This window comes from Vulpes vulpes, chromosome 4 (genome assembly GCF_048418805.1).
Source record: "Vulpes vulpes isolate BD-2025 chromosome 4, VulVul3, whole genome shotgun sequence".
Classification (NCBI taxonomy): Eukaryota; Metazoa; Chordata; class Mammalia; order Carnivora; family Canidae; genus Vulpes; species Vulpes vulpes.
This window is the reverse complement of record NC_132783.1, coordinates 36,907,535-37,151,327: the sequence shown is the minus strand read 5'-3', so window position 1 is coordinate 37,151,327 and position 243,793 is coordinate 36,907,535. Positions and strand designations below refer to the sequence as shown.

The 243,793-nt window shown below is 41.2% G+C and overlaps 3 protein-coding genes across 8 annotated transcripts; 2 read left to right on the top strand and 1 right to left on the bottom strand.

Moving 5' to 3' along the window:
• The first annotated feature begins 642 nt into the window (after positions 1-642).
• On the top strand, positions 643-45,333 carry HADH (hydroxyacyl-CoA dehydrogenase). Its single transcript, XM_026017592.2, has 8 exons — positions 643-1,052; positions 23,113-23,241; positions 26,098-26,255; positions 30,117-30,243; positions 33,629-33,718; positions 37,328-37,400; positions 43,183-43,299; positions 44,458-45,333. The coding sequence occupies exons 1-8, from the start codon at positions 921-923 to the stop codon at positions 44,574-44,576; spliced, it is 945 nt and encodes a 314-aa protein (XP_025873377.1). The 5' UTR covers positions 643-920; the 3' UTR covers positions 44,577-45,333.
• Positions 45,334-55,037: 9,704 nt separating this feature from the next.
• Positions 55,038-173,540, bottom strand: LEF1 (lymphoid enhancer binding factor 1). 6 transcript variants are annotated; one of them, XM_026017595.2, is made up of 12 exons: positions 173,017-173,540; positions 170,532-170,598; positions 168,969-169,102; positions 90,963-91,095; positions 84,757-84,847; positions 83,042-83,125; positions 80,782-80,904; positions 79,599-79,761; positions 74,439-74,546; positions 69,414-69,462; positions 68,726-68,766; positions 55,038-56,225 (listed from the first exon to the last, which is right to left on the bottom strand). In XM_026017595.2, exons 1-11 carry the CDS (start codon positions 173,230-173,232, stop codon positions 68,732-68,734), a joined length of 1,203 nt encoding a protein of 400 aa, XP_025873380.1. In that variant the 5' UTR covers positions 173,233-173,540; the 3' UTR covers positions 55,038-56,225; positions 68,726-68,731. The 6 variants fall into 6 exon arrangements, with proteins under 6 accessions (XP_025873380.1, XP_072611615.1, XP_025873379.1 ...); XM_072755514.1 differs by lacking the exon at positions 173,017-173,540 and adding an exon at positions 171,740-171,954; XM_026017594.2 differs by lacking the exon at positions 68,726-68,766.
• A 500-nt stretch (positions 173,541-174,040) lies between these two features.
• Positions 174,041-175,064, top strand: LOC140598579 (uncharacterized). The gene is made up of 2 exons (XM_072755515.1): positions 174,041-174,384; positions 174,574-175,064. The coding sequence occupies exons 1-2, from the start codon at positions 174,063-174,065 to the stop codon at positions 174,705-174,707; spliced, it is 456 nt and encodes a 151-aa protein (XP_072611616.1). The 5' UTR covers positions 174,041-174,062; the 3' UTR covers positions 174,708-175,064.
• Positions 175,065-243,793: the final 68,729 nt, after the last annotated feature.

Here is a 243,793-nt window from a genome sequence, read left to right as displayed (position 1 = left end):
GGAGAGGCCAACTTTTGTTCGGATGGTGTGTTTGGGGGTTCTTATTATGTTTTTAAAAAATAATATTCTATATTACTAAAGTAGAGTTAACCAGAAATTATTCACACGAATGGGAAGATTGAGCTAATTGGTATCCAAATCTCCCATTATTTGGAAAGACATTCTTTCCCCATGCTTTCCATATTTACGTGTAACTTCACAACGTCTGCTTTTTGACCTTCCGCCGTCCACTTCCACCGCATTGAGGGGTGTCTGACGTTGCAATGGGTAACTAGAGGTCAACTCCCTTTTCCTCCCGCGGGCCTGCTCTCTGCATTGGAACTCGCGGGCCGTTAGACGTTTGTTTTGGGTGTGAGCAGTTCGTTTCTCCGTTTTAGCAGAAACAATCAATACTCAGCACATTAAAATAATCACTACAGCCAAATAGCACGGATTCATTTAGCGCCGAAATATGCACGAGCATCAAAGGCCAGGATTTAACCAGGCGGCCGCACCTACCGGGTTTCACCTGCGGCTGCAGACTCTCCCGAGGAAAGGCCCGCAGGGCGCGACGGCCCAGGCCCCGCCCCCGCCCCGCCCCCGCCCCGCCCCGCCCCGCCCCCGCGCTCAGCCCACCTCCCGGGCCCCGCCCCCCGCCGCCGCGACCACGCCCCCTTCCCCGCCCGTAGGTGTAGCTGTGCCAGACCACGCGGGCCCGGAAGCCGCGCTCGGACGTTCGAACGCGGTCCCCGGCGGGCGCGGGCCAATGGGCGGGGCGCACCTCGAGTCTCCACCCCCGCCGTCCGTGACGTCACCGAACGCGCGGGCGCGCGGGCCGGAGGGGCGGGGCGGGCTGCGCCCCCAGAGGTCAGCTCCTGGCTAGTCCTTGCGCGGCGGAGAGCTCCGCTGGGTCGTGTCGTCGCCGCCTTTGTGTGCGCAGCATGGCTTTCGTGACCCGCCAGTTCGTGCGCTCGGTGTCCTCCTCGTCCACTGCCTCGGCCTCGGCGAAGAAGATCATCGTCAAGCACGTGACGGTTATCGGCGGCGGGCTGATGGGCGCCGGCATCGCCCAGGTGAGCCGCCGGGCGGCCGGCGGACCCGGCTCGACGTCGCTGCGCGCGCCTGGGGCAGGCTCCGGGCAGCAGACAGGCGGCGTGGGCGCCGGGGCAAAGGCCACCCGCCCCTCGCGGCGCGGTTGAAAAGCCTCGAGTCTGGGCCTGAGTCCCCTCCGCTCCCCCAAAGAACCCGTGTTGTTGGGTTGAGCCCCAGGGCCCTGGTCCCTGAATCCCGGCCGCCCCGGGGCCCGATGAAGGCTCCGTGCGAGGGGTCTCTGAATGCGCTTTGGCACCGGGCGGTGCAGGCGGAGACGGTACTGAGGGGTAACGTGCGCGCTCGCCGCTCGGCTGAGACCGAGTTTGCTTCCAGAGGCCTGGGCTGCGATCAGTTAGTTTTGTTTCTGTTAATTTTTTATGAGTCTTTGTCCGACCTGTTTTCTGCTCTCCTAAACGATCTCTCTTTCCCGCCCCCGTCTTGTGTTTCCTTTTGCTCGTGGGTTAGCAAGAAGAAAAATAGTCCTCGTTTTGGTAGCACTTTGTAAAGTTACCGAGTTGGAGCTTGCGAGGCCCTGGAACGACTCCCGCTGCGAGCGCCTTGGCTAGGCCACTTTGACCTGTTCCCCTCTGCGCCGAAAACAGCGCGGTTTAAGGCCTGGGAGTGTGGGAGTAAGGTGGCTGAGAGCCCAGGAGGAGGGCCTGAGCGCGCTGTTCGTCCTCAGGACTCTGCCCTGTGCCACCTGAGCTGGGCTACGGAGTCATTTGTGCCACCGATTATCCGGATACTGTGATACTTGTATTTTTATTTATTTATTTATTTATTTATTTTCAGCGGTTACCTTCCAGGTCGCATTGGACGACTGTGATTTTCTTAGCTGATTTTATTCTTAGCGTTTCAGCCCTTTGCAACTTACGTTGTCGAGAACGGAGGCAGTTATTAACAAGTGTTTCTTAAGAGAGTACTCTAGGGCAGTGGCTACAATCAAGAAGGTTTAATTTTTTTCAGTGTCTGTTTGCAGCCAAATCCACGCTTCTGTGCTTGCTTTTTAAAAAAAAAGTCTTTTGGGGCGCCTGGGTGGTTCAGGGGGTTAAGTCTGACTCTTGAGTTCAGTGCAGGTCATGATCTTGGGGTTGTGGGGTCCAGCCCCGCCTTGCACTGAGTGAAGAGCCTGCTTAGGATTCTCTCCCTCCCTCCGTCTCTCTTTCTCTCAAAAACAAACAAAAACTTTTATTACTATGTCTTAATTCTCCCTCCCTGCATGTTTTTTGCAGCATATTCATTGCATTTTCTCTTAAAATTAGTATTTAAATTTTTTTTAAAAAGATTTTATATATTTATTCATGAGAGACACACAGAGAGAGAGAGAGGCAGAGACACAGGCAGAGGGAGAAGCAGGCTCCATGCAGGAAGCCTGACATAGGACTCTGTCCCAGGTCTCCAGGATCACACCCCGGTGTTAAACCGCTGAGCCACCAGGGCTGCCCAAAATTAGTATTTTTTAAATTTTTTTTTTTAATTTTTTATTTATTTATGATAGTCACACACAGAGAGAGAGAGAGAGAGGCAGAGACATAGGCAGAGGGAGAAGCAGGCTCCATGCACCGGGAGCCGGATGTGGGATTCGATCCCGGGTCTCCAGGATCGCACCCTGGGCCAAAGGCAGGCGCCAAACCTCTGTGCCACCCAGGGATCCCAAAATTAGTATTTTTTAAAAATATTTTTATCCATCTGACTTCTGACAGTCTCTCATTTCTATCTTCTGAGACCATGTTTTTGGCCATGCATTGATTGCCCTTTTTGTTGTGTGGATGCCCTGGCTGCTAGATTATGGTTTCCTGTAACCTGTGTTACATCTGAAGAGGAGTAAGTCCCTTTAACCTGAAAGTTCCACATATTAGACTACATGATACTCAGAGCTTAGCTTGGGCACACTTACATATTTCCTGCTCCACCAGACTCTCCCAAGGCTATGAGAGCAAGATTTATTCTGGGCAGATGTAAAATAATGCACTGGTTTAAAAACACTTAAACAACATCTTGGTGACAAATTATTAGGGCTTTATGCCTCCAGTAACAATATAGGAAATGAACAGTATCTTGAAGTCATCAATGGAAGAGGATTAGGAGTGGTGTGAAAAGCATTGCCTCAACTTTTGTACAAAGTCGGATTGCTTCCAGTGTCTGGAAGGCTGCAACCATTATTGGGATACCATGAAAAAGGGTGTTATGTTACATGAAAAAGCACAGAGGTAGCACCTAAAATTATGGGTATGGTAATGGTGCATTCACTTGAGAAAGGAGTGGGGAGAAATGACTGACATTGGTGGGAACACATACTTGGGGGTCCAGTCCTTGAGTAGTTGGAGCAGGGAGTGCCTTTTCAAAGTTAAGGGGGAAGAGTGTTATTTACCCCTCTGGTTGGAAACATAATGGAATTGTCATTCTGAAAGTTGAAAAAGACCAGAACTCTAGGGTAGCTGGCTGGCTGATTCAGAGGAGCGTGTGACTCTTGATCTTGGGTTTGTGAGTTCGAGCCCCTTATTGGTTGTGAGGCCCAGGGGAAAAAAATAAAAGACCAGAAATCTAAGTAGTGAACATTCATAAGGAACACAGTTCCATTCTCACATAGCAAGGTTTTAAAGAGCCTCACCAACTTCAGGTGACAACTTTAATCCTGGGGAGGGAAACCGTGCTTTCCTGCGGAACATCTCTGTGTGCCACTGTCAGCCAGTTGGTTGGGTTCACTGATGTTTTGGGATGGTTTAGCTGATCTGTTTTTGCATTTCACCCTGAAGCATGCAATTCTAGCAGTATCACTTCATTCTTTGTGCCCCTTAATCTAGGGTTTTTGGCATAGGGTAAAGTTATTTTGCTTATTGAGTGCCACTGATGAATAAGTTGATGTGTTTTGAACATGGGTTGGCTCCAGTTCATTATGGGGAATTGGATGATTTTTATATTGGCTCTGCTTCATATGCTGGCTCTGTTAACGTGGGAAAGTTACTTAACTGGCTCTGTTAACATATGAAATTTACTTAACCTATGGCTTCAGTTTACTTATTTCTAAAGTTGGACTAAGTACTAGTGTGGTAGGAGTATGGAGAGGATTGAATGAATTAGTATACGTCAGGCACTTAGCACAGTGTCTGACACCGAATAAGAGCTCACAAAATGTTCGCTGCCCTTACAATGATTATCTTCATTGCAGTAATCCTTGTCCATTTGTCCTCCTCCTCTGGTCTCCACACCTAACTCTGATTGTTGCTGCAGAGGTGGGACTGTAATATTTAGATGGAGAATATTGGTCATGATTTTGTTTCAACATGTTTAATCTTGAACACAAATGCCAGTTGATACTGTGCTTTGTTTGCTTATGGATCTCTGAAAAGAAGGAAGGCACCTTTTATCCTCGCCCCCCCCCCGCCCCCAACCCATCATAAATCCTCAGTGAAGCCTTAAAAACACAAGCACAAACTAGCATCTAAGCTATGCGTTCATCTTCACTCTTCTGAACTCTTTCTGAGGTAGTTTAATTTTATTCAGGGTGTAGCTCTATTTACAATTTTAATTTTTTGTAAAATTAATCATTTTGCCATATGTTCCAATTCATGCTGAGTGGGATAAAAAAATTTTTTTTTGAATATGTTTTTTGGGAGCCTGACACATTTCTCAAGCAATTTAGCAGTTTCAGATAAGTGAGGTTTGTGCTTCATTACGTTTGATCAGAGCACAGGCCATTTGTACATTTGTATTCTCTAAGAGCATCTACTTTGCCTGTCATTTTTTTGTTTGTTTAAAATTAAAAAATCCCTTAGACTGCAGGTTAATATTTAGTAAGGTTAACTTGTGTGTTTGTCCATTACAGACTTTTGACATGGTTCTGATTACCAACTTAGCTTTGACCAAATACTTAGGCCAGCAAAGAAGCTTATAGCATTAAATGACCCTTGAGGAAGGGCAGGTTGTTTTTTGTTCAGTAAAGGAGGGGAGAAAAGGAAGAAAAGTACTAGCTGTGCATTTCTTCAATTTATTGAAAGATTCCTTTCTGAACTTTGTTTTGTTCATTGCCTATTTTTTTCATCTGAGGAGCCCAGAGAGCCCATAGCTTTCATTAAGTTACTGGGAGTGTGGGGTTGGGGGAAGCCTATGGGCTCCCTGAAAATGGACATTTCGGAAGCTGAATTCCTCAGGGCTCCTGGTACAACCTTCCTTTTAGTGCACTATATTTCTTTGAGGAAATGAGAAAGTTTGCAAGGGGTTCGGGGCCTGATTCTTCTCACCCAAAGCCTTTTTTGTTCCCCTTAAAAAGCAAAAAGGACACATTTCTTCTGGGGAAGGCTCTTTAGACAATTAAAACAAAGTTGGGGTATGGTGGGGGAGAGCATTCTAAGCTACAGATGAATGTTTCCTCAGACATCTGTGTTACTTTGTGATGCTTAATAAGGACTCAAGTGGACCTGAGAGTTTTTTTCCTCCCCAGCCACTCTTTGCCCCCTGTCCTGAGTTTTCTGATATTGAATGAAAGAGTGGTCACAATTGCCCAGTGTTTAACTCTATTTTTTTTTTTTTTTAAATGCTACAGTGAATACATCTCTGTTAAACTGTGCTTGAAAACAGTGAAGTGGCCTGGGAAAAGTTTCAGGATCACAGGAGACTGGCACAGTTACCTGGCTGTAAGCTCTCCTTTTGAGTGTTCTTTCTGGAGGGGATGTTTTTTTGTTTTTGTTTTTAAAGATTTTATTTATTTATGAGGGATGCAGAGAGAGAGAGAGAGAGAGAGAGAGGCAGAGACACAGAGACACAGGCAGGGGGGGAGAAGCAGGCTCCTTACAGGGAGCCCGATACGGGACTCGATCCCGGGTCTCCAGGATCACACCCTGGGCTGAAGGTGGTGAGCCACCCGGGCTGCCCGGCGATGTTTTTATTCAGGTTAACTCCCTCCTTAAGGGTATAGGATGCATTCGTCATGAAGCTCTTCCCTCGGTCCCTGTGTTGTTGCTCACTTCTTTGCCGGGCTCTTGTCTGAGCTTCATCCATGTACTGGGACAGCAAAACCAGCCCTTGTCAGCATATTAGTCATTGGGGCTGGAGCTAATGTAGAAGAGGTGGGGCTAATAGACAAAAAAGAATGCTAAAGAATATGTTTGGACATTGTAGAGCAGAAATGGCACCTCAGTCAGGTTTTGGGTGTTCTCTACCATGTCCTAGATCCAGCCTCGCTGTTACCTGCCCCTTGCTTGAGTTTCTAATTTTCTTCCCCCCCACTTCTGTTTCTCCCCGTATCTGCCTCAGGCACACTCCTCACTGCCTCGCTGTCCTAGGACCATAGGGGGCTTACACTGCTCTTCGCCCTGCGTCTGCCTGGGGTATATTAACAACGCAGTTTCTGGTGAGTGGTGGTGTAACACTTGAAAGTGAGCAGGGTATGAGGTGCCTCCCAGAGCTTAGCACCCAGCCCTACCTACCTGTCTTTGCTGTAGGAACCTTAGGTGAGTCATTTAACCCTTCTCTGCCTCTTTTATCTGCGGACAAGGATACTTGCCTCACGGTGCTGTGAGAGCTAAATGCCCAAAGAGCCGAAGAGACCTAACTAGCATGTTCAGTGGGAACTGTTCAGTAAATGTTGCTTTCATGTAGACTTGTGAGATCAATCCGGCGATGATTTCTCTAATTCTAGATTCTCTTCGCTGTCTTTGAAGAGGTTTGATCCCTGAAGCCGAGGTAACCACAGTTCTGCCCTCACCCCTGGCCTCCGCTGTGTTGTGGAGAGAAGTGTGGTCTCCCTGGGCAAAGGGGTTTTTACAGGTATCTGGAATCAACAGATAAAAGGTTGACCTCTCCTTAGCTCTAGACTCAAAGTTAGAATCATTCCCTGGTGATCTCTCTTTGGCTGCTCTGATGCCATTTTCTGCCGAGAATAGACTCAAAGTCACTTGCCAAGACTTAATTATTTATCATGTTCCCTTCCTTTGTCCCCTCCAGCTTTCCCTGGGACTTTTCCTCCCTCTGTCATTACCACACTTGTTCTTCCAGCCACATATACTCTGAAGATGGGGTCATGGTCAGAGTCTCCTCTGTGCCACAAAAGGCTCTGAGGCTTTCCTCTGTGAGGAGTGTTCTTTTCCCTGTGCTCCCCTTTGTAATTCCTGGACCCGGCATTGATACTTGAATTGTTGTGGGAGCCTCTTACTTGGACCTTTTTCAGCAAACCTCTCCCCCATCCCCTGCCCCGCCATTGTAGCAAACATTGCCATACTAATCTTCCTAGAGAGCAGTTTGGATTTGGAACTGTCTCTTCTACTCAGAAAGTATTCCTCATGGCAACATCTCAGAGAAATACTTAAATATAACCGAGAGTTTGTTGATGCTAGTGACACGTCCAGTTATAACTTCTTGGGGTTGCTGAGAGATGGGAGGAGAGAGTCCTGGGAGAGGAGTTATTTTTCTCTACATTACCAACTCCAGATGCTTATTGAATTTTCAAAAAAAATTTTTTTCTTTTGACAGACTTCTCATCTGAAGATGGAAGTGCATTTCTTTAGCTTTTTAGAAATACTTTTTGAAATATAAAAATCTAAGTAAAAAAAAATTAAACTAGCTAATGAATTAAACTGTTTTAAGAACAAACCAGCTGGTTATGGTGGCAGTGGTAGTTGAAAGCCTCAACGGAATGCCTTTTTTGATTATCGAAGTTAGTGAAGACAACAACTGCTGAAGGCAGAGTTGAAGGAATTGCACAATCAGAGATAATCATAAACCCAGAGTTGCCAGCTCTGAGAAACACATCTGATTTATGACTTTTTCCCTCCCTGGATCAAATCATGAGCTCAAGGGCAGGCCTTGATGCAAAGAACAGCAACCTCTGGGGTACAGTCAGCGTCATGAGCACTAACTCAGTGCACTTATTCTGGGAATTGGAAGGAAGTCAGAATAGTTTTCTGAGAGAATGTACAGCTGATAACATGCAGTCCTCCTGTAGTGTAGGGGCACATGGGACAGCTCACTGTACTAGTTGATGTAGTTCATGTAGTTCTCACAGATTTACCATTCAGGTTATGTTTCAGAGAAGCTGCTTCAAATCTGGCGATGTGTTTGCAAAAATATATAAATCCAGCATTCTTCTGCTTGGCATGTTTACTTGGCCCTGTGGCCGGAGTACTCAGAGGCTTTTGAAAGTGTGCTATTCACCTGGCCTATTTTTACAGCTCTGAAGCACCCTTGTCTAAAAATATTTCTCCCTGGCTAAGCCTGCCTTCCACCAAGGCTAGGGAAGTCATGGAGCTATGAGGACATAGCCCTCAAATAAATTTTTTCCATTACAGATTGTCCTCAAGGGCTTACAGTGAATGGGTACTGTAATATAAAACAAGAGCTTTAAATGGGTTGTTTAAATTGTAGTCACTCAAGGTAAAGTGCCAGAAAGAGCTCTCCTTAATATAAAAATAACATGTCTATCGGAGGGGAGAAAAAAGACCTTTCTTTTTGTGTTCTGTTTCTCCACTACTATCTCCTTCTCAGAAAGTTGGGACCAACTTGGGTGGTATTGTTGCATTATGCAAGAAGGAATGTGGTTTCTTTGCATCCATGACACATGAAGAGTAAGAGCCTTCGGTAATATAATGATTTTCACACTGAGGGAGGCCCTCAGGCACACGGATGAAAAGAACCCTGGACTTTCAGGAGATCTGATCTTATCTTGGCGTTCTAAGACGCTCAGTCAGTACTTCCTGAGGACCCAGCAGCCAGGTCGGGTCTTGGTGCTCAGTGAACAGAGACGAATGACATTTTTTTGTCAGGAGCCTGCTGTAGGAAAGTAGGGAAGCCAGCGTTGTTGTCTTAACAGTGATGAGTCGTAACAGTGTGGTGGGTGCAGTGGTGAGGGTGTACAGGGGTATTATAGGAGCACCAGAGGGATACCCAGCCCGGGGCCAAAGAAGATCTTGCGGCGTAAGATCTGGAAAAGTAATCTCACGTAGTATCTGTGATATCCAGTACTTGGTATGTGTGATGATACTCAGACTTAGTGAGGAGAGGTTGGGGAGAAGGTGTGGACAGTGCAGAGGCCAGGAGATGAGACAGTAGTAGATGTGGAGGCTATAGGCCTTGTTGTGGTGTTAGGGTGTTAGGCATCAGTGAACAGTGTGTCTGGAGAGGAGGTGAATCTCCATCCTGGAGGGCTTTGCATGCCATACGTAGGAACTTAAGTTTTATTCTTTGGTCACTGGGTTCCATTGAAGAGTTTGATGGAGTAAGCATTATAGACAGAAGTACCTTTCATGGAATTACATTGTGGGTAGATCACTACTGCCTGTATGTGATCTTAAGTGAATAGTTTTTCAACTTTAGTTCTATTTCTTTCCTCAGTAAAATGAAAGTGTTGTGTTGGGTTAGAACAAAGGTTTTTTTTTTTTTTTAAATTGTAAATATATACATAACGTGAACTATAATTTTTGCCATTTTTAAATTGCAGGTATTCCCCGCTTTCCAAGAACTTGGTTTACACCACTTTGCTTTTACGAAAGATCTACATTAGTCCCTGTTTTTGGTAATTGAAAAAAACACATGGTGGATTTTACTTTTATGAAAACAGGTGAAAAGCCAAAATAGCACTCAGCATTTGTTTGGCAGTGAGCCATTACAGAGGCAACACACACTGTAAGCAGCTTCTTCCCTGGGAACTACACTTAGCTTCAAGGCATCACAGCTTTGAACTGTGTCTCTGAGCATCTGTGCTTTATCTAAATTTATTTTGTGTATCCATTGGCAAGATGTGTCCTAAGGTATCAGAGAAGCGTAAGAGGGGTTATTTTTTAGGTCTGCAGAGGCTCAAAATTTTTCCATATAAATTAATGGTAATTGCTTCTTTGTTTTATATCATTTTGGCTTACACAAGTTTTCATAAGAGTGCTCTACTTCGAGATAGTATCGCCAGGGAAACCTGTATGCAATTCAATGGCATTTAGATCTCTACAAAAGATGGTTTTGTTGCAAAACCATCACCATCATCTATCTCCAGAGCTCTGCATCTTACAAAACTGAAGTTCTGTACCCACTGAATGATAACTTCTCTTCACCCTTCCCCAGCCCTTAGAACCAGACATCTACTTTCTATCTCTGAATTTGACTGTTCTAGGTACATAAATGGAACCATACAGTATTCTTTTGTGACTAGCTTATTTCACTTAGTATTATATCTTCAAGGTTCATTCATATTGTACCATGTGTCAGAGTTTCCTTCTTTTCTAGGGAATAATAGTTCAGTGGAATATTTTTAAATGGAATAATGTATATACTGTATTTTGTCTATCCATTTATCTGTCTTGGGATACTTGGGTTACTTCCACTTTTTGGTTATTGTGAATAATGCTGCCGTGAATATGGGTATACAGAGGAATAACAAGGGCTATTGAAAGTCCTTGCTTTCAGTTCTTTTGGGTATATACCTAGAAGTAGAATTGCTGGATAATATGTAATTATCTTTAAATTTTTGAGGAATTGCTATGATGTATTCCACAGCAGCTGCAACATTTTACATTCTCATCAGCAGTGTGCAAGGGTGCCAGTTTCTCCATATCTTTGCCAATATTTATTTTCTGTTTTGTTTTGTTTTTCTAATAGCCATCCTAATGGATGTGAATAGATTAGAGGTTTTTACACTAAAGACTGGTGGACTTTAAGGGTTCTATGAATCTTCTTGGTGGTACGCAAACTTCCTTTCCCTAACCTCTGTTTTATATATTGCTCTTCTGTATGTATTCCCATAAAGGAGAATTTTATGGTTAAAGAAGTTTGAAAGTCACTACACTGAATGATCTTTAGAGTATCTTTCTGCTCTAAAAATCAATGGTCTTGGTTTCTGTGGCTAATAAACGTGAATAAATGCTTTTGCTGATCCCTGACCTTGCAATAGTTGAGAAGCTAAGGTGCCTTAGTTTGCCCAGTGGGATAAAGGAGAAACCTGTGTTTGAGGGAGTGAGCTTGTGTGTCTGTGGCCATCCTTGACCTGGCTTACACATATGCCCCTCACAAATGGTCACAAATACTACAGGGTTTGTATGCCTCTAGCATTGCCTATAGCTTCTTTGATAAAAAGGTACAAGATGTAGTCATATCCTGGAAGACATTAAGCATAAGTTCATTTTTGAAATCACAGGGTACTCATACTGCACGGCAGTTGTCCTTCAGTTCCCCTTTTGCCTGATATCTTAACCACCGGTGCCAGTAAACAGTTAATCTGCTTGCCAAAATGAGACTCTTGGAGCAGTTTTTCCCCTTGGTAATTGACTAAAGGACTCTGGTTATTAGCTCTTTTTGTTGTTACTGTACTTTTCAAAGTAGAGTGATCTTTCATAATTCTGAAATAACTTGAAAGTTACATAAAGTGTATTCTAGTTTCTAGTTATAATCATGACTCTTTTTCAGGTTTTTTTGAATTCCAGTTAGCGTACAGTGTAATATTAGTTTCAGGTGTAGAATTTAGTGATTTGTCACTTACATACAACATCTGATGCCCGTCACAAGTGCCCTCCTTAATAATGATCATGCATCTAGCCCATCCCCTGCCACCTCCCCCCAATAACCCTGTTTGTTCTGTATAATTAAGACTGGTTTGCCTTCCTTCCCCCTCCACCATGTTCAGCTGTTTTGATTTTTAAATTCCACATATGAGTAAAATTATACAATATTTGTCTTTCTCTGATTCATTTTATTTAGCATTATACTCACTGGCTCCATCCGTCTTTGCAAATGGCAAGATTTCATTCTGTTTTTATGGCTAAGTAATATTCCATTAAACACCCCCCCACACACACACCCACCCACCCCACTTCTCTCCATTCATCAGTTGATGGAGATTTGGGCTCTTGACATAGTTTAGCTGTTGTTGACAATGCTGCTATAAACATTGGTGTGCATTATCTCCCTTCGAATCTGTATTTTTATGTCCTTTGGGTAAATACCTAGTAGCGCAATTGCTAGATCATAGAGTAGTTCTATTTTTTACTTTTTGAGGAAACTTCATACTGTTTTCCAAACTGGCTGCACCAGTTTGCATTCCCACCAACAGGGTACAAGAGTTCCCCTTTCTCCAAATCCTTGCCAACATCTGTTGTTTCTTGTGTTAACTTTAGCCACTTTCTATAGTCATGACTTCTTGAGAACTTTGCCTTAAGATAATTTACAAACTAAGGCTTTTTTTTTTTTTTCAAACTAAGGCTTTTTAGAAATAAATCTGTCACTCATGTGTTCTTTTCACAAATACTAATAAGTGTCTTGCATGTGCTGGGGATTGGGGAGGGTAAAAGGCAATATGTGGTTGGTGCTCTTGAGGAGCTCATTGTCCAGAGAAGGAAATACAAGCATCAACAGCTAATTAATAAAAGGCAGATAGATTGCCTTTTTGTCATATCTGGAAAGTGACCTGATACAGATGAAAGTTTTGGTTTAAGTACCTTAAGGTAAGGGTGCCTGGGTGGCTCAGTTGTCTCCCTCTCCCTCCACTGCTCCCCCTACTCATGCTCGCTTGTGCACATGCATGCTCCTTCTAAAATAAGTAAGTAAATCTTAAAAAAATACCTTAAGGTAAGACTTTTAAATATATAAGATATGATCTGATCTATATGATGCATCTTCTATGGTAAGAAAAAAGGGATATTTAAAAAGTATATGTATAAGGGCATCTGGGTGGCTCAGTCAGTTAAGCATATGACTCTTGATTTTGGTTCAGGTCATGACCTCAGGGTTGTGAGATCAAGCCCCAAGTCTCGCTCCATTCTGGGAGTGGAGCCTGCTTAAGAGTCTCTCCCTCTGCACCTTCCCACCCCTACCCCCAGCTTGCACGCTCTCTCTTAAAAAAAAAAAAAAGGCATATGTATATATTGTACTACGTATGTGTATATGAAATTTATATTTACTGGAAATATTTTTATTTTTTAAAAATATTTATGTATTTATTCATGATAGAGAGAGAGAGGCAGAGAGAGAGAGAGGCAGAGACACAGGAGGAGGGAGAAGCAGGCTCCATGCCAGGAGCCCGACGTGGGACCTGATCCCGGGACTCCAGGATCGTGCCCTGGGCCAAAGGCAGGCGCTAAACCGCTGAGCCACCCAGGGATCCCTGGAAATATTTTTTAAAGATTTTTTTTTTATTCGGAGAGAGAGAGAGTGGGTGGAGGGACAGAGAGAGAATCTCAAGCAGACTCCATGCTAAGCATGGAGCCTGATACGGGTCATAATCTCAAGACCCTGATACCTGAACGGAAATCAGGAGTCAGACACTTAACTGACTGAGCCACCCAGATGCCATTACTGGAAATTCTGGTTGGACTACAGATGGAGTGTGCCAGAACCACCCTGTGTTGGTATTGGGGTAACAGCAAATTCAGACTCTGAAGTGGATGATGCAACAGCTCTTTTGAGAAGGTCTCTAGGTATTATGTTGAGATCATCATTAAAAGTTGGTGTTGCTCAACTTTTCCTTATCTAATTTATCTTTTATTTTTCACATTTGGAATTTCTTCCACATACTGGTTGGTTAGTGACTATTATTCTGAACTATGTGAGATTTTTACAACATAAAATAGCCTATGACCAATTTGTTTTTGATTTATCTGTGTGTTCATATCCTGATGATTGCATTGCCTTTACAAAACAGAGCAGCGGTTGATAACTGATGGCTTACAGCAGCTCTGTGTTTTTTCATTCAATGTTTGGAGTCCTACATGAAAGATATTTTGTATCTGTAAATTAGTAGAAGTGCCAAGAAGGTTAAAGGTTGGGAAAGTTTTCGCCAATGGAGAAATAGTCTCTGTGTTGAATTATAAAAGATGACTGGAGTCCCCCAAGCAGTAGTTAGGGAGAGGGGGCATCATGGTGGAGGGAAACACCTGGGCTGGGGTATGAACCAGTGAAATGGTACGGAGGAGGAAGAAGTGTGGTGTGGCTGGAGAAGAGTACAGGTTCAGGTTACTATACTCCAAAGCATTTAGTACTTAGCAGCTATTTAGGGGATAGCCACCATGTGCAAGGTTTGTGATAAATACCGGAAGAACATAAAGAAAAAATCAGTTTCTGCCTTAAGGAACTTCAATCCAGGAGCAGAGATTGCTAGACAAACATCCAAATGACAGTTTACTTTGGTATAAAGTAGTAGAGTAAGACAGTAAAAATCTAGCTCTGAGGTTTCAAAACAAAAAAGAGCACATTCATTTGGAAAAAGGCTCCATGGAGATGGTAGCATTTGAAGTGGGTCTTGAATAATGGCTAGGATTTTCTTGGACGGTAATTAAGGGTTGAGATTAAGAAAAAAAGTGTTGTAGAGCAAATTGTGACTGACAGAAGAATGGTACCATTAATGAAGGTCAAAGAGAACTGGTTTTAGGGTCAAGATGGTGACTGGGGACAGAATGTTAGTTGTAGGCACAGGTGGAATTATGAGAATGTTTGAGGTTCCAGAAGGAAAAGAGAGACAGAAAAAGAATATTGAAAGCAGAACCTTGAAAGATACCTTTGTTTAGAGGCTGAGAAGATTGAGAAGTCAATATGGCCAATAGCAGAGATAAGAAATAGAGAAAGAAATTGAAGAGAGAGTTTAAAAAATAAGCCGTAGTTGGCCGAATATAGGGCTCTGGAAAAAGTAAAGGATGAAGTCAAAGAATAGGTGTTGGCTTTAGCAATTAGAAGACCACAGATAAGTTAGCTGTAATTTTGTACAGCAGTGGTGATGGAGGAAACCATACTCCTAGGGTTTAGGAACTGTATGGCTGGGGAGAAGGTGGAAGCACCAAGTGTGGTGACCAGAGTGGCAGCTAACAAGCATCATTGCACTTTCTGTGTGCCCAGCATTGGTCTAAGCACTTGGAATGCATTTGCTTCTTTAATCGTCACGGTAGTCCAGTGAGATGGATACTGTGTAATCCCTCATGACACATCAGGAAACCATAGATAGGCTGAAGAACTTGCCTGAAGTCATGCAGTGAGTGGCTAAGCCAGGATTTAAACCTAGGAAGTCCAGTTCTAAACCTTGTGTTCTGTATGCTGCTCTGCCGCCCAGTAGTTGAAGGACTTTGGTGGTGAAGTGAAGGCCAGCATTAGGCAGTTAAGGAAGTTTGCAGGTGCTCCCTCCCCACTTTTTTTTTTTTTAAGTTTTATTTATTTATTTTAGAGAGAGTGCAAGAGTGCACGCGTGCACATCCGGGGGAGGGGGGGCGGCAGGGAGAATCTCTAGCAGACAGACACCCTGCTGAGCCAGGAGCCCGATGTGGCCTCAGTCCCACAGCCCTGAGATCATGATCTGAGCCGAAACCAAGAGTTGGATGTTTCACTGACTAAGCCACCCAGGTGCCCCTTACTTTCTTCTTAAATGAAGAAAGATCCCAGTCTTTTTGTAAAAATGGAAGGACATAGAAAGGAAAACCTGAAAATGAAAACCAGAAAGGGCACAAGTCTTGGGATGAGAAGGTATAAAAACACAAGCAAAATAAAATGATTTACCTTAGGAGGCTGTACCTGGATCCAGTTTAGGCCTCAGACTGTCAAATAAGGTGGAAGGGAGGTCCTAGAGTAAAAATGATACGCTACTGTGACATGCCAGGTACCATTTTGGGTGTTTAACATACATTAACTCATTTAATCCTCTCAACAACCTTGTTGCCCTGTTTTTCCCTAGATCAGGAGATGGCCCACAGAGGTCATGGAATGTTTCCCATCTCACAGCTGGGAATTGAGTTCCAGGTGGACTAGCTCTTGCCCAGCTCAGAACGGTCTTGACTGTTCCCCTTAGGCCCAGCCATGCCTTTTGTGTCAAGAATAGCCAGCATGTGAGCTCCAGATGCAGACAGCCCTACCTTCAAATCCTAGTCATCTCCAGACCATCAGCTTGCTTATTGTTTAAATGCTCAAGGCTGTTATGAAGATGAAATTGGGTAATTTACAAGTGAAAGCTCTCTGAGAGCAGGGAATTTGTTTTGTTCACTACGTCATCCCAGAGTCTGGAAGAGGCACAAACAACATAGGTATTTGAGTTAGTGGTAGGCAGTAGTTTAAGGAATGAATGGAAATGTGGCCAGCCTGGTGCTTGAAATGGTAGTTCCCTCCATTCATAGGGGAGCGCAGGTGTTGGGGAGGGGATCAAGAATGCTCATTTCTAAGAAGCCAAGTTTTTTTGTCTGTGACTTGGTCATTTGTTGAAAGCATTTTTTAATAATCCTACATTTTTCACCCAGACCATTCTCAAAGGCTTTCCCACTGTGCAGATTGTTTGTGTACCCCAGTACAATTATTTCGCGTCCAAGAGCAACACAGCAGTCTTGTTCTGCTCTTAGCCTTCAAACCAGAGTGTAACTGAAAGCCATGAATGAAGACCTCACCGCTTTCATTGGGAAAGAGTAACTGGAAAGCCACAACCATGAACCACCGTATCGATCATAAGAGAGAAGTGTGCCTCAGCAGCAGTTAGGTATGATTCTTATAAGAAAGAGAGGCTAGATGGGAAAGAGATTTTAAGGTCAAAAGAAGAAGCTAAAAGAACTGGAGTGGAGGAAGAAACATGAACCCATGGAGACTTTTTGACTTGCACTTTAAGAAAATGAAACAAACATCTGTTAAGGTTGGGAGAGATGAATTTAAAGTGGGGAGACTCAGTTGGGAGGCTTTTGCTGTTGAAGAATGTGCCCCTACACTACTAGTGTATTATTTTGTGGGACTGAAAGAGGAATGTTGTTGAACCCCAAGTGTCAACACTGTTTTTTTTTAAGATTTTATTTATTCATGAGAGACACGGGGGGGGGGGGGGGGGGGGGAAGACAGGCAGAGGGAAGAGGGAGAAGCAGGCTCCATGCAGGGAGCCCCACGTGGGACTGGATCCCAAGTCTCTAAGATCAAGCCCTGGGCTGAAGGCAGGCACTAAACTGCTGAGCCACCCAGGGATCCCTGTGTTTCAGTTTAAAGGTGTAGCGCTTTTTTTTTTTTTTATTTGTAACTTTTTTTTTATACACACCTTCTTCTTAATATTAGATACTATGATTCCAGAAAGGTTAGATGAGGTCATTGTTTTTCAAACTAAAGTCATTATGAAAAGAGGATTTTGAGGCTCTGAAAAGAAGTGGGAGAATAGAATGGTTACTAGCAGTTGGTAAAGATGTAAGCGCTCTGAATGCTGAAGAACTGAGCCTCCCAGCGGTTAGCAGAATGCTCAAGATATAGATACTTACATTGCCTAGATCTTGTCTTGGGATCAGTAATTCACTGTGGGAGTAGTGGTAGCTGCATAATGATAATTTCCTGTTCTGAATGTCAAAAATAATAATTTTATATGCTCTTATTGCAGATTTTAATCTCATAAATTGCTTTCAAGAGAATAAACTATAAAACTATAAAGTGACACCTTATTAAAATTGGCATTTGATACTTGAGAATTGGTTAAATAAATGAGATAGGATAGGCCTGATGTGTGGCACATAGGAAGTGTTCTAAACTGTAGTTACTAGGGATGGAAAAACCTCTGTGGACTCAGGTTTCGGTTTGTTGTGGAGTTTCTCAAGGGATTTCTTCGCTAGGGAACTCAGTGGTTTGAGGAGATAGTTGGCAATCCAGAAGGGCTGGGGTGGGTGGGGATAGGAACCAGGGTAGATAAGTTCTTTATTTTAGAGTGACACTTTAGCACTTGGGGTACACTGTTAGGATCATCTGAGGGAGTTTCTTTTGTGTGTGTGCTCCTGAGTTCTCTCTCTAAAATAAATAAATCTTAAAAGGGAAGGGCGCCTGAGGGCGCACAGTCAGTTAAACATCTAACTCTTGGTTTTGGCTCAGGTCATAATCTCAGTGCCTTCAGACTAAATAAATTAGGGTATCTGCAGATGAGGTTCGGACGTTGGTTGGTTTAAATATTCCCCAGCTGATTTTAATCTGCGACCAGATTTGAGCACGGATCTTAGAGCATCAGAATCAACAGGAAGGCTTTGCTAAAATTCTGGCCCCAACCCGTAGTTTGTGATATATTGGATTGGGAGTGGAGTCTGAGAATTTGCATTTCTAACACCTCCCCAGATGAGGTTGGTGCTGCTGGTCCAGAACCCACACTTTGAGAACTGTCCTAGAATCATAGGGTATTTCAGGTGTCTTTTGAGGCTTTAGTGCTCACATGGCAGATGTCTTTTGTTTGGATGGATGTTCTTGTTTATCCGGTCATTTTTGCTGTGAATATGACTGTATTCAGTCATGAATACATGTCCTACATGAATAGGAATGTGATTTGATAGAACTGAAGGCTGCTTCTGTGTGTTATTAATAAACCACTTTTTAACCCTAACCATGGGATAGTGTACAAGTTACTGAGCCTCTTTAAGCCCCAGTTTACCTCATCTACAAAATGAAATTGTGCTGCCATTTTCATAAGGACTGCGTAAGTGTATTAGGACTCCAGTTTGGGGAAGAACTGACATGTTATTTAAGAGGAATTTTTATAGATGTCACCAAATCCATAAGAGTTACTAAAGAAGGCATGGGGGAAGGAGAATACAAAAAAGTAAGCAATTTTTGTAAAATGCTATTATTATTGTATCATGAAATCTGGTTGTCTCAGCAAATATGACAGCATTCCTTGTACTCCTCTAACTAGATTACAAGAAAATTTCTGGAGCCAAGCAGCCTTGGAATTTGAACTCTGGCTTCACAGCTTAACAGCTGAGTGATACTGGGCCAAGTGACTCAATCTCTCTAATTCCTTCTTTTACAAAACAGAGATGATGTCTGCTTCAACAGGGTTGTTGGACTGATCAGAAATAACGTTGGAAAATGCAAAGTATGTGCCTGGCACATAGTAAATGCTTGGTACATTGCATCTCTTCATTTTGCTGCATTTGGCCTTTTTTTTTTTTTTTTTTTAAGGGCTTTTGTTCTTTCTGATAATTGTTGGTAGAGACTGTTAACTTCTGGAAGCTCTCCCAGCTCTCGGGGATCTCATAGGAGAAATAAGACAGGTGCATTAATAATTTAGAAAGAACGAGCTGGCCTTTATTAAGTGGCCTGTGTCTGTCTAGCCATGTTTAAGACTGCCTCAGCTTATTGAGATGATCAGAGTCGTGCAGCTTTTCAGGTCTGACCTGGAATTCATGGGGGCAGGGGGATAGACTGCTTGCACCCTGAATCTATCTCAGTGCTGAACAATTTGGACATAACAGCAGTTGAGAGGAATGAATACCAACCCCATTTAGAGTAGATAAATACGGTCAAAGAACATTGGACTCATCATGTGGAAATTTTATTAAGCATCTAATATTGTTGGTTTTTTGGTTCATTTATTTAAAAAGTAAACATTGAAGTGCTGACTATGGGCCAGGCACTTAGAGTTGCAAAGACAAAGAGGGCTTGAAGTTGCCCTCAAGATACTGCTGACCTGGTGTCCTTAGGGTATGTGTGCAATAAATGATTGCAAGGGACTGGAACATCAGGGTGCGTTGCTCTATGCAGGTGGGTAGAATGAAAATGTTGCTATAACTTGCAATCACCTGAAGTTATGTTGTAATGTTAATTTGTTTCTACTCAAATTGTGACCTGCACTAAAGCTGCTTCATAAAATAGTAAATATTTCAAGGCGAATTTAATTTTCTCTTTTTTGCCTATATTTTCTTTATTCAGACCTAACCATATCCACTTTGGGTTTAAATAAGAATGTCTTTTCTACCTATGTCTCTACTGTGAGATCATGACCTAAGCTGAAATCAAGAGTCGGATGCTTAACTGACTGAGCTACCTAGGCAACCCTATTTTTTTACAGAATTGTAAATACATTGTCCTTTTTTTTTTTTTTTTAATTTTTATTTATGATAGGCACACAGTGAGAGAGAGAGGCAGAGACACAGGCAGAGGGAGAAGCAGGCTCCACGCACCGGGAGCCCGACGTGGGACTCGATCCCGGGTCTCCAGGATCGCGCCCTGGGCCAAAGGCAGGCGCCAAACCGCTGCGCCACCCAGGGATCCCCTACATTGTCCTTTTGATTAGCTTGCTTTATTTTAAGAATACAGTATATAATACGTGAAGCACGCAAAATATGTGTTAATTGATTGTTAGTGGTAAGGCCTGTGGTCAACAGTAGTTAAGTTTTGAGGGAGTCAAAAGTTGTTTGTGGATTTTCAATAGTGCAGGGGGCGAGGCAGAAGGAGTCAGCACCCCTAACCCCAAGCTGTTCAAGTGTCAACTAAGGAAAGCATTGTGGCTTATCTGTTACATAACCAAAAATGCCCCATGACTCCCAACCAAACATGATATACTAACTTTGAAAGTGGGTTTCTGGAAAAAAGGTAATATCGCCCCTCACTTGTCCCTCACACCCCACTTCTTTATGGCTATCTCTAACTCCTTGAGGAGCAAAAAAAGCCTGGGTGATGCCTGCTGGAGGTAAAGAGGGGGGGAAAGTAGACCAGGACCTAGGCAGGTAGAAATCTGGGAATCCTTTCTGGCCTATTCAAAGGATGATCTAGGTCAGAGACGGAGAGGGACAAAGTAAAAATGACTTTGTGTCATTCCACAGGAACTCTCAGAGGAGCCAAAAAAAAAATGGGAGATCCCTAAGCTGGTACTCTGCTCATTCCCACCTTGCAAGAAAGGTGCCCCATCAGTGGTCATCACATCTACCCTCAGCTGTTGCTCCCCAGGGTGCCTGCCTCAAAGTAATTTACTTTCATCTCCAGCTGCATCTGGGATTTGAGATTTGTTGTCTTAGTTTCTGTGTCCGGTTCCTCCACCAAATGCCCCCACTCCTCCAGGTTTGGGGAGTTAGTCTCAGGACCCAGCATATCATTATACTCTTGGCTACAGTTTATTTCAGCAAAAGGATACAAAACAAAAACAACAGAGAGAACTGTGCAAGGGGCAAAGTCTGGAGGAAAGCAGGGGCAAGCTTCCAGAGTCCTCTCCCTGTGCAGTCACACAGGACACACTTGGTTCCTCCAGCAACAGGTTGTCATGGCACATGTGAAACCTCTTCCAGGGGTGCTCATCAGAGACCCAGGTCCCTGGGTTGTTACTGGGGCTGGTCACACAGGTACTCTCTGCCTGGCACATAGCAGAATTCCTGACCCCTAGAAGGAAAGCAGGTAGGTGTTCAGCAAAAACCGCAGACCCTAAGCAGTCTCAGGTCCAGCGAGCCCTTCTTGTCAGGGAAGGATGGAAACTCTGCAAAGGCCCGGGGCCTTTCTAAAGATAACAGTCTTGGGCCTGTTGTGTCGCTTTTTCTGCAGAGTTTCTAAATTTTGCTCTTGCTTTTTTTTCACTCTGAATTAATGAGGGGTTCAAATTTGTGCCACGTGACTTGAGGTGTTGGCAAGATGAGCCTCAGTCTGCTGTTACTCTGGGAGAAAGCCTGCTCTGGATTGATGGGTGCTTTACGTGGGCCACGCTGCCTGCCTGCAGCCTGTGTTTCTGCCAGCCAGGCAAGTTCACTGGATGCCTCTGTCCTTTTATCAAAATGATTCTCGTTACCCAGCTGTGCTTAGCAGATCTTCCTGTCCTCGCGTGGTGCTCTCTTGTCTTGGTTTCCAGGCAGGCTCTGGGGCACTGGCGGTATTGATTCTCCTGCCCACAGGTTCCACAGGCTCAGACTTGAAGCCTCAGTAGGAAGCTTTCTCAGGCTGAACCCAGAGGTGCTGTTGTAATTAGCTTCCACGTAAACCCCATCTTACCGCTTTTACAAGTGTTCTTTGGAAGTCTTGGCTCAGGGGTTTGGACCTCTTTGCCTTTGAGTTTTGTTCTTCTGTTACTTTTTTGTCTCTGGTTTTCAGTTTGGAATTTTGGTTGCCTGGTTTCAAAAATCTTGCATCACAACAGTGGTCTAGAACTGTTTTCTTACTGTCATCTCTGGGTAGATTCATTTCAGCCAACCTGTTCATCTCCTGTGTGCTGTTGATCAACAGAAATTTTAGAGCCTTGGTTCTGTGGGGGTCTTCTTGGACCCTGAGCGGCATCTCAATTGTGCTGGCATCCTGTATACTTATGTTTGTGGTAGGCCACGTCTGTCTTCTTACTTATGGCTTGAACTGAGTTTAATGCCTACCTGTAATGTAACCCAGTGACCTACTTTTAGCCACACAGTGTATTCCACAGTCCTTGCCAAAGATGTTGGCAAATTGTGATGAAAAAGGGATTGACTTGTCACTACATGTGGCTAAACTAAGCTGGCTTCAGGTGAACTTCGGGCACCTGCATTAAATGTACCCTCAGAATTTCAGCCAAGGTAGGTTGGGGAATTGCTCTTCTAAATTGGCTGATCACCAACAACCTATGTTCATGGGAGTTGTGTCACTAAATAGTCCTTGGAATCTTTTTTTAAAAAATTAATTTATTTGAGAGTAATAATAGTAATATTTGCGCCAGTTAGTGCACACATGAGCAAGGGGAGAGGGAGAGGGAGAATCTTAGGCTGACTCCACACAGAGCCTTACATGGCGGGCTCAGTCTCATGATCATGACCTGACCCAAAACCAAGAGTCCAATGCCTAACCGACTGAGTCCTGCAGGTGTCCTGGTCCTCGGAATCTTTTTGCCATCATCATCGTCTTGCCTATTACTGGTTTAGGGATTACAGAAGAGATGAACTAAGCAGTCAAGCTGCACAGGATGCTCCAGTTTTAAGGAAAAAAGATGGTGGGTGGGGGATAGGTGCTCTCTGAATGGGCCGTTGAGCACTTTGGAATATGGCTTGTGCAACCAAGGAACTGAATTTTTAATTTTATTCAATTTCCGTTAATTTAAATAGCCACAGGTGGCTGGTGGCTCCCTTGTTGGACAGTTGGAGAGTAGTTCTAGTGTGGCCTTCAAAGCCTTGATTCAGATCCCAGCTCTGCTGCCTACCTGTTGTGTGATGATGGTGCACATACTTAACCTTATAAGGTGTTTTTGAGAATTTGTCTTCCGTATAAAGGCTCTAGAGCACTATTTGCCTGGCAAATAGTGTTTGTTCAGTTGATGTTGGCTTATTATGTTTACTTGGTATTTTAAAGAGAATAGAGGCAGAGTTTGTATGAAATACAAAACTCTATTTTTTTTTTTTTTAACTTTTATGTTTCCTTTTTCTTTCTTTACTCTAGGTTGCTGCAGCAACTGGCCACACAGTAGTGTTGGTGGACCAGACAGAGGACATACTGGCAAAATCTAAGAAGGGGATTGAGGAAAGCCTTAGGAGAGTGGCCAAGAAGAAGTTTGCAGAAAACCCCAAGGTAATTTTTTGTTTTATGTGACCTCAAGAGCAGTCCTCCAAACATAACACTCTTGGTGGCCTTTGCTTGCTTTTTCAATTTGTTGAGTAAAGCTCATTTTCCCATAACTTTAGACCAGTATAAATAACATAATCCCTGAATGTTCTGTGAGGAACTGAGTACAAAACAGGAGAAGTAAATAACCATATTGTTGGGTAGGTTTTGAAGCAGGGAGAAAGTTTCTGCGGGTAGTAAACTCATTCTGTCCCCTGAGAATTTGGGATTGAAGATCACCTGTTTTGTCATACTGATAGAAGAGAGCAGAAATAGGAAGAGAATTTTGGTACTTACACATTAAAAAGAGAATGATACAATAAACATTGCATTTAGATAGAAAATTCTGATTGCTTAGATAATATCTTACAGGCATTGGTAATGTAGTTACCAGAGAATACAGAGTGTCATTCTCACTCCCCACCAGCAGAGGGGATATGAGAGCTTGAGGAATGTCTAGAAGGTGGGGAACTCTGGTTTACTGACCCTTTCTCATTGGACCTTCATGTTTAATTCGAAATACTGAGGAAGTCAACCAGGGGAATTGTGGTTTACCTTTGCCACCTTGTTAAAGTTGCTTAAGATTGATCTCCTTACATTCACACTATTGTGCAGCCATCACCACTCTTTACGAAACTTTTTCATTTTTCTAAAGAGAAACGCTATACACATTAAGCAGTAACTCCTCATTCCCTCCTCCTCCCAACCCCTGGTAACCTCAAATCTACTTTCTGTCTCTGAATTTGCCTTTTGTAGGGACCTCATATAAGTGGACTCAAGCTATTTGTCCTTTTGTGACTGATTAATTTCATTTGTTGTACTGTCTTCAGGGTTCATCCAGTTTATAGCATGCATCAGAACTTCATTCTTCCGGCTTGAATAATATTCCATTGTATGTATCCAACCACATTTTGTTTAGCCATTCATCTGTCAGTGACACTTGGGTTCTCACTTTTTGGCCATTGTGAATAATGCTGCAGTGAGTGTTGATATACTGTCTGTCTACTCCTCCTTCAGTTCTTTCTTGTATATACTAGAAGTAGAATTGCTGGGTCATGACAGTCTTGTGTTTGGCTTTTGAGGAACCACCAAACTGTCTTCCATAGTGGCTAAACCATTTAACATTCCTACAAGTAGTGTATGAAGGTTCCTATTTCTCCACATCCTGGCCAACACTTGCTGTTTTCTTTCTTTCTTTCTTTTTTTTTTTTCTTTCATAATAATAGCCCATCATCAGGGTGACATGGTATCTCACTGTAGTTTTGACTTGTATTTTCTTAATATGTAGTCATTGTTCAAAAATTAAAGGGGCAGGAGTGGAGCTAATTTTTACCCTCTCCTTCACAGGCACATTAACATCTCTGTCACCTGTCCCCCCATATTCTTAATAATAGGGGGACCTGAGGTAGGGCATTTTGTGATGAGGGTCCAGGCAGGTGAGATTTTTAAGAGCCCTGGGCTGTTGTTTGGAGCGGAAGACAGAGTGAGTCTGAACCCAGGTAATCTGCATTTTTCATTTGTTTGCTCTGCAAACTTCTGCTGCTTTTCCCCTTTGGGCACAGGCCCTGAGGATAAAAAATAAATAAAAAATAGTGCCCGTGCTCAAGATGCCCACCTCCTGACGAGGGACTCCTCAGGAGTGTCCTCTCTCGGTGTTTCTTATCTCTGGCCGGGGATGTGGGTGGAGGGAGGGACGTGTGAGCTCCAGCTTGCTCTGGTTGACAAGCCTTAAGCACTGGCTCTGCACCAACCAGCACGGCGGCTGCTAGCTACAAGCGGCTGTGGGGCGTGTGTTATGGGGCTAGTGTGAATCAAGGTATGCTGTGCTTGCAAAGCAGACACCAGAATTCAGAGACTTGAGAAAAGAATATAAAATATTTCAATGCTTTTTATATTGATTACATGCTAAAATTGTAATGCCTTAGATGGATTGGATTATATAAAATGAATTTTACCTGTTCAGTTTTTATTGCACAGCCAACAGAAAATCTAAACTGCCCTCTCATGTTACAGTATATTTCTGCTGAACAGCTCTAGGAGTTGTTTTATTCCATGATGGTTTTGTCTGCCTTTCCTGATGATGACCTTTTTGATGACCCAGGCACAGATTCCATTTGAGATAAAATGGCAGTTGATAGAGATGCTGTCTTTTGCCCTGAGGTCTATTTGTGGAAACCTGGGGTCACAGGTCAGATGGAGGTGGGACTGCGAGCTCTCTGTGAGCAGAGGCTGTGTGTGATGTGTTTTTGCAAGCCCCGTAGCTGGCCCGTGATGGGCGATTACTTCTTGCAGAATGACCCCGAAGTCCAGTGCTCTCACCCTCTCTTGCCCTTAACTCAGCTCTTGTCCGCCTCTAGTAGAGAAGAATAGTTAGCACCACTTCTCAGACTGAGTGGTGCTGTGAACTAAGCTTTTACTCTTTGCCGGAAGGTCACATCTCAGGACGTATTTCCTGCAGCTGTGCATGGAGATGGCAGATAGATTGCAGGCCCAGACAGGTGCCTCAAGAGGACCCTGTAGTAACTGGAGCCGAGCTGACAGAGACCGTGAAGGATTATGGCCTGTACACGGCAGTGAATTGTTAACCAGCATTTGGGATGTTCCCAGTTGATTCTTGCCCTCGTGTCTAGAAGTATGTGAGATGCCATCGTCCCTAAGCAGATATGTGGGGAGTTTTATTTCTCAGAATTTTTGGGCGCTCTGGGTTCCATGTGGGACATGTTCGCCTGTCCTCACCCTCCTCTCTCCTTCTGCCTTAGCAGCAGATCATGCACTGTTGTCCGGTGGGTCCAGTGAGTGCTCTCTTCTTCCTTCCACCGTTAGGCGGGCGATGAATTTGTGGAGAAGACCCTGAGCAGCATATCGACCAGCACAGACGCGGCATCCGTAGTCCATAGCACGGACCTGGTGGTGGAGGCCATCGTGGAGAATCTGAAGGCGAAAAACGAGCTCTTCAAGAGGCTGGACAAATTTGCCTCTGAGTACGTGACCCTTGGGTGTTCTTGCTGGGTCTGAGGGCTCCATCCCTGGGCTTGGGCTTTCCTCCCGGGAGGGAGTCTTTTGACACCAAGCCCACTTCTCTTTCTGCTCCCCTAAAGCTGTTTTCAGAAGATCTGACACCATTTCCCCTGTTCTCCATCCACCCGCTCCCAGACTGCTTCCCAAGGCTTGGGCCGCCTTCATCTGATTCTTGTCCCCAAATGAGGGTGGAATTTCCCACAGTAAAACGGAGGGTCCTCTCAGGGACAGTTTTCTGTCCCTTGCAATGTCTGGACCATGGGCTTTCCCAGGCCAGAGGATGAAGAGGCTTGGGCATGTCCTCAGATGTCTGCAGAGGAACCTCAGAGTAGTTTGAGTGGAACATACAGAGTGGTGCCATTGAAGGGAGTGCCTTCCTGTCTACACAAAGTCCCTTTGTTATCCTGTTTTGAGCTGTAGCTGGATTAAGTCAAAACACTTGGGAGCAATACAGGAGCATTGAGTTCCTTCCAGGCTTCCTGGCAAAAGCTGGGAGGGGAGAGTCAGCCCCACGTAGGTTAGGCATACGGGTGACTGGGGCTCAGGACTGGCTGTGCCAATGAGCAGCAGCGAGTTTTTGGTCACAGAGTCCCAAGCCTTCCTTTGTATTTGACTTTGGGCTTTTGGCAGTTGTGACACCTGGTTGATTTATTCGTGCTCTCCTTGGGGCTTGGTTAGCCATTAGCCACACTTCACCCTTCTTGGTTAGAACTGAGTCAGAATAAGATTATATGACAGAAGTAATTCTTAGGCAGCCAGTGAGCAGTGAGTGGCTGAAGAGGGACACTTGCCTGCCAGCCTGCTGGAATGTCAGCCCTCATAGATGTATGGCCTGGTGTCTGGAGAAGCCCTGTCCCTGACAAAAGAGGAGACCCGTCTGTCACCTGTATGTCACTCTGCTGATGACTGTGCTTATGCTCTTTATGTTGACATTTAGGGACTGCAGAAACAGAAAACTCTTTGGTACGGATATTGGCTCCCCAGTGAGCAGGGAGCCCTCAGAAATAATAACAGCACCCTCCACCCCAGGAGAGGTTTAGTCAAGTAAATTGGCCTTTATTAAAATGTTGGTCATTCCTTAGTGACAGTAGCAGGTCTGACTGCCCTCGTGTCAGTGTGAGTAATGCAAGGACTGTTAGGGGAAAGTCAGATGGCCTGGGGCCATGTCCCCACCTCTTCCCTCTCTGTCCTTAGTCATGAAGCCTTTTTGGCCCTCAGTTTTTTTCCCCTCTAATTGGAATGAGCACTTAGGAGTGAATAATTTCCAAGACCTTCCCAGCTCTAACTCTCTCAAGACTAGTTCCCCTAGTGATCTCTGCAGAATAGGGGTAGCGGTATCTATTTACATAGTTGTTTAGGATGTTAATTTAATTTGGCTCCATCTCCTGAGGGCCTCCTGTGTGTCAGGTACTGTACTAGGCACTTTCAGGCAGGCTTATGTCACACAGATGTGACACGGGAAAGGGCACACCATAGATGTGACCTTGCTTCTGGCCATCAGCTGTCCCTTCTCTATACTCTTGTGTTCATTTTAGACCACCACCTTTATTGCACACCTACTAAGTTTTGTGTTTCGTTTGTTTAAGTAGCTCCACTGAGATATCCTTGACTGTTACGTTCTGTAGTGACTCCTGCAACAAGAGAGGAGCGTACGTTAGGCTAGTGGCCATGTTCCTGACGGCAGCCCTGACACCCTGGAAAGGAACACAACTCTCCTAGCTGCAGTCTGAGGAAGGCACACAAAGAGCTTGGCCCAGGTCCACAGTGAGCGCCAGCTGGGTCCTGTCCTTCTCCTCTCCTGTCTACCACACTCCCTGCCAGCCTCGCTTGAGTTCTCCACACTAAGGCTTGGGGACGTTGCTGATGATCACTATGTTTGTGCTGTCGATTGTCTGTTAGTACATTGAAGAAAGTAGTGTTTTGGGTACCTGAGTGTCAGAAAGGGAAGAACCAAAGACTGTCCAAGAGTCCAGTGTTCCAAGGAAAACGTGTGAGTGTACTTTTTCATGGAAGATAAGGCAACCCAGTAGGTTTAATATGTCACAACAAACATTGTGTTTGTGTGGGAAGAAGGCAGTGCGAGAGCTGTTGGGTGCAGAGCCAGCCCAGCTGACTGGGAGAGGGGGAGGTAGAGGTCTGTGAGGAGCATCTTGCCCCTTCTGCTAACATGTATACTGGGAGTGCCTTGGACTGGAGACGCTCAGGACTGGGCTTTGATGTCCTTTAATGAAATGTGCTCTCTGGTGTGCCTGCATATCTCCTTTCTGCATGCAAGTCACCCTTCAGTTGTTCTCTATTGAAAGGTACCACATTATGAGTCTAACAGCCCCTGCCAGCACAGCCTTGGGGCAGCCCCATGGCCCTGCTGCTGTGGTCTGTGGTGTGCATCCGAACAGGGCTTATGTCATCCTCACTTGTGTTTTTTTCTCCCACTCACCCCTGACTTCAGGCAGATTGTAGTATTGCCTTTTGGGTAAGCTAGAACCCCCAAATCTGGTCAGTAAGGGACCACTCCCCTTCCTGCACTGATCCGGCCAGTATGGTTCTAATTAGCATTAGGCTGTTTTATGTATGTGAACCCACAAGGTGGCGCTATAGGAAAGCCTAGAAGTCTTGCTTGTCTTTGTGCCTGTAATGCCTTTGGCACCCCACTTTCCTGTGCTCTTTAAAAATTGAATTTGTTTTCAGTCAATACAGATTTTGAAAAATAAATATTATGTACACAAAAAAAGATGGTACTTCTTTTTTAAGGAGATACCTTCCTTCCTTCTTTCCTCTTTTCTTTTCTTTTCTTTTCTTTTCTTTTCTTTTCTTTTCTTTTCTTTTCTTTCCTTTTCTTTTCTTTTCTTTTTTCTTTTCTTTTCTTTTCCTTTGAGAGAGTGAATAGGGTGGGGAGCAACAGACAGGGAGAGAAAGAATCTTAACTTGGATGTGGGGCTCCATTGCAGGACGCTGAGATCATGATCGGAGCCGAAATCAAGAGTTGGATGCTCAACCAGCTGAGCCACCCAGGCACCCCTGCTTTTTTGGGATATCTTATAAGCAGACTATCTTGAACTATCAAGATACCATGTACATGTATCCTTCCTTCCCCAGATCTACCTGTGCAACCTTGAAACTGTTTCTGGACCATGTTGGCTTTCTTCTGTCTTCAGTTTAATTCCCATTTAGTGAAAATTAAGGCTTTTCACTTGAGGGGAAAAGATCTCAATGACTTAGGTCTCTTGTTAACTTTGAGGGTCTGTGGTGCATCCTTTCCTTCATTAATCCGTGCTCACTTAGGGTTTCATTTTGTGACTGAGATAGACTAAGTAGCAGCCTCCGTTTTCCCCCACATACCATGAAAATCAACTAATAAAAATGGAGAAATGTTGCTCCTGAAAATAAATGAAAGACTGGTAGGATTAAATATGCCTTTGAAACAGGTGAGTTTAAATTACCTAATTTAAAATTTCAAACTTTATTTTTTAAGGATTTTATTTATTTATTCATAGAGACACACACGGAGAGAGAGGGGCAGAGACACAGGCAGAAAGAGAAGCAGGCTCCATGCAGGGAACCCGATGTGGGACTCGATCCTGGATCTCTGGGATCATGCCCTGGGCTGAAGGCAGTGCTAAACCACTGAGCCACCCAGGCTGCCCAAAATTTCAAACTTTAAATGAAACTAGTCACTTGATTTCAGCTTCTTGTGTGAAGATCTCTTTTCCCTCACTTCCTTTAGGAGTCAAGACGACAGATCTGGATGCTAGGCCATGGCCTTGTGCATCGCATCCAGAATAGTCCTGTTTGTTTCCATGAGTTCACCATCTTTCTCTCCACAGACACACCATCTTTGCCAGCAACACTTCCTCTCTGCAGATCACCAACATAGCCAATGCTACCACAAGACAGGACCGATTCGCCGGACTCCATTTCTTCAACCCAGTGCCCTTGATGAAGCTTGTGGAGGTCAGCGGGTGTTGCGTGTGCCTGCTTGCCCTGCCAACTTTCCCAGTCCTGCTCCCTGAGTCATACCCTTTGTGCTGGGGATTGCTTTGGGTGGATTTTAACAGGAGGGTGGAAGGTTGTCTTTGGGCTAGCATTTCTCAGGCCACAGCATTTCTCTGTCCTTTGAGAGCCAGAAGAAAGCACCTGAGATCTAGGAAGGCCTTTGTACTTTGTCTCTTCACAGCCCAGTGGTCTGACCAGTGATGTCCAGGAGGGCTGCTAACTTTGTGGAATGTCATTTATGTATTTGTGCCGTATGTGATGGGCAGTGCAGAGAAGAGGCACCTGAGTAGGAAGACAGCAGTGCAGACCACTGGCTGATGAGACCACAGAGGGCAGAGCCACACGTTTATACTGTCTCAGTGAGGTCAGTTTGCTCTAGGCTGTAAGTGGAGTTTTATCAGCCTGGTTTTACATAGGAGCCACTGTACCCCCTTGTCCAGCATTGCTGGGTTGATTTCTGGCTCAGGTCACAGGGCCTTAGTATTTATTGTCCCCAGATGAGGCACATTTCCCTTGTGTTCTCATCCCAACTATTAAAGCAGCTCCCTATAGCCTGAACCTCCTGAGCGCAGACCCTTGAGACGGAGGGGAGTGGGCTCCCAGTGATCTTCTTTGGGTTGCTTCTGCTTGCTTGGAGACTTGGGTACAGAGAGACGAGTCACATAGACAATTTGCACCTGAAATGTGGCAACTTGCCTTTTACACGGGGCTAATTACAGGGTCTGAGGAGCAGCTGTTATTAAAGTAGCATTTATTCTGGGGTTGAAGAGTTACTGCCGTGCGAAGTGTGGGGGATGTGGAGCCAAGCAGACCTCCGGGGATTGGCCAGGACTCCCTGGGAGAGTCCCAGGGTTTGCTTTCTCCACTGGTGCCTTCTCCTGCCAGCCTTTTCCATCCTTCATCTCACACGCCCTAGGCACCTCCCCTTCCCATAAGCATTTGCCTCCACTTTAATTATGACTGCATTTCCTTAGTTTCCTTTCAAAGACAGCTCTGACCTGCGATAGGAATTTATTTATTCTGCTAAGATTGCTCTTCAGCCTCTTCCAATGTTCTCTCCCTTCCTAAGGATGTTTTTGAAGATATTGAGGAATGAAGGGGGGTGGTGGTGCAAGGAATAAAAAAAACTGCATTTATCCTTAGGCAAAAAAGAGTAAAGAAGTGGAATGGAATTTTCAAAATTTCAGTGCTTGAGGACTAGTCACTTTCCTTAGTTACTGTGTCAGGTACCAGTATTTTGGAGATAAAGACACATTGTATAGATTCACTTCAAACTCTAATGTTGTTTTCAACTGTGTTTATCTAATATCTTATGTTTTTGGAAATGTAGCATGTTGGTTAACAGCTAATGCTTAGCAAATTTACTATTCTGTAGAAAATGTTTTTTTTAAGATTTATTTATTTATTCATGAGAGACACAGAGAGAGGCAGAGGGAGAAGCAGGCTCCCTGGAGGGAGCCTGATGTGGGACTGGATCCTTGGACCTGGGATCACGCCCTGAGCCAAAGGCAGACGCTCAACCACTGAGTCACCCAGGCGTCCCTAGAAAATGTTTTCTAAAAAAAGTGCTCTTTATTCAGTTTTTATTTTTAGGTGTTCACATATGTGTCGCTGGTGGTGAGCACAAAAATAAATCATATCCTAAATTGAGCAGCTCTCCTTACTTGGGACAAGACTCACACATATGTGTAGATGTATTTTTTCAGACTATATTGGAACCATAAACAGAGTATCTGTAGTATGTTGCTGTTTGTTAAGTGGATGAATAAATGTGCATCCTTCTGTTTAAAAAAATCTTTACTGCTGACTCCTTTAAATCAACAAATTATACTTGAAACTTTATAATTAGCAGCCTTTGTTCTAGTTTAACCTGTGGGGTTCTATTGGAGACCTTTTTATACTTCCTTTTGGATAACCCTTGGACTGCTGTTAGATTTATGGTGTTTGCAGAGTAGTTTCTGGTCTATCTCATCCCATTCCTCATCCCCATGTTTGTGGTGCCTTTTTCTGTGCTGCTCATTCACTTCCCTTAGTATTATACCACACACCCCGAATTGTGATCACATTAAAAGATGGATGGTAATAATTCTCTTCATTTATATAGCACCTTTCATCCTGCACAGACACTACTAGCTTATTAAGCCACACAGACCTCTTACAAGGTGGAGGATATATCAAGTATCATTATCCCTGTTTCATAGTAGAGAGTGAGGCACAGGGGTTGATTGAGTTGTCTAATCTCATATGAAGAGTCTAATGGGAAAGCCAAGCCAGTTTGCTTTGACTCTCATTGAAGTTCCTTAATTGGCATTTAAGTTATAGATACACTTAAGTTCAAATTCACCTGGGTCTCTATTTACCAAAATCTAGTTCTTGACCGCTGAATTCTCTAAATGTGTCCTGGGGGCTGACTGCCAGGTGGGGGTGGGGGAGATGACCTCCTGGAGTGCCAGTGGGCCACCATGGGGGAGCGGGGAGCAGCTGTACTCTTGCCTGCATGCTTGCACCATGGGTCCAGAGGGCTGCCAGGAGCCTTCCCCAGGTGCCTGGCAGGTGTGCTGGAAATTAAAACCTTCTTCTGTGGGATAAGCCTGTTCTGGTGCAAAGGGAGCTGGTGGGCTCTAGGGAATCTGTGTGGGAGAGGGTGGAGTATGGGAGGGATACTCATCAAAATGTTCAGAAGACCTGTGACTTGGGCAAATCACTCTGTTTTCCTGGGACACATTCTCCTCATCTAGACTAGGGGAAGCTGGCACTCCAGGCAGAGTACTTGAAGGGGTGTTGTCACAGTCAGTAGACATCCAGTTACTTCCATGAAATAAATTAACAATACCAAGTAAAACAGTAAGAAAAGACAGCATTTACCGAGCACTGTACACCTCCTAGGAGCTGCACTTAATGCTTTACCTCCTAATCTAATTTGACTGTCCCCTCACCTCGGTTCTTTGAGGTGGAGGGAGTGAATTCAGTGTCATTTCAGTTTCAAGAACCGTGCCCAGGATCACTGTGCCAGTAAGTGGTGTGATGGATATTTGAACCCCAGTCTGTCTTGGGGACAAGGCCTATAAAACTCTCTTCCACACATACACGTTTATTTTTTATTTTTATTTTATTTTTTACACGTTTATTTTTTAAGCCTTGATCTTATACATTTTGTAGTACCTCACTGTCTTAAAGTGGACATTTTGGTCAGCTCTTTGTTTCTGGCTTGAGATCCTTGTATTCTGAAGCAGATGATTTTTGCCACCTTCTGTGTAGACACTTTCACATCAGTGTTTTCTTGAATCGTTGTGTTGCAGTTGTTTGCTAATTCTGGTCATAATTCTCTGCTTTGCATTTCCAGGTCATTAAAACACCAATGACCAGCCAGAAGACTTATGAATCTCTGATAGACTTCACCAAAGTCCTAGGAAAGCATCCTGTTTCTTGTAAGGTAGAGTATAAGTACCTCTGGAAGGGGGTGGTTTTCCTTAGAACTGACTTATTTGGGGTAGAATTCTTCCATAGGAAGATGTGAAAGATGGGACACCCTCACCTCAGGCCTGTCTGGGGGCTGTAAAGAGCAAGCTGTGCTTCTTTTTTAGTTTGCCAGCAGGGGAGCCATACCCTAAGCCTCTCCCAGGGCTATCAGGTTGGTAGTTCGAATTCTGAATAGAGCCAGAGCTTCAGCTGAGTAGAAAACTTCTCTCTGGGTCTTGGCTTTTGTCTGTTGATGGGCTGCTGTGTTTCCCTAAGTGGTTTTTGTTACACCATTGGCTTCAGCCTCTGCTGGACCTGGGGGAGCCAAGGAGTCTGCGTCGGCACAGTGCGGTGGACACAGCATTACAAACTGAACACCAGTGCCTCACTTTGGGAAAGAACACAACAGGTGGTTAGGGAAATGAGAGAGACAGGAAGAGCCGCTCCCCTAGGTAGGATTAATGAAGCTGTTTCTCAGGGAGTGTGGCATTGAGGTTTGGTTTTGTTTTTCATTAAGAAGCATAGCCGAGTGGGAAGCATGCCTCCAGGCTTTTTTCCCTCTTGGCAATACTCAGTTGTTATATGGGAAATGACCCCAGCTGCAGTCCCCTACTTTGTAGATCCCCTTCTGTCTCCATTTGTTGTTAGTTCCTCTTTAGTCCTCCCAAAAGTTAAGCACTGCACTTCTGCATGACTTGGTAATCTTCCTAAATGGGCAGTTGTGACGTGCCGTGCTGTTAACAGATTTTTATAAGTAGGCATCTACTTTTGTGACCACAGTCTTTTTCAGTAGTTGTGGTTCTTCTTACGGTATGCTTTTGCTTTCTAAAATATTCTCCAGATTGAACTCACAGTATTGTAGTAACCTACAGAACCTACAGAAACTCCTGTTGTTCAGTAACATCTGAGTAAGTCATCTGTCGGTGCGGACTACATAGCTTGAGAGAGCAGACTCATGTGCCAACCCCCCAAACCAACCCCCCGTCCAGGAGTGTAGCGTTGTTAGGGAGTCTCATTTTTTAACACTGTTTCTTTCTTTTTGTTTTGTGGTTTTAAATTGTCTGCACTTAAACAAAATTCACATCAATAACCAGATGTTATTTCTTACTGGTTTGTGCTTTGTTAGTGGCAGAAAGTAGTAATGGTAAAAGAAAGAACATCAGTGTGTAGCAAATCAGAAGCTAGATAAGAAGGTGAAAAGTGCAGGGACAGGCAATGATTATCTTTAGCAGCACAGTCATTAACTCATGGAGGGTAATGATCCATTCTTCCATTGGAGTGGCCCCGGGAGGTGCAGGGAGGGGAACTCTGATCTCATAAAATGGCCTGGTTATATCATTTCAGACTCTTTCCTGGGTGATACCTTAAAGCTTTTGGGTCAGTTATGTAGGTTCTTGATGAAGAGCCCAAATATAAGGCAACCACAAAGAACAAGGATCAGCATACTTTCCAGTAGAGCACCAGATAGTAATGTTTAAGCATCCACAGCCTCAGTTGTACCTACTCAGGTCTGCTGTTGGGGGAGGGGGCACCACAGCCCCCTCGCATTGGGGGTGCGTGGCTGCGCTGTGGTGGAACTGTACAGAAGCCGGCTGGGGCCTGGATCTGGCTTAGAGGATCACAGTGGACCAATGCTCAACATAGCAGAATGACATTGATGTGCCCAGAATGTGTCTTTCTTCATAGACTTCTTGAGAGCGCAGTATAAAAAGGGTGAGATCATGGACTCTGGAGCCAGTGTAACTGGGATCAAATCTAAACCACCTGTTAGCTGTGTGTTCTTGGGCAAGTTACTTAACCTATTTATGCCTTAGTGTCCTCTCCACCATGTAAAGGTAATAATAGGCTGGTCTCATAGGGTTATCATAGGAGTAAATGGATTAATACTTGTAAAGTACATAGAACAATGCTTGGCACATAGTGCAGTAAATAAAATATATTTAATAAATGAGTATAAAATGTACATAAAATTAAATTGCCTTATTGAGAGACTGGGTCTCTTTACATTACAATTTACATACCAGTATCTTGAGAACATATGTGTGTCTGAATCGTCAATGGCATTGAATATTAGTAATGGGGGAAAAAAACTTTTGCCAGTCATCTTCTTGGCAAAATGCTATTTTATTCTAATGAGTGTACTACTTTGATTACTAGTGAGTTTGAATATTTTGTGAGCTTTAGCACTTTTTCGTTCCTGAGTTCTGTGACCTCTTTATGTGGATGATATTAATTGTATCATGTGTAATTGTGTATCATGATTGGGGCAGACGTTTTCCCTAGAGTACTTTCTGACTTCTAACCTTGTATCTGTGTGCTTCACGTACCCTGTCCTGAGTTTCTTCCATAAACTTTCTGAAGTTGAGAAGCACTTTGCCCTAGTTATAAAGTCAACATCATTTCATTAATATAGTTGTGGTTAAGCTGATAAAGCTGTTTTGCTCATCTCAATGGGAGATAGGAGTAGGACAAGGTCTCTGTTGGTCCAGAGTCAAAGGAGGTACAAAACCTGTGGCTGTTACTGCCACGTTCACACAGCATGCAGTCAGGTTAGCTATAAGAGTAGTGTGTGAGGCAGGCCTTCTTTATTAATTATGTTTATGGAGTGCCTAGTGTGTGCTAGAAAGGGAACACAGGCCCGGGGCTAGAATGAGGATTTCTGCCTGCAGGAACATCACAGCCTTTGGTTAAAATTTACACCATTTACTTAATGGAAATCAGTTTCACATAAATACCACCACAAAAATTACCAGCCTAGCCTGTGCCACAGATGCCCCCAAAAAAACCAGTAGGTAGACTCCAAATCCCACAGCAAGCCTCCAGGAGAGATGATTAAGCATGTTAATGAGGAGGAAATCAATGAAAGGGGTGTGTAGTACAAGGGGGTCATCCAGGATAAAGAGGCTGAGGTGCCTTGCCATGGAAGGCCCAAGGTTCGTCAGGGCATTTCCTTGTCCTCCCTGGTACCGTCCCTGGTGCAACCTCCTTGTGCTGTGCGCTAGAGCATGAGAAAATCCCAAGTAGCCCAAAAATGGCTCCAGGGAGCTCGAGAATTGGTGCTCCTGTGAAGATTATTATTCAAGATGGAATACACTTTTTCTAGATTCCTGAAAGTGATGCAGGAGAGGAAAGGACTACCATTTGAATGTAGGGCACAGCATGTTGTGTGTTTTCTGATTTATCTTCACAATTTGTGGAAATCATTACTCCCATTTCACAAATGATGAAACTGATTTCAGAATGTCACAGTGTCAGAAACTATTAGAATTTAAGCCCAGACTGCTTGCCATCACCTCTGTGTTCTTTCCAGGGACCTCTCTGCCTCGATCTGCCTTTATTTCAGGACTCCTACAGTGGAGGCATCTAGGTTTGATTTTTAAATTTTTTTTAAGTATTACAATTGTTGGATAAATTGTCCTGTATTATAGAAGTAGAGCTGTGCTGGTACTTCAAAAGAAGTTTTGAAAATGTAGAGCTTGATAAGTGTGGGTAATATGATGCAGAGTAAGAATGGCAGTCTGGTGACTTCACAAAAGAGAAAGTTCAGTGAAAATTCATTTGTCTCTTCTCTCTCCTAAAACAGGACACTCCTGGGTTCATTGTGAACCGTCTCCTGCTACCATACCTCATGGAAGCAATCAGGCTGTATGAACGAGGTAGCTGTCTGGACCCGGGCTGGGAGCGGCAGGTCTTAGCTCTTGGCACTGCTCACTGTCCTCGAGCAGGCCCTGTATTAATGGCTAGCCCATGCTTAGTGTGGAGGGCACCTGTTTTTTCAGCTTTGTGAATCAGCCTCGTCCTGGACCCTGGAACCTTTGTCCTTGTGTTCCCCAGTCCCCCAGGGTTCCCTGCGAGGCCTCTGAGCCTCTGAGATGTGGCTCTGGAATGTGCCCCCCACTTTCACACACACCCCCATTACATGCGATTGCTCAGCCAGAGCAATTGCATAACCAGCCCGGATTTATATACTAAATCTCTGCTTTTGATTAAAAAGTTTCTTGTTTAAAATAATGTAAGTCACTAGACTGAGGGACCTTTAAAGTTCCTTAAAGTTCTAAAATTTTGCTGTGACAGGTGATGGGAAGTGAGTGACAAGGCTGATGGTGACAGTGATTTCCCCATCCTTACTAAATGATGCCGATGCATTTTTTTTTTTAACCTTAAGAATGATCTCAAATGCTTTTTTTGATACTTGTTGATTTTACAAAGAATGATTTCCCCTGTTGTAGAAATATAAAACTTGGGATGTGGTCCAAGGTTATAAAATGGCATGCATCCTCCTGCCTACCTTCCCTACCACATTTCTGGAAAGGTAACTATCATGTCTGCTTCAAAGGCAAATAGGCTTTAATAGGACTGGATAAAAAGCAAGTGTAATTGTTTTCAATTACTTCATTCACAAATGCTCGGCTCCTGAGAATGTCATTTTTGAAACAAAATATTTACACCAGTTCTTCCAGAGAGATGAAAGCACATTTGCTTCCTCAAAATCTGCTTTAAATATTAAAACTTTTCTGTTTTATGGAAGCATTTGCCACACTTGTGTTCCAAGATCAAACCAGCACTTCTGTGTTTATCTATCAACAAATATGCCTAATTACACCTCAAAGAATGCGTGAAGCATTTTACCCTACTTTGAACGGCAGGGTTTTTTTTTTTAATGTAATGTTTCAGAATGTAGCATGTGGGTAATCCACCTCTTAATGTTTTTTTTCCTCACTGAAACATACTGTCACTTTGATATATTCTCAGATGTACCTTGTATCTGATTGTGAGTTGAAAGGCACTTTCTTGTCTTTTCCTCCCCTCCCACTGGCAGTGGTCCCTTTGACCCTCCATCATGTGCCCTGCCTCCCGGGGGACCGTGTTCTTAGACTGTCCTTGGTGCTGCCCTGGACAGCACACCACTGCTCACCCCTCTGCCTCTTGCCCCATGGCTTCTCAGTGCCTGGAAGCTGGAGCATCTGCTATGGGAGCAGCTGGGGTGTCCAGGGTGTGGGTGCTGTTGCCCTGCAGACACACCATGGTCTGGACTCCATATGTCATACCTTGGGCTTCTTACCGTGTCCCTTTGCCACATCACTGCGGCCCCCAGTCTGGCCCACTGAGGGGGTGCTTCGACGTACACTCAGGTCTCCATGTGCCTGCTCTGAGCAGCTGGCTGAACTGCATCAGTTCTGCTTTGAAACTCGAAGCTCTTTTGGATTCTCCTCTCTTGCCTGCCATGTCTGTTTGTTCATTTGTCATGTTGTCCAGGACGGTGGGGAGACACTATGCACTGTACCTACCCCCACACAGCTTGGGGAATCTTGGGGTCCAGCAGCAGAGTCATGCAGTGAAGATACTCTGTGACTTTGGTTTTTCCTCCCAGCCTTTCCCAGACTTCTGCGAGGAGAACTCCGTACAACACCATCTTGGTCAGTGTGGGCTTCTGTAACTCAAGTACCATAGACTGGGTGACATATAAACAACAGTTATTTTTTACAGTTCCGAAGGCTGCAAGTCCAAGGCCAGGGTGCCAGATGGTGGGATTCTGGTGAGGGCCTCTGCTGGGATGCACACCACTGACTTCTCGTCATATTTTCACGGGACGGGGAGCAGAGAGGGAACAAGCTCTCCTGACTTTTTGAAGGGCTCTCGTTGCCTCATGGGGCTCCACCCGCATGATCTCATCTAACCCCCATCACCTACCAAAGGCCTACCCCTGTTACTACATGTTGGGGGTAGGGTTTTAACGTGAATTCTGGGGGCACATAACACTGTCAGCCTGGGAGGTGTGTGCTATATGCATTGCTTAGCGAAGTGCTGCTCTGAGTGGGGGAGGCCCATCAGGAAAATGTGTTGGCATCAGAGCAGAGTCACCTCTGTCATCACCACTCACACCCCCTGGGCAACTGAGCAGCTCTTAGAATGCTGGGGCCTGCACCAGTGCTGTTCACCAGAGCCACGGGGCATCTGGTGGCGCTTCATCTCCCCCTTGCCACTGCTCTCTGATGCTTTCAGCCTCATGGCTTCTTCCTCGGACCTGCCTTCTGTCCTCATTCAGTGTGGCTTGCATTTGTTTGCTGTTAAACTGAGGCCTGGCTGGTGCAGTTGGTCACCCTTGTCCCTTTGAGGGCTCTCTCCAGATCTTTGAGTAGGCTGGCACCCAGTAGCCACTTGCCCCCTGTCAGATGCCCACTCCCAACAGGCCCCATTCCCCACGCTGGTGGGGCCAGATGGTTAGCTCTTCGGAGAGGGCAAGGCTGGTTGCAGGCTCTGGGAGTGACATTGCCTGTCCCCCAGTCACTGTGTGACCTCCTGTCATTCCTCTGCTCAAGATATCTTGGGTGTTTCTGTTGTAGACTAATCCAAATACAGTTCGCTTACTGGGGAAGCTGCTCTTACTTCCCGTTGCCCCTGCTGTCGCCACGTACCTTACCCGCACTTTACTACAAGGTCCCGCCAAGTGTCCTCAATGTCCCAAACTGGACATAATCTGTGTTACACTTTGGCTTTCCCTCAGGGTGATGGCCACTCTCCTCCCTGTGGCATGACGTGGCTTTTTTTTTTTTTTTTTTTTTTTGCTGCTATACTGTTTTGCAGTACCTGGGAAGTATCTCCTCTTCCTGCGTCCCAAAGTGCTTGTATAGGACAGGCACATAGGTGGCTGTTGAGGAGAGGAATGGTGGCCCTGTGGTGGTTGTGATTTTTGTAGCTGCCGCCCAGGCTTGTTGTTAATACCAAAAATGGCTGGCAGGTGGTGCCAATGAGCCAGCCTAAGAAACACGTCAGGGCAGGCCCCAGGTCCCCACCCACCTTGCAGAAGTTCTGGGGGTTCATGGGGTTCTTCCCACGCTTTTCATTGTTGTCTAGAGTTAGGGGCTCTTAACTGAAGAGAGGAGGGAGCCCCCATGAACCTCCTGAGGTTGATGTAAAGTTCTGGTGCATGTTTTCTTTGGGACCCATGGTGCATTCTCAGCGAAGTGCTTGACTCTAAACAAGTCTAGAAATTATTGGTCTAAAACACAGTACCATCTTTAACTCCCGCTTGGCATACCAGTCTGTGTGTTTTATTTCTCCCTCCTTTTGCCTCTCTTGCTCTGTAGTACTCAGAATTTTTAGAGTTGCTGACTTTGTAACACTGCTTAGATTTTTTTGTTGTTGATCTGTTTTATCTCCATATTATTTTTTGAAATCAAATAGTCTTCAAGTGAGTCACCGAATCTGGAATTACAGAATTGACTCTAGGGTTCATTACTTGTCCTTGAATATAGATTTAGTTAAATGGCTTTAGGTAAGAAATTTCCCTGGGATCCTGTATTCTAATGAAAGGAGGCAGACAGTCCACAGTAAATGAATCAGTCGGTAATGTGTTTGGTTGCGACCAGTAAGCCAGGAGAAAGATAAAATGAAGAGGATGGCGGGGATCCTATCCTGGAGTTCTTACAGTTGCTAGTTTCTATGCAGGGAGGGGGCAGGGTGCTCTGATGAGGTGACACCTGAGCAGAGAGGCCTGTGGGAAGCAAATGTCAAATGTTGGAGGAGGGAGGACACCAGGCACAGGGAGCAGCAGGTGCTGGGCCGGGAGTGGGGTGTGCTGGCTGGCCATTTAGCATTCTGGCTCCAACTGCATAGAAGCCTCAGGGTCAGATGAAATTCTCTGAGCAGAACCCACTTACCAGTCGCTGTGTTCCTGCTCATTTCTCCTTTGCTCATGCTGTTCCCTCTGCTTGGAATGCTTTTCTTGCCTGTTCATCCCTTGGGATTCTCTTCAGCCTTTGGGGCCTGGGACTTAGTGGGTAGTTTTGGTGAAATGTTGGCACTGTTAGTAAATCTCTCCACCTTTGCTCACACAGAGGCTTGTGAATCTTCATGAATCTTCTGCATTGGTGTACATCTGAGTCCTTCCCACTCTTATCACAAGTACTGGAGTGTTTGTCTTGTTTTTCTGTGTCTCATCCTAAGTCTCTGGTGCTGCTATGGAACAGATATAAATTAAAGTTGAATGAATGAAGGATGTCACTTGCAGCTGATGTATACGATGATTTTTGCTCTTTTTGCTTTCTTATGGCCTGAAACTCAAATTGTGATTCTCAGCGTCCTCTGGTTGACTAATTAGTGAAGCATTAATAATGCCACTCATAAGAAATAATCAGTTGGTATTTTAATCACCTTCAACTGTACTTCATATGCTTTTTAAAAATATAGTCTTGGGGTGCCTGGGTGGTGCATTTGGTTAAGAGTCCGACTCTTGGTTTTGGTTCACATTGTGATCTCAGGTCATGATTTCAGAGTCATGAGATGGAGCCCTGTGTCGGCCTTCACACTCACCACAGCGTCTGTTGGGATTCTCTCTTCCTCTCCCACTATACTCTTGCTCTCTCTAAAATAAATGAAAATATATATAAAGTCTTTATAGATGTTTAAGACTATTCCTCATGCCTAAGAATCTGAAATATGTTTAGGTATGAAGTTCTCTTTGAACTTTTTCTCCTTTTATTTAGCTTTGGTGTAATTGACCATTTCTTTATGCTTTGGAACAAAATTCTTGAGGATCACTTGTTATACACCATTCCTATTCCTGATTTTGGAGAAAAGGAACAGGTTCTCTAAAAGACTTCTTGTGGCCCCAGAACATAATAGTTGAGAGTAAAATTCTAGGGAAGAAGCACATTGGCTCTTGTCTGAATCTGCTAAACACACTTTCAAACTTGAGTGGCAATTCTAAAGCAGATTTGGGCTTCTTTTTAAACTTTATCTTGACTAAAGGGTTGATATGAGTGTGACTCCAGAGGAATACTCATTACTTGTAAAACCAAGAAAGCTGGAAAAGAAAAATATGCATGGGGTGCTTGAGTGACTCAGTAGGTTCAGCATCTGACCCTTGATTTTGGCTTAAGTCATGATCTCAGGGTCATGAGATCCAGCCCCATGTTGGGCTCTGTGGTCAGCAGGGAGTCTGCTTGAGATGCTCTCCCTCTCCCTTTGTGCTTCCCCTTGCTCTCAAATCTCTAAAAGAAAAGAAAAATATGCATATAATACATATAAACATATAAAGCTTAGTTCTTTTCTACTTTAAAGAAGTCCATTTGTCAATTAAAAAAATATGCTCTAGCTTTAAGGGATGTTGTAAATTATTTTAGAGTTGGAAAATCCCAACCCATTAAAAATAACTAATGTTTCTAGACCATCAGGGTCTTCTCTCCCCATGAACACAGTAGCAGTACTCTAGAATTCACCTCACAGAATAGCTTGGTGGTGGAATAGCTTTGAAAATCTTGTGATCTCTTTGGCATGTACCTCTGAGATGAAATCTTATCATAGCCAGAAGCCCTAACTTTGGATGGTTTTTGAATGTGAAAATTTGTAAAATTCTGTGAATTCTAGGACTAACAGTATGACAAGGACAACTGTAGGAAGGATGGTGATGGTTCCATGCTGCCCTCTTGTCCGTAGGTGACGCATCCAAGGAGGACATTGACACCGCTATGAAGCTGGGAGCTGGGTACCCCTTGGGCCCATTTGAGCTTCTTGATTACGTGGGGCTGGATACTACAAAGTTCATCATGGACGGTAGGAATTGGAATTCTCTCTTGTCTGTCTTTAATGGAATTGAGGTAGTCTCAACTGTGAATTATAATGCCTATTTAAAACAAATCACCAGGGGACTCGGTAGACTTTCCAAAGTTCTGCCTACCAGCTTAAAGATTCAGGTTAAAAGATGGCAAGAAAAAGGAAAAACGTGATTGCCTGGTGTCTCCTCACAGGGCCTTATTTTTAAGTTGTTTCATTTTGAATTAGAGACTCACAGGAAGCTTCAAATACAGCACAGCCAGGTCCCGTGTACCCTGTCTCGTGTACGTATACGGTCCCGTGTACGCCATAATGGTTCCACAGGATCACAACCACCCTGGCATTCTGTCCTTTTGTGTGACCTCCACTTGAGCGGAGGTCTTCTACACCCCTTTAAAGAGAACAGTGTGTCTAGGTTACTCTAGTGGCTCTGAGACGGTACAGGTAGGTGTGAAAATGGCACTGCTGAGGTTGAGCGTAGCTCCTGCTGCCGTGTTTCACAGAGGATGCTTGACCTGCGAGGAGCAAGGCGGCTTCTTACTGAAGCATGAACTTTTGTATTTTATGAGGATGCAAAATGCCAGTGGTCGTAAATTCAGATTAAAAAAAAAATTTTTTTTTTAAATTTTTATTTATTTATGATAGTCACAGAGAGAGAGAGAGAGAGAGGCAGAGACACAGGCAGAGGGAGAAGCAGGCTCCATGCACCGGGAGCCCGACGTGGGATTCAATCCCGGGTCTCCAGGATCGCGCCCTGGGCCAAAGGCAGGCGCTAAACCGCTGCGCCACCCAGGGATCCCGCAAATTCAGATTTTTAACGTGTGTTCTAAAAGTTGCTTCACGGGGCTAGTAGTGGTCCAGCCAGCAGATGAACTGGTTCTGTTTTGTCCTTGGACTGCGGGTATCAGCAGTTTCCAGGCAGAGACGGGCTGAACAGGCAGGCCGGGGAGGGGTGCTGAGCCCTGGCTCAGCTGCTTCGGGGTGCCCCAGCCGTGCCAGGCCGCCTGCCTCTGCCTTTGCCATGGTGGCCTGCTGGCTAGAGCACATCACAGTAGGGACCCCTCTCCCCAGCTGTGCCCCCAGCCTTGCCCCGGGAATGCTGAGAGGTAAAAAGATATAAAGCGCCTCATCCTCAGCCCTTTTTCCTCCTTCCAATAGGGTGGTATGAAATGGATCCAAAGAACCCCCTGTTTCACCCCATCCCGTCCTTGAATAAGCTGGTAGCGGAGAACAAGTTTGGCAAGAAGTCTGGAGAAGGATATTACAAATACAAGTGAGGCGCAGCTTCTCTGGCTCCGGGAGGAACCCCGCAAGCGCATACCAGCAGCATCCCCAAGTGCCCGTGGGAATGTTCTTTGGTCAGATGTTCCCCCACACAGCACAGTCTGTTCGATGTGCATTTTGATTGTAATCTGTCTGAAGTAATTATTTACACTCGTTATCATAGCAGATTCCTCCATTGAGAACTAATTCCCTTTTTTAGTCTGTGCGTTTCTGTGTATTTTCTAAAAAGCTTTACGCCCTTGGTGCCTTGGAGCAAACATTTCTTTTGAACCTTACCATTTTCGTAAAGAATTGCCTGGATTGATTCACTTGTGAAGGGGACAGTGCTTCCTCCGAGTGCATGCTGTGTTCACCATGGCCACACGGGCGAGTCCTGAGCCATTGGACATGTATGTGGCATGTCTGTGAAGTGCTGCAGGGAGCAGCACCTGCGTCTTGCCTTTCTGAGAACATTTGCTACCTGCAGCTTCAAGCCTTACCCTACATTTTGGGCACGACCTAAGATGTCATGTCTTTATTCAGCTCATGCTGTTGGATTGGTGGGAATACCTCCCATGTACTTGGTTCGCAGGGAGAGGCTTCATTCACATCCAGAATCTGAATGATTATTGTCTGACTGTCTCTCTTTTTTTTTTTTTTTTCATGAGAAATCATTGCTGCAGACTGCCTGTAAATTGATTTTAATAAAATGCAATCTTTTAATATGTGAAAATTTGAATCAAAATAAACATATATAATTTAAAATTGTAACATGCTCAAATGGTTGCAAAAGTAAAGGTTGGTAATTTAGGCAAAAGCTATGCCCCATCTTCTTTGGTCCTATTGTTCGTATATTTTTTCAAGTGACCGCAGCAGGGAAGGCATTTACGTAGAACCTTCCTGCAGCTGTCACTCTGCAGATTTCTTACCAGTAAAGCAATAATAATGGCACAGAAAACAATTTTTTAAGGAACATCTGGTTCTTCTTTGCCAACAAAGAAAAATAGTGTAACATAAGCTTCTTTTAATCATTGGCTTGAGAAAGTGTCTTCCAAGATAGAGTTTTGAAGCTGGAAAGACATCAGAGACCCCTCAAGTCCAGTGGCCTCAATAGAGGGCTTGAGTGACATGCCTAAGGTAGCAGACCTGGGTCACAGCAAAATAGCAAGTTGGAAAACCTCAACAACCTTTCAACAGGACTGTCCCCAATATGGCCATTCTTGTTTGGTGTCCTGGGTCACAGGGTTAATGGTTGAGAGATTCCCCCCTGCCCCGCCCCCCCCATTTCATGGTTAATAAAAGGGAGCTTATTAATCTTTTTACTGACTCTATAGCATCATGGGAAAATAATATGGTACATACATTTGTACCACACATACAACCTGGTTTAGGAAACTTTTAGGTTATTCTTATAAAACATTTCCTAACGAAAGAAAGGAAGCACCTGTGAGGCCACCACCGTTTGCCTTACTGAAGTCCCCTGTGGTCGCATGGCCCCTGCTGCTCTCAGGCTGCTTCTTGACCTTTGACTGGAGCCCTGGGCTTAGGAGGGAACTTCATTTCCTCCTCACTGTGACTGGAGTGCCCGGAGGACAGGGGCCCTTGTCCTGGAAATGGCAGGACTCTCTCTCCACCACTGAATTCCAGGGGAGAGCGAGCGAGCGAGCTTGGTGATGTGACCACCGCGGCCGGGATGTGGGGCTGGGGTCACGGTGGCCCTTTCCTGGCCGAGGTGTTTAAGTGCACTTCTCGCCTACCAAAAGGTCAGAGAGTGTGGCCTGTGAGCATTCTTCATTTTCAAAAACCCTGTCTCATACGTGATGTTTGGGGCCAGGGAAGAGTTGTGAACATCCTGTCGAATGTGGGAGGCGGGGCAGCCGTGGGAGTCCCGCGCTCCTGGTCTCTGCGCTCCCCGCTGGCCCGGCCGCTTCCCACCCTGACCCGGTGGAGAGGGCGGGTTGCCCCAGGTCCAGGTCCTCAGGTCCTCAGATCCTGGCGTGGACCCAATGCTGGCTGCGCCGGTGTTCACGGACTAGGCCTTAGCAGGAGCCGGGGCGGAGGCGGGGGGGTGGGGGTGGGGGCGCTGCTGCCGGGCAGCCCTGGGGCAGGAGCAAGGCAGGAGAGAGGGCAGGCTGGGCAGGGCCGCAGGGCCGCAGGGCCTGGCCTCCCCGCTGCTGCTGCTGCTCCGCCCCGTCCTTCCTCCACACAGCAAGCGGGGACCTTTGATGGCATCCGGAAAGTAGCTACCAGGTGTTAGGTCAAGAGGATGCTTGTTTCCCCGTCTCTCCTGTACCCCCTCCTAGTGATAGTTTTATTCCTAGAATAGAAATGAACATCTGAGATGAAAAAGAAAACCACACAACTGATGAAATGGCAGGCCCAAGGAAAGGCCCTGAGCTCTGAGCTTAGCCGTCCCCCTGGCCTGCAGTTGGGGTTAGCAGGGCGGAGTCCTGTGAAGCGCGGGTCCGTGCTCATTGAAGAGGTCTTTTCTTTTTACGATGTTATTTGTTCATACATGAGAGAGGCAGAAAGAGCCGCGACACAGACAGAGGGAGAAGCAGGCTCCCTGTGGGGAGCCCAATGCGAGACTCGATCCCAGGACCCTGGGATCACACCCCGAGCCCCCCAGGTGCCCCGAAGAGGTCTTTGTAAAGTTGAAGCTGTGGCCGTTAAAGGGCTGTGGCCCTTTAAGGTCTGTAAGATTCACTCTTAGTTTCTTCGGGGAAAACTGTTGGCTGACGCCTGTTGACATTCATCCAGAGGTGTATTTCCAGTCTGGGGCTGTTGGGTGGTGCGGCATGGGGGGAAGGTGGCTCTGGGAGCCCAGAAACCTCTGTGTAAACATCCGGCGGTACTAAATGATTCCCCTGTGGGTGCTGCTGTGCAGTAAGCTCTCTGGCTCTTTAGCAGGTCAGCTTTCACAGCTCCGCGGAGGCCCAGCCACCCACCCTTGGGGAGGGTAGAGCTCGTAGGTAAGCACCAGCTTAGATGACATATGCGGATTATGCTTTTTTTTTTTAAGATTTTATTTATTTATGAGAGAGACAGAGAGAGGCAGAGACACAGGCAGAGGGAAAAGCAGGCTCCTTGTGGGGGGCCTGATGCAGGACTCGATCCCAGGTCTCCAGGATCACGCCCTGGGCTGAAGGCAGTGCCGAACCATTGAGCCACCCGGGCTGCCCCATGATTACGCTTTCTCTGTTGGTTTGCAAGTCGTCCTTCTCACACATTTGAAATAAGCTTTTGTCTTGTCTCACCTCAATTTTAATCCCTGTAACATTTCTTTCAACCTACAGAACCGATGAAGTCTACCAAAAGTAGAGGGTGCAGCTGGAATTTTGTGGGGCTTGTTTTCTTGGAAATAGGTATTGATGCTACAAAAATAGTAACTCAGAGATGCTTTGAACAATGGAAGCATAGCTGTACTCTCAACACACTTGTTTGGGTAAATAGTATTTTTTTTTAAGATTTTTATTTATTCATTCATGAGAGACACAGAGAGGCAGAGAGGCAGAGACACAGGCCGAGGGAGAAGCAGGCTCCATGCAGGGAGCCTGATGCAGGACTCAATCCCAGGACTCCAGGATCATGCCCTGGGCCGAAGGCAGGCGCCAAACCTCCGAGCCACCCAGGGATCCCCGGTAAATTGTATTTTTATTTTTATTTTTTTATTTTTATTTTTTTTTAAATTGTATTTTTAAAATCGGTCCACGGCAAAACAAATTTTACCCACTGGAAGACGGAGAAAGCCCATCACTGATACTAATTCTATTCAGTGTTTCATTTGAAATCAGCAAGCAGCTCTGTTGCGGGATCGTCCGCGCACACGGTGACTTCCGCAGGCTGCGGGGTGCGCTCGCTGCACCCTGCCCCACCCTGTGCCCTGGCGGTGGGGGGAGGGCCTTGCCTCCTGGGGAATCTGCTAGAATGGGCAGAATGGTGGAACGGGCTCGGGATTGTTGAGGCCCAAACGGGATGATGGATCACGAATGTCTGGGCACCCCGCCAGCAGCACAGGCTAGTTGTGACCCCCACGTCCCCCCCTCTGACCCGTTTGTAAGGGAAAGTTCCCGAAGACCTAAGGGCTTCCTGAGTCCTGAACACTGGGCCTCCGGGAGAGGGCTGAGGGTGGAGAACCGGCCCAAGTCTCCTACAGGAACCGGGAAGCCGTTGCGGCCCTTGGGTGAAGAGGGGCCCGCGGCCCTGCTGGGCCCGCGCCCCGCCGCCCGCCCGCCGTTGTCCCGGGGGAGCGACGGGCCACGGAGGACGGAAGGCCCAGCCCGTGCGGTGGTGCCCGCAGCGGCAGCAGCGGCTGAACCCGGGCCCGCGGCTCGGTCCTCAGTCCGCCGAGGTGTGAGTACCTCCAAGTTTTTACACTGAAGATGAATTTGCTTTAAAAACATTCAGAAGTTTTGTTTGTTTTTAAGGGAATAAGCTGTATAAATGTGCGTTTTATTTTCCCAATGTACAGTGAAAGTTTACACTTGTATCCACCGCGTCATATCTGATTGCAGAAATTAAAGCACAATTTACAAGCAAAAAAAAAAGCCCCTCGGGCTTTGGGGGAGGCCCACTGGGGTTCAGGCGCTTAGTTCCCGACCTTCACTCTGTGAACCGAGGGGGGGTTGTTTCCTGGGTGTAGCTCAGCGCGAGGCCTCAGCCCTTTCCTCTAGATGCATTTACTGGAACATTCCAGCAGAGGATGTCGGCTGTCCTGGGGCAGGTAGGTATCAGGAAAACCCGGAATAAGTGCTCCCTGCTACCCCTCCTAGAACAGCCACTGGACTCCGAGGTAGCAGGTTTAGAAACGAGGGAACACGCCCCGACACCAATGCTGGGGGGAGGGAGACCCGGTGCGCCCGAGGCCTCCTGCCCGGGGACAGCCCGACGGGCCTTCCTGGGCCTTCCTGGGCCGCGCGGGGCTCGCGCAGACGGGCGGGAGCTGGTCCGGGGGGCCGAGTCCAGGTAGTGTCAAGGCCCTAGAGCGGGGCGGGGGGCCCGGGCGCTCGCCTTGCTTTGGTGCCTCGCCTCCTCTCCATGGGAGAAAGGCCCACGGCCGCGCGGGACAGAGCCCCGGGTCCGCCGGGCTCACCTGCCCAGCCGAAGGGGGGTGCGAGGGACTCCTCGGGCTCCGCCGGGAGCACAGAGGGCGGAGGCGGCGAGGGAGCCTCTCCTGGATGCGGCCGCAAGGGTCCGCGGGCTCCGATTCCCCTCCACGACCTTGCAGGGCGACCTTGCGGGGCGCGGACTCGGTGTCCCCGCCCTGCCTCTGCTGGGACTGGGACGGGAGCTGCGGGGGGAGCGCAGCCGCCTAGGGGACCCGCACAGCCCGGTTCTGGCCTTCTGGACTCCATGTGCTCTTGATCTTCGGTCTAAGACAGTTGTCGGTTAGTCCTGGTTTCCAGCAGCTTCCGTGGGCAGAAGGAATAATGCTCACACGTTCTCTGGCCACAGGTGATACAAAACCAACATATCCATGTTGACAAGTTAGAAGCCCTCCAGGATCAAAGGGAAGTGCGTCTGTGAGTCCTTTCCTGGGTGCAGGCGGCGCCGGAGGTCCTGTCCGCGCCCCGAGCCCGGGAGGAAGGCGCCCGAGGGGCAGGTGCACCCGGGGTGCGCGACTCCAAACCCCGGCTTTCCCCACTGCCCGCTCCTTGCTAATGGAAGAGCCTGTTTCTTGCCAGGGTACGATCCCATCGATCCCGTCCGACATCATAAAGCCGCTAGAACCCTGGTCTGGCGGCCCTCAGCAGGGATTGACCGAAACCGTGCTTCCGGGGCAGCCCTGACATCCGTCTGCCTTTTGCCTCAGGGGCCCCCAGGGCCCTCCTCAGTCTGTCCTCCATCTCCCTTCCTTTGTTGACTCCTTGAAGAAGGTTAAGGTGAGTGAAACCAGACATTGAGATAAATCACCGATGTCAGTGTGTGTTCACATATGAGAACAAAAGAAAGGAGGAACCCCCACCCTTTTTGTTTCTTTTTAAAGATTTTGTTTATTTATGAGGGACAGAGAGAGGCAGAGACACAGGCAGAGGGAGAAGCGGGCTCCCAGGACCCAGGGATCTAGGCCCTGAGTCAAAGGCAGATGCTCAACCACTGAGCCACCCAGGGGCCCCCAAGCCCCTTGTGTTTGACAGTCCACTCGGGGAGAGGATGCTCGTCCGTGAGAACACGTGCAGATGGTCAACAGCCCTACAAAGCATAAAGCCTCTTTCCTCGGGTCTAGCCCGTTGGCAGGTGCTCGGAAGCAACGTTAGGTCAGTGGGCACGAGGATCATTTCTTTGTTACCAGCATCCTGCGCCCCACAGGCCCGCTGATGAGACACATTAGCATGGTTTCTTCAACAGGAGCAAGCCAACAAGCAGCTTTCACTTGAGTTCTTCAAGTTTTACTAAAAATTATTACTTCTGTATTACCTAACACAAAGAGTTTTAACTTGGGTTGCTTCATGCTAGCAATGTGCACCTCAGATGGCAAATCTTGGCGTGCCCTTCCTCGTTCTTCGTGTGAACGGCTCCTCGTTGCACAGCGAGATCATGCGGGTTTTCCCACCAAGGGCTGCGCGAGTTTAGCGCCTTCCGGAGCGGTACCCGCTGAGTGATGGCAGCCCTGCCTACCGTCTTATTTTGTCCCATAGTACATTTACAGTCGCATCTTTCTAGTAGTAGTAAGATGCTCAGCTGCAGCCAACTATTTAGTTTCTACTAAAAAGCAGTTCAGATTTTTGTATATGTGGGTATCCCTAGAAGTCAGGTGGATTTTTGGGCAGTTTGTATCATTAACATGTAACAGATGATTCGCGTGTACGATATAATGATTTGGTATTTGTATATATTGTGAAATGATCACCATGAGCCTGGTTCCCATCACCATCGCCATAGTTACAGAAGTTTTTTCTTGTGAGAATTTTTAAGACTCTCTTAGCAGCTTTCAAATATGCATTGTAGTGTTTATTAACTGTAGTCACCATGCTGTACGTTGCATCCCCAGGACTTATTTTTTGAAAGATTTATTTATTAGAGCACAAGCAGGGGGAGGGGCAGAGAGGCAGAGTCCCCGCTGAGCTAGGAGCCCGATGCGGGGCTCCATCCCAGGACCCTTGAGATCATGACCTAAGCCGAAGTCAAGATGCTTAACCCACTGAGCCACCCAGGTGCCACCCCTCCCCAGGCCGTATACCTGGAGGTTTGTACCTTTTGACCCTCCTCACCCATTCTTGCCACCATCCCATCCCACCCTCTTCCTCATCCTCAGGCCACGACCAGTCTGTTCTCTGTATCTGTGAGCCCAGGACCCCAGGTCACGCCCTGAGCCGAAGGCAGATGCTCAACCACTGAGCCACCTAGAAGTGAGATCATGCAGTGTTTGGCTCTGTGTGGTTTATTTCAGTCAGTATAATGCCCTCACAGCTTCTATCCACGTTGTTGCAAATGTCAGGACTTCATTTTTTCTTATGGTTGAATGGTAGCATTCCATTGTGTCTATTGTACCATATTTTCTTTATGTACTTTTCCATTGATGGATACTTCGGTTGCTTTCGTATCTTGGTTATTGTAAATAGTGCTGCATTGAATACGGGGGTGCATGTAGTTTTTTGAATTGGTGTTGTCTTCAGAAATGGAATTGTTGCATCCAGTATAGTGGTTCTTTTAATTTTTTGAGGAACTTCCACACTGTTTTGCACAGTGGCTGCACCAATTTACATTCCCATGAACAGAGCACAAGGGCTCCATATCCTTACCAACATGTTGTCTTCTTGATACTAACCATTCTAACAGGTGTGAGGTGGTATCTCCTTGTAGTTTGATTTGCATTTCCCTGCTGATTATGATATAACGCATCTTTTCATGAGTCTGTCGGCCATCTGTTAAGTCTCCTTTGGAAAATGCCTATTCAGGGATCCCTGGGTGGCTCAGCAGTTAAGCGCCTGTCTTCGGCCCAGGGCGTGATCCTGGAGATCCGGGATCGAGTCCCACGTCCGGCTTCCTGCATGGAGCCTGTTTCTCCCTCTGCCTGTGTCTCTGCCTCTCTCTGTGTCTCTCATGAATAAATAAAATCTTAAAAAAAAAAAAAAAAAGAAAATGCCTATTCAGATCCTCTGCCTATATTGTGATCAGTGTTTGGGGCTTTTTTTCTATGGGTTGTTGGAGTTCTTTATATAGTTTGGATATTAACTCTTTTATAGAAACTTAGAAATTAGGTTTTACAGGGCAGCTCTTGACATTCCCCAGGTTTTTATGTATGAAAGATAATATCCTGTGGCAGAAGTACTAAATGTAATTTGTAGAACAACTACTATGTCATGTGGAGCATTTAAGTTTCTCTTTTCTGTCAAGAACCATGCATTACTCCTCAGGATTTTTCTTCTTTAAAAGGAAAGCCACACAGACATCTTGTTATTGCTCGCAGGCCCTTGATTAGAGGTTTCCATGTTGTCTCAGCCTTAGACCAAACTCCGGAGGAAAAAATTATTGTATTTAGGACAGCTGTAGTCACGAAATAGTTCAAAGGCCCCTTCGAACAGCTCAACAGGTAGTTGCCAGCAACCTTAGCAACCACACAAACTAAAACCAGGAGGAAAACACCCCTTCATAGGAACCAGCATGCCAGCTGTGGCCTCAGAGGAAGGCTGGGCTCCAAGAGAGGCTGACCCATCCTCCTCCTCTTGGCACATAGTTCAGCTCTGAGCTTGCAGCAAACGGAGCCAAATCACTTCCAGATCAAACAGAGGCAGAAGCAGAGGCGCGTTCCTCTGCCCGCAGATGCCCCAGGATGACTTTCCTTGGGCCGAACCGCTCAGGGACTCGCGACTCTCCCTGCCCACACTGCTGCCGGCAGCAAGCAGCGTTTTGGTAGGGTGGGCCAGCCAGGAGTGAGCACTGAGCTGTGCCATCCAAGGATCTGGGAGAAACACATTATTCTAGAGGGAACTCTTTAGTTTTCTCTAAAACTAGAGGGGTACCAAGTTGGTGGAAGGAATAACTGGCTCAGGGATCCCAAACAGTCCATCTTCAACATTGTTCAACCCCTTGTCTGATGTTTACTCATGTTTTATGTCATAAAAATGTAGAGGAACTACTGAAGTAGAGAGGACTTGAGTGGGCTTTGGCAGCTTTCCATTCTCAGCTCCGTATCCTTGCTCATACTTGGAGAACAGACTATTACTTTGTTTTGTTTTGAAGAGACTATCATTACTCAGTTTCCTTCTAAGATCCAGGGGAGCCAATCACTGTTGGCATAAGTCCTCCCCACCCCCCTAAAAGTAACCCTTAACTATTACCTCCTACACCATTTTGTTTGGACTTTCTAGTTAATTCCCAGCAAAAGCTTGAATGGCAGCATTAGACCATTTGGTTCATGTACATTAAGAAAAGTCAGATGATTTTCAAATGAATATGAAACCTAACAAGTAGGTCTCCTCAACATAATAGTTTTCCCTGGTTCAAGTTTAGGACTAAATGATGAGGAATTGGAGAGGTTCCAGAGGATAGTAATGAAAATGATTAAAGGGCTGATGATGAAAGGTTCAAGGAGTGGGGATCACTTAGCCTGGAGAAGAGAAATTGGAGGGGTGATTTAATGGCAATCTTCAAGTACAGTCGGTGGAGGGTTATTACAAGTATGGCATCCAGCTGTTCCCCAGCTGTACTGGAGATTGGGAAAGGGAAACCGACTACAATTTCAGCAAGAGATTGAAGTTAGATCAGTGCTATCAGTAGTTCTCAAACTAGTTCAAATTCAATACTATTTTTTTTAAACTTATAGTTTTTGGGACACTTGGATGGCTCAGTCAGTTAAACATCTTCCTTTAGCTCAGGTCATGATCCCAGGGTCCTGGGATCGAGCTCCACATCGGGCTCCCTGCTCAGCAGTGAGTTTGCTTCTCCTCCTTCTGTGATCACTCTCGCTCTCAAGTGAATAAAATCTTAAAAAAAAAAAAAAAAAAACCCACAACCTTAATATACAGTTTTTGCTAAATCAGATACTTCTATACTAGCCTAATAAAAGCCTAAGAGAAAATTATGAATACAACTGAAAATTGGGAAAATGTTGACTTTTGGGAGGTTAGTGGGAGTTAAGACCTTTTTTTAACATAGGGACACCTTGCTTTGGGGGGTCCCAAAGCACCCCAAAGAGTGAGAACAGATGAGCTCTGATGATGAAAAATGACCTGTACACTTACTGGTGGCTGGAGTCCATGAGGGCTGTCTGAAGTGCTGAGGGAAGAAGAGAATCACTCCCATCTGAATCCTGGTGACAGTCTTCTTCCCATTGGCCCCCTTTTATGTCTACACCTGGAGAGGAGGAGGTGGTGTCCAAGTCGTGCAAGTCCCTTTGAGGACTGTGTCTTGGAGACAGGGGAAGGCGCCCCCCTCTGATGTGGACAAGCCAGTCCAGGCCTGGCCCATGGATTTTAGTTCACCACTACTAGCTCCAGATTATCAAGAGCTTCACTCTTTAAAGAAAGGACACATTGTTTTTAAATGTTTTATTACAAAGCTTCTTTTAAAAAATGCTCAGCACGTTAACTCAAACTGGAATGACAAACGTTAGATGGCAGTTTGGGGCAAAGGCTGTGCCTTGTTATTTAAAAAAAAAATGGGTACATCAATGCTCATTTTAACAACTGGCATAAAATCCCACTAATCGGCTAATAAAAACAGATACAAATACAGAACATTTAAAGTAATAACAATTCAAGTGCTGGGCTTTTTACAACAAGGGGGTGAAAAAGGAAAGAAATGAAAATTCACTGCAAACCGGCCTGCTGAAAGTATGGGTTAAGGTTTACCATTTAAACAAAGGAGATCAGAAAAAATAAAATAAAATGAAATAGGACTGCCAACTGCTACCAACAGGATGGGTTTGGCTGTTCCATTTATTTAGCTCTATCAAACACCTTACAAAGACAGAGAGGCCACTATTTGTTACAAGTAATTCACAGAGAAGCCACTTGTCCGACAAGATACCGCTCAAAAAAGGGCGGCTTCTTTCCATTTTTATTTCAACTTTTCCAGATCTTTGAATTTTACTCAAAAGCTCATAGCTAGCAAAATATACAACAAGAGAGTTTAAACTAAAAAGTGAAAATTTAAAAAAATTCAAGTTAAAAAAAAAAAGCAAATAAGATCGATTCTTTTGCACTGTTAAATAAAAGCCTTAGGAGAAAGGAAGAGGAAAAAAAAAAATGAAGACAGAAACAAAGCGGGAACTCTTCCACAAAGTCCCCCACTGGGATGCTGATGGATGTGCTGGCTGCCCAGTTGCTCCTGGCAGGCAAAGTAGCCAAGTTACTGTCCTTGCCAAAAGGTTACAGGTATGGACGCAAGATGCTCTGGGAAGTGCGCGCACAGAGGAGGGGGGACAGCTGCTCGGCCTGCTAGCATTCTCAGGTGCTTTGTACTTCTCATTTAGGAAACCTTTTATGCTTTATTTTGGAACTTGGCTCTTGCAGTAGATGAAAGGGGGTTTGGCAGTGATTGTCTTTATGGATCAGCGTCTCTAGTGGTGACCTCAGGGTGAAGGTGGTGTCAATTCTCCATTGGGGTCGACTGGGCAAGCCCTGGAGACAGTCTGGGTTTTCAACAAGCTTCCATCTCCAGAAGAGGTCCCGGGGTCGCTGCCTTGGCTTTGCACGTTGGGAATGAGTTTCGTTTTCCACCTCAAGAAGGAACAAATGAAATGTTGTTAATGTGCATTTGTCATAGGCCTTTAGCCTCTGTGGCATACAGCACGTGTCTTAAGATCTCTGCACTTAATAGTCCACTTTTTTGATTTGGTGATGGCTAAAATGATAGCCTTGTGGTAGCCCCACATCTTCGGACCACGTTAGAGAGTAAGTCTACTTTACTGAAATTTTGCTTTGGTTCCATGGATGCATATATGTGCGCACAGGGAGGCGGAGTGCATTAACCCTTGGGTGCTGACAAAGCGCATGGTGGGTACAGAGCAGTATTAGGCCCGTTAGCACTCTAGCGACCTGGTAGCTCTTCTTACCATTAATGCAACTACTATAAACACTGTCCCTCAAGAGGACTGACGGAAACTGTGAAGAATCTATGTATACAGGTAGCTACTGAAAAAAACAAATGGGAGCAAATCAGCCACAGAATGCTGTCAACTGAGGAGGTCTGTAATGCCCATTTCGATTCCTATTCTTTGGTAAAGCTAACCTTTCCCTATTTAGCAGGGGAACACATGCTACAGCACTTTGGTGGTTGAAATTTCAGCAGGGTACAGAGCCTTCACACAGGAAAATCAAAGAGCTAAGAAGGAGCAAAGTCTGGCCCAGAGTGGAAGGCACCTCACAGATCCCTATTTACATGTACTCTTGCAGCACAGATTTTCAAAGGTTTGGTCCAAGCTGCTCTTCCGGATGAGGAATGGCCTTGCAGCCCTGGGCTAGGAGCTCCCAGCAGCTGGAGACAAGTGCTGTGATCAGAATGGACTGCTTGCCCCAGCTGCAGGCTGACTCCAAAGTCAGGAGCTGAGGACCACGGGCCCCCACTCTCCAGCAGGCCAACGCCTCCTGAGGCAGCACCCAGCACATCTGGTTCACCAAGCCGTCCTGTCCTTCCCCTCCCCGCCCCACCCAGAGGGCCTTCCCCTCTTCCTTTCTGGAGCTGAGCACAGTCACACAATTACTAAAGGGAACCAGGCTGTCCAGAGTGGCCATTTACTACACGGATACTATGCGCGAAAGAATCTCAACGTCTTCTAATAAAACCATTTCTTTCTACAGCCTCACATCTTCCCACTGTTATTTCATTATTTCAGTGTCCTCTTACAAATCCTAATAGCATAACTAGTATTGAAATAAATCAGTAAAGAATTTGTCCTGCTATCAAACAAGACAGACTGAATGTGGTTGCTTCTTTAAACTACAGAACCATCACGGCAGACCCAAGTCTTACCTCCAAATGGGAGAAATGGGGGCCTTAGAGAATTGCTTTATAGATATAAAACAGGTTAAATCAAGATTCTTTTCAAGAAACCACAGGCATGAGGCTCTGGAGACTGGAGACTTCCCACATCTAAGGCTTCACTGGGGGCCTGTGGCTGGGCCAGGCCAGGCGAGCCCCAGCGCAGCCCAACCCACCAGTGAAGTCGGTGCAATCAAAGCTGGCAATTACTGCTCCCGCTTCAAAGGCAGCTCGGCGAGGCCCATCTTACAGATGTTAAGGCTTGGGCTCCCTCTGCCAGGAGTCACTGCGTGGGCCAGTTGGAGAGTGGGTTTGAGGCAGCATAAGACACCCACCCTGCCACCCACCCCCCTACCATCTAGCTGAAACCCATGAAGTTCTCTTGGACCAAACTCCAATCTTCACAAAAATATTCCACCAAACAAATGGAACCTGGAACTCAAATGGGCGGAGTCACCTATGAAGAGCCCAAGTAGGAAAGGGGAAGCTGAAGATTTCATGAGCAGGTCTATTTCTGGAAGATAAACAGCACTAACTCTGAGGCATTAGGAATGTCTAGGCCTTGACCAAAAGCAGGGAAGGAAGGGCAGGAGGGAGAATCCTTCTCCGTAAGCTTAAACATACGTGACTACTAAAAAGCTGAGTGCTTCACCAGCCCCGTCCTTGAGTGCAGCCCAGCCCCCTGCCCCAAGCTGTCCCCCGGCAGGAGGGGCCAAGGAAACAAGCCCTTTAGTGAGGCTGAGGTGGACACGAGAGGAAAGCTGTCCCGGCTCGTCTGGGGGCAGCAGAGCTGGCCCGAAGGAACAACAGGGGAAGACCCCTGCCCCGTGGTGTATCAAATGGCATCATATCCTTGTTTAGAAATGCTGAGGAACCCAGGAAGATGAGCTGGAATTATAGATCCTGCCTCCCCCTCCCAAATGTTACTAGTAAGGAACAAGAGCTTTAAACTGTTTTTAGTTAGTACGTAAAATGTGAGGAGAGATTATCACAGATGAGTTTTGCAAGAGGTGAACAGAGGCAGATTTTAATTGCAAAAACTGCCTTAGAGCAGCACACCACACACCTCCTGCCAACTGCCTGAGTCCTGCTGCCTGGCCTAGGGGCAAACTGACAGAAGCCTGTTATTTGAGGGCGCGAACTCTCCTGTTGCGCCATGTCGTGCACACGTGTGTGTGTGTGTGTGTGTGTGTGTGTGTAGGGAAGAGGCAGAGACTGCTAGAGCAGGACGCCGGCAGGATAGAGCTAGTCTGGCCATGGCACTGTACAGGACACTGAGGCACAACGTTGTTGAATGATTGGTCCCAGGGGGCCCCTACAGAGTACAAGCCGCCTGGTTCCAGGTGGGTCTCGGCCTCATGACTTCCCTCGTGACTTTGAGGTGGCCCTGGCTGCCAGCTGGTGAAGGAGAAGGAAGAAAAAGCGTCCGCTGGGCACTGATGCACCAGGCACTGGGACACGTACTCCGCGTGTGCAATGTCGCATCATCACAACAGCTCCCCAAATTTCTGCCTGTTTACAAATGAGGAAAGCAGGGGCTGTGTGGGGATAAACAACTGGCCTAAGGTCACTCAACCTGTAGGTGGCAGGATGGGAGTTTGAGTCCTAAACATATGTTCTCGGGCAGCCCAGGTGGCTCGGAGGTTTAGCGCCGCCTTCGGCCCCAGGTGTGATCCTGGAGACTCGGGATCGAGTCCCGCGTCGTTCTCCCAGCATGGAGCCTGCTTCTCCCTCTGCCTGTGTCTCTGCCTCTGTGTGTGTGTGTGTCTCATGAGTAAATAAATAAAATCTTTAACAAAAAATAAAATAAAATAAACATATGTTCTCTGCACTATATCCTGGAAGTAAATTATCATTCATTTTCTTCTTCTCTCCTGCCTACCTTCCAACCATCCATCTGTCCATCACCAGTGCCTGGCACTGTGGAGGTGGTCGGCTTCCAGACCACTGCCTGCCCCAAGACCCTACGCTCTACTAGAAAGCAGGATGCTGAAGAGAACAAAAAGCATTTAGAAGTTATCTCTGAAACCTAGATCTCCTCTAAGATGGAAAGTATAACCTACAAAAGCCAGCTCTAGCTCCTTGTAAGTGAACGCTGCCCAGCATTTGGGAAATAGGGAAAACAGTGACGCTTGGTGAGGAAGGCTGGCATGGGGACTCCTTTTCGCAGCTGAGGTTGGCCCTAGTCCCAGTGATCGAGACCAGCCTGTCTGCGAGCCACAAGCTCTGAAGCGGAACCAGAACCCAGAGGAAGGGATCAGTGCAAGGATGGGTCTTTGGCCCCGTGCTTGGATCCACGTTCTGCAGATGGAAGCAGGGGACTGAATCCTTGCAGTTACCTCTGTTGTGGTTATTTGAAGTGAGTTCTCAGTGAGAGCAGCCTTGGGCAATGTTGAGAGGACTTGGAGGCAGGCCTGTAACCATTTTAACTTGCTCTAGGGGGATTTCTCATCTCTAGCTGCCGGCCATCAGTTTCTTCCCCATCAGCCCTTTGTGCCCTATCTATGGGAACCTAGATCACAGCCAGACGCTGGGCCTCCCAGGGCAGGTCTTACCCACCAGAGTCTTGCTACTCCCGGAAATAATACAGAAATATTCTCGAAGAAGGGGTAGAGTAAGAGAGCCTCAAAACATCATTTTAGTTCTATAAATTGAAGTACTTCAGGAAAACAATAACTATGTAGACCCACCTCATCCACCCATCTCCAAATTCTTTATCCAATTCACATTTCTCTGTACATTTTCTTACACCAAAGACGCTAACTTCGCCTTCTAAAAATGAAGCAACAGGATCGGTGCATCCTTTTCAAAACATTTTCCCTGTTAAACACCTGTGCGTGTGTGCATGTGTCTATGTGGCAGAGGCGGGCAACAATACACCGTGGGGTCACAGCAGGGCTCCAAGGACAGTCCTACGCTGGGTTTGAACACTGACTTCAGCACACCACCAGGGTTATCTTGGACAAGTTACCTGGATCTACCCAACCCCAGTTTCCTTATCTGTAAAATAGGAATAATAAGTTCCCACCCTTCATAAAGTGTGTTGAGGGTGTGTGAGGGTGTTGAAAGTGTAGTGAGCTTGGGGAGTGTCTGGCATCTGAAGGGCAAAATAAAGTTTCGTTACTGCAGCAGGTGGAGACTGGGAATTAAGAGGTTGAGCCAGGTTTGAACCTGACCCTGCTGCACAGCAGCCATGTGGTCCTGGACAAGTTACTGGTGTTTTCTCATCCCCCATACAGGCCAGAGGTTTACTCTGCCCAGGGCTGCCCCAAGAGCAGCATGAGGCACCCCAAGCAGAGGTGTCTACTGGAGCACCCAGGACACAGTATGTGATCCAGAAATGTCCGTTCCATTTCTGCTATTCCACCCTCAACATGTTTAGGGTAGTAAGCAAGATTCATACCATTAATTCTGCAAAATCTTTCTTATGAAATATGTCTCTTATGAGCCAGAGTATCTCCAGAAACCAAGAAATCCCAAAATGGCAGCAAAAAAGATTTGTTATATTCTCAAAGAACATACCTAAAGTTGTAGAAAATTTCAGGTTCGTATGAATTAAAATTCAGGCGAAAAGGCGAACAGTATTGTCTTTCTGAAATGCTCTAATTTTTCTCTCATTCTGGCAAAAAGAACAAAGCTCACGGATGGTTTTAAACAGGACCACCCGGCAGCCCTGGTGGCACAGCGGTTTAGCGCCGCCTGCGGCCCGGGGAGTGGGGAGTGATCCTGGAGACCCAGGGTCGAGTCCCACGTCGGGCTCCCTGCATGGAGCCTGCTTCTCCCTCTGCCTGTGTCTCTGCCTCTCTTGCTCTCTCTGAACGAATAAATAAATAAATCTTTAAAAAAAAATAAAAATAAACAGGACCACCTAAATCATCTGGATCTCAGTTAGCTGGCAGCCTCGGCTCTAAAGAATACAGCTGAGAGGAAAAAAGCAAAAAAGCCTCAAGCTATCACCATGCTATCAACAAATCCGTACACAAAACCAACACCTTTCACCCTGCCTTGTAAGAGTACCCTCCATATACCAACTCAAGAGCATTTACATTTAACTTATAAATTCTTCAAATAAGTTTCTTTTCCTGGTTCCTGAATCCACACAACAGAGCAGAGGAACACATTACTTTAGGGGAGGGCAGAGTCCCAGACAAAAAAAGGAAGACACAGAAATTATAAAGAGCAGATTTCTTAAAATCCCACATTATTTGTGGTCATTTAGCATCATGGTAAACAGCACCAATTCCTTGTTAGCACATACTATGTGCATTGTAGAATAACAGCATCAAGTATTAAGATATGTTTAATTTCCATGCACTCTGTTAAAAGAGATAGAGGTTGCACTCAAGACTTAAATAAATTACAGGTTTGGTACTTACAGAAGTAAACCTAGAGTTCTCTGGGAAACCATTCTCCAAAAGGGCTCATTTCCTCAACAGTTCCAGATGGCTCAGTGAGAAAAACATTCTTTTTAAACCAAATTTGTCCAAAATAATTTTCTTACTCTATAAACTATTCTTAAGTGCATTGATCTTAATTCAATTTCATGTTCTTTCATGAACAATACTAAATATCACATGTCTCAAGAGGGTTTAAATGAGCCTCTCCCTCTCCTATTATTTGTTAATGGCACATGATCAACCCTGGTATCCAAGGGTCCAGTTCCCTGTTTTGGTTTTCCCAAGGCAACTTCAACACAATTCTAGCTCTTTTGACCATTAAAGAGCAGAACGGGATTGACAGAAAGGACACTGAAGCACAGGAGAGATTTTAAAAGCTTTCACCTGTGTCCTCGCTGGGGCACGGCCGGCTGCATCCGATCAACCTGTCTGCCGACCTAACAGACCCCAGCCAGCTGCCTACTGGTGAGCTGTAGCGGACACCTTGTCGGGTTGCTGCCTCGCTCCTCTCTTGATTGTCCAGACTCCAACACACCCACAACGAGAGCACAGTGCGTCAATGGCAATATTGTACGGTGCGACCGTCCCCTGTGGCCACAGCTGATTACAGACTGAGAAGTCTGACTCCTGCTGGGCTGACCGAGATCCCTTCCCTGGAATTTGAATCCTTTCTTTAGGAGACTGACACTAACAATGTGTAAGCTTAGGAGTTCTGGATATCGGGACCAAAGAACTGAGAAAGTCATCAACAGAAGGGAGAAGGAAGCAATTTTTCAGGGACAGAGGTAAGAGCAGGAAAAGGCCATCTTCCAGTCCTCTCCTTGGGTCATGTGTACTGTTGTCTTTGGCTCCCACAAGATGCTCCTGCAGCCTTAAGATGGACTTCCCCATTCTCCTTAATTCCAACATAGGCCGTCTCTTTCTTGACATCAAAGGATCCCATCATACGAGCCAGCATAAAGTGCCCTGGAGAATGGTCAAAATTTGAAAACCTGCATTCCACACACCATTTAGTCTAGCCACACAGTGTCCCGTGCAGCCAACTCTCTTTAGGACAATGTGCCCAAGCCTGCCCTTTCTGCCAGACACCTGGATTTTCCTTCCTGAATGCTCTTACTATGGAGTTCCTAGTAAGAGACGTAATCAAGTGTCCTTGCCTTGCAAATTCTACAAGGTTTCTAAGAATCTGGACAAGTTTAGCAGGAATTTGTGGACAAGCCTATGAAGAAAGAAGTCCAGAGAATGCCACCACCTCAGAAGATGCCATGCAGGAGCCTTTCCGGGCCACCACAATCTCCATTTGCCAGGAGAGCAACCTGCTGACCCTGAAAAGACAAGTGCCACACTAAATGGCACACCAGCAGCCACATGGCAAAATGCCAGGCAGGAGTCCCCCAACCCCCCCGCCACACTGGGCTGGGCCCATTACTGGGGAGCAGGGTGCCGCCTGGGGCCCAATGGAGGCAGCAGAGTCCTGTCCTGCCACTGCTGCTGTGTCCTAGGGGTCTTGCTAATTCCCAGACCTCCAGACCTCAGCCCCTAGTCCCCGCACACTCCTGCTAGTCTAGTGACAGTTCTAAGGGTTTGACCAAAAGATGAAAAATGGAAAGCAGGATGCCATCTTTTCACTTTCCCATTTTCAAAGTCTTAATTTTTGAGACTTTGGACAAGGCTAAGATGCCCTTGTTTCTGACTTTATTATTTTGTAAGAGCTTGTCTTTGCTTTCCAACAGACATGGCAACCAGAAGCAAGTACCCAGAGGCTTACTGATACCTAATGACTACATCTGCTCTCGTGGCACAGGATTCGGAGCAAAGATGAGGCAGAAGCAGCAAACTCACCAGGCTGAGCATCAGAAACTGTATGAAATGTTTTTTTTCACTGAGGCCAGTGAACACAGACCACCCCCTGACTCCACAGGGGCACGGGTTCCAGATGACCTTCTCCAGGCCTCAGGGCCACGGCCAGTCCTGAAGTGGCTCCAGCCCCATTCTAAAGTTCTGCAGTGATGCTGCATATGCTCCAGGGGCCCCAGGGCCCCAGGCCTTAATTACTAGCTCATCAGGCTCCCCAACATCACCCTGAAATGGGAAGCTAAAGACAGTTTTTCAGAAGATATGAATCCAAGCATGGCGTATTGAACTATTGTGTTCTATACTTCACACACCTCTTGGCCTCAGGGAAATAAAGGCTGAAGTAAAAAATACATTTTAATTTCTCAGTTTAGCAAGTATACAAGGCAGAGATCACACCAAAGTCAGAAACCTAAAACCTATGTTTTTGCGAGTATGCTTGTATGTAGGTGCCAGCGTGTATCTGTTTAACCAAAGGTTTGCTTTTTTTTTTTTTTTTTAAGATAGCTCGTTTTTTCTTTTAAACTAGCTCTTTGATGTTATATAATCCAAAAGCTAAGGATGAACTTGGCTTTCTTGCAAGACTGCACAGCTTGGGAATCATGTCTAACCTGAAAGAATGTCTTTTATGGAGCCCATTTCTGATTATCCTAAAAGTTGAGACTAGGTTAATGCTCATTTGTTTCAACCTGATTCCACCAGAGTGGATACATTTATAAAGCGCTGAAGCAGAAACATAGGGAGAGATGGGAACACAGCTGGGTGTATGAGGAACTCTTAACAGGCTAGTTTCTATGTTGGGCTGCATGAGGCACCTGTAATGGTATTTCCCACCAAAATATGAAAGCATTAGATGAAACATACATCTTTTAAGAATCAGAAATACAAGTTTTGAGAGAGCTTTTTTTGTTCACTGAGGAGAGCCTTTCCTTTTTAAGTGGGGGTATATTCCTTACTGTGACTAGTTCAGAGGAATGAGAGTTCCCTAGCCTTTGTGCTACATGCATGGCCGTCTGAGCTCAAAGATCTAACTGAACAGGACTTTTCTTTTAGGACACCAAGACAGTGCTAAGTTTCATTGTGTACATAAGAGAAACTGTCTCAAAAACTCTCTTCGAGTTGGAGTCATGGTCTCTTCTCCTCCTGGGCATTCGGTTCCATTAGCTCTACCTCACTGACTGGGAGATGGAGAGGGATTTAGCGAATACTCAGCAACTTCCCTTCGGAACTGAAACCAGTCAAGGGAGATTTCACTCCCCATTGTTGGCAGGATCAGCCATCTGATCTGTTGTTGGCTTCTCAGGTGAAGCCAGCACTTGTGTGGCTGTAGTCTGTCAAACAAGGAGCCATATGCTCACATATGAGTGGAGTATCAAATCCCCAAACTACAGGCAATGCTTCTGAGGCATCTGCGCTGGTGGAAGAGAAGGAGGCAGGAGATGACCTATATAAGAGCTGAAAAATAGCCATACTGTCTTTATGTCATTTTCAAGACCATACAGGTGCTTTAATAGTTCTACAGAACCACTCACAGAATGAGGACTACACATCAGTAAATATAAAAGAGACCTGAGTCTCTCTGACAACACTGGGAGGCAGTGCAGACCACGGAAGAGCAAAGCGGCCGGGAAGTAGGGCCACAGACGGGTATCTCAGAGGCCTTAGGACCCAGCGCTTTCACTGCTGTGAGGAACTGAGGAATCGGAGGTCTGCAGCTTTAAAGGACCTACCCCAGGCCATTCACGGTTGGGGAAGGGGGCCTGAGAACCGGGGTGGCCTCATTCCCAGCCTAAGGGCTTTCCACAGGGTGATGCTTGGTTCCCCATGTCTTTCATTTCTCTGCCACTGCTATGTTCCAGAACCAGACACAGAATACCCTCCATTTTTCAGGGATAACTGGTCATTACCAATGACCAGTTCACCTTCTCAGAAGAGCCTTTCCTGACCATCCCATCTAAAGCAGACCCCAAAGTCGGGCCCTGTTTTATTTTTATTATAGCATTCGTATGTTCCTGTTTATGTAATAACTGCCCTCAGCCACATAAGCACTACAAGAGCAGGGACTTTCTTTGCCTCATTCAACACCGTATTTCCAGGTCTTACAATGCTATCTGGCATCTGTTAGGTGCTCAGTAAGTGCTAAACAGTGACTAAAGTCAACTACTGTATGAACAGAAGTTTCTGAAATCCCAAAACAAAGGGGAGAGGAAACTGGCAGGAATAGTATCATTCCTAAATCACTGAAATTTTTATGAATGTGAATCGGAGCTCCTCTCTGCAGTTCTTATCAAATGACCGCCAGTGCTGCTCTCTGAAAGGAGGCCAATGACTTCAAAGGCTGCAGGACCAGCCCAGCAATGATAGCAGCAGAAAAGCCACAGACTCTGATAAAGTGAAGGAAACCAATCAATCAACTGGAGCAGCTGTTGAGAAGGGGCTGGGGTGGGTGCAGGAGAAGGCACTTTGTTTTTCTGGGATAGGGCAGAAGGAACACCTTAACTTTTTTTTTTTTTTTAAGATTTTATTTATCTATTCCTGAGAGACACAGAGAGAGGCAGAGACACAAGCAGAGGGAAAAGCAGGGCTCCCTCTGGGGAGCCTGATGCAGGACTTGATCATAGGACCCCGGGATCACCACCTGAGCCAAAGGCTCAATCACTGAGCCACCCAGGTGTCCTGGACCACCTTAACTTTTAGAAAAAATACGTAAGTGTCAAGAAAGCACAGTGACAGCTCTGACATTAAAAAAAGATGTTTGGGATACACATTCTAGGACAAAAACATTCTCTGTCTAATCTTCTAGTCTAGAATATTATATCATGTTGATTATTAAGGACACAAACCAAACAGCAAACTCTGAAGTATAGAAACAGATTTTTGTATGGTCTTCAACAGAAATAGTGTTAAAGATTTTGGGGCAAACAAGATGGAGCAAATCAGCAAATGCCGGTCCTCAGCACACTGCACTTGTGAGGGTTTTCCATTTAGAAGCTGAGTGTGGAACAGCTGCTGTCCATACCTAGGTATTCAGTAATTAAAAGGACAACTTTCTTTCAAAAAAGAATGCAAACATCAAGTACCAAAGCAGGAGTGTGTGCTTGCTACTAGAGTTACTTCTACTATGCTTCAGGGCCTGTGATCGTCTTCTCCATGCTCCTAATGACCAAGCCACGAGGCCAGCTGAAAAGAGGTCTGCCAGTAATAGCCATTATATTGAATTAAACACGGACATCATCTGTGATACCATTTTTCAGGTATTGTTTGGTCATCTATGTGAAGGGGGCATCCTCTGTTCAGTCAGAGAAAAGGCTGCCACTCAGTTTGGAAGAATTTTGAGGTCATAAAATTATGGCAATGGCATTTTGAAGAACCTGGGCAATCTGAATAAAGGTCAAGAAAGCTTCACAGAGAATAGAACTAAGTTAGGTCTCAGTGAGGGGTGGGGGGAAGGAGGAAGGCATATATGATACACGAACAACCATGGGTGGTGCGTGTCATTCCTGTTTCACAGTTGAGGAAAAGTCAAGAGGGAAAAGCTCAAATAGATTGCTCAGGCAAACATCTGATGGAAAATTCCTACCTATCTGGTACCAAAATTGTCGACAGGCTTCTTCGGGAAAGTCCACTGAAATTTCAGCACCAAAATGAAACTGTAAAAGATTAAGTGAGGGTCATCTGGTTCTAGTCAAGAACTAAATAATCTGTAGGCTACTGCTCTCTCCTGAGAAACACTGCAGATCTATCCCTTCCTTCCTCCGCAGTGGAAATGGGCTTTGCAAGCACAGGGACAGCATATGCCTTGGCTATGGTGTGTATTAGGGAACCACTAGTCATCTTGTTTGGACTGAGCACAGGACTCAAAGGGCTAGGATAGAGGTGAACAAGAGAGACGGAAGGGAGAACCCAGGAGTGGGTACAGGTAGACACAATAAGTGGTTTACACTTTATTTTCCAGACAACAAAAAGCACTGACTATTTGTACGTGGGGAAGTGGCACAATCACTTTGTGTTTTAGCAAATCCCTCTGGGGGCAACATGGAGGATCAATTGGCAGGAAAGAAGCCTGGAGGTGGGAAAATTATCCAAAGGCTATTCCAATAATCCAGACAGAAAGTTTGCACCCCTGAGCAGGGGCTGTGGCCGTGATGAGTGGAAGAGGAAAGACTCCATCAACACAGGCCCGAAGGACAGACCTGGTGGGACCTGGATGTAGGCTGCTGGAGAGGAAGCAGAGTCAACGGTAGCTCCTTTGTCACTGGGAAATATGTCAATGCACTGTGAATTCAAAGCTGAGCAAAACTAAGTTGATTTATAAAGAGAGGTTCCCACCCAACTGGTCAAAAATATGGTCACTACAGTAAACAACAACTACACATTGCCTATAAATACTTGACAGGGATCTAGCAATGGTTACCAAGTCAGAAAAGTGCCTGATAGCAGAATACAGTCAATCAAGTCCCCATGCTGCATTTTTAAATAATAGGAAAAAATACATAAAGCTGCTCTTCCTCACTAGAACTCTATTACTTTTAAGTATCTCTGTATCATCTCATCTGAGAAGTCTCTACAGAGCAAAAACTTCCAAATCCTGGGCTGCAATGGTCTGGGCACCTTATGCGTAGCCCTGGGCTTGCAGAGTTAAGAGGGCATTTTGCTTGCTTGCCAGTTTTGTCGTTTGTTTCTTCGGCAGGCTGATTTGCCACTGGTAAGTAAGGAATGGCTGAGAAGAGTTAGGGGAAAGGGAATCAAGAAAAATTAAAGGGGCAAAAGAGGAAGAAAAGAAGAGAGAAATGCATACTCATACTATATTGCAAAAACATAGCCGGTATAAAAACCATCCAATTTTCCTAAAGCACTAATTTGATTTTGTTGGAGTTTCCTCTTTAAAAGGTCAGTGTTGGATGCATCAGCATGAGCAAGAAGGTTCACAAGCAAGTGGCCTCTGTTTATAACTAGTGTCAGCAGTAGGACCAGAGAGTCGTTCTTACCATGTTTCAGATGTAGGCAGCTGTCATTCTTGGACCTGTACCTGCAGAAAATTGTGTCTTTAACAAATTTTTATTGAAGAGGTTTTTGTACATTTGTAGTAGTACAAATACGTAGTAGCTACAACATCATGTGGACTTGTTTGCTTTACTTTTTATGGTTCTTATACCAGCCATTTTTATTTGTGCAGTACAAGTAGTGGCCTTACATTTAATGAAAGAAAAAGGGGAAATAAATAGGACCTCACTGGTTGATGCCTTGAATTAATGTCCAGGAAAGATAAATCCTATCGTCATGTTTTCTATTTTCAGAATACCCAAGCCACAGAAAAGATTCTCTAGGACACATAAGGTAGTATATTATAAAATCAGAATAAAAATTGTTATTGTGAAGAGTTGTACAAATAGAAACATAGCAGAAGTATTAAAGAGGATATAGACAATGAAAGCAAAAGCCACCAGTTAACAACAAGGATTTGGGAAAGGAGCATTTATAGACATACCTTCACATAGTCACATTTAAAAGAAAGGTCTTTAAAACATTTTTAAAGAATTTCAGGAAGGAAAGCAGAGTTTAAAAAAAACCACAGGTTACAGCTGCAGAATAAAGCAGTGTCTAGAAGATGCAGACTACCTTAAAAGGTGTTTGTCATAAGCAGGAGAATTGACTGGAAAGTTACATGGAGCCTACCTGATGTTGATTCCTGGAGTTTCTCTCTCTTCCTCTTCTTTTTCTTACCCTGGAAGAAGATGGGTATATGGTCATGTTACAGACTGGACGATGAACACATGGATGCATATGATACTAAAGTACAAAAGGTAGGCAGTCAACAAAGAGACAGAGGTGCTCCCACTCTTTCTCTCTCTCTTTGCCATCTATACCTAGCAACAGCGAGGGAAAAGTTCTTACCTCTTTGTGACCTTTGTCTCTACAGCTTCATAATTTAATATCTGTATTGACAATGGAGGTGGTTTTCCATATGCATACAAGGGTAATGATGTCCCAGGGCTGTGGCCACAGACTCCCACTCAAGGAAAGCCCACTTACAGTCTATTATTAACTACCACACTTGGAACCCACTTCTGGTAGTGTTCATGATAAATCCTTACTGTGAATTCCACCATGTAATTAAAAATTCACGACATGAGCTAAAGAACCTTAGCCCCTACGGCACAGGCATGATGGCAATCAAGGAGAGTGGCAGAAAGGTAATACTGAACCCGAGAAAATGAAAGGTAATTTCAAAGACATTTCTGGCAAATTCGGACCTTGTTTCCTAAAACAGACACGATAACACAAATATACCTCAGAATCACCTTTGGCACAGATTTACAATTTTAAGTCTCATTTATAGTGGTCTTATTTTCTATCTTCATAATTTCCTCTAAAAAATAGTTGAAATACAGCATAGATACAGCACATATTTGATTTACATGAATAGTAAATAGCTGACCTGGATTAGAACGGTATTTTCAAATAACTATAACAGAACACATATCACATCGAATAGCTCTATTTTATGTCTACTGCAATAGTCACATTAACAAAGAACAAAACATAAAACTGTAAGATTACATTGAACATACTGCGTGAATATATAACAGTCTATATTTTTATGCACTCCAGGGTAGTTTTTCTTCATGTCACATGACCTGACCATTGAAGCTTTAAAGCTTTGGAAGGTTGACTCAAACTATCCTCCCAAACAGCAGATATTTGTGACCCTGGGAAACAGCATTTCAAAAATAATGGAGTCATCTTTAACACTAACACTAAAAGCACTCTGAGAGGAGGGGACCACACAGAGGGAGAGCATGCTTCTCATGGGCTGCCCCTACCTTCCAAAGCTTCCTTTCAAATGGCATAACTGTGGTTTTCAGAAGACGCTCTGAGGTTGTTTCATGTGTCAGTAACTTCTCACTTTCTCCTCCTTGTTCCCATTTGCCTGTTCAACACTCATCTCAAGTGCCAGCTCTTCCAGGAACTTTCTCAGCCCCACTCAAAGCCCATCCCCTCCGGTCTGGTCCTTCCACACCCTTCCCTCAGGCAGACCTCACCACTAGAACCTAACTCCTCCCAGGTGCTGTAACATGCTGCGTTCCTGAGTCCCTCACCACATGGCCCTTGGCTCCTAAGAGCACCCTGAGCGTCTCAGCACATCTATGCCATTTTGTGCATGCCCAGTATATGTGACTGGCCTGAGGTGTTGGACTGCTAGAGCCTTTGTGAAATAACCCGTGTTATATTCTAGGTATGAACCAGTGTTTCAAGAGAACCAACATTTTATGATAGAAAAAGATGACCTAAGTAGTTTGGATGTACTGATGTCAACATACACAAAAAAATCATCTGTGTGTGGTAAATATAAAAATATTTTTCATTAAAATTATGTATAATACTGAGGTTATTAAGCATTAAATTTAAAATGCTCTAACATTACAAATATCTAGCTGATTTAACCTAAGAAAATATGTGCACTGCTGATTTATGAAACCTTCAGTTATAAAAAATAAAAATGAGAAGAACTGAAGTTATAAAATCTATGATGCCACAGAATAGAGCATTTTAATATTCAATAACTGAGATATATTTAATATAATCTCAATAAGGATAAGGATAACAATCTGACACTAACTGCTAAGATACAAGGCATAAGGCATGTATCTTGTTTAGATTCCATTCCTATGCTATTATTTTCAGAATAATCTTTTTAGCTAAAGTGCTATCACTTGATTGGCTTCTGTTTGCCTTAGTCATTAATAGGCTTATATTTATTGTTATAAGAATTGTATGTCACAAAGCTGGGTTTTCCCTTCATTCCAGGGGATCCCACAATCAAGTTATGCAAAACAATTTCTTTTAAAAATTGTGCAGAAGAATTTAAAGGTAAATTTACATTATACCGGCTTTCTTTAAAACTACTTTCTTCTCATCTCCCCACATGAAGAAAAGGAGAGAGGGACAGAATATGTGTTTATCTCTTTTTAAAGTTTTATCCTTTACCTAAGATTCAGAAACAGAAACTTCACTCAAAGACATTCAACCAGCAATGCTAAATCTATACAAATTTCACAGCACAGCTCTTCCCTGGGTCAAATCTATCCAGAAGGATGCTAATTATTGCCTGGAGAAAAGAAGCACAGCTCAGGGGAGAAAACTCTTGAATTAAAGCAGTCTACTAAAGAAGGCACTGGAAAGACTGTGCCAGTCTGCTATAGAGAAGGCAAACTGCATAGATTTTGAAAGTCAGAGAGAACCAGGTAGAACTTGCAGTTTAGCCACTACATGGCCTTGGACTAATTACTTAACCTGACGACCTCTCCATTTCCCCCATATTGCATTAAAATGCAATAATGCTCTTCATGACCCTAAATTATTATAAGGATTAGAAAAATATCACAGAAAACATTTAAGACAGTTCTTGATGACAGGCATATGGTAGTCATTAAAACAACCAAACAAGAGCTCAGGAGAGTCCAATGAGCTGCCGCTCCTAAGTAACAAACACCATGATTCTTCCTTCCTATGTCATGGTTGTAGTCAATGTTTAAGCTTCAAATCCTGACCAGTAGTGACTTTTCGGAAGCATGTTACAGGAAACAAATATGTTCCAAAAATCTTGATGTTCCATTATATGGGATGTCTGACCTCAGGCAGGGGGCCCCATAGTACCATCTACAGCAATGGTCACACATTAAATTATATGTTGATTAATGGCTTCAACGTCACCCTTTTTAAAAGGGACAGTTCCACCTAATATTATTAGTTGGCTTTTCTAATGTCGGGCTCACATGGAACGTGAATGATCTTCAAAATTTTTAAATTAGGAGCTTAAATAATCAAAAGTGTTCCCTTCCATAAAATCTAAAACTGAAATATATAATTTATAATACACTTTCTCAGTAATAGTCTTTGCTGTATCAAGACCACATTAGTAAAATCTTCAAATTCCAAAGTAATAAAATAACAGGCCCTATATAAATGGGGTATTTCTGGCCAATTAGTACAATTTAAAAAATAAATATCTACTCCATCTAAATAAAATACATAACAGACATCAAGGTACACTAATATGAAACAATTTTTTTAAATCCAGCTTTAATTAGTCTGTGGCAAAACAGTCAATTTGAATACATTCTTTTTAAGAATTAGATAATATCCTTTTGGAAAGAAATAGGACAGTAAGTACCAAAGAGCTTATATCTTTTAATTCAACAATTCCACTACTGTGAATGTATCCTACAGAAGTAATAGCCCTAAATACAAAAAAAAAAAAAAAAATGTTATACACAGATCTCTTCATTGTAGGATTGTTTCCAATTGTTAAAAAAAAAAGGTAATTTAAATATCTAAAAAAGAGGAAAAAATGGTTACATAATTGTGACATTCACTCAAAATACTATAATATAGCCATTAAAGTTGATATATAGGGGCAGCCCAGGTGGCTCAGTGGTTTAGCGCCACCTTCAGCCCAGGGCCTGATCCTGGAGACCTAGGATCGAGTCCCACGTCGGGCTCCCTGCATGGAGCCTGCTTCTCCCTCTGCCTGTGTCTCTGCCTCTCTCTCTCTCTCAATCTGTGTCTATCATGAATAAATAAGTAAAATCTTAAAAAAAGTTGATATATAGAAAAACTATCCCATAACAGAAAAATGCTTATTATATATAAAAGCAAGCAGGACACAAAAGTATATGTATACACACACACATACTTATATCCATGTTAAAAAACCAAACACAGAAAAAAATAACTGAAAGATAATGTAATTGGTTATTACTACTGTTGCCTTTACATGATGAGATTATGGGCTTATTTTTATTTTAAATATTTGTTTGAGAGCGAGCGAGTGAGTGCAGGGGAAGGGCAGAGGGAGAGGAGAGGGAGAATCTCAAGCAGACTCCCTGCTGAGAGCGGAGCCCAGTGGGAGGCTCAATCCTACTACCCTGAGACCATGACCTGAGCTGAAATCAAGAGTTGGCCACTTAACCAACTGGGCCACTCAGGTGCCCCGATATTGTGGGCATTTAAAACAAAATCTTTTTTTACCAACATTTTAATGGATTTTTTTGGATTACAGTTTTACCTTAAAAAGTCCATTATATAACTAGAAGGAAAAAAAGTATGACAGCTCGAAGCTTTCTAAATGCAATATATCCTTGAAATCTTTATTATAAAGTTCATATACAGTAGTCCTCCCTTATCTGTAACTTTGCTTTCCACAGTTTCTGGTCAATCAGGGTTTGGAAGCAGACAATCCTCCTTCTGACATGGTGTCAGCAGATCAGCAGCAGCCTAATGCAATATCACAATGCCTGCTCAGTCCCCTTACTTCATGTCCTCATGTTACCATCTCACATCATGACAAGGAGAGAGGTGAGTATGGTACAAGAAGAGATTTTGAGTGAGGCAGACTACTTTGACATAACTTTTAGAACAGTATATTGTTAATAATTGTTCTATTTTATTGTTGTTAATCACTTACTGTGTCTTTATAAACTTTATCATAGGTATGTATGAAAAGGAGAATACAGCATATACAGGGTTCAGTACTTTTGATGGTTTCAGGAATTCTCTGGGGGTACTGAAACATATCCCCAGTGAATAAAGGAGGATGGAGGGAGCTACTGTACTCTAAAAACACATTTCCATCACAAAAGTAACAGACAGAAAGAAAAAGTGACAGTACGGAGATTTTGGTATGCAGAAGGAGCTTACATAATTGTCTCTTGCAGACCAGCCTGGATAGAGCTGCATATGTAGCTGTCTTTCCTTCCGTGCTAATTCATAATATTTGGCCTGCTCTTCACGGGAGAGGGCATGCCACTAAAACAAAAAGAGGAAGGAAAACAAATCAAATGAAAGCAAGCAAAAGAGCAACAATATTATATATTTCATGTTTCAAAGATTAAAGAATGAAAATATTAAGCACTTAAATTCTGATTTATTTTTAAATGGTAGAAGAGCAAGGACTGCAGAAATCCACTTAGAGTCTGGCAGGGAGAGTGAAACTCAAACTTTGGTCTCTATCCTGTTCCTCCCACATCACATGAAACATTCAAGGTGATTAAATATCCAAAGTAAAATATTCTGTTACCCACCCTTTCTCTTTTCCCATATAAATTAGAAAGAACTTTCACTGGGGAGCCTCAACACCCAACTTAGGCCTTGTTCACAGTCTGTACCATATTCTGATATTTGAGACCAAGTACCATTTATTTATGCAAAATGTGATAATTTCCAGATGTCTTTTCCACACAGATGCATCCTCACCTCACATGGACACTCTCCCACCCACTCTGTCATACAGAAGGTCAGAAACCTGCATCCTATGATCCTGTCTATAAAGCAAGACCTTAAATCAGTCTGTCTTAGCCCCTTTCACCCTATCCTCACACTTGCAAAACACTACTTGTCTAGAGGGAGCACACTGACAGCACTGTCCAATCGTATGTGCACTCTATGGCTACAGTTTTTAGCTTCCTTCTGACAGAAAGCAAGGAGTACTGTCTAGGTTTGTTTTGCCATCTAGAATCTGAGACTGTGGTATCTAATTTGGAGAACGTAATGGCTGACACCTGCGAACTTTCCATTTCCCTTATAATAGCTGACATAATTATGTATCATATACAGCAAGATAGCTAATGTACGCAAGGCATCCATTTGGTAATTTAAGCAGCTTATATTTGGATATTGCTTTGCATATGTTCACACATGACTCGCTCTAGGTGCTCTAGCAGGCAGTTTTCAAGTATTTTCCCCATTTCTTCAATGCTAGGATCTGCCAGTGGAACCTTCCAGGAGAACTAGCTGGGCTCTGGGGAACCAACTAGCCAGAGGGATGGCATAGAGGCGCAGCCGCGGGAGGGGCAGGTCTGACCCACACCACACGTACCCACGCTCTGGGTCAGCTCCCACCTGTCTACTCCTGCTGGCCCCAGCTCTAAAGTGCTAGGAGATTCTCTCTCATTCATGGCTGGTCTGCCCTGAATTTAATTTCCCTGTCCAGTTTTAAAAAATAAGGAAAAGAAAAGAAAGATGTGGCTGAACTGGGGAAAAGACGGAGGAGTGAGGAAGAGAGGCCATGAGAGAGAAAAAGTTCTCCCGGAGGAGGCTCCTGAGGTATGGCTAGGCAGCTTTCCTCAAGGAAAACAAACACCTGCTTGCTCCTGTTTGTTAAAAGACCTGGGACGATCTCAAGAAGAACACTAAAGCACCTTCTGGCACTCCCCACCCTCCCTCTCCAGCATCCAGCGCAGGAGGTGCCCCAGAGCAGGGCATCGGATTCAGTTCCTCCAAAAGCCCCTGAGATGCCTGGGCCTCTATGTTGGATAGCGCAGACGGCTTATTTTTTGATTGCTTTAGAAGAACAGAGCATCGAGTAGTTAAGAAGCGTGACACAGCAGGACTTGGGTATGAACCTGAGGGCAAATCAGGAAATGAGCCTTTCTTTTAAGAAATGATGGGGACGTGAGGGGAATGGACACTGGAGAACAGACAGGGGAAAAAAGAAACCTGAAAAAAGTTACCTGAGACACAGTTCTTTATACACCAGCAAAGTAAACACAGTTAGTGAAAATAATCTTAAGAAGGAGGCAGGTCTGGGACAGTAGTGTGAGTTTAAACCAGGCTTCTGCCGACCACTGGCCTTCCTAAATCTGGAACAATGACCCAGTACCAGAGACCTACACAGGGTGGAAAACAAACTGGACACAGTGGAGAAGATCGGCCTTGATTATTTGTTTGGGGTTTTCTGGGGGGTGGGGGGACAGGGTTGGTGTTTTTTTTTTTTTTTTTTAAGAAAACACTGATAATTAATATTTACACAGTTCTGGTGTTAAATGTGATTGGCAAGAGGTAAAATGTTACCAAAAAGGAACAAACTGGGAGACAAAAAGGAAAAAAAGTAAAATTACAACTTTTGTAAATTTGTTTATTCATTTGACTAATGAAATATATTGGCATAATTTTATGTAGTTTATGGCAGCTTTATAACTTGCTGAGAAAACCTGGATTAAATTTTATAAAACTTCTCTCAAAATATGTATGGGGGGTTGGGTATTTTACCCAAACAACCAGTTAAAACAGAGCATTTAGGTTGACAAAATGATCCCAGTTAACTGAGCAAAATGCAAGGAGAGAAAAAGCAGGCCACAAAGTATTGACTTGAAGTCTCAATCGCTTTTAGTTCCCAAGTATTTCTAATGCACAAAATCTATCCACAAAAAGATCTTTTACTAGAGTAAAACAGTAGATAGAACAATGGTATTAAAGCCTTGTAAATGACAACAGTCCAGTACAAACTAGAAAGATGGCCTATTTTAATAGGAATTTCTGAAACACAATGGGCTAAAAAAAACACTTTTGTATCTCTTGTTTACTGAAAAACTGAGTTAATTTTTTTTGAAAAAAATCAGATTTCATTGTCAACATTTCCAAAGTTGTTGGAAAACATATTAAAAATTCTGACAAATTTGCAATAAATGGGACCTCCTTTAACAGCCTGGAAGGTCTGAAAAGCCTTCTTTTAAAGTAAGATTTGTGCTATTAATTCATATGACTGAATATTTCTTTTTAGAGATACAGTATAGATGAATAAAATAAAAAAGATAAAATGTTCCAGGGTGGATTTAAGGTCTACTTTTAAGAATTCTAATTATTCCAGTATAAAACTTCATGATTTTAAAAGCAAGAACTTTAAAGAACTAGCAAGGACTACTCTGCCAGAGGGAAGTTATGAAAGGAGAGAAAATCTGATCTTAATCAAAGATCTCAGAGACCTATAAATAGAAACAGGTGTCCAAATCAAAGACAGAGAGAGACCCCAAATGAGAACCATCCTTTAGGACACATGCTCTGATCTGGGGATCGTTAAGGAAGCTGAGAAAGTAGCAATTGTTGGAAATGTGCATTAAAAATAGGAAGCATACCTCCGTATCATATCCTAACTTACTCTCTTGAGCAGAAAAATAATTACCACTGCAGAGCCAGGGGACTTTTAACTCAAAAAAGGAAAAGAGTCAAGAGTTCTATATAAACTGGAAAAGAACATCAACCCTTCTTTCCCTCTGGTTTCTTCTTTTAAAGGGTCAGGGGGAATGGTCATCAGCCTTTAAGCTTTTAAGGCAAAGTTCCTCAAAGATGATGGGAATCATTTATCTGCTATGTTCTGCCTTGGGAAATCATTGTAATTATTGTTATTAAGTGTTTAAGAATCCACAGGGAGGGAGGGTATTATACACGGGGCACCAAGAGAGCTATAATCTGCTACCAAATCCTACCCCTGAAACCCTGGTGTCCTGCGGATTGGAAATCACATTTTTATTCTCTCCAATAGGAATCGATAATGCAAGAAAGCTTACTTCTCTCCATCTGTTCACATGGCTTGGAAATCTCCTGCATGTCTTCTATTATGTATGTTGAAGTTTATTAGGCTTGTATCAAACATGGTAAAAATTACCCACAATAGCTAAAACACGATCATTTAAGTTTTACAAAAGCTGCTAGACCTTCCTTGTCTAAATGTTCATTTACGAATCATGAATTTCTTGAGGTTGCAAAAACAAATACATAGGGTCATAATTTAAGTAACTATCACATACATGAAGAGCATCAACAAATTAAAATGAAACATTTCTAAAATTATAATGTAGTATTAGAAAAACTCCAATCTTTCTCACCATTCTTCATATACCTAATGTTTTAAGACCATTTCAATCCTTATAAAAAGCACCTGGAAAGACTAGCCTTTGGGCTGGTGGCTGGATAAAGAAATCTTATAGCATCTGCCCTAGTTGTAGCCTCATGCCTGGTATACAGTAGGTGATCAGAAGAGCATCGTGGAGTGAGTAAAAGAAGGAGTGAAAAGAAAAGAGGCAATGCAGACACCATGCACATATTTTAAGACCCAGAGAACAGGGATCCCTGGGTGGTGCAGCGGTTTGGCGCCTGCCTTTGGCCCAGGGCACGATCCTGGAGACCTGGGATCGAATCCCACATCAGGCTCCTCGTGCATGGAGCCTGCTTCTCCCTCTGCCTGTGTCTCTGCCTCTCTCTCTCTCTCTCTGTGTGACTATCATAAATAAATAAAAATTTAAAAAAATTAAAAAAAAAAGACCCAGAGAACAATTTTTCTAGAATAAAGGCTTCTCCAGCCCATATAAATTCTTCCAGTTTCTGAGTAGAACAGATCTTCTATCTTGGAAGGAGTGGCCACCTGTGTTTGCCGGGGTTCTTCCAGAAGCATGGCTGGTACTGCAAAGCCTTTCTATAGTTCCCTTGGTGGGCTAAGCGCTTTCTTGCTTCAGTCATGAGTGCACACACGTCACTCCATTGGGGAGGGTCTACCTCTCTCCACTGACCATGTGGTTAATTTCTACTCATTCAGGTCTCAGCTTAAATACTGTTTTTGTTTTGTTTTTTTTTCTTCTGGGACCTTCCCGAGCTCCCGGTTATTCTTTCTTATAGAATCTTACTCTTTACATTCACAGTATTTATCATCATTTTAATTATATATTGGATCATTACCTGTCTAGTGTTTGCATCCTATCACAAAATGTCAAGTTCCACAAAGACAAGGACCTATCTATTTTATTCAGCAATTACTATCTAATGCCTACGAGTACGTGGCACATAAAAGACACCCAATAAATGCTAACAGGGAAAACAGTTAACATTTATATATAGGAGGTTTTCTGTGTGCTAGGTACAATCTAAGTTGTTTACAATGCATTCTATCATTTAATCCTCCTAAATATTTTTATCCTATCTTTCTGTTACTTCCCAAAGTGGCTGGTGATTATACAGCCACATTCCATAACCACCTTTAACGAAACCGTTCCAAGGTTACCATGAACATTTACATACCCCACTACTTACCCTTCTGCCTAGAATCTGGTTGATAGCTGCACTTTCTTTTAGGGTACACTCAGCTACGACATTCGCTCTCATTTCTTTCATGTATAACATAAAAGCATTCAGAGGCTTCTTAATGTGAGGTCTTTTTGGCTCCTGTTCCTTTCTCTGTTCATGCTGAGGCTTCCTAAAAGGTGGTTGGGATGGTGTTGGGGGAGGGGGAGGGAAGGATAGGGGAAGGAGGACATGGGAGGAGAGAAGCAGAGCATCTATTCATGTCACCAGTCAAACTCAAGCCGAGGACAACACTCTAGAAGCTCGACAAGCACCCAGAGCAGAATCACATTAGAAGAACAGCTCATTGGGAGTAAGGATCCTTTGGTTTGAGAAAGTTTACCTTTAGCCATAGAAGTGTTTGACACAAAATGGGCCCTGAGGCTGACTGAGCTTCTTGGTTACCTCAGGAAAGGCTGAACACATAGTATGTATGGTGGTTATTCCTCTTCCAGAACTGAGGTTCTTAACTTTTTGGGTGTAGGGCCCCTTTGAGAAACTAATGAAACTCCAGACTCTCTCCCCTAAACCAATGCGTGTTGGCTTTGCCTGCCCTTGCAGGCGTTTTATGCACTATCATATGCACCCAGCCACCCCATCCTCCTGTCCAAGTCTACAGACCCTAGATTAAGGAATTCAGGGAAGTTAGTCCTGTTCTCACAACCTGAGACAACCCTGGCCTCCTGGGCTTGGTTTGCCCCTTTCCTTTGAATTCTGTGCTTCTGAAGCCTGCAGCAGGGTTAAGTGTATGTCAGGAAGGAAATGCATGCAGCCCTCCTGTCTACTTCTCTCAGGTACTTCTCTCAGGTACATTCAGAAGCACAGAATGCATGCATTCAACAATCAGAACCAATTAAAACCTGGTAGTAAATTGCTTAAGATTATTCAATGCCCACACTGAAGATTAACTCCATTTTGGTGGTTTGGTGATGTTCCCTTGATCTTTTGAGGTCTATGCTCCTTTCCAATCTTAAAATCAGTGCAGTGAGAATCGAGCTGTTTAAAGTCCTCAGGGGCAGAACTTTCAAGGCAGAGTCACACTGATTTTCATAATAAAAGAGAGGGAGAAAATGCTCAACAGTAGCAAGAAGAAATTGTGTTTAAATCCTCAGTATCTTAAGGCATTCACAGGTGAAACCAGAGGTGTACTCACACGTGCATTAGATCACTGTCAGTGTGGGGATGCTCCTGTTTGACCTGAGGCGTTACAATAGCTGGATGAGGGATGCCAGTTGTATGGGGACCAGGAGGACCAGGAATCATATGATGGGAAAACCTGAAAGAAGGAAAGAAAAGAAAACATGTACTAGTGGCTGTTGTAGCAAAAAGAGGAAGAATTCTGAAATAATCCACTAACTTGCTATTGGCTGAGAATGAAAACACATCTTTATACACTAGAGTATTAACTATAAATTTGAGTGGGCCAATAATTAATTTCTCTCTGTATTCAAGCGGAAATATTTATATTTATTCCTTGTAGAACAGAATTTATTTTCAAACTAATAGACATTTTTCCTAGGACGGCTATAGGTCATCGGATTAAGAAATTTCTTGCAAAGCAGTTTTCAAAGAAACACTTCAGTAAGTGAAATTGCTGGAAGTATAACATTTTATTAGGATTTGGCTTTTTAAATGATTTTTAAATGAAAGCTAAAGACGTCACATTAAAATATTCTGCCTACATCCTTAAGCATCCTGTCACATTAAGTCTTCTCATACTTGTTGGCTTCTTTATTGATATATGGAGAAAACAACTGAGAAAATAAGGGACAGCAGTTTGTTTTTAGTCCCCAATTTAATAAAGCTGCCACCAGCATCATCTAAAATAATCTACACAGAAAGAAAGTACTATTCGAAAGGCCTAGTCTTATGGAAAACTGGTAATAAAATTAAGGGAAGGATATAGTTCTGCTCCAGGTAAAAAAACTACACATCCTAAAGGCTTTTCTCCTGAGTACACTTGGTAGACCATAAAAAAAATCTCAAGTATCCACCACCATACAACACAAAGGAGGGCTACTGCCATGTAAGAAAAATAACTTTCAATAAATGCTTTGGATACATTCGAATATGCTTTAGAAAATTTTGGTTTTCAAACAGTATTGTTTGATTATTTATTTTTAAGTAGGCTCCACACCCAATGAGGGGCTTGATTTCATGACCCGGAGATCCCGAGGTACGTGCTCTACTGACCGGGCCAACCAGGTGCCCTGCTTTTCAAACTGTTTGAAAGTTAACATTTAGCCAGAATAATATTCTCAGGTCTTTTATCACAGCCAGCACAATGAATTTCTTCATCTGGGAAGGAAAGAAGGAATTCTGCCTGGATTAGAAACAAATTTTTAGAAATTAAAGAGGCATGGGAAAAATATAAATATTTGAGTAAATGATAATGCTCTGTTGCATATACTGTTTGCAAAGATACATGATGCTGGTTACTTGCATGGGAGAACATCCTGTCACCAGACAGTTCTTACAATGTTACAAGATGTAAAAATATATTTTGGGGGAAGGATATTAATTTCATTCCCTCCCAACCAGCTAGATTTACAATTTGGTGAGCAAATAAAGGTTTTGTAAAAAGCTGAAATTCACCACAGAAACTGCGGATTTCATACCTACATAATAAAAAAGTGAAGATTCACAACCAGTTACTAGCCCCACAGTTTGACTTCCAGCACAATGATGCTAGTTCCCTCAAATAAGCCACATTGAACACACAGATGATGCACAACAAATGTGTGTGTACATCAAGCACAGGGCACAGACGCCATCCTTTCCAGAAGCAAAAGCATTACACAGAGCAGTGTGGCATGGCAGGTCTCACAGAGCTTCGCTTGAACTAGAACATGTCCACACAGGGCCTGATTCACACACTAGGACACACACCCCGCATGGCCTGCAGCCAATAAGCACCATCCTTTCTCTTCTGACAGCCTTGATTCAGGAAGGCTCTTGACTCTCTGGGCATTTTCAAACACTGTCACATTAAACTGATACAACTTTCCTCAAAGAAAGCAAATTAGAAAACTCAGACCAAACCAGTCTTTATCCGCCCCCTTAACCCACTCCCAGCATATTTTGACTCAAACAAACTCTTCTTAGAAATGTCTGTATTCGGGGCATTTCACATCCCGCAGTCAGGTGGCAGTGAATTCTTTTGGATGCACAATTTCCGGGGTGTTGCCTGAGTCTACCTGAGGGGTGTGGCTGGTGCTGGTGGGGTGCAGCGTTTGGCTCCTACCCAGGAATCTCTAGGACACCTAGTGTGGGAGCCAGGCACACTGCACAGACAGACGCATGGCTGAGTTATGCACCCTCCTTAGCCAACCAAGAGGCAAGCAGAGGCGCACAAAATGCAAGCGCAAGAAGAGCAACTTGTCCTGGGGTGCCCGGTTTCCACCTCTACCTACCTGGACATGGAAGTGTCGACTGACAGTGAGGATGGATAGGGTTGCCTGAATCCTCCCGTGATGGGATATACAGGCTGACCTTGCCTGAGGTCACAGAAGAAAGGAACCCATCAATGAAAAAACACGAGTTACCAACCAGCAATAAGAGTTTGATGAGGCTCAGAGAAGAGGGAGGTATCCAAAAAGAACTGCGTGGGGGGTAATTACAGACCACAGCATTTCTTCAGTTAATCAACTGCTTCCCTTCTTACCCTCCACCCAATCAAAGCATCATTTACCTTGAAGAAAACCTCCCACCTTCAGCCTGAAAAGCAAACCAGTCCATGAATTACCTTTTACCCATTCCTTTCTCCCAACCCCACTAATGCTCAAATGAACAAAATAGGCATATAACACACGTTTAGTGAATGTAACAGAACTAGGAGAATGGTGAAATACTCCTCTCAGAATCTTTGAAAACTTCAGGGGAGAAAAGAAAGAGGGGAATAAAATTTCTATAAAAAATGAACAAATATTTTAAAAACATTGTACTCCCCACCCCTTCATATATCTATGCTACAGTCAAGAAATAAGAGATAAATCTATTGGACTTATTCCCTCTCTACTCTGAGAATTCCATCTCTCTCTGTTTTTCCCACATCTCACATTTCTCATTTATACAATCTTTATTTCCAGCTGCCACTCAGCACAGGATTATTGCCCCTAAGTAGTAAGTTCAGACAGAATAATTGATGTAGGTTTGAAAGTGTATGCATAATCAATTAAACAGTTGACTGGGAGATTTAGTGCTAAAGAGAGGAGAGGGAGAGAGAGAGACAGCTGGAATTTCCAAGACAGGATGACCCCTTCTTGCCGAAGAGGAGATAAGGTAAGGATGTCAAAGTAGGGAGACTGGGGCAGTGATAGGGGGTTTTGGGGATAGAGGGCCAGATAAAGAAAGGAGAGGGTTCATCTACTAAAGTTGAAGCAGTGTTTCCATGGAGTGAGCAGTGGGGGAGGGGAGGAGTGGAAAAGGAATGGGAGTGCAATGGGGGTAAGCTGTGTGTTAACAATAAGATGATAAAAATAGGCTACACTATGTAAAAGTCTTTCTTCCAAAAATATTATTTCTTTTCCTTTCCTTTCATAATTTAAAAAATTTTGAAAATAGCAGTAAGAATTTTTTTAGAAATAAATAAAATAGAGAGTGTTTGGATTCTGAAAAAAGGAAGCCCAAACATCAGTTTTTCACCTGTCTGAACTCAAACTGGTGCTTACTTTATTAACATTCAAAAGATGCTTTTGTTAATCTTGAATTTCTATTTGCCATTTCCTTCATTTGCCTATTTTATAAACAAAGACTAATATTCAATATGTCTAAGTTTGTTTCAAAAATAAGTTGCTCATAAAAAACTAGACAAGAAGAACCACACTGAACACTTTGTATAGGCATAGCAAATGCCCAAAGCCACAAATTGAACCCATAAAACTATAAGCTTCAAAGCAAATGCTACACAGTCATTTTCTACACATATTAGCAAAAGGATTCAATCCATTTCAAAGTCTGTATATTTTTTAAGCTTTCAAATTGAAATGAAATAAAGTTAGCACCTTGCTTGTTGATGTGAAAATTTTTTCAACTCCACAAGTGTTATCATTCATAAAGCTAACTTCCATGAATGGAAAGAAGAACATATGCTCAAATGTCTGATTGAAGGTTATAGGAAGGATCTTACCAGCCAAGAGGTGGGGTAATCTGTCCAACACCACCTGGAGACAGGGGATAAAAGGTAGGGATCTCAGGAGCTGGAGGATGTCTAGACATGCCTGTTCAAAAGAACAATGGAAAAGTAGAGTTTTCAGATTCACGGGACATCTGGCTATAAGAATAAAATAAAAGCCATTAATACTTAAGGTCTAGCATGAAACAATGTTTACTGGATGTATTTAACTGAAGTCAGTTTGTTAGCTTTTCTCAAGATTTCAAAATCTGAGAAAACAAGTCTTAAGATAGGACATCTTGAGAAACTCTTAAAAGAGTAAATACACTGCTAGTAAAACAGTGACCATAGTAAGATTTTTAAATTATGTAGTTTGCCCTCATTATTTCATTTTGGTTAAGAAAATGGTAGACAATTGTTTTTGTGTAGAATGGAAAAATAACAGCCTTCATAAGTAGATGGCCATGGTGCTCAAAGATTAGGTAAATTGCCACTTTCATATTTTCATTGGCTCCCTTATGGACACATAGATTTGGGAAATGTGATACCTCCGAGGATCAAAGATTAATTAGGAATCATCTTCAGCCCCATAATGGTCACACTTGATATGATTCATTTTGGTCTCTGCCACTTTAGCTCCAACTAAGCTCTTCATCAAGTTGAGTCCTCTGGGCTCCAAGGTCAAGCTGTCCTGGATTAGTTGTATTCCACAGAAAATGAAAATGCCACCAAATTGTTTCTTGAGCTCACACTCCCTGGGGTACACTGCCCTATAACTGTAAAAACCACCTAAAGATTATACCTAATCCTAGTCCCACATGGCATCTCTTTGTTTATATTCTACCTTGGGTACAGAAAAGAAGGGGCACATGCATAAAAATGCAAAATATAAAAACATAGATTCAGTGTATTTGGGTGAAAGTGATTCTGATTAGAAAAAAACAAACAAACCATAAAACTTTCTTTATATAGCTAACCTGGCCTTTCCAGATTCAACACCCAGAAATGACCAGTATGTGGACTTAGGTGAACATATGAAAGATGCTTTTTAGTTATTTTGCTTTTTTACTGTTTAAAAATGAGTTTCATTTTGGGCCTTATATTTAAGGTCTTGAACCTATGGGAATGACTTAAGATGTGTTGCCTTCAAAGTTGGCGTTAATTTGACTCTGAGGTTAGGACAAACTATTACTCAACTCTTATAAGAAACAGGTAGGAGGAAGGTTTTTAATCCCTCAACAGAGAGCTTACATGAGATTATCTCACATTTTGCTGTTTTTAAAAGATTCTGTCAAATTCCCACCCCCTTGCCTTTTTGGCTAGAAATACCACTACTTTTGGGTTCACAGTGGATCCCAAATTTCATATTCGGGATTTTTTTCTTGGGTCTGGGGAGGTTTGGGTAGGAGGAGTAAATCTAAGAGAGCCTACGGTGATGATTCTTGACCTATCAGAATGACTGGGGAGTTTCTCCAACTTGCTGCCCTCCTACCTTTTAAATTCAGAAACCTTCCCAAACCTCAGGGTAAGCAGGGCGACTGTTCAGTTTAAAAAGAAAAACCAAACTAACTCAGAAGAGCTTTGGAAACTTCGCGGAAATGTGAGCTTGAAAAATCACGACTACAGGTCATAGACCAACAGAATTGTCTACTTTAATCCCTTTATTTTACAAAAGGGAAACCAAGGTGTGGAATGACTGCTCAGGCATCCTGGTTGGGTATACACAAAATACGTATTTTCCTGGGCTTTTATCACTGGGACACAGACAGGTAACCTGCTTGCAATCACATATGTATGCAAACGAGGCTAGAATCTTGCTCTCCACTCTTGTCCATGTTCCAAGTAAGCCTAGAATCCCACAGCAGTGATTCTGTGTAGGAGCAGGAGCAGGAGCAATGCAACTGAACACAATACAAACTAATTTGATTTGGTTTTACTGCTCAAAGGAGAAAGGAGGAAACTACCATTTATTTAGCACCTGCTACATGCTAGTTCATATGCTGGGTATTTAGTTTGATGGTTTCTATTAAATACATTTCTACTCACATTTCAAATATGCCCCTCTAATGTTTGTAGCTCAGAGAAATCCTTCTTTCTTGTTTGAATCTACTAAGTTTTATTTATTTTTTGAATCTACTAAGTTTTAATTTGTACTTTTAATGTGGCACTTAAGATGTTCTTCATTTTATTTTATAGTTAGTTTGTGCAAATGATATCCTGCATGAGGCCATACACCACTTGGAAAAAAAGAGACTATGTTTTACCAATCTAGGTATCAAACTCTGGTTGTCTCCAGAGAAGGTTCTCGATAAATACTTTTGAATGACTGGACAAATGAACAAGTGAATTAAAAGTGTTTAAGCAGACCCATTCTTCATTCTGGGTCAATATTACCAACAATCTTGCATGTCTTACAAGTACATGATGTGGCTTATGTCATTACATGAGTAGAAAATGGATCTGTGTTTTCTACATAGCCTATTGTTATGTTAAGATCCTAGAAGTGTATGCCTCCACCAACTGCTATGCTCCTGGAGACATGTTTCACATCATTCATATAACGAGTATTCACTGAATACTCACTATGTACTAGAGGCTAGACACAGCATAGCCTTAACAATTCTTAAGCTTTTATAAGTAAGCTTGATAATAATTATGGATGAAATGATTCTGGAGTCAGATTTATATGGATCTATCAATTCTGCCACTTGCACAAGCTATATATCTCTGAGAAAGCTATGTAATTATTACTGTTCTTTTTTTTTTTTTTTTAGATTTTATTTAAAATCTAAAGTGGCAGAGACCCAGGCAGAGGGAGAAGCAGGCTCCACGCAGGGAGTCTGATGTGGGACTCAATCCAGGACCCCAGGATCATGCCCTGAGCGGAAGGCAGATGCTTAATCGCTGAGCCACCCAGGTGCCCCATAGTTCTTTAAAATCAGTACAAAAATGGAGTAGGGGTTGTTGTGAGGAATACATGAATACATGTACTACAGAAAAGTGCTATCTATGTGAGTATTTGTGGTTATTTACAAGGATACAATGGGTAATACAAAGACATAAACAGATACATATATAAACGTAATATTTCCTAAAAGCTTTTTCTTTTTAACATTTTTAGCAGACATAATGAGAAGAAAATGACTGGTATTAGCTTCATTTCCCTTTCCTACACCTGCACACATTCCTCACACCAACATAATGACAGAAAGGTAAAAATGAAAAATGCTTACTCTGAAGTTAACCTAGTTATTTTCCTACAAAAAAGGATGAGTTTTGCTGACAAATGGTTTATATTGATTGTTTAGTTCTATGTATGGTTAGAGTGTGGACATGACACTTTTTTTTTTCTTTTTAAATAAAACTAACCAGCCTCCTAGGAACTTTGAAATTAGTAACTCTGGCCTCAGTACCACCACGTTCTAACTAGTTTAGCTACATGATATAACTAAACAGGCTGGCAGTATGAGAAAAAGAGATAAAAGCAAGAAACTTGGTCAGCTTTTTACTTATTTTTTGGTGATTAATATGACTAATGGAATCATATAAACCCCAAATCATGTATATTAGTTTCTCTCAAACCAAAGTTTATGTATCTCCAGAGATAAATGGTGACAAGGTATGGAAAGTCTTTGTTTACAAAAAAGTAATTAAGAATAGGACTTTAAAAAAAAAAAAAAAAAAGAATAGGACTTTATATCCCTGGGTGGCGTAGCGGTTTGGCGCCTGCCTTTGGCCCAGGGCGCGATCCTGGAGACCCGGGATCGAATCCCACGTCAGGCTCCTGGCGCATGGAGCCTGCTTCTCCCTCTGCCTGTGTCTCTGCCCCTCTCTCTCTCTCTCTCTCTCTCTGTGTGACTATCATAAATAAATAAAAATAAAAAAAGAATAGGACTTTATATTAAAACAAACAGTGTATGGAGTAGAATGCAGAAATCACACAAATTTTTAGGCCAAAATAAGGACTTCAAAGAAAATGCAGTTTTCTGATCATACCGTCTTGTTCTTTCTCTAGTTCTAGAGGGTTTGTTAAAAAAAAATTTTTTTTTTGAGAAGCAATGATATAAACTACAATTAGTAAGACAAAACAAGGTGGGGCAGCAGAAGAGATGGAAACAAAAGAGAAAATATAGGGGATCCCTGGGTGACTCAGTGGTTTAGCGCCTGCCTTTGGCCCAGGGCGCGATCCTGGAGTCCCAGGATCGAGTCTCACGTCGGGGTCCCGGCAAGGAGCCTGCTTCTCCCTCCTCCTGTGTCTCTGCCTCTCTCTCTCTATGTCTATCATAAATAAATAAATAAATAAATAAATAAATAAATAAATAAATCTTAAAAAAAAGAGAGAAAAAATATAAATGTAATTGGTAGCTCGTCAAAAACTTGTCTTTTTAAAAAAGAACCATCCCAGAGTTCTTGAAAGAAAAAACTACTGAAACATCCTGTTGGGCAGCCCGGTGGCTCAGTGGTTTAGTACCACCTGCAGCCCAGGGCCTGATCCTGAAGACCCGGGATCAAGTCCCATGTTGGGCTCCCTAAATGGAGCCTTCTCCCTCTGCCTCTCTCTCCCTCTCTCTCTCGGTCTCATGAGTAAATAAATAAAATCTTAAAAGAAAAAAAAAAGGAAACATCCTGTGTTATTTTTTAAAATAAGTTTGTTTCAAAGTGTTTAGAATAGGATCTAGAACAGAGTACACACTATGTAATTATTAAATAGTTTAAAAACAAGTAAAAAACACTCTTCAATTCTTTTTGCTAATAGCTTGTTTGAAGCTTTTATATCTATCTTTAACTGTCATCTATAGCTTTATGGTTCCCAGATATGTATCTCTAGTTCAGACACTGCTCTGGGACAGTGACCCATAAGTTACCTACCCCTTCTCTCCTTCCAGGTATCTATCTATAAGGCACTTGAAGTCACTAAGACCAAGGTCACACTCTTTTGATTTTCCCTCTTAGACTCCACCTTCTTCTAAAATACCTTCTCTTAGTTCCCTTTCTCACCATTGTCTTCTGACATATGTCTTGAATGTTTCTTATTCTTTGGAGGTCCTCAACAAAAGGGAAGTAGAGGAAAAACTGGAAATGAGGAATACAATAGAGGAAAATCTGGATACATCTGTATAGGGGATTCTCACCTTCCCTAAGTAAAGGTATATAGCTCCACTCAAGCCAAAGTCCAACAGTGACTAAGTACTCAAATAAGTTGTTTTAACAATGGATGGAAATGAAAGCATTACAGATTCAACCTACATGAGTTCATAGTAGTGGAAAAAACACCAGCCTCTGAACTCCACTCCTTTGCTAAATTCTGCTGTTCATTATAGGTGAAGGATACAGCTGGTCAAAAGAGTAAAATGCTGGTGATGGCAGATTTTATACACCTTTACATTCCCTGCTTTCACACAGTTCTGTAGTTTCTGTTATTTTGAACTTCTAAAGATCCTGTTAAGGTCCAAGTGTGCATGGGCATTGAAAGAGGAAAGGCCACCCTGTGAACAAGTGTGCTCTAAGCAGAATGGACCAGAAAGCTTGTAGAACCTCAGCTTTAAGTCCTACAACCAACCCACACCCACACCCACATCCATTAGGCTAGAGAAACTGGGCATTCTGATTTTTCAGACATATGCTATGTGTTCTTCTGTAAATGAAAAAGAATCAGAACTGGGCAATAATGCAGAGAATTAAAATAAGATTCATGTTACTTTAAGCAGAGACGTTTTGTACTTTATTATTATATCTAGGTTGCTGCTGGTAAATAACAAAAAGAGGATAAAATGTTAAGGACTGAAATGAAATCACAAAAGATTTAAAAAGATAACATTTGATGTTATCTTTTGTCCTTTTTCTAACATTTTTCTAGCACTACCATCAACACTTAGTACATGCAATAAATGAATACTGTAGGAGGCACTGAGGACTGAATTTTTAGTATATTTAATACAACATACTGGTTTATACTGTGAATCCTAGATTTTCAAAGCGGTCATTTTGAAAATAACCCTTTGTTTTTCTTTTTCTTTTTTTAATCCTGAAAAACAAGAGAAGCAACAGCAAATTCTTGTGGGTTTACAAAAAAACTGCTATCAAGTAAATTATTCTTCTCTCCTACAAATACATTTTGATCCACAAAGTGACATTTAGCAAAGACACTTGTAAAGGCATCAGACTGATAAGATATTGCTCCTTACTTATCAAGAAAGGCCTGGGAAGGCAGGGGCTCTCACCTTGTTTGGAGTTGACATCTGATGGGAGGTGTGAAGGGTGTGATCCTGGAGAAAAGTGCTCGTCGCTGTACGTGATGAGGGGGGTGAGAGGATGGACTGCATGTGATGGCTGCACCACCGGCACCTTATTTGACTGCAAAGTAACCACAAGATCAATGGTTAATAGGAATACCCAGCTCCTGTCTCCTCTCCAAAGAAAAAGTCACATAACAGCAGTAACTGGGCATCAGCATAACCCAAGAAACATCTCTAGACCTGGATAACTCAACTCATCTGCTGTACTCATTACATCTTCAGAATTTTTCCATGTTAAATACTATTCAAGTATATGAATATCCCATCAAGAGACTATCAGTTATTTAATCAGCACCTTTTGGAGATTTAGGTTGATTACTATTATTTCATATGACATGAATTTCTGTATGTATATATTTATACTTCCTTTTGAAGATTATCTCCTCAGGTTCAATTCAACCAGTAGCTACTGGAGCAAAAGTTACAAATGTTTTATAAGCTCTTTTTATTCATTACATATCTCTGGCAATAAAAAAGCACTGAACTGCTCAATGAACAAGTGAATAAATAAATATTACCAATCTGAAGGTCAACTTTTTAAACAACCCAATAAATAAAAATTTGCTTAGTTTATAGAATTTGTAATTCTATAATTGTACATCTTTAAAACCATGTTACAGCACTATTTTTCATGTCTTATAGCTTTGTCAATCAAACATGACCATCTGTTATGCTTTAGCACTACTCAGTTCATCTTTAGGTTCTCTAGTTTTCAGAAGTCTTAACTGATAAAAGGGAACTTCTAACCTTGAGTTTAACTGCATAACATGAAATATGGCTTTAAATTACTAACACTTTATATTTGACATTTTATATGTCTTATATTAATTTAAAAACAAATTTTATTATTGAATTTGGAAGTCTAAAATTATATAACAATAATTTTTTAAAGGCTCAGGTTATTTTTTGGAATTTATCAATTTGGAAGCTGGACTCTATTTATTTGGTTAAAGATGATTTTTTTTTTTCTCCCCTCTACCTCCTCAAAGTGCTTATTAAACAAATCAAGTAATACAAGCAAGACCCAGGCAGTTTAACCTGATTAGGGAGACTGGTTTTTATAAACTCTACATTCCCTCGCCTCAAAAAGAAAGTAAATTCAACACAATTATATACATGAAAAATACATATTTGATTTTAACCTCATCTACTAATTACAGCAGTCCCAGGAAGATCTCTATTTACAAACGCTACAGTAATAAGTAACTTGTGAATTTAAGAGGAATAAAATACAATGAATTTTGAATATTCAGTAATTAACTAGTTCAGACATGTCTTCACCATAATTAGTTTGAATTAGTGAGATTTTTAATGCGCTATAAACTAAAATGTATGTGAAATCTGTTTCTCCAGAAGTAAATATCTGTATTAAAAAAAAAAACCGAGTAGCTACCTGACAATTGCACCGTATAAACTGCTTAAAATGTAGGTCCATATCTCAGTAGTTGAGGCCCCTGTAACACACGTGTTGTGTGTGGTGATGGCACCTATGACTTACATGCTAATTTAAATTTGTTTTTTTTTCCTTACAAATTAGATATAAAAAATATGTTGCTCCAATGCTCAGAAAAATTAGGAACAATTATCCTAGTAACACTTAATTCTCTTTATAGCTAGTAATACTAATTCTCTATAACCTATCATTACAACCTCCACCCAAAAAAACTTATTTAAAAAAAAGCGAAAAAAAATCACCCCATTTTAGACAATGATATAATTTCCATACTAGATTTTCCCTGTTTTATAAAATGATCAGCTCCTCTCTAATGCTAGAACTTGCACAGCTCATATAGCCCTGGGCATTTATTAAATAGAGTACCATTATCAAAGCCCCCCACCTTCTCTCTGTATACCTCAGTACAGACATCTATGCATATAAATGTGTAAAAGGTTAAAAAAAATGTTTCAATGCTTTTCAAGTGTTAATGACGCAGTTGCCAAATACACAGAATGAGCTTCTTAAATACAAAGAATTTAGAATGCTAGAGGAGGTGTGTGTGTGGGGGTGCAGGAATAGGAGGATATTATTACAAACCCTCTTTAAAATGGAAACAAAAATCTCAACACCCAAATGCTAAAATGAATATATTTCAACTCTTCTAAACTGCTTTGAGTTTCATTTCAAAAGTCTCATAAGAAGCATAATTGCCAAGCAATCTACAAAGGTATTTTCTTAGAGTGCTTATAAAGAGTAAGCATTGCAGAAATCTCCTGGAAATATATATATTTTGCATGCCTTTCTTATTTCCAGAGCACCACCTTAAGGAACCTGCATTAGCAGGCAGCATCTTCTTAATGTCTGACCTATCCCTCCAGTCATATAGCTCAGAATCTGGTGCCATGAATTTTTGCTAAATTATGCTATCCTTGCTCTCCTCTTAATTTTACGGTTTTCAACACAGATTTGCTTTCCTGTGGGAAGGAGATAAGAAGCTGAGGATTTTAATTTAAGCTCTGGCCTTGTCTTATATTTTGCAAGATGGATAGTGAAAGCAGTACTAGTAGGTGTGTTAAAGCCAACAAGGATTATGTCCATTTTTGTGGCCAAATAATAAAAGCAATATGAAATCTCAATAATGTGTGTGAGCACAATTCTGAGGTTTCTATTTTGCCTCCTGCAGACCACCTTCACTATGTATATAAATATCCAACCCTATGCTACACGCACATCGCCATCACGGTCAAGTAACCTCAGCCCTAAATTGTGGGCTTCCTCTGATATCAGGAGTTATTGTCCTTTGATACTATATGCACACACAAGGCAAGAACCCAGGCAATGCTACTTTGTATAATTTTTAAGACAGAAAATATAACCATTCTTAATTCTAGTCCTTTAATCTCCAAATAACAGTGTGGCATTTGTTGTGGTGGAGAGTAGGAGAGGGGAGGAACAACCAATTGATTACCTAGTCAAATTTGTCTACCATGAGTAAATTTATGTAGTTATATTATAATGCATGATTATACCTGTACATGAGGGCATATGTATATATTTATTAAGACCAATAACGTGCCAAGCACTCTTCTAGCACTGAAGGCCGGAGCAGACAAGGTCCCTAATCGCATGCAGCTTTCTTTGTAAGAGTTTGGGATGGGAGTATTTGAGACAAAGAATAAATATGCAGAAAACCAAACCAAACCAAACAAAAAGATGGTATCAAGTACTATGAAAAAAAAGGAACTGGGTGACAGGAGAAACAGTGTATATGTAATTATATGCCTTCATATTCCACTAAAGCTGTAAGAAACCACAAGTGCATTTAGTTTAAGATTCTAATTTTCTAAGATAGGAAGCTGAGAAATGGAGGTCACCAGGAAACGAATAATCAAACCATGACCATGGTCAGCACTTCTAATAACACAACCCTGCTCACTACACAACTCCAATGATAATAGGGTCACTGGGAATAAAATGGGAATGGAAATCCCTGGAGTCACTCAGTATAGTGCAATCAAGTAGTAGAGAAATATCTTTTTGGCTTCTACTCTGTGTTGACGGACTACTGTCTACCTAGTACCTCACTTACAGAACCCAAGTCTCTTGACTCCCACTCTTGTGCTTCTCCCAACTACACATCTCTCTGTAAGGGAAAGAGGAAGGTGAAAATCATATTGATTCTTTTTTTCAATCATACATACAGTCAAGAACATTCACAGGTGCAGTCACTGATACACAGGTACATTCATAGGTAAAGTCTTAGCTTCCAGTGGAAAATCACCAGGTAGCCCCAATGTGTGTTCTTTGTTTCATTATCCCAGGGTAATAGCACCCATGATTATTCCACCCCTATGAGATACCTGGCAGCCTTAAGACATCCCAAATCCTCTGCTGCTGCTCAGATAGGTTCAGAAACTTATCTAAGTTCACATGGCAATAAGTGGCCAAGCCAGGCCACAGACCCTGATCCTCCAAGTACATATTCTTTCATCTCACACAGGCAAGCAAAGGAAAAGTATGAAAGATGGAGAGAGCAGGTACTCAAAAAGGGATAGAAAAATATGAGGGGTAAGATTCTAGAAGATGACCCTCTCACCTACACTCAGCACCCACACATGCCTATTCAGTAGGAAGCCTGCAATCTTTTCCCAAGCTTGAAAAATCATCAGGCCACCCTACCCACATAGCCCATAATAATTATAGCAACTAACACTTACCAAGCGCTTAGTGTGTGCTAAGCATTTTATAGTATCTTTGAGGCAGGTGAGGACACTTTTACAGATGAGGAAACTGAGGCATGGAGAAGTCAGGTAACTTTTCCAAAGGCACAAAGCTAGTAAGCGGCAAAACTAAGGTTCAAATGCAGAAACTCTGTCTCTGGAGACCACAACTGTTACCAGCATACCACGCAGGCTCCCTGAAGAGCCAAGTTCATAACATCTTAGACAGTGAGTTTACCATCTGGGCCTGACACTAGGTGACATCGATGAAATGACTGTGTGGTCTCTGTCCCAGGCACAGGAATCACATCAGACAAAGAGGCACCTCAGTAGAAGGGGTTAGAGCTGCAAAGACTCAACTGGCGGCTTTCTCTCCAGGACTGGGAAACATTCCAAGGAAGCTAGCTTGGCTGCCGTCCAGGCTGGTCCCTGCAGGTAAGGACCTCTTTGGTATCACAGCCAATAAAACCCACACCTCCTGTGGACACGAAGTGGGTGCCACTTAGGGATCCTGAGAGCCACCCCCAAAGCAATGTTCCCAGAAATGACCCACTCACTGCTGGCAGTAACTCAAACTGTCATGAATGTTGTCAGCCTCCAAGGATGTGGTTCTGGGAAGGACTAAAAAATGGTTCAGTGCCCTCCTAGCTAAGGCCATGGGCCTACTGGTAAGTGCAGTAACTGGGGGAGAAACCTGCTGGTCTAGTAGCTAGTCCCCACCCTGCACATCTTGAGATTTCAACTAAACCCACAATGCAGGATCTAGCTGTGCATAAAGGCCTTGAGTTCCATTTCAACTGGCTGTGCATTTTATCAATAATCCTCCTGGTAATAACCAAATTCAGGGAATATTAACACTCCACCAATACTGAGATGAAGAATTTCATCTGGCCTCAATTTTTTATGGTGCCATTTTACTTTTTATTAAACTCTTAGGAAATCTGGTACTCATGAAATAGAAGCCATGTAATTTTATATTGTGTCTTCTCCTCCTCTTCTGAGAATTTGAGCTTCTTAAGCTTTCCCACAAAGAGGAGATTTAATTTACTCTGAAAAGATACAATGATTCTTGTACCAACTAGACCTTAAAAGTAATATTTTGTACTGGAAATCTTCTAAGATCCACCAAAGCTAAATACCTGATTCTAGTCGGATGTGGCCTTCAAATCTAAGACCACGACTAGTTGTGATGTAGTTTTCTAAGATAATAATTAGAGCCTAGGCTCTGAAGACTTCCTGAGCAGGAACTGATAAATTCTAAGGTTTGCAGACACTCTGCAAACACTCTGAGCCTAAGTCTGGAGGCAAAGGGATGGTCTCTATCGGACACCCAGAATGTTTTCCTATGAGCGGAAGGAATATGTCATAGGGAAAGGAATTAATATGGATTAGACAGCCAGTAAGTGCTAGTCATTATGGCCATGCCTTTATATTCTCTGGCACTCATCCACATACGTGGGCAGTATCACCTCTATATTTATAGATGAGAAGGCAGAGTTCTTTCGGACACAGAGCTAAGTAATAATTAGCTGAGAAAGGACTTGTACTGGCATTTAGTTTGACACCCAAGTCCCTGCTCTTCCTGCTCCACATGCTCATTCCTCATCTCCTCTCTCCACCTATATTCCAAACTGCTCTGCCAGGTGACAGTGGCCTGCCATGGGCCCCACTGCAGCGAGCATTTGGATAGCAACCACTGCCGACTTGGACCAGCAGGTCTGCACCCACTGTTTTCCCAGTTCTCTTTACAGTGGTGATTTCCAGACATTATACCACATGATTCTGAAATCACCCTAACTTGTTATAATTTATGTTTTATCAAAAAGAAAAGCTTCAGAGAGGGTAAGTAATCTGTACAAGGTCACACAGGATGTTAAGTAGTAGAGACAGGACTGGAACCCAAGGTGGTGACTCTCAAGTCCACAGCTCATATCCCAAGTACCCAAAAGTGGACAGTCTTGCCATCCTCTGGTTTCCACGTGGAAGAGATAAGTACTAATTTAGTTTAATTTTCAAGTACATGGGCAGTGGAGGCACAGAGTTCTGATCCCAAACATTCATATCCACTTAATTGCTACGCTTAAGTAATACACTTATTTAGAATCTCAGTTTCCTCATATGTAAAATGGGTGGAATAATATCTCATAGAATTAAGGCAAGGATTAATGAACAATGCTAATAAAACATCAGATCCTGGCATATATGTTCAATAAATATTTGTGGAATGAGTAAAGGAAAGAAGAAAGGAAAAAGAGGCCCAATAAGCGAATTACTCTGGCTCCCAAAAGTTCAAATCGCTTATCTCTCAGACACAGTAAATTTTAGAGTTTAGACGGCTTAGACTTTGCTATAACATACATGTACACATAGATTTTCTATGTGTTTGCTTTGTTTCCTCCTCTACATTATAATTTAATAGACCATACAATCTTAGTTTATTCATTTGAAAAATCTCTTATAGCAGTAGTTCTCAAACTTTTTGCTTTCAGAGCGCTTAACACTCTTAAAAATCACTGAGGATCCCAATGAGCTCGTTTGTGTGGGTTTATTTATAAATTCCACATTAGAAATTAAAATGAGGAATTTAAAAGTATTAATTCATTTAAAAACAACAGTCTTATGTTGCATGTTAACATAAAAAGCATTCTTATGAAAAAAGACCATTTTCCAAACAAAAATATAAAGGTGGCATTGTTTTACATTTTTTTTGCAAGTCTCTTTTAGCATCTAGTTTAACAGAAGATAACTGGATTCTCTTATCTGCTTTTGCATTCAGATCTCCATTTTGATGTTATTTTGGTTGAAGTACATGAAGAAAATTCAACCTCAACAGATGTGTGTGTGGAGAGGATTATTAGTAGTCTTTTCAGATTATTGTGGAACTTTTTGATACTATACCAAAACTTAACAAGTGGTAATTTACTAAAGGCTAGTTCCAGTGTTAGGGGTCCTGGCTGGCTTAGTTGGTGGAAAGGTGACTCTTGATCTTGGGGTTATAAATTTGAGTCCCACATTGGGTATTGTAGAGATTACTAAAAAATAAAATATTTTTTAAAGGCTAGTTGCAATGTAGAGTCAAAAATCATATCAATATACTTTTCCTACTCTTACATCCACTGATATATCTAGAGTTTTCAATTTAACTGTTCATGATTTTGTAACATCATGCATTTTGGTTATCTGGAAAATACTAGTTAACTGAGTTGACATATTTTGTTATATAATATAAAAATCACATTCATTAATACATCACTTATCTCATTAGAAAAGCTTTAACGATTTGGGAAGCTATCTGGCCCAGAGTAGCAGATACAAGCTTTCTAAAATTCTAATTTTTGAATTTCAAAAGCTCAAATTCTATCACTGGCAACAGTCAACTGTTTTCACTAAAGACAGATTAACTTTGCTCATTTACAAGAAAATATCTGCCAAATACCAAAGTTGGAAGAACCATAGTTAGTCAGGTGTGCATTTAAGGGCCAACATTTAATAAAATTAATAATTTTTACTGCTTCATCAGGATATTCTTAGGTGACATTGTGAATTATTTTTTCCCATGGGAGGGTACTGTGCAAAATTCAGTGATTACAAATACTAGTTTTACCCACCATTGCTTCTGTACCATCAATGCAAATGTCAACACAGTAGAAAAGACAAATAATGTGTTAGTGTCATCATGAGAATAGTTTTGACCTTGTGGGTCAAACTATCTCAGGGAACCCCAAAATCCCAAAGACTATACTTTGAGAACTGCCACCTATAGTAAAGAATACTGCAGAAATAGTTATTGATTATTATAGACTATTGAGGCTAATAAAGTGAAGAGTATGATTTCAATTAGTTTGAATTCAGAGAGAAACTCATTTGTAGGTTATAAATATGGAGTGTTTTTGTGATATACTAAGCTATCATTTCCCCCTCCTTTTTGCTAGTATTCTAAATATACCAAATCAAGAGAAATTTGAAAAGCAAACAAAAATAATGTATGCCATATCCTTTTAAATGATATCTAAAACATTTTAAAACTCCTTGACTCCCTTCATTTCAGTCAGTACAGAACCCCAGAATTGTGCTCTTTCATCAATTTTGAATTATTTTCTTCAAAGGGATTCTTGATATACAGTAGCAGGAATACGGATTTGCACCCTTAGGTGCTAAGAAGCCTCCTTCAAGTCCCTCAGTTACACTCAGTCACTGTCCGCACTGTACTTACAGCTTCTAGGACTTGACCCCTAGGACTCGACAGTATTCATCACACTGTACTGTTAGCATTTGTGCATCTATTTTCTCTCACTAGAGGCCACACCTTGGTGACTTATCTGCAGCATCCAGCGCAGGTCCTGGCAAGGCAGAGATAGTCAATATCTGTTTCTCATAACATTGTCTGAATGAGGCATTCCAACACTAAGAAGTTCATTTCTTTTAAGAAAGAATTCATACCTTTACATTTTAAACAGGGATCAATCCTTGCATTTCCTATTGATGTGTAAAAAATTAACACTAAGGTATCAGCAGCTCCACGTATCACCATTTACCATCTCACAGCACCCATGGGGCAGGGTTTCAGCACTGTGTGTGTGACCAGTTTCTCTGCTCTGGCTATTGCAGGGTTTTGGCTGGACAGAAGTCCTGTCTGCAGGATCTGCAAGCTCAAGTTTTGTGTTTAGGAGACTTTAGTTCCTTGCTAGTTGTCAGGTGGGGACCACTCACATTCCCTGACAAATACCCCTTCCATCTGAAAGCCAGCAATAGTGCCTCAAATATTTCTTGTTTTGAATCTCTTAACTTCCTCTTATATGCAGTGGAGAAACCTTTCTGCTTTTTTAAGGGCTCATGTGACTATGTCAGGCCTATCTTATAATCTCTTTCCTTAAGTCACCAGTGAGAGTGGGAGAGGTGGGTGGGGTGGCTAGGATAAGCTCAGGGTACTGCAAGACCTGTATCACTTGTTAAGACAAAGATAATCCTTTAACCTCATTTTTCCCCTCTTGTTTACAAAACATTATCAACAATTAATCTTCAGCATATAAAAATGAAGTGCCTTAACAAACATTATTTGGTGTTATTTCTGATTATAGTTATTCTGATTATACTGTAAAGTTCTGAGGTTCAGTTAGTTTTGTGTTTTCTCTTCTTTTTTCTTTTTTTATCCAGGGGCCACAATTTCAAGAGTATGTTACTCACACATACCAGAATTGAGAGGTATTGTAGTTCAGCAGGGAAGGGACAAGAGTTAGGATTAGCACATCCTTCCCTTCCCTCCTTCTAATATCAGGGAACTCAGGGAGAATTATGTGCAAGGAAAGTTCTACATTAACTACAGGGTCATGGCTTAAGAAATGGGAAAGGGAAATCTTCACTAAACAGAGTTGAGGGAGCAAATAAATTTATTTTGAAGAAATTTTAAGAGAGATTTGGTTTTCTATCCAATATCCACATGTCAGATTTTGGCCATTTACCTAAAGTTTTCTAAGAAAACTTTTAGAGAAATCATTTTTTTCCAAAGATTTCATTTATGCAAGAGACAAAACAAAAGTGAGAGAGAAAGAGAGTGAGAGAGCATGGCATGTGAGTGCACAAGTTAGGGGGAGGGGAGGGCAGAGGGAGAAGCAGACTTCTTGATGAATGGCAAGCCTGACATGGGACTCAATCCTAGGACCTGGGGATCCTGACCTGAGCTGGAGGCAATCGCTTAACTAACTGAGCCACCCAGGCACCTGAAAAATCATTTTATATTTATTTAAGTGCAACTCTTGTATTACAAGGTTATATATAGCTTTATTTTAACTTAATTATCTCATCCTTTAGGGTGACTAAAGAGTCATATAATTGCCTTACCATTTATGAATCATTAATAATGCACTCTATGGTGTATGAAACAAACATAGTAGAAATGAAGTAAATCAAAGAAATATCATTAAAAAGAGAGAAAGTACAGGTTGCAACAGCTAAAACCTGGATGCTTCAGTGAGAGACAAGAGAAGGGATATTCACTGAGTACTGACTATATTCTAGTAACTATGAGTGATGCTTTTACACTTGCGCTCCAATTTATTTGCCCATTTTCAAATGAGGACACAAACTAAGGCTCAGACAGGCTAGTTTTGCCCCAGATCAGCCTGTGAATGGTTGAATGTGGATCAAATACAGAGTTGTTTTATCCCAAAGAACTGAACCTTTCATTGTGAATGGCTTAAAGGAATGGCAACAAAAGGGAATAATTCATTCTGGGAGCCAAAAAGGGACCCACACTTTTCAGTAATAAGAGCCTCTAGATAAAGGGACTGGGGTTGAGGCAGGAAGCTGAGAGAAGACTGGTGTAAAAGGGAAAATCACTTCTAATTATGTAAAGTTGCAACATCCTATTATTTGATTGATTTCATACCTCCCTTCACAACATCCCTAATCCTCTGAGTACTTGCATTTATTTTTTGTGTTAAGGACTGTCCTTTGTCCATGTTAAGATTGTCCTTTGAGGGACACCTGGGTGGCTCAGCGGTTGAGTGTCTGCCTTTGGCTGAGGGCGTGATCCTAGAGTCCCAGGATCGAGTCCTGCATCCGGGTCTCTGCATGGAGCCTGCTTCTCCTCCCTCTTTCTGTGTCTCTGACTCTCTCTGTCCCTTGTGAATGAATGAATGAACTCTTTAAAAAAGTAAAAAATAAAAAAGATTGTCTTTTGAAAATGAAGAGAAAGAAGTAGAGTCATTCAAGATTAACAAACAAACCAAAGAACAAAACAAACAGGTTTGAGATTTACTGTGATAGTGGTGAAATATTACAAATAAGGCCAGCCAGTGGCTAATTCAAAGTCAAATAAAGGCCTAAGTGAAAGAAAGGATCTTTAGATACTTACAAGGCAGGATAAAGAGAAAGATGAGCCTGCCTGGACCACTAGCTGTACAAGTGTAGGTTCTATGGGGTGCATATGTGTATGTAAAAAGTTTTAAAGATTTATTTTATTAGAGAGAGAGAGAGAGAGAGAAAGAGAAAGAAAGAAAGAAAGAAAGAAAGAAAGAAAGAAAGAAAGAAGAAAGAAAGAAAGAAAGAAAGAAAGAAAGAAAGAAAGAAAGAAAATGTGAATATGGAGGATGGGCAGAGACAGTTCTAAGCAGACTGCACCAAGCAGAGCCCAACATGGGGCTTGATTTCATCATGACCCAAGCCAAAATGAAGAGTCAGAAGCTTAACTGCCTGTACCACCCAAGCATTCCTCATAATGTAAAATTTTGCAGTGGAAGGACAAGGGGTAGGGCAAGATTGCAATGGTTCATAGCATTTTCTGGATCACAGACACTGATCAGATAAAAAGCTGTGTATAGATGTTTTTATACACAGATACAATCACACATCAATGGGTTATGGCAGGAGGTTGCAGTATCATGCATAGGGGAGAATAAGGCCTATGGGCTCTAGATTAAAATCTGCCGCTGTTTTCTAAGAGAGAAGAGCTTTAGCAATCACTGCATAATATTACTATTAATAAGATAGAGTTTAATCAGCTTGTCCAAAGTAGTATTTGTTTTAGTAATTGTTTGATTTAAATCAAAAGAAGTTTAGATCACTGGGAAATAATGGAAGGTAAACAAGTCAGTGAAGCTGGGTGAGAAGGCAGGAGCAAGAGCCTTCTTTGTCTAGCCATGGAGAGCTCAGAGCAGAGGCAACAGGCTCTACTTCCCTCTGTAACCCAGTGACAAGGCTGTGTAATGACAACGGGTAATAGAAAAGGACAGAATGAGGTGACTCCAGGAGCCCCAGAATAAGAGAGGGCGTGCACTGCTTCGGGTGAGTGAATTCCCAGACGCTCTCCTCTGAACTTTATCAGCCATTATTCCCAAACAGGTTCAGTCAGGTTTTCTGGTGCTGGTCTGGGCACATGTTGGTTAAAAAGGCTCTTTCAACCCACTGCCCAGGAATGGCATACTTGAAGGGTAAAGGAAGTCTTCCCATGGCCACCATGGCAATACCTATTACCCAGTTTCAGAGGGCTGGGAGACTGCATTGTGGCACTTGAGATGTCCAATGGGACAGGAGGAACGTCTGTGGCCCACAAAACGAGGTGACTGTAGCTCTCCCCTTGAGACAGAGGGTGTCTGAAGCCAGCATGGGGTCAAGATCAGGGAAGTACCACAGCTCCCAAGAGGGAGAGGGTGGATGAGCTGTTTATATGTTCAGACTACAAAAGCATGGTACACAATTCTACAGGGACAAAGGCAACAGATTTAAACTTAATAATTTCTTTTTTTTTAAAGATTTTTATTTTATTTATTCATAGAGACAGAGAGACAGGCAGAGACACAAGCAGAGGGAGAAGCAGGCATCATATAGATAGCCTGACGTGGGACTCGATCCAGGGTCTCCAGGATCACGCCCTGGGCTGCAGGCGGCGCTAAACCGCTGCGCCATGGGGGCTGCCCAAACCTAATAATTTCATATTGGAAAGGCACCTTTACACTTAAGTAACTATGTGAAGACACTGTTTTATTTGAAATAAAACTGATTTTTAAGATCAGATGTGAAGCATTTATGAAACAATAATAAGAAGGCTTCTAATGCCAATTTTGTCCCACCAAACTATCTCTGATTTTAATAAATGTTGTAAGTGTAAAAATATTCTGTGTTTAAGAGAGGGTGTTTAAGGGGCCCCTGAGTGGCTCAGTCAATTGAGTGTTCCACTCTTGGTCTTGGCTCAGGTCACAATCTCAGGGTCATGTGATTGAGCACTGTGTGGGATTTTCTCTCTCCCCCTCTGCCCCTAGCCCCAAAACAAAAACAAAAAACTGGGTGTTTTAAAAAGTGAAAGGAGTAACATTTACATCTGTAGGGATCCTCACTTTTCTACACATTTTGCTTAAGAGTCTTTCAGAAATCAAAAGAAAAATATACAGGGCAGCCCGGGTGGCTCAGCGGTGTAGCGCCTGCCTTCGGCCCAGGGCGTGATCCTGGAGAGCTGGGATTGAGTATCACTAGTATCACGTCAGGCTCCCTGGATGGAGCCTACTTCTTCCTCTGCCTGTGTCTCTGCCTCTCTCTCTCCTCTCTGTGTATTCTCGTGAATAAATAAAATCTTTAAAAAAAAAAAAAAAGAAAAATATACAATGAATAAAGTATTTTGCATTCAGCTACTAACACTAAAACTCTAATTGACCTAAGTTTATTAGGAAATTCAGGTCATTTTCTATGAATATATAAATGTATTTACACTGTAATATAAGCACTAAAGCTACTCCATAGAGTAGCTGGTAGTCACTAGTTTTTGAGCCCTTGAAATGTGGCTATTAGTGCTGTAAAGTGTGAAATACACACTGAATTTCAAACAATATGAAAAAAAAGAATGTAAAAAATCTTAGTATTTCTTTTTTAATACTGACTACACGTTGAAATAACATTTTGGCTTTATGGCATTAAAGTTATTACTAAAATTAATTTAACCTCTATTTACTTTTTTCATTGGCCACTAGAAAATTTAAATATGACTTCTATTTGTGACTCACATTATGTTTATCAGGCAGGTCTGCTCTGCTTTAGAGTTTGAAAATCTGTATGTAAGACTGCCTTTTTTCCCTACTATACTCCAATTTGGCTTAAGCAACAACAAAAAAGTAGGCATGTTTACTGAGAAAAGTTCCTTTAGCTAAAGGAAACAGATTAGGACAACGAAAGTAGAAAAGTTTAGTGGAGGAGCTGGCAAACATTAAAATTCAGTATCTCATCCTGAGAGCCAAGTGAAGAGGTTTAAAACCAAGTATTTACATGAGAAGCAGTATAAAACTCTAATGTTTCATATAATGTAATGAAAAAATAACTAAATGGTATCTTTCATAGGTTAGAGTCTTCTGAATAAATAAGCAGTTACATGTAACTTCTTCAGCTTGTCAGCTCAAATTACTTTTAAAAACACCTAATACACATTTTCAGATTCTTTACGAGTTAATGATCAACTCATTCCTTGATGGGTAACCATCTTTTCCATCTCACATCAGAGTATACTGCCTAAAAAAATCCCCACAGCTTATCTTGAGTGAAAATGAAGCTGTATTCATAGGATATACTTGTATGAGTCAAGGAAAAAGAACCTTTTGTTTTGGATTTAAAAACAAAATCCTGAAATGAGTTGAGGCAGAATGGAGGCAGAAAACTTAAATGACAAATACAGTAGATTACAAAATTAGGTTTTATGTAATTTTGCACATTTTGATTCATCTTAAAGCCCCCAAGTAAGTCAAACTAGAAAACTTTCCTTGAAAACATTTGCTTCAATGGTATAAAAAGAGGAAGCAAAATGTAAAGACCTTTTATTATTTTAAAATTTTTTGTAAAGACCTTTTAAAAGACTCTAAATTCTACTTATATATTATGAAAGAGAAGTGTTCTATAGCTAGTGGGAAATCATAGCAGCAAAGATGAAAATAGTTATCCTTTGCTGGTGAAAAAGGATACTTCACCAAACATAAAGTTAAAAATAAACTATTTTGTACCATTTATTGTGAATAGAAAACATCCTCCCTGAATTTTATTTTGTTTCTTTTTGGGGGTGGGGGTTCATGCTGATGAACTCAAGGTAGATACTGAATGCCCTATCTATAAATCCTTCATAAGAGCAACCTAGGTTGCCTTTAATTTATAGTAGTGTGCTTGTACTTGCTCTCTAGAGTGAATTACTACATTTTCAGGAATTCTGAGAGCCTGTTAATATTATGTGGGTAGCTAGAGATTGGCCATGGTGGGATTATTCACACCATGGAAACTGGCAAATGTGAAAAGTCCATGTCACTTCCCCTGAAGCTGTTGTTAAACATGTAACAGCACACCACACCACTAGCAATCCCTGAAATGCTTCCTAAATTACTAGGTGAAACAAACTTTTCTTTCTTGATATCTCTTTGACAAGTAACAGAACATAATTTTGATCTTTGTCTGAAACCATTCCAGAATAAGGAATTTCCAAGATCATCATTTGACATGATTGAGGATGATGGGATCCTGCTAACACTGGGTGGGACGTGTGGCCGTCATGTGGTCATTAATCACTTTGCCTCGTACCTTATGCCTGAGCCTTAACAGCATGAGGTCTGAGTGACTACCAGAAGGAGCTCCACTGCACAGAAATGAGAAGAGACTTGTAGAAGATTCATGGGCATTTCCCCCCACACACACTCCATTCAAGGAAATAATGTATTCAAAAAAAGTGTGAAAATACTTGATATAAATATATTTTTTAAAGAATTTATTTATTTATTTATTTATTTATTTATTTATTTATGAGAGACACAGGGAGAGAGAGAGAGTGGCAGAGACACAGGCAGAGGGAGAAGCAGACTCCATGCAGGGAGCCTGATGTGGGACTCGATCCCGGGACTCCAGGATCACGCCCTGGGCCGAAGGCAGGCACTAAACCACTGAGCCACCCAGGGATCCCCTATATAAATATTTTTTAAAGTTACGTATAACAAATGAATCTTACGCTGGAAAGGAAATAATTGAGACTGTGCCACATATGCATTAAAGAATGCAGCTTTCAACATGAGGGTGGTGTATCGAGTGCAATCATCCAGGCCATCTGCACAGAATATGGTATGGCACTAAATGTTAAAAAAGGAGATGAGAGGCTCTTGTCTTTGCAGCATATTCACTCAGGAAATGTAACATAAATTCTTATAGGGATATTTGAAAATAATTGTGAATTTTAGGGAGAGTTATAAAGAAGCAAAAAAAATTTAAGGGCTAATTAAGGAATGTTCTTTAATACATTCACCTTTTTGCTTTAATAATACTTTTCCCCAGGTTTTGGTACAAGATAGTCAATAGGGAGGGACCAGTTCTCAGGCAAAAATAATACCATATTAGATTTGAAGTCAAAAGACTCAAGGTACTTACTATTCCTGGTCCTACCTGCTATTTGCTGTGTGAACTTAGGCAAATGACTTAACTCTTCTGTGTTCCTGATTCCTTATTAAATGAGGCTAATTATTTTCCCTGGCTAGGTCTGTGTAAGGATCAGATGAGATCATGCATAGAAAAACACTTTGCAAATAGTAAAACATCATGTATTAATTCCACTTTGGAAAAAGAGAAGTCATTATGCTCATTTCTTACAATGAGAAGATTATTACCTGAATCAACATGTACAAGTTCAGTGAAAATCGAACGAAGCTAACTTTGAAATTTGCTGAAACAGTGATGGCCTCAAAGCATCCTCTCAATCATTGTTTCACTACTGATTAGCTGCCTCTACTTCCCTACTAGGATAAGGTCTTTACCTAAGAATGTTTTTTCTATGATGCAAATATGTTACAATAAGGTCCATCTAAACACAAGGAGGATATTTTAAGTCACCTCTTTAATATGTATCGCCTGCTCCATCTAAATGCCAGTATTTTAATGATGTTTGAGTGAAGGCAGATGAACGAATGATTGGCTGGGGAAGATAATACAGAAAATGGAAATATATATACTGGGGAGCCAAGAAACACCACAGATCATCCATAAACACGGGAGGTAAATGCAAGGGAGAGGAGTGGGTAGGCAAGAACCTCAGGTATAACAACTTGAATGTGACCTTGAGGGTTTTTGCCATCAGCAAATGATAAACATAGGGACCTGAATACATTCAGTGTCCTTTCCAGCACCAATGACCCTGTGATCCCAAGAGTTCTAAAATTTGAATTCCAATAGTCTAATATTCTGCACCTCTTTTTTTTTTTTTCTGGTAGCAGCTATGGAAAAAGAAAGTTAGGAAGGCAAAAACAAAAAACAAAACAAAACAAAAAAGAAATGTGCACAGTTAGAGATGACTTATCTACCTGAACGTTTAAAAAATCATTTTGAGGGACACCTGGGTGGCTCAGTGGTTGAGCATCTGCCTTTGGCCCAGGGCATGATCCTGGGGTCTCTGGATTGAGTCCCATGTCGGGCTCCCTGCATGGAGCCTGCTTCTCCCTCTGCCTGTGTCTCTTTCTCTCTCTCTCTCTATGTCTCTCATGAATAAATAAATAAATAAACAAACAGATAAATAAATAAATAAAGATTATTTTTTAAAAATCATTTTGAAGATGGAAAAATGCCATACTGCCAGCCGATAGGGCACAGGTTCAATGGCAGCATGTACTGGTATTGTGAAGGAACACCAATAGAGCTTACAGAACTGATATACAACAGAAAGCAGGGGCATTTTAATTGCCATTAAACCTTTCTCCTAGTGCAAAGACCTGTAAGGCTATGCTAATCACGACCTCAGGACAGAACCCCCAGATGAGATGGGGTCATACTGCCAAAATTCCATTAAGGGCTTCTCCCTTTCTACAGCAAAGCCTGGACCTGCTCGGTATTCCTGCACCCCAAATCTACCTTGAATTTCTAGCACTAAGTGAACCTTCAACTGGGGTTTGTCTGTGACCAGTGAGGTAGCACTACCCCACCAGAAGGGCAGGAAGATAGCAACAACCTAGAGTTTATTGCATATGCACAAAAAGGTCTGCCCAACGTCTCCACTGACAAAGTGAGCTGACTCTCAGTACTTATATGCTTCAAGAATTGTATGATAAGAGATATGGTCCTACATAACAGCAAATGTGGAATAAGAGTCAGCTTCATTTCAGGAGTCTCACTTCCAGGTCTCTTCTGAGTACATTATTTCAAAGAGAACACAGCTTTGGCAGTTTGGTCCAGCTGTGAATAAATCACTCCAAGGAAAGGCTGAGGTCTTGGGAGAAAGGCCATAATTGAACTATAGCAAAACAACCAAGTTTATATTAGTTTACAAAGTGTTTTCATGCTCTTTATCTCATTTGGACCTCACCACGCCCTGTAAGGAAAGTATTGTCAACATCCCATGTTTCAGGTAAGGACACCAAAGCTCCAGAAAGTCCAACATCACATCACAGAGGAAGTAGAAAAGGTTGGACTCAATCCTGTTTCCTTTCACCCAACGCTGATGTGCCCCATTTTCTCACTTTCCAGTGGCCAACAGCTCCTTTTAGATTGGTCTGAAAAGTTGACCTGGAGCAGCCAACAGGGTCTCAAAGGCAGTTATGAGGAATGTCAAACTAGAAATGCACAGCCAAAAAAGAAATCACCGAAGAGTGTTCCCTTCTTCTTAAAATGGTATCATTGCTATCACGATCTGTGTTCGTGCTTTTGAGATCATCCTAACATGCTAACGAACAGTATTATCAATAAATCATTCACAAGACTCTTGATTCTCAAGCAAAGCTGATGAATGGAACGTCAAGATGGAATGTAAAGGTATCACTCTACTCAGAGAATGATATCTATATAGAGAACTTGTCTATAAAACAAAGAATCATTTTGAGAAATGTATGTGCTGTTTTTCTTTCCCTTTAGTTTTCCAGTTTATGTAAATAATGGTCATTTCTATTCTCTCCAGCCCTATTTAAGCCTGTTTTAATGTCTAAATGTGCAGATAACATAAGCCACTGTAAATAACACATTTTCTTTGTTTAATGAAACCTAGAATTTTCCTCCTCAGCTTATTACTAATTCAGTTGTGTTTTCTCTAACTAAACATGTTTTCTTTAACTGCTCCCTCTCTTTAAAATTTTTAACCAGGTGAAATTTGGGGCTTTAAAAATATTTAAAAGAGGGAGGCTGGGTGGCCTCCCTGGGTGGCTCAGTGGTTGAGTGTCTGCCTTTGGCTCTGGTCGTGATCCCAGGGTCCTGGGATCGAGTCCTACATCAGGCTCCCCATGGGGAGCCTGTATCTCCCTCTGCCTGTGTTTCTGCCTCTCCTTCTCTCTATCTCTCATGAATAAATAAAAAATCTTTAAAAATTTTAAACAAACAGGAAAACAGCTTTTAATTTCCTCAAATAGTTAAACAGAATTATCATCTGACCTAGCAATTCCACTCCAAAGTATTACACCCAAGAGAACCAAAAGCATGTATTCACATAAATACTTGTACACAAATGCGCGCAGCAGAGCTATTCATAATAGCCAGAAACTGAAAATAGCCCAAATGCCTATCAACTTATGAATGGATACACTGTGGTATATCCCTACAATGGAATATTAACCAGCCATAAAAAGGAATGAGCATATGATACATGTTAGAACACAGATTAACCTTAAAAACTATGCTAAGTAAAAAAAAAAAAAAAAACAAAAACAAAAAAACAAAAACTATGCTAAGTGACAAAAAAGGTCACATGCTGTATGACTGCATTTGGACGAAATATCCAGAATAGGCAAATCCTTAAAGACAGAAAGTAGATGAGAGGTTGTAAGAATCCAACGGGAGAGGGAAATGGGAGTATCTGCTAAGTGGTGAAGGGTTTCTCTTGGGAGTAATAGAAAAGTTCTGGAATTAGGGGTGACTGTTCCACCAATTTAGTGAATATAGTAAGGAATCACTGAACTGTACAGTTTAAATGTTGAATTGTAGGTTATCTGAATTATGTCTTAATTTTTAAAAACACACTAAAGGCACAGAAACTGACTTGCATTGAATGGAAGCTAATTTTACTTTCTTGTAAGGCAAACTGAAGTGAAATTCTACTGTGTGTGCCTTTTGTATCTTTGAACCTAGTAATTTTATGTGCAGCTATGGCAGGGGAATCTCAAAAGGCCAAACTTGGGATTATATACAACCAAAGCACAGACCACAGCAAAAGCATGACATACTGTGTGTATTTAGGGACACATACGATATCCACATTATCATATTGAGACTTCAATAGCAGCTAGCCTCCCACCTTCCCACACAGACACAATTCCTGGGCCTATCTCACAACTGCCCTTAGCCTCTCTCTACCCCCCATCCCTTCCAGGAGTGCTCTCTGGAGATGTCCCATGAACAGCATTGGCCTGATTCTCATGAGCACTGTCAGTGAACAGGCAGTTGTGAACTGGAGATGCACCTTTTCTGGTATTCTCTAACCTACTGGAGAGTGATTTGGGTGTGTGCAAACCTTCTGGGATCTGGCATGGTCTGCTAAGCTTCCCCTTGGTTGCCAGGTGGACAGATGGACGGATGCCAGGGGAGCTAAAGGGATCATACCTTGCAGACTCTGAGCAAAGTATGCACAGAAAGGCTCAAGGGCGTTCTGCTGGCCCAGTCATCAAGCCAGGTTTTCAGTCACTGGTAACCTAAAAACTATACATTTTTAACTTGGAGTGCTACTGTGCTTTATATTTTTCCCTTATTTAAAAATGCAACGATTTTCAAAATTTAGAAGCACACAAAGAATCTACTTTATTTTTTTAAAAATATTTTATTTATTTATCCATGAGAGACACAGAGAGAGAGGGGTGGTGGTGGGGCAGAGACACAGGCAGAGGGAGAAGCAGGCTCCATGCAGGAAGCCTGACGTGGGACTCGATCCCAGGTCTCCAGGATCAGGCCCTGGGCCGAAGGTGGCACTAAACCACTGAGCCACCAGGGCTGCCCCAAAGAATCTACTTTAATGTAATATCTACTCTTCAAGAGAACTACTAGGGTTGGAATAAAAAGCTTAAAGGCTATTCTCTCAGAATTTTAAACATTGTTTTCACTCCAAATATCTCCATTTTCAAAATTAACTTCAATAATGTTTCAAAGGATGATTTTTACTGTTATGAATGAAATTTTTAAGCTTTCTACTTCATTTCTCTATAGAAGATCTGGCCAAATTCTTATAGAGGAGTGAAAACAATCCCATCTCTTGCAAAGTCTCTATCAGTGTTTCATTAGCCTCCCATCATAGGATATGTGCAAAATGACTTCTGGGCTTGAGATGAAATATTCATTTTACCTTATACAAGAGGAGGAAAATTGCCACTTCAAAGTGATCGAGTGCAAAGCAGTTTATTGAAGTGGAATTTGAGAGCTGGAAGGAGCCTGAGGGCCCACGAGTCTTACTATCCTCAGTGTCCGATGGGGAAAGTGACTGGAGGGGAATTAGGTAACTGGTCATCTGCAGCCAGGCTCCAGATCTTCCCACTCTGGATTCAGTGCTCTACCTTGGACATGGTGCTACTACCAGATTCAGCAAAAGTACTCAGAGGTGAGCTGAAATCTGGCTCAGGGAGATTAAACAATCCAAACACTGCAGTTCTCTTTATTAAACTTTCTGTTGAGCACCTCTCTTGTTGGTGCAGGGCCAGACAAGGAAGCGTGGTAGTGGGGGCAAAGATAAGTAAGATATCATCTCCGTTCTTAAGGAACTTAGTACCTAACTCAAGGACATAAGACCCTTGTGCAAGCAACTATGATGTGGAATTTTTTAAAAATGTTTTCTTTTCTTTTTTTTTTTTTTTTAAGATTTTATTTATTTATTCATGAGACACGGAGAGAGAGAGGCAGAGACACAGGCAGAGGGAGAAGCAGGCTCCATGCAGGGAGCCTGATGTGGGACTTGATCCCAGGACCCCAGGATCACACCCCGGGCCAAAGGCAGGTGCTAAACCGCTGAGCCACCCAGGGATCCCCCTGGAATTTTTTTTTTAAAGATTTCATTTATTTATTCATGAAAGACACACCGAGAGACAGGCAAAGACGTAGGCAGAGAAAGAAGCAGACTCCATGCAGGGAGCCTGATATGGGACTCAATCCCAGGACTCTAGGATCATGACCTGAACTGAGGCAGATGCTCAACTGCTGAGCCACCCAGGCATCCCGATGATGTGGAATATTCGAAGCAAAACTACACCAGATGGGAGAGGACCGAGTCCAGCAGCAGCTATTAGGATTGGGAGGATGGCACCAACAGAGGGAATGGTCACAAATGTGAGTGCCCTAGAGGATGCAGGGGACAATGGGCTGACTGGGGTGACAGACTGGACATGGTGGTGAAAGGAAGGGCCAGGAGAAAAATACTATAAAACACTATAAATAAAAAGTTCCAAACTACAGAAGTTTCAGAGGGCATGAGGCTGCCTTTGGAGATCAGAGTGGGAAAGAGAGGTGGATGAAGAACGATGACAGGCCAGGTTTCCTGCATTTGCTGAAAACAAACTGCAATGGTAATAATGCCACACATTCATGTACTGACCAGGGTTACTGTTGTTGTTGCTTCATGCAACACAATTACCAAAGTGACCTGTGTGAGGTCACTGGGCTAGAAAGTGGCAGAGCTCATGCCAGATTCCAAGGCCTGACCTCTTCTGGTCACCAACCATCCTACAGACTTCATAATGCTACGTCTTAACACGGGTAAGTTTGAAAGCTCAGTTGCATAAAAAGAAATGATTTTCCAAAGCCCAGTCATATTGGTAAAAAGTATGTATGAAAAAGTGACATCACATGATCATCAAAAAACACCCAACGATGAAAGTCAATTTATACATATTTCTATTCTCTTTCGATTTTTGTGAATGCTGAGAGGAAATGCACAGGCGGACAGGCTGAGAAAACGGGTAATGGCAGAAAGACAAGTAGCAATCAGCCAGCAGGCCACCACAGATGTTTTGTCACCCTGAGCCCAACAGTGGGCTGGCAACTTGAGCCGGCCTGGAAACGAAGAAAAACCCAACCCCACACCTCTCATGCCCCTTCGTATAAAAGGCTGGTGGGTATTGGTGGACAGGCTGACTGGGCCATAAATAGCTCCCTTTCTCTGCTCTTCGCCATTTGTATTCTGCATGAATGTGCGGACTCACGCGGAAAGGAGGACCGAAGTCAGTGTTCTCTGTAGGTAAATGTGCTGGCATTCACAGGCAGAAACAAGGAAACGTTTTTTTTTTTTTTTTTTTTTTTTTAAAAGACCACACAGGTACAGCAGTCTCAGTTCTGGGAAAAATGAAATTTCGTATAATGTCTACAAACAGAAAAGTATGTAAATATATGCACTGAAATGTTAACCACCATGTTAACTTTTAAGATTAGAGGTGGTTTTTTTGTCTTTCGTACTTTTCTGTATGTTCTAAAATTTTTACCAAGAATATTATGCATTAGCCTTATAATCAAAGAAAAAATGTATTCTATACAGAAGGGAAATTTTAGTGCTACATGAGCTCTCTAGTATGAAGGACATTTTATACTATGGATTTTATTTCAGATAGCCACTGAAGTCAGCCTCAGCCTAACATGTCAATTTTTAGTTTTTTTTTAACACAATCTCCCCCTATGTTTCTGCCAAGTACATGATTATCTTCACACACACACACACACACACACACAGTTTGATAACATTTTATTAGATCTACTGAAGTAGAACAACTGGGCATCATGCCTTCCCATCATGGAGTGCAACACTCTTTACCCAAGCCCCCTCTGCTATCCAGAGCCATTTCTCCTGTTACTGAGAAAAGAACAAGACACAGAAAACCTAGTAGAGGCACACATCTCATGGGGACAATTACCACATGAAGGTCTTACAACGGGAGCCAACATATCCTCGAAAACACCATTCTGATGACCCATATCCAGACACCCACAGTGTAAACCTGGCTAGAAAGGGACAGGTCCTCTGGGTAGAGATGGGTAAGACAAAGAGAGCCATGAAGTGAAACTCTTCTTCAATTGAATTTAAGAGAGAAATGGAAGTATCAGTGGACCCAATCATATCTTCAATCATTCTGGAAATTGTACAGCTCCAAGGGACCTCAACCTTGATATGTGGCTTTATAACAGTGTGCTTCAACTTTGAGGTTTCCTCTCCAAATGGCTCAGATTTTCCACATCAACCTTCAGGTGCTTTGCAAGAGATGACAGTTTTGTAACATGCTATAACATTGTGCTGGTAATTAAAAGGTCTCAGTTTATCATCATCTTATCTGTGATCAGTTTGCCATAGCACCTCTTTCTTACTTTCGGCTTCTTCTAGATTTGACTCACTCATAGTGTATCCTTTCTCCTTGCAACCTGACCTGGTTAAGAGGTGCAGCACCGATGTTTTACTGGACTTGGTTTTTTCCTATCCAAATTAAAGCAATGACACGCATAAAGGTTAGGTATTTTCCTTCTGAATGTGTACAATCAATCACAGTAAAACATAGGAGATACCCAATGGCCTTGGAACTGGGGACACTTCCAGCAAAATACAAGCAGCCACATGGTCAGGAGAAACTGAGGTCAAGTGATGGAAAGGTGTCCCACTTCATCCTACCAGATCTTTTCCAAGAGGTAAACAGGATCACCCATGAAACCCATATAAATTACTACCTTCTCAATTTCCTTATTTATAAGGTACACTCGGTATGAAGTTAGGATTAACAGTTAAATATTAGGTTTAAAAATAAACAGAAAACAAGCAAACAAGCCCTTCCTGTTGAGCTGTACTCATGGCCCTATTAACCCTCTTAATTACATTAAAAGAATCTGGAGTAAAGATCTTACTAATAATTAGAGCTGACTTATGTGTGTTTTTCATTCTCTATCTACAACCAGGAATACAGGATTGATCCAGACCAAGTATCAAATTCAATGGGTCCCTCCTGTCCCCAGTTTAGGAGGCAAACTTTGATCTGCAAAAACTTACATTTCTACCTAGGGATGTTTTGATAACAAAGGAGCTTGGCAGACAAAGGAAACTTTGTTAAATCTTCTAGAAGCTACTTATCTGCTGTGGGCATGCAATCTTTTGGCATATTTGAGTTAGCACCTGCGTGGTAGAACTAATTAAATTCAAGGGAAGATAAATCCATTCCCTGTAAGGCCATCCACTATTCCTCCTTAATGTTTTAGCCTGAACACCTCCTCAATTCGTTTCCATGATTAACAGATGAAAACTAAATGCTGTTGACTTCCTGGGGGCTGTCATCTAGACCCGTCTCTGCAAATGAAGAGGGCATAAGTTGTCTTCCAGGAGAGTCAGGTGATTTGGCATGAACTCTGGAACCAGACTGCCTAGGTTGCCTGGATTTGAATGTTACGCCTACCTGTAACCAGCTGGATGACTTTGACAAGTTCACACTACCTCCATGTGCCCCAGACTAAATGAAAAATGGGGAAAAACAGGAGTACCCTTGAAGGACTATGTGAGAAGTACAGGTATTAATATCTGCAAACTACTTAGAAGAGTGCTTGGCACATTGTAAGTACTATGTAAGTGTCAAACAAAAATAAACGTACGCAACATGCTTAGAATGGTGGCCAATATGCATGGGGTATTACTATTCGTATCTAATGTAAATCTTAATCTAGAAAATAGAGCCCAAACATTTAGGGTCCTGGATACAAAGACATTCTCTGAGGTTCTAAACTACGACCTCTTGCTGTATACAGATTTTTAAAAAATCCAGACAAGCTAGTTTCCATCATCAAGTCCTAAGCTCTTGGGGTGTGGGGGTCAAGTGTAGCAGGTCCACAGAAATACCCATCTGCCCAGCCCCATAATTAAAAAGAAGTCACCATTACAGAACACAGATTTGTTTGAAGTTCACCAGAGCTTTAACGATACAAATTACTTTCTCCCAGTATTTCAAGCAATTATCACTTTTAAAGTCTAGTGGGGGAGGGGTGTGAAAGGGAAAGTAATGAGGATTTGTATTAGAATTGCTTTTCCCTTCAATTGTTTATATTCAGCAAGAGCAAGTAGCCTCCAATGGGGAGGGGAGATAGGGAAGAAAGGCAGATGGCAATGTTGGCTAAACAGTTTTCCAGGTAGAAAATTAACATCCTCCAAATAATACTTGTTATAGATTTTTGTCTGCTATTTTGAGTACAGCAACAGGGGTCACTAAATATTATAATCATTTCCTTATGGGGCCTGTTTTCACTTTCTAAAATTAACACATTTCATTATTTTATACTCATTTCTCTGAAGTCAGAATTTCCTCTGAACATCATACAGTACAGGCATTTTCTATCTCTACAATTTAATAGCTTCAATCTGTCCTTGGTGATACAAGGATTTGTCTGTTGCCTAGAAGGTTGCTAACAGGATGATTATAATTGTATTTGAGATTGACACTCATGCTACCAACATTTAATAACAAAACAACACAGGAGGTTATTTTCCAACAAAAGAGCCAGACATATCGATGTCTTTTATATCTTAAGAATGCTTCCCTTTCCACTTCTCTCAGGAAATCATCCTAGCTGATCTATGCCCCTCTTCTAGCATAGGCTCTCCATGCAGGCCTCCTGATATAGTGCAAGACTGACAGATCTGTATTCGAATCTTGACTCTGAACCCTTCATAATTCTTGTCTACTTACTTAATCTGTTTCTTCTACTATAAAATGGAAATGTTAATACCCACCCAGCAGTGTTATGGTAAGGCTTAAGGAAAAATATATAGAATTCATGGTCCTGGTAGCAGCTCAGTAAGTACATGACCACCTTTCATATTGTTTCAAACCTTAGATGGGTCCTCTAACTGTATGGTCTCTGAAATCTGTCTGGATTAAGCATTTATGAAATTGATAGAAAGATGGGTCATCTTTTTAAATGTTGAGTTTCCTAACAATTGGACAAATTCAGGCAAGTTTCTCCTAAGCAGATATACGGTTTGTTAACACCTCTTGCCCCAATATTTCCTCCTAATACACCAAAGAACACATGAGTCACAAAACAAGAAGAAAAGATTATTCATGATGGTAATCTGAAAAGCACCTCTATGAAGGTAAATGAAGAGCTTTCACCTGTGAGATGCACCCATGCAGACTTGACTCTCTACCTTCCTTCCATTCCCACTATTTTTTCCTAGAACATATATAAAGCTTTGATGACTTCACAAGAGCTGTATTTCATCACAATTCCCAGCACATTGGCCTATAGCTAATTTCTGAAAACACCACCTTCTAAGTATGCTTGAGGACCTTGCCAGTGAACTGCACCATTGGTTGTCACCTTGAAGCAATCAGGCCATGCTGTAGAGTCCCAACACACTGCTTGAGGGGAGGAGAGGAGGGAAAAACAAGAGAGGCTACAAAATGAGATTCCTTCCCTTTTGCAACTAGCATATACATTCTCAGCCATGACTCTGTCACTTATCCCCATCACTTTCTTTAGAAGAAGGCATGTTAAAAAAAGGATGAGGTAGAAGAAAAGATGAGCAAGTAATTTACTGGCATACAAGAATGGCAGATGGATTAAAGAGGACTATTCATGTTATATCTTCTTATCCATGAAATCAAGCCATACCTTAATTCTCCCTTCAGAGGTCATCAGCTAGTGGTCAGAGTAGGCAAAAAGCTGGGTTGTATGGGGATAAGACATGAAATTGTGGTTTAGTGGTGCTAGAATGGTGGATTGGCACCAACCAACCTAGACCGTGTTGACATGTCAGGAACTGTTATACACTGTATGGTTGTTGGGGCTTTAGAAACTCTCATCTCTAGAACCCTACCCTGTGTTTGTGATAGTTGTGGTGTGGCCAGATGAGAGCCTGAGATATCTACTCTATTCTAGAAGAGGCCCAAGAAGGGCCAATGCCAGTACAAAGAGCTCCCTGGACTGAGGGTCAGTTTTTCACTGTATGCTCCAATCCTCTGTATAGACACCATTCTTATCTTGGTTTTTCACAGGCAAAGAGAATGTTGTCTCTTGAAATGGTACCCAGGACTATGTTAGCCACCTCCCAACTTGGAGGCTCACAGCTACAGGATGGTGGTGAAAGGGATGGTGTCTAGAGCAGACTGCCAAAATCTGAATCTCAACTCTGCTACTTATATAACTCTGGGCAAGTTACTTGTCTATCTGTGCCTCATCTAAAAATAAGGATTGTGATATTAGTATCCAGCTCATAGAGTCGTTAAGGATTAAATGAGCTACTATTAGTTAAGTTTTTGGATCAGTTCCTGGCTCATAAAAATGTAAAAATAAATCATTAGCTGTTTCACAGTAACCAAATGTCATTTGCACCTTGTACAAATGTCTTAGCATGAATATGACTAATATGTGCTTCTCATTTAAACCTAAGTCCTTTTAGAGAAACAGCCCTCTCAGAAAAGGCAGAGTCAAGCTAGGGTCTCACACATCCACAGTGATATCTATTCCTAAGATGTCCTATAGCGACCCCTAAAGTACATCATTAGGTAATGTCAAGAAAGCATGGTCAGAAACTGCCCTGTTGGAGTGGAAACAACATAGAAGAGGCAGGAGCCCAGAAATGGAAGCATGGTGCTGCTATAGCCTAGATGCTATAACTGGAGAACGCTATCCAAAGTTGGGGTATTACTGAAGTGAAAAATACACCATGTGTTACATTAATGGTACCAATGGAAACCATGCTCTTTGTTTAATGTCATATGTGACCAAAAAGGAATAAATACATTAAGCCAGTAAATCCAGTAACCAAGAATTTTTAGTTTGAAAATCATAGAGAAAGTACATGCGCCAGAGAGGTTCTGATGAAGGCAGATAAAAGAGGTCCATGGGGCTTCAGTGGTGCTGTTATTGACCAACAGTAGGGGGAAAGAGCCATTCAGGTTTGCAGGGAATCATCAGGGAATGGGGTACTGATAAAACTGTGTTAAGGGGGAGAAGGGAGCATCTGCTGAATGAATGCCCCTTTACAAGTCCTTGAAACTAATATGCACACAAAGAAATTGAATTGTTGTGGGCGTGAAGGGGGAAATGGGGACCAAAGTCAGGGAGCACCCACCCTGCCACAAGCCTACCTCCTGTACAGTCAGGCTCACCTAAAACATCCTGTTTTTGCCACAGATCACAAGCACCTTAAACCCAACTCTGCACTTAACTGCTATCAAAATATCAAAACATAAGACATCTACAAATCTGCTCTTCGAAGAATTTAACAAGATTTCCCTGGCACTCTATAACGGGAGGAAGGGCAAATGCAAACAGTAATAACCATGATGCAAGGTTGGGGACATGAATAAACTGCAGGTAAGTGTGTTGAGAGAGAAGGGGAGGCAGGGAAGACAAAGCAATATATGGCTATTTCTACCATTTGGTCAGTCATTTTCACATTGCTTACAATACTTTCATCTATAAAAGATTCAGCTTTGGACATTAAACTCATTAAAGACCACGATGTGAAGACAAAGAATAAAAGAAAGGCAACAAGTGAGTTTAAAGCAATCTGATTTCTTTTTTTGTTTGTTTGTTTTAAAAGGCAAATTATGTTAGGGAAACTTTAGAAAGTTTCGACTATGCAAAATTTTACCTATTTCATTAAAAGTTATCAAAATCCCATTTTTTCATTGTAGAAATTCAGCATATTTTGGTAGTCACAAGCTACCAAGTCACAAGTCAAGGACTCCGAACTCTGAAATAGCTCAGAGTATTTAAGCATTCAAGCAAAACAAGAAACATAAAGAAAAACTGTCCCTCAGAAAGTTTCTCTCTCCTTTACCCATTTGGTAAGCAAACAAAAGTAAAAAATATTTCCAGAGTTAAGTAATGAAATCTTTAAAAACAAGCCAGGGAGAAGAACCAAGCTTACCTCAATGAGAGACTCTAGAGCACTTTTGTATACAAAGAGCCATACAAATGCTATCATCATCATCATCATCATCATCATCATTGCTATCATCATCATCATCATCATCCCTGTTGTCGATACAGCAGGATGAAAAGAAGTATCAACTGAGCCCTTCCAGAAAGTGGTTATTGCAGAAAGAAGACTTTCATCACCACTACCACCCCAAGGATCCTGTGTAAAACGGGAAAGGTCAAAATGAGGAGAACAGCAAAGGTGAAAAGACAGATGGTGTAAAGTAATATGAAATGTGGAGATTATTTTGGTGAGCAAACACCATGAGATGAAGATACAAGATTTAACATTTGGGGAGAAAAAAATGGAATATAGTGAGCAGGAACTGAAGGGCAAAGAAAACACCTTACATTCTAGAAAAGGAGAGAAGTTAGGACCACTGTCAGAGGTACATGCCATATGAGAAATAATTTGTCACCATCTAATGACCTCAAACTGAAGCACATTTGCAATATTTTAGAGAAGTGCCTGTCCACAGTCTGAATGGAATAGAATATATATGCACATAAATACACTGCTATAACTGGTATATTCCTCTGCTAGAGACAGAAAAGTCTCTATTGGTCATATGAAAACCTAACTTAATTTAGAAATGAACTATCCAGGGGCACCTAGGTGGCTCAGTGGTTGAGTGTCTGCCTTCAGCTCAGGTTGTGATCCCAGGGTCCTGAGATCCAGTCCTTTATTGGGCTGCCCTCGGGGAGCCTGCTTCTCCCTCTGCTTCTCTTTCTCTCTCTGTGTGTGTCTCTCATGAATAAATAAAATTTTTAAAAAATAAATAAAACTTAAAAAATAGAAAATAAATTAAAAAAAAAAAGAAATGAGCTGATGTCCAAATACATCAGACCAAAAGGCACAGTGTAATACAAGGGCCAACCTGAGTGTGAGAACCAGGAGCAAGCAGAAACAGTACGATGATGAGAATAAGCAAGAGAAAAGGTCCAAGGAGCCCTCTGCATCTACCTATAACTGAAATCGTCCAGAGTACCACAATTCACCTTACCATGCTACACATATAAACTCCAACTTGAAAACTGCTTGCTAGGAGTGTTGTCAGAGTCTCAATCAGGACAACTTGGAACAGTGTGTGGCTGAAGTGTGGGTTCTGATCTCGAGTGTTAGCTTTCCTTTTCACCGTCTGTGAGAACTTGGCTGCATTAACCTTCCTCTGCCTCATTTCCTGCAGAAGGATAACAGAATCTACTTCATGAAGTTAATGGACCTAGAGTGCTGGGAGCAATGCTCGGAATACAGTAAGCACTGCATAAGCGTTCACCAGTAAAGGAACTGGTTACATTCCTTGGCTTCAAGCCCATAAACCTCTGAGGGTGGCAACATGTGAACACAGGGCACAGTCGCTTCAAGGCGTCACTACACACAATTCACATTCACACATCCTCTTTTCTCTGAAAAGGTTAACCTTTTCATTTGAAAGACAATTTGGTTTCTTTCTTTAAAATAAATCAGCTTTGTTTCTCCTTATTAGACTTTTTAACTCATGTAAAACATCCAGAAAACCTAAATAAAAGTTAAATAAAAAATTACCTGGTAATTACCACCCAGAAAAAAACTGAGATAAATTTCTTTCCAATCTTCTTTCTCTAATACAGTTTCACACATATATCTTTATTTAAAAAAAAAAAACAAAAACAAACAAACCTACGATGTTTTGTAATTAGTTTTTTCATCAGTATATTGGGACCATTTCTCCTTGTTGATTATGTTTTATCACAATATTTTCAATGGCTGCACTGTTTCACTGTACTGTAATTTACCACTTGCTAGCATCTTTATCAAGAGACCGGACCTCCACCTTCCTAGTCTCACCTTTCAGGTATCCCAAAAGAAAACAAAAGCGTAACAATCAAAGTTTTTGATGGCAACTCCAAAACATGGGTTCTCCTTTAAGTTTCTCCCCAGCTCTGCTGAGCCCATGTTCAGAAAGTGGCTTCTAGAAAAGCCTCTACATTTAGGGGTTGGAGTACTGCAAGGGCTAGATTAGGAAAGGGCAGTCCTGCAGCAAGCTGAGTGTCTCTCCACTCCAGGAATGCCTGACCTTTCCCAGGGCTTTGATCTAGCAACCTCCTGCCAGGCGCTAGCTGGTCCCGGTGGCTGCAGGGAGGGAAGGAAGATGGGGGAGGGGAGAACCCTCCAAAGGGCAGTTTGCCAATGTCCCGAACACAACTCAGAAGGTCCAGATGGAAGATTCTTGGAGCTCACTTACCAACTCCCCATTTTAGAGATAAGAGAACCAAAGCTCAGGAAGATAACAGGACTTAATTAGACTTGTGAAATACAACTTAATATTAGCAATGATAACAGCCACAATTACTATTACTACCATTTGGAACATTTACTATGCACCAAGTTCTGTGCTAAACAAATGTTTAATCCCAATAACAACTCTGTGAGATTGCTATAATTATCCCCATCTTAGGGAGGGGGCAGTGATGAGGGTTGGAAAGGCGAAATTAGTTGCCCCAAATCCCACACCTAGTAAGTGGTAGAGGTAGGAGTCAAATCTAGATCTGACACCACAATACAGGCTCCTTCCAAGCATGCTGTAAGAGTGAATAATCATTTTTAGTTGCACTGCATTGTCTTTTAAAAGATGGGCTTATTAGTACTGCTAATTTAGAAGATGGCAAAGAATTCATGCTTTCATCTCTCTAGTCATCTTTTTACAAATCTACTTTCTGCAATTTGTTAAACAGTGACATAGAAACACTCAACAGATCAATCTGTTGGTAGTCAACCGCCAAATAGTTTAGAGGATAATGGTTATAACAGCATGAGTGTCAAGTTTAGGCTAAATGTGAAGTGCCAACTAAGAAGCTACGGTTAACTAGCAGGAAGGTGACAGACTTGATAAACACTATGACTCCAGTGAATGACAAAAAAAAAAAAAAAAAAAAAAAAGACATTTCTTCTAAATTTCTCTGTGAGGCCATTTCGGGCTTGGAAAGGCCTCAGGCCAGGGACTCTCCCAAGTACATAATTACAATGCTTCTCTTAGATGATTATCAGGTAGGAGACAAAGATTTCAAATAGTTTGTTTACTTATTTTTTAAAAGGCAGAGTCTCTTCTCAGAATGACTCATGTGAGCAATTTAAACAAACAGCTGTGGCAGGAGACGGCCACTGCAGCCCTAGCTAGTGGGTAAATACGGTGAATCTGTGTGAGTTAATTAGATCAATCTTGACTCATTTTCTTTAATGAGACAGTATAACACAACATCCACCCAACCTGTCTTCTGGGTTTTTGCTTGACATACATTTGTTGTGATGGTCTAATCTGTTCTTGAGCTGCTTTTTGGTTGAAGAAAAATTGTAACTACATACTTTTTAACACATACAAGACAGCTATCCCTCTTTACGAGGGAGCTATACTTCATGGCATGTGGTCTACAGTCAAGTACATTCAAGTAACCTGTATCAAACAAAGAAATACAAAAGTAAACTTTAAAAGGAGGATTTTATTCAATTTCACTGCCTTCCCAGTAGGTCAGCTATGTAATTAACAGGTACAAACTGTAGAAAGGTGAGATTCTTTTTTTCACTTTCTGTAGTATTGTATGGATATATGGCAAGATGGTTTGTTTCTCTCCTGCTCCTCCCATCTCTCTTAATTGTATTTATGGAATTCTGAGGTCTAAAGGCCAAGAGGAAAGGTTGTGATCACAGCCCTGTTGTACAAAAGCGAAGGTCTACTCCCACATTCGGGATGAAGGCTCAAACACCACATACTGAGGAAAAAAGCAAGTGTTTGGGTTCTAAATATTTTTGTCTCTGTGTTCTGTTAACGTGGGGAAAGTTTCTCTTTTCCTTTCATTTAAAATAGATCATTTCTATTCTTGATCTACTTTAAACACATATACTGAAGTTTTGTTTTGTTTTAATTACGTAAAAAATAAGGACATGTCCAATTCTCATCATAAACTTTCACTCAGGGAATCTGAGTCTCCTTTAAATTTGTGATTTATGGTGCTCAAAATGTCACTTAAGAATATTACAGTCGAAAAAAAAAAAAAAGAATATTACAGTCGTGTACAAAATGACACTGAGAATTACCCACAGTTTTAAATAAAATCCCACCATAACAACACAAAAAAAAATAGCTCAAATGCTCAAAAACAGGTCTTAAAATCTTTGCCTCTATATTATAGGTGGGATTATGTTGAATGCTGTGGTTCATCATCTGTGCTCTCCATTTGGCAGCCTCAAGTCTTTCCTATGAGAGAGCCCAAAAGTTTGACTTACTAATAGGTAAGTGGTTCTCAAACTTTTTCAGAGTTCCTTTACTCTTAAAAATTATTGAGAATTCCAAAGAGCTTTTATTTATGTAGAATATATGTATTAACCTTTACCATATTAGAAATTAAAACTGAGAACATTTTTTAATTTTTATAAAAACCATAGTAGTAAATTCATTACATGTGAACATAAATCACATATTTTTATGGAAAATTAGTGGCACTATTCTACAGTTTTGAAAGTCCTTTTAACATCTGGCTTTTAGTAGAAAACAGCTGCATTCTCATATCTGCTTCTACATAAAATCTGTGATATGTTGTTTTAGTTGAAGTTTATGCAGAAAATCTAGCCTCACACAGATACATAGTTGGAAAAGAGAATTATTTTAGTAGCTTTTAAGATAATTATGAATATTCTCTCTTGATACTGCACTAGACACAGCGATGTTTCCTTAAAGGTTAGCTGCAATATGGAATTTGAAACCGTACCAGTAAACTTTCCTATTCTGTTTTATTAAAATCCATTAGTTTATCTTGCACATTGAATAAACGGATCTTTCAGCTATGTATGATCTTATAACAAGCGCCAGTAATTTGGTGAGTCCTGGTTTACTGAGTTATGTAGATCTTCCAAATACTGACACATTTCATATACAATATTAAAATCACATTTGTTAATATCACCAATGATCTCACCAAGAGTCTTTAAAGGTTCAAACTTCGATCTTAGGGTGAGGGATACACAGATTTCCAAAATTCTAATTTTCCCTTGAAAGTCTGAATTTTATCATTGGTAACAAATACAGTTGTTTTCATTCAGGTGACAGGCTCACTTCGTTTAGTTTTGATAAAAGGTTTACCAAATAACGAAGTCTGATAAGCCATATTTGATCTGTCAACCATTCTCTAAAGTAAAAACTTAATCACATAGGTTTTTTTTTTCTTGAAACAGCCATGACATTTCACTATATAGTAAAAGTGTACGTGTACTTGTCATTTTATCACTAGAATATTAAAAAGACATGCACTCAAGGGCCTAAGTTTAATAAAACAACTTTTACTGCTTTATCAAATGACACCAGCATTTTATTAACCAAGTACAGGATAGTAAAGAATATAATGACTACTAGAACAGTGGGTACCAATGTGTTGACTTATGCTAAGTTGCTACCAGTTTTATTCACCATTGCTTTCATACTACTAGTGCAAATATAACAGTGAAAACAGAAAAAAGAGAGAGAGAGAGAGAGAGAGAGAAAGACTTTATATTGTCATGGAAACAGTTTTGATCCCATGGACTCCTCCAAAGTACCTTAGGGACTCAGGGGTTCAGAGACCATACTTTGAGAACCTGTCTACTAAACCAAACCTGTAATACTGATCCACTCAACTAAAAGAACTGGTTTTATTTTTGCTCTGGGCGAAGAATAGAAATACCAAAGTAAAAGCCAAGCATGTCCTAGTATTTTAGGCATTACAGAGTAACCATTTCCCTTTTCTCTCCCTCTGGACCATCTGTTCCTGATAACCTGTATAACATTTTCTGGCCAACATCTTGAAAGACCACTTCTAATGAAATTATGAATACAGGTGCTAATGACTGCTAGTGGCAAAAGAGTAGCCTTTTGCCTACACTGTGTGACAATAATTTCTCATGCCTCATTCTCTTTGATCCACTATATACTTACTGTATCTTTAGTTTTTGTTTGCTATTATTAGCATTTAAGGCCATAAATTTCCCTCTAAGTGTCCCTTTGACTGAAAATCACTAATTTTGATATGTAAACTTTTTATTACTATTTAGTCCTAAATATTTTCTCTTTTGAGGAATTTTAAAGTTTTCCTTATTGATAAAAGAGGGTTTTTCCTATTTGTCTTCTTCTAAATTAATGCCTTTATAATCAGAGAATATATTTGTATGATTGCTAGCATTCTGAAGTTTAATAACATTTGATTCTTGCTCCAATATTTTATAACCTGGAGTTGCTGAATACAATCCACATAATCCACTGGCCCAAGCTTGTTAACTGTGTTGTTCAAATATCTTATAATTACTTGAGGAGAAGGGTAATTTATCAATTACTGAGATACATTGAAATCCCTTATGAGAATGTAAGTTTGTTTATGTTTCCTTGTGTTTGTTTTTCCTTTAGAGATTTTGAAACTGTATTATAAGCATAACAATTTAAAATTATACTTTTCTTCGTCTGATATTACCATAGTTCCATCAGCTTATTCTGGATTGATCTTTTTTTTTTTTTTAAAAAAAAAAAAGATTTTATTTATTTATTCATAGAGATACAGAGAGAGAGAGAGAGAGAGAGAGAGGCAGAGACACAGGCAGAGGGAGAAGCAGGCTCCATGCAGAGAGCCTGACGTGGGACTCGATCCAGGGTCTCCAGATCACGCCCTGGGCTGCAGGCGGCGCTAAACCGCTGCGCCACCCGGGCTGCCCTGGATTGATATTTGTATATGTATTTTTCATACTTTCACTTTGATAATTTTCTTTTTTGGTCTTTCTATATATAGTCTGTAAAATTTCTTCAGATTACTCTTCCATTTTATTAATTCCACCTGCAGCTAAGTCTAAGCTGCTCTTAAACACATCCATTTTAGCTTTTAACTTGAAATATTCTTTTTCTTCCTAGAAATTGTTTGATTCTTTTTCAAAACTATGTTATGGTAGAGGGGCTCTGTGGCTCTGTTAAACAACCAAACTCTTGATTTTGGCTCAGATCATGATCTCAGGGTTGTGGGATGAGCCCCATGTTGGGCTCCATGCTCAGCCTGGAGTCTGCTTGGGATTCTCTCTCCCTCTGCCCCTCTACCCCGGACTGGCATGCCTCTCTCTCAAAAGAAATAAATAAAATCTTTTAAAAAAGGCAACAACTATATTATCATTTTTATATATTCTCTTGATCTTTATTTATATTTTAGTTCCCTTTTCTATTTCTTAAACACATTAAACTAAATGTGTAATAATTTATTTTTCTAAAATTGTACTATTACAGTAGTCACTACTTATGTAGCTACTTAAATTTAAATTAAATGAAAATTTCAGTTTCCCAGTCATACTAGTTAAATGCTTGAAAGCCACATACAACTATGTGACTACCACACTGGAAAACACAGACAACACTGATTTAAAGACTCTGCTGTCTGACTCAACTGAATCTGTTGACTATGGCACATGCAGTCACGTTTCCTTGAGTGTTGTGACTTTCTTTTCTTCCTCTTCTTTCCTTTCTTTCTTTTACTGAGAGTATCCATTTCTTGCAAGTTTATCTACAGAAATTCTTTAAGGCCCATATTGAAGGTAAGTGCTTCCAGAGTGGATGTGTCTTTGCTTTTGCCATTTATTGGGAAGCATTACCAAACTAGGACTCCTTTATAGAAAATTCCCAATTTAAGATCTTTCAGTCGACCTGGATAATGTGAACTCAGGTTGTAAACCTGAGTGAAAGCCAGCTGTGGTTATAATTCTCAGGGGGAGTGTTTTTACTCTTCTAGTCAGTGCTAATATTTGAGACAACAAATCTTCTTTGCAGTTCCCTGGGCAAGTGGGTTATTTCTAGTTCAGCTTTACACTGAAGAGACAGCCTTTAGGTCCAGCTTTCTGCAGGGGCTGGGATTTTTCTTCTCTTAGGCTCTACTTTTTATCCTGTGAAACTTGCAAGATGTAAAATGAAGCTTGATTCACTATGTTCAACAAAGCCAGCTTCTATGAGCCATTTATATCACTGGGTTCCCATCCCACTTATACTTTAATTGGTCTCATAGTATCCCCTACATTTCTAGTCACTCATGGATGCATTCAAAATGTATACTTTTAAAAAAACACTTACGGATGGATGTGTGTGTGTGTGCATGTTTGTGTGTATATATTATAAATGTACACATATCTGTATATATGAGTGTGTTCAAGTAAAACATATTTTTGTAATTTCAGCTCATTTTATAGAAGGGTTGGTTAGAGTATCTCATCTATGGTGCCAGAATTAGAAGACCACATCAATTTTGAAGATGCCTAATACCAGTTTTAAATATAACATTAATAATCAAAGCCATAATTTATGGAGTATCTTGACTTATCACCTATCAAACAGAATGTTTAGAAACTTTCAAAACAACCACACAAAGAATTATCCTTTTAGAGGTTATATAACCTGTCCCTGGTCCCACAGTAAGAAGCAAACCTAGATTAAAATTTGGGTCTAACATCAAAATCTGTTCTGTTAGCCAATTAGCATCATATTGGTACCCTAATTTACATGAGGTAATGGAGGTTCTGGTCTACAATGTACTAGTTAGTTATATAAAACCTGTGGGGTCAAACCCTTTTGAATTTTCAGTATTTTCATATATATGAAAAGTAATGTAGGATATATATATTGCACAATATGTAACACCCCCGCAGAGTCTGGGGAAGCACCCCTTAACCAGATACACAAACATTTTCTTTAGCAAAATTCAACAAAGGTCATACTAAGTGGGTAAAGGCTATAAAAAAAGTCTCACAGCAATTTCTTTTTCAGCCTTGGCTATCAAAAAAGTTATGAACACTTTCAGGGTTCAGATCTTTTTTGGATTTCCAAATTCTTTCATCTGTGAGCTCATCCAGAGTCTAGAGTCCAACTTGGATCTAGGACTAAAACAGGTTTTTCAACCTTTTTTTTTTTTTTTTTTTTTTTCAACCTTTCTTAGTGAAACTTTTTTAGGTCTCACCAGATCTGTTCCATATACTTTAATGTATCATTACTGATACCAAACTGTGGGAAACATTAATTTTTATTTGTTAAATCTGAAATGAATTCTTTACTGAAAGGATAATCATGTAGATTTAGCTCCTCTCAAATTAGAATTCTAAAACACCACCTTACTTTCTCATTATAGACTGGCACTTATTTTTCTCTGGACTAGTTCACTGAGTATTTCTTGCACTTATCAATTGAATATAACTCAGCCATTATCAGGCCAATATTACTTACAATAGTAAGACTTCAGTGCTCTTAAAAAGGTCTCTCCACACATATTGTTTTTAAATTTCCCAATGTTACACGTGAAATGCTTAGTATTAGAATTTACTTGATAAACTAGTGAAAATTTGTGGAAGTTCAGCAGATATGTACACATTACTGATAACTTATATGCTATTAGTGGGATTTTGCAACTTTGAGGTTTTTTTAAAAATCATTTGTTTACTACTGCATATCATATAAACTCTTAAAAAAAATTTTTTTTAAGCACATGAGTTTAGAAAACAGTAGTTAAATTTTGGAAACAACTGACCCACAACAGATGGTTTAGGTGCAGCAATGTGAATGTGTAGTCTTACCACCAAAGAAGAAAGGCCATGACTTGCCAGACTTCAATTTAATGTAATTCATAAAGATTGGTCAAACCCATGGTGATTCATGTATGACATGAGGCTAAATGTATTATGTTGTATTATTTAAAACTATAAGTTCAAAAAAAAACCTGTAAGTTCAAAAAGTTACTAACTACAACAGTGTGAACACTGATCCTTTTTTTTTTTTAACCACCAAAACCTATTAACACTACTCATAATCTACCAATTTTGAATGTTTAAGTTCTTCGATGGACATGAAACAACCTTACTGGAATGGGATAGTTTTTTGTTGTTTGTTTCAAGAAATGGTCCTATTTCAGAGTCCACTGGTCTTAACTATGTTCTGAAACTCTCTCATTTGCACTTAAAACTCCAATTTTAAGTTACTTAAATTGCAAAAAAGTTTTATATATAATACATATGACATTCTAGAATTCTGACAAAAATGCAGATATTATGAATATTTTTAGTAATTTACTTTATAAATAAATATTTTTTAAAAAGGTAAAAGTGCCATTTATTTACTCCATTATTCACTGATTTGTGTATAGGTGGCCCTATTTTAGGAGCTAATCATATATAGGGGGCCCCAGTCCTGAACAATCCGTGCACAATCTAATGAGGAGGATGAGATGTAAATTATAACTTTTTTTCCAAAAGATTTTATTTATTTATTCATGAGAGACACACGGAGAGAGGCAGAGACATACGCAGAGGGAGAAGCAGGCTCCCTGTGGTTAACCCGATGCAAGAATCAATCCCAGGACCCTGGGATCATGACCTGAGCCAAAGGCAGACAGTCAACCCACTGACCCACCCAGGTGTTCCAATTAGTAACTTTTGACACAATGTGGAAAATGCTATTAATTGAGGCATGAATAAAATTCTACAGGAGTAATTAAGGCCAACTAGGGCTCAAAGAGGACTTTTTGGGGAAGAGACATATAAATTGGGTCAGTGGTCCAGTAAAAGTTTTTCATGTTGTGTGTGTGGGGGGGGCATTTTGACAAAAAGAATAGCACAAGAAAAGGCCCAGAATCCAAGAATAGCATACTGAAACCAAGGATAGGCTGCAATTACACTTGGGACTTCCCACATGACAAATCAGTTTTTCCTAATATTTTATCCTATTCTATCCTTATGTTATTTCAAAGCCCTCTAAATTTGAGGGACTATCAGAGAAATGGAAGATTTAAAAATTACTTATTTCATTTATAAAGCTGTGTTCCTAAGCAAATGTTGACCACTTGAAGACTGCTATATAGATTGCTGATGCTAAATCTCATGATCCTCCAGAGAGAGGCAGGCTACAGAGCAGAAGGGAATGGTAGCTAGAAAGAAGCAAGCTCAGGAATTTACTAATGATAAGAAATTATTTATAATTATTATTATGTTATCACAAATTTGTTCTCTTTCTTTCCACGTATTTGAAAACCACCTGTCAAACCAACTCAACGGGACTGTAGGTATTCTCCTCTACTGGTCTTACAGCACACTTCACCTATTTGAATAGAATATTACAACACTCTGCCACTACAAGGAACCAGAGATTTCAGGAAAATAAATAGTAGGAGAAAGCAAGTCACAGAGAACTTTTTGGATGTAGGGAGCATAACTTGTGCAAGACAATAAAGGCTGGATGGTAGGAACAGAATTTAACGTTTTAAGTATTTTCAGTCAGGCAAAGAGAACCAGGTCAAAGTCTGGGTTGTCTGTCCTTGTGTCTTTTTTTTTTTTGAAGTTTTCCACCATGGCCCTGAATCTTCTCTGTGGGGTCTGTGTTGGACATTTCAATGCCACAAACCTTATTTCTCTAACTCTCCAGTCACTGGAGATTTGCTAATATAACACATGCAAAGAATATTCTCATAATATATGACTGCAGGGGAAAAAGTAGCAAATGAATTATGTACCATTATCAGGAGGGAGTATTACTCTCAAAAATAAACATATAGCAAGCCATATTACAAAAGTGAGAATATTCACCTGTTGTGGAGTTCCCACAAAGGAACTTTAACTAATGGAGATGGGAGTCTAGCAGTCAGGACCTTCACAAAGACCTTCAGTCTTGCCCTCCAATGACAAGTTAGAGGTTCAAGAAAACAATAAAAAGATGAACAAAACTGGAGCAAGACCTCAAAATATCAGTGTTTACAATATTAGCAAAATTATTTAGTTGTCATTTAAAAAACTGTAACCATAAAAGCTTGGCAAGAGATCAGTCACTGTTAGAAAATCAAAGAAGGATTAAAAAAAGTGTTTTTTTTTTTCAAAGGATAAATTGATGACTGAAAGTAAAGAGATTTTTTTTTTTTACCCTTTAAAAAGATATTACTTATTTTAAAGGTTACTCTAAAGAAAGCCTTTTCTAAATTATAAGGTATGTTCACTTTAAATAGAAAATAAAGGGCAGGGGATCCCTGGGTGGCGCAGCGGTTTGGCGCCTGCCTTTGGCCCAGGGCGCGATCCTGGAGACCCGGGATCGAGTCCCACGTCGGGCTCCCGGTGCATGGAGCCTGCTTCTCCCTCCGCCTGTGTCTCTGCCTCTCTCTCTCTGTGACTATCATAAATTAATTAATTAATTAAAAAAAAAAAAAAAGAAAATAAAGGGCAGCCCCAGTGGCCCAGCAGTTTAACGCCACCTTCAGCCCAGGGTGTGATACTGGAGACCCGGGATTGAGACCCACATGAGGCTCCCTTCGTGCAGCCTGCTTCTCCCCCTGCCTGTGTCTCTGTCTCTCTCTCTCTCTGTGTGTCTGTATGAATAAATAAATAAAATCTTTAAAATAAATAGAAACATAAGATGTAGCACCTATTTTTATAAATGTAAATATCTAAACAGATGGGACTACAAAAATGTAAAAGATATGTATGTGTCTGGGCAAGGACTAGAAAGAAAAGATCATGAATAATGAAAAGGGTAATTTATTAGGGTGGGAAGGCTGTGTGTGTGTATAACTTAGGTCATTTATTTCTTTTGTTGTTGCTTTAATACAGGTCAAAAATAAAAAGAGGAAAAGAATCCATAAAAATGCCTATCATTAAAGGTTGTTTGTGGCAATCACATAAATCTTATCGCAGGTAAAAATAAATGAGCACTTCTGAAACTATTAAATCATATGTGACACCTTCGTTTTGGAAAATAAGGCCAGGTAAAACCCTGAAAAGCCCACTGGATTCCATCATCACCATTCTCTCCTTCCCTAATCCCTTAAAAGGGAATCAGGACATTTCTTCTATTTCTGTTCTTTCTTCAATCCTTGACATACTCAACCCGCTACTCCCATGGAAGAAGGGACTATAGAAAACCAAGTTTCCAGAGCACTTTACAGGCTCCTGCCATTTCAGAGTCTTGCTGATTTTACAGAGCTCTGGTCAATTCCAAGTTGTTTAGATTAGCCAGCCAGCTCACTGGAAAGGCACAGAAACATACAAACGCTTCCCAATTCCAAGGACCAGCGGTCAATTAAAAAATGCTCTCTTTGCCTCTAACATTCTAAGAGCACTAGAATTCCAAAGAAAATTCTATAATTTTTGGAGGAAAAAATATCTCTGAATTATAGTTTCTCTAAGCCTCAAATCACAACATTTTTTTTTTTTTTGTAAGAAGTAGTTAGAAGCTCAAACCATGTATGGATTGAATGAATTTTGAATTCTCTGTTCTGAAAAACATGGTCGTTCATGAATAATAGAGAGGCAGAAGGGGACAGAACAATCCAAGTAAAACAGCATTTTTCTAGATTCTGAGGAAATTCCAGATATAGAACAAATCCTGAACTAGGTATTCCATCTAAAAAACAAATGATATGGGACACCTGAGTGGCTCAGTGATTGAGCGCCTGCCTTTGGCTCAAGGCGTGATCCTGGAGCCCCCCCCCCCCCACCCCACCCCCTTTCTCTCTCTCTCTCTCTCATGAATAAATAATCTTAAAAAAATAAAAATAAAAAACAAAACTTAGGTATGGCTTTTCTCCTCATTCTCCATAAGTCTATCCAACAATAAAGTGTTCCCAATTAATTCAGGTCCTATCTTGGTATTCTAATTGTTTTATAAAGTTAGAAATGTACTTAATCTTTTTTTAAAGATTTTATTTATTTATTCATTCATGAGAGACAAACAGAAAAAGAAGCAGAGACACAGGCAGAGGGAGAAGCAGGCACCATGCAGGGAGCCCAACACAGGACTCGACCCGGGGTCTCCAGGATCACACCGTGGGCCGAAGGCAGCGCCAAACCACTGAGCCACCCAGGCTGCCCGAAATGTACTTAATCTTATGTTAGTAAAAGCTAGTTGCAAATCCGAGGCACATGAACTGTGATAGCAATATTGGGCAACTACCCCCATATAACTAGGAGTCAACACTGTGTATATATTGTGAATAATGTTCTTAGTCTGTCTAAAGTACCAGTAATATATAGTATCTATTTAAAAAAGAAATACTTTTCTTAAAGAAAGAAATATGGTAAGCCATCTTATTGGAGGTAATGCTATCTCCAGAGTAAGTAGTCACTAATGTATTCAATAGTGATCCCATTTTTCATTTCTTTTCTTCCATAACATCATCAGTCCCAATGATCACTTGCAGAAAAATAGTACTTCATACACTTCCTTTTGAGGTTAAGGATGAGTTGAAATAGTCCTTCAAATCTTTCCCTTCATACAAGGATTTTTTAGCTGGAATTCAGGTTAAAAAAGAAAAAGGATGGAAAGCCTGAAACACAGGTGACCAGAACCAGTTGTTAAAACTGCTTAAATGATTCTCTTTAAATGAAGCCATTAAGAGCTGGACAGATAAATACCTATCTGGATAATGCTGATGAGATCCTTAAAGGCAAAGAATACTCTTATTACTCAACCGTCCCATAATGCTGTTATCAGCCTATGATTATATTAATTCTTCACAGTTCATCAAAAGGCTTTCCAATTAATTTTCTGTGCAGTAAAAATAACCTGTTCCCCTCGTTACCCTCCCCAAGTTCCTGGAACTCAGTTAGCCTTTTCCCTATCTAATGAAGAAAAGAAAATTAATAAGGTGTACCTTTTTTTTTATCTTAAGCAATATTAAAGTATTATATGGTGGTGGTGGGTGCTATATAGAAATCGTCTTCCCTAATTTAAACCATTCAAAAGTCCCTAGTCAATGTCTACACAATTATGCATGAGGCTATCATAAAAATAGACTTCCATATATCATTAGATATAATTTTGATCAAAAGAAAGACATTTGGAAACACTGAATTCTCAATCAACAGCATCGAAGTCTATCTCCACAAATTTCGTTAAGTGGTCTAAAAAGGAGATTGCTGAAGACTGACTCTTTGGGGTGATATTCTGGCAAAACCCAGTATATGTTACTAGCTACTAGTCACAATTATGGATTCTGTGGGGATGAGCTCTCTGGGAATACAAATACAATCTAAAAATTTCTGACAGGATAAAAATCAAGCAAATTCTGCCCTTGTACAATTTATCATATAAAGCTTATCTTATAAAAAAGCTTAAAATGTAAAGGGTCCCCAGTAAAAAATAAAGGAGTGTGTTGCATATGGTATGATGACAGAACGAGACTTTTTCTAAAAAACCACACAAGAAATCAGGATTATATCCTCTAGTTCAGAAAGTACTGAAATGGTGTTAGGATTTAGGTTAAACAGAAGGGAAATTTCAAATGCAAGTTTAAAGTTTTTATTGATGACTTGGATGATGATTTAATTAGGCAATGGGGTTGACAGATTCATGAATCCAAAACATTATAGGACTAGACTGATGTGCCTATTCAAGCAAGATGAAATTTAACAAGGATAAATAAGGTAGGGCACTTGGGTCCAAAGAGAATTTCATACCCAAACTATGTGAAAAATGTAATCCAGTAGTCTAGCTGATAGTATTGTCTTAACTCTTCCTTGTTGATGCTCTATCTCCACTGACATTCTAGAAACAAATGAGTTCCTCAATGGGGAGATTAACTGTTCTTTCCTCTGAGCCTGTAATGCTATCCCATTCTGTAGCCCCAAAAGTATTATACAGGTCTTAAAGCACACTCTTCCCAATGAGATTTTCTCATTGACCCAGTTTGAATCCTTTTACTCCTCCCCTATTTTTCTTCTGCTTTTTGAGTTTCATTTATAGCCCTCCTAAAATAGCACGTTGGCATAGAGTAACCTGGGTCTATCTATCATTCATACTTTGAAGCCTAGAGTGCAGACACCATGGGCTCCTCCAGGTGTTTTCTTCATGAAAGGTACTAAATAATGTTTACTGGATTAGCATGCATCTGAATCACCTAGAGGGCTTAATAAAAATATGGACCTCATGTACAGAGTTCTCAGTAGATTTGGGATGGGAGTAGAAATTTAACATTTCTAAGAAGTTCTCAAGTGATACTGATGCTGCTGATCCAGGGATCACACTTTGATACCTCATGAAAAAGAAGTTTATCATACAACTTTTATTTAGAATTTAAACCTTACAATGACTACAGCACTCTATGTAATCATGAGACTAACTAATAAATGTAAAGCAATTACAGTCTCCTCCATCATCAGTGCCTGCACTCTTGGCATGGCACCCCATTAGCTGACGTCCTAATTAGCAGAATGAGCTGGGGCTATGGGCTCACTCTCCCAGAGAAACTTCTGTTGGAACTCATCCTCCTAGGGCTAACTCAACTGTGTCTTCCTTTTTATCCTCTTTAGTAGTCTCTACACCCAGCATGGAGCTGGAACTCACAACCCCGAGATCAAGAGTCACATGCTCTTCTAACTAAGCCAGCCAGGTGCCCCTCAATTATGTCTTTTAAGTTAATAAATGTAGAGTTGAAGTAAAGTTTAAAGAGGCTTTAGAGGTCTTCGACTCAATAAACTCCTTTGACAACATCCTTGAGAGATGGCGGAATGCACCTCCCTACCCCCACCTAAATGATCTGTGCATGAGATGTCATGATGGTAAAAAATAATCTCACTTTATCATCAAGTATGTGAGAAAGTCTTCTTAAACTAGGCTGGTATTGGTCTTTCCAAGACTTCTATTTACCAATCGCTAGAGGCCCATAATGTCTTGGGGCCACATATTTTATAACTTGATTTTTCAGAAGTAGAAAAGTAATATAGGACACACACTGTATATTACATATTTCCCTCAGTGGGATCCAGGGCAGTACTCTTTAAAAGACACATTTTTATTTTTTTCAGTGAGGCACATGAATACTCATAGTTAGTGGAATAAAGACTATAAATACTTCATATTAGGGTCAGATTTTGCCACCAAATTTACCAAAAAGCTCAATTTTCAGATATTTTTCAATTCCAATTTTATGAATAGAGGACTGTGGATCCATAAAATTTTGTTTTCTGTGATCACAAAAAAAGTACATCTACTTCTTCCACACTTCCACATCTACTTCTTCCACACACAGATCCTTCAATGATCTGAAGACCACTAACCCATTCCCTCACCCACTATGCCTCCTCCATGTCACCATTTTCTAAATTATCAACTGATACATTAATTCAGTGTAATGAAAGAGGACTAGGGAAATAGTTCAAAGCAGCCTTACTTCTTTCTTTAAAGCTCAAATGTGCAGTCACGGACAGCAAAGGAAGAGCAGTCAAAAGAAGTCAAAGGAAGAGCAGTCAAAAGAAGTCAAAACTCAATCTTAGAAAAAAGAAGACTTATAGGTGATAGGCAAGATGATTCAATTAATTCAAGACATAGGGATGAAGGATTAAATTTTACCTGTGTGATTCCAAAGCAAAGAGGAGAACTTATCTTTTGTTGATCACAACTCTGTGTTTCAGTACTATTTTTATGGATTTAGATACCTGATCTCCAATCTTTACAATGCTCTATAAGTAGGAGGTACAATCATTTTATATATGAAGGAATTAACATCTTGGGAAATTAAATTCTCAAGGTCATAGAGCAAGCCAAGAGTAAAACCAAGTTTCTTTTCTGATTCAAAGTTTAAACGGCATACTTCCAAAATATCCACAAGGGACTGAAGATGAATGATTCAGTAAGTCTATTCTTAGCCCCACCTCTACACACATTTTAACCAATGACTTTAAAGAGAATGAAGATGCTTCCCTTTCATAGTCCAGTAGGACAAGAAAACAGGAAGAATAAAAACGATGGGACCACTGGATCCACAATGGTTAAAAATGTTCAAGTGACATTGAGAAGAGGAAGTTTAATGTAAACCTTTGCAAGTTGATGGGTTCATACACTAACATGTTGGAGGAAGACAGAGATTTCAGTTGCCCCAAGTTAACCTTGAGTCCAGATGATGGACTCAAGCCTTGAGTGAACCTTGAGTGAAGAGGTGATTAAAACTCTAAAACCTGTGGCTACATTAAAAGGACTCTAATGCCCAGAAGAAAAGTTGCCACACAGATCATCACCACGCTGTAGTGGTCAAACCCAATCTGAAGTTACAGCATGGTTCAAACCTCAAGCTTTTATGGGATCAAAGCAAAACATGCAATAGGAGGGGGACCAGACTGGCAAAACTTTGGAAACCAGAGGTTTGAAGAATGAGGTATGTTTATGTGGCCTGGAAGAGTGAAAAGGGGATGGAGGGAGGAGGCAATCAATCATAGCAATCTCAAATACAAATGAGTGACTCCATTTATTTTCAGGGATGGCCCTCAACTGCAGGTGCCCCTCCCATCAGGGTAGAGGATTGGGGGAGAGTGAGAAGTGAGGGAATTACTGCAGCAGAAGGTTGGCCTCACCTGGGGAAAGCTACAAGACCAGTCTACCAGCCAGAAAGTTAGGCCGGCCCACCTCCCCTTCCCAGTGCTGTGTCTAGGTTACAGGCCTTGAAAGGCCTGTAGGCAACAACGCACCAGCTTTGTCTGCAGAAAACCTCTAACAGAGGGAATTGGGAACAAGTAGGCTGCCTGAGTGACACTTCAATGGACTGCCAGCAGGGGAGAGATTTTTAGGCAAGCACTGACTTGTAGCCCTCCTCAAGCCCTACAGTGTAGGTAATTACCCACTCTGAATCCTTCAGGGGCTAACCCAGCTTGGAGCCTGCAATTCCTTCTGCCGTCCTTCCATTCACCCCATGGGCTGGCTCCAAGGAATCTCTTCCTTTTGGTTTCATCACAGCCACCTCCCACCCCCAAATGTACATCAAAACAGTATGTGTGATTAAATACATCCTTAAAGTCCTTAGGCTGACTTCTTCACCCATACATAAAGAAAACCGGTCACAAAATTATTAGACAAACAGGCAAACTGAACCAAAACTGGCCTCATCTTACCTAAAAGCAGTGCAACTGCTCATAGGAAAATGAGAATCTGAGGCAAAAAGACTTAATTAAATCTTCCAAAGGTTAAAATTCAGGCAGAAAAACAAAACATGATATACAAGGTGGGAGGAGCCCCTCTGAACTGAAAGGCAAAACAATTTCCAGAGGATTATGCTAAAAACTTAAAAATTAATAAAGCATAGTTCATCATTTCTAAGATGCATAAGTTCTACAAATTTTATAACGAACTCTTTAAAACTTCCATATGATGTTAGTTTAGCATTTTACAAAATTTACGTTTTTCTACCATTTTTGCTTTGTCCTTCTGCTATAAATATTCCCCTCAAGCCTTCAATACTTCAGTTGCACTGGCTATTCTAGAATCAAAGGATTAATCTTTATAGAAACCTGTATATGCTAAATTGTCACTTCAAATAATTTTTTTTTAAGATTTTATTTATCTATTCATGAGAGACACACACACACACAGAGAGGCAGAGACACAGGCAGAGGGAGAAGCAGGCTCCACACAGGGAGCCTGACACGGGACTCAGTCCCAGGTCTCCAGGATCATGCCCCGGGCCGAAGGCAGGTGCTAAACCGCTGAGCCACCGGGGCTGCCCAGTTCAAATACTTCTAATGAAATAACATACATCTCCTTGAATTTCCTTTTCTTTTTTGGTTGTTTTGCTTCTATAAGGTTTATTTGTTCATTTTTAAAGATTGTATTTTTTAAAAAAGATTATATTTATTTATTCATGATAGACAGAGAGAGAGAGAGAGGCAGACTCAGGCAAAGGGAGAAGCAGGCTCCATGCAGGGAGCCTGATGCGGTACTCAATTCTGGGACTCCAGGATCACGCTTTAGGCTGAAGGCAGGCGCTAAACCGCTGAGCCACCCAGGGATCTCCATAAAGATTGTATTTTTATGTAATCTCTACACCCAACTCTATACCCAATGTGGGGCTTGAACTTACAACCCCAAGATCAAGTGTCACATACTGTAGCTACTGAACCAGCCAGGTACACCTGTTTTGTTTTTAAGCTTTAGATACTTACACCACAATAGTAACATTCTAGGTTTGGATATCCCACACAAATCTCAAGAGCTCAGCAATGTGTATTGCTGGATGGAATGCCAGAAATATGCCTTTTAGTACTCATACCTGCAGAATTAGAGTTATGATTTACATGTTTTGTAAAGTATATTAAATCATGCCTGAAAATAATACGGAGTCATGTGCCCTGCAATAAAATATATATTTTTTCTTTCAAAAGCATAAATGTTTGTGACTATTTGCTATGCTTATTTTGAAATAACGTTCTAACTCCAAATAGTGAAGAGTAAAATGAAAAATATCCTTCAATAATTTTTATGAAGTTACCTATCCAGAGGTATGTAGTAAATGAAAGTTAAATAGCCCCCCAAAAGAGCTCTAAGCATTCCTTTAAAGTTCTAAAAGGTTGATCAAAAGATCACATTGTACACCTTCAATATATAAAATTTTTATTTGTCAGTTATACCTCAATAAAGATGGAAAAAATCTGAAAGGTTATCTGATCATTTCTGCTAAAGAAAAGCTATTTAACTCAGACTAAGTCTTTATTATTCAAACAGTGCAGAAAGGGGCAAATTAATAAGTTTAAAAGCATTATTTTTTTCAAAAATAACACAAAGCATCTCAAAGTTAGAGATTTCTTACCAAAGCAGAAGGGCCAAGTAATATTTTGTAAAACATAAAATCACCTTTACACTACTACTCAGATTTCCAATGTAGAGTCTGCATGTGATAAAACGGCCCTCAAAGACCTGAGGAGAGAAAGGCCTGTCTGCATGCATGGCCTGTCTGATGGCATGAGTTGGGTGTGCTGGCAGGTAAAGGAAGCAGTCTGAATACAGGAAGGACAGGTATTAGTTACTTATCAAGCTGCCCAGAGTCTGCTTTTATAACAATCTAGTAACCTGAATCCTGCTTGTGTCATCCACCATATCCCTGAATATTATAAATTTTAGATCTTTAACCCATATTTTGATTCAAAATATTTGAAATACGGCTTTCCTTTTTACCATTCCAAATGCTAGTGAATTACATATATACATACTCTGTAATAAGAACCTAATATTGTCCTACAAAATACAGCTAAATATGATATGCCACTCATATAATTTAAAAATTTTCTTCCTTCGAAAGAGATAAGCTTTTTCCTTTGGTATATTAAAAGGCCAGAAAAAAATGAATTATTTTTCCCCTAAATTCCAAATTACTGAAGCCTTAGAGTTTAAGGAATTATTAACCATATATCTTTTCCCACATTATGCAGCCCTTAAGACCACCACACTAAAACCTATTTTTGCATCTTCAATAGAAACTCAGGCTTAGATAAAACAGGCCAGACTCAATATTCCCCTTCAGAGCCTGGGCTCTACTCTGGGTATGGGACATGAAGAAATTCAAATATCAAAAGTGCATAAACAGATAAGATAGTACACCTCAAAAGGTTAGTAAGAAAATGCAAATAATGTTTTAATTTAGTGCAGAACAGACTATTCTTTTCTAACAACAATAAAAGCTAATATTTATTAGCATCTAAATGTCAAATACGCTTTGCATTGGCATTGCCTTTACACAGAGCCCATGGGTAGCTACTACTGTTACACTCATTATACAGATAAGGAAAAGGAGGATTAGAATACTTAAATAATGTGCTTAAGGTCCCACAGCCATTAAGTGGTAGAGCTAGGATTCTAGTACAGGCAATCAGATTCATGAGCTGGATATATTGCATCATATATACATGTATCCACACACGGGTGACTATTCCTGACAGTTTACCTAGCATATATATTTTTTCATAAAAGGGGTTTAGGGAATCCCTGGGTGGCTCGGCAGTCTAGTGCCTGACTTTAGACCAGGGTGAGATCCTGGAGTCCCAGGATCGAGTCCCAGGATGGAGTCCCGCGTCGGGCTCCCTGCGTGGAGCCTGTTTCTCCCTCGGCCTGTGTCTCTTCCTCTCTCTCTCTCTCTCTCTCTCTTTCTCTGTGTCTCTCATGAATAAATAAATAAAATCTTTAAAAAAGGGGGGGGGGGCTGGTTAGAGACAGCAACCTGGTTGAAAGAGATCAGAGGTTCTATCCTGAAGAATGTTTTACTTAACATAAGTGTTTATTTCGGGTGGTTAAGGATACTATTGCTGCAGATTATGGAGGCTGGCTCCCTCATCCTGGCCACCCCACTTCCCAACCAAGCCCTTGCAGCCGCTGCTGGCTGTATGATGATAGTAAAAGAGTTCAGAAGGTAGGGCTTGGATGTCAGGAATTCAAAGGTTCTTCCACGCAGGCCAGGCCAAAGCTTGCTGGAGCATGGTACCTCTGTGCAGCATTCACCACTGCCTCATTCTCCTCCCCTGCCTTTCTTCCCTTCCTCGGATATAAACATGAAGCCACTTCTAACTACATCCTCTAAGTAGCCTGGAAGAATGACAAGAAGGGATTAAAGATAGGAAATGGTAGAGAGAGCCTGGCGTGGAAATGCTAGCTGAACCTAGCCTGAAGGAGAGTCAGAGGACAAAGGCCTAAAAATACAGATTGTGATTTCCTACCATTGCTTAATTATTAAGAAACTATAAAAAATCTTCATTCCACTTCTCTGAGGGCCTGCAGCACATACTCTAAGCTTCAATGTTTATAATAAAGTACATTCATTAATAGTTCAAAAAAAATTAGCCTTAGATGTGTGGAAATGGTTCTGCCATCGTTCTGTTCATTAACTCTCTACTAGGAAATAAAAGTTGCAACCCACAGTGTGTGGTTGTTTTCCATTTGAGTTTATTTAATTTTCAAAACATTGAGTCATCTGAACTATGCAAATGAAAGCTATGATGGTTTTACTCAAATGATTAACTATAGTTATACATATAACAAGTTTCTTTAAATAGCAGGGTATCCAGTTCTACAATGCCAAGCTAACTACCCTTTCCCCCTTAAAATCTGGAAACTGATTACCCAGCAAGGGACAGAGAGAACTGCGCATGTGGTTAGGGAGATGGATGTTGAGCTGGCCCTCCCTTGACAGAAGCTCAGGTACGCTATCAGTGAGGAAAAGAAGGAGAAACCAAGGAAAGGGGAAGAATGAAATCTGAGCTGCCATTTTACAAAAAACATTTAGGGAAGCTAATGAAGGAAGTAGATTTTGAATAATCTCAAAAATGTTTGCCGCAACAGATATCTAAAAGCATAAGATACCCTCCCCCCCCCTTTTTCCTGTAACTTGGTTTCATAAAAATGCACACTGGCTCATATAGCAAAACGCTAGCAAAAGTGCCTCAGACAGATAGTTAAGTTAATCTCCAAAAATATCTGACATTATCCACAAGAAACAGAGGAAAAAACACAGATTTCTTACCTCAAAAAGAATTCCTGGGGGCTTTCCTGCTTTCCTTAGAAATTTGGCTTGAAGAAAGTACACCCACTATTGAGATTTGCCTTACTTTTCATGTACATCTACAGCTTTCAATAAACATTAAAAAAAAAAAAACCCTCTCCTCAATTTATAGTCAAAGTATCGAGGGATTATTGAAACCTCTAATTTGCTGTTGAAGTCTATGGCAAGTTTTATACCTTGAGTGAAATGCAATCTAATTCCTATGTGGTTATATTTAAGAGAGAGGGGCAACTTTACTGAAGCCCATGCTCCAGGCAGCCCTGGAGCAGACTGGATCCGGTTTGAAAAGAACTGGCAACCCTAAAACTTTTTGATAAGATAAAAATCCATTGATGTTGGCTCACACGAGGCCCACTTCAACTCTGCGCTTGTCCTCAGAGTTTCCTTGGCATCTCTGCTCTTTTCCTCTATCTACTTTAGCATAACTTTATTTTTCTCTTTTATCTTTCGATAACTGCACCCAGGGACCGGAGGGGATTGATTTTTTGTTTTGACTTATTGTTTGAAGATCTGTAACTCAAAGCAGCTCTCACGCCTCTGATGTCTAAGCTGGAGCGGCATAAAAGGTAAACCCGGGCCTGGATAGCAAGCTGAGCGGCAGCAATACCATTTTATAATCAGCCATCTAGGTTTTCATCTTATTTTGCCTGTCCCCCCAACCCCCGCACCACTCCACCCCCGTCGCCAGGCTAGCTGGCAAAGTGTGAGGTTACTCCTATGCCTTTGTTAGGTGACAAGAGCAAGTTAAAATAAAAATAAATGCCTCGACAGCTTTGCGTGCCAGGGCTCTGAGATTAAATATACTTCTACTTAAAGCAAAAAGTTATTTCCTACGTAGAAAAAAAAGGCCCTGCTTTTATGCACAATGAAAGGAAACTTCAATGCATTTCAGAAGGTTGCTTTAGAAAAATAACACTTGAAAACAAGGGAAGATAGTACAACTGACAAAATCATTTTTCCAAGGGGCTTAAATCAAAATGAAAAAAATATACTGCTTTTTTGAGGCAGATATATGAACTCAAAACAAAAATGTTACTCTTGAACAAGAAGATGTTTAGGAAGAATCACACATATGAGGTTAGAAACTTTTGTGTTTTCAGTTTGGTGTCAGGAGGATATACTCCAAATCAGCAAATGTACTAAAGTGAAGCTCACTTTCTTTCTCTCTTCCAGTATAATTCTCAAATCACTAGGATTATTTTTGCCTTAATTCAGCTATCAAATTCCAATGCTAGTATACACAGATACAAATACCCACAAGAGTTTTTGAGGGTCTGTTCCCTGAAGTTCTTCGGCTTGCTGAAATATGGTTACATATGCAAACATTATCTCCCAATTGTAACCTCATTTTCTGCTCTGCTGGACAGCGTGACCAGCATTTGTCATCATGCCTCCCCCGCCTGCCACATCATTCATATGTCTATAATTGTCATCGAGATGTGGCATGTCAGCAGGACTCCAGTGTTCTCTGCTCCCCGTCTCCACACAGTCACTCAGGTAACAAACCCGTAATCTCGTCCTGTTTTCATGATGGTTGAATTACACATAATTGTTTCTGCACAGTGATTGATTTCTGCCTGAATAGAGACCTCTGCCTTTTTTCAATGCATGCTAGTGGCAGCCAAGTCTCTCCATCTAGGAGGAGGCAGCAGCCTTTGAAGAGATCAAAGCCAAGGCCGCAAGCAGTTGTGCGCCCTGGGAATATGGAAAGCCTTTATGCTCTCAACCCCATTTCCAGCATCATGTTGGATTGCAGCTGCATTACATTCTGCCAGCATTCTTAATGCTTTTAGTATTGACTCTGACATCACCGATAGCTGTTTTAAAGTAACAAAAGCCGAAAGATGACTTATTTTCACAACTCTGTAATTGGAACATGCAAAGATGGGGGTGGGGAAGCAAGAATGAAGGGGAGGGAAGTACATTTGCTTTTAATTTAAAGCAGCACAAAAGAAAGCCAGCAAAAAAAAAAAAAAATTATATAAGTTTCCACAAATGAAAAACATGTCTTTCATATGGAAAAACCAGCAGGGGCATTTTTATAACTCAGACCACACAAAATGAACTGATGGTTAAATACACACTTTTTCAAGCCTAAAGGGTAAAACGAAAATGATGGGGTAAGTGATTCCAATTGGGAAAGGGACTCTAACATGCTTTCAGTCTGAAGACTTTGCAGACACCTGATGCAAGGTGAACCACTGGTGCTGCTTCTCAAAAACTACTCCCCCTTCCCCTGTGCCCTTTCAATCTATTAACCAGAGCTAAAATTTGCATCTGTAATAAATCACAGGTTATTTTGTAAATTGTAAATGCATAATTTTTAATTAATAAGAGAGGAAAGAACAGAAAAGTCAGAAAAGGTTTTCAATTCCAGCTCCAAACACACAGGCACAATTCAGTCTGCCATGATATTTGAATCAAAACCTGAAGCCACTAAACAAGGCAGAAAAATTCTTAAGGATACAGTAACCTAAATACATCAATACCAGTATACTATTCTTTCTTAAAATAGCAAAAAAGAGTGACGGTATTTCTGATTTCTAAAAAACAAATGAAGGCATTTTGGTTGCTAGGATTAAGCATGTTGTATAAATATATCCAATATTGCATTTACAAATCAACACAGAAAACAAGCAGGTCAACTATATATCATTATACTATATCTCTAGTGTTACATAATCTGTGCTCCTTAGCTATCAGAACACCCTCTGATATTTCAATTCCAATACTTAAATTTCTATTTTTGAAAATGTCTGCCCCAATAAATAAATGTAGCTCCATACAGGAACTACAAACTAATAAATGACAATGCTTTAGGACGAAGAGACTGGGAAAGCAGAAGAATTTTTAAAGAATTTACAAAATTGAATGCATCACATTTATTAAAGCCCCCTTTACACAAAGAATTAATATTGCTTATGTAAATATTAGTCAATGAACTATTAGTCTTCTACTTGTCCTAGCCTATGAAGTTCTGAAATTTACTGACATTGAAAAAGTGCCTCTGAAAGAACTGCCTTTCATTTTGCACAAAATCTCTTGGTTCTGAAACACCAAGTAATTGGTGAACAAAAGCTGCCTTTGTCTGTTCGATAGGATTTTGAATCAACATGCCTGATTATAAGGTACCAAACTGTAAATTTTCTCTGAAAAATTCATCTGAAACTATATTGAACTGGAAAACTCTTAGCAGCTTGCCTACCTCAGTTTACTGAGTTACAGTTCCAATGTCTGTTTTATTTGGGATTCATTTTTTTGTTTTGTTTTGGAGGAAGGGGTGCCAACTACATGAATTTAGAGCTGCAAGGGCAAAAATCAGCAAGAAAATATGAATAACATTTCAAAGTCTAGATTTTTTTTTCTTTTAGAAAAATGCTCTTTCCTTAATTTTGCCATTTTCAGAAAAGGCCAGAAATAAGTTCCAGTTATTAAATATTTTTCTCTAGGTTGCATTCCTAATAAGCTTATCACATTTTTTCATATCCCAAGGCCCCATTCTAATTTTGGAATATCAGGCAAAAACCATTTCTTTTATGATTCTATCATTAGCCTTCTCCAGCAGAGTAACAAGCAAAATAACCATTAGAAGCATCCCAGGCTTCTCATTCACACCTAAGTAAGTCAGTACAGTAGAGGCTAACTGAACCCAGGCCCCCTGCTCACAAACAAGCATTCCACTTTTCCTTGATTCTTTACAGTGAATCTAATATTCTTCAAGACTCTCCTCAGGAAGACCTGAATTCAGAATTTTAGAATTGTAGTCACCTAAAGTGCATGTGAGGTGCACCATATACAGCAGCCCCATGTGCTTAGCCACTAACCTTGAGACAGACACCACAGCGGAGAAGCATAGACACACGGAAAGCACGTGGAATCTCAGTAGCCTCACTAGCCGTGGGCCCCATGTACTCCTAAGACTACCCCTCAGCAAAAATTGCCATAATTGAGAATTGCGGTGACAACACTATAATAATACACAGGAGACTCGTTATATAGCATAATCTATATGCTGGCCTATTTATTTTTCCCTTCAGGAAGGAATATAATCTCTTAGAGGACCTGGAGGGTTTATATGCTGCTTACTGAAAAGAAAATAAAACTACCGCAGAGGTAAGGACTGGGGGGCATAAGGGGGAGGAGGGGATGAGCTGGGTAAGAAACAGGACCAACAGGCACAGCCCAAGGGCTGGGATCCCTCCAGGTGAGGCATTTAAATCGCTTGATACAAATAAACATTTATTCTTCAAACCTTAAATAATCAGATTCCATGCTTTCCTTTGATAAACCATTCCAGTGTTTATTAATCCCTCCCTCTGAAGTAATTCTTCCAACCTAAGTTCTTTCAACAATTTAAGCCCATTTCCTTTGGATATTTCTTCAGCAAAGAACAAAGCTGTCACAAACTTTTGTTAAAGAAACAGTCTTATACTAAGAGATGTTTCAAACCGCCTTTCTGCCTTCTCCAAGTTAAATGACCACCTTCTTATTGAGCAGATCTCTGTGGGGACTAGCAAAGAGTTCTCCCATCAAGATCCCCAAGGACATGTCAAGATTTGGACAGTGCCCAATTTTCAACCTGCTCGTCAAAGCCTGAGAACTGTCTCAGATAGCATAGGGCTTTCTTTCCAAGTGGTTTCATCACTTGCACACACAGTACATTTTTGGTTTAAAATAGCAAACACCCTAACACAGACATCTAATCTAGGGAAAGGAAGGCAGCAGAATTCCCACACAGCTGCTAGAGGGCAGGGCCACAAGAAGGATAAGCAGGAGACACCACGAGGTCAGCATGAAGCACAACCTCAAATGATGTGATTTAGCTGGGCCACACCAGGGTCATATACAGCCTCAGCCCAGAGCCTGGCGTGAGAAATCCAGGTGATTTTGAGCAATCTGCAAGTAACCTACATAGCAAAGAACTGACACAACCAGACAAAAAGAGAAGTATTTTCATAGTGCTGCATAATCTACTGGTCTCATAAACACCTTCACACAAAACACAGTCGCCAGACTGTCAGAAGAATCTTGTCGGAACAAATAGGAATGTAGTTCTAATTTACTTTCGCCATCAATCTACATCAGTGGGTTCTAATGTACTATACAAAGAGTATACAGCATCATCCCCTGGGGTAGAGGAATAAAACACTACAACATCAATACATATTTTTATATTAAAAAGTTTAAGCTTTACAAAAATATTTAATATACATTGTCGCTGAGATTCCCCCATTTGCTCTGATAGGCAAGAGTGCCAAGTGGATTGAAAATAATGCTAATGCAAGTGTAAGCAAACATCAAAAAAAATGGCAAAACGAAGTTATCCTACGTCTAATACCAACTCTCTAAGAGCTTGCATTAGAGCTAAAATCTATAGCAAGATCTGATAAGAAGCTGACCAAGATAATGAGAAATTATCAATTTCATTTGAAATACAGATTTTCAGCTTCCATCAGTGACCATAAACATTGCTTAAGTGTATATGGTACTCTGAGTTAGTAGGTAATTATACAATTGGGCATTTAATTAATAAATAATTATAAAACTGTCAAATTTTTTAGCTGATAGGGACCTACAATCAAAAAAATTCTCACCACTGATTTATATATCTGAATTATCAATTAACTTTGACTTCCTTCTTCTCCAAATAGAGTAAACCAACTCCTTTTCTCACTGCACTGATACTTATATATGCATCAGGGAAAGGATCTAACCTAAGGGAGGTAAGATAAAGAACTATGAAAAGGCAGAGAAGAAGGAGTGAAGTTGTGATATGTACTACAACATGGATGAACTTTGAAAATACTAAGCTAAGTGAAGTCAGTTACAAAGGACCACATATTATGATCCCATTCTTATAAAATGTCCCAAACAGGTAAATCTATTGAGACAAACAAGAGATCAGAAGGTGCTTAGATCTGGGGTGGAGGTGAGGAAATGAGGAGATACGGGGGTGAGAGCTAAAGCGTATGAGGTTACTCTCTGAGATAATGAAAATGTTCCAAAACTGACTGTGGTTATGGTCACAAACATCCATGAATGTACTAAAAACCAATAAGCTCTACACTTAAAGTGGGTGAACTGTACGGTAACATGAATTTTATCTCAATAAAGTTATTTAAAAAATAAAATACTGAATAAATGCTGAATAAGTAAATATATTCCTCCTCCCCCCATTAAAAAAATAAATAAATAAAGGCAAGGGGAAAAATCTCCTGGATGTGCTTAATACTTGTCCACAGAGGTACCTTGTGACTTTAAAACAACAAAACGTTTACTCATGAAGATGCAGTATCTGGATGAGAACTTCATGCAATGAATTCTAGAAATATATTGGGGTGTGAGAAGAGGAGGAAAGCAAAAAATAGGTATGGGCTGGTACTTTGAAGGCAGACCTCTAATGGTAAGCAATTCAACCCCGTGAATTACTCCGGTTAGATGTCCAGATCTCACCTGGTATTAGGTTTGCAGGTTTGGTGTCCTCAGAAAGTTACTATCACACAGGATGCAACAGCAGTACTGGGACAATTTTCAACCTTTCTCATACCGTCAGACCTTGCTGTATTTCCAACAGCAGAAAAACCTCCGTTTGCCAAAGTGCTAAAGTCAATTCTGATGCTTTCAGTACTGATAAAACAACTAGAGAGAAATGCAAATGTTTCTATCTCTGACACAGCTCAAAGGTCTGGCACCAGGAAGCCTGGTAGCTTCTAAACCAGAAAAACACACTAACATGATTGTGCCTTTAGTCCACACAACAATTTGTTATTACCTCTTCCAGATAAGAAAACTAACACTCAAACAAATTAGGAACATGTTTAAAGACACAGAGCTAGTGAATGACTTGTCTAACTTCACATCAGTAATTTTGCCCCACCATGAAATTATCAACATTAAAAAAAAATTCTAAAATTCGGTTTTCCTCATATAGCCACGTATTTTCAAACTTCGCACTGCATACATATTATTGAGTTCAAAAACTATTAAATACAAAATAAGCATCTCAGATATTTCTGAACTATTAACTGTTTTCTCATTTGTAGGTTAAAGGTCTTCTCTTGCCATTACACAGAGACGTCTGTTCTTTTCTGATACCCAGCCATCTTGGGAGGAAATGTTTCTTTTTGAAAAATTTAATTTCTAACTAATTTCCTCAATTAGATACATAAGAATCCCTCATAAAATCTAGTTAGCATGATTTTGCATTATTTAACTTCAGCTTTAGCTTAGAATTATTTGGTATATAAGGCATGAAAGCAAACATCCTTAGGCCTACAATGCATAGATCTATCTTAGCACCTTAGCCCTAGCAGGCAGTGATTCCCTACTATGGATTTTGATCAAGTATTTCCTATTTCCTATGTTAACCAGGTGACATCATTTTCAAAGCTGTGTTTGCAACCATCATACAATGTTTCAAATTGTGAGTAAAGAAACAAAAATAAAGATAAGAGTAATCTTCCCATTAGACACCTAGCAAGTGGCTGTTTTTGGATTTGGGCTCAGGCCACTACATGATATAAATAAATAGATTCTTGTCTATCTTCATCAGATTCTGCTTGTCTAACTGTAGTCAAATCTGACAACTACTATTTAAAATATGGTTAAAGAGCACACAGAGCAAATGTCTTACAAGTAAAGGTTTCTGGTGTCTGTGCTAACAAAATAGTGCCACAGTACCAACAATGTGAAACAGAAGAAGGTCTAACCCCTAGCTTTCATTCTCACCAACCACTGGTTCACTTGGCAGCAATGTTTATAAACTTTTTCATTTAAAACGTTTTAGGATGGATGAGTTAAACTAACTTTATTTAAAAAAATAAAATGCTGTAGAAATAGTTATTTTTTTGGTCTAATTCACTTCATAAGCATGACCTTTAATTTAAAAAGTATTTATTAAGCAACTTTCCTGGCTTGACCAGAGCAGAGCTATCTACACAACCATTTTGAACAAGTATAATACTCTCTATCATACTGCAAATGGGCCATGTTGGACTGCAAGCAGGTAAGGAAAGAATGGCATAGTGTACAACCTGTAGTTGTGTGGAACTGCTGTAATAGGCTGTACTCCTCCAGGAGACCTGGCTCATCTCAGCCCCTCCTGTACCACAGGTTCTATACAACTGAAGTAGCTCCTGCTCACTTTCTGTGTTAAGTTGTAGGTGTCTACGCAAGTTCACATGTAAACGATAAGCTCCCTAGGGCACCTGGGTGGTTCAGTGGTTGAGCATCTGCCTTTGGCTCAGGTCGTGATCCCGGGGTCTTGGGACTGAGCCCCTCATTGAGCTCCCCACAGGGAGCCTGCTTCTCCCTCTGCATATGTCTGTGGTTCTCATGAATAAATAAAATCTTCAAAAAAAATACTAAAATAAATGGTAAGCTCCCTTAGGGTGCTGTCTTCACGGACATATATCCACAATATGGCTCAGCACAATGACTTTAAAAATAGGTATACCTTCAATGAATAATTATTCAGATGAATGAGAAATCATCCCTGAAATAAACATGCTCTGGTGTCTGTCTTCATTCTACCAGGATACCTGCTTAACTCTGAACTTTAGGGTTAGTTCAGAGACAAGTGAGACAGGTACAAGAACAGGTATCTTCTTCTGAATAGTCAAATAGGATAAAATGTCCTTTCTGGTTACTGTACCATCCTATCAGGGACAAAAGAGTTTTATTAGCATCTTCTTTCCTGAAATAAAATACAAGAAATTAGCCAAGCTCATGCTGGAAAACAATTTCCTTAATTAAGTAGCTAATTGTTTATACAAAAACCAGCAGGTAGATATCATTTGTATTGTTATGAAGAAACAGAAAAATGTTAATTCTGGTGAATTGTTTTGAACCATTATTATTTCAAGAGTAGTTGATCAAAATTATGTTTATCAGGGATCCCTGGGTGGCTCAGCGGTTTGGCGCCTGCCTTTGGCCCAGGGTGCGATCCTGGAGTCCCGGGATCGAGTCCCGCGTCGGGCTCCCGGCATGGAACCTGCTTCTCCCTCCTCTTGTCTCTCTGCCTCTCTCTCTCTCTCTCTCTCTCATGAATAAATAAATAAATAAATAAATATCTTAAAAAAAACAAAATTGTGTTTATCTACATAAACATGTAAACCACATAAATATGTAAACATATAAACATAAATATATATATACACATATTTATCTACAATCTATTTAGATTGCTATTTTTTTTAATTTTTATTTTAAATCTACATAACCAAAGAAAACCTAACTTTAGATCTATTTAAATCTATATAATCTATAAAAAGTAAATTATAGATTATGTATGTTTTTTTTATTTATTTATGATAGTCACACACAGAGAGAGAGGCAGACACATAGGCAGAGGGAGAAGCAGGCTCCATGCACCGGGAGCCCGACGTGGGAGTCGATCCCGGATCTCCAGGATCACGCCCTGGGCCAAAGGCAGGCGCCAAATCGCTGCACCACCCAGGGATCCCGATTATGTATATTTTTAACAAGGTTTCATTTTAGCATTGTTTAAAGCAAAACCAAAATACTTTAACGTCTATAACTGAGGATATAACCAATAAATTGAAATATTCTTATAACTGGATAGTGTTTTTAAAAAAAACTGGATAGTGTTTAACCATAACAACTGATAATACAGATCTATATTCACATGAAAAGATAAACACATGACACATTTTTTATGTAAAAAGATTACAATAAAACTATCTTATGAGACCATATATACATATGTATGTATATATTTTTAAAGATTTTATTTATTTATTCATGAGAGAAACAGAGAGAGAGGCAGAGATGCAGGCAGAGGGAGAAGCTGGCTCCATGCAGGGAGCCTGATGTGGGACTTGATCCCGGGACTCCAGGATCAGGCCCTGGGCTGAAGGCAGATGCTCAACCACTGAGCCACCCACCCAGGTGTCCCTTTATGAGCCCATTTATAAAATGCTTGTATTGTAATAAGCACAGATGCAGAAAGAAATCTGAAAACATGTGTATGTGTGTATACATATATATGAATGAAACCATTATATCTGAATGATGGAAATACAGATTTTTAAACTCTTTAATGAGCTCTCTCAACTTTAACAAAAGATATATTACTTATTGAAAAAACAACTAAAAAATAAAAGACAATTTTTTTGAGTGAAAGAAGATTGTTCCTAATAAGTATCTCCATAATAAGAAAAGTTTCTTCACTTTTTAAAGGAAACCCACTGTTGCAACTTCTCAGGAATGATCACCATTCCAGTTAATTCTAAACTAATTTCTCTTACTTAACCTAACATCATGATACCACAAAAATCACCACTAACAACTGCTAAAAATGAAGCACATACCACATTTTAATTGCTTATTGTGCAAAGAGCACTTTGGCAGTAGATTTTTGCCTGTAAATGCTCAGTTCTTATGGAATAAAGAGGCAACATCACTTATCAAAGAGATCCCAAGAGTCATAAAACCTTTGGCCACCCAACTATTAATCTATTTAGTCCATGTGACTTGGGGACACTGGGTCGTAGAAGTGAGCAATAGGGATTCCAACAAAAAATCAGACATTTATCAAAATGTGTCTGATATACCAAAGAACAAATATTTCCCAGGAATCTTCAAGAACGCTTTAAAGCAATCACATGGCTATGTGTAAAAAAAAAAAAAAAAAAAAAACAGAAGACAATTTCTAAATATTCTGAGAACCTGTTACTTAAGCCACCACTAAAGCCGAACCATTTCCATTGTTTAATAAAACACATGTATAATAGATACTTCTAATCCTCAAAGTAGTTTATTGAAATTGACTAAGAATTTTTCTCAACACCTTTTCAAGGGAGGAACTAATTCATGGACTGGGTCTTGGCTCCTGGGATATCTGGCTTTGAATCTAAGTTCTACCACTTACTTAACTTTGGAACTATAGAAATCAAACAACTTCTCTGTGCCCCAGTTTCTTTATCGGAAATATGGAAAGCCTAGTAATATTCACTTCAAGGATTTAATAAAAAAAAATGCATGTAAATGCATTCATTAGATATTACATACAAGTGTATTACTCCTCACCTCTGGGCAAAATGCAGTTCTATGTCTTATAATCATACAGAGGCTTCTGCTCAAAATCCAGACACCTTCAAAGGTAAGTGCAGTGATTTTGTGAGGCACTGCTGATTTAAATAAATCATGCACCAAGGGGTGGCTGGGTGGCATAGTGTGTTAATAAGCATCCGACTCTTGGTTTTGCCACAGGTCATGTTCTCAGAGTCCTGGCATTGAGCTCCACATTGTGTTCAGTCCTCAGCATGGAGTCTTCTTGAGATTCTCTCTCCCTCTCCCTCTAATACTCCAACTAGCTCATGCTTTCTCTTTTTATCTCAAAAAAATAAATCTTTAAGAAAAATCAATCAATCAATCAATCAATCAGGGACCAAAGCCTGGCCATAATATAAAATGTTTGGTTCCAGATATTGCTTAATTTTTTGTTTTCTTAGCATGAAAGAGAAACCAGGATAATCCTTAAGCCAAACTCATGGATGTCTGTCCTGAAACGTGCTCCTCTTTCTAAATTCATTATTTCCACTAATGCTGTCCCCCTCATCGTCAAGCTAGAACTTTCATCATTTTAAATACATCACCCGTCCCTGGGCATCTAACTGGTTTGTCTTTGAACTCCATATTCTCCCTGAGCACAATAGCTATTTATACCAAATACAATGTTAAAGAAATTTAGAATTTCATATACTATTTCATTTATACTCATAAAACCTTTATAAGAATCAGCTGCAAAAAAAAAAAAAAAAAGAATCAGCTGCATTTTACTGGTGAGAAGCTAACTGATCACAAGGTCACCTGGCATCTGTGTGCCAATGACAGTGATGATAATAAGAAACTGAAGGTGCAGAGGGCACCCAGCAGTAGGAGCTCCAATTATGGTACCATTACTTACTAGCTGTGTGACTGGAGCAAATGACCTACTTTATTCAACCTCTCACTTCTTGATCTGTATTACAGTGGTTCTTAATCCTTTCTAGAGCCTCTATGCCTCAGTCGTCTTTATGACCTAGACTCATCTGTAAAACTGGGATATTTGGGAAATTATCAGATGGTTCTGAGGAAGAAGTGGGCAAATATATACAAAGTACTTACAACAGTTCCTATGTAGGATATACGCAAAACTGATAGCTACTATCTAGTCCATAGACTCCACGTTGAATGCTCAAAGAGAATTTTTTTAAAGATTTTATTTATTCATGAGAGACACAGAGTAAGAGGCAGAGACATAGGCAGAGGGAGAAGCAGGCTCCCTGAGGGGAGCCCCATGCACGACTTGATCCCAGGAACCCCCCCAAGATTACAAACTGAGCCAAAGGCAGACGCTCAACCCCTGAACCACCTAGGCATCCCATCTCAGACAATTTCTAAGCTCAATTTCAGCTTTGTGATTATATGTAAGCTTTTATTTAAAAAAAAAGATTTTATTCATTTATTTGACATAGAGAGAACACAAGCAGGGGGAAAGGCAGAGGGAGAGAGAGCAGCAGAATCCCCACAGAGCAGGGAGCTGGATGTGGGGCTCAATACCAGGACCATGATCTGAGCCAAACAAAGGCAGACTCTTAACCGACTGAGCCACCTAGGTGCCCCTATGAGTTTATTTTAAGAGTCTTCGTTTAAATATGGAATGACATCTGATACCATTGCACTGTATCGGTGAAAATTTAAATTTTCTGAATTTATTCCACAAACATCTGGGAAGTAACCTGCTCTATGCCAGGTAGTGTAACAGTTTCTGTGCAACAGAGATGAATAAAACATGTGCCTTATTCTGAAGGAACCAACAACTAGTAAGAAATACAGACACAGAGACAACCAACTATTATTGAAAGACATGGTAACCGTTATGAAGAAGATCCTGATCCTGTGGGCACCCTCAGGAGACAGTACTTAGTTTAAACTGGTGGTAGAATCAGGAGGGGTTTTATGAAGGAGGTACCATTTAGCCTGGACCGTTCAGGATGAACAAGATTGTGCCGGCAGGGAAGATGGGAATTTGGGAAGACTTTAAGGGGCAGGTCTAGAAATGTAGCTAAACAGTAAGCTGCAGGGTAGGGTGGTGAGGAGACAAGCCTTGAAAGGTAGATGGTTCCACTGTGGAAAGCTTTGAAAATAATGCTAAAGGATATGGGTTTTATTCTGTAGCCAATGGAGCAGGGCACTTGGGGATGAACTCTGACTAGAAGTGAACTGAGTGCCAGTGGTCTGTGAAGAAGGATAGGGCTGAGCAGAGAGAATGTGGACTCTGGGGCTGAACTGCCCAAAGTACTCTACTGCTGCTTTCTTGGTTTGAGACCTGTGCAAGTCACTTAGGTATTCTGAACTCCAGTTAAATTTTTTTTTTTTTATGATAGTCACACACACACACACACACACACAGAGGCAGAGACACAGGCAGAGGGAGAAGCAGGCTCCATGCACCAGGAGCCCGACGTGGGACTCGATCCCGGGTCTCCAGGATCGTGCCCTGGGCCAAAGGCAGGCGCCAAACCGCTGAGCCACCCAGGGATCCCTCCAGTTAAATTTTTAAGCATCAACTGGATCAGTGTTTTTCCAAAACTTACTTTAGGTAACAATCAAAAAAGTAATACGTTAAAAGTAAATAAGCATGACCTGCCTGCCACTTCTGGTTCAGAGCATTTGCAGGGGGCCCAGGTATCTGCCTTTTTTAACAAGAACACTAGTAATTCAGATGCAGTCAGTCCTTGTTCTAGAAACACCACCACTAACACAACAGTACTGTATATTTTCACAAACAGAACAGGTGGCACTCTGTTACAGGTGAAGAAACCAAGGTCCAGGAAGAATAAGTGACTGGCTAAAGAACACACAGTGTATCAGTAAGAAAGCAATGGGATCTAGATCTTTGGACTCCATCAGCAGTACTCTGCTGTAACTCCCATCCCATGTGTGTATGTTATTACGATCCCTGGCCCACAGTCTCATCAGCCTATCAAGGATTATGACTAAGCGGATACACACTCTGTTCTTCTTCCCTCCTCCCTAGCTTGGACAGTAAAGTAGGAACTTCTGGTCTCTGGGCAGCCACTGTAGTCTTTACCTCTCTTGTTCCTTCATTCACTCTCCACCAAGGGAGAGCTACTCAGCTCTGGTGATTTGGAGAAAGTGAGCAAGAACAGACTGACTCTTTGTTCTGTCTTTTGGGGTCAGCTTCTCCAAGCATGGATTTGTTCTCACCTCCGGTTCTACAGGTGAGCTCCCCACCTCTGTTGGGGAAGCCTGTGGCTTAGTGATGTGTTGTTCTTTTGGGGAAATCAAAGGAAGTCCAAATTCATCTCACGGTTCAAGCTACATTCTCCCATCTAGCCTTATCAATAAGGCTTTCCATCTGTCCAACTTCATCACTAGCACTGGACTGATTCTTGACTGGAGAGGCATGAAAATTACCAGCTTCAAAACATCAACCATAGTCAAACCTGAACATCATCAAGTACATACTTTTAAATACTAACTTTATTGTTTTAAAGATTTTATTTATTTATTCTTAAGAGACACAGAGAGAAGGCAGAGACATAGGCAGAGGGAGGGAGAAGCAGGCTTCTCACAGGGAGCCCGACATGGGACTCGATCCCAGAACCCCGGGATCACATCCTGGGCCAAAGTGCTCAACCACTGAGCCACCCAGGTGTCCCTAAATACTGATTTTTAAATGAATGTATTTTTTTAAGGTTAAAGTGCAATGTTGGGTTAATCCCAAATTAAAAATAAAGTGCATTCATTGCCTTTGACTCTGCAAATTCTTCTTTTAGCAATTTATTCCAACGAAATATAATCTGTGCAAAGATTTAGTTATAAAATATGCATTTCATCACAATATTGTCTAAGACAGGGAAAAAGGTGACTTCATCTGAATGTCTTCAGTAAAAGGCTGATTACACAAATTAGGCAATCATTAAAAATGTTACAAAAGAGTGAAAGAGGGCAGCCCCGGTGGCTCAGCAGTTTAGTGCTGCCCTCAGCCCAGGGTGTGATCCTGGAGACCCGAGATCAAGTCCCACGTCGGGCTCCCTGCATGGAGCCTGCTTCTCCCGCTGCCTGTGTCTCTGCCTCTCTCTCTCTCTCTGTGTGTCTCTCATGAATAAATAGTAAAATAAAATCTTTAAAAAAAAAAGTGAAAGAGATATCCCCTGCATCTTGGTAAGAAAAAAGCAAAGCAAATTACATTGACAGTATATTATGTTCCCATTGCCATGAATGTATAAAATATATATTTATGTATATCTCTATATATGCATAGGAAGAGGTCCAAAAGGCTACATAGCTAGTTTTAAGAGTGATCATCTCTGACAATTATTCCTCTTGTTTATCTGAGCTTTCTAACTTTTCTAGTGACCATGTATTTATTGCTTTTTAAAATAAAAGTATTATTTTTGGGTGACTATAATTCTTTCTCCAACCCTAGCTAGCAAACTGGTTAGCTCAATTGAAGTTAAACAGTAAACAACTTTTTGCTTTGGTACTTTTGGGTTTATTCCAGACTTAAAAAATCTAAGTGTTGGAGTCAAAGACAAAGTCTAACATCCTGGAGATAAGATTACAGTACTTTTTCTTGATCCAAGTCATTTGTACCAGTGCACCATGATGATATGTGATCATAATTATTATAAGATATAATACATACTGTTAAAAATGGAAGGATTCTCTGTCAAGAAAGCTGACTCCATGTTGAAATACATTTTACATTTACTGGGTTTTACTGAGAGAAAAAGTCAAGTCTTGAAAGGATGGAAGCTGGACTTTTCCATGAAGCTAGAAAACCACTGATTTCTCCTTGCTGCTAGGCCAACATATCCCCTTGGACCTGATCCTTGTAGGTGCCAGGAAAGCTGGAAAGATTTAAGTTAGAAGAAAATTCAAAGGGGAAAAAAATAACTTGCCTGTTACCCTCTACATTCACATGGCTTTTGGATATCCTATCTATATATAATTTTTGCAGTGGAGAGAAGAGACGTGGCTCCTAAAGGATTAAGGAGAAAAGTCTCCTAACCAAAAAAAAAAATATTACCTCCAGCCAAGGAGTTAGGAGTTAGCAATTTCATATCAAGTATTAGAAGGACATGAGATTTTTCACGGATATGAGATTTAGAAATCTGTTCCTTCACACATCTCATTCTCTATGGTGCTAAAGAGAAAAATCAGGTCTCTCCTAACATGACTGGAGAGAAAAAGGAGCCTGAGAGAATAAAGCCACCTCTGTAAGGGATGCAATGACAATCCCCAAATTTATTTGTGCAAATACTTTCTAAAGGTGAATGGAAGGCCTTCACACAGCGTCCAAATTCCAGGTTAGCATGATGGCATAGTAAAACCCAAAACCTTCCCCTTTCTCAGGAGCTTCCTGTTACAGCCAAATACCTCTTGTGGCTACACAATTCCCACCAGGTGGGGGCCACACACCGGCTCACATCATCTGACATTCATGCTTTGCTCCCTTCGCCAGAAAACAGTACTTTCACAGGCTTTGTACTATTTTTACATCAATCACATAAAGTAGGCAAGCACAATACAAATAGGCCATCTCATAAATGAAGAAACAAAGGTGATGAAAGTTAAATACTCCCCCCCCCCCCCATGGATGTTGGGATGAATGGTGGACTTAGGACAAGCCCCCAGGTCTCTGACATCTCACCCAGTACTGTTCTTCTCCACAGGCTCCCCTTCACAGGGGACTACCTACCTCCACCTACCCAGGATTCAAACATGTTCTCAACACTGCAGGACACAACTTACAGTACCCACTGGCCTAGAAAAGTCAGCACTGATTTTGCCACGTATATTTAGAAAGAACACACAGAATTTTTTAATATCTGAAAATACCTCAAGTGTTACTGAAAAAAAAAAGTCCTTTCTATCTGGGAAAGAATAAAAATGAACTGAAGAGCATTAATCATATGATATTAAAACATAATTGAAGGTGGTTTTCTTTTTATTACTGTCATATTTGGATCTCAAGCACCCTTTTGAAGAAAGTGTTTCTGTCACCTCTTTTCCTTCAATTAGATTTCTAGGACTAAGTAAGAAAGTACTTCTTATGACCAGTCCTTAAATGAGGGCCGAGTCCCATTCTTTTTCATTATTGCAGCAAGCTCCTGGCTGACTGTTTTTACCTGTTACTTGGAAACTTAACAGTTTATAAGGAGCAACTTTAACTTTTGCATTAAAGACTCTAGTCTAATGTTCTCTCTCTTTTTTTCACTGATGCAAAAAGTCAGAGAAAAAGTAACAAAATACTAAGGATTATGTAGTAGACACTGTCAGATTTTGCTTTTCACTTAACATTTGGTTTGATAAAGAAAGATCACTTGGAAATATCCAAAACACATACATGGAAAAATTTCTAGTACATTTTTTTATTCAGCAAATTGACTAAAGTGTCTATTCTATGCTAGGCTAAACAGAACTATTTCATAGTTCATCAGTAGTCCCTGACCAATTGACTAGATTTTCAACAATCATCAACAGTTGATAGGTTTTACTATAAAATTTTTTAGGATTGAAAAAAAAATCTTAGTATGTTAGCATAAAAAATTTGTTTTGAGGGGCACCTGAGTGGCTCAGTTTGTTAAGCATCTTACTCTTGATCTCAGCTCAGGTCTTGGTCTCAGGGTCATGAGGTCAAGCCCTGCAGTGGGCTCCATGCTGGGTGTAGAGCCTACTTAAAAAATTTTTGTTGGGGGATCCCTGGGTGGTGCAGCGGTTTGGCGCCTGCCTTTGGCCCAGGGCGCGATCCTGGAGACTCTGGATCGAATCCCAGGTCAGGCTCCCGGTGCATGGAGCCTGCTTCTCCCTCTGCCTATGTCTCTGCCTCTCTCTCTCTCACTGTGTGCCTATCATAAATAAATAAAATAAAATTAAAAAAAAGTTTTTTTGTTTGGTTACTATTTCTTTCAGAAGTTGACAATAATAAAGGAAAATTAAAGCTATACCAGAGCCACTCCTCTTTTTATATTATAGAGACTTCCATTTATCTGTCCCTCATGCAACCATTCTCTATGTTGAGTAAAGTAGCAATAGGCCTCTTCCTTAAAGTGAACATAACATCAACTGTGATGCAGATCAAAACTTGATTCTGAAAAACTATCATCAAGTTTCATACAGAATCATTTGTGGGCATAACTAGAAACAAAGGTGAACAGTCAAAAGTTTTTTAGAGTCTACTTGCCCCTCATTAGCTGCAAGAATAAAAGATACTTCTAGACTCCCTGTGATGCAACATCTCTTCCAGTCATATTTCCGCCATAGATGGGAAAAAGGGGACAGGTATGCAAAATTCTTGTTTGCTCTGTAATGCCCTTGCAATATTCCCCACACAAATTCTCAGTGCCTTTGTGAGTGATCTACATATAGCAAGTAGTTAATTTCAGCAGGTTTACAAATTTAGCTAGAGTGGGTATTGCGTGTAAATGTGTCATTTCACAAAGACTTTAAAATCCCTTGAACATCCTGTTAAATATTCTGCAAATAGTCCAGGCTAGATTGGCTATAGTATCAAAATCTCTGGAATTAGGAATCCCTATTTCCTATTCATCCTCTACTCAACTCCCCACTCTCTACTTCAGTGTATTTTAATACCCCTCTCTGCCTACTCCTATACTCCATCTAACCTTTGTGGTTGGTCTCTAGGTCATTTTCTGGCTTTGCATTTCCAAATTTTATAAAGATTGAATCATTTATATGCTTAAAATGACTTAAGAGCTTATAGCAAAGTCTACAGTTCCTATACTGTGACTTCATAAAGTCACAATTAATATTGAGAAAGTCATCATGATCTAAAATGTATTTTACAAATTATTTAAACAAAGTCCAATGGCTGTCTTTTTCAAATGAGTAAGGACTTGTCAGGACAATACAAAGTAGTATAAGTCTCTTGATTGCTATAGTATTAGCTTCCTCCTTCTTCTTTTTTAAGATTTTATTTATTTATGAGAGAGAAAAAGAACACACATAAGCAGGGGATCTGCAGACAGAGGGAGAGGGAGAAGCAGGCTCCCTGCTGAGCAAGGAGCCTGATGTGGGACTCAATGTCAGAACCCTGGGATCATGACCTGAGCAAAAGGCAGACGCTTAACCAACTGAGCCACACAGCCACCTCCAATATTAGCTTTCTATAGACTCTCTCAGTTTGGCATAATTACTTAATTATTTTATTTTATTTTATTTTATTTTATTTTATTTTATTTTAAGTAGTGGGGCTTGAACTCACGACCTTGAGATCAAGACCTGAGATCAAGAGTAGGATGCTTAATCAGCTAAGCCACCCAGGCACCCCCCTAAGTAATAATTTTAAAGATACACAAGTTTTAAATGAATATCTTCTTTTTAAAAAAAAACCTTCACTCCTTGGATGCCTGGGTGGCTCAGCAGTTAAATGTCTGCCTTTGGCTCAGGGCGTGATCCTGGAGTCCTGGGATGGAGTCCCACATCGAGTCCCTGCGTGGAGCCTATTTCTCCTTTCGCCTACGTCTCTGCCTCTCTCTGTGTCTCTCATGAATAAATAAATAAACTCTTAAAAAAAAAAGAAAAACACCTTCACTCCCATGACAGCAGCATCTATATGTGCTGAGCTCTACTTTTGTCTAAGAATAAAACATATATGCTTTTCTGCTCACTTACGGACAGTGCTGCCTTATTTTCTCTTTAAATTCCGAGTCTATCTTGAAATCAAAGGGAAATTAGTTTTATAAAATTCCAATCATGTCTATAATATACAAATGAGGAACAAAGGAGTCAGAGAGGAATGGAATGATCTGACTGCCTTAAGAAATAACAGTCACATAAACCAAAAATGGTTCTGCTTAAAGAACAAACAAGATTTGTTAAAAACAGTAACAACAACAAAACAAGACTCAAAAGCTGAAAAATTTTCTCAACTGATATTATGGAAAAATATTTGTGAGGCTACAAGCTCAAGTCCAGGTGAACCCACTTGTGAAGACCTATTTCTGTCCTGTTAAATCATAGGAGTCTTTGACCGCAAGAGAGACTGGGTCAAAATACTGGGGTTGATGAGAGCAAGTTCAGGACCTATATGCCAGCAGGGGGAGGGGTACTTCAAAGAGTAAGATTTTCAGCAGGTTGGCTTAATGGTCTTGTTTTAGTGAATTGGGTTATTCCCATGTTTTTGAATGAACAAGAAATTTCTAGAGTCATTCTGAAAAAAAAAAAAAAAAAGCATTGATGAATGAGGATCATACCCTGGCCACACAAGTCATACAAGTACAGTATTAGCTCCTGAAGGATCATATGTAGGTAGTATGGCTCCCTGGGACACTTGCATAAGCAAACTGTTTGGTCATGAGATTGGTCATGGTCATGGGGGTGGCAACAGCTTCCAATTATTCTGACTGAGATCCTTCCCAACTTTATAGCAGCAGTACAATTAAAAATGAATCAAACAGAAGAGTTTGAAGGCTCTGAGGAATTTCCCACACATTCTCCTGATAATCCACATTCAAATCTGAGATAAAACGCACCTTCTAAAATTTAGCTTCTCCCACACTTGGGGTAAAGAGGAAAATTTAATATACTTAGCTTCAGAAGTATGCAACTTAGATTAGAAAATTTAAAATAATTTATCACTAAGTCAAATTAAGTAGCTTCTTGTAGTAAGGTGAAGACACTCCATCTTAAAAATCTTGCTCAAAATATATGCCATACTCTCCCTCTATTCCTTATTATTTCTGTATTTTCAAAGCTATGCAGCAATGTGAAGTACAGTGGAATTAACAGTGGCATAAACATAAGCATCCTGATAAGCGTAAGCATATTTAGTTCCTAATTCACATATGACAATAACAAAAAAATCAAATTTCAGCTGTTTATAAGCAAATACAAACATGGAGGTAGGTTAAGATGTAGTTATAATGGTATAATTCTGTTCATCAGAAATCAAATTAATGATTCCCTTAAGTAAAAACCATACAGTAAAACTGAGATGCTCAAGATAATGAAAAAAGATTCCCTGAAACACTTTAATGGCAATGTCTACTAAAAAGAAGGAAAACAGGAAAGACAAAAAACAGCATCTTCCTTTCCCACCTAAAAATCGATCCTCAGAAAGAGCACAAAGAAACAAACACAATAAAGTCAGCAGCACGGGCTGGCCAGGTGTTACTGCGGTTGGTGTGACCCCGCTGCAACATTCGCTGTAGCTTCCTGCACCAAGTCTGCTGCTTGGCCCTCCCCGAGCGTCTGAAGAGAAACGGGATGTTTCCCTTCAGAGGTGTTAAAAACTTGGGTTGCCTAAAGGACAGATGTAAGTTTGACACCTAAGATTAATAACCACAGCGTATTAGGCCAGTGGGAACTTTCACTATGTTGAAGACAAACTCACTGCTCACATGGTATTCAGGCACCCAAGTGCTAGGACCCAACGGAGGTAACAAATTATTTTTTTTCTTTTAATACTTTACCATTGGCCTACAGGGATTGCCATAAATAACACTCGCGGAAAGAAAGGCTTGGGAGTACGCTTTTAATAAATTCTCTAGGGTCCTTGCTCTGAAATATTTAACAAGCTTCGGCATCTTCTTACTGTCTATGAAAACCACCAACTCAAGCCAAGGTTCACTGTGCTTTATGAGAACTGACACCAAATGTGTTATTATAGGTACTTTCTTGTTAGGCCTGATTTATCTGAACTAAGAATTCTTATTTAAAACTCTGTGAGACATTCATTCATAAGATTTTTGGTATAAACACACCTCTAAGAATTCCAGTTTTGAAGGATATAATTAACCAATTAAAATTTTCCTACAGAAGGGAAAAAGCTGGATTGGTAAAAATGCTTCATTCTCTTGAGTAGGTGATACTGTACTTAGGTCATAAGTAAAAAGCTGCGCAAGCATACATAGGTCAGTATTTGTCTAAAACTGAGCAAAAGCACATAGAGTCGTTAAAATGAGCTACCAACAGAAACATTTCTGTGCATGCCAATCGACCCTAGCTGCATGTAACTCAATTTATATGCAGTTACATATAAAAAGAGAATTCTATGAGAGGAAGGGACAGTCAGGGACCTCCCCCACCCCCAGATGTTTTTCGGGCCCTAACACCTGCAACCAGCAGATGTAGTAAACAAGCAGTTGTTTGTAATGCAAATTCAAGTATGGTCTCACCTTAAGCTCAAACACAAATGGTCACCCTGCTCCTGACACCCTAGATGAAAACTTAACACTGAGGATGTCAGCTATACAAACACCAAGTCCTGCTAAGGACAGAGTTAAAGAGCTAGAAGGCAGAAGCATGGTTAGGGGTGAATAAGAGAGGCTGCCTTCCGGTTAGTGTTTTGGATCTCAAACACATTAAAAACAGCTGTTGGGTATTAAGAACCAAAGACTGCAACTCACTTTGGTAGGACCTTTAAAAAAAAAAATGGATGTAGCCTTGTGGTTAAAACGGAAAAGATTCTGTAACTGTGCAAACTGCAGAATATTGCAAGACGATGTGTCTAAAATAAATGCATTCTAAAATGTAACAGAATAAACCAAAGCAGATAACAAGGTAAGGTAACTGTTTCCTGACCACACCCCTTTCCTCCACCCTACACCCAACATTATTCTGGCCACAAAATCTTTCCTAAACAATGAATGACTGTTCAATTCACTGACCTCAAAATTTTAATATATGTACTAACAATAAATACCTTCTATGCTATCAAAATTTCAAAATGATTAGTATGGGGGGGGGGGGGGGGGCAGGTGGCTGGAGAGACCTAAAGGCGAAAATCCTGATTTAAAGAAGAAATGCCGGGCAGCCCTGGTGGCTCAGCGGTTTAGCACTGCCTTCAGCCCAGGGCCTGATCCTGAAGACCCGGGATCAAGTCCCATGTCAGGCTCCCTGCACGGAGCCTGCTTCTCCCTCTGCCTGTGTCTCTGCCTCACTCTCTCTCTCTGTCTCTCATGAATAAACAAAATCTTTAAAATAAATAAAGAAGAAATGCTTAATTTTCAAGATGCTGAGGGATAATTTATACCAGATTTTTATTACATTGACTTTTAATAGATTATTGTTTTGAAAGAAGTGCCTTAACTAAGGAATAAAGCCCACAGATACTTATTAAGCATTAACCGTGTTTACAGCTGAAAAATGTTTTAAGATCATTTTCGGGGCTATTTTCTAACGTTACTAAGTCAGAGACTACAATTTAGATTTGTCAGAAAGATTATTTGTTGTTCTCAAGCCTTTCAACAAAAATCTTCAATTATTCCTTATCTAAAACATATTCTCCTCTTCACCATTAAAAAAAAAAAGAACAGTCCCAACTATTAAAAAAGTATCTGATACGTTTGCATTATTTAGTTCAACAAATAGAAAAATCTCCCACAAATTTTAAAACTCAGAAGCATTTATTTGGGGGTAGTCTCTAATTATTTATTTGGGGGTAGTCCCTAATTATTATTTGCTTTTATTAGTCACTTCTTAGACAGGACATTCATATGTACAACACAGACACTTCTACCATTAAATATTTTCAAATATTTTTTTTGAAAAGCCTTTTAAAATAAAATGTGAAAACACTATTTCCTATGACAACCGTCATAAAATCTCCAAGGTCACCGTTTTAACTGCTATATGAAAATCAGAAATATCTTATTCCCTACTTGAAAGTTCAAGTATCTTTTTGAAATTTATGGAAAAATAATTACAGGAACTTCCAAATCACAGTGCCCACATAGAGTATATTTATTTCACATACCTATCATTCTAACAATTGGAGACTACAAATAATCACACAAATACTCTTGTTGATAATTGATTCCTCTCTGCTACTTTGATGGATCTTCTAGATCCCAGATTCTGTTCATTGAGGTATTGTTAGTAGTACTTTCCCTAGATGTCCATGACTGAATTTTTTTTTTCACTTTGTGAAAGCACTGGACTAATAAGGCTAAGACCATAGGGTTCCATCTTCACAATCCTGGGTTTCCTTAGAAGGCCAGCCATACTGAAACCCTAATCCTCAAGACCCTGTATATACACACACACACACACACACACACACACACACACACACGTTCTTCACTGGAGGCTAGGTGATAGAGGGAGAAAAAGGCTGAAATAGGGTAAATATATTGACAGATCGGTGAAAATCCATCACTACCATGAGAGAGACGATACTCAGGGAGAACTCCATCGCCAGCACATTTCACATTCACATAGTATGTAAGTTACTCTTTAGGTGTTTTCTTACTATATAAATGATGTTTCCACTTCCCAACAAAAGAGAAATATCATCAAATGATATATTTGAAATTCTTCACAGTGCTAAACATTTGCAAAATGCAGTTATGTTGCTATTGCATTTTTAGAACTTTGAAAGTTAACTGAGCCATGAGATAAAAAGAACAATATTCATTGGAGTTATCTTCAAGTGGTATTTTCTCAACACTTATCCCCACCCCCTTGCCAACTGTTTTTCTTTAAATGTATTTATTTGAAAGAGAGAGAGAGAGAGATATTGAGTCCCAAGCAGATTCCATGCTAAGCACAGAGCCTGACCAGAGGCTTGAGCTCATCACTGGAGCTGAAACCCAGTCAATCGCCTAACTGACTGAGCCACCCAGGCATCCCCCCACCACCACCCAAATTACTTTTTAAAAAACATCAGGTAATGCAACAAAATGAGACACTATCTTAAAAGCTGAAGTAACATTCTAAATGTTCAGCCCCAAATAAGCTAAAGTAGTTCTGATTCTAGATAGCTATGGGCAGTGAAAGCTATACAGTATATAGCTAACTGAAAAAATTAAATCAATTTTTCCTCTCATCAGCATAAAAAGCACAATACATATAAAATCATGAATTTGTTGATTTAACTTTGCTTGCTTTCATGATAACTGGAGATTTGTTATTTATGCATCTTAACCAATAAGACAAAAGCTAAGATTCCAAGTGTAAGACATCAAAGGTAGCACTCTCTTAAGGCAGCCATTCCTCACAGCAGGTCTTATTTATTAATAACTCCTCACATAGAATGAATGTACTTCCAATGTGTTTTAAAAAACAACTATTTTGCTAAAATATAAATTAGCTTGCGCTTCTGAAAATAATTTGCATCATCATTGTGTTACTCACTGTTCTTGGGATGGGTGGAGAAAGAGATCCATTGGACATGTATGGGTCATTATTCATATTTGGCATCATTATGTACCCGGAATAGCTCGAGTAGGAGGGTCCCTTGTTGTAGAGGCCTCCATCTGGATGCTTTCCTGAGGGAATCCAAATAACAATCAATGATGCACTGACTTTCTTTTTATATCAGTGTATTTTTCATCTGAAAATCTAATAGTTCTATGACAAACCAGACCTTACATAATGGATTTGTTTACAAAATACTGTAACTGGATTATTATGCTCTATTTTAGATTGACAGCATTTATTCTCTTAAATGGCTTAGCAGTGAAACAGATGTTTTAAAAACATGTGGTTCAATTTACTTCCACTACTGACTGGTGTTTTTACAAAAATAAGTGTTATTCAACTAACTTAATTTGTTCTAAAACTAACAAACTGGACCAAGAAACATACACATGTGAAAGAACACACAAAACCTAAAGCTGTCTTATAAACATATTAGGCCATCTAGCCATACACACACACATATATTTACACACCTGAAGTTATGCTCCACCTTAGCAACAAAGTAAAAAATTCTACCTGTGCTACTAGATTTCTAAAAAAATTTCTAGATTTTATTGAGGGAGAAAGAGTTATATCTAGTAGATGGACAATTACCCAAACTCATGAAGGATTAACTCCAGGAGACTTATTTTTACATACTACACCATTCTGCCAAAGAAATCTGTGTGTTTAACATATACATTTCTTAATCTGTATAACTCCTTTGTAGCTCTGAAGAAAGTCTGATATTATACTTCTCTTCCCTCTTTTCCTAGCTGACTTATTGTATATGAACACTCCATTCTGGTCAAACCAACTGTAAGCAAAGGAAAATAGAAATGCAGACTACTCAACAAGAAAGCCCTACAGATTACTTGATTATTCTAAAGTCACAAGGAGTTCTAGTTAAATCTAAAAAATACATGCAATTTTTAAAGTTTTGAGTAAGAATTAGAAATGGGGAGAAAGTCTATAATAATGTTCCACATGCAAAGGTCCTAATTTTAAGAATAAAGTTTTATATTTTTACAAATTAGATTCTGATTTACTGAGCCATATTTAGTCTATGCGTTCGCTGCCTGCCTTCTCACTACAAGAAACAGCAATTTTACAAATGAAAATCCATTTGAAACTATTCTTGTTGGAAAATAAATTGGTATAGACTGTCACTCTGTACAATGCAGAAAAAAATACTAAAGTTCTAAGCCAATTAGAACTTGGGCTTTAAAAAAGGAAAAAAGGAAAAATTATAGACATTTCCTCTTCCACAGAGAATCTAGAAGCCAACTAAAATCCAAAGACCCCTAACTCATTCAGAGACAGTTTTTAAATCATACATGAGAAATAGGCAGTGAGTTTCCTGGGTTTTCTTTCCCATTTTGTTAAAATAGTGGGCACCGTCTTATCACATCTGATTCCTGTTTCTTGGGCTCAAATAAAAATCAGAAAAAAACACCTATATTCACAAATTGCACCTATTAAATGATAAACTTGGGAGAAATAGAATTAGTGTCTTACCGTCATCAGGGTGTTCTCTGGCCTTGTCGTGGTAGGACTCCTGAGAGGTTTGTGCTTGTCTGGCCACCTAACAGCAAGAATCCCCATCCCCAAAAAAAGAAAACCAACTTTGAGTTTGTGATTAAGTGTGTATCCACTGGTAATTCAAAGGAGGAGGACTGGGTGAGGCTCAACCTACCTATCTTATCAACCTAAGTGGGATAGGCTAGGGCTGAGAACCTGGAAATCTTTTGCTTTTTCTTTTCAACACATATTTTTAAAGTGATTATTATATACCCAAGACTAGAAAGTATAAATAATACTAAGAAAAACAGTAACAGTATAGTAAATCTGGGAAAGATCCGCATGCTCCTCTGACTGCTGATTATTACAATACATCAAGGCTACTTAGATACCTAGTATGATAGGAGTTTGACTTAATGGGGGGGTTCATCCTTTTGATAGCTTCTTTAACCACTGTGAACGGTCGATCAGAGCCAATTAAAATTGGGCAGAAATACCATTTTGCAACTAAAATAAAATAAAAACTAGGCACTTACAGATAGGGGTCTTAAGGTGACTGTCCTAAGCCAGTCCCAGCAGGAGACCCCCTCCCTAAAACCTACCACAACTGGCTGAGTGCAAACTGACAAGAAAAAAGTGAACTACTCTGCGGTTAAAGGGAGGAAAATTCGAGACTTGAGTTATAAACATCTAAAAGGTAGCCCAGTTAATATCAGTTCTGGTAACCACCATCCACCCAGACTCAACCACGTGCAAATCAGTGGTATTACCCATTCACCATCTTCCCTGGTCTGCCCCATGCCCACTTACTACCGTGGCAAAGATTAACAGAGCCTTAATCCCTGGGTTCTATGCTTCAAACTGTAGGACCCTTCTTCCCAGAGCAAAAACGGAAAATGTGAAGTGGGTGGCAGATTTATTCATGGAATAGGAAAGGAGAAGCAGAATGAGCAGAAAAAGATGCTGCTCTATAAATGCAAGAGTTTGCTTCTGTTTCAGATGTTATTTGGTTCCTTGGACATATGTCCTACAGGTAACCTTCTCCCCCAAATGCATATTCACAAACCCTTTAAGTGGAGTTGCGTGCACCCTAGCCCCCCACCCCCGCCTTCAAATTGGAATGTTGTAATGAAAGAGGGTCAGGACCCCGAGCGCCCTCGTGTTCTTAGAACCCAGGCCCCCCAGGCTTCCAAATGCGTACTCACCCCCGCCATTGGTATTAAGAAGGTAAGTCTGAAGTGTTCTTAAACGTGTTGTTTAAAACCCAAAATGTCCCCGCCCCCAAAACCACAGGCTTTCTTTTTGGGGGCAGAAGGATGCCATTTAAGGGAAAAGGGTATACCCTCCAAGTTCCTTTGGAGGGAAAAAGCGTTGGTGAAATCATCTGAGCGTCAGGACTTTTCCACCGGATTTCCTCCAAAGCGTTTGTTTCCCAGTTGTTAAACGAGGGTGGCCGGCGGAGTGTCGGGTATCAGGGTCCGTCCGCCCACCCCGCCCCCCCCCCCCCCCCCCCCGAGCTCCCCGCCGCCTGAAAACAGCCCCTCGGCGCGGCCCTGCTCGCGGCTGGCCCTGGCCGGCGCTCACGTGTCTCTATTTACTCCGCCAGGGTTACCTGCGCGGTCGCCGCGGCGGCCCAGGAGATCAGATAAAGCGTCTGCACACGCCCTGAGCGCGCGCCTGTTCCCCACCTCTCGCCTCCGACCCCCCTTTCTTCGGCAAAGATTCAAGGCCTGAGCCGCACTCACACTTACCAAGTGTAAGCGCTTTTTTACTTTAAGTGACCAGGTTTGGAGAGACCGAGTGTTGCCCGCGGTCCCGGGCGCCCCCCCCCGCCCCCCATCCCCCCATCCCCCCTGCAGGGCGGCTCGGCTCGGCTCGCTCGGCTCGCGGCGCCCACGGCTCCCAGCAGCCGCCGGCCGGGGCGCAGGGACTGCGGCGGCCGCAGAGACCCGGGCGCGCGCTCCCCGGCGGTTGGGGCCGCCCCGCCTGTCCGCGGCCCACGCCCGCCTCCTCTTCCTCTCCGCCTGCAGCTCTGCTCATCTCTACCTAAGCCTCTGGTGGTTTAACGCACTTTTGCAGAGACACATCTACCGCGGGGGAGCGCGGGTGCACTTTGTTCCGTCCCACGGAAGAACTTCTTAGTGTCGTTCGGGCATCTCCGCTTTAATGCGTCGCACCCTCTCGACCCCGCTAAAAAGTCCGCGGGCGACACGCTACGGGGTAAGGGCGGCTTGTCTCGCCCGCAAGCCAACAATTTCCTCCTCGAACCTCAGCACTGACCCATAACCTCCCTGCACACGCCTCCGCCTCCCACCAACACGCACACCAAGAATGTGGCCCGGGGCCCGTCCAGCCCCCGCCCCCGCCCCCGCCCCCGCCCCGCCAGCCGGGGACCCCCTCGGGGCGGCGGTCCCGGCTGCCCGGCGCCTTCCCTCCGCCTCTGCGCCCCCCGGACCTCGGGGCCGCGGCCCGCTCCGCTCACCTCGTGTCCGTTGCTGGCTGGGATGATTTCGGACTCGTTCACTAAGGACGACTTGATGTCGGCGAGGTCGCCTTCCTCTTCGGGGTGGCTGATTTCTGCGAAGATCTTCTCCTTCTGAGGATCGCCCTCATCCTTGAAAGGGATCATTTCGTCGGTGGCGCAGAGTTCCGGGTCTCCCCCGCCGCCGCCGCCGCCGGCCCCGGAGAGTTGGGGCATCCCGACGACTCTGTAATCTCCGCTCCGCTGGAGGAGCCCCCGAGGCGGCGGCAGGAAAGACAGAGGCTCAACGGAAGGGGGAGGAGGAAAAGGAGAACTGGAGGGATGCGCGAGGGAGAAGAGCGGGCGGAGACCGGGCCCGCGGCCCGAGGCCGGAGCAGCTGCGGCGGTGCCCGAGCCCCGGCGGCCCGCTCCGCTCCACTCCGCGGAGCCCGGCGCCCGCCCTCGCGGCCGAAGGGCGCTGGGCTGCTAAGGCCGCGGGCGCCCGCGCCTCTGGGCGCGTCTGAGCTGCGGGGCGCGTGCTAGGCTGGGCTGCCCCCGCGGCCACCCCGCGCCCCCGGCGCCTCCAGGGTCTGCGCGGAGGTCGCCGGTGCCGGAGGAGGCAAGACTCTCCCACGCGCCGCGGAGGGTCCGTCGGGGCGTCTCCACGCGAACCTCTCCACCCTCGCTTCCCCGGTGGCCGACTTGGGAGTTTGGGTTCCGAGAAAGGCGACCTGGGCGCAAAGGCTCCGTTTGCCCCGGCACACAGGGTGCGAAGGAGAGTCAGAAGATAACGAAATGTCCGCTTCCTGGAGGGTAAAAAAAAAATTAAAGAGCCACCGGGTTGAGATGTCCGTTTGTAAAGCTTCTTATTTCCTTCCCTTTCGCTTCAGTTTTCCTTCTCCAGGCGCATTTAATCTGCTGGTGGAGGAGGAGGAGGAGGAGGAGGTGGGGGAGGAGGAGGAGGTGGGGGAGGAGGAGGAGGAGGAGGAGGAGGAGGGAAGAGAAAGAGAAGAAGTTTGCCAAGAATAAAGTTTGTGCCGGCGAGCGCTGGGAGTCGGCGGTGGAGGATGCGGCGGGGTCTCGGGGAGTCACAGCGGGGGCCTTGGACCCAAATGCTCCTGCCGGGCGCTCGAGCCGACAGACACGCACTCGCAGCCCGACCCCTCTTTGTTCCCGGCTCGAGTTTCTCAGCCTGGCGCTCTCGCTCGCCGCTCTCCACGCCGCCGCCGGGCCGCTCTGCCGGAGCAAAGAGCTGCGCCCTTCGGGCTCGCCTGGCCGAGGGGAGCGGGGGCGCCCCGAGCCTGGCCGCGTCCGAGGCTCCGGGCGCGTCCCGGGCCCTCGCACGGAGAGCGCTGAGCCCAGGTCCCTCCTCCGCACCCTGCCCCGCAGGTGAGCGGCTGCGCCTCCCCGCCGCTTCTCCTCCTCCCGCGCCTCGCTGGCGCTCAGAGCTACCCACTTGCGTCGCTTCTCCTCCCTCTCCCCTCCCCCGCCTCCAGCTCTCCTTGGCCGCCCGCTGGGGGGGCGGGGGGGGGCGGCGAGAAGGAGGTGGTGATTGAGGACTTTTTTTTCTTTTCCCAGAGCCTGTAGGACGAGTCCCAGTGGTGTGTGTGTGTCGGCGCGTGTGTGTGTCTGCGCGCGCGCCAGCGAGTGCGCGCGCGCCTAAAGGATCTAGAAACTCGCTGAGAGGAGGAAGGAGCCGGCGCTTCCTGTAACCCACGGAGAAGCACCCTTTGCCCGCGTGAAATTGACAAGAAACTCTGCCAGAACGGTTTAACTTCATCATCTAAGTATCTTTTCTCTTGTACCCCCTGCACCTTCCTCTGCCAGTCTCGCCCGCCCCCCCCCCTTCCCGCCTCCTTCTCCCTCCCTCCCCTTGGCAGGGCGAAGAAGATGAAAGAGAAGCCGCCGCAGCTGTGATCGACACCACATTGATAGATGCTCTGACAGAGCGGATGAGGCGGGAATTGGGGACAGAGAGAAGGAAAAGGGGAAAATATAACAGAGATTGCCCAACTAAGAAAACGGAAACGAGGACAAGGAAGAGAGTTGTGACTTTCCTAAACTATAATGTCAAAGGACAAGGGAGCACATGTTAGCAAAAATTAAATCTCCGGTCTTAACCGAGAAAAATAGGACAAAGAAGAAAAAAAAAAAAAAAACTGAAGACTGGATGTTAATTACCGCCTTTTAAAACAAGATCTCTTTCTGTGCATCCTCACCAGGAGATGTACAGAGAGAGTTGCGCTAGGTCTCTCTTGGATTTCAGGAGATACACGCTACAATGTATGGGAACCTCATAGAGAATGGAAGATCAACCCAAGGAGGGAGAAGGCAAAGGGACCCAGGAGAGGGATGCCAGTAGAGAGAGGGAGGGAGGACTGGGCAGTCTCTGGCACCTCGGACTGCGCACTCAAAGGGACCCTTGAAGATGCAAATCCGAAATCCAACCTCAAAAATTCCCCAGGCACCACCATCTCTTTGATGCATTTTGTGCAAGGACAGGACTTTTAAGGAGATGCTTTGTGAAAGTTACAGTATAAGCGAAGCTGAAGTTTGAAAACACATTACATTTTGTTCCTTGGCTCCCAAACCCCCTCAGTTAAAAATCCAGGCAAAATTATTATACCTAATACACTAGCCATCTGTAAAACCTCAGAACAGTAAACAAGAGGCAGGAAGAAATGTGTCTCCATCTACCTTAAATTGAAAATAAGGAAAACACTACAGAATCAGACGTTAGCTCTATTTTATAGGAATAGTCATGCAAAGGTCCCTCTTTTCCTAAGGAGAGAATTGCATGCTGCTGGGCATTATATATAAGTAAAGACCTTAACAGTGCTCCAAAAGAGCACTTAAAACTTTGCCCCAGGATGGGAAATTTACTAAAAAGCAAATTTGAATACTATCAAAGGGTTCTATTGGTCATATACAGCATGGTCAGTTGTCACACATATTCTAGTTGGGGGATTGGGGTAAAATTAGGGAGCTAGTGATGGAAGGCAGGAAGAGTAAAACGTTAAACACACTCTAAATAGCTGACAATGCAAAGCCTTAAAGAAGAAAAGAATATTCTACTACAATATGTCTGTAAGACAATAGTAAAAAAGATCGGAAAGAAACCATTTTTTTTAAATTGATGGCAGTAGTCAACTTCCCTTGAAGTCATGCACCAATGTGAGTGTAAAGTACCAGTGATGTGAACATGTAGCTATGTCAGACATTAATACCCTCTGTTCTAAAAGAAATATGGGAAAGCAAAGTCAAAAGTCCTCCCAATAAATGTGCCAATTTGGCTGGTAGGAAAAGAGCTGGGAAATGCAGTTTCACCAAAGGAGCCGGAGTAAGGGTTCCTTTTCATCAAAATATTGAGAGGGCGTGGAATTGGGGCGGGGGCACACAGAATGGCCACAGAATATTTTCCGGGAGCCAAGGAGAGATTAAATGACGACTCCTACATCTCCCTGTTTAAGTGTTGCAACTAATTCGAATCCCATTTTCTCCTCCATGTTAATTATCTGGACTCCCGGAGTCTTTGGGGAGCTCAGCTCCAGGTGTCCTGGAGATTAGGAGCTCGAGGATAGATGGGAGTTTGGGGAATAATGACTAGTAGGAACTGTTCACTAGAAGGACCGAGGGTAGGTGGCTTTGTTTGGAATTTTTCGGTAACCCTCTCTTACCGAAACGTTTCTAACGAAATCACCAGCGCTTTGCTCTCTCTGCGGCTGCTTGTCCTCCTTGCGGCGTGCGGTTGTTGGCGGGTGTCCCTAGCCCTGCTGCAAATCTTGAGATGGGCTGAACTTAACGGGGGCTTTGCGAGGCGAGGAAGCATTCGTCCAAATTCATTTAAAGCTTTATCTGGGAGAGAGGTGGACGTTTCCCCGCGAAGTCTGTCTTTCCTGGGGTGGGGGTGGCGGGGGTGGGGGGGGGGTGCTGGGAAGCTGGGCCCCTTCGGGAGGGGTGAAGTAACCCTAGGAGAGACGGTCCTTCTTCCCGAACAGGTTCGGCGATGTACCAGCCAAAGGCATTTCTGCCGCCGGGAGGTCCTTCCGAAATCGTGCGGGGGCTGCTATTACATATGCAGCTGCTTTGGGTGCACAGGCAGTCCGGGATGTGGTGGGCGCGGCGCGGGAGACAGGCCGCCGCCCGCCGCCCCCTTCCCTCGGATGTAGAGGCGGGTTGTTCGTGTGAACCCGAGCGAACGACTGGGGCTGGCTGTTGCAGGTTCACTCCTTCAGGATGTGGGTTTCAGGGGGCGTTTTGATGTGATTTAATTCTGACCGTGAAACAATTGCTAGGGGCTGGCTGGATCGCTGTTGGTTTTTCCCCTCTTGGCGGCTTTGGTTGGTTTGGGTTTAGTTTGGGAGCGAACGGTGACTTGTTTGATAGCGACACTTCCCTCGGTGCCGGGCGCCGTCGCCGGCTCTGCGCGTGGGGGACCCGGCGCCCACCCCGAGCCGGAACCGGGGGGCGGGGGTGGAGGTGGGTGGGAGCGGAGACGGGCCCCGAGGTCCGCAGGGTACGCGGGGCCGGGGGACTGGGAGGATGCCCCCCCCACGGAGAGACCCCTACCTCCCCCCCACCCCCCGCGACTTTGCTGCCAAGTCGACGCGGCTGCACACTCCGTAGTGGGTCCTTAATTACAGGGAGGAGAGAAACGCGCGGTGCCCTCGGGAGCGCCCTCCGCCCCCTCGGTCCTCACCTCCCGCCCAGACTCCGGGTTTTCCCCTTTGTGTGGCCTGGACTCTCTCCCCAGCTACAACTTTGGTGGGATCCCAAAAGAAGGAGGTGGCGGGGGCCTAACCAAGCGGATGCTCGAGGATGCCCGAGGAGCAAGGACGATGAAGAACTAGAAAAACGAATACTGTGATCGCAGAGACGCACGGGACTCCGGCGCCCTCGGTTTCCCCGCCCCGGGCCTCGCCAGGAGACCAAGTGCTCGGGGCGCTCCAGTTTAGGGGACTCCGCGGAGAGGAGAGGGGGCGGGGCGGGGGGCGAGCTAAAGGGCCGTTTGTGTCCCAGGGGTTCTTCCGCCTCTCCGGGTCTCCTCCTAAGACCGACGCAACCCCCTCCCTCGCCGCGGTAACGACCCGCAGCCCCGCGGAAATGTGGTTCCCAGATCCGGCCGCGTGCAGGCTCCCGGCGTCGGCGAGGCCCGCGCCCGGGGCCCCCGCAGCTCGGCACGGCGTTGCGGACCCGCCCACCGAGGCCCCGCCCCGCCCTCCCGCCGCGGCTCCCGCGCTCGTGCGGACGCGGGCCAAGCTCGGCGCCCGGGGCGCGCCCGTCCGGGGAGCTGTGTCCTCCGCGGCCCGCGAAGGCGGGCCCCACCCCGTCTAGCACCATCTAGCACCATCTAGCACCGAGGCATTTAACTTGTCCCCCGGGAAGCGATGGCTCCCCACCCCGGGGCCGCCCGGATCGACAGGAGTCAAGTTGGGGTGACTCCGCTCGGGAACCAGGGGACGTGGGGCGGCGGGTTCGGAGGGGGCCCCCCGCCACGCGCCTTCAAGGCTGGGACGCAACGGGAACCCCTGCCCCCCCCCACGGGGACCCGGGGCTACGTCTGGAGTGGAGCGGAATGGATGCGCGACCCGGAGGAAACCTGCAGACCACCGGACGGCCTGCCTAGTGCTGGGCTGCACGTAAAATTCCTTTCCCTCCTGTCTGAAAACTTTTCTCCGGCGCCCTAACTCGGCGTGGGGACGGGCCTCGGGCCCCGGCGACTAGCACGGCCTGGGCGGCCCGCCCCTCCGGCCCCTCCGGCCCCTCCCTCCGCAGCCCGGGCCCCTCCACGCGCTCCCCCGGCCGGGGACGCGCGGGGCCCGGCGCGGAGAGGCTGCCCCGCGCGCGCGAGCCGCGCCTTATATCCTCGGAGGGCGGCGCCTGCGCACGGCCCGGCTCGGCGGCACGGCCTTTGAAGTCGTGGCGGCTGCAGCTTTCATCCTTTCTTTTTTCCCTCGCAGGCCCCTTTGTGTGACTAAATTTGGCAAGAATATGGATCCGAGCCAGGCTTTCCACGTGTGCTCCCAGCTCCCAGCTGAGAAGGCCAAGGGTTCTCTTCCGGGTAAGGAGACAGGGAGAAAGATCAAAGAGTTTGGGGAGCTGGATCTGAAATGTGAATTGAAAATAAAAAATCAAGCCTGGACACATTCCAGTTTCTAAAGCAAAACCAACCCCTTAGCAGAGGCCGTCTCGCTATGACTCTCTTTCTCCTTCTGCTCTTTTTTTACTCTCCTCTGCCTTTCTTTCCCCGCAACCATCCTCGAGCACATGGAATAAAATAAAGACGACATAGGGAAGCACTTAGTTCCTCCAGATTTTTGTCTTGCAGTTAATTTTATTAGGGAAAATATCTTGTTCATAATTGCTGTTATGTGAAGCCGAATTTCTGGAGCCATAAATATTGTCTTATTTTAGTATGCTTCTCACTTTCTTTTGTAGCACATTTGGGAGGAGAACGTGGACACACGCGTGTGTGTTCATTGTACGTAGTGCTTCTTTTGCTACACACGATATGGTGCACTACATAGTTTTCTCCCACAGAAGTTAGATCCTGCAAAACCAGTGTTAGTATTGTTTTTTTGTTTTGTTTTGTTTTGTTTTTAATCAAAGCATTCACTGTCTGGTGTCTCTGGTTTAAAATCCTCTTATTGACAGAGTTCTGAGATCTTTTCCTACAGGGGACTAGCTAGAAAGTTTGCCTTTATAGTTTAGGAAACCACAAGGCCCCTTTTGGAATATATTTCTTGAGCAGTATTCTGTTGTTTCAGAAGTAACTGGTATGAAGAGACTGCTTTTGAAATACTGTAATGCAGAGTCGGAAATCCTGGGTCTGAGGGGGGCTGTGTCACTCCTGTCATGCTCTCACCTCAGGCAAGGCATTTAACTTCTCCCAGACTCAGTTTCCTTTCTGCAGAATGGCTGTAATAACGGCCTACTCGACAAGATTGTTGTAAGCATTCAGTGAGATAATGCATGTGAAGGTGTATATTAATGTATGAGTAGGCCATGAAGCAAAGATGATTCTTCAGGAGACCTGTAAATTGCAAAATCAAACTAAGGCACTAGGAATCTCTACCACAGGAGTAAATGGGAATGGTTTCATATACACACCCATGCTTTCACCATCTCCACATCTGCAACAGTTGTGTTACAAAAGCACCAAAATCATCTTAGTATTTGTTACCTCTTAATGAATAGATAAATTGACATAGACAAATGACACTGAAAACAGAATATTATTTTGTGAGGCAGTTGACACAGCTTGTAATAACTCTGAGAACGACCTTAGTAGTATGATGGCCTATGAGATAGATAAAATACTTAACAACAGCTTTAAGTACACGGGGAGGGGGTGACTAGAAAGGTGTGTAAAGAGATGTTTCTTGGGACTGTGTAAGTACCATCAGAATTTATGTTTCAGAATAGAATGTGATTACATATCTCAGACTGAGGCATCTCAAGTTTACAAGGCAATAAAGGTTATGGTTCAGGCTGGGTGTGAAGTGACGGAGCTGTCACCTGTGTAGCACTTAGGACATTTAGCTGAGTGTGCTTCATGCATGATCCTTCCTAACTTAAGGTGACTCCTCCAATGGGGTCATTTCCTGGGCTCCACCTCCCAGGATAAGGTTTCCAGTGATACCTGTGTACGAAGTGGTAAAAGCAGGAGTAGGGGGAGGTTTCCAGGGTTCTGGTTCCAGTCTTCTTTTGCTGTGGCCCAAGGCTGCCCAGGCAGAGTCCTCCTGAGGAGTTCCATCTCTTTTGACTGCCTCCTGCTGGTAGCAGCACTCAGAGTTTGCAAATGCTATTGTAGGGACTCCGTAGCAATGCGACACTTAGGAGACACCTTCTAGTTTTAATTTTTCTTTCCCCAAATATCCCAGATTAGAAGTGAATGCTGATCAAGTTCACTGTCAACTTCAGTCCTTCCTTTCACCCTTCTTTATAGATGCAGCTACGTTAAAATTTATTTTTGCCTGGAAAGAGAACATAGACCAAGACACTGAGGATTTTGTCTTGTGAGGGCCTGAAAATACTCAAGGAAAACCTTGGAGAAAATAAACTCTCTGAATGGGGAGACACAGTTAAAGGATTTTTCTTACTTTTATTAATCTGTTTCTTTAGTAGGTATGATTATGAGGTCTGTCTTGAATTGAGGTAAATGAAGTTCTTCAGATGGAGGCCCCTGTAGTTTTTCAGGCCTCCTGGACTGAACAGGCAGGACCTTGGGCTCTGTCAGCATTGAGCCAGAGTCTAATCCCTGGTCTGAAGTGAGAAGCCAAAGCCACAACCTTCTTCTTCTTCTTCTTCTTCTTCTTTTTTTTTTTTTTTTTTGTATATTTTTTTATTGGAGTTCAATTTGCCAACATATAGCATAACATCCAGTGCTCATCCCATCAAGTGCTCTCCTCAGTGCCCAACACCCGGTCACCTCACCCCCCCCAACCCCCATCGGCCTGCCTCCCCTTTCCACCACCCCTTGTTCGTTTCCCAGAGTTAGGAGTCTCTCATGTTCTGTCTCCCTCTCTGATATTTCCCACTCATTTTCTCTCCTTTCCCCTTTATTCCCTTTCACTGTTTTTTATATTCCCTTGCCCAAAGGCAAGGGCAGTACCAACAGAGCAATATGGAGATTAATGCAGAACAAGGTCGTTAGTTTCATTGTTTATTCAGTTACAGCGCATATTTGTGTAAATTTCGGGGACAGTGGTGGCAATCTCTCTTTGATGGAGTGTAATCTATACATTTTAGTGCTCCAGGAAAGTGCCTGACTGACGGGAACTACAACCAGTGCCCAGAAAACACATCTACCCAGGCACAGTGAAGCATGTTGAACAATTTTCCATTGATTTCCATCAAAGTAAATATACCAACCTGGAGGTTCAAGATGGAGCGTCCTTTTTATCATGATAGGACTTTTAGGAGTCCTTGTGATTGATCTGTATTTGTTTCCATTTGAAACTGGGTATCTACGTTAAACCTTCACTTACCTCCCAGAGGAGAAGGGGTTTTGGTCAATATAACATTTGATCTTCAGGATCCTCTTTTTTTTTTTTTTTTTAAGTACTTCTGTTTGTAAAAACAGACTCACAGAGTGGAGTTATCCAGGCTAATGTATACACTTATCCAAGACGCAGCTTCTAGTTCTTAACTCTGTCTTGCATGTGCAGCTGTGCTTAAACTGAGAATTAGCAATTCAGAAGGTAGGCAGAGCCAATGCAAATAGTTTAGGCTACAAAATTGTCATCTGGCGCAACTGAGCACTTTTCTCTGGCAAAAATGAGGCTAATTTGCCTGATCTGAATTTGATTTAAAGGTCCTACAATCCCACTCTGCCAATTATAGTTTTCAAATCCACTTCCCTTAGGTTAAATTGGCAGAAAGCAAGGGACAGAGATAAATTACTATGCTGTGAAGTTGGACAATGATTTTTGACTGCCAGTTCAGATAACTGTACAGACTCCCAAATATATTTTGAGGCTTGAATTATCCAGACATTTGACCTTTGCTGTTCAAATTCTCTGAATAATTTTTAGATTATTTTACTTTGTATTGCAGGAACAGCAAATCTCCAGTGGCTGAGTCACATAGACCCTGGAAGATCTCTCTTGTACTACTTCAGTAGTCTCCAGCTGGTCTCTGGCTTCCCCTCTTGCTGGGTTCCATGCATACCCCGCAGCAGTCCATGCATCATAAAGCAGTCAAAGTCATCCCCAAACAGTTCATAGTGTGAGGAGGAGTCTTCCAAGTTGCTCAGTGGACTGGCTCCTGGCTTCCTCTACTGCTCCTCCTGCTTACAACTCTCCAGCACCTGTCTCTCCTGTTCCTCCACCTGTTCCTCCAGTGTGCAAAGTGTACATGCATGTGTGTGTGTACACGCACACAAACACAAACACACTCCTCAGTCCTTATTTGTTGTTGACTCTGCCCAGAAATCCTGGCTAGGTAGATATTCACAGGACTCATTCTTCATGCTTCTGCTCAGATGATAACTCCTTACTGTCCCCTCACCCCAATTCTGGGCCCTATCTTTTCTTTTACAGTTTCATCTTTTTTCACCTGTTATTTCCTGACATGTTTTTTATACTTACTTATTTTCTACCTTCCTCTCCCACTAGAACGTAAATTCCATGAGAGTAGGGACTTTGTTTTCTTATGTCCCCACTACCTAAACAGTCCTGGTGCACAGAAAATATACTGGATACATGTCGAATCATGAATTAATACTGCTTTTGAACCCTTGGTTTCCTTATCTGTAATGCTTCCTTTATGGAAGATTATGTATATTTTATATAAAATTACCTGGTGCATAGTATAAACACTGAATAGGTAGTAACTATAGTTGTGTGAATCAGCACTGCCAATAGAAATATAATGTAAGTCACATGGGTTGTTTTACATTAAGAAACTAGAAAGAGGAACGCCTGGTGGCTCAGTGGTTGAGCATCTAGCTTCGGCTCAGGGCGTGATCCCAGGGCCCTGGGATCGAGTCCCACATCGGGTTACCTGCAAGGAGCCTGCTTCTTCCTCTGTCTATATCTCTGCCTCTCTCTCTGTGTCTCTCATGAATAAGTAAAGTCTTAAAAAAAAAAAAGAAGCTAGTAAGAGAGAGGTTAAAGTAATTTTAATAATATATTTTATTTAATCCAAATATCTGACATATTACCCTTTTAACATGTAATCATTATAAAAACTTATTAATGAAAGATTTCATATTCTTTATATTAACTTTTTGAAATTTGGTGTGTTGTTTACTTAGAGCACTGTTAGTTCAGAGGAGCCACATTTTGAGGGCTCAGCAGCACATGTGGCTAGAGTCTACTGTATTAGTTTAGCTGTGTTTGGTCAACTCTTTAATGGCAAGAGTTTATCTGATTCATCTGGGTAGCCCCTTCCTTGCACCATTCCCTTAAAACAGTAGATGATGAGAAATGTATCAGAGTATTATAACAGTATGTTGTTATATACTATTTTTCATGGCAAATACAGATTTTCAACTTTATTGGAGAGTAAAATAAGTCTGAACTAGCTTGAGATTGTAATCATGACTCTAAGAACATTAGAGTAGTGCTTTGTACATAATAGGAGCTCAACAAATAGTTGTGGATCAAGTATGTTGTTGAATTGTTACTTCGAGTATGTTTTCACATTCTAAATAGTGGATTTACCATTGAGCTTTAGGAAATATAGAAGTTGAAGACTTCCTGAAGCATATCTTTTTGACTGACGTTCTCCCCGCTGGCCAAACTGCTAAGCTCAAAGTTCCCTACAAGTCACCTAAGATCATAGGCTTCTCATTTTTCAGGAGATAGATAACAGGGAGCGCTCCCACTGCCACCCCAGACTTTATTTTCAGCTATACTTCCCCAACTGCTTTCAGCCACACATGGGTCAGGTAGTAAATCTCTGTCTTCTGGCTGGAGTTTTCAACCACAATACCTTAATAAGGCATTAATCGTAGGCTTAGGCAGATACTTTACAGTTGCAAAATCATTTCACCCCTTTCAGAAATTGAAACCCTGGGCGGCCTGGGTGGCTCAGCGGTTTAGCGCCGCCTTCAGCCCAGGGTGTGATCTGGAGGCCCGGAATTGAGTCCCACGTCGGGCTCCCTGCATGGAGCCTACTTCTCCTTCTGCCTGTGTCTCTGCCTCTCTCTCTCTCCCTCTGTCTCTCATGAATAAATAAATAAAATCTTAAAAAAAAAAAAAAAGAAATTGAAACCCTGATGCAATAAAGAAACATTATTTTGCGAGCAAGAGCACTAAAAATATATTCAAAAGACTGTCAATAAGATGTTCATAGAGGTGAAAGTTGCGGTCATTTGAACTAGGGGATTTGTTAAATACATTCTAAAAAACCATACAGTGGAACACTATGCAGATATGAAAATGATGTCATATAATTATTTTTATTTGCTGCAAGAAAAGATAAAAATCCTATTCTCCATAGCATGTATTAGCATATAAACCCTATGAGGGCAAGGGCACTATCTTGTTTACTACAGTTTACCCAGTACCTAGAACAACTCTTGCCACAAAGTGGTCACTCAGTCAGTATCTATTTGACACTAAAAGGCTGACAGTAGTTTTCCCTGAGTAGTGGAGCCTTGGGTGGTTTTTAGTTTCATCTTTGTGCTTTTAAAAACATTTGTATGCAATGAATTAACATTAAAGGTAGAAGATAAAAAATGTCAATGTAATATGTAAAAAAGATTTAAAAAATAAAAGCTGGTACTAGGACATTTTGACAATAATAACAGCAACAATCAAAAGAAATTAATAAATCTCCAAGGAAAAGAAGAGAATCAGGCATCAGTGGCAGTGTGGGAGCCAGTGCATCACTGCAGATACAATTTTAGGGCCAAATGAAATTGTGGGCAACCAGAAGTTAATGCAAAGAGGCTCTGACCATTTATAGCAATTAAAAAAGGGAAGGCCCTGGACGGGGGGGGGGGGGGGGGGGGGGGGGCGGGGGGGGGGCTGGGTGACACAGTTGATTAAGCATCCAACTCTTGGTTTCCATTCAGGTGGTGATTTCAGGGTTGTGATCTCAGGGTCATAAGAGTGAGCCCCACATCAGGCTCTGTGCTCAGCACAGGGTCTGCTTAAGACTCTCTTTCACCCTCTCTCCCTTGTCCCCTCCCCCCAACATTCATGTGTGCTCTTTCTCTAAAATGAATTAATCTTTAAAAATTTCTTTTTAAAAAAAGGCTTTTTTACTTATGAGGCAAAGTTTAAACACAGTGAAATGCCCAGGTCCTAAGTGTACAATTCAATGATTTTTAAAAACATTTCACTACATGCATTACAGAATAAGTATCACTTCCATTCACTAAAAGAACACTGTACTGAGTGCTACTTGTAAGTACTTTATAGAAACATCTTTATTATAAGTTTTGATAGAGACATATACTTGTGAAACAATCACTCTGATTAAAATACAGAACATTTCAGTTACCCTGGAAGTTCTTCTAGAGAATGAACTTCTTTTGAAGCAACTTTTTAAGCTAACTTTTGGTGCAATGCCATATGCTGTGGATTGCTCTTTTCTTACGGGCTGCTTTGGATATGTCTCTTAGTTTCTGTGATTTAATTTTTCCATCTGATAAACTTGTCAAATTGAAATATGCCTTCTCAGAAAATGTGCTAATAGTGTACTTTATAGGAAAGGCAAAAATGGAACTCATAGTATTGCGTTGGCTATTAAAATGCTGAATTGGGGCAGCCCCTGTGGCGCAGCGGTTTAGCGCCGCCTGCAGCCTGAGGTGTGATCCTGGAGGCCCGGGATCGAGTCCTACATCAGGCTTCCTACATGGAGCCTGCTTTTCCCTCTGCCTGTGTCTCTGCCTCTCTCTCTCTCTCTGTGTCTCTATGAATAAATAAATAAAAATCTTTAAAAAATAAAAATAAAATGCTGAATTGGAGCACTAGCCAAGTAAATTCAATGAAATATTTGTATTGTAAATTGTTTTTCATTGTAATAGATGAAATGATGTCTGTGGTCTCAACAAACCTCAGAAGAGGTCTTGGTTGCTACAGATACGGATGTTTTGGGGGAGGAGCCACAGGGGGTAAACTGAGAAGGAAGTGATGGGTGATTTCCAGAGACAGCTGTGTCCCAGAGACTTGGGAATGTGAGGATCTTTGGTGGGTGTAGAAACGCAGGAGAGCAACATAGTGGATTTGTGCATGCCTCCAGGACATGCCTCCTGGGCTTTTAGCATTCCTCTGGGCTCTGTGTGATCTACTCCACTGCATACATACAGCTGAACGCAGCAAACAGGAGGGTCTTCTGGCTGTAGCACAAAATTGTACTCAATGTAAAAAAAAAAAGCATTTCCTGAATTTCTCTTATGGGAAGTGTTAAAAAATACAGACGGGATGTAGTCTGATGTTTTTTCCCCTTATTGTGAAATAGTTGACGTTCTTGTCTTTTCTCTGTCTCTCTGTCTCTAACATGAAGATAAACCTGGACTTCCAGGAAGTGGAAAATTTAATCAACTTAAATATGGGTACAAAGGCCCATGCCAGAACAATCTGATCAATAAACAGGTCAGAATTGTCCAAAAGAGGACTGTGGAATGGATTGTAGTGTGGTTCAGGTCAGACAGTCGTCTTAGCTAAGTGTCAGAACTTCTTGGATTGCTATCCTGGTAGTCCAGAAAGACATTGCATGCTGTGAGGGAAATAAAAACAGTAATGTGAAAACAACATTCAGAATTTACTCCAAGTACGGACTGCAAAACGCTTCTGAGCCGCTGTCTTGCTCCTTGATGCCTTTCATCTGTCCCCCTTTCTTCATGGCCCCTGCAGCATGTGGGGTGTGAAATCACTTGATAAACTCTTTCCACTGGTGAGCTATGAGAATTTCATAGTTTGACCCCTGAAAATGAAGGGAATTAAGAACTGATAAGAAAGATGATTTGGTGCCCTAGGTGGTGAATTGGTCACTAGAAAGACTCACCCAGGTTCGAAACACCTTTGCATAGTGGCTATGTAGGTAAGAAATAATAAGTGAGCAGAAAAGTAAGGTAATGAAAAAGATTCCTTTCTATGAGAAGGCCAGTTGGACAGAGAACAATAATAAATGTTCAATTATAATCTGAGAAAAAGAAGCAGGAGAGGAAGTTTACTTAACTATTTTTTTTTTTTGTCTCTCTACTTCACTTGTAAACCAGGTGGTATTTATTTATTTGCTTGTTTTCTAGGCAGGAGCTAATGCTCCTTCATATTAATTATATTCATATATATTATATTAATTATATTAATTATAATCATAAGTCCAACAACAGTGACAGCAAAAATGATTTTAAATGATAATCGTTGTCATTGTACCTATTATTTGATTACTAAAAGTGAAAAAAGAAGCTTGAAAATCAAATGGACATTGTACATTATAGATACTGTGAGTATTCCACTTACTATGGTTGATTAAAAAAACCTATTCTGTTTTAAGTAATGCTTCAAGTAAATTACATTTTTTGCCTCTCACATTTGAATACAAGACTATTATCTTAGGGTTCCTAGCACTATGGAAGAAACATTTCATGGAAATAACTCTTTTTCAGCTGTACTGTCTCTTTTCTATTTCCTTTTTACTGAAAGGGGAAAAAAAGGAGACAAAAAAAGAAATAAAGCAACAATAATTCTATTTCTAGCCTAAGACTATGCTCCTTTGGATAAATCTGCCCTCCTTTCTGGTTATGTAGGAGGGCAAGTGATATCCCACTTTCTCAATTTCTTCTAGTCTCAATAAGATGAAAGAGGAATTTACAATCAAATAAAAATGGTACTGCAGACATTACAACTAATTTATATAGTTATAAACACAGGGTTGTATTCAGATCAACATGACACAAGATTTAATTTAAAGGGAAAGAGGACTTCTTCTCTTTTTATTTTGGTAACTCAGTTCACATTGCACATGAGTCAGTAGTTATACTGCCACCCTCACTGAGAACACTGATGAATGTGACTTTATGTTCATTATGTGGATAACTGGATTTAAATGGAACTGACTCCATCATCAGGTTGGAAATAAATCAGAAGAGTTGCTGGCTTCTTTTTTTCTTCTACTATCTCCTCATCTTCCAGATCATTGGTGCCTCACCAGAGGAAAAAGAGAGGAGAAGAAAATTACTGACTTATGTACAACAAGTCACTATACTGCAGAGACTACATATGCAGAATATTCATATATACTACACATATAGTTTGTAGCCAATATTTTGTTCGGGTAAAAAGTAAAGCAGAAAGTAAACAGTCATTACATATCTTAGACAAAAGAAAAAAACTTTTTTTTTTTTACCTGAGTTAATCAGCTAATCAATTAAATAGAACTAATATTCAATTATATGTTATTTTGTCAGGGAAAAAAATCAGAGGTTGTGCCTGGGTGGCTCAGTCCATGAAGCTTCTGCTTCTCCCTCTCCCATTGTCCCTCCCCGCCACTAGTGCGCATGTGCTGTCTCTCAAATAGATAAACTCTTTTTTTTTTTTTTTAGATAAACTCTTTTTTTTAAAAAAAATCATATATCTCATTAGGTTCCAAACAATGCTAAAAATCACCAACATGAAGAAGGTGGCAGATATAAATACATTCTTCTTCTCTTTTCTTGAATACTCTGGACATGCTTTGATCCCAGCTCTCCACTCAAACTGCTAAATCTAGTCATTTCCCAGTCTCTTTACTTGACCCATCATCAGCATTTGTCACAGTTCATTACTCTTTCTTCAAACACTTTCTTCACTTGCTTCCAGGATGTCATCAGCTTTTGGTTCTTTCCTGGCCTCCTGGGCTACCCCTCAGTTACCTTTGCTTGTTCCCCATCCTCACCCTGACTTCTGGTTGGTGGAATGCTCCTGTGCCTCATCCTCTTAGCCCTTCTCTTCTTTTTGTTCTGCTGATGACCTCAGTCGGTCTCAATGCCCTTAAATATAATCTAGGTGCTAACCACTCCCAGAGTTCTATCTCTACCCTAGACCGAGCTCCTGATGTACAGACTTGCATATCCTACTGCTTGCAGACCTTTCCATTTGGGTAGCTAGTAGTTATCTGAAATGTAACATGTTGAAAATCCAACTTCTGATCTTCCCTCCAAGTCTGCTTCTCTGTAATGTTCTCTATCTCAGGAATTGGGAGGTCTCGTCTTCTGCCACTCTTACTCCCCATATCTTATCTATCTACAAATCCTTTGTGCCAACTACTCACCAACCCTGTTCAAGCTGCCATTATCATTCATCTGGATTTTAGCAATACTCTCCTAACTGGTCCCTCTATTTCTGCCTTTGAGGCAACTGCCTATTGCTGCAAAGCTGCCAGAGTGATCCCCTTAAATCTAAGTCAGTTCAAGTCTGTCTTCTGTTCAGAATGCTCCAGTAGTTTGCCATTTCACAATAGCCTACATGATGTTATATGACCTACACTCACCCCTGACTTTCTGGTCTCACTCCTGATTTTCCCTTTGCTTGCTCTGCATCAGCCTCACCACTTTCCTTGCTGCTTCTCAGCTCTCAGGCATGTTTCTGTCCCCAGGATTTTTACGTAGGCTATTTACTCTCACTGGAGTAATCTTTCTCTAGTTCTTTGCATGGCCTATTCCCTCACTTTCTCTGGGTCTTTCCAAATATTCCTTGTTAGTAGGTCTTCTCTGATCACCGTCTTTAAAATGAAAACCCCACTGCAGCAATTGGTACTCCCTGTCCTCCTTCCTGCTTTAATTGTCAGCACTTTGCCAGTTGACATCCCATACCTATTATTTATTTATTGGTTATCTTCCCCACTAGAAAGTAGTTCCCTGAAGGGAAGGGATTTTTGTGTTTTCCTTCACTGCTATACCTCAATGCACCTAGAGTAGTTTCTCATATATAGTCCAATAAATATTTGTTAAATGAAAGAATATCTAAAAAAAAAAAAAGTGCCTACACACAGTTTGGTAGCACACAGTACCTGTATACTTTATCCATTATAAGAGTTGTGAGCTATGGGTGGGTAGACAGTTTGATATTTGTAAATGAATCATTTTTTTTAAAGATTTTATTTATTCATGAGACACACACACACACACACACACACACACACACACACACAGGCAGGCAGAGACACAGGCAGAGGGAGAAACAGCCTCCATGCAGGGAGCCTGACGTGGGACTCTATCCTGGGTCTCCAGGATCATGCCCTGGGCTGAAGGCGGCGCTAAACCGCTGAGCCACCCGGGCTGCCCATAAATCACATTTTAAGTGAATCAGGAAAGCTATTACTTGGAGGACTCTGATGGTTCCTTTATAAGAGTAAAAATTTCTTTTTAAAAATGACCATTCATATTCTTATTTGTCCATGTTGTCAATTTCATTCTAATGAATTTCTCCCACAGAGAAGAATCTTTGATAGCTCTATTGGGCAAGCAGATATGATGAGGCTATTTCTAATTGACAGGGAGGAAAGTACATTTAAATTTTAAAATATTTTAGAAGATCTGTTTTTCAGCGGCTAGGTTTGGATGACATTCCGCCAGCCTCCTTTGGACAGTTGTTAGGTTAGATTCTATCCCTCCTATGCTGCCTTAAGCCTTATAGGGTATCTGAAAGTTTCCCAGAGTGTTGGAGTGATTGACAGGTCCAGAATAAATTCCCTTGACTCAAATAATGAGAAAGCTATTTCATTTTCTATTCTCTTTCAATCTCAGTCTAGTGTCTAGCAGCCTCTGTTGCCCCCCCCCCCCAATATCTCTTTACCTCTATCAAGTCAGTGTACTCCTGACAGACTAAGCAACTGCAGCATTAGTATCCTTTGCCTGAGGTCTTCTTTCTCCTCTGGGGCCTGCTGTGGTGCCCACAAAGTAGCCTAGGATTGCTAGGGAATTATGTCTACAGGATCAGCCTTCAACAATGGTTGGTGTATAAATACCCCAGCTCTCTCATGCTTTGTGTGGGTTAATTCTGAGATGTCTACTTTGTGTGGGTTAATTCTGAGATGTCTACTGCACTGGCTTCCAGAGTTTCCCCAGAGGAATTAAGCTTCAGTTGCCTAGGGTGATTGTTGGTTTGGTAACACACCATTTATGTTTATTTTATTTTATAAGATTTTATTTATTCATGAGAGACACACAGAGGCAGAGACATAGGCAAAGGGAGAAGCAGGATCCTCGCAGGGAGCCGGATTCGAGATTTGATCCCCAGACCCGGATCACACCCTGAGCCAAAGGCAGATGCTCAACTGCTGAGCCACCTAGGTGTCCCATTAACATACCATTTATTGGCATTCTTCCCTTTTCTATCTCACTTCCCAACTCCCTTATTTATGTTCTAATGTTTCCCTCACCTTTTGAAGTAAACCACTTGCAACTGAATTCTTATTACAGAGTTTGCTCCTGGAGAAATCCAAGCTAAAACAATACGAGTAAGGCTTTTAACTAGTTCTATTGCTTGTAAGGGCTTCCTTTTGACCAGAGTTCAGGCCTCAGACTGGAAACTTTGGGTTGTTGAAATCATCTTGCTAGACTTACTGGCAGTGGTTTTGTTTTCATTATACTTATTTTTCTGTTACCTTCCATTTACTATGATAATGATTTTCCATTTACTGTTGTGATATAAATGGATCCATTTAAATTTAAAAAGTGAGTTGGTTTATTTATTTATTTTTAAGTTGGTTTAAATACAAGGTTTATTGAATAATAGGATGGTGGTAAAAGGATTTGGTAAAAGTCATGGACTTAAATGGCTGAAATTTGGCAAATATACTGCTATGGGTTCCTGAGCTGGCTTTGTGGGGTCTCTGGGGGAACCAAAGAGTTTCCCACTATGCTTTCTGTGGTACCTTCACACGACAGCAAATAGTTGTAGCGATGTTACGTTATGCCATATTCCCTATAATGTTGGTATCTCCTCTTGTTTGAGCATGTTAAATAAATTTATTTCATCCATATAATTTTTAAATGTTTTCCTTTTGGAATATTGCATCTTCTTCTTCCTCCCTTGACCCCTCAGCTCTTTTCTAGGAACAAAAGGAAGTAATAATCACCCATAATCGTAATGCCCAGAAATAATTACTGTTGACATTGTGTTATATTTCCTTCCTGTCCTTTTCTGATGATATGTATAAGTGATGTGCTGAACCCATTCCAGTTAAGCTCCCTGATGACCACTAAGAACAAAGCTTGTTTTCACTTGAGTCAGATGACTTGTTCCCTCCACCACAATTAACGCTGCTGATCTTGACGTTCTGTCCTGCTTGACTGACTATGACCGTACTCTCCTTTCTCCCCTTGTAGGTCTGTTCCTTCTCCATCTCCTTGTAGAGGCCCCCATCTCTGCTTGTTTCCTAAGTACAGGCCTTCCTCTGGTTCTGCCTGAGCAATCTCACCACCACACAGAGTTTACTCCATTTCCCTCTCCTCAACCCCAGATCCAGGACATGCTTTGCTGGCTATCCCATGCCACATCAAACTCATCAGGTCTAAGATTATACTCCTGCTTCCCTCCCACAAACCTGTGTTTCTTCTGTATTTCCAAACTCATTAATCGAAGCCAAAATCAAAGTGTTATTTTTGACTCCTCCCTCTCAGTCACCCTTGCAAATGATGAAGACCTAAGTGCCCTTGTCTCCACCCCTCGGTGCGGCCCCCTGTGCTGACTCTTCTGTCTGAAAGAACTGCCCCAGTCCCTTGGAGAGTCTCCCTGCCTTCAGTTACCCCATCCACTACCTTATACCCAAAGTGATATTTGGGTACAAAATCTGATCATGATATTTTTTTGCTGAAAACACACTTCAGTGAAAAGTCCAAGTCTATGGTAAACACTAAAATGAGACAGTCAGGGATCCCTGGGTGGCGCAGCGGTTTGGTGCCTGCCTTCGCCCCAGGGCGCGATCCTGGAGACCCGGGATCGAATCCCACGTCGGGCTCCCGGTGCATGGAGCCTGCTTCTCCCTCTGCCTGCTTCTCCCTCTGCCTGTGTCTCTGCCTCTCTCTCTCTCTCTCTCTGTGAGTGTCTCTATGAATAAATGAATAAAATCTTTAAAAAAAATTAAAAAAAATAAAATCTTTAAAAAAAAATGAGACAGTCATTTGCTTTTTATTCTATGCACTTTTTTTTTTTTTTTACTACTTGGTTTTTCTTAACAATGAAATAGGGTCTTTTTTTTTTTCCAATTAACATGAATAAAGAAAAGATTTTCAAGAGGAAAACATGTGCAGTGAACACACCCTTGTTTGCTTACAACAGGGGACTAAGAGTCCATGTCCTCCACTGTGGATTCTCCCTAGGGCTTTCTCGTCTCACACAACAGTCTTATGCCATACGGTCCAAGTTGATACTGTAGGCTCCGGGTACTCTGAACTACATGTAGTTTCCTCGGTCTTTGGTCATGTGATTTCCCTCTACTTGAACATTCTTCAAGACTTCAAGAGGTCGTGTCACCCCTACTGTGACAGGACTCCCCTGCCATCCCTCAGAAGGCATAACCTGCTCTAAGGCGACAGAGGTAGAAGAGATTTACCTCCTCCCTAGGGTTTGCATTCTAGCAGTGGGAAGCAAACATGCAAACACAGAAAGAGCTTGGTGTGGTGTGTGCAACAATGGGCAGGGCTGCTAACACAGTGTGCATTTAAAGGGTAAGCGAAACACTATTTGCAAAGTATATATGAAAATATGGATTTGTAATCACATTAGTATTTCTATACCTAGTGCTGCAGCGCTTAGAGATAAATGAGAACCACACTTGGTCAGGTTGCTATTGGGAAGTTGAAGGCTTCCTGCTGAACAATGTTACTTTTTTTGCTATTGAAGATTTGGACTGCACAGTACTTTGATCTAAAAATTTTAGTAGATAAAGAATGAATATTTATTGCTTTTATGAGCATTGTTTTGTATAAAACAAATTTAGGGGAGTGGAAATGAATAAATATTTGGGACAGCAGACATTTAAATGCCAGCAGTTAATTTACTCTCTTACCTTGATTTACAATGGTAACATTTGGGTGGAGAGCTGAAAAGAAGGAACACTCTTTTGTTCTTGTTTTATTTAGAATTTCTGAAGTCTAAAGAATGTTTTTATTGCAAGTACATAAAGGAATTAAAAAAAGAAAAACGCAAACCCGAGGATTTAATTGCCATTCGAGAAGCTTAACCTTAGGGTGTTAAATGAGCAAAAGATATTCTAGCAGATTTCTTTTGAATCTTTTTCTATTTTTTTTTCTTAAATACTTTCCAACTTCAAATGTGTTTTTACAAGGAAAAGGGGGAAAAAGGAGTGCTAAAAAGAAGGAACAGTTAAAAGAAACCGGAGCTCCAGGCTAGTAGACCCAGGACTCTACAAAGTGAGCAGAGTGGACTGATGGCTGGCTGGTTTGAGGTGGAGGAGACAGTAGGTGTTTCATAGACTAGAGGATTTTATTTGGATGGCTCGAGTAGTTCATCTAATACAGCATGGACTGCTCTGTCCTTTGCCTGCATAGATCCAGCCTGCATGACTAAACAGCCACCAGCTTCAGAGTCTTAGAAACCTAAAATCCTAAAATCACATTTAGAGCTGGTGTGATGTTTAACAAGGGTCATCTAGAGGGAAAGCAACTGATAGGCTCAGGAGGTACTGATGCTGGCTCTTAATGTTTCAAACATACCATTTGCCTTGATCAGATGTTATTTTCAGGAAAGAAAATAGTCCTGTCTCTGGGACTCTGCAACACTAAAAATTGTTATGAAATTTAAAAATACTCTGAAGTTTCATAATCTCCCACAGGTGTTCAAAGGGCAGAAAAAACCCCACAGCTTGTGTTTTTTCGGGCCTATTATTTTATTTCAGATTTGATTTTCTTTATGTTTTATTTGTTTTACATCATTATCACAAGCAAAATGGTGTAGCTATGGCAATGCTTATAGAATTTGTGTGTCACGCTCTGGGCAGCAGTGCTGTGGGCGGTGTCGCACACTCTGGAGCAAGGAGGAAGATGACATCAAAGAGCTTGAAGACTGAGCACATTTACTTTTCTGATTCAAATTACTTTGTTTGGAAAAGAGTAAACACAATTACCTTAACAACTGAGCTGGGAGGCTTTGAGGGTTTAACACTACATTGTTTTCCTAGGGAGAGGGTGGGGACAGCTCAGGATCTGGGAGAGGGGCCTCAAGAACCAGGTGGTTTTATTTGTTTTCACTTTCTTCTCAGAAATGAGTTTGAGTAGTCACAGGGCATTTGATTGAGTTTCTTATAAAATTAACTTTGTTTATTTTCTTTATTTAAAATGGAATTACTGTTCATTATAAAATAGGCCAACAGAGAAAACCTACAAAATTCTGTCCCCGCAGTCTCTTCCTACATTTGTACCCTCAGCCAGCTGTCCCCCTGTATCCATGTATAACCACCTCCCCCTCCCCGCCGCCGTGATGGCGTGTCATTCATTGTTTCCTTTTTTTACTCAGTAGATTCTAGAGGACTTTCCCTCTCAGCCTCCATAGAGCATCTGTGGCATAGTATTCCATTACATGGGTATTACCTCATTTGTTTAACCTGTCCTCTATTGATGGGTATTTAGGTAATTTCTAATATTTTGCTACCCATGACAATCTGGCTATTAATATTTTTGTATTTGTGGGATTTTGCAAGTGTGAGAATGTGCCTGGAGGGTAAATAACTAGAATTGGAATTGCTATGTAGGAAGGTATGAGCACTGGTGGTTTTGTTTGAAATCATATTGCTTGCTTCCCATAACAATCATACCAATTTATACTTGCACCAGCCATGTTTGAGAATGCCTGCTTCTTCACATCCTTGGTCTTACAGGGTGATGTCAAATGTCTGGATCTTTGCCAGTTTGAAAGGTGAAATAGTGCCTTAGTGTAGTTTAATGTATACTTATATCTTGTTGGTAGGACATCTTGGCTTAAGTTTAAAGAGCTGTTTGTATTTTATTCTGTGAACTTTATGTTCATATTGTTTGTCCACTTTTTTATTGGGTTTTATTCTTTTTTTCTTATTGATTTCTTATAGATCTTTACATATTAAATGCTAGTCTTTTTTCTGAGATATGAATCACAAACACATTTACCAGTTTGGTGCTTGTATTTTATTTTAACCCCTCACTCCCTACCCTATGCAGAAAATTTTTATTTTTGTGTAGTCAAATATCCAGGTCTTTATCTTTTATGACTTAAAGGTTTTATTTTATACCAGAGGCTTTTCCCAAAATAGGTTATTTTTTTAAATCCTTCCAGGTTCTCATCTATTTTCTTATGAATTCATATTTGATACATCTGGAAATTTATTTTTGTTGGGAGTTACAAGGTAAAAGACCAGCCTTACCAATATTTTCCACATGGCTACCTGCTTGCCTCAACACCATTTATTGAATGGTATATCTTTTCATTAATGTTTTGAAAAGTTAGTGTTATATATTAACTTACCTCAAGAATTCAGGTTTTTTTCCTGAACGTTCTGTTTTATTTCATTGATCAGTTTGACTCGTCATGCACTAGTACTATTTTGTTTTTAAAACTATACCTTTAGGGGTGCCTGGGTGGCTCAGTTAGTCAAGTGTCTGACTCTTGATCTCACTCAGGTCTTCATCTCAGTTCTGAGTTCAAATCCCATGTTAGGTTCCATGCTCAATTTAAAAAAAATTAAAACTGTAGTTTTATAATGTGTTTAAAATCTGGCTTGTTCTCACACTCTCTCCTATTACTCCATCCTCCCCAGATTTTCATGGCTATTTTTACTTGCTTATGGATATTGAAACCAGCTTATCCAGTTCCCCCACAAAAATAGTTAATTTTTGGAATTAACTTGTTGTTGGAAACATGTCAAGTTTACAGAATGACGTAGGGAGAATTGAATTTTAGGATGTTAAGTCTTTGACCAAGGACATGGTATTCTTTTGCTATTTTCTTCAAGTCTTCTTTTGTGTCTAGTAGAAGATTCTTTTAATACTCCAGTAAAGAGACTCTCTCCTAATAAAGTACTAGCAAGAGGGTAAACTCGCCAATTAATTACTCACACAAAGCAAGATTTTGGCTTAACTGCTGCATATTTCTATCAGAATCATCTTTCTCTCTATTTAAATATACAGTCAATAATTTTACATCTCTGTGACCATATTAGTAACATTTGCAAAATTATCCCGCATGGTTTTGCCGTTTGGATATGACGAGAAAAGATGATTTCCTGGCCTCTAGCATTGTGCTCTCTTATTTTTACATTTAAATTTTACTTACCTTTCAAACCGAAATTTTTATTTTGAAGTAATTTTAGATTTACAGAATAATTCTAAAGATAGTGTAATGTTCCTGTGTTCCCTTCACCCAGTTTGTCCTAACGTTAATATTTTAAATAACCATGGGACATTTGTCAAAACTGAGGAGTTGCCAATGGTACATTACTTTTAACTAAACTCAGGTCTCACTAGTTGTCCCATTCATTTTTCCTGTTCCAGGATCCAGTCAGGAAACTACACTGCACTTAGTATGCAGTATTCTTTGATTAACCCACAGAAGGAGGCAGCAACCTTGCTGTTTGTAGCCTCTGGGGTTAACCATGTAGGTTCTTGTCATATGGCTGGAGGAAAACCCTAATGACCACAGAATCAGATCATTTGATCACATGATACAGCCTTTCTGCCCTATATGTGCCTTCCTGTGATTGCTTTGTTCCATTAATTTAACCACAGTGTATATGTTTTTGTGTGTGTATGATATAAAGACAAATTAACATCTTTATGCCTTCATGATGTTTTCCTTCAAACACTATTGATAAGCTTGTTATGTATTTTGATAAAAAGTCTTCCTTGTTAAATCAATAAATGGGTTCTTTTTGATACTGTCCACATTTGCCTAATTTATAAAGTTAAGCGGTATGGTTTGGTTTAGTGATTAAAAGCATGGGGTCTTAAAAATCTGGATTCAAACCTAACTCAAATATTATCAGCTGTGTAATCTTGGGCAAGTTACTTAATGTCTCTGAGCTTTAGTTTCATCCTCTGTAGAATGGAATGACCATAGAAACTTCTAGAGATAATACATGCAGAGCCCTTAGTACAATAGAAATTTCTAATAAAAGGTAGTTTTTATACATTGGCCATCTCCCTTTCTCCCTGTTTTCAGATAAGCTTTATATACAACATATCCTTCAGGATCACAGCTTGGAATTCAGCAATGTATTCCTTCTTTTTTTTTAATGTATTCCTTCTTTTTTTTTATATGTACATGTATGTACATATATATGTATATATTTGGCAAAGAGAGAAAGAGTGAGAGAGAGAGAACAGGCAAGGGGAACAGCAGGCAGAGGGAGAAGAAGAAGCAGACTCCCTGTTGAGCAGGGAGCCCAGTGTGATGCGGGCTTGATCCCAGGACTCCAGGGTCATGACCTTAGTGGAAGACAGCCACTTAACAGACTGAGCCACCCAGGTGCCCCAGCAATGTAATTCTTTATGCTGTGAAGGAACAGGTGTGGGAAAAAGTTTCAGTAATAAGGGTTCTGGCAAGTACCAATAGCACACACTGCTCCAGCCTCTCCTCTTTCTATGCACTGCTCTTTTATCCTGTACTCAACACATGCTCCCCAAGCATGCTAGTGGGAAGACTGGAATTGGCTCAGAACCATGTGGAGGCTGGAAAAGTGTGGAGCAGAAAGAATCTCGGCCCTTCTCAGGTGATTCTGTGTGTGGGTACAACACTTGAGTATCTGCCCAGGTGGCATTGCCAAGAGACTAGGTGGCCCCATAGTTGTGATGGAGCTCTCAAGCCTGATTCTGGGTGAATCTCTGGCTAGTTATTCGAGGCTGTGGCTGCGGGTGTCCTTAGGGAGTTTCTAGTAGTAACTTTGGGTCCTTCTGGATGCCAAAAGGAAATCTTCTAATTTACCTGGGAGAATTCAGAAAAGGCTAGAGAACAGGACAGGAAGGCAGGAGCCAGCTCCTTGGTCTGCTCTACAGACCATCCTGAGGTAGAGGGAGAGATTCTAGTTCAGGGAGTTTCTGGGAGATTTATCATAATTAACATTTTTCAGTCAGTGCTATTATCTCTGCAAAGCTTGACACATTTTGCAATATGGAAATAAGTATTCTTGGCTTTACATATAAAGGCCTTCCATCCCAGCTCACATATTTCTTTACCTGGAGGTGATGCTAATACTTTCTTCTCTTTAAAATCTTATTTTTTTCTATTGTGGTTATAGTTCCTGTGTGTGTGTATTTATATATACTTCTATATATTTATATGTGTGTATTATTATATATAATTATATAGTATTATTTCAGGTTCTGATTGGAAAATTCTGTGTAAGGAAGCAGAACATTAAGCTACAAAGTTGATCTCTTTTCTAATGATGTGTCCTTAATAACATTTGGAAACATCTCATAGATAATACATAGCCCCCCTCAAGCCTATTTAGCAACAAAATAATCCCGAAACCCAGTAACAAATAATCCACATGCTTACAGCATCCTTGCAGATATAGGTACTGTTTTAGGATCAAGGGCAGGTGGAGAAAGAAGGTTGATTTTTAGTATATTATGTCTTTGTAGAGTAGACTGGCAATTTTTTTCTTTGCTATGATATTTTTAATATAGGATACTGCTTTACAATTTTACCACTTGTTTACCTTTGAATATGAATATAAATGATCACTACGGTATTATGAAAAAGGAAGTCTAGTGTACATCTCTCACACTGCTTTCTTTTTCTTCTTCAGGAAAAACAGTTCAGCTATTAAGGGAAGCTCTCAACACAGAGCAGAGCAAGAGAAGGCAGGGTTTCAGAGAGAATAGCTGTGTATCATCAAAGTGAACCAGGTTCCACACAGATATGGTATATCACACACAAGACAAAGGTGAATGCTCCATGGTCTTTATGAGTAATTTACTGTGCTTTTATAAATGCACTAGAGCCTCTAGAATTCTTACTGATTATACTACTTGCTTTTCTATTGTTAAAAAAATCCAAATAATCAAATATAATTTAAAAAGTCAGTTGTCTGGATCCCCCCCACACACACACCCCTAAAATAACCCGATGCTTCTGTTGTGTCAACATCTATATATCTGAGAGGAGTGATATGTTTCTTGTGATAAATGTCAATATGGTGATACTATATAATGAAAATGTACTAGATTTTCATTTATCAAAGTGTCTTTCTCCGCTCAGAATTAAAAAGTAGAATTTTACTTGGAGTTATATATTTCTTAGGTTAATTCATATTTTATAAATATGTGAAATTATTAATTCATTCTATCTGTAGCATGCGCAGGCCCTGAAGCTCATGGCAGTGCTGTTATCTGTTGCAGGGATGCAAACATGCTCTTTGATGTGTTATTCTTGGGGACTAGAGAGGATAAAGATGGAATACTCACTGGGCCCAGTCCTCCAGATGGACTGAAAATGCAGCAGTGGGTTATATGCATTCCACAGAGCAGGATCATAACCTTCTAATCTGGACCGTGTTATAGATAACAGGATACTCCAGGGAGTAGCAACCTCAGTCATTCTTGCTGTATGCTCTTCTAGGATGGGGCACTGGACGTCACCAGTCCACAAATATCCCTTCCTGTGCAGGCTAGTTTCAATAAATTGCCTCTTCATTCACCGTGGAATGAGGTACACTACCCAGGAAGAATGCCCCATGTGAATAGTAAATATAATAATCCCATACAATGCCAGCTTTATTTCTATTAACTAATTGAATCCTCACAGCAACCCTATAAGATAGGCTTTTTAGTATCCCCAATTTACAGATGAGGAAACTGAAGTAAAGAGGTGTTACCTAGTTACCTATACTCTTACTCTGGCCCTAGCCTTATATTAGCTTTAATGGATGCAGGCTGATTCTTGGCATTGAGATTCATTTTTGGTTTTGCTCCCTCAGGACTTTATTCTTTAATTTATTAATTCATTCTTTCAGTCAACAAATCTGTGTTGAGAGATACTATGGACCAAGTACAGGGTGAGGTGCTAAAGATATAGTCCATGAACAAGACAGGTTTACCAGTGGCCCTATAAAATTTATACTCTGAGCTATGGCTCAGTCCATGGAGCATGCATCTCTTGATCTTGGAGTTGTGTTCGAGCCCTATGTTGGGTGAGGTGACTTAAAAAAAAAACGTAAAATTTTTTTTTTTAAAGTTTGCTCTCTGTTGGAAAAGGCAGGTATTAAACAGATAATCACAGTAGACTCCAGTGCTGTTTGGAGAAACACTAGGTGCTTCAGGGGAGCAAAGCCAGGGGATCTAATGTGGTCTAGGGGTCAGAGTCATTTCCCTATGTTGGGATGGGATTTAGCCAATGAAGAGAAAAGAGAAAATGGCTGTTGGCAGAGGGAACTCCAAAAGGGAGGCAGGTAGGAGGTCTGTGAGATAAAGAGAACATGTTGCTTGAGGAACTAAAAACGAAGGTCAAGTCTGGAGTGTGGAGTTGGAGGGAGAATGGGAATGATGACATGGAGAGGAGATCTTGCCAAGCCATTGAATTTGTACTTTAAACTCAAAGAGGTACCTTTAAAGGGATAATCAGGGAAGTGACGTGATTTAATGCACAGCTTCAAAAAGATCAGTCTGCTGCTCTGTGGAGAATGTCTGTAAGTGGAGGCAGAAGTGGGGCTGGGAAGATCAGAGGGTGGCCTTTGCAGTCATCTCCCAACCATCAGGGATGCTTCTTTTGTAACCCTGTAGGGATGCTGACAAATTCTCTCCTTGGTCAGCAAACACTGGGCAGGGTAAGATACATTCGAGGTGCCTACATTCCACCAAAGGCCAGAAGACAGATATGCTTGTTTTACACAGCTGGGTGAGAATAACCGAAGGTTTCAGCAGCCTGTGTGCTCTCAGAGGAGAGCAGGGGGCAGGGTGGTGGTATTGGTGAGATAGAACCTAGACAAGGCCTTTGGATGTTTGATCATATTGGTTCATTCCTTCGATGCATATCAATTCAGTAAATATGTTGGCACTCAAATTTTTGTCCAATTAATTGACAGCCACAATTTCTAGAGTGCTTATGAGGCACCACAGTAGGTCTTGAGGTAGATGATCTCTTTTATTCTTCATTATGGCCCTCGGAAGCTAATATTTATTCTCCAGTTTCTAGAACAGAAAGCTGAGGCAAAGAGAGTTTAAATTACTTGCCAAGAGCACATGAGGAAAGGAGCCAGGATTCTACTATATGAACAAATGAATAAGCAAATGAGCAAAACCTACTGCCTCCTCTCATTTGCCTCTAATAACATGTGAGAATGATTGTGAACTTCCAATCACAAGAGTGTTTGAAAGACAGTGAATTGAAGGATTAAGCAACTGTGTGGGGCTTACTCATCTGTGGCTTTGACCCTAGAATAGAGAAAGGAAAATGGAACTACTAAGCTTTCTGTATTATGGAGAACATGTTACATTTGGTTAGCCAATTCAAACAAATTTCTTCTTTTTTAAGATTTATTTATTTATTTTAGAGGGAGAGAGAGAGAGAGAGAGAGCGCATGCATGAGTGAGCATCAGTGGGGATGCGGAGGGGGAGAGGCAGAGGGAGAAGGAGAATCCTGAAGCAGACTCACCGTTGGGTGCAGAGCCTGAGGAACTCAGTCCCAAGACCCTGAGACCTTGACCTGAGCCAAAATCAAGAGCCAGACACTTAACTGACTGAGCCACCCAAGTGCCCCAAAACAGGTTTCTAATGAAAAGACCATTTTTCTAGGGAAGACAAATATGTAAAAAAAATTATACAGAATTTTAAAGAGTTTATAGTTAAGTTGAAGCACATATACACAAAAGACAGCCACATCCTCAAATGCATCCAGGATCCTATTATGACTTTTGCTAGCCTTAGCAGCTTTCACCTTCCTGGATCCTTTCCTTTGTTTAAAAGTAAATAAAATTTAAAAATGTATATATTTATATGAAATTTTATAAATATCAAATACAAAGATGAATATGATACAGATTAAATTATTTTATCTTATTATTTTCTTTTTTCTTCTACTTTCATTTATTTATTTTTAAGATTTTATTTATTTATTCATGAGAGACACACACACACACACACACACAGAGAGAGAGAGAGAGAGAGAGAGAGAGAGGCAGAGACACAGGCAGAGGGAGAAGCAGGCTACATGCAGGGAGCCCTATGTGGAACTCGATCCTGGGTCTCCAGGATCATGCCCTGGGCCAAAGACAGGCGCTCGACTGCTGAGCCACCCAGGGATCCCCTTTTTCTTCTACTTTTAAAAGAAATTAACATTAAAACATTTTTGTAGGCCTATGGATACTCTGCAGTACCTAACGGATTAGTTGGTTCTGTTCCCAAATAATTGATACAGTGAGAAAAAAAAAATCAGGAGAAAGAGATTATTTTGATCTGAACTATGACTCTAGGGGATTCAAAGTTAGCCAGAAAGATGATACTAAGTGGTCAGTTTTCAGGACAAGGCAAAGATGGAATGGTCAGCCAAATAAAGTCCAGAACGCAGTGGTAAGACAGGGAGACAGGTGCACAGTGAGAGGACCAGAGATTCCCTTTTATCTGATGCGAGCTATGGAGTTTGGGAAGAGACGGCTAATACTCCCTGTGCAGAGTGGACCAGCATGGACCAGTGTGGGTAGGGAAGGGCACATGGAAAGGGGATTCTGACCAGGACCCTAAGCTAGAATGTAAAGCAGGGGAGCCTGGGGTGGTGGGCAAATACAGGGATAAGACTGTTCAAGGCCATCTGGAAAGGCACATTGGAGCAGGATGAGAGAGTGATACCAGGAAGTGATCCTTCCCCATTGATGGTAATCTGATTTTTATGCTCCTTCCTGTATTGCAGAGCCTACTAACCATAGACACCCTAATAGCTAGAATTTTGGATATGAATTAGGTTCTCCCAACCCAATGCATCTTGTGAGACTTAAATCCAGACTTGAGTGAAATTGGGAGAAGACTTTGGCACAATTTCGCAAAAGAAAAAGCCTTAATGCCTAAATCCAGTTGAAGCATCTACTTATGTCATATCTACTATGCAAATCACAAAGCTGAATCCAGAATCAAGGGGGATGTGGCAGTTCACTCTCAAGTTACTTGGCAAAGAGCACCAATACAGAGCGGGAGGGTCACAGAATGTGATATGATACAGGGAGTAACATGATGTGACCCCCATATTAAAAGGACCATTCCAGTAGCTGTGTGGACAATAGATCATGGGGGGCAAGAGTAAGAGAGAACAGGCAGGAGGCTATGGCAATAGTCTAAGCTGGAAATGGCGGTGGCTCGCAGTAGGGTAATGGCAGTGGAGATGGTGAGAACAGGTTGAAAACAGAGCTGACAAGATTTGCTAATGGCTTAGATATGTGATACAAGGGGTAGAAAAGAATGAAAGATAACTTCCAGGGTTTTGGCTCAAGCAAGTGGGCTTTTCTTTGAGGCCCCCATAGTCCCATGCTATTATCCATTGCATGATGTTTACATGAGTGGGTTCCCTTTGTCATAATCCATGAAGCTGTACAGACCATACGTTTATACACATGGCTTTCTGTATGTATGTTAGCAGCCATTTAAAAAACCAGGGAAAAATTAGTAGAAAGAGGCTCAGTCAACCCTGGGAGTCAGCCTTTTTATTTCCTCTAACTCATTCCCCTTGGCTCATAAACACCTCAGTTTTTCTGTGGCATTTTGTTCAGACCTCTTACCTGGACAATTGCAATAGAATGAACTCAATCCACTGCCTTTGGTCCCCTGTCTGTCCTCAAACTGTGGCAGAAAAATCCGTATAAAATACTGATAGGATTATCACAGCTCTTTCCTGCCAAGAGTTGCTTCCCCATAGAATAAAGGTCAAACTCTAGTATTTCTGATACAAACCCTTTCAGGTTGGGCTTCTACCTGTTTCCCTAATCTTCTACTGTGCTTGCTCCTTCCCGCTCTGCATTCCAGCCATCACAGCTGTTTGCAGTTTACTCAACACCCATTCCCCTGTCTGCAGTGCCCCTCTCACATCGTGGGCCTGGGTAAGACCCTATGCAGCTGCCCACCCTTCTGTGAGGCCTGCCTAGTGTCCCCAGGGCAAGCTTCACCCCTCCTTTGTGCTAGCACTTGGCCTTACCCTTCCTTCCATGTATTATTACAAATAACATTGGGGGTTACAATTATTTTGTATTTGTGTTGTAATCATTATTTTAGGCAAAGTTTATTTTCTTTTTCCTATTAAAGAGAACCGAATAAAATGAGAGAGCTAGACATTTAGATATGGTCTATACGAAAAGTAATAGAAGGAAAAAACACCCCAAATCTCACTATTTTGAAATCTTTCCTTTTCTTTCAGTCTTTATCAATGCTTATTTTAAAAATATACTTGGAAACATACAATAGAAATTTTGTAAAAATAAATAAATAAATAAAAATAAATAAATTTTGTGTCTTACTTTTTTTTTTTTTTAAAGATTTTATTTATTTATTCATGATAGAGAGAGAGAGAAGGAAAAAGAGGCAGAGACACAGGCAGAGGGAGAAGCAGGCTCCATGCAGGGAGCCTGACGCGGGACTCAATCCCCGGAATCCAGGATCACGCTGTGGGCCAAAGGCAGACGCTAAACCACTGAGCCACCCAAGGATCCCCTGTGTCTTACTTTTTATGTAGTATTATAACATACTATTATAACATAATGATTTTCTCTTGATAATTTAAAACTATTTCATATATGTTTTTTTTGGAAGATTTTATTTATTTATTCACGAGATACACAGAGAGAGACAGAGACATAGGCAGAGGGAGAAGCAGGCTCCCTGAGAGGATCCCAATGTGGGACTCGATCCTAGGACCTGGGGATCATGCCCTGAGCCAAAGGCAGATGCTCAACCATTGAGCCACCCAGGAATCCCTATTTCATATATGTTTGTGGAAAACCTGTTTCCATGTTGTTTCTTAGCACCTGTAGTTCCTTATCTATAGGTTTTGTTTACTTATGTTATTTGCCCATCAACTTATTGGTTTAGTGTTTTTTATGGATTTGTGTAAGATTTTCTTGTATCAAAAATATTACTCGCAACTGATGAATCACTAAATCTAGCCCTGAAACTATGAACTCACTTGAATTTAAATAAAATTTTGAAAAAAAATTACTTGTGTTCAGTTTTAAAATATCATTTCAGTCTGAATTAGTCTGCAAATAACAGAAACAGGTGTACTAGTTCTCTCCCCTCACCAGCTTTATTGAGGATTAATTGACAAACAAAATTATGTATATTAGAGCTGTTCAACCTGATGATTTAATATATGTATACATTGTGAAATCATTATCACAATCAAGTTAATTAACATATCTGTCACCTCACATAGTACCTTTTTTTTTTGAATGAGAATGCTCAAGATCTACTCTCTTAGCAAATTTCATACATATATGGCTGTATTCATTTTTTACTGTTGTTGTAACAAATTACCAAGCTTGGTGGTTTAAACCACACAAATTTATTCTTTTACAGTTCCGATGTCAGAGGTCCAAAGAGTCTCACTTGGCTAAAATCAAGGTGGGGCTATGTTCCCTTCTGAAGGCTCTAGGGGAAAGAATCTGTTTCCTTGCCTTGTTCAGCTTCCAGAGGCTGCCTGTGTCCCTTGGCTGGTGACCCTTTCCTCCATTCTAACAGCCAGCAGAAGTGGGTGGTTGTTCTCACACACAGTCACTCCCACCTCTGCTTCCACCATTACATCTTCTTTGCCTCTGATCTCTCTTCTGCTTCCTGCTTCCACTTTTAAAGACTCTTGTGATTACATTGGCCCCCCCTGGATAATCCAGACCACTCTCCCTGCTTTAAGGTTAGCAGAGTAGCAACCTTAATTCCATCTGCACCTTTAATTCCTCTTTGTCATATAACATGGCACAACACAGATTTAAGGCTGTGGACATCTTTGGAGGGATGTTATTATATGACACATCAGGCATATCAACAAATAAAGTAATTATTTGTTTGCAAAAATAAATCTGGGGAAGTCAGTCCAAGACTAGTATGACAAGTTAATTAAACCATCAGGTATTTTGGCTTTTTTCCATCTTTCTGCTATATCATCCTTAGTGCCTGGATCTGAGACTTGGTGCTTTATGCCTCGTGGTTGCCAGATGGCTGCAGGACCTCCAGGCATTTTGTCCATGCTCCAAGAAGGAAAAAGGTGGTGGTGTGAAGGAACAAAAGATGAATGGGGAGGCCAGCTGAGAATATATTTTAGGTTAGATTCCCCGGAAGTAGACCTTGGCCTGTTCTTGTGTTAGTGATTTATTTACTAAAGAAGTATTTCTAGGAGAAATTGATAGAGTAAAGGAAGCAGCATAGAGAAGAAGATAAAGCCAAACAAGGGAGTGCTATAGCCTGACCTTGGACTCTGAGCATAAATGTGGGCATGTCTATGTCCTCTCAAAGCCAAGGAGCTCCCACATTCAGACTCCTGCCCTAGTCACAGGGGCAAAGATGCTTTAATAGCTCAAAGGTAGTTGAAGAAAGTAACAGGTGCCAGCTATCAGGATCAGAACGCACAGAAACAAGGATGTGGGTGCACTGAACAGATAAAGGGTTTTTGAGGGGCTCTCGGTGGAGCACCAAGCATTTGCTACAATTTGTCTTTTTTATGAAGCCTCTCTTGATGTCCTCCTTAACAGTCTCCAACACATTTCTTCTTTCCAAACTTATTACATAGCCGCCCCTTGCTGCAGAGATGTCTAAAACAGGATTTTTAGTTGGGTACTTTGCTCCTTTGACAAAATTGGAGCTCTGTTAGTAGGTAAATAGGAGAGAATGGATATTGAGTAGGCAACCATCACTTTGTTTACTTTAACTTTGAGTCATTTTTCTTAAACAGAGAAATATTTTACATAGTAGATATTTTCTTCTATAATTTCTTTTACTCTTATAAAATTAATCCACCTATATTATATCTGTATTTTTTAGTTTATACAAATATTTAGTTCTTTATAGCTTATTTTGGTAAATAATTTCAAATGATGCTATAGATGATTACCGATATATCCATATAAACTTGCTATGTTTATTTGTGGGGCATATATTCCACTCCCCTGGTCTGTCTGTATATTCCTTCTTTAATGCCACATTTAAAAACATAATGTGTTTTATAACATTTTAATTTGTAAGAGGGCAAGTGCCCATCCTCATTTTTTTCTTTTAAATTAGTAGTGGGTTTCATCAAGTTATTTTCACCATTTATTGGTATGGCCAGATAATTTTTCTAAATGATCAATTCAGAGGTATGTTATTAATTAGATCTATCACTTAACATCTGTGAGCTTCATTTTTCTTTGCGGAAGAAGAGATTCAATTAGGTGATGTTTAGGCTCCCATCCAGGTCTAACAGTTTGTCATCCTGAGAATTATCTAGCTGTCTGAAGAAGATCCACTTGGCTGATCCTGTTGAACCTCATAGTGGCTGCTTTCAGTATGAATCAATGGATGCTCTTATATAAGGGGTGGGGTGAGAGAACACTTCTAGAAATCTATGGCTTCTAGCCTTCCCAGCAGTATACTTTTCTGTTTCCAACCACCTGGGGTAGCTTTCTTCCTGGAGCACCCAAACCAACTTTTCTTAAAAAAAAAAAAAAACTAGAGGAAAACAACAACTTGAACCATAAATAATAATAGTAAATGTATTTAATAAATAACTATGTTAATACATATTTAATTAAACTAATCTTAGACTTGTGCTTGGCACATAATAAATGTGACATAGTTATTACCATTTTTTGTTGTTATTCTTTTATTTAATTATTCCATAATAAATGGGCAATGGGAGGCCTGATTATACTGGCCCTTCAGTGAGTCTCATTTCACTCTTGCTTCTCATAGAGTTAGAACTCCTTGCTCTGAGACTCTCCAGACTTCCATTCGAGTGTTTAAAGTTTTGTTTCGAGTGCTTTTCATACAATGTTAGCCCCTAAATGCGAGCTAATGGCTTTATCTGGTCATTTCCTAAGAAAGAGCTTTCCAGGGACGTCTAGGTGGCTTAGCTATTGAGTGTCTGCCCTTGGCTCAGGGCGTGATCCCAGAGTCCCGGGATCAAGTCCCACATCGGGCTCTCTGCATGGAGCCCGCATCTCCCTCTGTCTGTCTCTGCCTCTCTCCCTGTATCTCTCATGAATAAATAAATAAAATCTTAAAAAAAAAAAAGAAAGAAAGCTTTCCATCAAACACTGAAGACAAGACTTACTATGTTGGGCTTATTGATAGGGGACAGGTCAATTTTCAAGTTGACATAGTTAAGCCTCATTTTTCATGGGTTCTGTATTTGTGAATTCGCCTACTTGTTAAAATTTATTTGTACCCCCCAAATCAATGTTGGTGGTACTTTCATGCTCCTTCACAGACATGGGTGGAATGGTGAAAAATTTGAATTGCTCAATGTCCAAGTTTTGCAGCTGAGGTTGAGCAGTGCAACTCTTTGCATTCTTGTTTATAGTCAGGAAACAAGTGCCCATTTGTGGTCAGTTTAGTGCCCTGTTTTTTGTATTTTATGCTTTTTGTTGGTATTTTGCTGTTTAAAATGGTCCCCAAGCACCTTGGTGAGTTACTATCTTTGCACAACAGGCTGTCACCATGCCTTAATGAAGAAACTGCATGTATTAGATGAGCTTCATTCAGACCTGAGTTAAGGTGCTGTTGCTGTGAATTCAACATTAATGAATCATCAGTACATATTTATACCTTATTTATAAGGTATAATAAGTACCTTATTTATAAGGTATCTTTAAACACAAATACACACAAAGCAAGGTTATATATTTATCTTTTGTTGACAAAATGTTGACAAAAATGTTGTGACAAGAGGCTCATAGGAACCTAACCCTATATTTCCCCCTGAGAACAATGGTTCAGTGTTTGCTAATTCAGTGTTTGTAGTGACTTTATAGAACATAACTACCATGAATAACAAGAATCAAGTGTACTTTCTTTTTTCTAAAAAGATTTTATTTATTTATTTATTCAGGAGAGACACAGACATAAGTAGAGGGAGAAGCAGCTCCCTACAGGGAGCCTGATATGGGACTTGATCCTGGGACTCTGGGATCATGCCCTGAACTGAAGGCAGATGCTCAACCACTGAGCCACCAGGCATCCCCTCAAGTGTACTTTTTTAATGGATATGTTATTGAGGCTACTTGTGATTTTTTTAATCTTGAGGGTTCCTATGCCACCTCCTGCTCCTTAAAGATGGGACTCTCTATATCTTATTTGGGCATGATACAAGAATCATTTGGATGCCTCTAACACTCATTCACAGTGCTTTCCTCTTAAAGTCATTTTTGCTGTTACTTAAAAGTCTAGTGAAGGATTTTCATTTTTCCTTTAATATTATATATTGTAGGTTTAGTTTTATCATTGAAAAAAGAACTGGTTGGGATGTCTGGCTGGCTCAATTGGAAAAGTATACAACTCTTGATCTTGGGGTTGTGGGTTTGAGCCCCATGCTGGGTGCAGAGATTACTTAAATAAATAAACAAAAAACCAAACAAATCAAACAAACAAACCCTGGTTTGTTTTAAGATGCACTGAATACTGTTTTTAGGGAAGAAAAGAAAATTTTACCTTAATTAATGACATTATAGATTCCTCAGTGACTAAAGCATTTTCTTAATGATAAAAGTAGTCATCATTAAGTTCTACCATATTCCAAGCACTGGACTAAGTACTTTATTACATTATTTTAATGTATCCTCACAGCAGTGCTGCAAAGTGATCTTATGGTCTTCATTTCATCAGTGAGTACAAATCATGGAGCTGGATTCAAATCTCAATCTATTTGACCAGTTTACTGGTCTTTCTACTAAAACATTAACAGTAGGCACTACATGTTCATATTACCTGTTCTTTCTTGCAGGGCCTGTGTAAAACCCATTAGGAGAATGCAACTCAAGTTTACTCATCCAGACTGAATATGTCACATTAGAGCTTCCTTGACTCAAGGTAAGGCAAACAAATGGAAAGAGCATGAGACACATTCCACAAATTCACCTCATGCTTTGTTACTTGGACAAAGAGAAAGAAATGTATAGGGGGAAAAGGGAATGGCATACATCAAACCATTTGCTTTAATATATTAATAATAAATGCAAACAAATATTTGTGTTATATCTACATTTCGCTAGCTGGAAACAAAGTACACGATTCCAGAAGTGGCACTCTTAGCTCCAGCATGCAGTGACAATGAAACAGTAGTTGCTATGTCAAACAAATAAAACCAATCTTTCTGCCAGTGCTTTCAGGGTAATGGTAATTAAATAGATTTTTTCGGTCATTCCTGTCCTATATCCTGCACTAAGTTGATTAACCTGTTTAATGAGTATATGAGAATGACCAAAGCTGACCTCACATCAAAGAGCCCCATTGTTGCTGTGTGCTGACCTGAATTTTAATTGTGTGCTAGGTTCTTTAATTGCACCACAGATGTGCTAGAGAATAGAGCAGGTATTTTAAGTGGCAGTGGGTTTCTTTTCCCAGATGTGTTTGGTTGCTCATAACATGCAATATTAGATGCTGTTTTGCATATCCAGGCTCTCAACACTCCCCTCTTTGCAAAGATTCACAGTTTAATAGTTCTCTTTGATATAGCTAGCTGGCAGGAGTGATCAGTTTTATTTATATGGGAAAACTTAACTTTATGTATTACTGAACATCACAAAGAAATTTAGGAAAAGAGTCAGCAGGGAGTAAGTTAGAATCCAGTCTTCAGGACTCCTTTAAGGCCTCCAGATTCAGTCTTCAGCCTCTGAGAGGATTGTTAGAGGCAGATGTGGCTTCCTTAGTGTGCTGTCACCATGGACCAACTTATTTCAAGCTGCAAGTACCAGACTATAGAAAAAGGAAGCTAGTTCTTAAGTGATAGCATTCATTTTTTTAAAACCCTAAAACTCAGTAACATGTGTTGTAGGCTTTTTTCTCTTTAACTTAATTTTGTAAGCTAGTTGAACAGGTCATTTTTGCTATCCATCTGCAACAGGATGATGACACTTTGAACTCATGTTTCATTGTGGCACTTTCAAAAGAATTCAAACACCAACGGTCATAAACTTCTGGTGCTTAAGACTTAAAAAAAAATAAGCTGGCTTAAAATCTTTTTGCAACAAGATGGGGGGTTGTTTTTGGATGAGGTTAGGGAGAGGGCACATATAAATAAGGACAAAAACAACTACTGCTGCTTTCTTGCTGTACTCCTCCCTTCACTCATTCTTGGGATAGAAAGTGGACCCACTGAGAGGGAAGGGGGCTCGAATGACTTCTGTCATCCATTCTGTGTCTTATTACCTCTGATGAGTCCCAGATGTAAAGGTGAAGTGGCACCCACTCCAGGATGGATGAGAGAGGTGTGAATACTGGGAGTGGCAGTGGGGATGGAGGGAATGTATGGGACCAGCGGGATATGACAGGGTGTGTCTGTCTCTAACTGATGAAGCTGCCTGCATCATCCCTGCAGTCCTGGATCTCAAGCTGCCTTCTTTAGTGCTTTTCTTCTGTTGCTGCCTGTCTTGCTCATTCAATTTCTTGTCTTAACACCAACTTGTACTGTGTGCTTGGGGGCATTCCCTTAATTTCTTTGACCTCAATTTCTTCAACTATAAAATGAAGATACACTATGTTATCTCCCAAGTTTGTTCCAATAAATGAGTTGCTTGCTATTTTGTGGTCGTCTTATCAGAGTATTTGACTAAGAAGAATGATTAAACTATTTCCCTTTTCTTTTATTTGAGGTACCTTTGGATTTTATTTCATGTTCCTCTATAAGCATTAAAAAACACACAATCGTTGGACTGCAGATAGTCTGAAGATGATGTTGGGGTTTCCCCCTAGAATTGTGATTAGTTTTCTGAAAAGAAGTTTTGATATCTGTACATGCTGGTACATTGTCATAGTCAGAAAGGGACCTTGTAAGGAAAGTAAGGAAGGTGAGGGCAGCAAGAGTATTTGGCAAGATTCTGTTAGTGGTGATTTGCCCCCCAGACAGAAAGCATTAGATTGTTTTATTGTTCAGGAAAGATTGCTAACACATCAGCAGGACCCCTCCTTCACACAGTAAGTCAGCAGGAGTCTAAGGAATTTTTGTTTTTCAGTGTATCTGGCTGCAATTAATCCCATGTCTAAGTGGATACTGTTATGTTTCTTCACTGTGTTTACTGGTGTACCCTGCAGTGAAATCTTCTGTAGATGTCTAGGGCAGAAGCAGAGGCTCAGAAACACAGTTCCGGAAAAGTAGGGTCTGAAGCACTTTCCTTAGGGTTGCTCAGGTGGGGGACAGTCCTGGGGGTGGGGGAAGGTGAGGGATGGAGTGCTGAGGCTAGAGGGGTAGAGGGGAAGGAAAGTCCACTGAGGCTAGGAAGACACAGGTGCCTCTTTGGAAGTAACTCTCCTAGAAATGATCTGCCCCTAAGTACTGTTTCTTCATCATCAGAAATCTCTTTTGCTTTCTTTTTGCTCTGTTTTCAGGCATCATGTCTGAGCCTCTTCTGATTCATTGGTTTCAATCTAATTAGAGGTGAGAAGGCAGCATCAGGGTTATACCAAGATGTCTGGATGTTGGTTAACATGTTTCCTTGTGTGTAGAGAAGACCCAGTCTACCTAGGGAGCACACCTCTCCCTACTAATCCCAGCCCCCAAGAGATTTCACTAAAACTCAAGGAACTTATGGTAAAGGAAGGGGAGATGGAGTCTGACCTTACCCAGAGAGCAAATTCAGGGAAATTCCATAGACCTGCTCTGTGAGGAGAGGAGTGTGACTTTTGTCAGCAGCAGTGTATGGAGATACACCATCAAACTCACAAAACACCAGTTCTAGAATCAAACTCAGATTTCATACATCTGCAAAATTATTGTTATATGCTATAAATAATGACAGGTTAAAGGGACATATAAAAATTTTACCCAAACTATGGTTCATTATTTTCACCCATTTGGAAGAGATGGCTCAGGTGTGGCTGATTTGTGAGGCCTCTTAGGCAACAGGCCTTGGAATTCGTTTCTTACCCAAAGGGTTGATTTCAGCCTTGGTTCTAGTCACACTATCTGTGGGAACTCAATAAAGTTTCTTGATTTCTTTGAGCCTCTAGTTCTTGACCTGTAACTTGCACATAATAACATTAGCTATAGGGAATGGCTACTTTGAAGACCCAATATGAGAGTCTTTGTGAATGTACATTATAAATTACTATATACATTTCAATATTTTGTCCCAGCCACAGCATATGTAGAAAGACTATTACACACTTTGTTTTTTTAGTGTTAGCCTTGTTTTAAGTTCCATTTATTGTCCCTGTTTTTGTTTTCTTATTTCTTTCCACTTCGAATTTATAAATCTGCTAAATATATAGACTATTTTGGGGAAAATATGGGGTATGTATCAATAACTGAATAGATTTATTTATTATTTTTTTAAATAACTGAATACATTTAAATTGTAATTTTGCTGGTGGATTGCTAAAAGAATCAGAAAGATATGCTAATGTTAGCCTTCCCCACTTTATCACGAATTTAGGGCCAGCCCTGCTAGCTACGGCAACCCAGTCACTGACTTATAGTATGCTGTGTACTGTCTATGGCACTTTCCTTGCCATAGCTCTCTGGGGATGGTGATACTTGATCAGTGTTTGCCTAATCCACAAGATCAGTTTTGTTGCTCACCTTATATAGCCCAGGAGTAGACAGATCTTGGCTTTAGGCCATGTACTGTCCAGGGCCACCAGTTTGATCTTTTCTTTCCCTGGTGCCACCATGGGCTGTCTTATCTTGGAGACATCTCCCAGTTCACATACCTGGAAAGCATAGGAAAAACCCATTCATTCATTCCATAAATAGTCAATGAGCCCCTATTACTTACCAGGCAGTATTGCAGGCACCCCGGGTGATATTGGAATGCGTAACAAATCATTCCTGCCTTCTGGGAGTGCTTGGGCCAGTAGAGAAACAAATATGTGGGTAAACAAGTAGCTTGATGAACTAGGAAGATATGGTGGAGTGCTTGAGTGCACAGTCCGCAGAGCTGACTGCTCTGTCATCTACCAGTCAAATGGCCTTGAGCACCAACCTCTCAGAGCCTTAGTGTCCTATCTATAGCTATAGAGTGGTAATAGTAATGGTTGTGCTGAGGATTACTTAAATCAACACGTGGAAAACATGCATAGCAGTGCCTGGCCCCATATTAAACCCTGAATAGAGGATGATGATGGTGATGATGATGGTGGGTGTGGTGGTTATAAGTGCTCTGGTGTGGAAAGCATGTCAGTTATCTGGGAGGCCCAGAAAGGCACTGCAGAACTGGTTTTGCTTGGCAGAGGAGAGGGAGGTCCCTCAGGTGAAGGCTTCAGCACCATGGGCATAATTAAGGTAGAGAGAAGGATGTTCTGGGAATTTTTTAGTCAGGCAGGAACTGTTCTCACCTCCTGATTCTGACCTTGATGTCAAAGTGGAAACAAACATGGCATGTTCCATCTCAAGAATATTTTTTTGCTGCCATGACAGAAAATTGACAGGGCTGGAAAAATATGATTTGTGAGCAAATAAATGCTTCTGTCAGGTAGATATGGTCAGTGCCTACGGTGACAGGGAGGTTGATATTAAGAACTTATTAATTCCAAGTTGGGGAAATCTTGTTAGGAAAAAGAAAGGTTTAAACAAATCTGAATGAAGTTTGATAGTGTGGTCTGAGTTTAACAAATTATTTTTTTAGCCTTCACTTTCTTAAAAAAAAAAAAAAGAGTCACAGGCAGGCTCATGTCACCTAATCAAATGATATCAATGTTGAGCAAAACCTCCCAAAAAATCCCTGGCATTTTTATCCTTCTCATTCCTAGAACAGTTCCTTTAAAAAAAAAATGAGGGACATGAATTGCTATGAGTCTCCAAAATGTCGGAAATTACTAAAAATAAAACCAATGACAGGTGAGAAAAAGCTCCACTTAACTTTAGCTGGTACATAGATACGTCCATTTATATATAATTCAGTGTATTCTGTTTGAAAACATTGAATTCCCAAACAGAATAATCAGTTTAAAATTAATGTAGTTTATTAACAATTAAAAGTGATAACACAAGCTGAAGAAATTGGAGGTGAAATGTTGAGTTTCCTTTGATAGGTAGAGTAATTACAAAGTGTGCTTTTGAAGTTCAAGAAGACAGCCTTAGGACACAACATTTTTAAAGTAAAAATTGGCTTGCCCTCTGTTCAAGTGATTTATTTTGCACTAAGAAATGGGTGTGAGACATGATGTGATTTAAAATTTCATCCCTTGATGGAACTGCTTGAGGGTGACATGATTTTTTTCTTTTTTCTTTTCTCAGCCTACTCAGCCTATGAAGTTTCCTATCTAACAGTTAATCTTCTGAAATTCCTTAGGAATTTAAGGAAACCTAATCTTTTGGTGTGTAAACAAAAGGGACTAAGCATATTGCTTTCCCCCTGACATTCAGGAGCTAGGAGTGCCCAAGTAGCCCCTAGGAGGATCTCGTGCTTACCATGGCCAAGCAAATCCAGCCATTCTTGTTTTGTTGCCTATTAAGTAATTACCTTCAGAAAACTTCACCTCTGCCATTAAAAATGTTCTTTCTTAAAGCTTGAAAGGTGTGGGGGTGAACTGGGGAGGGGATGCAGAATATCCTTGAAAGGTTAAAAGGAGCTGGGATTTAGTTAAAATAGAAGTTCAGATTATCAAGGGAGCTGGTTATTGAGGAAGAGAAAATGAGTAATAGTTTAAAAACCAGGTATTTTACATGTTTCAGTGAGTGCTTCTCTGTTTTCACTGAGGAGCAGAAATGCATTTGACAGATTTCTACAAATTTTCAGTAGTCTGCTTATTATAAAGAAAAAAAAAACTTGAAAAAAAGAACTCTTATGGTATGCTAATAAATGCTCAAAAGCTGGCTGTCTCTGAAGAGGCAAGTCTAGCCATTTTGTATAGTGTTTGTCAATTTCCTTGGTGTAAATGCTCTCACTATGGTGGATCCTATGAATGTAGAAATGGGAAGCTGGGAAGAGATGCAGAGTAACACACCATTACTCTTTCCATCATACAGACCCAATAAATGTAACTAACCCCAGGAATGTAGAAAATAATAAAAAGTTGTGAAAAAAAGATAGTGATAAGTTTTGAGTACTTTTTATCTTTGTTTTTAATATAATTTAATTATAAGTTTGTATAAGTTAATTTTTAATAATGACTGTGTTTAACAACCAGCTCACAACTTTTCCTGAATATTTAAGTTGGTTCTCAAGAACCAGTATGAGCTGGTTCTAGCATGCCACTAAATACATGTATGACATTTGTGGAAAGGGGTTTGGAAGGTCACACCCCAAATTACTGACCAAGGTAATTGAGGGATGGGGGAGTTGTGGTGTATAGAATGGGGCCTTCAAGTTTTACTCTGTATACTTCTCTTTTGCTAGTATAATAAAAGTGAATACAATATAGTTTTGATAAAATATCTATTATTTGTATATCAGTACTTCCTTTAACTCCTTACCACTGAACCCAAACCCCTGAGGCAGGCAGCATGGCTTAACAGAGAGGGTATGGACTAGTCAATAAAAATTTGGTTTTTAATTCTAGTTTGGCCTCTCAGCTCTGAGTAGCTGAGAGCAAGTTATTTAACTTCTCTGAGCTTGGGATCTCTGTTAAATGAAGATATTTGGAGTTTATCTGTAAGTGTATTCAGTTCTAACCTTTACATTTCTGATTATTTCTCATAACATTCAATATGTATACTGATTGCGAAGATCCAGAGCACACCCACTGAGAAAGAGTTCTGTGAAGTCCCAACTCACCACATTTATTAGTTCCTGACTTTTCTAAAGATTATGGACTTGAAACTTGAAACTCATGAAACTCACTTTTGGTGATCATGATAATTGGCTGTGTTGAGAGAACTGAGGTTTGGAAACTAGCTAAAGGAAGGTATAGGAGATGTTCTTAGATTAGCTCTGTTCCTAGCTGAGGGCTTGTTGGTTGACTGGCATATTGATGGTGCATATGACTTGGGGGCCTGGAACTTGTGTTCTGGAAGAGTCCTTCCTGTGCTGCCTGGCTCATATTCTTCTGGAATGAATTGACTTTGAGTAGCTCTCCTGAATGTTGTGTCTGCATTGAACTGACTCTAGTCTCTGACCAGACAAATTAGGAATTTGTTCTCAATCAAAATAACAACATGAATTTTTATTGTTTTGATTTTTAAAAAAGCTTTATCTATTTATTTGAGAGAGAGAGAGAGAGAGCATGAGCAGGGGGAGGGGCTAAGGGAGAGGGAGAGAGAGAATCTCAAGCAGACTTCCTCTGAGCCAGAGCCTAAAGCAGGGCTCAATCCCAAGACCCTGGGATCATGACTTGAGCTGAAATGAAGGGTCTACCACTTAACCAACTGAGCCACCCAAGTGCCCTTTATTGTTTTTATTTTTAAAATATAAAATATTTACTAAATTTATTATAGAAAATTTAGCAAAAACAGATAATAAGCATGAAAGAAAAAAGGAAGATCATTGATTTTAAAGTGTAGAATTTCCATTTTTGTTGTTATTGTGTTTTGTATATGTGTATCTGAATACACAGATGTGTGAAATAACATCATCCTCGAGAGTGAGGCATAGCATAGACACAGAGTCTGGGCTCTGGAGCCAAAGTGCTCAGGCTGGAATCCCAGCTCCACCTGCTAACTGTGTGACCTTGTGCACTTTATCCTTCCACTATGTTTAGTTTGCTTGTCTGTAAAAAGAAGATGATAGAACCTGCCTTGTAGATTTGTTGTGAGGACTGAGTAAGTTAATAATATAAAAACCCTTACAGAACTGTGCCTTGTACACTATTCAATGAATGGTTGCTCTTTTTATTTTATTCAATTGTATATTGTTATACTGTAGTTTACTAACCTTACTGTTTGATGCAAGTGGCTTCTAATTTTTTTTATAAAGATTTTATTTATTTATTTTAGAGAGAGAGAGAGAGCCCATGAGTGGGGGAAGAGTAGAGGGAGAGGGACAAGCAGACTCCCTACTGAGCATGGAGCCCAATATGGGGCATGATGTCACCACCCTGAGATCATTACCTGAGCCAAAATCTAGAGTTGGGCACTTAACTGATTAAGCCACCCAGGCACCCCAAGTGGCTTCTGATTTTTCACAACTGAGATGAAATCTCTTATAAGTTACAACTTCACATATATCCTCAGGATAAATTCTTAGACCTGGAATTGCTGAGTCGGCACGTATTTTAAACATATATTGTGAAAATTAAAGTCTTCTCCACATATAGCTAAAGAACACCCACGTAAGTGCACAAACAAACATGTCCCATCTCTCCCTCATGTCAATGCTACTGAGTAGATTGGGCTTTCACATTCTTTACCGAAATGAGAAGTATAGTCTATTTCCATAATATATACAAATCTATGCTCTTCATCTTAAATGCAAAATAAATGCCCTGAGATACTATTAAACTGTGAAAAAAATAATTAAATCCAAGGCAAGCATTTTTTCCACAAATTATTTCACCTGGTTGTGCCTAGGCATGGAAATACATCAACACTGAGCAAATCCTACCACCCCTTCCAAACTCCAAACTGCTCACTACCAGCCCTACTGCTGGACAGCAATAGTGGCAGAGACAGACATTGCCTCAGGGAGAACATGTACTCCCAGTGTGGAGGCAAAGGCCATTCCTGTTTCTCTTTCCCAGCCTTCTTGTCAGGGCAGACTGCAGATCCTGACACTTCCTGCTGTTTGCTTTGAGGCAGATCCTTTCCTTGGCCTGAGGGGAAGATGCTATGTCCATACCTTCAGTCTCCTTACTCTGCTTAAAAAGTTTGATTAGCCTGACTGACAGGGATGCTGATAAGGGAAAGCTACAATGAGCAGTGTTATCAGTCAAAGTTCTACCAGAGACCAGAACCAGCAGGACATTGGAGGCTCTCAGGCAGGAGATGCTGTTCACAAGTAGGATTTCTTCTTCCCAGGAAAAACCTCAGTTTTGCTTTTAAGGTCTTTCTTCTGATTGGAAGAGGCCATCCCAGATTATTGAGGACTATCTCCCTTACTTAAACTTAACTGATTATAGATGTTAATCACATCTACAAAGTTTTCTCACAGCAAAATCTGGACTGATGTTTAGTAACTGGGCATATTAGCTTAGCCAAGCTGACACAGAGGCAGTCACAATAAGAAGCCCAGGGTTCAGGAACAGAGGTCCAATTCCCAATCCCACCAGGTCCCTGTGCCCCTGGGAGCTCTATAACCAGGCAATGCACAAGATTGCTGAGCTGATGTAGAAGCTGCTCTTACTTAACTCCTCTCCTTCTGAGACAAGAGAGTGCCAACCTCTTCTTAGAGGAAGGCAGAAAGAACTCATTATCTCTATTTTCATGCAGGGCGATTTGGAAATTATAATTCATCAAGTTCATGTTATTAACTATGTTAGAGAAATGTCTCAAATATCCACTCAAAGGACTGTTGGGAGCCATAGAGGTCTAATTATGACATAACTCGGTGTTTCTAAATAAAACTCCAAGGTGAGTTCAGAGGAGCACTACTTCCATGGGATAGTAAGTAGTAGGTGCAAGGTGAAGATTGAATGATCAAAAACATTTGAAGCAATTTTGGATTGAAGTTAAACATACTTCTTTACAGAAAGACTGAAAAATCTTCTTAGTAGGTTAATGTGAATAGGGACTCTTGAAAGGGTGTGTGGTGTGCAGTATTTCAAGCTTATTTGATTGTGCAATCAAGTTTTTGCTGAGCACATTTTGAGTCTAGTGTCCCATGAAATACTTTAGGAAAATATGTTATAATCTGTAGTGTTGGCCACTGAGAATACAGATGGGATAAAATTTCTTCCAGATTATCTAATGCACTGCCAGCTAGCACCACTAGCTTCTGTACAAAAGAAGGTTTGTAGAAGTTATTGAACACCCACCCTCATTTACTGGATGTCCATATGTGCCAGGTATTATCTTAGTGCTGGAACCACAGGGTTGTTCAAGACCGACACAAACCTTCATCTCGTTGAGCTTGTGTCTTTCTCTAGACCTGTGTCCTCCTCAGGAAGTGACACTCTGTTTCCTCAGCTGGTCTAGATGGAACTCTAGCAGACTCACCATCAACTCTGGTGCATAGGTTAAAGGATTATAGAAGTGAGACCATGTCTGTGCCTTGGCTGAAGGAAGAGAAGTGCTAAGAAAAATCACATTTGTCTTGCCAGAGAACGAGATCAAAACCAGAAGAAAGAGAATCCTTTCATGTAGGGTGGGCAGTTTGGCAAAAAGCAATGCCTCTAGGATTGATGGAAATAAAAGGTGCCCAATCTCCCCTTCCTGCTGCCAACATTTTCTCTTGACAGCCAGAGACATCCTTGACTGAAAGCCCTGAATATGGGGAGATTCAAATAACTAAAATAACCTTGGTTTTTTTCACAGCTATATAAAGTTAAAAAGCCAGCCAGGAAAGCTGATACCTGTGTTCTTAACCTCTAGGTTCCTCAGTCTTACTTTGCTGAAGATGAATTTTAGTCAGCATGAGACACTCTCTGTTGGTCTTTTAAGAAAAAAAAAAAAAAAAAGCCAGATTGGCTGTCTTATGCTGGATTGATGATTCCTTGGTGTGCCACACACCGTATCTTACTGGTCAAGCTCATCTGGAGCAGCTATAACATATCTAACCAGTGCCTACTTGAGAGTACAGCTGCAGGCTTTCTAGAGTAGATATCCTATCCTGGGGAGTGCTAATTGGCAAAGAGGAAGTGATTCTCCAACACAATCACTGGGAGACAGGAATGACACTGAGGGCTGTCCTTCCTTCTGTCTTACACTTGATATCCATGAACGAATTTGTACTAACCATGTATTTTATGTGAAGCATAAAAGAAAGAGACATTAAAGTAGGTCAGGTATCTTGGCAGAAGAAATTTAACTCGAAATGGGAAATTATAAGTAGATGTTTTCTCAAGTTGGAATTGGACATGGACCTGAAAATTGTTCCTTTTATGTTTATTTTAATTTCTAGCTTCTCCCCTTTTTTCAGTTACTTTCCCATAATGCTTCCATGTGGCTCAACCATACTCAATTCTTAAATCAGCTCTGATCAGGTCAGTGAGCAGGTTCAGTATTCTTTGGTTTACCAGGTAGTGGGCATTACTTAATCTTGTTGCTATGGAGTGTTTTGGGGATGAGTACTGACCTGCCCATTCAGTTGTAGCTTCCCCTTAATATTGTCCTCCCATGATTTTGACCCTATCCCATCTTGATGTTTAAATGTTGACATTCCTTCTTCTAGATCCCTTTGGGATCTGCAAAAGCTCTTAACTTTGTAGGAGTTGGTCCTCTAGTGAGTCAGTTTCCTCAACCAAACTCTCACTCAGCTTAAGCAAGATTGATCCAAGTGATAGAGAAAATCTTCTCTAGTGGTCAGATGTGACCACTAGGTTGGTAATGCATGCTCAGGGCCAGTCTATGCGGGTTCTAATCTTGGATCTGTCATTTACTTACTGTATAAGCATTATTAAATCACTTAATCTCACTAGGCCTCAGTTTTCTCATGTATAAAATAGATATATAAGCTCATAGCATTGTTGTGGGGATTAATGAATGCACTTAGGATAGTACATATCACATGTAAATGATCAATAAAGTTAGCTATTGTTGTTACTGTTATTTTCTGGTTGGTCTAAGGGGACTCTCAGTTCAATGGGGACAGAATTCATCAATTTAGAGTCTATTCTAAGAGAGTGGTGGGGGGTATGGGAGGTGTCTATCTGGATTGCTGAACTCACACTGTTATTTCATACTTGTAGAACATTCAGGACTGACCCTGGACATGTTCACTCCCCAAATCTGCTATAGTAACTTTGGAGTTAGGAGTTAAAACATGGTCCACTTTAATTTTGGGTACAAAGTACAGACTGTCACCATTGCACATCAAACTCCACCACTGATCCATTAAGCAGGAGCTTAGGCAAGGTAAATAGGCAACGTCTCACCTCTTCTATGCTGGAACACCACTTGGCTGATTATCCCTCCCACCTTTGAACACTAAGCTTTGAACTGTTGCCCAAGATTCTCACACCTTTTCTTTAAGAATACTTCTTAATTTGATTATTACCCTTGGGGAAATCTACTTGCCAAAAATTTCAGCAGTAACTATAGGCTGAGATCCTGGGGGTAAATTAGCATTGGATTTCTGGGCAATTTGCCCTAAATGCTAATATATAAAAAAGCATCTGGATAAGGACAGTTTTTCTTCTGAATCACCTATTTGTGGCCTAATTTTTATTAACAAGAAGAAAAGTGCTATTTTTAAAAAAACTAAGTTCATTAAGTAGGGTTTACCTAGCTAAATAACAACTAGATGTACCCAACCTGAAGACTGGGACTTGGTGACATTCACCTTTGCATCTCTCACAACTCCTAGCTAACTGCCTTGAACGTTGTTGACACCACATAATAGGGTGTGCTGAGAAGTGGATATGTACTGGAGCATAGAATCTTGGGTTCAAATCCATGTTCTGCCACTTATCTACCAGTGGTAGGATTTTGACTAAGTGTTTAACTTCTTTGAGAACCACTTCTGAAGAAAATAATGTAAATAAAGTGCCTGGCACATTCTCTTCCATTGAATGAATGTTACATGATTGAATCCAGAATTCCCTCCCAATTCCGGAAAACCTCCTGGGCTTTTGAGAAACTTATTTTGCAGTGCTTAGTTTTATAAACTTTTCTCAAAACACTTGCTATTAGAAAAGAATTCATTTGGTATAACCTAATTTTTTTAATCATAGAGATAATCACATTTGCTCTTTTACTACTCAGTTTTAAAAAAACTAATTATGCCTTTGGTAAAAATTAGCCACTTTTTAAAGTAGAATATAAATTATTCTTAAATTGCTTTTGTGAAATCATTAAATCCTTAGAACAGACTTAATTTTTTTTTTGAGTAACTTTTTACTTCATATGCTTTGAAAAGTCTCAATCAAAGCTTCCAGGCAAAAAACCCAGATTACTCACCAAGAAAGATAATCAAATTGAAATCAACTTTTCATAGGCAAACAGTATAAACTAAGAGATGATGGATTCTAAGGAAAAAGGACCATAGCCCCAGTATTCCACATCCACCCAAATTATCATTTGATTGTGAAGATGTGAGAAGACATAACAAACATGCTACCTATATACCTTTTATAAAAATACTGAGGGAAGTACTCCAGCCAAATGAAAAATAAACCAGAATAAAGAAATCAAGAAGGAAAGCCAAGGCATACAAGATAGAATGGTGAGTATGAAATTCATAGTACCTGACAGGTATTGTCATTGTAAAAATTAATGCAAATTTTAAGGATTTTTTATACCAGAGGAGATAGATTATAACAGCAAAACAATCTGTAACTAAAATTTCAGTTTACGTCAGTGAAGCCTAAAAGTGGGGAGAGGAGTTAAAATTCTGCTGAAGTTCTGCTCTTGATGGTTGTGTGGAGATAGTTTATAGATTTTGAATAATTCTTGACTTTGCTAGAGAAACAGAAGTTCAGTTATATTTCTTTTTTTTTTCTTATTTATTATTTATGATAGTCACACAGAGAGAGAGAGAGAGAGGCAGAGACACAGGCAGAGGGAGAAGCAGGCTCCATGCACCGGGAGCCCGATGTGGGATTCGATCCCAGGTCTCCAGGATCGCGCCCTGGGCCAAAGGCAGGCGCCAAACCGCTGTGCCACCCAGGGATCCCCAGTTATATTTCTTAAAGTGAAATAAGCACAAGCTAATAAAGAAAGGAAGTGAAAAGCAGATATAATAAATTGAAGTACAAATTAAGAAGGCAGCAAGAAGTGTAAATCGCAGTAGTAAGAAGATATGAATGGGCAGAATGAATGTGAGTTCCTTCTCTTCCCCACACCACTCAACAACAAACACACACGCTCACAAGCAAAGTCTTTCCAATTAGGTGAAAAAGCAAGATCACTATTTTCTATTTATAAGAGACATACTTAAAAGTAAATGACAAAGAATTATTTTTAAAAAGAGACATGAAAAGATACATCAGGTACATGCACGCAAAAGGAAATTGGGGATGAAATATATGAGAAAGGAAACATTTAAGACAAAATACATTAAACAGAACAGAGGGGCTATTTTAATATTAATAAAAGATAAAATCCACCCAGAACATATAACCATTAAACACTGGAAAATGCTTCATTGAATTGAAAACTATTTGCAACCAATATGGTAAAAGAAAACTTAGAAAAGCTAGAAAAGTTCTTGCAAATTAATTAGAAGTCAACATTGCAAAAAAAGAACAAGCAACATATACTAACAGGTAGTTTATAAAAGAATAAATACAAATGTCTATTAAACATATTGAAAGGTCCTTGACCTCTTTATATTCAATGAAATGTAGATTAAAGGCATAGTGATATATTTTTCACATATCCAGTTGGCAACGATTTTAAAATAGAGTTATTTAGTGTTTATGAGGATATGAGGAAGCCAGTACTCTCAAACAACTCTTGGTGGAAATGTGAACTGAAAAATATTTATTTTTGGAAAAGAGTTTGTTAATATTTATGAAACATTTAAAATGGATCCATTTCTAGGAATTTATCCTACCGATGCATTCACACACCTGCACAAAGATATAGTTATAAAAATGATCAGTATGGCATTATTAGTAGTAAAGAAAAATTAGAAATAACCTATGTTTTCACCAACAGAAATTAAATTTTAGGACTTCTCTACAACGGAATACTATGCAGCTATTAAGAAGAATGAGGTTTGCAATGATACGGAATGATTTCCATAACATATTAATGGGGAAAAAAGCAAATTTCATAGCAGTATATTTGTAATCAGTGTTGTACTTGGTGTTGGGTATGCAAAGGTAAATTCAGGTACAATTTCTTTCTTGAAAGGCCCTCACCATGAAAAAGATCATAGCGTTCCCTTCATAGGCAATTCAAAATAATAATAACGCTAAACTGTGAGGAAGTATGGAAGTAGAACAAAGGACGTTGTCAACAGCATGTGTGCTTGAGGACTGAAGAACATACATCCAGGCAATTCTTGGATACCAGCTGGGTGTCCTACAATTCAACTCAATTCTGACACTGTCTACCTAGCGATAGCATTAGATTCCACAGATTAGATTAGTGGCTCAGTTCGACAAGCCTGCCCTCCACTTCGGATGTCAATAGAAAGCCCAGGCTGTTACCTGTGCTTCTGTTGGACCAGCTGTGAATCAGAGGTTCCCATGACTCCCTCTTTGGGTTTGATTAACTTGGGGAATGGCTCACAGAACTCAGAGAAACGTTTTATTTACTAGATTACCAGTTTAAAAGGATATAACTTAGGAGAAGCTGAATGGAAAAGATTCATAAGGCAAGGTGTGGAGAAGGGTGCAGAGCTTCTATGAGCTCTTCCAGGGCACCACCCTCCCCACGTTTCCCTATTTTCACCAATCCAGAAGCTCTTGAAACTCTGTCCCTTTGAGTTTTTACAGAGGCTTCATTACATAGGCATGGCTGATTAAATCATTGACATTGGTGAATGATTCAAACTCCACCCCCTCTTCTCCCCAGAGGTCAAGGGCAGGACTGAAAGTTTCAGCCCCTCAGTCACATTGTTTGGTTCTTCTGGCAACCAGCCCTCCTCCTTAGGTGCTTTCCAAAAATCATCTAATTAACATAACAAAAATCACCTAATTTTATTGCTCTCATTACTTAGGAAATTCCAATGGTTTCAAGGGCTCTGTGCCAGAAATGGGGATGAAGACTTGATATGTATTTATTATAAATCACAATATCATAGGACCTGTTGGAATATAGATAATGTGGGCTGACAGTTTCTTCTTTGGAAAGCATAAAAAGAAAGCTTGGAGACCTTCATAATTTACTAGAAAGACATTCTGGACAAGCTTTAGTGACGTACTATGGGCCACAGCAATTCTCTGCCATCTACCCCCACAATGAAGTCTGGGATTTTCCACAGAGCTCCAGGGTCTCATCTTCAGGCAGAGGGCTCTATGCAGTATGTGTCCTATCTGAATGTTGTTTAGATAGTATTTTTTAAAGGACTAAAAGAGTAAGAAATCATTTGACTGGTTTCTACCCTTTAATACATGGAATTTCCTATCTCATTACACTTTAAGTGTTAACTCACTCATTCCCTTGGTACTTGACCCATGGCCAGCACCTGGCTTTTCCATGTCTCCATGATTGGCACATTGTCTTGCTTTTTTTTTCGTCTGAAAGGCCCTGGCTATTCTTCTTCAGTTTTCAGCTGAGATGCAGACTCCTAACTGAAGCTGTCCTAGCTGCCTGTGCAAGTCTTGGCTAGTATCTGTCTTCACATCAGTTGTAGCATAGATCGTGTTGTTTGGTTCTGGTTTGTTTGTGGGCCTGATTCCTCCATGAGGCTAGAGCGTTTGAAGACAAGTTGGCACCCAGCACAGGGCCTGACGTAAGCTTGGTACACATTCAATAAATACTTTCTGAGTCATTTAGTGATTGAGTGAATAGGATACCTCTTTTTTTTTTGAGATATAAGTGAAGCAGGAGAGGAGTTGTGATGACATGGCTGATTGGTCGTCAGGACAGAAGCAGACTTGCTCATAGGCACCTGTTATCTCAGTGAAGGGGAGGTTAAGCCACCTGCTGAGAGCAGGGGAGGCAGGGAGCTGGTTGGACCCTTGAGGAAAGTGATAAAGATTTGGAACAGCTGTTATGGAGAACGGAAATGGAGTAGATGAGAAACCCTTGAGGGCCCAGTTAAGATTGGAGCTCATAAATTTATAATGGAGCCCAGTAACATGAATATGTAATTTTCTCCAGAAAGGCTTAGCATACCTGAACCAGAAATAGATAAAATAATGCTAGTTCCTATTTATTCATGCCTACTACGTGCCCAGCATCTGTGCTATATAATTAAAGTGCCCATTCTCTATTCCTCATAGTAAAGCCTGTAATATAGTAATTATTATTTCCATGATGTGGATGGAGAAACTGGGGTCTGTCGAGATTAATAACTTTATTAAAGTCACACAGCTGACAGCTGGCCAAAGCAGATGCAAACCACCGGCTGATTCTAAAGGCTAATACTTTGTCTGGAGCCATGCCATCTACTGATGCTTCCATGAATCCAGCTGGGTTTAAACTGAGTTGGGTTTTATCTTGGTGAAGGCAATGAAAGGACAAAGGAAACTAGAAAGGCAGATACTGGCTAGACTGTTGCCATAATGACTAAATATGGATCTAGGTGAGCTAGTATCTGAATCCAGGTATGTTTGGTGGCCTCCAAGTGATGAGAAACTAAAAGTATCAGCAATATCAAAGACTAGCTTTAAAAAAGTAAAGGAGTGGGGAAAGGGCATAAATAGAAAGCTGTGGTTTGCTTTTAGGAGTCTTAAGTGACCCAGTTCTAGGTGATGTAAAGCTAAAGTGTAGCTATGGGAAAGGATGTGAATGAACCAGAATTAAGAAGGCCATAGAACTACAAAATCCTTCTGTATTGTTTCTTGGAAGGTCAACGCCTGGCATAGTTTAAATGCTCAATATTTACTGAGCGAATTAATGAATGAAAGGATAGCCACACACGCAGAACTATAAAGTAGTGAGACTTCTTATGGGGTATGTGAGCGTTTATCACTCTTTTATAATACCACTGTACCCATAATCTAATGAAGTAGAGATAGGGTAAAGACTGAAGTTTTCCATCTAAAATAAAAACAAAATCCTCCCCTGAAGTGACTGATTTTGGAGAGTAAGAGTTACAGGAGCTCAAGCATTTGAAAGCCTTTTCAATTGGAAGAGAAAAGAAAGTTCAGCAAAAACAGAAGAATGGTGACAAAATTTAGAAAGGGCAGTCTTCTGTATGTTCTGTTGTTTGTTCATACCCTGTTACATGAGTTAACGTCTATATGCTCCTTTAGCAAAGAAAGTAGGAGTAGATTGTTTCATGTGTTATATCAGGGACCCAGGCTTGGTCAACACTTTCCTGCTTTGAGAACTGTAATCAGGTCTTATTTAAGTCTTATTTAAGCTAAGTCATGATTATCCTCCACAAGTGGTATATAAAACAGAATCCTGATTCATGAATTAGTTCATTGTTTTTCCCTGCTGATGTTTGATTGTTAGGTATAACATACATGCATGCCAAGTGATGAGAGATGAAACAGCATGATGTAATCTTGCTGTGTTTCAAAGAGTAAAGCCTCCAGGGTATTGGTAAACACACAGCTAAACAGAGCTTCACAATACACTTCTGTGTTTTATGGTTCTGTCAAAATCAAAGGAAATGTATTTACTTTGGAACAAATAATTGTGGGAAATTTCTATAGTGTCCCTGTGGCTTGTTTTTCATGGTAACTAGAATTCCCTTTGGTGTGTGAATAACATTGTATAAGTAAGCAGTCTTGGACCAAGGACAAGATGTATTCCAGCCTTAATTATGGTATAGAGGATTTTACCCCAGGCTTCTTCACTTGTCAAGAAATAGCCATGGAAAGGTGCATTATTGTTCCACAGTTAAGAGAATTAACGCTCTTAACTGAACAGACTCTTGGTGAAATATAAGAAAATGATGATTTCTCCACTCTGAATTCTTAGATCATTAAAACTAAAAGATAGCCTTGGCTCTCTGTACTTTGTTCCCTTTATAATAACTTTGCAGGAGAGAGGGTAACCTCCATGCAACCTGGCTATCTGGCTCTGGCATTTTCTATGTACTTGCAAACAGAATTCAGTTCTTTCCTGCTTAACTATGTGATATGATGGTTAAGACTCACTATAAAGAGCTCCTTCTACTCTAGAATATACCTACAAAAGGAACACTCTAAGAAACAAAATCTATGAACCAAGAAGTTTTAACACTCTTCAAGTCATGCTTTGCTCCTACCTTTCTTCTAGTATAATCAAAAAACACTTTAAATTTGTCTAAAATGACAGAAAGACTCTCACTCTTTAGACACTCTTAGATATCACCCTGCATGGCATGAGGTAGAACTAGAAATTGTTGTCTGAAACCTGGAGAGACCAGACAGAGAGATCACACCCTCAGTTTTCTGAAGGCTCAGTTGATTCTTATACTATGATTGAATGTTATTATTCTAATTATAAAGCATTTATATTGTGAAACTGGCAAGTATGGGGTTAATTGATGACACTAATATGGATATGTCAAGGCAGAAGTAATGATACACTTTGGAAGACAAGAATGCGTTAGAACAGATTGTCAGCAGAATCACAGTAAAAGTGAGTCATAGCAAAAGCGTGGACAAACCAGCAACATGTAAAAAACTCCTAAAACTCATGAAAGCATACTATTAATCTTGAATTTTATTCTGCTGTGGTTAGAAGAGTGTGCGTCATGGTCACTGACAGCTAGTACTGGAGATTATAGACATATCTGCATTCTAGGTATGTTTTCCCCAAATTTTTATTGCTGTCTTTCTTGAGAATAATGAAAGAATTAGTTAAATTCATTCATTGCTGTATTGGGGAACTACTTTTAGAAATAAAGACGACTGTATGAACCATAAGATCTATGATTCATTTCACACAAAATGGAAAATTTACATATTATAAATCAAGATAGTTATATAAAACATCATATACTGTCATTATGCTCTAAAAATTAAGAGTACTTCAGGGAAGATGAAAAAGAACCCATGTGATTTGTAATTTACATCCTGAAGTTTCTTCCTTTTTCTGAAAAACAAGAACATTTTTTTCCCTCCTTTTAAATCAACAACACACAATTGTGAGAATTGGGTGGTGTTTAATTCTTATGAGAAGTTCACTGAAAAAGCCTAACTCTATTCTATTTAGCCTTGGTTTCAAATGATTTCTCTAGTATCTTGTATTTTCCTTGGTGATCTGTAAGTAAGGCACTGTTATTAGAGCTCCATGGCTGGAAGGCAGATTGCATAGGCATAAGATATGAGTGGGTGGCCAGGAAGTGGAAATCAACGAGTATAGGTTTGTTTCAAGAAGTTGGCAGTGAAGAAAAGAAAAGAGAAAAGAAAATGGAAGATAGCTCAAGGGGTAGCATATCAAGGGAATGCTCTTTTAGGATGGGAAGAGAGATTATAGCTTGCTTGTAGGCTGAAGGGGAAGGACCAGTGGAGAGGATGAAAGAGAAGACTCAAGTGAATGACAACTGATATGAAGTGCTCCAAGAGGATAAACTGGCCAAGAGCAAGGTCACAAGCATAGTGGTTAGTTAGCCTTGGAGAGCAGGAACCTGTTCTGTTCTCTGTGCTGGGAAGAAAGAAAGAGAAAATGGATGGGAGTTTAAAGATATTTTGAAGAGGAAAGGGGCAAGTTAAAAGATCTATCCTGTGGCTTTGGCTGAGGTAATGTGGTAGGAGGATTTGGAGAAAAGGAAATGATGTGGAATTGGCTTTGTAGGGAATGTAATTGGGTTTCACTGAATGAAAGTACTATTACATAGGAAAACTTGCCAGTTGAGATTGGATTGGACTTAATGGAACTATTCGGTTTTTAAATTATTGCTATTTTTATTTTTAATTGTTTCCAATAATGGTTAGAACCTTGGGAGAAGAAAATATGACTGCGGATTGTTTGAAGACCCAGGTTAGGAATGCTTTAGTAAGACTGGAGAACATGGGCTAAGGGAATAAATGACACTAAATAGAGATATTAAAATGGCATAAATGGGATCAATGAATAGTAAGAATAGGGAATGTTTTGGGAGATGAAGAAAAATGAGGGCAGAGAGCAGGGCAGAGAGTAGGGATTGGAGGTTATCATCAATAAGGGGCATTTAAGAGTTTAAGATCCTGAAGCTGAGCAATTCCAAATTATAGATAAGCAGACATACAATGGAGGGGTCTGTTTATAGGGAGGGCAAGTAGAAAAGTTGAGGTGTTAAGGTTATATAAGGTATGGGCCCTGGAGAGGAAGACATAATAGACATGGAGGTGCCTGCAGGATGTGAGCTTCTGTTATACCAGTACTTATCTCCTTGATAGCACTCATAATAAAGAATGTTCTCTTATTATGTATCTACCTTCCCACCAGACTACTAACTCATAGAACTTGAATAATGTCTTATTTATCTTTATATTCCTAAGTGCATGATGCAGTTTCATGTACCTATTAATGCAGCATAATTGTTAAATACATGAGTAAGAACAAAATTCAAATCAGGTATAATTTATGAAAGAGCTAAGAAACATGGCAGCAAAAAATGGAGGAAAGTGATATATATGGATGGTTTTCAACTGAGAGGTAAGCAGATTTTGGGATGACTGAACTAAGTTTGTGATTGGGATACGCTCATCTCAAAGGTGATAGGTTATGGAATGAGTAGTTACCATTTGAAAGGATTTTTAGAGAAATGGTATCTTCAGGGGCAAGCCAGCATTGAAGAAAAAAGACAAAATGTGCGTTTACATTGAGATAGAGGTTGCACAGGGCATGTGGAAGAGCCTGGTGGGGTTGTAGGAATTTATGTTGTGGGGAGGGATGAAGTTGAGCCAAATTGGAAATAGAGTATGAGAAGTAATGACAGAGGGTGGAAATTTCCATGTTAGGGCAATAGTTCAGGAATAAGAAGGAAGACAAAGATTGGGAGGCAGGCTGAAGATGCAATGGTTATTCTGACAGCTTGTTGAACAGCATTTATCAAGACCTTATTAAATGCTAGGTAGGCACTGTAAGAAGCGCTTTTCATGAATTATCTCATGGATTCCCACAGCAATAATATGAGATAGATAACATCATTTCTATTTTCTGAAGGTGAAATAATCTTCCCAAGGTCACACTGTTGGCCAATAGCAGGCCTAGGATTCAAACCTCTGGAGCCTATTCTCTTAGTCATTCATTATGCATTCAGCCTTCACAATAAAGCCCCCAAGTTCCAACAAGTAGTGTTGCCTTTTCGCAGACACTTTCCATGTATCGTCCAGGGGTGAAAGTTCTAAGAACTTAGGAGATTTCAGGCTCTTTTTCTTTTAGATAGTAATCAAGAGAAGGACATTCATTTTTATTTAGCCTGGGATGGGTAATCTTCAAAGCTCCATGCTGAGTCACAGTTTGGGAAAGTACTTGAAAGACTGAGACAATTGCAACATGTATAGATTATTGATTTTGTTTATTTTTCTTTTCTTAAGAAAGGCCTAGTAATTATGGAAAATATGTAGCTTTGAGGGAAGAAAAAATGCCTTGCAGACTAAAAAAGACAAAGGTATTGATGAACTTCCATGAAGAGACTGAGGTGTGTGTGTGTGTTGCAAAATGGGAGAACTGTCAGTTGTGTATGGAGGTATGTGGTTTTCATAGTACATAAAGCTGAACCAAGTGTTTCCCTATGGTGACAAAACTGGAGGAAGCCCAGACTAAATACTCTTAATTGTAAATTGTGCCTCATATATATGTTTGAATGGGCTGTGTTGTGTTCAGTGAAAGGGTTGAGCAAAGACAGAAGGGCCTGTAGGGTGTCTGGCATGGACAGGAGAGAGACTGGTCCAGCATCTGGGGGTGCTAAGTGGTTTGGGGCTAATGGAGAAAGTGGAAACAGGGACTTTAACAGGGCACCAAGAGCTTCATTTGGGAGCTCAAAAGGTTATCATGTGTGGGCAAAGAGGAATTTATAATTGGGAAAATACCATCAAGAAACAGAACACATGAATGTGGGCTCTAGTATGTTCTCCTGGCACCGTGGAATATTTCAACCACACGGTGGTCCTCACTCTTGGGCATGTGGAAAGAGGTATTCACTCTCTAATACCTGAGGCAGTGGGGGGGTGAGGATTTGACTTGAAAAACAATTCATAACAAACTATATGAGACATTTTTAGTGTGTGTTCTGGGAACATGTTGAGAAGTTTGCAACTCCTATCATTTTGGCTTTCCCTGAGCCTCAGTGTATTTGAGTGTTGATAAGTGGATCAGTTATGGCCCACTCAGCTGCAATTAATGAATCCTGCCCACTTTAAAGATCTTTATTTCATAATTATTTGGTACAGTGCTAGGTACTGCATATGAAAATCTAGATATAGATTCTGCTACTTAGCAGGTGAAATGTGACTTTAAGTAGATAATGAGTCTCAGTTACTCATCTAAATATGGGAATAATCAAACCTACCTCCCAATATTTTTGTGAGGACCCAGTGAGAGTCCATGGGCAGAGTACATAGCACAGGGACTGTCACACAGTGGGTCTCTAATAAATGTTACTATTCTCTCTTTACCCTTCTCTCACACTTTAGTGTTGGTATGATTCTGATCACGTATATTTGACTCTGCTGCTGCATACCCTGTCCATTAGACATATTAGATTTGTTATTTATCTCTAGACCATTCAGAAAAGAGGGTTGGTATTTTGATTGCTCAAGGAAATGTGTCTAGATCAAATTAATTAAGAAATGGCTATGTTGAAATCTTTTTTTACCATTAAAAGAGTAAGAGCAGTACATGACAGAGGAAAAAAAAATCCATGGTTTTGTTTGAGAACCCAAGGAAACATATGGGGAATAGTGTTGAAATAGTTTTCCAAGCCACTATGAAACTTCTAGATCATAACCCTTTGCCAAATAACCACTTGGAAAAATATATATTTGTATAATTAAAGCTAAACATACACATACCCTGTTACCCAATACTTTTACTCTTCCACATATACTCAGTAGATATGAGTACCTGTGTCCACTAGAGGATATGTACAGGAATGTTCATAGCAGCTTTATTCATAATGACTCCAAACTGAAAACAATCTGTAGGCCCATCAGCAGTAGAATGTATATATAGTTTGTGGTATTTTCATATAATATAATACCCACAAGAAAAAAAGAACAAATTAATAATATTTATAATGTCATGTATGAATCTCATAGATATAATATTGAATGAAAAAGTCAGACATAAGTAGTACATACTGTATGCGATGAATTAAAAATGGCCACATATTTTTGCAACTATTCTTAACAGGATACAGAGTTTATATATTCCTTCCTTGAATATCAGTTGCTGTTATGACTTGCTTCGATCATCGGAATATGAGGTGGGGGGGACGTACCATTATATGACTCCTCAACCTGGGTCTCAGAGGCTTGTAGCACTTACCCTCTTAGAACACAGATGTCACATGATAATGCCTAGTCTGTTCTGCTAGACACATACAGCCCAATTAACAGCAAAAACCACTAGGTATTTATTTGAGCCTTGTTAGATCATGAGCCACCAAACTGAGTTGCCACATAACTGTAGCCACATGAGTGACCCCAGCTGAGAAAAGCAGAAGAACTTCCCAGCTGAACCCAAGCCAAATTGCTGACCCAGAGGATTATGAACAAATAATGGTTGTTTTAAACAATTAAGTTTTGGGGTGGTTTGTTATATAGGAAAGATAACTGATATAGTGTACGATTTTATTCATATGAAGTTCAAAAATAGGATAATCTATAATAATAGAGGTCAGAATAGTAGTTATCTTTGGTGGGACACTGGAAGTGGCATAAGGAGGAAGCCTCCCCAGAAATGCTTTACTTATTGAGCAATGGTCACACAAATTGATTCTCTTGGTAAAAATTCATCAAATTGTACAGTTGAGCAATTGAGATTATTGTGCTGTACTATAATACCTTAATTAAAGCATACACACACATACACACGCATACACACACAGAGTGCACATGATCCAGAATCTTGAGAGATACAGGTATGACACTAGATGGATGAATTAACAAACAAGAATGTAGGGACTGGCAGAGTCAGCAAAACACCAGAAACTATAGTCGGACTGTTGAAGATGGAAGCCATTCATTTAAAATATACTTATCACCCACCTTCTTTGGACAGACACTCTGCTGGGGATAAACACTTGAATATTTATTTATTCATGAGACACACACACACACACACACACACAGAGAGAGAGAGAGAGAGAGAGAGAGAGAGGGGCAGAGACACAGGCAGAGGGAGAAGCAGGCTCCATGCAGGGAGCCTGACATGGGACTCGATCCTGGGTGTCCAGGATCATGCCCTGGGCTGAAGACGGTGCTAAACCGCTGAGCCACCCGGGCTGCCCTAAACACTTGAATAAAATACAATCTGACCTCGCAAATTACATGTGCTAAGCCAGGCCAGACAAAGACAAAGATGAAAACTAAATGATATTGTTTTACCTCAAATAGTGGGCAACTGAGGACATAAAATGTCATTAAGAACTAAATTATAAATCCCAGCATAGTCTTTGAGAGATAAACTGAATAAATACTGCTTATTAAAGTTCATATCCATCAACAAACCCACAGAATTATGTCATTTTGTATAATATATATAGTATGTGTTTGTGAGACTTGAAGCTACCACTGAGTTTAGGAATTGTCCAAAATGAAAGTTCTGCTCATCCCTTGGTTAGATCATATTTTAATACTTTTGTCAATGAGCTTGACATTGCAGCATATCAAAGCAGAGAGTGGTTAAACAATTTCATTCATCCTTTATTCACTATCAATTACAATGTTAAATTTCTAGAAAAATATGACAGTGCACTCAGCTTCCACAAAAGGTAGAATTGTTCAGGTGAGCTGGATGAAGGCTGAGAATGAAGCCAACACAGAGGAGAGCAGGCTGTGAGGTAGAGAGGTGGAGTTCTGATGACATTGTTTGAGCCTCCAAATCCAGCTGTACTGAAGTATACAGAATTTTCCTTTATTATATATTTGGCTTTTTGCCACTTGCAGGAACCCTAACCACAAGAGTCAGCTTGACTGTCCTTCCTTCCTCCTGCCCCTTGTTGGCTGCTAGCTAAACACTTAATGTCTCTTCCTGGACACAAAACTGTCTAGGGTTATCGTCTTTCTTCCAGGCAACTTCATATAGAGTAAAGGTGTGATAGATGAAGGTAGTGGCTGAAAGACTGGGAGATGGTAACAATGGCAAGATATAGAATTTTTCTTATTTGAAAATATGAAGTCTAATTGCCATCTTGTCAATGACCCAAATGTTGGCACTGGCAGTGTCATAGTGCTTATATATGGATATAACCCTACCACACACTTAAATTAAAGATAAAGCTTGGGGTAGGGTGAACAAACAATAAACAACTTTAATACATTTATTTTACCTTTTAACCACTCAATTGATTAACGTATTAACTTCCCATTGTGAATTGTAACCACCTGTACTTTCTTAAGATAATTGGAATCATTGCTATTTATCAAGAGGTGTTCTTTAGTTTATTATGTGTTGCTTGTATAATTAATTTATTACTTTAGAGTAGACCATTATATATGTGAGCTTCATGTATTTCAATTCAAGGAAAATTTATGTTAGTCACTAGAAGTGACAAGAGAGGAATGACATGGCCCTTATCCTCAGGGAATTTGTAACTTAGAAAGACAGACATATAAACTGGAAGTCAGTTAGGACATGGTGTCAGTTTCATGTAGTAGTATTATATTTAGTCTATTATCCAAATGTATATGTAAATAAAAGTAGAGAGTTCAAAATTAAGCAGGCGAGGAGAAACTGCTTCTGTCACATGCTATATTACAATCTCTTTCTTGCTAGTCTTCCAAACTAGAAGGTGAGTCTCCATCATCAGGCTAATGTGTTAATCACCTTGTATTCTAGACCTTTGCACAGTGCCTGGATTAAAAGTGTTTTGCTGAATTGCATTAATATTGTAGCTGTGTCCTTGGTTCATTTAACTTTATAAATACATAGTATATCCATCTCTCTTGACTGCCGGCTGCCTTTCTGTGTTCGGAGGAAACAAGTAGGTTCCTAAATCTTGCCTTTTGCTTTTAACATGTGCTGGGCACCAGGCCAAGCAATGGCCAGGTGGACAGGCAGACAGGAGTCTAGAAAGTTTATACCAAAGGTCAAGGAAAGGTGGATGGCCTTGAGTTCAGCCAGGCATGAGAAACATGATGGGCCCAAATTCAAGAAGTCAAGGGTCTGGGCAGGCAGCCAAGGCAGCTCTAGGAACAGAGTCAGAGGAAGGGGGGCTGTGAGAGTAGGTGAATGGGCAACTAATTCTCATGCGAGGCTCCAGTCAAGTTAAGAGCTTACTCCTTTGAGAGTAAAATTAAATCTTAGCAAATGGGAAATGCAGAGGGCTCTTGAGTGAATCCGGTTGACTGTATAGTGAAGCTCCAAGGTGTTCCTTAAGGCACCTCACCCCATATTTTTTCCTACTGACAGGAGCCTCTCACTCATGTGAACAAAGCATTATTCTTTAAAATACTTCTATAAACAGAATTCTAACAAATGAATTCACAAATAGCTACTTCCTGTTTATGTGCATTAAACAAAGTATAAATTTTAGGTCTAAATCCAGTCATAAAGCTGGATACAAAATATATATTCATGCATGTTTATAGGAACACCACACACACATGCTTGCATGCACAGAACTAGAGAGAAAATATCACCAAATCATTATGCTAGAACCTGAAAATATAGAGCAACACGCACTATTACTTTGAATCTTAATTTATGGAAATGAAAATAAGGTTTTTTTTGTCAGGGACACTGAATCCACTTAGCACAGTTACATTGTGTGGCTCTGGGTTGGACTGACAAATTTGTAGAAATTGTTCAACATTAATCCTTAGAATTTATAGTTAAGTTCTTTGAACCTGACATTAAATTTCCTGAATCAGTTTCACAATGTGCTATGATGGAGTAACAGGGACTGTGTTTACCCTTCTGCGTTAGACAACTAAAAAAAGGGAAAAAATATGTGAAACAATAGTGTTTAGTTATTTTTAAATAGTCAGTAAAAGGAGTGCCTGGGTGGTTAGTTGGCTGAATCTGACTCTTGATTTCAGCTCAGGTCATGATCTCAGGGTCATGAAATCAAACCTACATCAGGCTCCATGCTCAGCAGGGAGTCTGCTTGAGATTCTCTCCTCCCTCTGCCCCTCTCCTTCCACGTGCTTTCTCTTTTTCAAATAATAAATACATATTTAAAATAAGTAAAATAGGCAGTACAAGATAGTGATCTCTGAGAGAAAAACAAATGAAGGGAACCCTATGATTAACCCAGCTTACTGCTTGGTGAATGTTTCCAGGCTGCAGTGATGTCCTCCTTGAGTTGAGGAGAAAGAGGAGGTCAAGGTGTCCAGAATTCTCAGGGCTAAGTACCAGAGAGGAGAAAGCTACACAGAGACAGAGACAGAAAATGCTGTGGAGATATGAAAAGGGTACCTTCAAGTCTTTAGCTGAGTACTGGTCAGTATGTATGTGAGAAAAATTCTGAGGCCCTGGAATTAGTGGGAAGACTTAAACAGGACAATATTTGGAGCTCACACAGAGCCAAGAGAAATTCATCTTTCCACCACTCACAGTGGAAAGAGCTCTTAACACATAGGACATTCAGTAGGGTGCTCAGAAAGGCTTTTCCTTAGTTGTGAAGTCAAGCCCTACACTAAATGTTACTGTGGACCTGTCTAACAAAGATCAAAAACAAGCCTGGAAAGGCTCAACCTGTTTCTAAGTAACTTAATTTTCCCACAATAATGTTTAAGAATATTTACCTACCATATGACCTAGTCATTTTATTCCCCATTTACACAAGACAAAAGAAAGCATACTTCTACGTGAATACTTGTATACAATTGTTCATAGCAGCTTCACTTATGAAACTGGAAACAACCCATGGGCTTATCAGTAGGTAAATAGTTAAACTGTGGTATATCCAGGTAATGGAACACTACTGTAAAAGGGACAAAATGTTGATATACAGAACAGTATGATGAATCTCAAAATCATTATGCTGAAGAAGCTAGACAGAAAGGAATACGCATATAATCCTGCATTATTCCATTTACATAAATTCTAAGATGCAGACACATTTTCAGTGATAGAAAATAGATCAGTAATTCTTTGAGCATGGAGATAGAAGGAAAAATGAATTACTGAGGGTCACAAGGAAACGTTTGAGGGGTGATGGAAATGTCTGTTCTTTTGATTGTAGTGATGGTTTTATCGGTATATATATGCCAAAGCTCATCAAATTGTAATACTTTAAATATGGGCAGTTGATTCTATGTCAGTTATCCTTTAATAAAGTTGTAAAGAGGGAAGGAAAGAAGGAAGGAAGAAAGGGAGGGAGAAAGAAGAAAAAGAGGGAGCATTGAACATCTCTATATTTGATATGTGTCTCTTTTGCCATGGGCCTGCTCAGCTGATGGGGTTTTCTATTTACCAGGGGCAGGTTTAGATCCAGGTTGAATTCCATAGAGTGTTCTGCTTGGTTTGTTGTGGCTATTGGGACATTGGCAGCTAAAAGCAGCTCTGGCTGGCCATTGGAGCCACAAAGAGGCTGTGACTGCCTTGGATTTATGCCTCTGGCTTCTTCCAGAGAAGCCATATAAGACTGTGGCAGCTGAACATTTGAGCACAAGCCCTCATTGCTGCAGATTTCTCTGGGAAATTACAGCATGGATGGCAATCCTTGAATTTTGGATAATTCTCTTTTTTTTTGGTCTAAAAGTTTTCACAGTTAAAAATCAGTTGCACAGAGAGAGGGAAAAACATTTTGTTGTGTGACTTTCTGAAGGACTTGAAAGAGAATGTAAGATTTTGGAAACATCTAAACTTAGATGAACATTTGTGAAAGGAGAATAAAGTCCTGGTTTTTGCATTCCAGAAAGTGTGTCTAGACCACCATGAGAATCTTTGTTGGAAAGCAGTATTTCTGGCCTGCAGTATCCTTCTATCAAAATAAATACTTCTTCAGCAAGGAATATTCCTCATTTTCCTCTCCATAGGCTGGAGGCCCTCCCATTGCTGAGCTTCCAGAACACAGCAAGAAACAGAAGGCTCTTAATCTCTCTTCTTTTTTTTTTCTTTTTTATTTTTTTATTTATGATAGACAGAGAGAGAGAGAGAGAGAGAGAGAGAGAGAGAGAGGCAGAGACACAGGCAGAGATAGAAGCAGGCTCCATGCAGGGAGCCCGATGTGGGACTCGATCCCCGGACTCCAGGATCGCGCCCTAGGCCAAAGGCAGGCGCGAAACCGCTGAGCCATCCAGGGATCCCCCTTAATCTCTCTTCTAAAGTAAATTTGAATTATCTATCATTATTGAAGTGATTATATACTTTTTCAAATGGAAGTTTTATAGACTAATAGTTCCTAGGTTAGTGGGGTTTTTTTAATTTTTTTAAATTTATTTATGATAGTCACAGAGAGAGAGAGAGGGAGAGACACAGGCAGAGGGAGAAGCAGGCTCCATGCACCGGGAGCCCGACGTGGGATTCAATCCCGGGTCTCCAGGATCGCGCCCTGGGCCAAAGGCAGGCACCAAACCGCTGTGCCACCCAGGGATCCCCTAGGTTAGTAGTTTTTAAATAAAGTTGATTAAAATATTTAAAAGAACAGGAAAACGTTTGAAAGTGCAAGCCTAAAAAATATTGCCTGAATTCCTGTTGTTACTTTTTTTGGGGGGGGGGGGGAAGACTAATGTGGGGAGAGAAAAACCAGGAAAATAACATTTGAGAGAGTGTTTGGGATTGAGGAAATGGAAATGACTATTCTTCTTTAAATCACTTTTCCATAATATCTATTAGTTTTACTAGTATATTAATTGGCCCTGGTCCTAGGAATGAAAAAACTCTTATATATATATATATATATATATATATATATATATATATATATATATATAAACAAAATTATTATTATAATTATTATAATTATTATTATAAATTATTATTATATATAACAAAATTATTTAAAAATTGCAAGCTTTCCGTTAAAGTCAAATGAACAAACTTAAGCTTTTAATGGGCAAATGCTCTTCTCCACCTTCTTCCTGTCTACAACCTGTTATGTGGTGATCACTCCCTTCCTAAAGCTATCCATCCCTTTATTTCAATGATTCTGGATTCTTTTGGTTTCAAACTCTACTATTGTGAGTCACTGGTGGTTCTTCCTTTCCCACACAACCATACGTACCATCCTACAGTCTCTCTTTAGATCTCATGGTTTCTAAATCTCTACCTCTAGCTCTAATCTTCATCCTGACTAGATATCTTCATTTGCAATTGCCTTTCAATACCTCTTACATATGTCACCAGCACCTCACACCTCCAAAGTACAAAATGTGCCTGCGTTTCCTGCTGTGTTCCTTAACTTGAGTTTCCTACTTGATTAGCAGTATTAATTGCTTCCGAGTCATTCTATCAAGAAGTACTGGCACCTCCCTTTACTTCCCACATCCATTATTTATCAAGGAGTATTTATTTTAGTCAATGTGCGGAAGTCTTTAAAATCTCTCTGTGTTTGTGCCTTCTGGTGCTTGCATGATTCGAGTTCTAACATTTCCTTACCTGGATGAACTATTGTCCTCCCTAATTTTTCTACCTGCTAACATACTTTCTCCTATTCCTGAAATCCTTCACACTGCTGCTTGAGTTTTCTTATTAAACTTTAGCTTGGTTTTTGTAGCTCATTCATTTCCAAACCGCAATACCTCAGGATTGCCTGTGGAATTAGGCCCAACTCCTTTGTCAAGCGTTCAAAGCTCTCCTCAATCTGATAATCCCTTCATTCTAGTTTACTCCAAAGCCAACCTTTCATGCATCCCTTATACATTTTCACTATTCAGCACCTTTCCATAGATTTTTCCTTTTTCTTGTGAGGCTTCTTTCCTAGCACCTGTTAAAAACCAAGCCATTTTTGAAATTATGCAGAGATGCTTGTTTCTAGTGAAGACTAATTACATTGAATCAGTTCTTGCTTCTCCTGAGAGAGCCCTTTGCTTACCCATCTGTTCTAGCACTCATGCTGTACTTGGTGTGGGATACATTTGGCTCCACAGCTGGCCTCTATGTTCCTAGAAAGTAGACACTGTCTTACTTATCTTTGTACCTCTGGTTATGCTTAGCACACTGCCTTGCATAGAAAAGCAAAGTTCACCATGCCACTGATAGTTATGCGCAGTACACAAAGCAGAGGAGCACCCATGCTATTTATCCTCTTGTGCTAAAGGTACTTAGATCCTTGCATAAGTATGTCTCAGGTACATAGGGGATTTGTGTATAAAAGCCCCTGGATACTAACTGTTGACTATACCAGGTTTGGATCATATGCCCATCTGTGGACTGGGGTCAAGGTCAACCTCAGTGTATCCTGAGAAGGGGAGATTTTCCCAGGAGAAAGTCAGGGTCCTATTAAAGGCAGAAAGGGAGGTGGATCCTGGACAGGAAAAAATAATAGAGGCATATTATAACTTCTTAATTATAGACTCTCATAATTCAAAACATGATAATTTAGTAAAGGACTACATTTTAATAATATTAATAGAGAAAATGTTTACTTAAAAATAGTACCATAAGAAAAATTACAAACATATTTTTTAGTCTATGCAACAGAAGA

Bases quoted from the DNA above. Each gene is read 5' to 3' on its own strand.
- LEF1 (XM_026017594.2), bottom strand. From the start codon at position 173,232: ATGCCCCAACTCTCCGGGGCCGGCGGCGGCGGCGGCGGGGGAGACCCG. The intron at 91,096-168,968 runs GTGAGTAACACA...GTTACTTTGCAG, and splicing joins CTCCACCCATCCCAAGAACA to TCAAATAAGGTGCCGGTGGT. The intron at 83,126-84,756 runs GTAAGATCCTTC...CTGTGACCTCAG, and splicing joins ATTACCCCACCTCTTGGCTG to GCAAGGTCAGCCTGTATATC.
- LOC140598579 (XM_072755515.1), top strand. From the start codon at position 174,063: ATGCGGCGGGGTCTCGGGGAGTCACAGCGGGGGCCTTGGACCCAAATG. The intron at 174,385-174,573 runs GTGAGCGGCTGC...TTCTTTTCCCAG, and splicing joins CTCCGCACCCTGCCCCGCAG to AGCCTGTAGGACGAGTCCCA.
- HADH (XM_026017592.2), top strand. From the start codon at position 921: ATGGCTTTCGTGACCCGCCAGTTCGTGCGCTCGGTGTCCTCCTCGTCC. The intron at 1,053-23,112 runs GTGAGCCGCCGG...TCTTTACTCTAG, and splicing joins TGGGCGCCGGCATCGCCCAG to GTTGCTGCAGCAACTGGCCA. The intron at 37,401-43,182 runs GTAGCTGTCTGG...TCTTGTCCGTAG, and splicing joins AATCAGGCTGTATGAACGAG to GTGACGCATCCAAGGAGGAC.